At 42.2% G+C, this 288,358-nt stretch overlaps 5 protein-coding genes, 1 long non-coding RNA gene, 1 other non-coding gene and 3 pseudogenes across 13 annotated transcripts in view; 4 read left to right on the forward strand and 6 right to left on the reverse strand.

The window, feature by feature from the left end:
* Nucleotides 1-3,090, reverse strand: part of TAF3 (TATA-box binding protein associated factor 3) — a 191,576-nt gene extending 188,486 nt beyond the window's left edge. The window contains 1 exon segment of the mRNA XM_036341524.1: nt 2,649-3,090. Coding sequence (XP_036197417.1) covers nt 2,649-2,814 — 166 coding nt within the window. The 5' untranslated portion in view covers nt 2,815-3,090.
* A 7,364-nt stretch (nt 3,091-10,454) lies between these two features.
* ATP5F1C (ATP synthase F1 subunit gamma) lies at nt 10,455-32,701 on the reverse strand. 5 transcript variants are annotated; one of them, XM_036341566.1, is made up of 10 exons: nt 32,571-32,701; nt 23,702-23,736; nt 22,938-23,069; nt 19,275-19,479; nt 18,146-18,289; nt 16,391-16,455; nt 15,044-15,199; nt 14,475-14,571; nt 11,661-11,697; nt 10,455-10,600 (listed from the first exon to the last, which is right to left on the reverse strand). In XM_036341566.1, exons 1-9 carry the CDS (start codon nt 32,624-32,626, stop codon nt 11,691-11,693), a joined length of 897 nt encoding a protein of 298 aa, XP_036197459.1. In that variant the 5' UTR covers nt 32,627-32,701; the 3' UTR covers nt 10,455-10,600; nt 11,661-11,690. The 5 variants fall into 5 exon arrangements, with proteins under 5 accessions (XP_036197459.1, XP_036197431.1, XP_036197439.1 ...); XM_036341538.1 differs by having other exon boundaries at nt 32,556-32,672; XM_036341546.1 differs by lacking the exon at nt 11,661-11,697 and having other exon boundaries at nt 32,556-32,672.
* A 140-nt stretch (nt 32,702-32,841) lies between these two features.
* Nucleotides 32,842-66,699, forward strand: KIN (Kin17 DNA and RNA binding protein). 2 transcript variants are annotated; one of them, XM_036341588.1, is made up of 13 exons: nt 32,842-33,013; nt 36,596-36,690; nt 39,648-39,691; nt 39,774-39,896; nt 41,422-41,603; nt 42,395-42,443; nt 43,381-43,438; nt 46,954-47,083; nt 53,281-53,331; nt 56,880-56,948; nt 57,746-57,845; nt 62,349-62,449; nt 66,372-66,699. In XM_036341588.1, the coding sequence occupies exons 1-13, from the start codon at nt 32,900-32,902 to the stop codon at nt 66,432-66,434; spliced, it is 1,179 nt and encodes a 392-aa protein (XP_036197481.1). In that variant the 5' UTR covers nt 32,842-32,899; the 3' UTR covers nt 66,435-66,699. The 2 variants fall into 2 exon arrangements, with proteins under 2 accessions (XP_036197481.1, XP_036197491.1); XM_036341598.1 differs by lacking the exon at nt 39,774-39,896.
* Nucleotides 66,700-72,432: 5,733 nt separating this feature from the next.
* Nucleotides 72,433-110,397, reverse strand: ITIH2 (inter-alpha-trypsin inhibitor heavy chain 2). Its single transcript, XM_036341611.1, has 21 exons — nt 110,167-110,397; nt 108,803-108,877; nt 107,083-107,115; nt 105,557-105,726; nt 101,211-101,315; nt 97,722-97,884; nt 95,843-95,950; nt 94,733-94,861; nt 92,736-92,852; nt 91,101-91,269; nt 90,369-90,494; nt 88,163-88,344; nt 87,123-87,308; nt 86,601-86,740; nt 84,604-84,773; nt 81,641-81,778; nt 76,073-76,186; nt 75,465-75,663; nt 74,727-74,899; nt 73,400-73,511; nt 72,433-72,711 (listed from the first exon to the last, which is right to left on the reverse strand). The coding sequence occupies exons 1-21, from the start codon at nt 110,248-110,250 to the stop codon at nt 72,564-72,566; spliced, it is 2,841 nt and encodes a 946-aa protein (XP_036197504.1). The 5' UTR covers nt 110,251-110,397; the 3' UTR covers nt 72,433-72,563.
* LOC118666627 lies at nt 78,949-80,315 on the reverse strand (annotated as a pseudogene).
* LOC118662520 lies at nt 95,084-95,224 on the reverse strand (annotated as a pseudogene).
* On the forward strand, nt 107,545-117,305 carry LOC118672148. Its single transcript, XR_004972998.1, has 4 exons — nt 107,545-107,655; nt 115,141-115,317; nt 116,008-116,080; nt 117,186-117,305. It is a non-coding gene; the product is annotated as an uncharacterized LOC118672148 (long non-coding RNA).
* A 10,302-nt stretch (nt 117,306-127,607) lies between these two features.
* ITIH5 (inter-alpha-trypsin inhibitor heavy chain 5) lies at nt 127,608-217,086 on the forward strand. 2 transcript variants are annotated; one of them, XM_036341632.1, is made up of 14 exons: nt 127,608-127,809; nt 138,546-138,590; nt 147,146-147,309; nt 148,218-148,319; nt 151,660-151,910; nt 173,930-174,102; nt 174,826-174,942; nt 201,445-201,613; nt 203,546-203,855; nt 207,232-207,788; nt 210,462-210,515; nt 212,249-212,365; nt 214,569-214,946; nt 216,003-217,086. In XM_036341632.1, exons 1-14 carry the CDS (start codon nt 127,720-127,722, stop codon nt 216,299-216,301), a joined length of 2,826 nt encoding a protein of 941 aa, XP_036197525.1. In that variant the 5' UTR covers nt 127,608-127,719; the 3' UTR covers nt 216,302-217,086. The 2 variants fall into 2 exon arrangements, with proteins under 2 accessions (XP_036197525.1, XP_036197533.1); XM_036341640.1 differs by having other exon boundaries at nt 173,933-174,102.
* Nucleotides 217,087-267,765: 50,679 nt separating this feature from the next.
* LOC118662133 lies at nt 267,766-267,910 on the reverse strand (annotated as a pseudogene).
* Nucleotides 267,911-272,094: 4,184 nt separating this feature from the next.
* Nucleotides 272,095-272,255, forward strand: LOC118662022. The gene has a single exon (XR_004969574.1). It is a non-coding gene; the product is annotated as a U1 spliceosomal RNA (small nuclear RNA).
* Nucleotides 272,256-288,358: the final 16,103 nt, after the last annotated feature.

Consider the following 288,358-nt stretch of genomic DNA (forward strand, 5'->3'; position numbering starts at 1 on the left):
TTCTCATCACTGATGTTTCTATCTCACTCTTCCTCTCCCTTCCTCTCTGAAGTCAATAAAAATATATTTTTAAAAATTATTTAAAAAAATTATAGTACTAGTGCTAAGAGTCATTCTGAAATATTTAGCACCTGATTTCAGCTCATACATATTTTACACATAATACAACACATATAGCCCATTTATGCTCTGACAAATCATTGCCTTAGGGAAATATAAAAATGCATTATTTGTTGAATTAACAGTAACTTCTGATGCTTGCTTTAACTTGAGAGGATTTTTTTAAAAAGGAATAAATACCATCAGTTTGTTGTTGTTGACATTTTGACAGCCATGTACAAACCTATGGGCAGGGATTGTGCCTAAGTAATTTCATGTCTCCAAAACCTAGCATAGTGGTTAGTTCATAAGTGGTGCTCAGTAAATGTTCGTCAAAAAGACAAAAAGGATTTAAAGGAATCGAATATAAGATTGTATATTAGTAATTTGAGGTTACAGAATTCAAGGTTAAAGTAAGGATAGTAAAGAAAAAGAGAATCTAAAAAAAAAAGTCTGTAATGACTCAGTATACCAAAAATTGGCATTTTTTAAAATGTCACCAAACCACAATAGAGACTAATGAACCTGATAATTGCATTCCCACTGAAAGCAAGAAAATAAACTACAGAAATTGAGTAATTAGGGAAGGGGTTCACATTAATTCATAACAATAATCACTTAGTGACTTTGGAATACCTGGTTACTTGGAGTGCCAGCACATATTCTGTTTCAGTTGTATAAGGCAGCAAAAGTAGCTATGTACTCAGGGGATAGTCTGATAACCTAAAGGTATAGTACATCTGTCTTTATTTAGGGAAACTGGTAGCAGAAACATAATCTGGACTATGCATAACCATAACAATATTCTCACGGATCATGAAATGGTGGGAGGGACGAAGGGGAGGAAAAGAAGCAAAAGCCAAGAAGCGTGCTGGTGGTGTACTTTCAAGGTATCAATGAATGAGAGCTATGGGCAGTTTCAAATTTAGATCAGAAGTATCAGTGAAATCAAACATTCAAAAAAATACACACTTTTAAAACTCAAAAAAGTGCAGTGATTACATAGCTATTGTGGTAGTGGGTTATCAGTGCATTCATTTATTCAACAAATAGCTCCTGGGGGGCCTAGCATGCGAGGTTACAGAATACAAACATTATAAATGTGTTTGCTGGAGAGGAGACAGGACAAGGTGAGAGAGAAACACACATGCTTACAAACCAAGGTGCTACATAACATAACAGAAACATGCACACAGACTCAGGAGAGAAGATAACATGAGTTTCCTAAAGCAGGTGTGATAAGTGAATCTCAAAATACAAGTAGGGCTACTGGTGGGCCGGGGGTGAAGGACACTCTAGGAAACAGCATGCCCATAGGAATGGATAGATAACAATGTTTCAGAAGAGGCAGGTAAGGTAGCTCAGCAGGACTGCAAACAGGATGGCAGGGTAGCAGGAGGTAAGACAAATGCTCACAGAAGGCACTGCGCATTGTTGAAGAGCTTATGTTTTCAGCCTGTAAACAACTAAAACACTTTTAAGAATGACACGACCAGATGTGTGTTGTGGATACATTATTTTGGCAGCACTACGGGAGCCGGAATGGAAATCGGGCCTAAGAAGTAAAGTGTGTCCACGGGTCTCAATGTCTCAGCCTAGGAGTCACTTTAAACAAAACACACTTTTCCTGCGAAACGCTTCACCCAGTTCTCCAGTTTACTGCCTTAAAAAGCTAGGGCCTGAAATTTACATCAGGGCTCGCTCCCTCTCCAAACAAAACCATCGCATCAAGGAGATGACGAGGGGCAGCTTCTATGAAATGTCCCCCAAACGGTGAATACCTCCAGCTAAAGACACTTTCCGGCATTCCCTTAAAACGCCAAACGCCCTGTGTCTCGGGGGACCCGAGGAACCTTGGAAACTTGTCTCTACTCCCCCGACCACCCCTGGAGAGCCACGGGCAGAACAGATGCAGGAGGAAGTCAGGGGGCGCGTGTTCATTCCAGGGAAAGTTCGCCCGAGTGACCCTGACCCCGCTGGCCTCGGGAACGAGTCGGCGAAGACGCTGCCGGTGAACCGAGCAGACACGGCGGGCGAGGCAGAGCCCCTCAGGGAGCGAGAGGAGCTGTCAACGCGCCCGCGCCGGGAGCTGCGGCAGGGCCAGCCTCGTTCGGAGCGGCCGGCAGACGGAGCGCCTGTGACAACTAGTTGGAGTAGTTTGCCGGCGAGGCAGCGGGAGGACCCGAGGGGAAAGGGGCTCTCGGACGCTCACGAGGCGGCTCTACGCGCGGCCAGACAGGAGACCGCGGGCGAGACCGACGCGCCGTGCAGAGCAGAGGCGAGCGGGAGGGTGTGGAGCTGGGAGCCGACCCGGGGCTCCCGGCTGGAGGCGGGAAGTTAGCGGGCGAGGACGAGGCACCGAAAGGATGACTAGAGTTTCCCAGGGACAGTGGAAGCGGAGGGGCGTCAGGGACCAAGAAGACGCCCGAACTCGGGTAGGGGGTGAAGGGCACCAACACCTCGGAGATGCGGGGAGAGCGATGGGGAGACCGGAGGTGTCACTCGTGACTGTCCGGAGGCAGCCCTCCCGCACCCAGCCCGGTACTCACAGAGCTCGGAGTACCGGTGGCAGCCCCGTCCCAACTGCTGCAGGTAGCGCTGCAGGACGTCCGTGAGGAGGTGGCAGGCGCTGAGTTGCACGGAGTCCCAGCCCAGCGCCTGGCAGATCTGCGCCACCGAGACCCTCAACAACGACCTGGAGTAACTCTCGCACATCCCGCTCCGTGGACTCCACCGCAGCACTTGCTGCCACTTCTCTCCACCGCCACCGCCTAACCTTAGCAGAGCCCCCGATTCATCCTCCAGGGCCCCTGCGGCGGGGAAAACGTTCCCCCGGACCCCTGGCGACCACCTCAAAGCCTCGGCAGCACGGAGCGCGCCAGCCTGAGAGCCGCCATTTTGGACTCGCTCCGCCTCCCGCTGGATGGTCGCCGGGGCGAGGCAGCACTAGCCGAACGCTGAGCGCACCGATGAGGAAGCTCCGCCCCGTTGGAGCAGAGCGATGCTATCGGTATCGATTCTCGAGACTGGAAAGCTGTAGGAAACGTCGTTGCCGAGCGCAGGTGGAAGAAGCGGCCGAAGAGGCAGGTGCTCGGGCCTTCCGGGTGGGGGGGTGGATGCTCACTTGGAGAGGAAGGGAGAGGGGACCGTCAGTAGTTTAGGGGCAAAAATCAGGAATGAAGTGAAAATGCGACTGTTAGAGAGAAGTGGGAAACCGAGTGGTTCGGAGTCAAGGGGCGGGATTTGGGGCGTGGGAACCTAAGTGTCCCCACCCCCACCCCCAAGCGCGGATCTCATCCGTTTTGCCTCTGCTCAAAGAAAACAACCTGAGCTTTTTACCATTGTGTAGATTAAATCACGCCCAAGCTGTTTAGCATGCCATTCTGAGCCCTTAACAAGTAGGGTGGAGACTAGGGTGAGACGAGTTAGGCACTGGCCTTGGTGCAAAATTTATGAGGCCCCAGAAATCTAATCAAGGTCAATAACAAGTACCTTAAATCAATGGAGCTGGCAGAGGGCATGGGGCACATTTGCCTACACCAGAGCCTTCTCTCAGCCTCCGCCAAGTGTTACCAGATCTCTCCAATTTGCCAGAAATTGGGATTTTGTGATAGGGGCCTCGATTTTTAAATATTGGGAATACATTTTTAAAATTTTAATTTGCAAGCAAACTAATCCCATGGTTAAGCCAGGTTGTAATGGCTCATTTACTCTGTTTCTTAAATATGCAGAATAAATGTGTGTGTGTGTGTGTGTTTTCCCTGCAAGCTTCTTTCTTTCCCCTTATTCTCTCCTCTGTATTGTCTCAGTTTCTCTATTCTTATACCTATCACAGTGCATTAAGTATTTGAGTTTATATGCCTCTCCCAATAAATTGTGAATTTCCTAGTGGCTTTACATAACCCCTGTAGGGACTATTTCAGGACCTTCAACATAATATAGTCTTTCTTTCTTTTTTTTTTTTACGTCGTAAAAACCCAATAGCCCTAGACGATTTGGCTAAATGGATAGAACGTGGGCCTGCGGACTGAAGGGTCCTGAGTTCGATTTCAGTCAAGGGCACATGCAGGGGTTTCAGGTCCAATCCCCAGTAAGGGGCGTGCAAGAGGCAGCCAATCAATGATTTGCTCTCATCACTGCTGTTTCTCTCTCTCTCCCTCTCCTTTCCTCTCTGAAATCAATAAAAATGTTTTTTAAAAAAACACTATATAACTGAAAATATGGTACTTCAACTAAATGACCATCTGTAGAGAAGGAGCAAGGTGCTAGGTGGCAGGGGCCTATAACATCTTTTTCATTGACTTTTCTGACCCCAAGATTATCAGGGACCTTTTGGATACTAAATGTATGGGCCACTTTAGTCTTCATCTTACTTGACCATTTTGTAATTATTTGATAATGTTGAACACTATCTTCATTTTGAAACTTTGGTACCTTGAATTTCACAATACACCCCTCTCTTGCTGTTCAGTCAGTTCTTCTGGAGCTTCCTTTTATAGCTCTACATTTGATTCCTCTTCATTTGCATGTGTGTGCTTTAACCCCTTAACATTATATTTTGGAAAATTTCAAACCTACAGAAAAACTATAAATAGGTATAAACTTGACCTACATTCAGTTGTTAACATTTTGCCATGTTTACTGTGTGCATACACATAACGCATCCCTTTTTCCAGAACAATTTGAAAATACTTGCAAACTTCATGGCATTTAACCCAGAAATAGTTCAGTCTGTATCTTCCCCAAACAAGGACATGATTATATGTCACAGGTTCAACTCCCTAGAAAAACAGTTCTGAGATGAAATTCAAACTGCAGAAGGTTTATTAAGGAGTGCTTCTGGGACCACCACCTGTGCAAGGGAAAGAGCTTGCAATGCACTTTCCTTTCGCTTTGTTGTTTTTGTTTTTTAACTTTTCCTTGCAATGCACTTTCCTTTCGCTTTGTTGTTTTTGTTTTTTAACTTTTCCTTGCAATGCACTTTCAAGGAGGACTTCATCCAATCCCATAGGGAGCTGAAGGTGGATGGCCCTTCAGCTTTTCCATGAGATGAAACTAGGCGGCTGACCTTTATATTCCTGTGTTGGTAAAAAATATAATGTAAGCCCTCATTGTGTGACGGCTTTCCTGGAAAGGGTGTGTAATCGTAGGCAAAGGTGCTTTCTGCAGCAGAGGCAATTCCAAGGAAGGTGGAAGTCCTTCAGTCCTAAGGGGATCTAAGCCGTGCATTACAATATTCTCTCCTGTCTTAGTCTGTTTGGGCTGCCATGACAAAATATAGTCAAAACTCATTTCTCTAATGTCTGCCATCTCAAACAATTAGGTTCTCTACAAAGGTGTTCACAGGAAAAATGTCTCCAATTTTCGACCTGACAGCCCTTTAAAGCTGATACCGCAGCTCTCTTAGGCAACAAACAAAAGAGAGAATGCTTTTGTTGCTGGTGACAATTAGCACAATTTTAAAACATAAAGAGGCTATCCAGAGTGCTAATGTTGCTAAGGATGTGAAAGTGCTCACAAAACAATAACCACAGGCAATTGAATAGGTAGAAAACTGTTGTTGATTGGATAAAAAGATAAGCAGTTAGCTGGTGATGGCATTTCAGAGGCAGTGATCTATGAAAAATTCTTTTTTTTTTTTAAATTAACCTTATTGTTGAAAGTATTACAGATGTCCCCTTTTCCCCCCCAGCCCACCCAGGCCTTCCAGCCCACCCAGGCCTTCACTACCATATTGTGTGTCCCTGGGTTATTCATATAAGTTCTTTGGTTAATCATTTCCCACTCACCCACCCACTTAGCCCCTGAAAAATTCACTTAAGGCTAGGAGGGGGTGGTTTGATAAATTTAAGAAAAGAATTATTTATAGATTAAATAGTACATTAGACATATACTGTATACATGAGAAAGGTGAAAAAAAGGGAATCATTTGGGGGTCCGGAATGGATTCACTCAACTTACATTATTTCTAATGGGAAAAAATATTTGGTTTTCAAACAAATTGCTTCTCCAACAGCCTTCTGGAATGAATTAGATTCAAGAACTTAAGTTCCACTGTACCATAGACTGGGTAACTTATCAACAGAGATTTATTTCTCACAGTTCTGGAGGCTGGAAGTCAGCAATCAACTTCTGTTCTCATCCACAAGGTGGTAGGCGCCTGGGAGCTCTGTGGGATCTGGTTTATAAGAACATTAATCCCATTAAAGAGGGCTCCACCCACCCTCATGATCTAATCACATCCTAACAGCTCCACCTTAATACCATCATGCTGGGAGTAAAGATTCCAACATGCATTTTGGCAGTACACAAATATTCAAACCATAGCAACTTTAGTCCACTTCTTGTACCCTTAAATTCACTTCGTGGTATAAATTTGAGGAACAGCTCCTCCTGGATTTGGGAGTTGGAGGTAGGGGGGTGGGGGCGGAAGAGACTCTTTTCCTAGAGAAAAAACAAATAGGAGGGACAGGAGACAGATTACAGCTTCCATTGATCGTCTTCCTCCTCCACTGTTCTAAATTTCTCTCACCAAAGCTAGCACCACTATTGGTCCTCAGTGGCTTACCTAGTGGCACCACCCAGACCCTTTCTGCAGGAGGTCTGAGCCCCTGGTTTTTATGCCCTTTTCAGACTGTGGCTGCTAAATCTGTCTGCAGACCATCAATATTAGATAAGAGGCACCCAACCAGACTGCTTGGGTACCAAACATTTCTCCTTGCCTTCATTGTGTAACAGCAATGATCAGGGTCGATTACTCCTGCCAACACTGACTCCTCTGCATGCTGTCTCCTGGCCTAAGTGCCCAGGTAATATTTCAGTGGGACTCTGTCTGTCTACCCTGGTGAAAACATCCCCACCCCCCCTTTTGGAAATCAAAACTGTCAACCTGGGGAAGCCAGAGTTGCAGAGACCAGAACAGTTTCCCAGCAGGGAAACTGGCTTCCACCTGTGTGTGATCTATCTAACCCAGCAGCACAGACACATAAGTCATTGACTTAGTTTTGTATGTGGCATACTGGGGGATTAGCCTGTGACCTAGTGCTTTAGTTGTGCCTTCAAAGGGTGTTCCCCTGCACTGTCAGACTCACAGCTCTATTGGTCTATCTGTTATGACCAAATTTCCACAGTCGTGTGCCCACTCCCAACCTCCTTTGTTGTAAAATGGCTCCCTTGCTCTGACACAGCAATACAGGACACCAGTACATCAAACACCATAAGCAGGAAAGGCAAATCTGTATCCATAAATCCAGAACATGCGCCTATTCCTGTCAACACAAATGGCTGCTCTTTCTAGGATGAGCATTGTGGTCCACTTGCTAAGTAGTTCGTTGGTCTCCTTACAGTGTATTTACTTTGCTAGAGTGCTATAACAAAATGGCAGATTTGGGGGCTTAAACACTTATTTTCACACAGTTGTGAAGGCTGTAAGTTCAAGATTGGTGTTATCACAATGGATTTTCTTAGTCCTCCTCTCTCCTTGGCTTGAAGCCACTTTTATTTCTGAAACTTTGTGATGTTCTTCTCTGAAAGCTTTTAGGTCTCTACCTGCACTGCTCTGAAAGGTCACATGATGATCTTGAATGAGCATCCTTGGACAAGTCTTTATAGTATGAGTACTTCTGTAGACTAGACCAGTGGTCGGCAAACTCATTAGTCAACAGAGCCAAATATCAACAGTACAACGATTGAAATTTCTTTTGAGAGCCAAATTTTTTAAACTTAAACTACATAGGTAGGTACATTGTTATTATCTTAATTAGGGTATTCCTAAACTGGCCTTTCCTAAAACCATCCTCAATCTGAGGGGTCGACCTCAGCGAAGGTAACCCCAGTTCTTCTAACGCCACTTCTTCAAAATAGACTGGCCCAGGTTGAAAACCGACTTCTGCGCATGGGCCACGAAGTTTCAATTGCACTGTATATGCGCGCCCGCACGTGGTGTTTTGTGGAAGAGCCACTCAAGGGGCCAAAGAGCCCCATGTGGCTCGCGACCCGCGGTTTGCTGACCACTGGACTAGACTATTAGAAGTGGAAATGACTCAAACTGTATATTTTGAAATTTAATAGACACTGCCAAATCACTCTCAAAAAGATGGTAAACTTGCACTAACAGCGTATGAGATTGATTCCTCCTACTGTAAAACTTTATCTTTTTAAAAAAACATTTACCATTCAAACCATTTAAAATTTTTTTGTTATGTTTTTATTGATTTCAGAGAGGGGGAGGGGAGGAATAGAAACATCAATTATGAGAATGATCAACTGCCTCCTGCATGCCCCCTATTGGGGATCAAGCCTGCAACCCTAGCATTTGCCCTGAGTTGAACCCACAAGCCAGGCAACTTTTTCCGTCTTTAGTCTTTAACAAATTTGATGGATAAAAAGGACAATTGACTACGAATTCACTGCCCATTTTTAAAACTGACTTATCTTTTTTTCATTGAAATGGGATTTCTTAGTATATCAATGACATACACTCCTTTAAATCATCACCGGAGGGTATGTTTATTTGATTTTAGAGAGCAGGAGAGAAACATTTACAGGTTGCTTCCCAGATGCACCCCAACTGGGGATCAAACCCGAAACTTATGTATATGCCCTGACTAGGAATGGAACCCACAACCTTTTGGTGTACAGAAACACACTCCAACCAAATGAACACACCAGCCAGGGCAGTGACAAATACTTCTATCATTAGAGAAATTTGTCTTACTGCTGTTCGATAAGAATGCACGATCATTTTTTCTACTCTTTTTCTTTAAAAAACATATATATATATATATATATATATATATCATAAGATATATATATATATATATATATATATATTATGATTTCTGAGAGGGAGAAACATCAATACATCAATGATGATAGAGAATCATTGACCAGTGGCCTCCTGCACACTCCACATGTGGATCGAGCCCACAACCCAGGCTTGTGCCCTGAACAGGAAATTGAGCCATAACCTCCTGGTTCATAGATTGATGCTCAACCACTGAGCCACACTATATGTATTTTATTTAATGTTTATCTAAAACTCAAGAGAATGGGTTTTATATTTATTGTTTTATAGTCTTTTTGGAAATTACAGGGGTGGGCAAAAGTTTACAGTTGTTCATATGGAAAGAAGACAAATATACAATAAATAAATAATAATATAAGAGTAAACGTTTGCCCTAGCTGGTTTGGCTCGGTGGATAGAGTGTCAGCCTGTGGACTGAAGGGTCCCAGGCTCGATTCTGGTCAAGGGCACATGCCTGGGTTGCGGTCTTGGTCCCCAGTGGGGGGCATGCAGTAGGCAGTCGATCAGTGATTCTTTTTTTTTTTTTTAAATATATTTTATTGATTTTTTTACAGAGAGGAAAGGAGAAAGAGTCAGAAACATCGATCAGCCGCCTCCTGCACATCTCCTACTGGGGATGTGCCCGCAACCCAGGTACATGCCCTTGACCGAAATCAAACCTGGGACCCTTTAGTTCCCAGGCTGACACTCTATCCACTGAGCCAAACCGGCTCTGGCCAGCCAGTGATTCTTATCATTGATGTTTCTCTCTCTCCCTCTCCCCTCCTCCCTGAAATCAATAAAAAATATTTAAAAAGAGTAAACTTTTGCGCACTCATAACTGTCAAACTACTTCTGCCCACCACTCTATATATTACTGTTGTAAGAAAATAATCACACACTAAGTTCCCTATTTTAAACAAATAGGGGGGGAAACCTGGAGATTCTGGCATGGCCATCTCACTGCATGTAATCAGCTAGGCATCCAATGATTTCAGAGAGGGAGAGGGAGAGAGAGAAACATCAATGATGAGAGAGAATCATTGATCGGCTGCCTCCTATTGGAGATCAAGCCTGCAACCTGGGCATGTGCCCTTGACTGGAATCAAACCCAGGACCCTTCAGCCCACAGGTCAATTGCTCTTATCATCTGAGCCAAACCAGCTAGGGTGCCATCCAATCTTAATGGTTATCTAAATGTGACTATGGAATTAATATCATATGGGAATGTTTCTCAGTGCTTACAAAATATATTTAAAAATTTATTAGGCTAAATGTATGCCTAGAATTCTATATCCCATATATGAGAAACAGCGGATGACTGCAATCACATTTTTACTTCATTGTGTTGGCTGCTCTTTGACAGTGCAAAAGGATGGAAGCCGGCTGAGGTGTGGTCTGTGGCCTCTTCCTTCCACCCTGACCCCAAAGAGGCCAGATGTTTTAAGATTGTTTCAGAAAGCCTTTTCAATTTTAAAAAAAATTTAATAGCATATTAAGTTTTAAATATTTTATCATGTCATTTTGAAAACTATATTATTCTTATATACTAAGTAAAGACAGTGAAATCAAACTTTATTGTAAGTTGTTTATTGTAAGATAATTTACAAATATCTTGCTGTCTTTAGTAATTTAAACAATAGACCAATAATTTCTTCTGACCAGGACAGCAGTAAGCTAAAAACAAAATCAGCTGGCCGAATTTTCCTTCTTTACCTGAAAAACAAAGTACAGAACAAATAAAAACCAAGCAATATTTTTGGAAAAAATAATGGTATCAAAAGATAATACAGGGACTGTCACTTGTATGTTACTGTTCAAATGACATGTGTTTTTGTCTATTCTTTATTAGCTTAGTAGTTTCATGCTATGTATGTTCCATAACCAACCTATTGCCTATGAGAAACATGTAGGACAATGTATGCACAGCCACTGTTACAAGGTTATGTTATTTTTCTATCTTGTTTTATATGTATGTTATATAACATTCAAAAAGAATTTCTAGATTGAAAAGATACAAAATCTACAATTTTGATAACTATAAATTGCCAATTGTTTTGCAGTATTTTATTATATCAGGTGTCTTGTCGTTTTTTTTTTTTTTTTTTTTTTTTAGTTAACTTATGAATGAATACATTAGATAATTTTTGGTTTTAGTTGAAATTTTATGTTGCTTGCATTTTAAGTTTTTGGTTCTTTGTAGTTTCTATTAACCCATGTCATCATTTAATAAGTGTTATAATACCAACCTACCAAAAGATTTAAAGAATTTTTACATAATAAAGTGTTCCTCTACAAAATTTGGTTCTCAAATGTTGGTCTGGGGGCCCTTTCATCGGGTTCATGAGGGCAAGACCATTTTCATAATGTTATTTGCCTGTTTTAGTTTCATTCTCACGAGTACATGGTAGGGTTTTCCAGTGTGTGATATCCAAATGGAATGAATACAGAAATAGATGGGAATCTTGCTTTATTTTTGCTGTCAGACATTTAGGGGTCCTGAGATCATAAAGTTTGAGAACCACCACTCTTCATCAATCTATATTTAATATCTCAAAATAATGCTAATTCTCTTTCCTTAAAGTTTACTTAACAAAGCTAAGAAAAAGCCCCCCAGCATTATACATATGCTTCCATAAGTTGGCTGCTACAGTAAACAGGCCTAGTAACCTAAACCTCAACAGTGTCACCGTTGCTAAATTACCTTCAGTTCTAACTGCCTTGGTTTCTTTTCTGAAAGAGTATGGGGAGAGTGTGTGAAATATTACCACTTTACCTCTTGTCTGAGGACGAAACTTGATTTTCATTAATCCCTGGTTATTATATTAGAAAAAAAAGACAAACACAAACAAGCTGGTCAATAAGCAGTCCATGCTAGTTAATCATGTACACTTGCCAACTAAAAATGTCTATTTCCTCATTTGCTACCTTGAGGATATCACATACCAAAATATTCCTTTAAAACAGAGTCAATGATTACTATAAAAATGTTATAGATCTCAATCTGGTTATAAGCAATAAAACCATATTCATGCAAGTAGGCAAGACTGTGAAAGTATAATTGAAATCACAATTTTTCTATAAAAAATAAAATGCAATGTATTATAAATTTTAGGCTGACAACTAATACTTGGCACCTCAAATACTGTGGTTTATTCATGCTTTATATTTTATTACTGCAGAGCCAAAAGTGTTTGTGTTAAATATTAAAGTCTTCAACTAGAATAACCAATAGGTTAGAAAGCATGCAAATCCATAAACAATTCAACCCTGAGACCACAGAGCTAACTTTTTATAAAGGATGTGGGCAACCTCTAGAAAGCGAAAATTTAGTAACTTCCAGTTTTTAGAATTCTTTTTTAAAATCTGTTTTATGTCCCAATCTCCTCCTCATTTTCCTTGATTTGCTACTGTGTAGTCAGGTTTACCACATTTCTAATCCAGAAAGACCCTAATCCACAATTCGGTAGAAGTTATAATCTCACACTTTATTCCTGGTTTTCCTTTTTCAAGAGCAAAAAAAGAACCTTGGTTCTCTAGCTCTCACAACCCCCTGAACCTTCAGAATGCAGTCTTTCTTCCAGGGCTTCCCAAATTTGCCATTCAAGAAGCAATCAACTTAACATTAGCTACGACATATAACAAGGAGGACAATGAGTAATAAAATTATTTAATCCTTGGATTAGTCCCCATGTTCTAGATGACAAAATTGAGTTGCAGAGAGTATCTTAACCAAGTTTATCAAGACAGTAAGTAGCAGGGCCACTCATTATTGCACTGTAATCTATGATGGTAATAGAACATTAGTGAGCAGGCTGAGTGATAGGTGAGTCTTAAGATAGCAAAGCTGATGGATCCAACTAATGGTCTCAATTAGTTTTACTTGTGTCTCTGGCATTCTGCGCAGTTTCTAGCCTTCAGACAATACTTAAAGACCAATTTAAATTTCACCTTAGTGATGAACATTTCCTCAATTCCTAAATGTTTTCACGTACTCAACAAAACGTTATTTCTCCCTCTTCTGAACTCCAGTTCTTAATATACTTATGGCATGTCCATCATTCACTCAAACACCATTTATTGAGGAAGTACATGCCAGGTGATGGGGCTACAAAAGTAAGTAAGATAGTCCTTCCCAAGCCACAAGAGCACACAAATAAAAAGGTAATTCCTAATAATGTTAAGTGCTGATAAAGGGAAGCACAAGATGCTGAAGGGTACCGCACCCAAACTATGCAAGAGAGTTTCCTCGAGGAAAGGATTCCCCCAGCTCAGTTAGGAAGGATAAACAGGACTCTGTCAGATGAAGAACCAAACATGCAAGGGGAAGAAAAGAGTGGCACTTGAGGCAAAGGCACATGCCACTTTAAAGGTAAAAGAGCATGATATGTTTGCAGAGCTACAAGTACATCAATGTGGCTAAAGTTCCAGGAAAGTGAGAAATGGTAGTGGTAAGAGACTAGACTAAGAGAGTACTGGTGTCCAGAAACTATAGGTTCACACTTATCAAACTAAGCTGTTTCTGTAGGATGACACTGAGAGAATGGCTCTATTAACTTCGTCATACTACTTTGTCAAATCTTTTCTATAAAGGGCTAAACAGTAAATATTTTAGGCTTTGTGGGTCACAGTCTCTTTTTATAATCCTTTAAAAATATGAAAACCATTCTTAGCACTAGACCTCAGTTTGCTAACTTCCATTCTACTGCAATTTCAAATATAATATCTGTCTTCCCTGTTAAGACGGTGAGCTCTTTAATGGCAAACACTACTACGTCCTCAGTGCCTAGCAAAGGGGCTGGTACTGAAGAGGCTCTCAAAAAAAATTTCTTTTCAATTCAGGAGAGAAATCACAAGAATCTGCATTAAGTGGGCATACAGGGGAAAGAGTCATGGGCTATTTAGAAAGTAAAATTTAGAGAACTTGCTGACCAATTAGTACGAGGGGATAAAGAATAATTCAAGGACAACTTACTACACATTTTATCCTTCATCACAATTATCTGCATATTTTTATCCTATTAGAAAATAAATGCCTTGAAAGGAAGGATCACATCTTTTAACAACTGTACTTTGCATATAGTGAGGGTGCAATTTGATAATGTTTTGAATAGAATTCCCATTATCTTAACCCTGGTTTCACATTAATATTTTCTCAAGGAAAGTGGTATACTATTTTATGGTATTGATACAGAAATCTTAATAATTTGAAAAGTCTCAAACCCTACTACCATCCAATGATTTATACGTAAAACCAAACCCAAAACCAGTTCTGTAATTCAGAAAGCTTGGTTTGTAATGTTTTAAGTTCCAAAGACAGATTTTATAAATGATACTAAATTGTCCACATCCTTATTCCTAATGCTTTATTTAGAAAGTGAAAGTTAGCAATATGTTGATTTCTAAAAGAAAAAACTAAGCCTAAAACAATCAGAATAAACTAGAGATTCCATTTTCACCAAATAAGGATACAAGATTAAGCAATGGGTCATTTCATCTTTAACAGCCAAACCAAACCAGAAAACTTTAAGCTAGCAGACATACAAATATGAGAACAAAAACTCTCTGAAGGCAATCTACAAGTACTTACAGAGCTGCAGCACCAGAGATGATTTCAATCAACTCCTTTGTGATGACAGCTTGGCGGGTGCGGTTGAAGGTCAAAGTCAATTTGTCAATCATTTCAGCTACACGCAAAACAAAAACATTAGACAACAAAATCTAAAAACTAGAAAGGAATAACTGCATTAATTTATTCATAGATATATGTTGTTTAATTTATCCATAAGATTTTGGGAGGGTTTTTTTGGTTTTTGGTTTTTGTTTTTTTGGGGGGAGGGGTGGGTCTGGACCAAAATTGGCCCCCCCAAAATTTCAAGGTGTTTTTAAATCTTTCATGGGATCCCTTTTCCAAGTATTTGCAAACTTAATGCCTACCAAGTAAGATATACTTCCTTCAAGGCAAAGAGTATTCTATCTTTTCAGATGAGAAAGAGATAAATATTTGGTCAAAAACTTCACAAAACCAGTAGTAGAGCCCAGGACTAGGTCCTAGCTCGCTTGTTTCCTGATTTATTTAAAGAATGGTCATGTTTTTGATATTAGAGTCTTCATGCTACTCTGCAGCAAAATTTTCTCAGAAAACTACTATGTGCTTACAAGCATTCTTGCTTGCATTGTCCATGGCCGTCATCCTGGCACTTTGCTCACTCGTGGTGGACTCCTTCAGAGAATAGTAGATGATGTTGGCCAGAGTGTATTCCTGATAATTCTGCAGCACGTCAGCATCAATGTCATCATAGATACTCATGCTCTCTGTTAAAACAAGTGATAAATATCTCTGAAGCAATACAGCACAAAGACTAATTTAATCACAGTAGTTTACTATTACATAAATCCTCTATAATTACAGAGAGGAAATAAGTGTAGGACAGGTCAAAAGACTCAAGTTCTAATAGTTTCATCTATTTCCACACTGAAGATTTTCAGCAAAGTGTGTAAACAAAGCACTGGATATTTTAAAAAAATTTTACTACATTTCATGGTCATGAAGTTGTCATGATAGCATCTGACTGAGCACAAAGCCAGCACACAATAAATGATTTGGGGTTTTTTTTTTTTTTTCTTTTCCAATAAAGAAATTAAGAACAGAAACTATATAATACAAAAATCTCAATTCAACCTTGTGATTATTGGAGAAATCAGCAAGTGTCAGTCAGGAAAATGAGAGCAGGCAAATGTTTCCAAGAATATGGAACAGTGGGAGAAATAAGAGGCTTATAGAAATTTTAGTAATCATGTTGCAGAAATTTAGCAGCACACTTCAAAATTCATCCATTAGGGGGAAGTGGTGAAATAGTGCTGTTTTATCAAACTTAAGATATTACAGATTTTAACCCATATTTGATGTAACCATTAAGAAACCATCAAGAAAGAAAACAGCATAGCCAATTAAAAATGACATGCCACTGACTGGGAGAAGCATCCCAATTTCAGAAATATTAAAATGCAAAAAAGTGTACATCTTAGAATAGATGAAACATGATACACAAAAGGTGAAAATGCCTTAGGAAAATAAGAACAGTTCCAGAATATTGTTTCTACAATGCTCCATTGAACAATGGTGACTTTATTCAAACAATAAAATGAGAATTACTGGGACAATATAAATAAGTTGTGAACACTGTTCAAATCTCTATTCTAGACTTTCATATTGTACTGGAGTTTGCATACATAGACTGCAAAGCCAATTTCTATGCCCTGAGGACAGAAAATATATCAAATGACTGCCCTCAATAGCCATTTGTTGAATTAATGAAGGAACGGAGTAAGAGTTGTCAATGCACGGATTAATGCATCATGGAACCCATTAATAGATGGTGATAGAAACAACCCAACATCATTTTGCTACTGCTGAAACAGGCCATTCTGACAGATACTATTTTCCTAAATGAACAAATCTCTCCTTTTATGTGGTAAAATACTTGTCATACGAAAACTACTTACCAGCAGTTGCAATGGTATTAAGAGAAAAGATGGGTTTTTCTTCTGTCTTGTACGAGATGACCGACCTAAAAAGGACAAAAACAAATGTAAATTTCAAAATAACTTTTAAACTGTTAAATATTTACTTATCCTAATATATAAAAACCTAGGGGCCCTAACTGGTTAGGCTCAGTGGATAGAGCGTCAGCCTGCGAACGGAAGGGTCAAAGGTTTGATTCCGGTCAAGGGCATGTACCTTGCTTGCAGGCACATCCCCAGTAGGGAGTGTGCAGGAGGCAGCTGATAGATGTTTCTCTCTTATCGATGTTTCTAGCTCTCTTTCTTTTTCCCTCTCCCTCTCCCTTCCTCTTGGTAAAAAATCAAAAAAATATATTTTAAAAAACAAAACCCAGGGTCCATAACATCCAGAGCGACCGAAGGCTCTAACGACTGGAAGTCAGTCCTGGGTTGTTGTGGCAACCTAGCACTAACTGCCACGCTGCGGGTGCTGCAATCCAACACTGACTGCTGAGGGGGCTGCCGATCAGGCCTGAAGAGAGGCCTGGAGGGAGAAGCGGGGTCTGATCCATAGCCTCTGTGACAGCTGTTGATCAGCCCTTGCCTCTCTCTTTCTCTTGGGCCCTGGCCAGCAGCCGTGCCTCTTTCTCTCGGGCCTCCGCTGGGGCAGCTGATCAGCCCTGCCACTCTGATCAGGCCCATTGATAGGCCCGGAGACGCTGACTGGCATAGAAAATGACCAATCAGAACCAAATCTGGGTGAAGTGCGAGGAGCCAATGGCTTCCTAGGAGGCAGAGCTTTTGATACTGACTGGCACACAAACCAGTACCATAGGACCATAACCTAATCTGGGTGAACTGCGAAGGCAGAACCTAAGGTGGGGGCTGAGGAGGGGTTTTAAGGGCAACAGCTGTTTGGTGTAAGGTGTAAGAAAGTGGTTCAATTTTTTAATGACCGATTTGGCAGTATAGTGCATATGGCTGGCTATCATTCTGGATATAGACAGTATTTTTGTCTGACAAGAGCATCTCCTCCTGATGAAAAAGGCTCCCCAGCCCCCAACCCCCCCATTTAAGCAATCCTATCCTATATAATCTATTTATACTACTAAAAGGGTAATATGCTAATTAGACAGGGTCAACCAGCCATCTTCTGGACGTCCAGCTTCCTTCCAGACAAAGCCATGGTGGTGGGGGCCAAGGCAGAGGCCGTTAGGGGCGATCAGGCCAGCAGGGGAGGGCCTTTGGGAGTGAGATCAGGCCGGCATAGAGGGCAGTTGGAGGCGAGATCAGGCCAGCAGGGGAGGGCTGCTGGGGGCGAGATCAGGCCAGCAAAGTAGGGCAGTTGGGTGCAACCAGGCCGGCAGGGGAGGGCAGTTAGAGGCAAGATCAGGCAGGCAGAGGAGGACTGTAGGGGGCGAGATCAGGCTGGCAGGGGAAGGCAGTTGGGGGCAAGATCAGGCCGGCAGGGGAGGGCAGTTAGGGGCAATCAGGCAGGCAGGCAGAGGCAGTTAGGGGCAATCAGGCAGGCAGGCAGGTGAGTGGTTAGGAGCCAGCGGTCCCAGATTGCGAGAGGGATGTCCGACCACTGGTTGGACATCTTCCAAGGGGTCCCCATTTGGAGTGGGTGCAGGCTGGGCTGAGGGAACCCCACCCAACCCCCATGCATGAATTTTGTGCACCAGGCCACTAATTTTAAAATATTAACATAAATAATCTTGATTTCTAAAATTTCATAAATAAGCTTTGATTTCTTGCCTGAATCGATTAAAGATGATAGATCCTTCATCAAAATCATATCCAGAATTTAGTAGTTCCAGGGCAATGACTGATGCATCTCCAAAAGTAGGGGGTTTTCTTCCCACTTCTTTGAATGTCACCAGAAACTGGTCAGAATGAGTCCTACAAGAAAATCAAGAGAGCACATAAGATATTTTAATGGAATTATTCTTCTAAAAGAACATAGGGAAGAAAGAAGAAATCCCTACGGATCAAGATTTGTGGAGGGTCTGGGGGTATTCACTGAATCACGTTGTCCCATACACTATCATGATTATTCCTTTCTCTCAGCATCTACAAAGAGACTAATAATCAGGCCTTTCTTGTTTTATTGCTCTACACACGTGGTCAGCAAACTGCGCCTCGCGAGCCACATGCGGCTTTTTGGCCCCTTGAGTGTGGCTCTTCCTAAGCCTTAGGAGTACCCTAATTAAGTTAATAACAATGTACCTACCTATTAAGTTTAAAAAATTGGGCTCTCAAAAGAAATTTCAATCGTTGTATTGTTGATATTTGGCTCTGTTGACTAATGAGTTTGCTGACCAATGCTCTACACCTGTTTTTCTCCTTCCAATCCTAATTAACTATTATTCATTCTGACATTTCCAGACTGTGATAGCTCCTTAGATTCAGTCCTGATGTTTAAAAAGGTCAACAGCGCCCTAACCAGTTTGGTTCAGTGGATAGAGCATCGGCCTGCAGACTCAAGGATCCCAGGTTCAATTCCAGTCAAGGGCATGTACCTTGGTTGCGGGCACATCCCCGGTGAGGAGTATGCAGGAGGCAGCTGATCAATGTTTCTCTCTCATTGTTTTTTCTAACTCTCTGTCCCTCTCCCTTCCTCTCTGTAAAAAAAAACACAATGAAATATATTTTAAAAAAAAAAGAAAAAAAAACGTCAACAGCTTTTGATATTCCCACTGCATTCCATTTATGGTTTGGATAAAAAAGCTAACCACAAGTAGAAAAGGAGGGAAGTCTATGTATTCTAACATATGCTGGAAAAAATGAAAACAAAACATAAGCCTGAGTACAAAAACTAGCAGAGAAATTTCCATTTATTCATGCATGCTCCTTTTTAAAGATAAATAATATATATTTAAATTACCTATGAAGTATACCCCTAAGTTTATCACCAACTCCAACAATCTTAACTTCTTTCCCGGCTGCTGTGAGCGTAGCCACCTCATTTTTCATCTGTTTAGCAACCGAGGAATGGATAGCACCACAAAGCCCTCTATCTGAGGACACACCGATAAGGAGGTGTTTCTTCTTGTCTTCAGGCACCTTAATATCAGCCTTTTCATACAGAGCTTAAAAACAAACGACAAAAAAACCCAAGAATTTATATATGTAATTCATACTAATACAGTAATCCCTAATTTACAAAAGAGCTGGCTGTTTTAAAAATGATGAATTTAAATTTAGGTGGCATTTGATTAATATAACCAAAACAGCCTGTGTATTTATTCCATTTATAATCAAGATGAAAACCACAAAGGTTTAAATCTATATACAGTATGACAAAGGTTCCTAAGGGTGCATTAATGGCCACTTTATCTTAAATACTGACTAAAAGAAATCTCTGGTACAAAGTGACTAGAATTACAGAGGTAACAACTTATTTAGTTATCAGACTTCTAAATAATGCAAATCCTCAGTATACAACCAAAAAAGGCAAATATTTACTAAGCTGCTTATATAAGCTGCATATCAAGCTCTTATAAAAACTGCTGATGTTAAAATAATGTTGTCACTTCATTTTCGGGATTACTTTAACAACCTCACTTTGTTGGTCTAATTTTCCAAGAAGCAGAGACCAAGAGAGGATTCAGTGGGATGAAGTATACATGGACTTTACTAGGAGATATGCCTATGAGAGAAAACAGGAAGTCAGAAGAGTCATCATACCATGCATGATGCAGGTCTGAGCCTTGGGAAGAAAGGTTGGGTGGCAGCTTCCCAATGCAATTTAAGGGAAGCTTAACAAGGCTGCTGGGAACCTCAAGTCTCCCAAGAACATGCCTGCCTGTATCCAGTCTGTGCTCAGGTGCTGGCTAGGAGCAGGCCATTGAAAGCATGGCTGGATGCAAATGGAGGATGGATTTCAACAGCTGGTGCTCACTGTAATTACAAGGTGCAACTTTATGGCTGACACATTTACCCATTTCAACAAAATTCTTGTTACTGCTATCTTTTTCAGTATTGATTTTCAAATTTCAATACCTGAGACCCTTCACAAAAAGCAAAGAGAAGTGCCCTGGCCAGGTAGGTCAGCTGGTTAGAGCGCTGTCCTAGTCAGGGCACATACAAGAATCAACCAATGGACTGGCTAGGTGGCTCTGTGGTTTAGGTCAACCTATGAACCAGAAGGTTACGGTTCATGATTCCATTTCCCACCAGGGTACATGCCCGGGTTTTGAGTTTGATCCCCAGTAGGTGGTGTGCAGGAGGTCGATCAGTGATTCTCTCTCATCATTGATATTTATATCTCTCTCTCCCTCTCCCTTCCTCTCCGAAATCAATTTTAAAAAATACTAAAAAAAAAAAAACAAATCAACCAAGGAATGCATATGTAAGTGTAACAAATCAATGTTTCTCTCTTTCTCAAATTAATAAAATAAATAAAAAATAAAGCAGAGAGTACTCAACTCCAAAGTTCAGGAGAGTGGAGCGAATATTTCTTTTAAGTCTCTTTTTAATATTGTATAGTGTAAAATACCTACTTTATATTTTTAAATATTTAAAATAATTAGCTATTTAATATTTACCAGTTAGGTTTTTTTGGGGGGTTGTTTGTTATTTTTCTTTAGTTGAAGGACTTTAGGATGAATGGCAGCCTTAACTTGGATTTTTAGTATTTTTCTACAATACTCAATCAGATATCTAAGCCAATTTCTTCTTTATTAGATAATTTTGTGGTTATAGACATTTGGAGGGTAACAAATTTAATATACACTAGAGGCCCGGTGCACAAAATTTGTGGGATCCCTCTCACAATCCAGGACTGCTGGCTCCCAACCGCTCACCTGCCTGCCTGATTACCCGTAACAGCTTCTGCCTGCCAGCCTGATTGCCCCCGAACCACTCCCCTGCCAGCCTGATCAACGCCTAACTGCTCCCTTGCTGGCCCGATTGCCCCTAACTGCCCTCCCCTGCCGGCGTGGTCACCCGTAACTGCCCTCCCCTGCAGGCCTGGTTGCCCCCAACTGCCCTCCCCTGCAGGCCTGCCCTCCCCCCCCCCCCAAAATGTCCTCCCCTGAAGGCCTGGTCACTGCTAACTGCCCTCACCTGCAGGCCTGGGTCATCCCTAACTGTCCTCCCCTGCAGGCCTGGTCCCTCTCCAACTGCCCTCCCCTGAAGGCCTGGTCACCCCCAACTGCCCTCCCCTGCAGGCCTGGTTGCTCCTAACTGCCCTCCCCTGTTGGCCTGATAGCCCACAACTGCCATCCCCTGCAGACCATCTTGTGTCCACATGGGGGCAGCCATCTTATGTGTTGGAGTGATGGGCAATTTGCATATTGCCACTTTATTAGATAGGATGTTCATATCAGCAAGAAAAATAAATAGTAAAGTGACTTTTCTTTTTCATATAAATAGCTAGAGAGTAATTTAACCAACAAACATTTACTGAGCCACCAACTAGATGCTTAGTATTGTGCTAAGGAGGGAAGGAGACATGAAAGCAAATGGCTGGAGCTGATAGGTATTGCTGAAACCTAACCTAGCAACTCTAGGTGAAACAAGTATGGTATGTAAAGTAAGGAGCAATTTCCACTGATGCCTAGTGCTCTATAATTTCCTTATGTAAACATTTCTTTAGCAGTATAAATGCATGTTTAAAAAATATGGAAGAGCACAAGAAAACTATTGCACAGGACAATTTACATCTAATACATAGACCTATTGATATACAGAGTATATCAAAAAATGTATATACACTTTAATAGCTAAAAGCTCAATTTTGAAAATAAAATGTACCTTAATAAACACTGACTTTATTCAAAGTGTGAGCAGACATTTTTTTGGACACCCTCTATCTTCTCTAATTTGGAAATAAACAAATTTTGTTTTCTTTACAGTTGATGTTTAAACATTGCACTCATGTATTCATGAGCCATGTCCATGACTACTTGGCCAACTCTCCACTGTAGAGTACCACCTCCCCACCCTGCACTTCTAAAATATCACATCACAACTGAATAGGGTGAACTCAAGCATTGGAATTTGATGCACTATATACCTAAGTTCTTTCAATGGTATATTTAATAATCTAGGAAACTTTTCAGAATCTTTAAGAAATTAACATAATAGGTATGCAATCTCAGGCAAGTTACTTGATGTCACTGTGCTTCAGTTTTTCTCATCAGCAAAGCAAAGGCTCAAACAGTTCCTACCCCAACAGGGCTGCTGTGAAAAATGAGTACATGTAAAATAGTCAGAATAGGCCCACTGACACCAAATAAGTCATTAGTAGTTACCTTCATGTTTAACTAGAGGCCCAGTGCACAAAATTAGTGAAAAAGTAGGAACCCTAAGCCTGGCCGGCGATCAGGGCCCATTGGCACCTTTCAGCTGCCGGCCAGGGCCTTCCTTCGTTCCACACCACCCCCTGGTGGTCAGTGCACATCATAGCAAGCAAAAGAACTCCTGGTCTCCCGGTCAAACTTTCCAGGGGACACTTTGCATATATGCCTTTCATATATATATATCTATATATATGTATATATAGATAGTTCTTCATAGTTTTTGAATTACATTCTTCTCTTACCCAAAGATCCTGTTCCATACACTCGAGCTGGTTTCAGCTCCCTCTCAGCTCGGGCATATTTTGCTGCTGCTACCATTTTCATAGACTTGGTAATTTTCTGGATGTTTTTGATTGACTTCAGTCGCCTGGTAACTGAAAAATAAAAGTACTGTGTTAATACATTGCAAGTGGAACACGAACATTCTCGTGTTTTCACATTACATGTTTTACATAAACACTAAAGGCACACCTTAAAATTAAAAACCCATTGCATTTTGAAGTTATTTAAAAACTACTGGTGTGCAATGTTTTAAGATAAAATAGTTATAATTTCATTTGTGAATTTTTCTAAACTGTAAGCCCCCATTTACACCATTAATTAACAGCATGATGCTAAACTAGGGTTAATGTTAGAATGAGTACTAATAAAAGGTCAAATTTAGCTGACAACATAAGAGATCAGTAAGTTAAACACTGAAAATATTAAATGGTATTGAAAATGGCCTTTAACTACATGTTCCATAACATTTTTTATATATCTACAAATAGTATACTTTTTCTCAATTATAACATTATCATTCTTCAGACAATAGACTCCAACAACCATGTGTCACCTCAGTGTTTGAGTGTCTAAAACAAGTTCAATGCCCCACACATATGACATAGATTTATTTTGTCAATTTTGACATAATATATAATGGGCTTAAAAAGGTAGCATATCTTTGAAAGCATTAATTGCCAAAATTTAGTTTTTCTTGATTCACATACTGAGATAAAGTACTTACTGTCTTTCAAAGTTGCCATATTTCGAACTTGGATCCTGAGAAGAAAAGTTTTAAAAATATTTTAGTTTGAGAAATAGCTCCATTACATAATAAAAACCTTCAAAGTTAATATGTTTATTTAAAGAATACCCCATATAGAATTACTTAAATATAGGACTCTAAATATATATGTTAATTTTTAAATCTCTCAAAACTGATACCTAATCCTGTATCAAAGGCCTGATTTTATTTAACTAACACAAACCTTTCACTGAACTCACATTGGCATTCATACATGCTCTCCCACCTTCATGTCTTTGCCTATATTGTTTCGCCAAAAAAGTTCTTTCCTTTGTTAGGTTACCCAACTTTCTAGGTCAACCACCTCTAAAAATAGCATTCCTTGCCCAGCAGTGTGGCACCGTGGTTGAGCCTCATTCTATGAAGCAGGAGATCATGGTTCGGTTCCAGGTTGGAGAACATGCCTAGGCTGTGGCTCGATCCCCAGTAGGGGTGTGAAGGAGGCACCAGATCAATGATTCCCTCTCATTATTGATGTTTTTATCTCTCTCTCCCTCTCTGAAAATAAATAAAAATATATTTTATAAAAAGCATTCATTGACTTCTTCAGTTCACCAAAATCTTTTCAGTAACACTTATACATTCTAACACAGCCGTGGGCAAAGTATGGCCTGCGGGCTGGATCCGGCCCGTTTGAAATGAATAAAACTAAAAAAAAAAAAAAAAAAGACCGTACCCTTTTATGTAATGATGTTTACTTTGAATTTATATTAGTTCACACAAACACTCCATCCATGCTTTTGTTCCGGCCCTCCGGTCCAGTTTAAGAACCCATTGTGGCCCACCCCTGTTCTAACATAACAAAATGTGTGAAAGTTTTATTCCAACTAATTCTTAACTTTTCCAATTCAATTCAATAAACATTTACTAAATAGCTACTGTTCTTCAGGATATGGTCTCTGATCACAAGAAGGATACCATTATCTCATAAACAAGATTCATGAAAATTTAGATTTACATAAAATTTACATGGAAAATTTTCTATAATCTTTAAAGTATAATGCATAAAAGTCAAAATGACTTAAATGTAATGTTAGTGAAAGATAAATATGAAAGGATCCCTGTCCTATGGAGGGAGGCAACATATTACCAAATATAAATTATCTTCCAGCCCTTAAATCCATACAAAGTACTTTTGTTGGCCCAGAAAGGTCCATGGAAGACTTGAAGATTCAGTAAATTTGTGCATAGAAAAGGACTAAGGAGGATAGTCCTAGGAATGGGAAATCGTTTTGAAGTTGGAGACATGGGTTGGTTTAATAAGTTTAAATATTATTTTATAGGGAATAAGAAAATGAATATCCATAAGCCAACAAATCAGTTTAGTTTTTCAGTGAAGTATCTTGGATGGCAGTGAAAAGCCCAACATAATGTTGGAATACTGATGACATGGAAACTATATAGGGACTGCTGCAACTTCCAAACAAAAGCAAGAACCTGTACTAAGATGTTAGCAAAGCCAACAAGAGATGAAGTTTGAGATCAAATTCTTAAGAGTCAAAAGGAGCTCAGCGTGGCTCAGTGGTTGAGCACTGGACTATGAACCAGGAGGTTAGGGTTTGATTCCTGGTCAGGGAATATGCCCAGGTTGCAGGCTCGATCCCCTGTGGGGCATGCAGGAGACAGTTGATCGATGATTCTCTCTCATCATTGATGTCTCTCTCTCTCTCTCTCTCTCTCTCTCTCGCTCTACCTTCCTCTCCAAAATCAATCCTATCCTATATAATAATAAAGAGCTAATATGCAAATGGTCGTCACACCCTTGCTCCAGGGCTGGGGGACCTGAGGCTGTGCCCCGCCTGGTGGGGCTTGAAGGGGGACCTGAGGCTGCGCCCCCTGCCCTGTGGGGCTTGACAGGGGTGGGGCCGGCTAGGTCTGGGTCTCGCCCGATTTCGAGGCACGTGCAGGTGGGCGGGGACTTGACTCTGGGTTCTGTGGCGCGCCCCAGACTCTGACAGGAGGGGGTTTTCATATACATTTTACTAATTTCCTTTCATCTCTGACACTTCTATTATAGAGAAAGGGCAAATAGCAATATTAAAATATTTCCTCTAGTTAATTCCCTTTTAATGTGAATGAATTTCGTGCACCAGGCCACTAGTAAAATGTATTTTTTTTTAAAAAAGAGTGAAAAGGAAAACAATAAGAATGACCCAGAGTTTTCTAATTTAATGACCTCAGTGGATGGTGTTATCATTAACCAAGATAGATCAAGTGGGTGCAGGTGATCTCCCTGGAGAAAATGATTTTTGAATATGATATAGTTAAAAGACCATGGAACCAGGTGGAACTGTCCAGTGGGTTTTATTTTTATTTTTTTTATAATATATATATGTGTATATATATATATATTTATTCATTTCAGAGAGGAAGGGAGAGGGAGAGAGAGAAACATCAATGATGAGAGAGAATCATTGATTGGCTGCCTCGTGCATGCCCCCAACTGGGGATGGAGCCCACAACCTGGGCATGTGCCCTTGACCAGTATCGAACCTGGGATCCTTCAGTCCACAGGCCGATGCTCTATCCACTGAGCCAAACCAGCCAGGGCTCCAGTAGGTTTTAGATTTTGAGATTTGTGATATAGATTTGTAACTATCAGTAAATATAGTAGTTGATGCCATGCTTTCCAAAGGAAAATAATGGGAATGGAAGCAGGGGGAACATTCCTAATTTTATGAGGTTAGCATTATCTTAATATTGAAATCACATAAATACATTAAAAATGACAGAGACTATCTCTCATGAACAAAGATGCAAAAATCCTCAACAAAATATTAGCAAAATGAATCCAACAATATATTAAAATGAATTATACACTGTGACCAAGTGCAATTTATTCTAAGTATGCAAGGCTGGTTCATCATTCAAAATCAAATACTAGTAATATCCATCACATCAACAGTTAAAGAAAAATCATATGATCAATAGATGCAGAAAAATCATTTGACATAATTTAATACCTTTTCATGACAAACCTTTTAGCAAATTAAAAATAGAAGAAAATAACTTCCTTTATCCAGTAAAGAATATCTACCAAGAACCCCAGGGTTTAATGGTGAGAAACTAGAAATTTTCTCCCTAAGATTGGGAACAAGACAAAGGATGTCCTCTCTTACCACTCCTATTCAACATCATACTGGATGTCCCAGCTAATATAAGACACGAAAATGAAATAAAAGGTATATAGACTGGAAGCAAAGAAATAAAGCTGTCTTTGTTCATAGGTGATATGATTGTCTAGGTAGAATATCCCAAAGAAGTAGCAAAAAAACTTCTGGAACTAATAACCAATTATAGTAAGATTATTACAGGATACAAGGTTAATATATACAAAAGTCAATTCTTCTCTTTATACCAGGTATGAACAATTAGGGTTTCGAGTTAAAAAAACAACAAAATAACAATACCATAAACTGAAGACTTAAAAAATGGTTATGATGACAAATTTTATGTATATTTTACCACAACTGTTAAAACATACAAAGACATATATAAACCTAACAAAATGTATGTGAAACATATATGAGGAAAACTGCAAAACTGACGAAAGAAATCAAAGATTCAAATAAATGGAGAGAAATTCCATATTCATAGATAGGAAAATTCAATGTTGCTTACAAGTTAATTCTTCCCACTTGATCTGAAATTATTACAATTCCAATAAAAATCTCAGCAAGTCACTTTATGACTATCAATAAACTGATTTTAATGTCTATATGGAAAGGCAGAACATCCAGAATAGCCAACACTACAGTGAAGAAGAACAAAGCCAGAGAAGTGACACTACTAGATTTCAAGACTATCAAATTCCAGAAAACAAGACAGTGTGGCATTGGTGAAGGAATGGACAAGTAGATCAATGGAACAGAATAGAGCCCACACTCACACAAATACATTAACTTAAGTTTGACAAAGTAGCAAAAGTCATTATATGGAGAAAGGATACCCTTTTCTACAAATGGTTTTGGTGCCCTACCAATTTAGCTTAGTGATAGAGCACTGGCTGGTGGACTGAAGGGTCCTGGGCTCGATTTCAGTCAAGGGCATGTACCTCGGTTGCAGGCTCAATCCCCAGCTGGTTTGGGGGTGTGCAGGAGGCAATCAATCGATGTCTCTCTCTCACATTGATGTTTCTCTGTCTCTCCCCCTCTCCAAAGATTAATGGAAAAATATCCTCCAGTGAAAATTAACAACAACAAAACAACTTCTACAAGATACCACAGGAGAAAATCTAGGTGCTTTGTCTGACTGAGTTTTTAGCTAAAACATACAAGGTATGTCGGACACTTATCATATTAGGCTTTTATTATATAGGATAAGAAGTGACATTTGGACATTATAGTTTTAGGCAGACACTCCAACTTGATTGACACAAGTTTCTAATCACAGAATATGATATGAAACAAATGTTAATTGCATGCCATATTTGTATGAACACAGAACTCTTTAAAACTCAAAGAGTTATTGAGTTTTAAAGAGTTCTTTGGGTTTCCATACTATCCCAAATGAGGTATGAAGAGGTAGGATCTTTTGTGATTCTTCGTGCTGTGCTCATGGTCTAATTCCCTGTTTTGAAGAACTCTCATGCTTAGCCTTCATTTAGTTCTAAAGATGTCAATCTATGCTACAACTTTATTTTTTAAATACAATTTGAGTACAGAATAACCATGAGTTGATCTCAACTCTCTTTAGGGATAGCTTGCTCTATCTACTGAATATACAATATTTGCAAATGAAAATATAAAGTTCTGAATCAGTTGTATGTTCTAGAGAACTGCATCATGTCCTGAGAAACATTTAGATAATTTGGAAAACTAGAAACATTATCAAATACAGTGGATGGAAAAATTACACATACTGTGGATTACCATTATTTACTATGATTATACAGTATTGTTAGGAAAGCTGAAGAAGGCAGTGTGGAGGGAGTTAGAGAAGTCGCTAGATGAATGATTTATCAAAGAATTTTAAGGAGCATATAAATGCTGTGTAATATAAAAATTAAGGAAGCAGCATTCATAATTTTTTTTCCTTTTTACAATTAAATTTAGTGGGGGTGACACTGGTTAACATGATAATACAGGTTGCAGGTGTGAGTTTCCATGTTATAAGATTTGTATATTGCACTGTGTGCCTAACCACCCAAAGTTAAATCTTCTCCCATCACTATATACTAGGTCCCCTTTCACCTCCCACCCCCTACACTAATTATTAAGGAAAATTATTGAGTATGTGTAATTCTAATATTGAATGTCTGTGTGAAAGTCCACTTGCCCCTTGAACAAAAAATGACTCCCTCACACTTCTTTACCAACTGTGGCGCATGATCGTCGTCTTTGATAAGTATAATAAACCTTCTTACATTATGTTTTACATAGAAACTAGTTATAAACTCGTTTTCAATTGATACATCTGAGTCCACACCAGCATGTCTCCCACTGCTCTCAGCTCTTTACAAATTCTCACACTAACCCAGGGGTCCTCAAACTTTTTAAACAGGGGGCCAATTCACTGTCCCTCAGACCATTGGAAGGCCGGACTATAGTTTAAAAAAACAAACTATGAACAAATTCCTATGCACACTGCACATATCTTATTTTGAAGTAAAAAAACAAAACGGGAACATTTGCATGTGGCCCGGGGGAGGACCCCTGCACTAACCCATTAATTGTGTAGTATCATTAGCTCCATTTAACAGTTACGAAAATGGCAGAGAAACAGAGACACTTGTCCAAGGTCACACAGCCAGGGGAGTGGCAGTCAGGATTCAAACCCCAACAGTGTGGCTCCAGTCCATGTTATATTACACTCTGCTGCCTCACATTTTTTACATTTACAAGTAAATCTCTGCTTTTTTAGTTTAAGATGACAATCTTCCTTTTCTTTCCTGAAATACCATGTCTTTTCCTTTCAATGTATTAGTTCAACTTATGGCCACTGGTCTCCTATCTATATACTAGAGGCCGATGTACAAAATTCGTGCAAGGAACTCAGCCCTCACAGCCCCAGCTTCATCCGGAAGGTCACTCGGCTGTCTGATCTAAGTAGCATATTACACTTTTATTATCTATAATAATAAAGCTGGGGCTGCGAGGGCTGAGGCAAGGTGGGACCGAGCTCCTTGCACGCATTTTGTGCATTGGGCCTCTAGTTATAGATATAAAAGCCAAGTGACCAGAACGGCAGAAAGACCAGAACAGCCAGTCACTATGACGTGCACTGGGGAGGCCAACTGGCCTGATCGGAGCCCAGACTGGACCCTCCCCCCAACCGGCCCTGCCCCCAATCAGCCCCCCCCAATTGGGGGAGGGGCAGCTGGTCACACCCCTGGCCCACCCCCACATCAGGCCTCTAGTTATAATATAGTTCCATTTTAGAGAATGTGGAACACTAGGTGGGAAATAGAGATGTATTTTCCCCTAATTTGAGATGGAAAAAGTGGGGACTCTTCCACAAATTTCTTATTTCCATTTTCTTAAATGCTACTTTAAAAAAAAAAAAAAGTTGCCAAAACCGGTTTGGCTCAGTGGATAGAGCGTCGGCCTGTGGACTGAAAGGTCCCAGGTTCGATTCCGGTCAAGGGCATGTACCTGGGTTGCGGGCACATCCCCAGTAGGAGATGTGCAGGAGGTGGCTGATCGATGTTTCTCTCTCATCGATGTTTCTAACTCTCTGTCTCTCTCCCTTCCTCTCTGTGAAAAATCAATAAAATATATTAAAAAAAATAATAATAAAATACATTTAATTAAAAAAAAAAAAGTTAATTTCTGAAAGTTTAGGGTACTTGCTGATTCCCTAAACAATTAAAATAATTTCATCATGATTTTAATTAAGCCTCATGTTTAATGTTAGAATGCAAACTTCCCTGAAGCAAAAACTGTAACAAATCCACATTTAAAAATTTTCAATAACCAAAACAGAGCCAAGGAAATGCCCCTTCATGGTTCAAGCAAAGGTATTTTTCTGCCCCTCAAATTACTTCTGTGGAGTGTGAAACATTAAGATGGTTTTCATTTCTGAATTTACAAGGCAATTATAATGAATGGGAAAGAAAAGGGCAGCATAGGTAGGAAAGACATCAGGCCCCCAGAATGATGGAAAATGTGAAGAGGGTAAAATATGCTTTCCACGTGGAACACCAATGTTTGATGAATATTCATAACCTACCAATTTAAAACCATCATTCCAAGGGGATTAAGGTCAGGACTACAACCTTTATATATTTGATGATTGAGGTTCCAATTTAGGTCCCTAGAATTAGTTGTCTCAGACTGAGAGAGCTTTCATTTAAAATAATTCTTTATTAAAAGATCTTCAAATTGTCTTATAGGTTTTTGGGTTTTTTTAGTTATTTCTACAGTTATTTATTTTTATTTATTTATTTATTTATATTTATTTATTTATTTATTTATTGATTGATTGATTGATTGATTGTAGAAAAGCAAGGAAGAATTCATTGACCATAGCAAAAACATATTTAGGACAATGAAACAAGAAAGGGCATAGAAGAAGCAACAGGAGAGTCTAGGCTGGGCTGCTTTAGCTCACTGGGAAGTCAGAGAAAAGGGGTGCTTTGGAGACAGGTTCAGGGAGTTAGCCTGGGATGAGCTGCCACTGCCCATTGCTCCCCTGTAGGCATTTCACAGCATATTAAATTACTTCCTTACCCTATTGTTTTAAATTCGTTTCTTAATGGAAAACATACCTATTTCAATTAATGCTTTATAGTCCCTTCACATAAACAAGGATACCAAAATCTAGTTTAGTGCTATAGCTCCTTAGAATTCTCCCTTACTGTAAACCCAGGGAATTGCTTCACAGACAATAACTAAGATCGCCTTAGCACTGTCTGAAATTTTCCGACTCTAACATAGATATTTCGTCCTATTATATGGTCCCACTACAAGCCAACGTTTATGTGCCTATCCCTAGGTCTTTTACTACGCAATTGTTTTTGGAAACCAATGTTTAAAATCCTTAAAAATTGCAAGACAGTTACTTAATCCAAACTCCTCCTCCTCTCAGGACCTTGGGACAATTTCATGACCTTGTAGGGTTACTGCTTCAGCATAATGGTTTCGAGATACCGTAAGGTGTCTTTCTCTTCCTCGCCCACAGACAGGTTTTTAAGGTCCCTTTTGCACCCAAACTACCCCCGGCCCACGCAGGGCACTCATTTGATTCCCCGGTGCCCAGCAAAGCGCCCGCTGCAAGGTCGGTGCTCAATAAACGTTCTGGCTGAATCGAGCAGCTTTTAAAGGGTCATTCCGCTCTACACTGGCCATGCAAACTCTGTCCAACCCCGCGAAGTTTCAAAAGGCGTCAAGGACGGAAAGCACAACTTAACCTTCCCTAGACCTTGCCTCGGATCCTCCCTTCCCCCTCACTCTGTGGGCCCAGGTCAAGCCTGCACGATACTCATGGCCTGGCACAGAGCAGGGGCTCCGAGCGCAAGCACTTGTGTTAGTGGAATGAATACAAGACCGCCCTGAAATGAACTCGGCCCAAGGTCTCAGTCCCGAGGTCCCAGATGACAACTCCTCGTGGCCCTCCCCCCGCCCCGCTCCGCCTCAGGAGACGTGGCGTAACCTTGCGGTCCCTCCGGCCTCTTCACGTGCCCTTCCCGGATTCGAGGCGCTTCCTGCACCCCGGGCCACCCGGGGCCTCCGGGGACCGGGGCCTCCAGAGACCTGGGGCCCGGCCGGCCTGCGACCCCTGTTCCGTCCCACACGCCTCCACCCGCTTCCCCCTTATTGAGTCCTTCCAACCCTTACAACCCTCCCGTTCCTACCGCAAGCTGCCATACCATTGCGGCTGCACGGCCCAGGCCGAGACCCCCACGACGCCCGCCCGAGAAAACATGGTGGTACTGGCCCTGGTGAAGGTCGGTCAGACGGGCCTCCCCGCGCATGTGCAGGAGCTTCCCCACGCCCCCTCCCGCCCCACTTCCGGCTCCAGTCTCGCTTCCTGACGCCAATCCGAGGTAAACCTCGCGAGCTTTAGGGCCCAGCCTTCCGAGGCCCCGCCTTCCTCCGGCTTGGAGCTGGTATTTGTCCCGCCCACTCCTATCAGCTCGATTCCGCTTCCGGTTGTCTGGGCGCTGGGTTCCGGAGAGAGGTTGCTGCGGTGGTCGCGATGGGGAAGTCAGATTTTCTTACCCCGAAGGCCATTGCCAACAGGATTAAATCCAAGGGTCTTCAGAAGCTGCGCTGGTATTGCCAGATGTGCCAGAAGCAGTGCCGAGACGAGGTAAGCGGCCCCGGGATGGCCCCATGCGCCGTCCTCTCCCTTGTCCAGCTGGAAACCCGGGCTCAAGCCCCCGATGCTGAAGGTGAAGGCGTGGATCTCGTCCTGGGGTCTGTAAGGGGCGAGTCACCTAGTCAACACAGTAGGGACCTTTCCCTGTAGCCCCCGTCCTGGTGGGAACCAATAGTCTGGAAGCCTCTTTCTTCCCAATCTGCCCCCAAAAGAAATGAGAAATAAGAAAAGATTTTGCAGCTCTGGTAGAAGTGATCCCACTCAAGGCTTGAATAATTAAATGCCAGGCGCCTAGGTAATAACAATAACAGTCATCTCTGACTTGCCCTGGCTCTTAAGAGAAACAGAATTGTTAGGATTCACACTTTTTTTCAGGATCAGATGAAAAAGAAATAAGTTCTTGCACACTACTCATCCAACAATAATTTATTGAGCAGCTACCATGTGCTCGGGCAGGGAGATTATTGTGGTTGAGATGTGTGTGGACCGGGGTCAGACTGTCAGAATTTTGAAGCCTTGCTGCACCACTTAATTGCTGTGTGGCCTTGGGCAAGTAACTTACATTCTCTCTGCCTGTTTACTTATCTGTAAAATGGGAACAATAGCTATACCTACTTGTAAGATTGTTGTGAATTTTAAATGAGTGGAATATGTTTAAAGTGACTCTGGGGGCGGAGGGGTCATCTTTGGTCAGATCTTGAAAAGCTTTGTGTGCTGTGCAATGGAGTTTACACTTTTTCCCATGAGATGGGTGATGAATGAATCACCTTGAAGAACTGAGAACAGGCTAGTGATGTGATCATATTTTTCTCTAGAGATTTAATTGGGTAAGGAATGGGAGAACACTAGGCAATTCTGTGTGAGGGATGAGATATTTTAGTGGGACTCATATTGAATAGCATTGATACTGCTATTTGTTTTCATTTCTCTTTAGTTCTTTCTAATTGAGTCAAGGTGAAATTCTCACACAGAAAACTAGAGACTAGTACATTGAACATCCATATATCCATTACTCACATTTAACATTTTTAGTATTTTGTCATATTTACTTTTTTCTGAAATGTTTTAAAGTAATGTACAAACTTCAGGATATTTCACCGCTAAATACTTAAAATGCATTTCTAAATTATTAGGATATTTTTCCACAGAGCCACCATGTATGTCATTACACATAACAAAATTAATAGAAATTCTTTCATGTCATCTGATACACACTACAAACTCACATTTTCTCAGTTGTTCCCCCAATTGCTTTTAAAGCAATTTAAAAAACAACAAGATCAAATCAAAAGCTATGAATTGGATTTGGTTATTAGGGCTTAAAAAATAAACTTTATTTTTCAAGCCATTTTACATTGACATGTCATTATCACCAAAGTCCATAGTTTACATTAGTGTTCACTCTTGGTATTGGACATCCTATGGGTTTGGACAAATGTCTAATAATACGTATCCACCAGTGTGATATCACACTGAGTGCTTTCACTGCCCTAAAAATCTCTATGCTCCAGGTTATTAGGACTTTCAATTCTCCCTAAATTCTCAAATTACAGTAGAACACACTTCCTCCACCCTTTCCTTCCACTCCCCTACTTTTTTTCTTACCATTGACTTGAAGATACTTGGTCAGTCAGTTATCAGAACATTGACACTTTCTGAATATGTTAAATTGTTTCCTTTAATTGTCTTTACCTTCTTTCTCTGACTCTTGTAATTGTTGATATCTAAAGACTTGATTAGGTTCAGCTGAAACATTTTGGGACAAATACTTGATAGGTGATTCAGAGTATTTCATATTGCATCACATAAGGAAGCCCATATGTCTAGTAGTGCTAAGATGAGTATGTAAAGATGACAGCCTGTAAAGTAATGTTAGAAAGTAATATTTTCCCTCTAGCAGGAACATGTAACTAGTAGGGTGATACTTTGGAATCATGACCATATATCTATTTTTCCTTTCACCTGTGTGTTTTAGCATCTTTGCCTGAGTCAATTATTTCATTAGGAGTTGCAGAGTGGTTATTTGTCTAATTCTTTCTACATTTGTTATTGGCTGCTACTCATTTGTAAAAATGAGCCTTTCTCATCAGCCAGGGCCATTCAGTTATCTTCAAATGCTATCCTAAAATATAGTTCCAATGGGAAAAGGAAAGTAAATGCTTAATACTTTCTGAAGGCATTTGTGGTGGTTTTGGCCTGTTTGCCCCCAGATCTGTTTATTTCCCTTCCCTACCTGGGAGGACAGCCTGGGGGAGGAGAAGTTGACCCTAGTAAGTTTCCGCCTCTGTTTTCTGTCTTTCAGTATTGGAAGATTGAGGGGGAGAACGGTCAGGCCCAGAGTATTTCATTTCTGCCCATCTACTCCCTTGGGTTTTCTTGAAACTACCCTAATCAAGATTTAGTGTTGAAATCAGGACAATGGCAATGGGATTGAGCAGAGGGACTGGATGAGAGTTATTAAGAAAGCTGACTAAGCTCAGTGATTTATGGAATGTAGGATGAAAGAGAAGGACACTAGTATGCTGGCCTTGGTGTTGACTTGGGTGTGATCCGTCCTATTCACTGAGGTGGGGGTTACAGGAGGAGAGGCACATTTTTTATTTCTATTATTAGTGAAGAATCAGGTTCAAATGCTAAGTAGAACAGATATAAAGTCAAAATGTATCATATATGTAAAAGCCTAAGTGACTGTCCAACCATCCTACCGGTAGTTATGACACGCACTGACCACCAGGGGGCAGACGCTCAACGCAGGAGCTGCCAAGTGATAGCAACTTTGTAGAATGCCCTCTCCCACTCTGGGACCCCTTGGGGACTGCTGGTTTCGTCTCAATCCCCGCAGGCCAGGCCAAGGGACCCCACCTGCCAGAGAGACCCCACTCACACTGCAGATGCCCTACAAGCCCCAGCGTTGCCCTAGGTGCAGCCAGCAGGGAAGGGACCATGGGAGGTTGGCTCCAGGGGGTGTCTGGCCTGTCTGGCCCAGTCCTGCCAGCCACCTCCTAATTAATTTCCTTACAATGTGCACAAATCCATGCACTGGGCCTCTAGTGTTTTTATAACCATCTGAGCAGATATAGATTAGTATGCTTAACATAAGGTTTATGTAATATGCAACAATGTATTTTGGGCAATAGCCAAAGTACAGAAAAGAGAGTGAAAAATAGTGTCCTTACTGGAAATTAATGACCCATTTTATTTCATTATATTCCTCAAAGCACTTGTATACCACTCTGTGTGCAATAGGTACTCAACAGTAATTTGTTAAATTGACACACACACAAAATGAAATCATTCCTATGTTACTGTACGTAGAAGCTAATGAATTGTTTCTTACTAATGTTTCTTACTAATGTTTTCTAAAGCACTATTTTTTTGTCTCTTTAGTATTTGGAATTATTCTTTGATTAGCAGGGTTGCAAAACTCAGCTTGGTAATTTGGCTAGTGATTTTAGTACTTTTTACAGTTTATCATCAAAGAGCAACTTTTTAGAGTTTAATTAAATACTTTTACTCAGACCCCATTATGATGACCTAAATCAGAATTTAATTACTCCCTTTACATTTTTGTAGAATGGCTTTAAGTGTCATTGTATGTCCGAATCTCATCAGAGACAACTATTGCTGGCTTCAGAAAATCCTCAGCAGTTTATGGATTATTTTTCAGAGTAAGTAACTCAAAGACATTCTTATCTCATAAGCCTCATTCAGTTGAACATTTCATAGATGCTTAATATTTTATGTATGGGAGGCTCTGTTTATCCTTACATATTAACATGATAGCTATATTATATTTGTACTCAGTCTCTGTCTTCCTTGTATAATTTGTCATAGTATGAAATTATTTTAAAAAATGTTCCTCACAATTCAGTTTTTCCTTCTTTTCACTTCAAATAAACAAAACTCTTTTCTTTTAAAACAAGTGTGGCTAAGAGCACAGCTCTGGAGTCAGATTGCCTTTAAATCCACTAATGAGCTATGTGACTGGATGAATTACTTAACTTTTTCTGGGCTTTAATCTTATCTCTAAAATGGGACTAAAAATAGTACCCTCTTCCAGGTATTGTCTCTTCTTCATAGGGTTTATATGAAGCTATATGAGTAATATTTATAAACTACTTAGAAGAGTACCAGTACTCAATAATATTAGCTATTAATTATTAATAATATTTAGTCTTGCTTCTCTCCATTTCTTTTTTTCTAAAGTTCTAGACCTTTTGCTCTTAGGACCATCTTGAATGCCACCAGGGTACTTGTGGTGCACTTTGGGAAATACCATTCTGGCAAGAGCCATCTACACTCAGTGCTTTCCTTGCCACCTCCTTCACATTCCCTCCATCCACTGTAGCTGCCTTCCACCTCTGTCAGACTCCTAAAGAATCACTCGTGCCTTTCTCCATCTTCCTTTTCCTTAATCTTTTTTCAATGGATTAAATCTTAACTCTCAATTGAAACACCTCTCTGATTTACCTTCTTTCCTGGTTTTCCTCCTACCACTCCCTCTGCTCACTTTCTTCATTAACTCCTCTTCCTCTCCCAGCTCCTCAAATGTAGAAAGTCCTTCAGGTCCCGCTTGGCTTCTTTTCACCCCACTCTACAGTCTCCCTGAGTTACATTGCTCTTCTGTTACCTTTATGATTGGATAAACATAAATTCCTAAGTCTGGATGTTCATGCATAACATCTGTCTTGAGTTATAGTTCCTTTGTTTTTTTTTCTGGGCAATTCTAATCTATATTTCTGAGGGCCATCTCAGAGTCAACATTTCTAAAGCTGAACATAGGATTCTTCCCACCACACCTGGTTATCCTTTGCTGGCTAAAAACTGCCTATGCCAGCCGTGGGCAAACTACGGCCCGTGGGCCGGAAAAAAAAAAAAAAGACCATACCCTTTTATGTAATGATGTTTACTTTGAATTTATATTAGTTCACACAAGCACTCCATCCATGCTTTTGTTCCGGCCCTCTGGTCCAGTTTAAGAACCCATTGTGGCCCTCGAGTCAAAAAGTTTGCCCACCCCTGGCTAGGCAGACTGCCAAGCTGCAAACCTCAGCATCCTCTGGAAATACCTTCATGTGGATTCTCCCCTACAATGTCCTTTAAACCTATGTCTTTCTATTCTCACAGTCACAGTAATCATCCTCAGTGTCTCCACCTAAAAGATTTCAGTGACTTCCTCACTGGTTTCCCAACCTGCAGCTTCTGTTCCTCTTGCACTAGTACCTGTTCTCTGCCTGTGCTTCACAAGCCAGTGCCTGATCAGAATCACCTTGAGGGCTTGTGAAGACAGAATGGCAGACCCACACCCACTTTCCGACTCAGTAGATCTGGGATGGGGCAGTAGACATTGCATTTCTATAACGTGCCCAGGTGACGTTGATGCTGTTTGTCTAGGGCAGTGGTCGGCAAACCGCGGCTCGCGAGCCACATGCGGCTCTTTGGCCCCTTGAGTGTGACTCTTCCACAAAGTACCGACTTCTGCGCATGGGCCATGAAGTTTCAATCACACTGTATGTGGGCAATTCTAATCTATATTTCTGAGGGCCATCTCAGAGTCAACATTTCTAAAGCTGAACATAGGATTCTCCCCACCACACCTGGTTATCCTTTGCTGGCTAAAAACTGCAGAAGAGCCACACTCAAGGGGCCAAAGAGCTGCATGTGGCTCGTGAGCCTCGGTTTGCCGACCACGGGTCTAGGAACCACACTGTGAGAACTATTATTGTGTGCACTCCAACAGCATTATCTTTCTAAACCACAGATTGTCACAAATTAGCTAAGTAAATTATTTTATGCTTTTCTATTGTCTGCATAAACCCAACCTCTTTAGCATGACCATCAAGGTACTTGAAAAATTAGCCCTAACATTATAGTCCAGCTACTAGGTACATCTTCTCCTTGTTATTCTATTCTACCCTGACTCTCACACCCATTTTTATCTGTCTTCAATGTTAGCCAAATTCGATCGTCATTTCTCAAACATGTGATTCTTTCATCTTTCATGTCTCTGTGCCAGCTGGACATGGCCTTCTCTTCTTCACCTGTAAAAGTCCTATTTACACTTCACCACCCATATTACAAATCACCTCTGGGCATCTCCCTTCATTCTTCCTATGACATTTTCTTACATCTCTTTTTCAATTTGACTTTTGTTATGATTGGGTCTGCTAGATTATAATCTAGGTGAAGATTCATGTTTTATTCACCTATGTTTATCTAGCACTTAACACAGTGAGCTCAGTTCAGAGGGACACCCTGAGTGCCAGTTTCTTGTGAAATAAGGGCAGTTTTGTTATCATCAATAGGAAAGGGTTGTTATGCCACAGTCAATAGTGCTAAGAAACTTCATGAAGGACCCTCCCCAAAAATGTGTAGTCACTTTTGCTACGACTGTTTTGCCAAGACAAAAAGTTTTAACTCCGAACTGATTTTTAACTTTAATTCTTGAAAGCTGTAATCTTTGGGGATTCTTTCCTTGTTCAGTTTTGAAAGATTCATAACAAATATTCAACAAATGTTTCATACATCATTTGAGAATCAAACTGTACAATGGCTTAAATTTCAGGAAGAGAATGCTATATGTTTATAGAAATTACCTTATTGCTTTCCTTTCTTTCTTAATTAGGGAATTCCGAAATGACTTTCTAGAACTTCTCAGGAGACGCTTTGGTAAGCATTTTATGTATTGTGCACAGAAAACTTTCTGGTCTATAACCTGCTCAGGATCAACAGTTTCACATTTTGTTCTTAGGCACTAAGAGAGTTCACAACAATATTGTTTATAATGAGTATATCAGCCACCGAGAGCACATCCACATGAATGCCACTCAGTGGGAAACTCTGACGGACTTTACCAAGTGGCTGGGCAGAGAAGGTAAGAATGAGACATATTTGAATAATAGCAGTTATGTGGCTCCATTTCAGGGAGAGAGAGTGTGTGTCATAGTTTCTATGTAAATTTATTGGAAAGAGGATGAGTAAGGTATTTTAAAAACTGTGGACCCTAGCTGGTGTGGCTCGGCTGGAATCTCATCTCATTCACCGAAAGGTCGTGGGTTCGATTCCCGGTCAGGGCACATTCCCAGAGTGCGGGTTCGATCCCCAGTCAGGGTGCATATGATGTTTCTCTCTCACGTTGATGTTTCTCTCTCTCCTTCTCCCTTCCTCTCTCTCTCAAATCAATAAAAACATACAAAAAAATTTAAAACAAATAAAAACAAAACAAAAAAACTATGGAGTCCTAGCTGATGTAGCTCAGTTGGTTAGAGCATCATCCCATACAGTTAAGGGTTGAGGGTTCAATTCCAGTTCCAGGGTTCAATCCCAGGTTGAGGGTTCAATTCAGGTCAGGGCAAGTAATAGAGGCAACTAATATTTCTCTCTCACATCGATATTTCTCTTTCTCTTTTCCTCTCCTTTCCTCATATCCTTGGGTGAGGATTAAAAAACAAAATGGGGAGAGGAGCATAATATTCCAGGGTTGATTTTGTGTAGTACAATTAAATATAAATGTCTGGAATCACTCTTTTGACAGTGCCAAGTTTATCGCTGAAGCAACGTCTCCTTTAGATTAAGGATCATTATCAATCCTCTTCCATTTTTGCCCCCATATTCATTTCACTTTAGGAAACTTCTTACCCCTCTTAAGGAGATTTTTAAATGTATTGCTTTATTCATTTTTAATCTTATAGGATGAAAAGTTGGGGAGAAGAAGAGAGAAGGAAATTTTTATGTCAATGTACTACTTATTCAATGTTTCACTTATTCAGTGTGCTATTTTATTCCATTTTAGGGGAATAATTTCTACTTAGTTACATTAGCAAAATATCATGTACTCCATATATGCTTACTGCTTAATCATCACTTGTACTTTTTCATTTCATTTTTCCAGCTTCCTTGCATTATTATAGTGTCACTGGATTTTAAGAGCTTGTTTATAACTAAAGATGTTAACCATTTCTCATGCATTGCAAATGATATACCATGTTTTTTGTTACTATTTTACTCTGCTGTTTTACTTTTTGGTTGTATCAAACTTGTGCATTAAATATAATCATATTCTGTTTTAAAAAATATATATATCATGTACTCATTGGTTGTTAGACACACACAGTTGATTAATTACCAAGCAAGATAATACTTCTTTCATGTGTTTTCCTTGTTTAAATACGTTTCCTCAACCTAGGTGGCTAAAAATCAGAATAGTTATTTTTATGTTCAAAGACAGAGACTATTCCACTTGAAATATATAAGTCTCATGAACTATAAATATGGAAAATTCATGTACTGCATGAATTTCTATATTTGAATGAAGTGTAAAGAATGCAAAGATAGAACATTTATATTTACCTTCAGCTTTGATTATGTACAAATTTATGATGTCTGTGTGTTTTTTTAAGGCTTGTGCAAAGTGGATGAGACACCTAAAGGCTGGTATATTCAGTATATAGACAGGGACCCGGAAACTATCCGCCGGCAACTGGAACTAGAGAAAAAGAAGAAGCAAGACCTTGATGATGAAGAAAAAACTGCTAAATTTATTGAAGAACAAGTGAGAAGAGGTCTGGAAGGGAAAGAACAGGTGGGCACAATATTATTGGGAGAGGCAATAGAAAGACAGCCAGAGATGCAAAATTGCTTGTTTTGTTAAGTATTTTGTTAAGTATTGAATTGAGTTTTGTAGGTATTGTGCCTTCACTAGGAGGAGAAAGAGCATAGCTGAGTGTAAAAGCCCAGGTTTTGGAGTTGAGACAAACCTGGATCAATTCCTGACTTACTTATTTCACAATCTTAAGTAATTGTATAATCTTCTAAACCTCAGTGTTTGTAGCTCTCAAGAGAGGCAACAGTTAATGAGAAAGAAATAAGCAGATAATTTCTCCTGGTTGTAATTAATGCAGGGCTGGAGATAAACTGTGGGAAAGTAGGGGGCCAGAGCTTGCTCCAGCCTGGGGAGGGCATAAAATATTTGAGGGTAGACACAATTCCTAGGTTGAGAAGTCTTAAAGAAGTAATGGGCAACACCCGAGTAAATGGGGGAGGGAGGGCAGGCATGGTGATGGTTCAGGGGTTAGAATAAGTAGATCAAGGCATTGATTTCAAAAATATTTATTGGGTACCTCCTATGTGCCAGGCACTCTTCTAGGCATGGGGTATACAACAGAGAACAAAAGATAAAAAAGTCCTATAAAATAATTCTCAATTGGAGAATATTTACAATACATATAATTTCTTAATTAGGATCTTAATCATGTTAGAGTTGTATCTTAGAGCTACATTGCAACATAGGTAGCAAGTACTAATACAGGAGTATTGAATATTGGTAGTAAATGCTCTGTAAACCAACCTTCAAATTTTTTTTTTCTCCCCAAGGAAGCCCCTGTTTTTACAGAATTAAGCAGAGAAAATGATGAAGAGAAAGGTAATTTTACTTCTTTTTCTTTTATTAATGTGGATGCTTTTGTATTGGTTCTGCTAAAAGTTGGCATGTTTGGAAGCAAGATGCAATCTGTCGGGATTGCATTGTTCTCATCGATAAAATAAAAAGGCATTGCTGATGAATTGGGTGGGATGCCCTCAGCTACAAATAAAAACAAAACTGGCAAATAACAAATTAGCCTAAACAATAAGGAGCTATTTTGTCATGCCAAGAGTTCCAGAGGTGGGTAGTTCAGGATGCTGAGCTACCAGCAGCTGGACACGAGGTGGCTGCTGGCACTTCCAGCCGTCATGTGCAGACTCAGCGTTGTCCCGAGGATGACAGACAGAGCACCTCTCCAGGAGTTCCTTATGAGCAGATACTCCTCCCGCCAGTGGACTTCTTTTTGATGTCATTGGTCATATGTCCTTAAGAACAGTCACGGGGAAGGGAATGGGATTGTTTTGATTTATTTAGAATAAAAGAACCTTACTAATCACCCCCCAAGGGTCCTACCTTGTAATCCAGATGCCTTGGGCATTATGTTTTCAGCTAATCGAGGTGTGAATTTTGGGAGATACAAACATTCAGATCATTGCATCCTTTGAGCCATGTTTGAGAGGTATGGGCGCCTAAACAAAATTGAATTTCTATTAGTGAGGGGTGTGGGGGCAGCGGAGTAGCAAGGCAGTGCAGGCTGTCTGCTGCAGCGCTCGATCACAAAGGTCTTTCCCAGCCCTGTGAGCATCCATCCAGCATGTTATACAGGATTTTATGACCTCTGGATGGGAGCATCCCAGCTCTCATTTATTCAAAATGCCCATGGAAAACAACAAAAACAAAATGCCCGTGAATTTATATGTGGATATATGTGGCATCTTATCTGATAATTTGTATTATCATTTTCCTGAAATATGGAATACCAATTTTTCTCTCCTAGTGGCATTTAATTTGAGTAAAGGAGCAAGTAGTTCGACAGCAACATCTTCCAAGTCAAGGTGAGCTGCGTGAACAGGTATCTTATAAATTGAGAATTTCTGTGAAATACTGATGACTACATTTTAAAAGCTGCAGTATTTAAAAGAAAGAAAAACTGCAGTATTGTGAATTATTTTTGTCTGGTTGTACTTTTTGTTTGATGGTTGGTGTGTGTGTGTGTGTGTGTGTGTTGGGGGGATTAGCAGCTGTTTTTTTGTTTTTTTTCTTACTTGCCTGTCATAAGATGACTGTCTTTTGAGGAAAGGGTTCTTTTGATTAAAGGCTTCGCATGGATAAACTATTACTTCTCCATGCATCCTCCCCCACTTAATTGTTCCTCTGCTACTGCAGTATTGTTTATTTTTCTCTCATAGTCCACTTAGCAAGTTTAAATGTTAGCGAGGGTATACATTTTTTGCTTTACCTGCTACATTACAATTTTCTGAAAATAGAGGCTAAGTTATTGAGCCATCTCCTTGGTACCACCACCTAGTACTGTATAACTGCCCTAGTAAGAGTATAACTGCCTCAGTAAGAGTTGCCTTCTCTTCTAAATGGCATAGTACAGGCAGGAGTCCACAAACTTTTCTGCAAAGGGCCACATAGTGAATACTTTAGTCACTGTTGGTCATATATGTCTTTACCACAACCATTTAACTCTGCTGTCAAACATAGGCAGTATGTAAACGATTGAGAATGCTGTGTTCCAGTAACATCATATTTGTAAAAATAGGCTGCAGGCTGGATTTGGTCCTCAGGCTGTAGTTTGCCAAACTCTGATATAGCATATAGTCAGGTACTTCTCACTTTTTAAAAAAATATATATATTTTATTGATTTTTTTACAGAGAGGAAGGGAGAGGGATAGAGAGTTAGAAACATCAATGAGAGAGAAACATCGATCAGCTGCCTCCTGCACACCCCCTACTGGGGATGTGCCCGCAACCAATGTACATGCCCTTGACCGGAATCGAACCTGGGACCCTTGCGTCCGCAGGCCGACACTCTATCCACTGAGCCAAACCGGTTAGGGCCTTCTCACTTTTCATGTTCTTTTCTAGTTATATATTCTTTCACCAAATATCCACTATTTGTGATATGCAATGCATTCAGTTTGGTTAAAGAGGTTAATAAGCTAAATATAAGAGAAGATGTTCAGGAAGGTACCAGGATATATGTGGAGTTAGTTTTAAACCGAATTTTACATGTTGTGTTTTTAAGGCTCTCAGTCTTTTGGGGGAAGAGTGGCGTTAATTTATAGGCTAGTGCCTACTTGGTATGACTAAAGTGGCTAGGAGAATTGAAGGAAATGGACTGGCTGAGTCAGCAATGTATAACTGCTTCAGAATGGCTTGCCAAATGTCTTAGCTTTAATCAAAATGTTTCAGAATTAACACCTGCATTAGGTATCATGAAGAAGTTGGTTGAGTTCTGTATATGATACATCTGAAAATCCTTTTTAAAATATTGATATGACCTGGAAGAAAGACTTGAATATATCATAACATACATGTCACATGGTTTTGGACCCTTCTATATTTTTCTCCATTCTCGTTTATTATTTGTTATACCTAAGTGTAGATGAAGGTAAAGGTTGGTCCCAGTGGTGCCCAAATTCATCACCCTTGTATTAGTTTTCTATGACTGTGGTAATAAATTACCACAAACTAGGTGGCTTGAAACAGTGGAAATCTCTTTTCTCTGAAGGTCAGAATTCTGAAATCAAAGTGTCTCTAGGCTGTGCTCCCCCAGAGGCCCTGGAGGGGAATCAGCTTCTGGTGGCTACTTGTGTTCTTTGGCTTGTGGCTGCATCCCTCTTGTGTTCATGACCAGAGTCTTTAAATTTCTCTTTGCTTTATCTTCTTGTCATCTTCTGGGTGTGTAAGAGATCTCCCTGTTTCTCTCTTAAAAGAATGCTCTAATGCTGTCTTTAAATGCTTTAAATTTTTTAAAAATAAAACAAATGATGGGAAATAATTCTATTGTATTTTTTAGTCATCACACTTATTATCTCCACCATAGCTTTGTGCAAATATTTATCTGTTTCATCTTTTGTCAATATGACATATTAAAGAATTAGACTGGTAAGATTCATTTAGTCAACAAAACTTAATTGAGCACCTATCTTATATGAATCACATCATAGTTACTGCTACATTACAGGGGGGAAAATTTATACATATGGTCCCTCCCTATGAATGAGGGGTCATATGTACAAATGATTATAATTCATGGTAGAGTGGGATGTATACCATAAAGTGCTATGGCATTTCAAAAAATGACAATTCAAGAAACCTCATGAATAATGGATCTCAAAGAATTTTAACAAATGGAGAAAAATGAAGAGATTATTGTTGGTATAAAAGAGGCATGTGAAAATTTGAAAAGGCATGCATGGCTCAGTTGATAGCAAATTGTTTACAATGGCCAATGAGCATAAAAGTCAGAGCTAGTACTCTGGAGTCAGTGATGACAATTTTATATTGGCATTAAAAAACATTAGAATTTACACTGTCAACTATGAGGTCAGGCAATAAAAAAAATATTTAAGTGACGTGTTAAGACCTTTGCTTTAAAAAATAGAGCTGACAATAATGTGTTAGACTTCTAGCAGTCATTTTACAAACATTTAATCCTTGCAATTGAGCTCAGAGTTGGGTCACATTATTATCCCCATTTATAGATGAGGAACAGGCTTAGAAAAGTTCATTACTCAAAGTTCTAGGAGTAATACCCTCAAACCCTGATCTGCCTAACACTGAAGCCAGTGCTGTCGTCACTCTGCTATTCTGGTTATATTGACAATTGCTGAAGGGGTGAGGAGAAGGTAGCAGGAGATAAAGACAGGAAAGGGTTACATGTTCTCCTGGTGCCGAGTCCTGTAAGGGATGCAGATGACTCCTTCATTGCTTCCACTGATCTGTTATAAAAGAACTGGAGGCCCGGTGCATGAAATCGGCGCAGGAGGAGAGGGCGTTCCCCCCCCTCAGCCCAGCCTGCACCCTCTCAGGGATCCCTCTTACAATCCAGGACTGCTGGCTCCTAACTGCTCACCTGCCTGCCTGCCTAATCGCCCCTAACTGGCACCCCTGCCACTCTTAACCTCCTCTGCCTGCCAACCTGATTGCCCCTAACTGCCCCCCCCCACCCCACCCCCCCCCCCCCCCGCTGGCCTGGTTGCCCCCCAACTGCCCCTGCTGCCAGCCTGGTCACCCCTCACTGCCCCCCCCTGCCGGCCTGGTCGCCCCACGCAGCCTGCTGTTCAGTCGTTTGGTCGCCCCTCACTGCCGGCCTTGCTGGCCTGATCGCCCCTCACAGCCTGCTGTTCAGTCATTGGTCGTCCCTCACTAACCCCCCTGCCGGCCTTGTCGCCCCACTCAGCCTGTTCGGCTGTCCGTTCGGTTGTTTTGGATGTGACGGCCCCTGGCTCTTTATATATATAGATTATGTAACAGATTTCTTCTGTTATTTATTCTGCACATTCTAAAGTCTATCTCTGTATAGATTTTGTTAACAAGCACGGTTCTTCTTGTCAGTTCTTTGGGACCAAGTGCATTGAAGGTAATAGAGGCCACAGCATCAGTGAAACGGAAAGAACCTTCCCATAGCTCAGCTCAATCAAAAGAAAAGAAGAAAAAGAAGTCTGCACTGGATGAAATTATGGAGGTACAGTTCACTCTCTAAAATATATATTTTATTGATTTTTTACAGAGAGGAAGGGAGAGGGACAGAGAGTTAGAAATATCGTTGAGAGAAACATCAATCAGCTGCCTCCTGCACACTCCCACTGGGGATGTACCCGCAACCAAGGTACATGCCCTCGACCGGAATCGAACCTGGGACCCTTCAGTCCGCAGGCCGACGCTCTATCGGATAGAGTCTACTGAGCCAAACCGGTTAGAGCCCATTCACTCTTTAGCATTAGAGGAATGATGCAGTTTAAACCAAGGAAACTTAAATAGTTTCACCATTGTTAGATTACTATAAAGTTAAAAAATGTGCACATGCTAGGTTAGGAAAAAGGAGCCTAGATGCAGTTTCACTGGAATAGAATTAGAACTCCCCACAAGGTTTAGTTTCTTGTTGCAAGTGTTTTCTTCATAACTCTCCATGCAACTATGGTCTATGGAATTCAAAGAGAAGGACTTCAGTGGTAATGGAAGCTAGACGGGAAAGCTCTGTTTCCCTTCTGTGGCTGTGAAATTGGCATCCTCCAAGGATTCCCCCACCAACCTTTGCTCTCCTGTTTTAACTTCCACTTGTTGCCTATTAGCAAGGAAAAAGCTGTGACATACCTACTTTTAATTTGATTTAAACTGATGGCTAAGTTTATGTGATGAGCCATTGAAAACTTAATACTATCTGGATCTAGAGCCATACTTTTTACCTGGATTCTAGAGCAATTCTGCAGAAAGTTCTTAATATACTCCTAAATATTCCTTTTTCCCTTCTAACACATAACCTTACCTTTTCAATAAATGTATGAAATAAGTGGAAAAAGAAGGGGAAGAAAAAGAATAAATGGATACAAGAAGCAGATTTTTTCCTCTAGGCTCTCCATCCCTTTTCTTCATTTATGAAGGTCTAGGAGGTTACTCTTGGGTCTTCCCTGTTACTGAGTCCTCACACAATGAGGAGCAGTCTGAAAAGCTTAAAGTATAGCATAAGATGTGTACACTCTGAGATGTCATCATTCCATCATTCAACAAATACTGAGTTGCTGTTCACTAGCTAGGCATTATGTGAAGTCATGGGTCTGTAGAATAGGGATAAAAACCCACTATCTATGTGTCATGGAGCTTTCATTCTAGTGAGGGAGATATTCCATGAACAAGTGAGCAATAAATAAGTAATTACATACAAAATACTAAGTCCTGAGGCGGTCTGAGCAGCAAGAGTGGGGAGAGAGCTTGTGCTATGGCAGGAAAGAGCTCTAAGTCAGTCATGGGAAGAAACGTCCCACATGGCTGCAGCTTGTGAACACAAGAGTAGTAGTCTTTGAGGTTAGAGAGAGAAATAGTGGGAACACCAGAGAAGTATAGGCTATGACAGAGAATTTTTAAATTTAATTCAGAGGAAAAATAGAAAGCCAGGTCTACCTGCTTTGAATATAATAATGCTAAATTTAGAATATTTTTTGTTTAAATTGGAAACTTGGAGGAATTGAAATGAGGTTCATAATCAACCAAAGAAAACATTATTCAGTCCACTGAAAGTTGGTACTTAGGATTCTAACTTTAAGCAGTTGAGAAAGAAAAGGGCATGATATACTAGTAAAGCCATAATGGCCAGTAGGCCTTTTGTTCTTTTTTTTTTTAACTCTTTGTTGTTTAAAGTATTATATAAGTCTCCTTTTTGCCCCACTGACCTTTTCCCAGCCCCCCCCATCCCCCCAGTACATGCCCTCTCCCCCTGCCCCACCCCCCATGGTCTGTGTCCATTGGCTATGCTCATCTGCATGCATACAAGTCCTTTGGTTGATCTCTTAGCCCCTCAACCCCCACCTTTCCTCATAGGTTGGACAGTCTGTTCGATGTTTCAATGACTCTGGTTCTGTTTTTGCTCATCAGTTTATGTTGTTCATTATATTCCACTACTGAGTGGGATCATATGATATTTATCTTTCTTTGACTGATTTATTTCACTTAGCATAATGTTTTCCAGTTTCATCCATGGTGTCGCAAATGGTAAGAACTCTTTCTTTTTTATAGCAGCGTAGTATTCCATTGTGTAGATGTACCACAGTTTTCTAATCCACTCATTTGCTTATGGGCACTGAGGCTGTTTCCAAATCTTAGCTATGGAATTGTGCTGCTATGAACATAGAGGTGCATATACCCATTCTGATTGGTGTTTCTGTTTTCTTGGGATATATTCCTAGAAGTGGGATCACTGGGTCAAATGGAAGTTCCATTTTTAATTTTTTGAGGAAATGCCATACTGTTCTCCACAGTGGCTGCACCAGTCTGCATTCCCACCAGCAGTGTAAGAGGGTTCCTTTTTCTCCACATCCTCTCCAGCACTTGTTGTTTGTTGATTTGTTGATGATAGCCATTCTGACTGGTGTGAGATGGTACCTCGGTTTGATTTGCATCTCTCGGATGATTAGTGACTTTGAGCATGTTTTCATATGTCTCTTGTCCTTCTGTATTGTCCTCGTTTGAAAAGTGTCTATTTAGGCCCTTTGCCCATTTTTTGATTGGATTGTTTATCTTCCTTTTGTTAAGTTGTAGGAGTTCCTATAAATTTTGGAGATTAAACCCTTATATGAGATAACATTGGCAAATGTGTTCTCCCATGCAGTGAGCTTTCTTGTTGTTTTGTTGATGGTTTCTTTTGCTGTGCAGAGGCCTTTTATTTTGATGTAGTCCCATTTGTTTATTTTCTCCTTAATTTCCATTGCCCTAGGAGCTGTGTCAGTAAAGATATTGCTACAACATATGTTTGCTATTTTGCTACCCATGGCTTCTTCTAAGGTTTTTATGGTTTCCCATCTTACATTTAAGTCCTTTACCCATTTTGAGTTTATTTTTGTGTATGGTGTAACTTGGTGGTCTAGTTTCTTTTTTTTTTTTTTGCATATATCTAATTTTCCCAACACCATTTATTGAAGAGACTGTCTTGACTCCATTGTATGCTCTTGCCTCCTTTGTCAAATATTAATTGAGCATAATGGCTTGGGTCCATTTCTGGGTTCTCTGTTCTGTTCTATTGGTCTATATATCTGTTCTTGTGCCAGTACCAGGCAGTTTTGAGGACAGTGGCTGTGTAGTATAGCTTGATATCTGGTATTATGATCCCTCCAACTTTGTTCTTCTTTCTCAAGATTGCTGTACTATTCGGGGTCTTTTTTAACTCCATATGAATTTTTGGAGATTTTGTTCTAGGTCTTTGAAACATGCCGTTGGTATTTTAATGGGGATTGCATTGAATCTATAGATTGCTTTGGGTAGTATGGACATTTTAATGATGCTGACTCTACCAATCCATGAACATGATATATTCTTCCATTTGTTCATGTCTTCCTCTATCTCTTTTTTTTTTTGGCATCCTGTAATTTTCTGAGTACAGGTCCTTTACCTCCTTTGTTAAATTTATTCCTAGGTATCTTAATTTTTTTGTTGCAATGGTAAATGGGATTTTTTTTTTTAGTTTCTCTTCCTGTGAGTTCATTATTTGTGTATAAAAAAAGCCATAGATTTCTGGGTGTTAATTTGTATCCTGCTACATTGCCGAATTCATTTGTTAAGTCTAGTAGTTTTTTGATGGAGCCTTTGGAGTTTCCTATGTACAATATCATGTCATCTGCAAATAATGACAATTTTACTTTTTTTCCAATTTGGATGCCTTTTATTTCTTCTTGTCTGATCTCAATGGCTAATACTTCCAGTACTATGTCGAACAGGAGTGGTGAAAGCAGGCATCCCTATCTTGTTCCTGTTCTTAGGGGAAATGGTTTTAGTTTTCGCCCATTGAGTATGATGTTGGCTGTGGGTTTGTCATATAAGACTTTTGTTATATTGAGGTATGATCCCTTTATTCTCACTTTGCTGAGAGTTTTTATCAGGAAAGGGTGCTGGATTTTGTCAAGTGCCTTTTCTGCATCAATTGTGATATGGTTATGTGATTTTTGCCTCTCAATTTATTTATATGATGTATCACGTTCATTGATTTGTGGATATTGTACCAGCCTTGCATCCCTGGAATAAATCCCACTTGGTCATGGTGTATGATCTTTTTAATGTACCAGTAATGCTGGATCTGATTTGCTAAAATTTTGTTGAGGATTTTAGCATCTATCTTCATCAGGGATATTGGCCTGTAATTCTCTTTCTCTGTAGTGTCTTTATCTGGTTTTGGAATTCGGGTGATGCTGGCTTCATAGAAAGAACTAGGAAGTGTGCCTTCCTCTTGAATTTTTTGGTGAGCCTGGCTAGAGGTTCGTCTGTTTTGTTTATCCTTTCAACTCTTGGTTTCGTTGACCTTGTATTGTGTTTTTGTTGTTGTTGTTTTTTAGTGGGGTTTTTTTTGGTCTCTATGTCATTTATTTCTGCTCTGATCTTTATTATCTCCTTCCATCTGCTCACTCTGAGCTTCTCTTGTTGCTCTCTTTCTAATTCTTTAAGTTGTAAAGTTAGATAATTTATTACCAGTTTTTCTTGTTTTTTGAGGTAGGCCTGTAATGCTATGAACTTCCCTCTCAGGACTGCTTTCACTGTGTCCCATAGGTTTTGGATTGTTGTGTTTTCATTGTCATTCGTTTCCAGGATATTTTTAATTTCTTCTTTGATCTATTTGGTAACCCAATCATTGTGTAATAGCATGCTATTCAGCCTACAAGTGTTTGAATTTTTTTGTGTGTGGTTTTTTTTTGCTTTTTGTTTTTTTTGTAGTTGATTTCTAATATTATGCCATTGTGGTCTGAGAAGATGCTTTTTTTTTTTTAATATATATTTTATTGATTTTTTACAGAGAGGAAGGGAGAGAGATAGAGAGTTAGAAACATCGATGAGAGAGAAACATCGATCAGCTGCCTCCTGCACACCCCCTACTCAGGATGTGCTCGCAACCAAGGTACATGCCCTTGACCAGAATTGAGCCTGGGACCCTCTATCCACTGAGCCAAACCAGTTAGGGCCTGAGAAGATGCTTGATATGATTTCAGTCTTCTTGAATTTGGAGAGACTTTGCCTGTGATCCAATATGTGGTCTATCTTTGAAAATGTCCCATGTACACTTAAGAAGCATGTGTATTCTGTAGCTTTGGGTGAAATGTTCTGAAGATGTCAATTAAGTCCATCTAATCTAGTGAGTCACGTAGAATTGCTGTTTCTTTACTGATTTTTTTGCCTAGAGGATTTATCTAGTGATGTCAGTGGGGTATTAAAGTCCCCTACTATGATTGTATCGCTGTCGATCTCTCCCTTGTTACCTTCCAGAAGTTTTTTATGGATTTGGGTGCTCCTGCATTGGGTGCATATGTATTTACCAGAGTCATATCCTCTTGTTGTATCAATCCCTTAAGTATTATGAAGTAGGCCTTTTGTTCTTTCCATCACCCTTTTATGTACATCTCTCTTGATTGTATGTTTCTTCCCCTCCATTTACAAGCTTTATTATCCTTATCAAACAGAGAAGCTCCTTTTTACCATAAGACTGTGTACCTAACTGTGCTGTGTTAAATTGGTCTGTACGTGTTGTTTTTGCCACATGAAAACATTGCCTGTTTTCTAGTTCATGACAGTCACATGGGAGGAAGCAGGGCGCTATAAAGTTAAAAAATGTGCACATGCTAGGTTAGGAAAAAGGAGCCTAGATGCAGAGCCTAGTGGGCAGTACTGTAGCGCTGTCAGATTGCCTTGCAATATTGCCTGAGCAGAGGTTGCTTGTATTTATTTTCTTGGTCAATTGGGAGCTTTATGACATATTATTTTTAAACCAAGGGGTTTTTTTGTTTTTGTTTTTTTGTTTTTATATTTTTATTGATTTCAGAGAGGAAGGAAGAGGGAGAGAGAGATAGAAACATCAATGATGAGAGAGAATCATCGATTGGCTGCTTCCTGCACGCCCCACACTGGGGATCGAGCCCACAACCCGGGCACGTGCCCCTGACTGGAATCGAACCTGGGACCCCTCAGTCCGCAGGCTGATGCTCCATCCACCGAGCCAAACTGCCCAGGGCTAAACCAAGTTTTTAAAAAAGATCAAAACTAATTGTAAAAACATGTTACATGCAAATTACATTATTGATCTTCTGAGAAGTGTGTGTTTTCTGTTGTTCTTTTGCTAAATAGAATGTTATTCATACAAATTGAGGATTTTAAAGAGATTTTTTTTTTGTAATTGTCTTGTGTGTTCTACAGATTGAAGAGGAAAAGAAAAGAGCTGCCCGAACAGACTACTGGCTACAGCCTGTACGTATTCAGTTGGAGTGTCTTAAGTTCTAAATGTAATTTCAAGTGAATGATTTAAATAGTATTTGGTATAAATGACTAAATTTCTCAACTGTATATATACTACATAGATAGATATAACTTCAGTAAGTTTTATTTCTACATATTTGATCTTTAATTATTGGTTGCACCTGTATTGGAGGGTTACTTCATTGTTTTTTTTTTGTTTGTTTTTTTTTTAAATATATATTTTATTGATTTTCCACAGAGAGGAAGGGAGAGAGACAGAGAGCTAGAAACATCGATGAGAGAGAAACATCGATCAGCTGCCTCCTGCACATCTCCTACTGGGGATGTGCCCGCAACCCAGGTACATGCCCTTGACCGGAATCGAACCTGGGACCCTTCAGTCCGCAGGCCGACGCTCTATCCACTGAGCCAAACCGGTTTCGGCTACTTCATTGTTTATTAGTCTGGTAATATTCCTTGAGTTTAATGCCAAACTTGTTTATGGCACCTTGAATTTAAGCCTGGAATTATTTTCCATTTTTGCCGTAAAACAAAAGATTGTAGTTTCAGAAATGGAATGAAATAGAATTGTAAATGCAAAAGTACTTGTTTTCAACTTACATCTTATTGAACTTAGGATACCCATTTACATACTTTATACAAAAATAAAAAAGTTTTAATTTTACAAGGAAAGACTTGTATTTTGTTGCTTACTTATTATTGCTTATTATTTTAAGATAATTTTATAACAATTTATAAACATTTGAATAATTTTTAAATTGTTATTGATTGATGCTCTGTTTTGAACTTACTGAGATGTGGAGTTCCCATAAAACCTTCAGAGTGCCTTCGTTATTCTTAAAGAAGTTGGTTTGGTCAATAACAGGAGAGTGAAAAGTACTGTGCTATTTAGAGAATTTTTGATTTGAAAAATAAGAGTAGTAATAACCTCAGAGGTCAAGAAGTTCAAAGTTCTGATTCAAATCTTCATAGTCATTGTCTCACTGGCTTGGAAATAATTTAGCTTCCATGATTTACTTTATATTTGTATGTAATGGGAAACATTTCTACCTTAGGATCACATGACAGGTGATGAAATAAGTTATTTAATACAAAAATACTGTTAAATATAAAATACTTATTTTAGATAAATTATTGTAGTTAATTCTCATATAAGCCTTATAAGGTAATTATTGTTATTCTAATTTTGTAGGTGAGGAAACTGAGGCATAAAGTATTTGAGTAATTTCCTCAGGGTCATTTAGGAAGTAGTGAGCCAGGATTTTCCTGGCAATCTGATTCAGTGGGTTGTATTCTCAACTAGTAAATAGTACTGTTTCCTGGAAAACTTTAGTCAGCCTGACTTTGTCTCTGAGTAGAATTTGGGTCAAGATTATTAGTAAAGGAAGGACCTGTAGGGAAGAGACCATCCATTAATTACATTAGTTTCCCCTGTTAAAGTAGCTAGGATTTGAACATTTATGAAAATGTAATCAAGAATTGTGATTAAATGCCCTTGCTGATTTGGCTCAGTAGATAGAACATCAGTCTGTGGACTGAAGGTCCCAGGTCCAATTCCAGTTAAGGGCACATGCCTGGGTTGTGGGCTCAATCCCCAGTGGGGGGCATGCAGGAGACAGCCAATCAATGATTCTCTCTCATCATTGATTCTATCTTTCTATCCCTCTCCCTTCCTCTCTGAAATCAATAAAAATGTTTTTTTTTAAAGAATTGTGATAAAGCAGTAGTTAATTCTTAACCATGAGTGATTAAGAAAGTTTTTATCCTATGCTTATAGTACCTCCGTCTCTATAATAGCAAACATCATAGAACAGTTTATCACATGCACTTGTCCTCTGGACAGAAGCTTAGGCTACAGTAAGCCATGGGATTTCAAAATACACCTGATTCAGTATTCCCACCATCCAGTGTCCTGGTGTGAAATGCACATTTCACTAACCTCCCAGGTGAATCTTATATGTACCCTTGGTTAAGAACCATTGTTTTAAAGGAAAAAGAAAACAAACTAAAAGAAAAAAGGCAAAACATTCCAAATATTACTTAGTCTAAAAATTCTCTTCCTATTGACAAAACTTAAATTTTATTTTTTGTTATTAATTTTCTCATATTGTAAATTATTGAGCTTTTCTGCATAGTTCCTTTGACAGAGTGTTACATTAAAAATGAGAATGACTCAGTGTGTTTCTTATTTTGAAAAGGGCATTATCTTTATTAAAATAGCTAGCAGTCCACAGAGATAGATTGGAGAACTTCATTTTTTGAACTCAGAAAAGAAGGGTTTGGACCGATCTATTGCAAGCAAGTGTCATTAAGTCCAATGATGTAATGAACTGCCTTTAAATGAAGGCCTTAGAGAGATTTAGATTTAGCCCAGAATTCTCTGGCTGAATCAGAGAAGCTGTTTTGATGGGTTTCATTTAGAAAGTCTTAGTAAAACAAAAGCTTAAGAGTCTTCTCTGCTTTTCTTTTTTTTTTTTTTTTCTCTGAAGTCTTCTCTCTTTTTCTTCTTTTTTTCAAGTCTTCTCTTAAACATGTCTTCCTACTATTAAATATCATCCCCCAAGGTCCTTACTGAATTTTTGTTCATACAGTTTTTAGTATGGTTTAGTGAAGTATTCATGACCATCTACAGGGGTGGGGAACGTCTGGCCTGCAGGCCATATAAGTCCTGAGAAATTAAGTAAGGCCAAGGCATTACAAGTGAGTTAATTAAATGTTTGACCAAATATAGCAGGCTAATTTTTAAGTTGATAATTTTGTATAGCCCTCGAATGATGTTATAAATATCCAGTGGCCCTTCACAGAAAAAAGGTTCCCCATCCCTGATCTAGTACCTCTGTTATTGTTAATTGAAGTAGCAAATGTAGAATCACTGTAGTGAATATAGCAATAAGTTAGATGGTTTAATTTCCATTATCAGCCATTACACAGCTAATCCACACCAGGAAACAACAATGAAGAAGCAAACTCTGAATGCATTAATATTAAATAAACCCAGATTTCTCTCACATTTGAGAATTAGACCAGTACTTTTAGCTGGAGCTAATGTTGGAGGAATCTCATCTGTATCAAAAATTGAAAGCAACATAATGAGAAAAGAACACTGAAAACAGTGTCATGTCCTGAGGATTCCCAGTGAGACTCTTGCCATCTGCATTTTATATCAATAGTGAATACTACAGTATAACATCCTTAACACTTTTCACTTCTTTAAGTGGATAGAGAGAAAGAAGCTGTTTATGAAGGACATGAGTTAATAGAGTTGAGGTTTATAGATAAAAGTCCTAGATTTCAAGAAATCTTTACTATGGAAATCAGCCATTAGATATATATTTTTCCTCTTGGTTGCTGTATTTAATAAAAAGAGAAAGAAGGAATGAAAGATTACTAAGGAAGTGCCATTGTTGGTAAGGCTTACAACTCCAAATTTTATTATTTAGCAGAGCAGTCACATTTTATGATGATTTTTGGTGAACACAGTTTAAAATGAAGGAGTAAAACAGAAAAATAATTTGTCTTTCCTTTTTTGTTATTTTTAGGAAATAATTGTGAAAATTATAACCAAAAGACTTGGAGAGAAATATCATAAGAAAAAAGGCATTGTTAAGGTAAGAACATGAAGTTAAAAATGAAATTTGTGAAAGGAGTTGTGGGTGACTAGGTAAATCCATTTTGATACTCCTTAAAAATCAATTCCTAGTAGCAGAAAGCAAATGTCTAAGGTACTTGATGGTTCTATAAAAGGAAAGATGAATTCATAATCATTGGAGAAATAATTCATTTTCAACCATTGTTTATACTTAATCTCTGTTTGCTTTCTTACTGGAGCAAATAGTATGTATCAGATCCCATTGGCACCTCTTAGACTCAGTGTGCACACCTTGCTAGTCAGTAAAATGCATTCTCTTTGATGATGATGGGCAATATAATTGTGCCCCCAGAGTTCCAAGGAGTCCTCTCGTGTGTTTTGCCCTAAGAGAGTATCTTTTGACTGCTCTAGGATTTTAAAACTTAATAATCAACATTCCAGTCCTTTCTTCCCTTTTGTTTTTCCTAAATATAGCTCATTTCAGCACCCAGCCTGTGCATGCATAAATTGCCTTTCCACTGTCCTTGAAGCTAGGTGAAATTATCCCTCTCACTATATTTCTTAAAATCTTATTCTGAGATCACCAGCTTTTATTCTTTCCAGATGAAAACCTTAACCTAACCTTTGAATTGAATTCTTTATTAAGAACCATAGACTAAGAAATAGTAAATGGTTTCTAGAAAATAGTGTTGTTTATAGAAGGAATTACTCTTTTGATTGGAATTTCATTTTTTATTTTATTTCTGTGGGTTGTTTTTTTTTAATTTGTGTTCCACATATCTCTTCTATTATAAAAGTGTTGATTTTACATGACAGGAAGTAATTGACAAATATACAGCTGTTGTAAAGATGATTGACTCTGGAGACAAGCTGAAACTTGACCAGACTCATTTAGAAACAGTAATTCCAGCACCAGGTAAATCTTTTTGCAGACTGTTTAATGCATATGCCATCAACATGAGTGATTCTGTTCATTAAACCAGTTTTTTGATATTACTTGATAGTTTTAGATACAAGTTTCCTTTTTAGAAATACTATATAACTGCTAACATATATAACTGATTCTGTTTGACTTGGTGATACGGTTAGTTTTCCAGTTTTCTGAGAAAGCTTTTTGTATCATGAACAAGTTTTCCCTTCCTGGATTTTTTCCCCCCAGAAGCAAAACACAGACATGTCTAGAGAAATTCAATCATATTAGAGTTATCCTATCTAATAAAAGAGAGACATGGTAATTGGCATACTACGACCGCTACCCTTCCCATTGGCTAATCAGGGCAATATGCAAATTAACTGCCAGCCAAGATGGCGGCCGGCAGCCAGGCAGCTTGAAACTAACATGAGGCTTGCTGCTTCAGTGACGGAGGACTCCAGCATTCCCCGCCTGCCGCTGCAGGCCTCTGAGCTGCAACTCTAAGCAACTATGCAACAAATATAGAAGCTAAACAAAACCCCAGAAACCTGCTTTAGTCCCCGGGCTTCAGCCAGCAGGATCACAACATTATAAGCAAAGGCCAGAAACCTACGTTCAGCAGCGGAGGCCTAAGAGCTGGAGCCAAGCCTCAAAGCTAAAGCTGGCCCAGAATTAAAAAAAAGAAAAGAAAAAAAGGAGCGGTTGGGAGCTTCAGTCACCCCCAGCCTGAAAACAGCCCTCAGCCCCCCACCCAGACTGGCCAGGCACCCCAATGGGGACCCCCACCCTGAAGGGTGTGTGACCAGCTGCAAACAGCCATCATCCCCTCACCCAGGCTGGCCAGGCACCCCAGTGGGGACCCCCACCCTGATCCAGGACACCCTTCAGGGCAAACCAGCCGGCACCCACCCGTGCACCAGGCCTCTACCCTATATAGTAAAGGGGTAATATGCCTCCCAGCACCGGGATGAGTGGAGCCGTGAGGTCTCCCGGCACCAGGACCAGTGTGACGGGGCAGCGCCCAAACCCCCTGATCACCCTGCGGCTCTGTGTGTGACAGGGGGCGGGGCCACAACCTCCCTATCCACCCTGCTCTGTTCGTGACAGGAGAAGGCGCCCCAACCCCCTGATCAGCCCTGCTCTGTGCCTGATAGGGGGGAGCTCCCCAACCCCCTGATCTCCCTGTGGCTCTGTGTGTGACAGGGTGCGGCGCCCCAACCCCCTGATCGGCCCTGCTCTGTGTGTGACAGGGTGTGGCGCTCCAACCCCCCCCCCCCACACACACACACACGGGCCCTGCTCTGTGTGTGACGGGGTAGAGCCATAACCTCCCCATCAGCCCTGCCCTGAGTGTGAGAGTGGCGGCGCCCCAACCCCCTGATCGGCCCTGCTCTGTGGGTGATAGAGGGTAGCGCCCCAACCCCCTGATGGGCCCCGCTCTGTGCGTGACAGGGGGCAGCGCCCCAACCCCCTGATTGGCCCTGCTGTGTGCGTGACAGGGTACAGAGCCCCAACCCCCCTGATGGGCCCTGCTCTGAGTGACAGGGGGAAGTGCCCCAACCCCCTGATTGGCCCTGCTCTGTGCGTGACAGGGGGTGGCGCCGCAACCTGCCCATCGACCCTGCCTTGAGTGTGACAGAGGACGGTGCCCTAACCCCCCAATCGGCCCTACCCTGAGCGTGACTGAGGGTGGCATCACAACCTCCCGATCGCCCTGCTCTGTGCATGAAAGGGGGCGGTGCCCCAACTCCCCAATCGGCCCTGCTCTGAGTCCGACCAGGGCCTGCACCTAGGGATTGGGCCTGCCCTCTGCCACCCGGGAGCAGGCCTAAGCCAGCAGGTCTTTATCTCCCGAGGGGTCCCAGACTGTGAGAGGGCACAGGCTGGGCTGAGGGACTCCCCTCCCCCCCGAGTGCACAAATTTTTGTGCACCGGGCCTCTAGTCCTATATAATAAAAGAGGGATATGCTAATTAGCCCTGATATGCTAATTAGTCTTGACCAGTATGGAAATTGACCATCATTGCAACACACAAGATGGCCAGCAGGGGAGGGAAGTTGGGGGGAACTAGGCCTGCAGGGGAGGGCCATTGTGGGGGACAAGGCCTGCAGGTGAGGGCAGTTGGGGCTGGCCAGGCCTACATTGGAGGGCAGTTGGGGAGGGGACCAGGCCTGCAGGGGAACAATTAGGTGTCGATCAGGCTGGCAGGGGAACAGTTAGGGGGTGATCAGGCTGGCAGGCAGAAGTAGTTAGGGACAATGAGGTAGGTAGGCAGGTGAGTGGTTGGGAGCCAGCAGTCCTGGATTGTGAGAGAGATTCCAGATTGGAGAGGGTGCAGGCTGGGCAGAGGGACACCCGCCCCCCCCTCCCCAGTGCATGAATTTCATGCACTGGGCCTCTAGTCTATATATATAAAAGCCTAAGTGACCGAATAACTGAATGACTAAACGACCAGCCGCTGTGATGTGCACTGACCACCAGGGGGTAGATGCTCAATTCAGGAGCTGCCCCCTGGTGGTCAGTGTGCTCACACAGCGGGAGCGCCGCTCAGCTGACCATTGGGCACCAGATGCAGGGCTCACAGCTGGTAAGCACTGCTGCAAGCCTCTTTAGACCCAGACTTCCTGGGCATGAGCCTGTGGCAGGTGCAGCAGGGCCGGGATGAGCCGGGGACTGGGGGGAAACCCCACCAGTGCACAAATCCATGCATCAGGCCTCTTGGTTATTAATATACTAGTGGCCTGGTGCACGAAATTTGTGCAGGGGGGGCTTGGTGTCCCTCAGTCTGGCCTGTACCCTTTCCAATCTGGGACCCCTTGGGGGATGTCCAGCTTCCGGTTTAGCAGGATCAGGCCTAAACCAGCAGTCAGACATCCCTCTCACAGTCCAGGACCACTGGCTCCTAACCGCTCGCCTGCCTGCCAGCCTGATCACCCCCTAACTGCTCCCCTGCCAGCCTGATTCTCACCTAGCTGCTCCCCTGCCGGCCTGATCGCCCACAACTGCCCTTCCCTGCCGCGACCTGCCTCCTCTGCACGAGGCGGCGGAGACTCCAGGACTGGCCTCCTCCGCACCGCAGAGCCGCAGGACCCCCAGGTCTCACCGCACGGAGTGGCCACTGGGCCCCACCTCCACTGTGCACGTGGCCATCTTTTGACAACCATCTTGTGACGATATCGTGCATGAGGGCCACCTAGGCTTTTTTTTTTTAAGGGTTTCCACCTTTATTGTCGAAGGTATTACATATGCCCCTCCTCCCCCCTTGGCCCCTCAGCCCGCCCCGCCTTCCCCACCGTTTCCCAAGTCCATGGCGGTGCCAAGTCCACCTAGGCTTTTATTAGTGTAGATATATTTAGCTACCTGAAATAGTAAAGTAAAAGTTATTATGATTTTGCTTTCTGTTTTCTTTAGTGATCTTTTGTTTTTTTTATTGTCTAAAGTTTTACATATGTCTCCTTCTTCCCCAATTTGACACCCCCTTCCCTGCCATTCCCACCCCGGTTAAGCCCCCACCACCCCAGTGTCTGTGTCCATTGGTTATGCTAATATGCATGCATACAAGTCCTTTTCTTTAATGATCTTGATCATTTGGGAACTAACACAGTGTCCAGTGTTGATGCCGTTTGGTCAGGTTGTTTGCCTCTGATCCACTTTCTTCATAATGATATCATTGCTGGCGCAGTGATCATGTTAGTCTCTAAAACTTCACTGATCAGATCCTTTATTTAACTTTCCCTCTAAAATAAAAACTCACTTAATGGATTAAATGTTTTTTTCTAATAAACTGAACCTTTAGAAAGTATACAATTTGATAACTCTTAACATGTGAATACTCTCATGAAACCATCCCTATAATCCAGATAATGAATGTTTTATCACCCCCCCCCCCACTCCCCAATTTTTCTTTTTCCTTTATAATCTTCTCATTCCCTCCCACTCCTCTTGTCTCCCATCTCCCACCCCCCCTCCCCCGGCAACCATCAATCTGCTGTTACTGCTGTTTATGTACGCATTCATCTGTTGATAGACATTTGGGTTATTTATAATTTTTGGTTATTACAAATAAAATGCTGTGAACGTTCACATACAAGTCTTTGTATGGACATATGATTGCTTTGGCTTAGTCACATCAGGCATATATTTTAACTTTAATGTAACTGCTAAGCCATCTTTAAAAAGATGAATTAAAGGAAACAAATTTTTTGTGATTACTTATGGACTCAGCATTTCCTCCAAACACCGTATACACCATGCAATCTAAAATCAAAACATATTCCTTCAACAAATAAGTGAAAAAAATGAGGAGTCATAATGTGATAGTAATTAAAGTATCTAAAAACTATACTTTAGAATATTACAGAATTCTTAAATGATTAAGAACTTCTAAGAGAATGGTTTTATTTTTCGTTATGCTCATTCAGTGTAATTGCATTTTGCTGTGACAAAAGTAGAAGAAAGAAGTGGGCATTCTTTTTGCATTCAGTGTTATATTCGTTTCTGTTGTAGGAAAAAGAATTCTTGTTTTAAATGGAGGCTACAGAGGCAATGAAGGTACCTTAGAATCCATCAATGAGAAGACATTTTCAGCTACTATAGTCATTGAAACTGTAAGTATGTTTACACAAAGACAGAAATTTCAAAATGCTTTAAAAATATGTCATAGTTCTTTCTCATTGGATTGGTCTTTGTTTCATTTTAGAGTTTGGGTTTTTTGTTCACCTTCTCTCCTGTTTAGAAATCTGTAAGCTTATTTTCTCTATTGACTGTACCATTGCTAAAGCATTTCATTTTCTGATTCCCAAAGAAATGCCTATGTGTCTTGGTCCATTCTGGCTACTGTAACAAATACCACTGACTGGGTGAATTATAAACAACATATATGTATTTCTCACAAGTCTAAGGGCTAGAAGACCAAGACCAAGGCACTGGCCAATTTTGTGTCTGGTGAGGGCCTGCTTCCTTTTCATGTCTTTACATGTTGGAAGGAATAAGAGAACTCTCTGGAGTCCCTTTATAGGGGTACTAATCCATTCACGGGGACTTCGCCTCCGTGATCTCAAAGGCCCCATCTCCAAACATCATTACATTGGGTATCAGGTTGCAACATAGGAAGTTTGGGTGGGACACATTCAGTCAATAGTAATACTCATATAAAACCTGAAAAATACAATTTAATATAAATAAAATTTTAAATTACTCATAATCACCCAACCAAATGATAATTCCCATTAATATTTTAATCTGTTCCTTTCCAGTCTTTATATTTTATAAAACTGTCTACATAATATGTACAATTTCATAATCTGACTTTTTTCTCTCACATCTACACTAATAAAAGACAAACATGCAAATTGACTGTGCCTTCGCCACGCCTTAAGCCATGCCCAGCAGCTAATCAGAGCAACTATATGCAAATTAACCCAACCAAGATGGCGGCTGGCAGCCACGGAGCTGAAGCGAGCAGGAGGCTTGGTTTCTCCAGTGATGGAGGAAGCCAAGCTTCCCGCCTGCCCCTGCCAATTCTGAGCTCCACTCAAAACAACAAAGTTTCAATTATAGAAGATAAATAAACCCCAGATACCTGCTTTCAGCGGGCTGTGGCCACGGAGCTGGAGCCTTGGGTTGCCCCCGGCGATGGAGGAAGCCAAGCTTCCCTCCCGCCCGCCCTGTCCAGCTCTGAGCTCTACTCCAGGCTACAAAGTTTCAATTATAGAAGGTAAATAAATCCCAGATTAAAAAAAAAAAAAGAAAGAAAGAAAGGAGAGGCTGGGAGCTTCTGTTGCAGAGGGGCTTGGCCAGCCTGAAAACGGTCCTCAGCCTCTCACCCAGACTGGCCAGGCACCCCAGTGGGGGCCCCACACCCTAAAGGGAGTGAGGCCAGCCTGAAAACAGCCATCAGTCCCTCACCCAGGCTGGCCAAACCTCCATGGGGTGAGGGTCCCTATTGGGGGGGTGGGGGTGGGGGCTTGACCAGCCTGCAGACAGCCATCAGCCCCTCACCCAGGCTGGCCAGGCACCCCAGTAGAAACCCCCACCCTGAAGGGGGTGTGACCAGCCTGCAAACAGCCATCAGCCCCTCACCCAGGCTGGCCAGGCACTACAGCAGGACACCCTTCAGGGAAAACCATCCGGCCCCCACCCATGCACCAGGCCTCTATCCTATATAATAAAAGGATAATATGCAAATTGACCCTAACAGCAGAACGTCTGGGAATGACTGGCACTATGACACACACTGACCGCCAGGGGCCAGATGCTCAATGCAGGAGCTGCCCCCTGGTGGTCAGTGCGCTCCCACAGGGGGAACTCTGCTCAGCCACAAGCCAGGCCGACAGCTGCCAGTACAGCGGTGGTGGTGGGAGCCTCTCCCGCCTCCTCAGCAGCGCTAAGGATGTCCGACTGCAGCTTAGGCCTGCTCCCCCCCGGGGAGCGGGGGGATGTCCGACTGCAGCTTAGGCCTGCTCCCCCCCGGGGAGCGGGCCTATGCCAGCAGGTGGTCATCCCCCGAGGGGTCCCAGACTGCGAGAGGGCACAGGCCGGGCTGAGGGACTCCCCTGAGTGCACAAATTTTTGTGCACTCTAGTCTAATATAAAATTCAATTTGGCATGGTATAATTAGTGGGGAATGTGTAGTCATAATTAATGGGGGAAAAGTCACAGAGATCAATTTTTTAAAATGTCCTTGTATAAAGGATTTAAGGTATCAAAAATCAATACAATAATTAATTTAAAGAAATCTGACATACAAAAATTGCTTATTGATTTAGAATTGATAGTTTAGTGATAGGTCTGTGCATGAGACAAAGGGAGACTTAAGTTGTCTGAAGGAGGAAAGATCTGAAACATGCTTTGTCCTAACTGGCTAATTCTTTTTAAAATCTGATCTATGTATTATATATCTTTATTTCCTTTTTCTCTAGTACAGCAAGTGTTAATATTTTAGGAGGATAATAAACCCCGGGTCTATTATCTGATAAAAGTTCTGAACTCCATCAACAATTGCATATAACTGCCAAATTTTATGTTTGTTGTCTGAAGGAATTCATAGGCTCCTACCCCATTATTGACTGGCTAGAGAATATTTGTCTCAGGAATGTTTTCTGGAAAAAGCATCTCCTTATTTGAGAGAAATCACATTTTAAGTAGTTTAAGCTTTTTTTTTCTTGTTCCTGACAATACTAACCTAGAACCTGTCACTATGTTAAATTAGAGAGGTGGGGGAGGAAAAGGGAGTATGATCTTCCACTGAGGACTTTATCAATCTTTTTAAGAGTAAGTTTTTCTCTCTGGCTCAATCAAGTATAAGGTTATGGGAAATCTTATATTTCCGTGGCAGTTTAATCCTCTTCTACTTTTTAATTTCATAATACTACCCAATTTAGGTCCTGCTTCATGTTTTCATCTGAGGGAAATACAAAACATCTAATTACCATGGAGGATATTCGAGGTTCCATCTGAATACCTTTGGTTTATAGTTTGTTTGATTTTTAAGAAGTACTTTCTTCCCTCCCTCACTTTAAACCCCACAGTTTCACCTACCTTTCTCATGCTTTAATTGCTTACAGAGCTGTACTGAGATAAAACCTGTGAGGAAATCCATATAATAAAAAGCCTTTCTAATTAATTGCAAAGCAGCACTTACTTTTGGAAGAGGAAAACCACTATAATAGGCCTATTATTACTTCCCTAGATAAAAGGCACAAAATGGTTTAGGCACTTGCTGAGGATGGGATTTGAACTTGAGCAGTCTGGGTCCAGAGTCCATATTCTTAGCTCCCAGGTTGACAGTTTTTATGACTGGCACTTTCATTATCTAGTTTTCCCCTTCCCTTTTTACTAGTAGTTGGATATGAAGAGAAGATGAAAATATACAAACCTGTTTGAGTATCTGTATTGCTTAAAATAGTGATATCTGCTATAAAATAAACCACCTTCAAATTGATAATGGAACCAATATTATAAAAGTTTTACTTTTCATTCTAAAAGTCCAAAATAGGTTTTCTTGATCATGGAACAGCTCTTTTCTGAAGGGTGATTTATGAGCCACAACCCTTCTAACTTGTGACTTTACCGTCTTCAGTAATTGGCTTTTTATAGTTGAGTTTGCTTCAGGCAGACCAAGGAGAGCATTGGATTGCAGGTGGAAGGTAGCCTGGCCTGGGCCTGGAAATGGCAGGCATCACTTATGTTCACTTGCGTGGGCTGGAGGTCCACCTTATGGCCACACCTAACCATACGGGGAGCTAGGACATCTCCCTATCCAGGAGGCAGATACGGAACAGCTAGCAGATGCTGCCACAGTATCTAGTGATAACATGTTTCAAATATCTTTGAAGAAAATTACGGTAATTTCTTAATGAGCATGCCATAGAATGTTTTAAAAGTTCATAGACATACAGAAATATTAGCTACTTTAATTGTATTTTAGGGAAATGGAAAAGGCAAATTTGTATTCCTTAGTGTAGTGTCATTTTCATGTCTTTTAAGTACATGTGTGTTTTTAACCTTTTCTTCAATTTTCATTTATAGGGCCCTTTAAAAGGACGCAGAGTTGAAGGAATTCAATATGAAGACATTTCTAAACTTGCTTGAGTTTGAAAATTTGTGAACATATTAAAATACTAAAGCATCAAATTGGTGTTCGCCAAGGCATTATGAGACTCTACTGTGTTAGGGTATTTCTTTTATATGCAACAAAGGATTTCTGTAAATATTATTGTATAGTTGTTTAGCTAAACTTGTAGGAAATCTAATTATGTCTTATGAAATATCAAACTATGTAAATTTGTTCTTATTTTTGTTTTCTTTATATTTCCCTGATTTTTAAAATTTGCATTAAAAGAATATTATTGTAAAATGTTTTATATAAGGCAATTTAAAATCATAATTAGAGGAAATTCTTCATATACTTTAAACTTACATTTTTAGTAGTAACATTGAACTATAAATATAATTACATTTTAAAAAGTCAAACTAAATATAGCTTTATTGAGATATTCATACACCATACAATATCACCCATTTAAAGTGTACAATTTCAGTGGTATTTAATATATTTATAGAGTTGTGCAACCATCACCACTATATAATTTTAGAACATTTTCATCACCCCCAAAAGAAATCCTGTACCCATTGTTATTCCCTATTCTCCCTCTTTTTCCAGCACCTGGCAGCCACTAGTCTACTTTCTGTTTCTAAGGATGTGCCTATTCTAGACATCCTATATAATAAAGAGCTAATATGTAAATGGTCATCACGCCCTCACGCCATAATGGCTCAGACACTCAACACTGGGGAGAGAGGGATGGGGACCAGCCAGGCACAAATGATCTCGCAAGAGAGAAATGGGGACCAGCCAGGCTGCGGCCCAGGAGAGGGCAAGCCACCTGTCCGCGGTCCCAGGTCCCAGCAGCTGGGGCTGAGGCCCGGGAAAGGGACAAGCTGCCCACCTCTTGGTCCTGGGTGCCAGCAGCTGCGCCTGTGCCTGTGGCCTGGGAGAGGGACAAGCCGCCCACCCCACGGTCCCTGGCACCAATGGCTGCACTTGTGCCTGCGGCCTGGGTGAAGCCACCCGCCCACGGTCCCCTGCGGTTGCAGCCGGCACGGGCAAAGCCAGCCTGGGTCCTGGGTGCCTGTGAACATCAGGAGGAGGGAATCCTGGGTCCCGGGTGCGGGTCAAGACAGAGGTGGTTAGGGGCAATCAGGCAGGCAGGAAAGCAGTTAGTAGCCAGCAGTCCTGGATTGCAAGAGGCAGTCGGACATCCCTGAGAGGTCCCAAATTGGAGAGGGTGTAGGCCGGGCTGAGGTAACCCCCACCCCCATACACGAGTTTTGTGCACTGGGCCTCTAGTTTCATATAAATAGAATCACACAATATGTGGTATTTTATGACTGGCTTCTTTCACATAGCATAAAGTTTACAAACTTATTTGATATTATGGCGTGTTTCAGTATTCCATGTATGGATATACCACACTTTTTAAATACATTACCAGTTGGTGGACATTTCAGTTGTTTCTACTTTGGGGCTATTTTGAATAATGCTTCTATATTTGTGTATAAGATGCCATGTGAATATTTCAGTTCCTAGGAACAGAGTTGCTGAGTAACATTGTAACTCGAGATACCATGTTTGACTTTTTTTTAAAAAATATATTTTATTGATTTTTTACAGAGAGGAAGGGAGAGAGATAGAGAGTCAGAAACATTGATGAGAGAGAAACATCGATCAGCTGCCTCCTGCACACCCCCCACTGGGGATGTGCCCGTAACCACGGTACATGCCCTTGACCGGAATTGAACCTGGGACCTTTCAGTCCACAGGCCGACGCTCTATCCACTGAGCCAAACCGGTTATGGCCCATGTTTGACATTTTATGGAACTGCCACACTGTTCTAAAATGGCTGTACCATTTTACAATCCCACTGACAATGTTGAACTATACATTTTTAAATAAGTAGAACAGTATGTTATGTAGGGATGCAAAAGACTGAAAACCCACCTCACACTTTCTTATGTACAAAAAAAAAAGGAAATTTATAGTTCACACAACTGAAAAGGAATAGACCCTAGCTTCACGTGCAGCGGGGACTCAGTGTGAACAGCCTTGTAAGGACTGGGTCCCACTGGGTCTTTGGACTCACTTCTGATTGGGATAAGGCTAAAGAGAAGATGCCACTTTTTATGATAGTAACTGATTCTTTGAAACATGTAGAATGATTTGAATAAGACCAGTAAGTACTAAAATAACTCCTGATTCATAGTTCACTTTTATATATATATATATATATATATATATATATATATATTTTATTGATTTTTTACAGAGAGGAAAGGAGAGGGATAGAGAGTTAGAAACATCAATGAGAGAGAAACATTGATCAGCTGCCTCCTGCACACCTCCTACTGGGGATGTGCCCGCAACCAAGGTACATGCTCTTGACCAGAATTGAACCTGGGACCCTTCAGTCTGCAGGCCGATGCTCTATCCACTGAGCCAGACCGGTTAGGGCTTGTAGTTCACTTTTACCATACATTGAGGCACTCTTTAATTTCCCTTTTTGATTTGTTGCTTTGGATAGCCAGGTTCCCAACTCTCAGAAATCTTGTTTAAATTTCAGTATATTAAAAACACAAATTTATGACAGGAATGATCTGAGCCAAGAGTCTGGTTTTCCTGGAACACAGACTTTCATTTTCCTAACAATAAGGCATATATATTTAATTGGTTTAATGGAAACTGTTTAGATTGATATTTAGGAGAAGCTTTGAAGACAGACTGCATAAATGATAAAGATGATTAATATATCTGACAAATACGAGCCCTGTTATACCCCAGGTCTATACAAAATTCAATATTGATTATCAGTGGGTTGCAAGGTGCTCCACAAAATAAACATAATATAGGCAATTGTCAAGTTTTCCTTCATCACCGAAAGCATACTTTCAGAAATTAATCAAGAGATAGACAATTTTTTTTAAATTTCTTTATTGGTTAAGGTATTACAAATGTGTCCTCATCCCCCCATTTAACCCCCCACCTCCCCCCCCACCCCACTTTGGCTCAGTGGATAGAGCGTCAGCCTGCGGACTCAAAGGTTCCAGGTTCAATTCCGGTCAAGGGCATGTACCTTAGTTGCGGGCACATCCCCAGTAGGAGGTGTGCAGGAGGCAGCTAATCGATGTTTCTAACTCTCTATCCCTCTCCCTTCCTCTCTGTAAAAAATCAATAAAATATATTTTTTTTTAAAAAAAGAGAGACAGACAATTTAATAGCTCCTTTCTTTCCAATGATTCCCATTAATTTGGTTTCTTTGGAATTCAAAATTGATTATTCATTTGTAATTCAAAATTAATTATATAGAGAAGGCAGATTTCTGGTCTCAAGGGAAACACATGAACCATATTAATAAAGTTATTTTTACAGGCACTGAATTTCAAAACACCAGCTACTAATAGTTTTGATAATTTGAATAATATGGATTTGATTTTAAATCTAGTTGCTTTTGATAGCATTCTTGTTCAATATCTGCATATAAATATACACCCCAACATTTTCATCATTATTTTAAAAACAACAGCATATTTAAGATACTAGGAATCAAAGTTATCTAAAGGTAAAAGTTTTAAAGTAAAAATTTTTACCAAGTAACAATTATAAGAACCCACTTTTGAAGTCTGCATTGAATATTATCATTTTAATATTAGCATTTTCAAATAGGAAATGGAAAAGATGTAGATTTTTTTTAAAAGCATTTCATAAGTGACCAATTTTTATAGAATAAAACTAAAGGCAATGCCATTTATCTCCTTAGTACTGAGATTAGATTATAGAAATAAGCATATTTGTTTAATACTTTACAGTTATGTCAAAAGATAATTGCTTTTTCAAATATAGGTTGGGTATTGTAGTTTTGTCGACATTCTACAATGAAAAATGATATTTATCAAATTATGGAGAGAAAATTTCATAAAAATACTTTAAAAAATTTTAATGTTTTTTTATCAATTTGTACTCTGAAAATGTGTGCATTTTAGGAATTGATTTTTAAAAGAAAGTTATAAGCAAAGGAAAGCACAAAATTACAATGGGTAATACTTGGACTGTGTCACCGAAATCTGCTATACCAATGCAGTCACCTGATTTCACTTTAAATTTGTTTATTTTGCCTTATAAATGCCATTAGCCTTTTGTTAGGACATAATTTGCTAGTTAATTTATTTTGAAATAAACCTAACCGTATAAGGTTTAAAATTAAATGACATTATTCTTAGGAATTGCTTAAGTACAAATAAAATCAAGGTCTGCAAGGAGCACTGCTAAGGGAGGTTCAGTGTCAAGAATCTATTAAATTTGTGTGGAACTTGTTGCTTCCCAGACAGAGGAGCTTTCAGAGCATTTGGAACGGTGATTCTCACAGAAGTCATAGTAATAATACTGTGTACAATTAGCCATCTGAGATAATGTCCTGGACAATTTTGTTAAAATTTTGTTTTATTGCTTAAAGTATTACAAAGAGTATTACATATGTCTCCGTTTCCCCTCCCTCCCCCGCCCTTGTCCTGAGCAATTTTAAATGAATGAAGAATTTGAGATCAATGAAGTCTCCAAGGTAATCTCAGAATAACGTTAGGGAGGCAGGACTGTTATAGGATTTAATTTAATCAGAAGACACCTACCCAATCCTATTTTATCTTATTTGGAGAAGGGCTGGTTTAACAGAATGAGGCTGGTCAACTAAGGCCTTGTTATGGCTTATTTTATGTGTCAACTTAGGTGGGCCAAGGGGAGCCCAGAGGGTTGGTCAAACATTTTACTGGGTGTGTCTATGAGCATGTTTTGGATGAAATTTACATTTAAAAATGTAGACAGCCCTGGTCAGTGTGGCTCAGTCATTTGAGCATCAGCCTGCGCATCAAAGGGTCATGGGTTCCATTCCTAGTCAAGCGCATGTACCTGGATTGTGGGTTTGATCCCCAGCCTTGGTTGATGGTGTGTGTGAGAGGCAACAACTTGATGTCTCTTTCACATCAATGTTTCTCTCTCTCCCTCCTTCCCTTCCACTCTGGCTTTAAAAAAAAAAATCAGTGGGAACACCCTAGTCCAGTGGTCGGCAAACTGCGGCTCGGCGAACCGCGGCTCGCGAGCCACATGAGGCTCTTTGGCCCCTTCAGTGTGGCTCTTCCACAAAATACCAGCTATTCCACAAAATACCAACTTCTGCGCATGGGCCACAAAGTTTCAATCGCACTGTACGTGCACGCCCGCACGTGGTATTTTGTGGAAGAGCCACACTGAAGGGGCCAAAGAGCCGCATGTGGCTCGCAAGCCGAGGTTTGCTGACCACAGCCCTAGTGGATTTGGCTCAGCTGATAGAGTGTCCTCCTACGGAATGAAGGGTCCTGGGTTTGATTCTGGTCAAGGGCACATGCCTGGGTTGCGGGCTTGGTCCTCAGTGGGGGGGATGCAAGAGGCAGCCAATCAATGATTCTCTCATTGATGTTTCTATCTCTCTTTCCCTCTCCCTTCCTCTCTGAAATCAATAAAAATAGAAAAAAAAATCGATGGAAAAAATATCCTTAGGTGAGGATTTAAAAAAATAAAAATAAATAAAAGGTAGACTGATTAAAACAGATTGCCCTCTTTAATGCGGGTGGCCTCATCCAATCAGTGTAACAAAAACTGACTCTCCCCCCACTGACTGCCTTTGGACTTCATCTACAACATTTATTGTCCTCTGAACCAGAATATCAGCTTTCCCTGGGTCTCCTGCTCCGCTGGCCTATCTTGAAGATTCTGGACTGTCTTCATAATTATGTGAACCAATTCCTTATAATATATGTCACTTCCCCTGTTCTTATTCCACATTCACCATATAACCTCATAGCTGAATTTTTCACTTCACTGACAACATAAAAATGTACTCAACCTGCAAAGTTGAGGATCTGACATTTAAGAACAATGAAATCCCAGTAAATACCAAATCTAGGACTCTGCCTGGATGCCAGCTTGACTTGCCAAAGCAGCTTTCCTTGCATCGCTTTGATGAACTCACCTTAGCATCTGAAGGCACAACAAAATCCTAAAGCTTCTTTGCAAAGCATTTATTTTCTTCAGATGTGTTAATATCTGGTTAGGTCTTAATATTATTCAAACTGAAGAATGAATGCAAAGGGCAGAGGAAAATGTATATACATTTAATTTCCAAAACTAAAAACCTTTAAGGCCATTGGAGGAAGCTATAGAGCTGAGGCACAAAGTAATCCTTGTAGTGTCCATCGATGAAACCCTTCCCACTGTTGTGTACAAACCAGCAGGGAACATCTGTTCCAAATACTCTATCTGTTCGGTAATCTTTCTGCAGGCCTCTGCAAGGAAAATGGTGCGATTGGTTAGGGCACAGACCAAAGCATGCCAGCTTGCGTATCTCCAAAGGAGACCCGCTCTCCCCCTTGCTGTTCTTTGTGCCCCTTCCACCGCCATATCTGCCTGCCCTCACCCTTCCCCATTCCCCAAGTCATCTGAGTCTGGGCTGAGTTTTGGAAGGACAGAAACAGTGAGTCCAGATATTAGATAATTCAAATATCCCTTACTGAGACTGACCAATATGGACTTTTCCAGCAAGGTAAAGAGTACAGATTAACTTAGAAACGGAAAGGAGGCGGGAACACAACTCTGAAGTGTGGGCTTCACCTCACACACTCAAGAAGAAGGCTCTAGCTTGAATATAAAAATGTACATTCTCTAGCACAGTGGCATGTGGGTATATATACAATTTCCACTTTTGGTCAGCTTTTTCAATTATCCAGCTAGTGAGCATGGGGCTTTTTAATATAGGAAGGTGAGAACAACAGATTAATTAATTTTGGCATTTCATGTACATATTTATATATGTAGTCATCATTTTCATTTCAGATGGTGGAGTGGCAGTGTCCTTCTGCAAATGTTATGTATGTGCCTATTCCTGATGAGTTGTTTGGTGTGACAGGTAATGCTGTGTGAGTCCAATCCTAGTAGGAGCCCTATTTGTCACTGTCATATGCATCTGAGGCTTACCTTGTGACAACCAGCTTATGTCCTTTCACCTCCATGTTCGCCTCTGGCTTCTCAGGGTTCTTCCCAGGTCGTTCATTGAAGATGTGTATCTTTGGCTCATGCATGAACTGGCCTAGTGAAATAAAGTTCAGACAGTGATTCATGTGTAACCCAAGAATAAATAAAACGAAAGGCTGGTCATTTGATCCAAGCTACGAAGTTGCTCCTCCCTCCAGAATTTCTGGCGTAGAAAGACATACTCAGAGAAAAGGGCACAGCGATGGGGGAGATGTACAGTGACCATGCTGCTCACCTCATGATCACTTTACATATGAGGCTGATCTATTGGATCAGAAATAAAATCGAATGCCCTGATTGGGGTAGGGGGTGAAGGTCAGCACCTGAGAGCAGAGCTTACGTCACAGACACAGGTTTGTGGTGTCATGTGCTTATTTTGGAACCATTCTTTTAAAAGTAGGGAAAATTGGCCTAGATACCCTGCTTGTCATCACAGACGTCCTAAGCCAGTTTGTTCCTCTTTAATTAGAAACATTTTTCAGCATAAAACTTAAGATTTATTTGCCCCATCTCTTATTTTGCCCAGTTCATGATGATGAAATCCTGGTTCTGGGAAAACCTTGTTTGGAAGGACAAAGGTCCTGGTGATAACATTACTGAGTCACCCTGCACCTCTATGTTGGGCTGATTTGATCATGTTTTTTTCTTTTCTATACATTAGGATGTTTGACATCTTAAAAATCATGTCTGGCTGGGGAGAAACTGCCACCCCAGGGCTAGCCAATTCTGAAAGGCAGCAAAGGACTCCACCAGGAGCATGCTTTGGGTATACAACTAACCAACCCAGAGCCACATCTCTGCTACCAGGCCTGTATAACCCAGAAGAAATCATTCCAGGGCCAGATGCCCCGGAACTAGAGACCATTCTAGAGCCCCAAAAGCCCACAGGAATTGTTCACAATAGCCAACTCTAACCTACCCTGCTCTGCCTTGTCTTTCCATGGAAACCCCTATGAAGGCTTTTGTGTGAACTTATCACTTGCTCCTGCTTCCCTGACCAAACCTGTCCTTCCTCCTGTGGCCCTGCATGGCCAGCTGTGCCTCGTTTCTAGGAGAAACTGGGAGTAACAGTTAACGTTTCTTCCAATGGCAACGGCCTCTTTGTGCCATCACTCAGACACCGTTATAAATTAGGACCTGGGCATAGAACATACATGCTGCGCTTTTCAGTCCACACCTGTCACTTCCCCAAGTTCTAATCACCGTTTTCCAAAGATAATCAAGCCCTAGCGTGGTTCCACACTTGTCAGATGGTTGATCAACACTTTACCTATTAGTCCATGTGCTTTAGGTGAAAACTTGTTTGTGGAGGGAATGTAGATCCCCAAAAAGTCTACGTTGATTGGATGCTTCTTCCAAACACGATGAAGTAACACAGAGAATGACATTTCCTTATCCAGGGTAATTGTCACAGTTTTCTCTTTCTTCACTGAGACCAGCACCCTAGTGGGAAAGTTGAAATGGAATTAATTCCAGAACAGACTCTTCTTAGAAAGTCATCCTTCTCACCCCTAATATGAACTGTCATTCCTCCCAGTATGATCCCACTAGTTTTCTAAAACCTTTTCTGTGTTTTTTTTTTTGTTTGTTTGTTTTTTCACAAAATGCTGTTTTAACTCCCAGCTCTGAAGTTCTGTCAATATATATTTGCTTAAACAGATACTTGTGGGAAAATATTACTCCTAGGACACAATCATAGCGTTTCTGAGCATAACCAACACAGAGTCAGCTGTGGATTTCAGTTGATGGACTCACTCACTTACCCAACATGTGTTTATTGAGAACTTACTATATGCTAGGCACGAGGCTAGCACTGAGATACTTGGTGACCAAAACACAGGATTCCTGCTGCTAGGAGCAGGGGAGTGGGCAAAAAAAATGTTTCTGAACACTAACTTCTTCATATTTAAAATGATGATTTTAAGGTCTATGTTTATGTCGTGGATGTTGGCATTTATTTATGTAATGTGTCAAGGACAGGCCCGAATCCACACATAAGAATACTTGCCTCTGATTAATGACCTGAGCTGTGTCAGACCAGGATAAGAACGACGTACGGGTGCCCTGGCTCAAGGTGATGGTCTCAGTGCTAACTTCTATTTTCACATCTTCACGTTGAAAATAAAATCCCAGTTTTCCAAAATAGGTGCTTAGTTTTTTATTCTTGGGCTTCTTAGCACCAATGAGTTGTCCATTGACCAAAATCCCTACATTAAAAAAAAAAAAAAAGCTTTTTTTCTTCCTCTTGTGTGCCATTTTTTTTTTCATATGTGGGTACCATAATACAAATTTATATAACTTGACAATATGGGAAATTATTGTTACTTTGCTTTAGGATTTACATAACACTTTCTTCTTTGTAGCTCTCACTATTAACTAGCTTTATTATAGTTTAATTATATTACAAAACATTAGTTCATACTGAGGGAGTGTATTTTATCGGTAATAGTTGAAACACTTAGGAATATATTTATAATTTATTTCTCACTAATTATCCAAGTTTGGAAAATATAGGACTTATATTAAGGTGAAAAAGAAATTCCAAGCAGTGATAGTGTAGGATGGCAAAGATCAATTTCTCTAATTTAAACATAATACCATTTTTTTTTTTTTTACCTGATTCTGGATCAGAAACAAGGTTGAGGATTTTTCCAGGTTCTGAGTCAATGTTGAAGCAAATATTATTTTGGCTTTTTGGTAGGTAAATGATGAAGTGTGGGTCATTTTCAACTGGAAAATACACAAAGAACATATTTTTAAAAATCATAGAAGGGAAGAGAGTTTTGAAAAGTATTTTATTCTTAAACATCTTTAACAAGAACAAATACATATTGTGCTTCTATTATATGCCAGGTACTGTTCTACACACTGGGGGCCCAGTGGTCCATACCCACTGTCCTTTTCTCATACAGTCTCCATCGGAAGTTTAAGTTATGTTAAGAATATAGTGGATACTTATCCTGTAACTATCACATATGCGTTAGGCTAGCGATAAATGAATAAAACATACACATACATACTACATATATATGTGTGTGTGTGTGTGTATACTACATATGTGTAAATATATATACAGTGAGTATATAGATAGATAATAAGATATGTATTTTATTAATCAGGCATACACAGTACATAAAAATAAAGAAGACAATATTATTTGTTGGCATACAGATGAGTGTTAATCCAGAGCAATGAAGGATCAAGCTGCTCCCAAGGAAGTACTCCTTTGTTACTAGACATCATTATTTTGACTGATCTTATTTGTTTGCTCATTCAACAAATATTTAGTGGGGGTGGGGTACTATGTGCAAAGCACTAAATCTGGCCATGTTTGCTGCAGCCATAGCTAAGTCATGGCCTTCAGGAAAGCAAGGATGTAATGAAGGAGTGACAAAGATTCTCTCCTTGACCAAACTCTACTCAGGCTCCCCTGAACTTGTCAACTAGGCCTTAATTTTTGGACTCTCATGTTGATCTCTGCATTGTTTATTTTAGCAAGGATCCTGCCAAGTCAGTTTAACCAGAAACCCCATCCTCCATATCTGATCTCCCTCACTATCTCCCCTGCCCCTCAAGTGATGTCTGATCACACCAGCCTGCCGTCAGCAAGAATCCTGTTGGGGGTGTTAGCCTAAGCCCCCTTCCCATGCTTGTTTCCTTTTAGAAATCTTTCATCCCCTGACCCCCACCCTACTCCTTGTCTATAAAGTCCCACTTTCCCATGCTGTATTTGCAGTTGAGTGAAATCTCTTTCCCCCACTGCCAAACCCCATTGCATAAAATCTTCCTCACCATGCTTAGCAAATGTCGTGAATTAATTTTGTTCTTTAACAGAACATTATTTTTTTCTTCTAAGGAAGCAGATAGAACCATGAATGTAAGCTAGAATAGGTAAATGATACAATAATGGCCCAAGCACAATGCTCTGAGAATGAAGACGTAAGGATGATTGACTCAACCTGACAAAGCTGAGAAAGGCCTTATGAAGAACTTGGCTTTTGAACTAAGTCTTAAAGATAGGAGGAGAAGAGGGGAAGACTAAGACACAGGAAAGACAGGTATTTTATTGAGTGGACAGAATGAGGAATGGCAGGGAGGTAGAAAAGTTGATGATTTGTTTAGAAAGTGACTCAATGTGACTTACTAAGGATGGGTTGTTGACGAATATAGAAAAAAATTAGACTAAAAATGTGGGTGATGGAGACCAGAGAACACTGTGCAAAAGAACGGACCTTTATTCTGTTGGATAACTATGAAATGTTTTTGAGAATAAATGATTTGACTCTCACTATAGGAAAAATGTGGTTACAGTATAAATTAAGTTGACATAGAAAGATCATTTAGCGGCTAAAATGCCAGTAACCCAGGCAAGAAATGTTAAAATCAAGAAACTAGGATGGTGAATGGGATTGGCAAAGGAGCAAAAATTCTGGAGACATCTGGTAAAGTCCACCATATCTGGTAACCAGTGGGAAGAGCAATTTAGCTCTGCCAGGCTTCTAGCCTCGGTAATTGAAGGGATTGAAGAGGAAGGTTTGAGTTGAACACTGCAGTGGCTGTGTTTTCCCGAATAAAATTGGAAGAGTTGGCTGCCATCCATTTACAGGCTGCTGTTTCCCAGATATCATCGCAAAGCTCCTTACAAACATTAATTCACCTCGATCTCCTTGCAGAGGACAGGTGACCTGCCCAAGGGCACACCATGGAGTTAGTAAGTGTCAGAGCTATGACTCACAGCCAAGCTGTCTGACGACAAGCCTATTCTCCCAACCACTCTGATATGCTCCTTCATTTTCAAGTGTGTGTTTTGAAACTCAGAATCGAGAATAATCTTATCCGAGCAGAAACAAAACCTTGTATTTCTTTGTGTCCCTGACACCACCAAGCTCATGCTATGTTTTCAGTAAGTACTTGGCTTAATTGATTTTGTGTTGGAGCTGGGCACTAGAGGGCATCATTTAAAAACAGAACAAAAGGTTCTTAACGCCTTAAAAATAAAAAATAAAAATCACGTAGTTATGCTTTCTTCTTCCTTCTTCTACACAAATATGGACTTTTGAAACATTTTGTTTGAAGGAAACTGTTTTTGTTAAAGGTAATGATTGTTTTTGTCATTTTAATTAACCCAGAGCCCACCAATCAAACCTTCTCTTAAGCAAATGCTTCAGTGCTGTCACATGGAGTTGACATAGTTCTAGGCTTCTAGGCAACAAGAATGAAACATCATCTGTAAATTGGTCTATGCATCCTAAATCTTAATTAGAGTGAAAGTAGATTGAGGGCTCCCATGACTGATTTTATAGATTCCTAGGGCCTGGGGTCTATGGACCAAAGAGTAGCCAGTGTCTATTGAGCTTCTACTGGGAACTGGGAACTTACCTTATAACCACCTTGTAGGGGAGGTATTATCATCCCCATTTTACAGGTGGGATACCTTTGGGAGGTAACCTTTTTTCTCTTCTCATTGCCTTTGATCATATTTCTATTCAAAATTAGCCGTCCAACGTGATTTGACCGTTGTGGAATAAACAAATGTAAGTTTCTGCCACAGGCTTCTTTTCTTCTGCGGTGGGTTTCTTTTCTGCAGGCTTCTTCTCAGGGGCTGGTTTCTTGGTAGCTGCAGCCTTTTTCCCACCAAAGGTGGATTCTGCTTCTTAAGGCCCACAGCCTTCTTTCCTTTCTTCCCGACCACAGGCTTCTTGCCTGGAACCCCCTTCTCATCTGATTTGGGTTCTAGTGCTGCTGCTGCTTTATCCACCTGAAGCTTGTGGTTCTTGGCCTGGTGAAGAGTGGTGTTCCGGCGCATGGTCTTTGCATATGGGTTAGCTTCAGCATGATTCTCAGGTTTTTCAGTGGATTCTTCTTCAGGACTCTGTGGTGAATCTTCTTGAGTGGTGCTTGGAGAGCTCTTTGGATCTCTGGGCTTTTCAAGATTCTGCTTAGGTGTGCATTAAGCATCTTGTGCATGGAAGGTTGTAGTTACTCTTGAGGGAGGCAGCTCTACGCCAAGTGCCATACAGCTCATCTAACTTGCGGAAAGCACTTTTAGTCCCAATTCAGAAATGGCCCACATGCCCTCCAGGTGCAAGTTTCAAAATGTTCAGTTTGCTTACATTAAGCAGAGTAATTCCAGGGATGTTTCTGAAGGCTTTGATGATACCATTGTTCTCATTATAGATGATGCAAGGTCCTCTGCACTAGATAGGAGGACGGTTTCTCATTTTGCCCTTTCCAGCTCTCATTTGCTGAGAGGCATAGACCTTTTTTATATCATTCCAGGCCTTAAGTTTCTTAAGAAGCAAAACAGCCTCCTTGGTTTTCTTGTAGTCTTCAACTTTATCTTCAACCACCAAAGGAACCTCAGGAACTTCCTCAATACGGTGACCTTTAGACACGACCAGTGCTGGTAAGGCTGAGGCAGCAAGGGCAGAGCAGGTGGCGTATCGTTTCTGTGTTGTGTTTACTCTGAGGTGCCAACGGCGCTAGGTTTTGGTTGGTGCAAACATGCGGCCCCCATGACACATATTTCCAAAAGCACCCTGGCCAGAACAATGAGTTCCACCACCTCAGGCTCTGGGAATTCGAGCCACAGCTCTGCCATACCCCAGGACTCCGCACTGGTTTGATGACCTGACAATTCACTGACAGCATAAGGCCGTTTATTGTTTTTGCGCAAGTTGATGTGAACAAAGTTCACAATATCTGGTTGAATGGGAGTCTTGAACACAGCAGGCAAACTGACATTTTTGCCAGATGTTTCCCCCTTTTCAGAGCACACAGGTGTTAGTGTAGAAACACACACTATGGCGGGGAGAGGAGAAGGCCACACTCCTCTCTGCCCGGCGGCACAGGAAAAGCTTTGGGAGGTAATTTAGATGACATCATGAGAGTGGGGCTCCATGATGGGATCAGTGTCCTTATTAGAAGAGACACCAGTGAGCTTGCCTGCCATCTCTCTCTCCAGAGATCATGTAAACTCACAGGAAGATGGTGGCCACCTACAAGCCAAAACAAATGAAATCAACCTTGCCCGCAGTGTAGTCTTGGACTTCAGCCTTTAGAACTGTGAAAAATAAATTTCTGTTGTTTTAACCACCCAGTCTATGGTATTTAGTTATGATGGCCAAGCTGACTAACATGGAGTTTTCCTCTTTCTTTCTCTTTTTTTTTTTAAAATATATTTTATTGATTTTTTACAGAGAGGAAGGTAGAGAGATAGTTAGAAACATCGATGAGAGAGAAACATCGATCAGCTGCCTCCTGCACATCTCCCACTGGGAATGTGCCTGCAACCAAGGAACATGCCCTTGACCAGAATCGAACCTGGGACCTTTCAGTCCACAGGCCGACGCTCTATCCACTGAGCCAAACCGGTTTCGGCTGGAGTTTTCCTCTTTCAATGGAAGGCAGTGATACCTATAAAAGTCATCTAGTTTACCAAGGCACAGTGGTTTTATTAACATACTAGAGGCCCGGTGAACACTTTCTTGCATAGATAGGGTCTCTCGGCCTGGCTGGCGATTGGGGTTGACTGGGGCCATCTTGCCTAGTCCCGATCGGGGCTGGCTGGCTGGGGGGTTCGGGGGGAGGGACTGTGGGAGGTTGGCTGTGGGAACTCACTGGCCACCAGGGGGCAGCTCCGTCATTGAGCGTCTGCCCCTGGTGGTCAGTGTGCATCATAGCTACTGGCCAGTCATCCAGTTGTCCAGTTGTAACAGTTTCTTAGGCTTTTATAATATACTAGTGGCCTGGTGCACAGATTCATGCATCGGTGGGTCCCTCGGCCTGGCCTGCACCCTCCCACAATCTGGGACCCCTCGGGTGATGTTGGACTGCTGGTTTCAGCCAATCCCTGCAGGCCAGGCTGAGGGACCCCACCGGTGCACAAATCCGTGCACTGGGCCTCTAGTGTGCATGTAAGATTTTTGGTTAATCTCTTCCCATCCTTCCCCCTCCCCTCTTCCCTCTGAGATTCACCAGTCTGTTCCATGTTTCCATGCCTGTGCATTGAGCATTTGTCCCCTGGTGGTCAGTGTGCATCATAGCTACTGGTTGAACAGTGGAACGGCAGAAGGGTCGACACTTAGCATATTAGCCTTTTATATATATGATAGATATATGTGCCCCACAGATTATGATCTGATTGAGACCAAGGAAGTGAAAGCCATGTTGAAGTTTTCTCACCTCTCATCACATGTGGAGGAGGAGTGCTCTCAAGTATAGAAGCTCCTTTCACAGGCATTGGGATCCTTGGCGTTGGTGACGGGTGGACCCAAGATGGGAGCGGACTTGGAGCAACTTTGCTGCCATAATACAGGGCACCTGGGTAGAAAAACCTGTATCCATTAGTTTCCAAGCTTACTTTTCCATGTAAGTCTCTTACAATTTCAACAATTATTCATTCAGGCCCCAGAGGTTCTCAGCTAAGGTCTTTCTCAGTTAAGTCTCCTCCCATCCTTTTTATTCCTGAGTTCTCTCTCATAGGGCTTCCTCTGTCATTATGCTGTGGGCCTACTATGGGGTTTTTCCCCAGAGCCTGGAACGTGGGCTGGGGTTGCAGCAGAGGTTGCCCCATGGAGCTGGGGAAGGACCTCATGTCTTCAGCACAGGCTGCAGGGATAATGTCCAGTCCAGCCGCTGGAGAAGTCCCAGATTATGGTCAACATCATCCTGATACATTCCTATTCACCTACCAAAAAACAATCTGAGCAACGTAGTTTCCCAAAGAGGTTATCCTACTGGTTACAAAACTTCCTTTTGCTTTCTGATATCCAGTCAGTCTCCCATCTTTGAGAAACAAATACCAGTTCACCTAGGCATTTTATTTAGGTGATACAATGTTACCTAGATATGCCAGTTTATCTAGAGCATCGGTTCTCAACCTGTGGGTCGCGACCCCTTTGGGGGTCAAACGACCCTTTCACAGGGGTCACCTAAGACCATCGGAAAACACATATATAATTACATATTGTTTTGTGATTAATCACTATGCTTTAATTATGTTCAATTTGTAACAATGAAATTGGGGGTCACCACAACATGAGGAACTGTATTAAAGGGTCGAGGCATTAGGAAGGTTGAGAACCACTGCTGTAGAGAAATTTAGCTGCGAGGCCCCAGACTAATGTAACAGGAGCCCAGAAGTCAGAGTTCTTTGAATCCCAGGCCACCCTGGTGTAGTTGGCATCTAACTTGGACAAAATTAAAAATCCAGATAATGTCCCCGTTAGTGTATGTAGGTCATTTTCAAGACTATGTTTCAGGAGTCCTCAAGAAGGAGAGGAAGGAATCAGAAGAAAAACCAAAGTCTTTTAAACTTGGCTACAGCCCCCTTGGATATGCCTTGGGGCTTTCCCCAGAGCACAGAGATCAGGGATAATTTTCAGGCAATTTCTAGGTTCTCAGCTTTCACATACACTTCTTCCTAAGAACACCCTTTTCTCCTAGTTTATAAGCAGAAGGCATACTCTCTCCTGCTTTCCCTCACCAAAAGCCTCCCGGAAACCAAAACGTCCAGTTGGAAATTGGTGTAGTGCCAAAAAAACAATTACTCCACTGACTGGGAAACAAATTCATTCGAAAGTCAGATAGTTCCAATTCTTACTTTCAACAGAATTGGAGTAAGGCCCAAGCTGTCATCTGATATATCATTAAAAATAAAAGCTGTGGTATATTTACATAATGGAATACTATTAGGCTGTAAAAAAGAAGGATCTCTGACCATTTCAACAGCATGGATAGACCTAAAGATTATTATACTAAGTGAAATAAGCCAGAGAAAGACAAATATCACATGATCTCACTTATATGTGGAATCTAATGAACAAAATAAATTGATAAACAAAATGGGTCCAGATGCATAGATGCATGGAACAGATGGGAAGAGATTAACCAAAGAATTTATATGTATAGCCCATGGACACAGGTAATGAATAGTGAAGGCCTGAGGTAGGATAGGGGCTGGGGGGAGGGGACAAAATGGGGGACATCTGTAATGCTGTGAACAATAAAAATAAGTTAAAAAATAATATTTCAATATAGATCCATATGTGAGTTTTGTCATGTAATTTCAAAGAAGTTCAGGTAAATGAATGACATTGCCATAGCCAGTGCTTTCTATTCCTATCTACTTATCAAAATCTCTAATGTTTATTAGGACTTACACCCATTAAACACTTTTTAAAAAAAGTAGAGGTACACACATGCAATATACAGATCTTGTAACATAGTAACCCACACCTGAAATCTACATGATCATGTTGACCAATGTCACCCCAATAAATTTTTTAAAAAGTAGAGTTGATGCTGAATCTTGTCTCTTTTCAATCTACTAATGAATAACATTTACCATATATACATGAAAAATACAGTCAGCCACATTAAAAGATGATTTTCAAGAAAATAGGACATTCTATGTATATAAAAATTTAAAGTATATTATTTTGACAAATTGTCTACTCATAGTAATTTTCATAAAATTCAACCCAGAAGAAAAATTTGAACACTCAGAATCTTATGATCACAAGAAACTGAAAAGATTTAAATTCGTATACATATTTCCCTTGCAGAAGAAAAGGATTATCAACAAAAGACTTTCAAGCATAAAAATATGTTAGGATATGATTCTGCCAGAGAAGTGGAATGGAAATATAAGTTTGACTAGAAAAAAAGAACACTATAAAATTTATAATAATGAGAATAGAATTTGTTAACGTATTTTTTTGTGGATGATGGTAAGTCTCAAACCAGGTATTCAATTTCATTGGCTACACTTAAAAAAGTTATACCACAGTTTCATTTTAAAAGTTCAACCTTTACAATATGCCAGGCATTGAATTCATTGCAGGCACTTAAATAAGGTGAAATAAATTTTAATGTTGATTTTTTAAAACTTATGAAGGGGTACATAAGTTTTTAAAATTCCTTCAGAAAACATGTGAGCAAAAATGTTTGAAGATCAAGGCAATAAATTATCCTTAAAGTAAATTGGCAGGAGGAGCTCAGCAGGGGGAGGAGGGAGGAGATACACACATAGGCCTGGGAGCTAGAGGTGGACTGGGAGTGGGAGCGGGGCAGAGGTCCGAGGACCTTTATTAAGCCTATGGAAGCTGACCCTTAGTGTTTCCCCACCAGGCTGAAACACTGACCTGAGCAGCAAGAATGGTCTTGTGGAGGGGCGTCGGCCAGCATGCGCTCATTCCCATCTTCATTCTCAATCAACATGGCAGTGAGTGGGGTCACTATGTGATGTTCCAGTGACATCTGCAGGATTGTTTTTGTAATTTTCCTTTTGACAGCAGCAGTAGGAGCCAGGCTTCTGTATTCAAGAAATAGAGATATTACACAGCGTTACTTTATTTAAGGCTGAGGTAAACTCCCACAACTCCATCACTTCCAGTGTCCAACCAGGACCCTGGGGACCTCAAGGAAAAAGAGAACTAACTTAGCGTTTTATCTAGTCATGCAGTCCTAAGGATTTTTTTTTAATAGACATGATTTTTTAAAGAGCAATTTTAGGTTCACAGCAAAACTGAGTGGAAATTACAGAGATTTACCACCATTATTAACATCCCCAACACAAGCACATGTGTTATAATCAATAAACCTGCATTGACACATCATTATCACGCAGGTCCACAGTTGACATTAGGGTTTACCCTTGAGTTGCACCTTCTATGGATTTGGACAATGCATGACATGTATCCAACAGGATAGGATCATACAGAGTAGCTTCACTGGCCTAAAAATCTCTGTGCTTTACCTATTCATTCCCACCCACCCTCGAGCAAGCACTGGTCTGTTTTACAGGGATTGTTTTTTGAAAATCAATATTTAACTTTTGCAGCAATTTACTAGCTACCTTTAAATGCATCCAGTGTGCTTCTGTAAAGGGACAGAAATATTTCTTGCTCACTTCAAAGCCACAGCTTACAGCCATGTGTCTGTTTTATAATCTTATTGACATCATGGATTTTCTCTGTGAGTTGTTAGTTATATTCATTTTCTCCAACCCAGTTCAGATGATCTGTTCCATTTCCCTGAGAATCTGATAGAGCAGGTGGAGTGGTCTCAGGAATGATAATTTTAGCCAACACCTGTATGTAACTCTGAAGCAGGTGGTAAAGAACCACCCATAGAAATATAGTTTCTATATTGGAGAGTTTCAGTGCAGGTCAGCAAAGAAGCCAGGGATGAAACAGATGACTATTATGGAGCCCTTCCTTATATGAGATCATCTATATATATAAAAGCCTAAGTGACTGTTATGACTGGTCAACCAACTGGTCGCTATGACATGCACCGATCACCAGGGGGCAGACGCTGAATGCAGGAGCAGCCCCATGGTGGTTAGTGAGCTCCTGCCAATCCCCCATTGCTGGCCAGGCTGAGGGACCCCATCTGTGCACGAATTCATACACTGGGCCTCTAGTAATCACAAAATAGTTGATTTCTCTTTGGACAATAACCCATTCAGTCACAGACAAAAGTAATTTATGGTGACACAATCTGGACAGTAATTTATTTTTTTTGTCTTTAAATCCTCACCCAAGGATATGCTTATTGATTTTAGAGAGAGAGAAGAGATGATAGATGATAGATAGATGATAGGTAGATAGAAATGTGAGAGAGAAACATTGATTAGTGGCCTCCTATATGCCCCAACTGGGGATTGAACCCACAACCTTGGTATGTTCCCTGACTGGGAAATGAAGCTGCAACTTTTTGGTGTACAGGATGACACTCCAACTAACTGAATCACCTGGCCAGGGCTGAACAGTGATTTCTGCTGGAGGTGGTGGTGGGGGTTGAGTTGGAAGAAGAATAAGGGAAACTTCAGAGATGAAAAAAGTCTTCTATTCCTAGAACTGGGTGCTGATTACATGGATAATGAATATAAAAATTCATTAAACTGTTCACTTAAGGTCAATGCACTTTACACACTTTACGCATGCTAAACCTCAAAACAAAAGAAAATAAGGGTGATTCAGCTTTAGTTGAAGTGCTTGGAACCTGAGGAAATTAATCATCTAAACCCTGCACTAATTTGCTGCATTTCTTGGTTCTAATCTTTTTGTGTATTACCTCCAAATCTCAAGGCAAATCATCCAGTTTTGCAAATCCCTGTGGTGTATGTACTTCTTACCGCTCAGCCAGGAGTTGGTTGATGGTTAGATAGGCCCACAATTTCCTGGTGAAATCAGGATCTGCATGCTTGTCTTTTGAGAGAAAATCCTCCAACTCATCCATTTGGGCCAGGGTCTCCAAGACTAACTCTGTGCTGGCCTGGACAATGCAAGGTTCAGTTCAAAGACACCAGGGGAGCAGAATTATAGTTAATCAATTCACAGTGTTTCATACCTACCTACTGTGAGTGAACCAGGGTACTCTACAACCCTATGGGAAATGTAAAATAATTAAAAAGGATACAAAAAGAGGAAGTTAAGTACGTACTTCTGGAGTTTCCAATTGGTCTGGGGTGAAAAAGGTAAGAATTCACACAATAGTTGGGAAGATGGCATAGATAATCTCATGTCTTTCCTTTCACTATTGCTTTCATTCTACATACATGGTTCTTGGGATGCAGTGTTAGCCTATTAATACACTAGATGGATTGTATCCAAGGGACCAGTTAGTATTTTTAGAATAAGCAGATAAGCCGAAGTACCGAAGTTGCCGTGATAATGCTCTGTAATTGCTCTGATTTTGCAGGGTCAAATTTTCCTGCCACCACAATCTCTGAGCCTCCGAAATAGTTATGGAAACTGTTTTGAGTGACGTCTGTGACTGACGTATGGGGATAGTTGAACTGAACATTCCGTAGCATTGGAGTAGAGACCTGGTTGTAGAATTTCTATAATTCATAAAAAAAAGAGAGAGAAATTATTCTTTTCATGCCATTTTATAGGTCTAAAGCATTTTCCTCTGAGATTCTTCAAATGCTTAACAGATATCTCTTATTTTCACAGAATATCTGTGGAAAGCTATGGGACAAGAAAAATTCTCATAATTATCAGACGAACTGAGACATAGAGAAGATAAAGACTGGTAAGAATATTATAATTGACTTAATAAGAGCCCAGAATTTTTTTTTATCATGACCAGCATGAATAGCTAATGAACACTCAGAATCAGAAAAGCCAGCTAGGTTGATATTCCCCAAATTAGAAGTTATCCCTATCTGTTCCCAAGTTTAAATACGGTGCCCACCATTGATAGGTGATAACTGGTATTGACAGAGAGGGGGGTAAAATATGTTCTCCTACATCTTTTTCTTGTCCATTAGTCAAAGTAAACAAGTAATTCATATTCTTTATATTTAAGGAAATTTATAGGCTACAGCTTGATCTGCGTTGCATTATAAAAAGTTGATATCTAAGATGCCAAGGTAAGACATGGTCAAGCTGATAAAAAGGACAAACTGCTTGGTGGGACTGTAAAGCCATAAGAAGCTCTGCTGGTGCCTCGGAAAACTTGTTCAGAAGGTAGGGAAGTGACCATCGCATTCCTGCCTCTCATCTCGCTGTTAATGCAGGTGTACAGTAGAATGGAGTGCCTGAGAAAGGCATGAACACTTTATTCTTGCAACCAAGTAGAGCTGAAATGACACTTTTCACTTAAGTTTGGCCATTTCTTTTAGGTATCAGATATTACTAACTGAATGATTTTTGAGTGAAGAGAAAAGAAAGGAACAGAAAAAAATATTACCTTGAGCTGTAAAGATGTGTCCTGGTTTCCATAAATCCTTTGAGCAATTCCTCGGTTGTCAATGGATAGTCTCTTCAGAAAATCATAATCAACATCAAACCCTATCCCCAGACTGAACAAGGATATGTTGTCTCGTATGTTCTGCTTTACATTTTTCTGAATTTTTGACAACTTTAGTTCACCTAAAGTTGATGATAAAAGAAAGAAAAGAAGTGAGGAGGCAATGTTATACAGTTTTTGAAAAATCCATGGGAGAACAGTTTAACAAAATTTGTCAAAATTAAAAACTCACTCTTTGATCTAGTGACTCAATTACTGGGAATTTTTCTTACAGATGTGTTCATACATGTTGAAATGAAGTTATGGGCAATGGTACATCCTCTATAATAAAAGGCTAATATGCAAATTGACTGAATGGCAGGATGACCAGTCGCTATGATGTGCACTGACCACCAGGGGGCAGACACTCAATGCAGGAGCTTCCCCCTGGTAGTCAGTGCACTCCCACAAGGGGAGCGCCGCTCAGCCAGAAGCCCTGAGCCAGGCTCATGGCTGGCGAGAACAGAGGTGGTGGCAGGAGCCTCTCCCACTTCAGGGCAGCGCTAAGGATGTCAGCTTAGGCCCACTCGGACATCCCCTGAGGGCTCCCAGACTGAGAGAGGGTGCAGGCCTGCCTGAGGGACCCCCCTACCCCCAGTGCATTAATTTCATGCACCAGGTGTCTAGTAGTAACGTAATTGGGAATAGCCACACATTAGAAACAAATGTACACCAAAAGGGAGATTAGTTAAATTATAGTACATTCGCCTGGTCTGTGTGGTTCAGTGGTTGAGTGTCAACCCATGAAACAAGAGGCCACTGGTTTGAATCCAGGTCAGGGCACATGCCCAGGTTGTGGGCTTGATCTCCAGGAGGAGGCATGCAGGAAGCAGCCGATCAATGTTTCTATCTCCCTGCCCCTCTCTCTTCCTCTCTCTTTCAAAATCAATACAAATATACTTTTAAAAAATGATGGTATATTCAAATTGTGAAATACTGTATAGTTATTAAAAAGAACCAGGCAACTATATATTTACTTGGAATAATCTTAAAGACACATTTTAAAGGGAAAAACAAAAATAATTGATATATGTAGGATGTATTTGTATAGATGCATGCATGTGTGTATGTATATGTGTGCATGTATTCAAATATATATGTATATGTATGTATATGTAGAATGCAGGCATGCAAAGGATATCTCTGGAAAGATACACAAGAAATTGGTAATGAGTGGCTGCCTCTGGGGACAGGAACTGGAAGGATGAGGGACAGGAGTAAGAAACCAACTTAATTTTTTACTTTATTGCTTTTTCTTCCTTATGATTTTATTCTAAAGTTCAATTTTCAAGTAACCTGATCCAAGGTGGGGGAAAAAACAATGAATCTGCAACAAATATATAACAACTGCCATTCTAGTTTCACCATTAATAAAACGGCTGCTCTTTGTCTTTCTAAAGCTCAGGATGCCATCATCATGATCATGTCACCAGTTTTCCTCCCACTGAGCTGTCAGGAACAGGTTAGATACAGTCCTTGTCCACATAACAGACAGAAACACAATTAAGCATTCACTCTTCCTTATATTTGTCAGTGTAAAGAGACAAAAAAAATAATAACACATGATAGAAGCAGGGAGATGTTGAGCTATTTTGTGAATAAGAAAAATGGTCAACATACAGAATGTATTGGACAGAAGTAATTTCTCTGGTTGCAGTGAGGGGCTGAGGGAAGTGTGGAGAGCAATAAAAATACATCACTGAGGACTCCAGAGGTACAACTGGAGACCTGGATCAATCCTCACCACACATATGCCCATTCACCATCTCCCATACCTTAAGTTGAGGAAATAAATGCATTTCACTAGTATGTACTGTATTAGCAATAGTCATAGCACACAATTACAATAAAAATTAAAGTTTCCCCACATTACAGAGGTGACACCGAGGCATTCAGGGACATCACTGAAAAATGTCTGGGCACTGGTCTAAACAGGATGAGTGTTTCAGGGTCAAAAGAAGTCTTTTTTCATAGGAACACGGGTTTAAAATCATTTAAAAAGTCAGTTTAATATCTAAATGCAATTAGAGTTCCCACTGTAAATGAATCACATTCCCAAGAAATGGCAGCAGAAATATTTGTACTAGAAAATTGAAGTGCTACTTGCCTACTGTTGGATCGCCGTCAGATACCAAAATGATCAGAGAGACTGAGTTGGGGTCCAGCAGTCCCATGTTATTGGCTTCATTCAAAATAAAGATGGCCCGCAGGAGCGCCTCATTGATATTTGTGCCTGATAAAGTAATATAAAGTAATATAACAATGTTCTGTTATATACTCTTTCTTTGCACAGAAACAATCACATCTTGGGTTCAGGTTCATTTGTCTGGTAACTCAAGAATAATTTATTCAGTACCCAAATCATTTGATTGCTTTCCAAGTGACACCAATTTTGCCCAGGCCCGTAAAGGCCCCCCCTGTGGAGTAAATTATTCCCTTTGTAGTGTAAACTACTTCCTTAGAGATGAGTTGGCCCTTTCAAAGCATTCTGTCATTTTGTTAAACATAAAATTAAAGGTACCTAACCCAGCCTTGTTGGTAGACTTGAACACTCCTCCGAAGGCAGTTACATTTTACACTTTGCAAGTAATGAGAAGGCAAATGTCATTTACTGACACTCTTTTCTGAGGAAGGTTAGAATAATTAAAAACTTGTGTGGGACGGGTTATGTATTATACTTTTGGAATGAACTTAGTATTCATTATTTAATAATAAATGTATTAAGACAGACCATTGCAGATGGGGCAAAGAACGCTAGTAGGAAATAATATTTCTTCAGTGAGTCAAGATTCAAATCCTATAGATGTTTCTCACTGGGCTTCAGGCTAAACCCACTTACCTCCATTAGGCTGGATTTTCTCAATATACTTCTTGGCATCTGCAACTTGTGTCGTAGTAGCTGAGACTAAATCATTTCTCCAGGTTCGCACATTGTGGTTGAAATCAACCACAGAGAATTGGTCATCAGTTCTCAGGTCATCCAATATGGTTTTCATTGCTTCCACTGTCTATTTCAAGAGAGAGAGGAGAAGGGTCACATTAAATAAGCTCTGAGCCTGAGAAGAGAGGGAAGACCAAGAATCCCTCCTAGTCATCTTTCAAGTACTGACACAAGCTGTAATTCTTATAGAAAGCCTCTTACATCCACCTCAACACTTATGCTGAGCATGGGTCATCTGCATTTTGACCCATTTTACTGACTTATTTTGTTTCGAAGGATCACAAACTTCAGGTTCCGCCGTAATGGTGCCTGAAAATCAAATGTATTTCACAAGTCCACCGACTCACCCACTCTCTTAAACTAATGCTTCTCATCTTTCTCTTCAAACCATCAAAACCTCCCTGCAAATGTCACTTCTGATTCCTAATACACTCTTTTTTTTTAAAGAAACTTTTTCCCCCACAACAACACCATTGAAAATACTTTTAAATGTACTTATTATGTTTATTGCTTATTCTCTACCCCCTTCCTCCAGAACGTAAGTTCTGTAAGCTCCAGGACAGTAGGGGTGATTTCTTAAAAATGTTTTTGGTTGATTCTGTTACTGGTGAACTAAGTGCCTGCCATGTATTGGATGCTTAATTAATATTTGTTAAATGAATGGAGGAAGGAAGCAATGAATAAACTGCTATGTTAGGGCAGTAGTTCTCAACTGAGGGGAATTTCCCCACCAGGGGACACTTGGCGATGTCTGAAGACATGTTGATTGTCATAGCTGAGGGGTTGGTGCTACTGGCAATTAGTGGGCAGAGGCCCTGGATGCTAAACATCCTGCAATGTACAGGGTGGCCATACCAGCAAAGAATTATCCAATCCAAAATGTCAGTAATGCCATTGATGAGAAACCTGGTGTTGGAGTATGAGCAAGGGAGGTGGGGCGGGGCATGAATTTCCCTTCTTTTGGGTGCCAGAAGATGGTCAGAAATGGTTATTGAATGAATGAATTAATGAATGAATAGACGGTAAGTTGTTCAACTTGGTTAGATGAATGGATTGATGAGCAAAATAAGAAACTTCCTTGTTTGTTTTTTAGAATTACATCTACCTCATTTAATGCTAAATAAGACTATGTTGAGCTCCAAACAGGAAGACATGAGACAGGTGGCTTCCCTCAAAGCATGGCAGTGTAATTAGAGAAGATAAGTACAGAATGATTTCAAAGTAATTCATGAACAATGGCAAGATATTAAAGTAAAATGTTATGCAGAGAACCAGAAGACTATGAAGCAGAAGTGTTATCAGGGAGAAGAGGTTATACTGAGATAATATATTTCAAAAAGGTGAGTTCCGAGATAAATTTCTGTTATTCACAAGCCATCCAGTCTGTGGCACTTTGTTAGGGCAGCCCAAGCCATCTAAGATAAGCCCTGGGGCTAAGGTACATTGGATGATTGCGTTGTTGAGGGGTGGGGGTGGGGGTGGGGTTCAAAGAAGGTAGAGAATCTAGGTACCAAGCCAACAAGGGGTACTTACTTGTTTCATTTTTACTCCCCACATTGAGCCGCTGACATCAATGACAAAGAGGATGTTTTTGGGAATTGGGTCCATGTTTTCAGGAGCAAAAAAGTGGACAAAATATCCATTAAATACCTGAAAAACAGAACATTACTAAACCATTACCAATGTTTGGAATATAGGAGGATGGGGATCTGGGGACGAGAGGAGAGGTGAGTCATGGTGAGTAGGGTGCATGACAGTTGTAAAGAAGAGAACAGAGGTGGCAGCTTGGTGTCCATCCGTCTCTCCCTTCTTCTTGTTCCCTCCTTCCTTTCCTGTGAAGGCCCAAGCCATCTTAGCAGGTTACCTCCCCAGGGTGTTTCACTTCTCTCTCCTCTCTACTCCCCTCCATTCCACCCAGTCTTTGTTGATAGCTTCTGCAGGCACCCTGCTAGCCAACAGGGAATGACAGAGCCACCCTCCTCCTGAGCTCATAGGCCAGTGGAGGAACCAGACAAGTGAAGAGGCAGTTTGCAGCTCAGGGTGTTAAGTGCTACCATCAGGAAAATGAAGGTTCCAAGAATGCCCAGTGGAGAAGCATCTAATTCAGAAAAGGGGGTCTTTCCCAAGAACATGGCATCTACACTGGACTTGAGTGTGAGTTGGAGTTAGCCTGCCAGCATAGGGGTGGATAGGGGTGTAGTGGAGAGTTTCAGACAGTGCAGTGACTCTGAGTGAATAGGCACCTTTGGGCTCTGTAAATGGTTCAGCAAAATGAGACCACAGAATTCAAGCATCTAGGGCAGTGGTCGGAAAACTCATTAGTCAACAGAGCCAAGTATCAACAGTACAACGATTGAAATTTCTTTTGAGAGCCAAATTTTTTAAACTTAAACTATATAGGTAGGTACATTGTTATTAACTTAATTAGGGTACTCCTAAGCTGGCCTTTGCTAAAAACGTCCTCAATCTGATTGAGGTACATTCACTGAGGTCGACCGCTTCCAACTCTCCCATCCACACTCGTCTTGTATACTTGTTTCATCTATCTCCTTTCATTCATCCTCTCTACATGTCCAAACCATCTCAACATACCTTTCTCAATCCTCGCCACTACATCTTCTTTCATCCCACAACATTCCCTAAAATTAACTTAATAAACTTAAAGTTTTAAGTCAACTTCGCACTGTACGTGTGTGCCCGCACGTGGTATTTTGAGGAAGAGCCACACTCAAGAGGCTAAAGAGCCGCATGTGGCTGGTGAGCCGCCGTTTGCTGACCACTGATCTAGGGAGTTAGGGTGGATAGTCAGCAGGGCAGATCTGAAAGGACCTTTATGGGCACTCTAGGGAGTTTGGATTGTTCTTGAGGTGAATGGGAGGACACTATGGCTGGATGCCTGATTACCTCTTAGTCTTTGGCTGCAGGTCGTAAAGATTGGTTCCCCTCATTCTCTTTCTACTGCCCTCTGGTTGCTTCTACCAGAATCTTACAGGTTCCCCTGCAGGGTGTGTAGCTGTGGATACTTCCTACCTCCCTGTTCCTGGAGAAGCGCAAGTTTTGGATACTCTCCAAGGGCTGTACTTTAGCACAAGGGAAGTACAAACACACATCTAAGACATGACAAAAGGAAAAGGAAAATTTTCATTGATCCCGGACTTCACCACTGGCCCAGATCTTTCTCTAGGCTTTGGTTGTGCCTTCCTCCCAGCCCATGAACTCCGTGCTTTCTTTCATAGTCTAGTTGCAAAGAGCCTTGAAAGTTTATGCAAAATTCCCATTTCGTTATTTTCTATTATTCTTCAAATGAGGCCTAAAAGTACCTTTCTGGGACAAGGACATGAGGCCCAGTGACCCTTTATTCAGGTTCTTGATGTGAAGAGATAATGCTTAGATACGATTTTAGTCCCTTCTCTGCAGCTCTGGCATTGCCTTGGCAGCTAGCAGCTACCCAGAGGCCAGGGGGTTTGCTCAGCAAGAGATTCCTTTTTGGCCTCAGTGAGGTGGCTCTCCTAGAGCCTGTGTTCACTCACCTCAAGTTCCCCGGCACTCTCCTCTCTCTTCACGTCATACACCACCACCAGCTCTCCGTCCACCGCAGTCTCGGAGCAGTTAGAGCATTTCCTTTGTTGTGCTACTGTGGGCTTGAAGGACACATGGGCCTAGAAAGAACAGTAATGTCAGAGCCAGGTCTCAATCTCCATCTCTCTGCAGGCCAGAGGTTGACAGCTGCATCTTCTTGTGCCCACAAGAGGCCCAATGGACGTTCTGTACCCCAGCAGCATCAGTAGTACTGTTACTGATGGAAGGGACAGTGCCAAGGTATGTGAGGGGAGTCTCTGGCAGCCTGTTGACCAGGTTTTCAGGCCTTTTTTTTTTTTAGGTTAGGGAGAGTGCGAACACAGTCCCCCATTAGCACAAATTATGCAGTCAGGTTTCCCACATTTGGGAAAATGGCAGGGGTCAGCACACCTGTAATGCAATGGTAATCCTTAATTTTCAGGCCTTTTTAAAAATGTAATTAATTTTTAAAATTGTTGATAGTATTGCAGATGTCCCCCATTCTCCTCCTCTCCCCATCCTCAACTCAGCCCCTACTCCACCCCAGGCCTTCACCACACTATTGTCTTCATTTATGGGCTATGCATATATGTTCTTTGGTTAATCTCTTTCTGCTCCACCCCACCCCAGCCCCCTTCCCCTCTGGCCTTCTTGAAGAGATTCGAAGAATACATCCATTCCCTCATGAAAGAAATAGCTACCAGCTCTAGTTCTGAAAGGTTCTTAGAGGAATTTAACTCCTCCATAGTTGGTTATTATTGGCCATTAAGCTGAATATCGCTTGCTGGGATTAATGTAAATACACCATATGTTATGTGAAAGCTGTCTTTTAGTTACCAGTCAAGATGACTTGGGGGAAATGAGACTCCAAAAAGACAGTCACTGGTCAAAACGCAATGAAACCATTGGAAGTTGTTTTTTTAACATCCTGTGGAAGACCCTAGACTTTGCTCTGGATCACTGCTCCACACCTCAGCTCAATACCTGACTACTTTTCTATTCCCCAGGGCACATGAGGAGGGCAGAACTCATGTCTGGAGGCCACTTGGACTCTCTCTGCAACATGCAGTGCTTGTGATTACCTTCTGGTCTCTTTTAGATATGACTGGCACACCATCGAAATGGCCATCGGATGTGTCAGGAACATGAAGAAATTTCAACCCCTGAGGTTCAATAATCCACACATCTACCTAGAGATGGCAAAGAAAATTATTCAATGTATGAAAATATCTTTCAAGGTTTTTTGTGCTAGAAGTGCAATTGCTAAGTTCTCTGCTGGTTTTCTCTTCTTCAAGTTTTCCCAAAGATGACCAGGCATAGTCCCATCATCACTTCTGCATGTTCTTTAAATTCTCTAGGATATAATGCATTTTACCATAGAGGCTGAAGTCCCTTCAGGCAACGGAGTGCTCACCTTCTATTGCTTCATTTCTCTGGGATTAATTCATTCTATTCTATTCTATTCTATTCTATTCTATTCTATTCTATTCTATTCTATTCTATTTATAAGAGAATTCATGTTGTTAGGACAAGAAAAAAATGAAAGGGAAGCCATTGTTAAATGATTCTGCATTTACTCTGTAGATCTGTCAGTAATAGATAATTTACCCCACATCCTAGAATTTTTTATTCCTTTTCTATCTTCTTGTTTTGAGCAGAGATAGTAGTAGGGAATAATCCCTCTTGGTGATCCTTGGCAAAACCATAGTCATAGCTGCCATTTCTCTATGTATACTTTAAGTGCTTTGCTAAGCAATTCACATGGATAAGCTCATTTAACTCTCACCAATGTTATTATTATCTGTTATTATTCTTACTTTTTATTTCTCATTTTACAAATGAAGAAAAAGAGATTCAGAGTGACCTAGCTAGTAAGTGGCTGAGCCACACTTCAAACCCAGGGCCGAGTTCCTCAGGCTTTGTTCACTGCTTCTTGACTTTGAATAGCTTCTGTCAGCTCCCGCTTTTCAGTCGACATTGTCATACTGTTCTTTAGCCTGATGACAAAATATGCAATAGTACCCTTTTCACATGTGAAAACATGGGCACTCAGGATAACTTGTCCCATGTCAGAAGGCCAGTATAGTGGGTTGAATGACAGTCCCCCAAAAGATATGTTTACATCAAGTCCCTGGAACTTGTGGATGTTATCTCATTTGGAAAAAGGTAATAGATGCAGCTAAAAATCTTTTGTTGTTATTGTTGTTGTTGTTAATCCTTCCCCAAGGATATTTTTTCCATTGATTTTTTTCTTTTTGAGAGGATGGAAGGAAGGGGGAGAGACACAGAGAGGGAAACATCAAAGATCCATCAACTGGTTGTCTCTGGGGCCAAGGATTGAGCCTGAAACCGAGGTATGTGCTCTTGACTGGAAGTGAACCTGCCACCCTTCAGTCACAGGCTGATACTCGAACCACTGAGCACCCAGCTGGAGCAAGAATCTTGAGATGAAATCATCCTGTACTATGCAGTGGTTCTTAAATCCAATGACAACTGTTCTTATAAGAGAAAAGGCAGCGTGAAATTGGGGACACGCAGAGGAGGTGACGATTAGAGTGATGTGGCCACAAGGCCAGATGTCAAACAATGCCAGCAGCTGCCAAACATAGGGAAAAAGTGAAGAATAGACTCTCTCCTAGAGCCTGTGGGAGTGCTGCCCTGCCAACAGCTTGATTTCAGACTTCTGTTCTCCAGAACTGTGAGATAATAAATTTCTGTGGTTTTAAGCCCCCAGGTTGTGGTAATTTGTTACAGCAGTGCTAGGAAACTGACATAGCAAATAAGAAATCAAGCTGACATTGAAATCAGTAAGGAAGTGGCCTGGTGAACTCCAAACTCATAACCTTTTCAGTACAGCAAACTGTCTTGCAGAGTTGAGTGGCATCAAACACCATAAAGGGTGGTGAACAATAGGACCATAAGAGGATGACGTCACTGCACACCCTGCAAATCCACACTTACCTCCAAGTGTTTGGCCAGTCGTCCTGGATTCAGATGAAGTCTGTGTTCATAGGACCCCAGCTTCCTCCACTTCACTTCCTGGTAATGAAGTTCAAACTGCACCTTTGCTCCAGGTCGGATGTTCACTTCGGTTTTAAAGTTCTCCATATCAAGAACCCTGCTCCTGAAGATGTGAGCCCCTGATGTAAGTTATCACATGCATGACCAAGCGCAAGACCCAGAATCTAGGCAGAGGGTAGTTGAATGGCTCAATTGTTCATGAAAACTAATAGTATATTAAAACCTCCATACAAATTCATTTCCATTAACACTTTCAGTCTCCTCTCTTACCTGATCTTTTCTTCTAGAGCAGTGGTTCTCAACCTTCTGGCCCTTTAAATACAGTTCCTCATGTTGCGGCCCAACCATAAAATTATTTTCGTTGCTACTTCATAACTGTGATGTTACTACTGTTATGAATTGTAATGCAAATATCTGATATGCAGAATGGTCTTAGGCGACCCCTGTGAAAGGGTCTTTTGACCGCCAAAGGGGTTGCAACCCACAGGTTGAGAACCACTGTTCTAGAGCTTCTTACAGATTTGAGGGTCATTTGCAAAAAGCTCCCAGTTACTGATTCCTATTGTGTGCCAGAAACTTGACACATGTCATCATAGCTTGCAAAGCAGCTCTGCAAGATGGGTATCAGTACCCTTATTTATCAGACAATAACACATGAGACTAATAGAGAACTGGTGACCTGCTGAAGACTACACAGGTAGTCAGTTGTAGGGCCGAGCCTCACACTAAAGTTTAGATAACTCCAAAGAGAGCACCCATTTCCTCTGTTGCACTGTAGTCTCATTTCAGAAATTCTTTAATTCTGAAAGTCTTCAAAAAGAAGACATCTATTATTTCTTCAAATTGAATATGTATTTCCAGCATAAGGCCTTACTTAGTCATGTACATATCAAGCCCAATGCCATCATTGGTCTTGAAATGTTTATGGTTTTAAAGAGAAATTTTCAAATGAGGGTAATTTGAGCATTAAGATACATAATTAATATTTTTAAAAAGTTAACTTAACTAACTAAGCAAGGTGAGATTGTGATAATGAGCCCATTGGGGATCAGGGAAGTACTGTGGGAAGTCAGCATGGGATACCAGGTGGCTGAAGAAAAAGATGAGCATGGCCTGGTGCACGCCTAGCAGCATGTGACCATAGGCCTTATTGTCTGGGGAGTGAACTAGAACGTGAGCACTATGGTCTGTTATACCTGCAGTACCTAGGAGAATTTCTGTTGCTAATAAATATTTGTAGAGCGAATAACAAATGAGTGAACGATGTGGTCAAAGTGATGGTAAAGATGGCAAAATGATATCCTAAAGATAAAAGAACCCTATCAACCTGGACCAGCACTGGAGATGTTTCCTCTGCTTGGGATTTCTTCTCTCCTTTCTCTATATGGATAAATTTTTACAATCTAATTGTGCTCAGTTCAAACATCAGGTCCTCTGTGATGATTTTTCTGGACTCCCAGACAGAATTGTACACTTGAGCTCCCATAAGGTTTTGTACCCTTTCTACATGAGCACTTACTCCATTATATATTACTAGAAGCCCAGTGCACAAATTTGTGCACAGGTGGGGTCCAGCCGGCCCATCCTGATCGGGATCAATTGGGCCAGGCTGGCTGGGGGTAGGGGCCATGGTGGTTTGCCAGCTGGCCCCGCCCCCTGGTCAAACTCCTGGTTGAACTCCCAGTTAAGGTGACAATTTGCATATTAGCCTTTTATTATATAGGATATGTAATAGCCCCTTAAAATGATATATATTATGTATATGAAAGCCACCTCTATACTATAGGTTCCTTGGCTGTCTCCTCCGCTAGCTGCAGTGTTTGCTGTGGAGTTGTCGCCTTTGACAGAACTGGGTACAGAGCTCAATGAACTTTCATTGAATGAATAAAGGAATGAATGAAATGAAAATAATTTTAAATAAAGGTAAATTTGGGGATGTAGAAGAGGTGGAGGAGATGAAGGAAAAGTGGATGGCAGGATCTGGCAGATTGGATAGGCAGTGTGAGAAGTGACTGGTTGAAAAGTCCTTTGAAGTTTCTGGCTTGAGAGGCTCCCCTTTTGAGGGTGAAAGTCTTACTCCATAAAAATAAGGCAGAATAAATAATTAAAACACATTCCAAACCTTTATTTCTGAATACAATTGACCCTTGAACAATGCAGGGGTTTAGAAGTAGAAAATCAGCATGTGACTTTTGACTCTATAGTCAACCCTTCCTATTCATGGGTTTTGCAACCACAGATTCAACCAACTGTGCATGGAAAACAGTATTTTTGGGAATCCTCAGTTGGGAATGCAAAAATATTGTTTCTACTCTAGGTTGGTTGAATCCGTGAATGCAAAGGGCAGGCTGTATCTATTTTTTTTTTTTTTTTAAATCCTGGTGTAATTGCACCCAAGCAGTTTAAATTGTGTTGTTCAAGGGTCAATTCTACATGGTAAGTGTTGTCACCAGATCACCAGTACTTCTGTAGTTTCTCTACATCAAGCATGTCAAACTCGGCCTGTGGGCCGCATGAGGTCCACAACAAATATTTTTGCGGCCCAACCAATATAACGGTATGTAAGAAACGTTTTGATGTAGTCCCATTTGTTCATTTTCTCTTTAGTTTCAAGTGCCCTAGGAGCTGTATCAGTGAAGAAATTGCTTCGGCATATGTCTGAGATTTTGTTGCCTTTGGATTCTTCTAGAATTTTTATGGTTTCCTGAAATTTCGTATCTTAATTTTTACAATATCCTGTTATACATAATTATTAATAACAAACTACAATGTTTGCTAATGACTGATTATTATAATCTTGTTGCATTCATTTTCCTTATGTGCCTTACATGCCTTACGCACAGGCGCACCATTTCTCTCCACTAATACTATCAGCAAATATGTTAGCAGGCAATTGCCACTTCATTAGTCTTGGACTGACTTGTTTGGTGTGTGCAACAGGAAATATTTTGCTTTTTGAGAACAAGAAAATTAGGTTTACTTGTGTTACACTTATAATTTGTGCAGTTATTCATTGTCTGGTAAGTTAATGTTCAAAAATATATTAATTTTTAATAAAATGGTCTATTTTGTGTTAATGATTACTCATTTATTTCAGCTCTTTGTATTCAGCATGTCTCTATTGAAACAAACATACATTTCTATGAAAATTGAAACTTTTGTTTTTTTGCGGCCCACATAAACTTAAACTTGTTTATTTGGCCCATGTTAGCCTTTGAGTTTGACATGTTTCCTCTACATACTCTTTTAGCAAATCAACATTAGCTACAGAACATCCAACTGCAAGTTATGTAAGGATAGCTCATTTGCTGCAGAGAGGCCTTAGGGAATAGAAACTGGAGCACCTAACTCTACCATCTGACTACAAGGCTGTGTGCTCTTGAAGAAGGGACTGGGTGGACAGTAGTGGGATGGGGGCGTGGGCCTTACCTCACCAATCCGGTGCTTTTGTCTTTTGCTCTTGCCTGTGAGTAGAGGGCTCTACCCACGGTTTTCTCCTTAATGGAACTAGTGAATGTAGTGCCGTCTACACTCCTAGAAAATAACAGAAAGCCACCAGTTGGTCTGAATATAAAGCAAACAAAAATAGCAAAACTAACAACAACAACAACAACAACAACAAAAAAACAAGCAAACATGCCAACAAGGTGGATTTACTGAATCCACCATGGGGGCAACGATCATTTTGTACCTGGAAAAAAAGAAGAGAGACATTTACATATTTCATCTACAGGAGTCTCTTCATCTGACAGTGTGATTTAAGAGGGCCATGTAGTCTCCCATCATCCTAAAAGCTTTCCCTCACTACTGTTGCTTGTGTTAAAAATGTTCCTTATTTTCAAAATTTACCCTGCAGATAAGGTATTGTTCTTATTGGGTAACCTTTTAAAAAATTTAAAACTTTTTTTAATAGTTGACATTCAATATTATTTTATAATAGTTTCAGGTATACATTTATATCATTTATATAATTTTTAGTGATGAAACATTTATATAATTTATGAAGTGATCCTCCTATAAGTCTAGTACCCACCTGGCACCATATATAGATATTACTATATCATTGACTATATTCCCTATGCTGTACTTTACATTCCATGACTCTTTTATAACTACCAATTTGTACTTCTCAATTCCTTCACCTTTTTTGCCCAGCCTCCTAAGTCCCCTTCCCTCTAGCAATCATCAGTCTGCTCTCTACATCTATAAGTCTGTTACAATTTTGTTTGTTCATTTATTTTGCTCTTTAGATTCCACATGTAAGTAAAATCATATTTGTTTTTCTCTGTCTTATTTCACTTAGCATAATACTCTCTAGGTTCATCTATGTTGTTGCAAAATGTAAGATTTCATTCTTTTTTATGGCTGAGTAATATTCCATCATTTACATGTACTACATTTTCTTTATCCACTCATCTATTGATTCGCACTTAGGTTGCTTTGGGTGTCCCTTCTGAATCACAAACGTGCTTAGAAGAGGTAACTGATAAGTCACGAGTTAATCTGGCTTATATTTGGTTCATAAGATCAATCTTCTATGAGTTAAGGGTCTGCCATAGCTTGCAGGCATTTTGCTCTCCTGCAAGGGTGACAGAGAATAAAGAAAGCTGGAGAAAGGTGCTGGTGAATGAACCCTTTTGCAAAGTTTGTGTTTACCCCTCTAACATCTCCCTTGGGGACCTCTATCCTCTCTTTACATCTCCATCTCTGTCTACCTGAATTTTAGCTGGCTGTTATATAATCCATACCAAGAAATGATAGGTTACAGCAGTTGAATTATAGAATTTTAGAAATGAAAGGGAGCTTATGGCACTCAAATGGGTAGTATCTCTCCTCAAGAAGGAACTTCGAAATGTGTGAAAATGTTTTTGGTTGTTCTGATCACTGAAAGAGGGCATGATAAGAGGGCACCAAGAATGCTAGATATTCTGTAATGTGAAGGGTAGTTTTGCTAAAAATTGTCCTGCCCCAAGCACCAATAGCATACTTGTTGAGGCACACCTCGATGTTTGCCTCTTTAGATGAGAGAAATCAGAACCAAGAAGACAAGTGACTTGTTCAAGGTCACACAGTTGGTCAGAGACTGAACTAGAACTGCACCCCACGTGCCAGGTTAGCACTATTTCTACTAATTATTCTAAGGTTCAAAGACCAAAAAGTTTTAAGGACAAAAGTAAATCATCTCTATTGGTAGAATATTTGGAACCTTGATAGAAAAGGCAGAAGAAATATTTTGCATATGGCGGTCTGCACAACTCTTATTAAATTGCAGTGATATAAGCAACTATTTCCTCTGGTCTTATAAATTCAGCCCTGTGTAGAAGGAGACCAAATAAATGTATATACATAACTCTGGCTTTCATCACCTCAAATCTTCTATGAAATGAGATATGAAAAGTGGAGAGAAAAATAGAAAGAAGATATAATTAGAATGAGTTCTGGTTTTGTGGTTTAAAAATAAAAATATATTAAAATAGTTTTAAATATAAATTTTCAGACACAATATTACATAATATCCCTACATAAAAGCTTTTCATTCTACATTTGCTTTCTAGAAAAAGCTTACTAAAAATGTTTTAAAAATAATTTTCTAAGCCAATTCAAAGGATACCTATTCAAAGTCATATAACACATTTTTCTACATACTTTGTTTTATTTAGAAAATATAGTAATTGGCTCTACAGTTTTTAGAAGTTAACATGCATGGTATTTGAATCCTTTATTATTCACAGTTATATTGATTATATTGGTATAAAGAAGACAAAAGCAGATGAGAAGTAACTCAATCTAATGTCTTAATAAAAAAACAGCCAGAATGTATGCGGAGCATTGTCTCTCTTCTAGGCAACTGGAAAAGGACATTGGCCAAGTGGAGCACACACTGGGGATGGCCACCCAAATGGTCAAGGGATAGAAAGCCACCCAGTCACTTGAAGGAACAGGAAACATTTAGCCTCGATAAATGAAGCTGCCAAGTGGGACAAAGTAACTGGCCTTCACTGTTTGAATGGTATTGCAGTGGTTGAACATTTTTGTTGTTGTAGAAATCTTCAAACATACAAAGAATAAAAAGAATAATATAAGCAACTCCATGGATCCATCACTGAAGTACACTATTAGCAATATTTCAGCTAATTTCAATTTTCTGAACCCCCACTCTCTTCATCTTGATTATTCTGAAGCCAATCTCAGACAGTATGTCATTTCCTTCTAGAACTCTTCATTATGTATTTTGTAGAGAATTTATAAAAAAATTGTAGTAGAACTCTAGTTACTGGGTAGAAAATAGAACAGATTTCAATTAAGTATAAGAAATAATTCTAACAGACATATCAACTATAGAGTGGATTGCCCTGGGAAGTAGCAAGTTTTTTTAAAATTTTGTTTTATTGCTTAAAATATTACAAAGAGTATTATATATGTCTCCTTTTCCCCCCCTTCTTGACATTCCCCCGGCTTTCCCTATCTCCCAGTGTCTTATGTCCATTGGTTATGTTTATATGCATGCATACAAATCCTTCGGTTGATCTTTTACCCCCCCTCCTGTCCCCCAATCCTCCCCAGCCTTCCCGCTGTAGTTTGATAGTCTGTTCCATGCTGCTCTGCCTCTGTATCTATTTTTGTTCATCAGTTTATAATGGTCTTTATTATCCATAAATGAGTGAGATCATGTGGTATTTTTCCTTCATTGACTGGCTTATTTCACTTAGCATAATGCTCTCCAGTTCCACCCATGCTGTTGTAAATGGTAAGAATTCCTTATTTTTTACAGCAGCGTAGTATTCCATTGTGTAGATGTACCACAGTTTTCTAATCCATTCATCTGCTGATGGGCACTTAGGCTGTTTCCAGATCTTCGCTATGGTAAATTGTGCTGCTACGAACATAAGGATGCATATATCCTTTCTGATTGGTGTTGCTGGAAAGTTTATTATTAAAGAGACTCGACGCCCAGAGCATGAAATTGCACGAGTCCCAGACCCACTGCACTGGTGGGTCGTGGGACCCCAGACCCACCATGTGTGAGTAGCTCATCACCGCGAGCTCTGCCTCACTGTGCGAGCTGTGAGCCCCTCCGCACCCCACACACTGTGAGCCCCACCTCACTGCATGAGCCATGAGCCCCACCCTGCTGTGCTACTTTAGCTGTGAGCCCCACCCACTGTCACGAGCAGCTCATGGGCTGAGGGGAAGGACGGAGAGGTGCTCCATGGACCCCCTGGTGACCGGTCGTTTGATCATTACTGCATTACGGCGTTACAGCCACTGGCCTTTTATAATATAGATATTTAAGTCAAGCCTGGATAATCTACTTTTCGGTGGTATAATAGTGGAATTCAATCACTGGACTGATGATTGGACTTGATGGTTCTCATATTTTTTTTCCATAGAGAAACGTAAGACAGATGACACTGAACTGCTCTGCACACACTCATATATGATTTCCTGGAAGCCAGAACAATTTCTTATATTTATCTCCCCCACCCTGCCACCAAGAGAGTACATTAAAATGCAAGTAAAGTGAGAGGTTGTTACTATAGAGATAGCTTAAATTTGTTTTAATTTATTAGAAATGAAAATCAAATCCTTCACAAATTCTGATATTTTTAACAGAAACAAATTATTGGGACCCACTCCACAATGACCCTTGACATCCAGTGGGTCCAAAGCTCTGAGAGTGAGTACCACTGGAGCAGCTGACCGTTAAGGCCCATTCTAACTACGATTCTGTGAGCAGAGCATATCCAATTTCTGCTCACATAGGAGTTACTCACATGGAGAAGTTGGAAATGAAGGCTCCTTTGGGAATCTGAACATCAAACACAACATTCTGAGGCTGTGGGGAGTTGTTCACCACTTTGGTCTGAATCATGGTGTTGGCCATACGAGAAGTAATAGTGGATTGGACTTTGTAGCTATAAAGAGTTACTTGATCAACATCTTCCTGTTGACAAGAAAGCATAGCTGTACTCAGAAAATAATTACACAGAACCTCACTATGTATTTGATGCTAAGAGTAGTACATCTTATTATGAACAAGTCTAAGGCATTATTAAGTGTATATCTCAGGTGGGTATTATCAAGCATTCTCCTAACTTGAAATACCCCCCTGCCCCCACCCCAGGCAGAAGTTTGACTTTATTTTGAGATATCTTGACATGCCTTTCAGGTTTATATGTCTATTAATAATGATTTTTAAAGGTAGAACACAAGTAGAAAATGGTTGTGGGAAGCAAGATTGGATTGGAAAAGCCCTAGAAATAACTTCAAATGCAGGGCCATAGTGAGAGAAAGGATACAGCATTGCAGGGTTGGAAGGGGACCTTGGCTGCACCTCCAGAGTGGGGTGCAGCCAGGGTTATGGTGAAGTGGAAGACACACACGGTCTCCATACTGCTGTCTATCGTCTTTGATTTTATGTATTACAATTTAATCTTCTCCCAGTCTTCTTCTCCTTCCCCAAAGAAAGACACTGATAGGTGAGAACACTGATAAGCACTCTGGACCCCCTTTGCCAGTCCTTCTCTCCTCAATTAAGGCAGCCACAGTGTAAAAGGCTATAGTTTATGAGCATGCTCAAGGCAAGGGATTACAAACACATCGTTTTTTGGAGGTGCCTAAGAATTGCAAGCTGCTTCAGGACTATGGCAATGTAGCCCCATTAGATTTTGCTTTTTTTCTTCAAAAGGATTTGCTTATTTCAATACTAGGTGTCATCCCTCAAGCTTTCTCATTCAAGATGAAACCTTTCAACTCAACATCCAGCTAAGATAAAACCCAGGCTGTTATTTGTCCTTGCTACTCCTTAAACCTGTGCTTTTCACAATTTCTGTCAGTTCAGAGCAGGAAGCCAACACAAACCACTTCCTTTTGATACTTTCTTGCCACGGGAAACACGACCTTGAACATCTCAGGGAATCGAGCCATTTCATTTTTAAGAGTTCCTTTCCCACACTCTTTTACCTCCAGAGCTGTGAGATGTCATATTTGAAATCAAAACTGTTAAGCTGGAATAAATATATATGCTTGGATGAAATCTATGTTGGCAAAACGTAAGAAAATAAAGAGAAAGGGCATTTTCAACTCTTGGTAACACCTCCTCTGGTTGCTTGTACACGGTTCTCTTTCATGCTGAGTTTTAGACACACTTCCAAACAGAATTGGGCAAGAGGGTATTTCGAAAGTCAGGTAAATGCTCTCGGTGATGGAGACAAAGGGGGTAACCGTGCTGATTTCTAGATAATAGGTAACAGAAAAATCATTCAGGTATCAATATTTAACAAAATCAAAGTAAACTTACCATGGCTTCTCCAGATTCTCCAGAAACACTTCTCTGTGAAAGGAAGTTAGATAATCATTCTTCAAAAGTGTGTTACTTATTACCTTGAGGGCAAAAACTGCTTTCTCTCAGTTAAAAAAAAAGTGTTCCCCCCTCGCCCCTGCAGTCCTGAGCTATAATCTATTCATTGGAGCCAAGACATAACTATCAAACATTCTGGGATACTATTTCACACTGGCGTGTTTCTCTGAACAAATTTCTCAGCCCCCTTTGGGTTGCATGCCCATCACTGTTTATATAATGCTAAAACGAATGTTTCTAAATGAAAATATCCAACCAAACTCATGCTGAGTAGCATATTTCACCTTCAACCTTTTGCATGATTGATTTTTTATTCAATTGGATGGTTGTTGGGTGCTTTTTTTTCTACCATGGGGCTCTGGACATGCCATCCCATTGTCTGCAATGCTCCCCCTTCCTGGTCACCTCTGTCCCCTCCCTCAATGTCACAACTCCTATTCCTCCTTCAGATCTCAGCTCAGGCAGAAGTTTCTCAGTGAAGTTCTCTCTGACCCTCTCTCATCCCCAGACCAGGTAAGCTTCCTTTACTAAGCATTTCATAGCAGCATAGCCCTTCTTCAAAGGAAGATAGTGGGAATATGTGTCTGTCTCCTCCATTAGACTAAGCTCCATGGGAGTTGGGATTTTGATGTGTTTTCTCCTTGGTGGAGCTAAGCCTGGTGACTGGCGTGTGGAATCTCTGTACCCTAACTGCTCTGCTAGGGAATTATCCACAGGAAAGATTGTCCTGTGGGCATGGAAAGCTGAGTGCCTTTAGAGTGATGGATGAATATTTCATGTCTGGTGAAGTTTAAAATAATAATCCAGGTGTTGGATATAAGCTTAGCTTGTTGCCTGATTTGGGGTGAACTGAAGTTTTAAGAGGTATTACATGACATAATGAGTCAACAGTTGCCTCTTTTTAGACTTTTCAAGTGAAATTTTCAATGACTACATTTTCTCTCTTGTGGGAGATGAAGACCCTGACATGAGGGCTTGCCTATTGGGTTTTAATGTTATTGGTCTACAAAAAACCTGGACTTCTGGAAAGTCAAAAATTCATACCCAAACAAAATAAGTCACCAGTCAGCTTAGCGTTGTTTCCATAAATACCTTTCTCAGAATGTAGGCTCTTTGGGGAAGAAGCCAAACCCTTCCTGGCTCCTGGAGAACTCACCCCCACGAATGAGAACATCTTGTCTAAGCTGCCTCTAGAGTGCAGGCCGCAGTGTGGCCAGTTCTCTGAGCCACTCCCATGCTCCCTGAGCTACACCCCAAGAGAGCAGTGACCAGAGGAAAGAGAATGTGTAGCTGCAAGTGGGACATACCTGCCACCACTGGGATGGGAAATACCCCCCTATGAAGAAGTTCTTCCTTATCAGGCAGTAAAATCATTCCATAATCTTCAAGTTTAAAGAAAACACATAGCTGTATATCCTTCAAGGGACTAAGGTGGCCATTAGTCCCTTGGGGGCTCAGGGACAGCTGCATAGAAGTCTCTGTTGATTTTTACCTTGAAAATGCTTCCACTTGCCTGTAAAACCACCGGGCTCCTTTCTGCTTAAAAAACCCATGATCTCTCGAGAACATCTAGCAAAAAGTATCTTAATCTTTCTCCTACTTCTTCAATCATGGTCTCTTTTACTTATTTTCCCCTTTTGGAACTTAAGGCTTACTGTACCTGATGCCTCCGGTTCTCGGGCACAAATTGAAATCTGCCTGGAGCCAGTTCCACAAGATCTTCATATTCTGCAAACTTAAAAAAAGTTTAAGATGTTTATTTATATTAATGAAAACAATTATTAATTTTTTATTAATAGAGCAAAATAAGCAGGTGGTGACAGACATGAAAGTATTCATTATATTATTTTATCTTATTTCCTATACCTCTGGGCAGTCTCACATTTTTACATGAATATTTCTTTAATATATTTATGTTTGCTAGTTATTAAGTGGAAGAAATTCATTTATGAGTTTGCCTAAAGATGATGTGACATAAGGTAGGAGTAAAAGTAACCCACGGTTCAAGTGTGTGTCTGGGGGAAGTAGTGGGTAGATCTTGGCATCAACAGTGTCTGCCTGGATAAATGTGAACCATTATCCGCTGGATTAAGAATGTTGATATAAAAGTAATATCAGTAAGATGTGATAGAAAAAACACAAACAAATGTGGATGTGTTGGCTTTAATTCCGGTGGTTTTCAGTACACTCCAGTGTTTTTTAAAGTGTTGGGAAATATGGAAGTTTCTAAGCAGACAGAGTGATCCTTCCTCTCCCCGCAAATAGGCTATCCTGTTTTTTGGCATTTTTTGCAGACAATCCACTCTGCAAGTATTACAGTCTGCGGCATCTCCCAGGATATTCCCATAATACATGCTGCTTTCTGGCATCAAAATAGCTTTTGTATGACTTTCAAAATGACTCAGTCCAAGGTTTTTCTTATGTAGGGATGGCCAAAGGGCCAAAGTGAAGACCTTGAGCTCTGGGAATAATTCCTGCACTCCACCAGCCCACTTGCCACCTTCCCCTTTAAGAGGAATATTTAACATGCTCTTATCACAGAAATCATTGTCCACGTAGGTATGAAAAACAATAGTGCTTTGATAATGACTTTTATTCTCTGTATGAGTGATAACGACATGTCATCATCAACATCATCATCATAGCTAATAATTATTAGGTGCTTTCTGGTGTTTGCCCTGGGCTAGATAATTTACATATGTCATTTAATTCTCAAACATCCTTTGAGGTGGGTCAATTATTATTCCCATTTTTTTTAGATAAGAAGCGGGCAGCTGTACTCCATAAATGTTACATGATGGGGCCAGCACATTGAGCTTGACTTCATTCATCTCATTTGAAACTGTTAATGGTTTAAAAAGTAAATACACAGTCCAGTAAATATAACAGTGAATACTTCTACTCAGATGAGTTTATCATAAATTTCCTTTCCACCCCAAAGACAGTCCTTGAAGAGCAACAGCAACAGGCTAGTTCCTGAGCATCTGTATAGGCAAGAGCAAAGAGGCTTCTGCAAGTACTTACTTCTGGGAGTCCATTGGTGGGGATTTCGAAGGCTTGTGCCTCGGAAAGAAAGAACCAGACGAGAAAGCTCGTGAGCCATTGCATCTTGCTGGGCAGCTTGGCCAAGGGCTCCAGTGCAGGGTCTGGGGAGAATTCCCCTCTCACCCAACGGAGTTCAAAGGAACAGCAGAGGAGTGCAGTTAGATTTTAAAAAGTAGAAAAAAGAGGAAGAAAGCTCTCAAACTTTGTTCAAACACGGGACAAATATTTGTTCTGGAGTTCAAACACGAGCTGAGGGGGTGGGTTGGACACCCAGAGGTTATTCAAACAGCAAGGCCAGAGGCAGTCCCTGGGCTGTGAGAACCCTTCAGGCTCGATGACATGCTGCCTCCACTTCTGCTTCTTCTGCTTCTTCTTTTTTCGCCTCTGTGGATGTTTGTTCCTCTTAAAATTAGAGAGGCCTAGAGATAAGTGCCATCCTCCTTGAAGGACCAAGAGAGGAACTGTAGTGAGAAACAGAGGCAGAGAGAGAGAGAAAAAAAAGCTAAGTGAAGTTTCTGGAAACAAAATCCTTTGATTAAAATGAAAGAAGGAGGAATTTAGCAAAAATGGGAGACAAAACTGAATGCTTTTCTGAGCAACGCATTCCTGGTCAGTGTTTTCCCTCTCTTTGGTAACTGAGTACCTATCACACGCGGAGAACTGGGCGGGCAGCGGTGCCGGATACAAAGGCCGCTCTTCAGTGAGGACGCTTCATGGGAGTGTGATGGAGAGAGCGGAGTCCTTCCCGCTGCCCTGGTCAGCCTTTGCTCAAGTCCGAGGCAAGTCAGTCCTCCCCAGTCCCAGAATCCGGGGAAGCCCAGCCTGGAAGCAGAGTGTATTATTCCTTCCCATTCACAGTCTGGATAGAATAATAAAGTCAAGTAGGATCTATTGAGCTCTGCCTGGTGCCAGGCACTTTTACTTTCATGATTTTTAATTTTTTTTTTTTTAAATCTATAAAAGAGTTGCCGAAACCGGTTTGGCTCAGTGGATAGAGCGTCGGCTTGCCGACTGAAAGGTCCCAGGTTCGATTCCGGTCAAGGGCATGTACCTGGGTTGCGGGCACATCCCCAGTAGGAGATGTGCAGGAGACAGCTGATCGATGTTTCTCTCTCATCGATGTTTCTAACTCTCTATCTCTCTCCCTTCCTCTCTGTAAAAACTCAATAAAATATATATATAAAAAAAATCTATAAAAGAGTCATGTGATGTGTGTGCTGTATTTATCCTCATTTACAATTGAGGAAAATAAGGTTAAATAATTTATTCCACATCTCACAGTTGGTAAGTAGAGACAAGGATCAAGGTCGGCCTGACCCCAAAGCCTTTGCTCTTCAGGACTGAGTCCAAGGGAAGCAACCTGCCGCCCATCATTGGGATCCAATGTCCCAGGTATGAATTTACCTGTAGTCCCCAACATAGTCTCCTTGATGAGCCCGTTTCTTGAGCCTCTCCTGCAGACATCTGCTTCAACAAGGCCAGTGCTGTGCACCCCAGAGTTGGGAGAGGCTCCCGCCACTGCCGCTGCATTCACCAGCTGTGAGCCCAGCTTCTGGCTGAGCAACACTCCCCCTGTGGGAGAGCACTGACCACCAGGGGGCAGCTCCTGCATTGAGCGTCTGCCCCATGGTGGTCAGTGTGTGTCATAGTGACCAGTCTTTCTGCCGTTTGGTCTATTTGCATATTAGCATTTTATTATATAGGATATTTTGAATGACCTCAGAACAACCAAACTGAGGGCAGCCTGGATCAGTCTTCTCTTTTCATGCCGATAGCCTATCTCCAAATTCCAAGGTCTTGGACAGAATACCATGTTTGACCTCTTAATGTTTAGAACAGTGGTTCTCAATCTTCCTAATGCCGCGACCCTTTAATACAGTTCCTCATGTTGTGGTGACCCCCAACCATAAAATTATTTTCGTTGCTACTTCATAACTGTAATTTTGCTACTGTTATGAATCATAATGTAAATGTCTGATATGCAGGATAAATTTTCATTGTTATAAATTGAACATAATTAAAGCATAGTGATTAATCACAGAAACAATATGTAATTATATATGTGTTTTCTGATGGTCTTAGGAGACCCCTGTGAAAGGATCTTTTGACCCCCAAAGGGGTCGTGGCCCACTGGTTTAGAAACTTCATGGCTCCCTACCAGTGTAGGTGTGTATTCAGGTCACTGGGTCCTGAATGTGGGACTCTCCCACCCCACCTCGGCCTGGGCAACTGTAATCCAATGAATTAAAAGTATCCACTGTTACTTAAACTCTCCTTATTTATAGGATGGCAATCATTACTGCAAATGCCATAATAATATCCACTTTCATGTGTTAGAAAATCGGTAAGAAATTTAAGATAATTTTTTTTACTATATTTCATAGTGTTTAAGCAAAACAGTAACTCATTTAGTACTCAATGAGAATTCTAAGGAATATCAATAAACTTGAGGTTTATGACTCTGAGTATGTCACTGTGGCTTAACTAACAGTGTGGCAATAGCCATCAGAGACTTATAAAATTCAGTTCTAGTTCAATCATTGTGCAAGTATAGTTTTAAAAGTCCAATGTCAAAGGTGAACTAATTTACAGATAACTGTATCTGATCCTCTACTTCTTGTTCATTAGTTCAGATGAGACATAATCTGGAGAATGTCAGTTTTCAACACATATTTGAATTCTGATGGCTTCCTCTCATATTGAAGTTAAGACATTTTGCTTTAGATTTTTAAAGGATTATTTGTTTTAATTTTTCAAGAGGATATTCTATTATTCTGCTAAATCCTTTTTCTTCCCTCTTAGGCACAGATGGGGGTTAATGTAATTTGGGGCCAGACATAAAGAAATTTCAAAAGAAAAATGTTAAAAATTGGATAGGTGTACTACAAGCCAAAAATACAAAATTAGAAAGTGTGGGTTTAAAACAACAGACATTTTGCCTGATTCTTGGACATACTACCTATTGTCCTCACTCAGAGGTCCAGGCTCAGAGAAGCAAGAGAAAAAATGGAGAGGAATACATTGCTTCTACCTGGAAGTTACAGGTGTCATTTCCATTCATAGGTCTACGGTCAGACTAAGGCACATGGCTATGCTTAATTTCAAGGGCAGGAGGTGGGGGAAAAGAAATTGCAATCTTTTCCTATGCTGGATAGGATAGGGAATTTGGATTTGGGTATAGAGTAATGTCTACCACTGATGGAAAGCTGGAACTGAGAAATGAATGTTAACAAGAATTAGCTCCAGAATTATATATATTTATTTATTTCAGAATATATATATATTTATTGATTTCAGAGAGGAAGGGAAAGGGAGAGAGAGATGAAAACATCAATGAGAGAAAATCATTGATCGGCTGCCTCCTGCACACCCCCTACTGGGAATTGAGGTCATAACCCAGGCATGTGCCCTTACCTGGAATTGAACCATGACCTCCTGGTTCATGGGTGGATACTCAACCACTGACCAACACCAACCGGGCTAGAATTTTTGAAAATATCAGGGAGGCCCTTGAACTTCCCACCAAGCAGAGAATAGCACATTCAAACAACCTTTACCTAAACAGCAACGGTGAGTAACTGACAAAGGGTTGCTGCAATCACAATTCTCACTTTCCATAAGACCTCGCACTCCCTCTTCTGAGCAATACTGACTTAGCCGGGAGCCCCTTCAACATACTGTGAAAGAAATAGACCTTTGGGATCAACTGATTAGGAGACTGATCTCTTCGCGGAAACACTGGGAGTGTTTTCAGTTGGAAGCTGCTGTGTGGAATCAGGAAAAAGGGACAACAATCTGGGAGAAGCTGTGTGAACAAAACAATCTGGGAGAAGCTGAAAGAAGGTTTTTAGAGCCACAGTTTATGGGGGAGAAAGAGCCCAGTTTCATTCCACGTTTCTGCTTTTGTTTTGTATAAGTCTATTCGAAGTGGCATTTGCATGAGATGAATATAAAATTCACTTGAGATGTTTTTCAAAACGTGTCCCCACTAGATGGCGAAAGGTGCTCACCAATTTTGAACTGATCTCAAGGACCCGTGCAAAGTAGGGGGTGAAGAACTTCAAAGCAAAATATTAATCACACAATTGGGGGTATGAACTTCTATATTAAGAAGCCTTATTATAGTGCATTAAATGAGCATAACCTAGTATTTCTAGAGCTTGATTATGTGGTTTTTCTCTCTAAAAACACATTTAAATAATCACATATTAAAAATATTGATTGATTCTGACACATAACACACAATGAATACATGAGCGAATCATGTATAAGTATCATGGATTAACTGTACTTATAAAACAGGAGATGTGGCTATTTATTTATAGTAAACTAATCGTTCACTCAAGCTACCAATATACCTGAATACTATATGCGAAGCCTGCCTTGAGACTCTTCCTGGCAGCCATCTAGGGGAGTGGTGAAGAGCAGATCTTTGGGGCTCTGAGCTTGTACTTTAGTTTCTACCACTTATTAGTTATGACCTTGAAAAGCTACTCAACCTGTTTGGAATTCTTACTAAATGAAAAATAAATACAGAAGTTGGCCACTGTTCATTGGGTATTTTGTTGTATGCAGACGGACACATTCTATCCAGTAAAATCATTATTCTGTGAGGCTGTTTTAGATGAGATTAACAGGTACCGGTAAATTGGCGGACTTTGAGTAAAGCAAATTGCCCTCCCTAATGTGGGTGGGCCTCATCCAATCAATTGAGGCCTGAATAAAACAAAAGACTCACCCTCCCTCCAACCGAGGGAGAGTTCTGGACTCAAACTGCAACTGTTCCCTGAGTCTCACCTTGCAGATTTTGGACTCACGAAGCCTCCACAAGCACGTGAGCCAATTCCTTAAAATAAGTCTCTCTCTTATGTGTACAACTCCTCTTTCTCTGGAGAACCCTGACTAAGACAGGTGTCCTGTGAGTGGGGCTGATTTTTTCTCTCTCCTGAACAGACTGCTGGGACACATTCTCCGGTGGAGGAATCTCCAACTGCAAATCCCTCAGCAGTGGCCATGTCTATTCTGCAGTTGCTCAGAGTGTCTCCCTCAGCCACTGGCTTCTTGTTATCTACTCCCCTCTGCTGGTGTCATGTTGAGTGTCTCCTTGCAGTCCGCATGCGCGGAAACCAGGTGACCCAATTGCATCTCCCTCACACACGGCGGGCAATGTGCAGTTCACTCCTCAGATTGCCTTTCCCCCTCACAGATGGCTCAGCCAGGCTCGTAGGGAGGGGAGACACCAGAGTGCGTCAGACAACCTTTTCCAAAGGGGTCCCTTACCTCAGTCCTTCCAGCATCAGCTTTTGAGGAAGGTGATGGGTGAAGGGGCACAAAACTGGCTTGGGGACTCATCTGTTCAAGACCTGCATGGAGAGTGAGGGTAGCATTCATTTTGCAATGTGGCATGATCTTTGAAAGGGTCCCTGTATAATTTATTTCTCTTTCCTCTCTCCTCAGATGTGCAAGGTGCAGGCTTTAGGGAAGGGCACCAAGTAAATATTCAGAGGGTGTGGTAGGCTGAATAACAGCCCCACAAGATTCTACGTCCTGGTCCCCATAACCTGTGAATATGCTACTTTACAGGGCAAAGGGGATTTTGCACATGCGATTAAGGGTTTTTAAGGTGAAGAAACTATTCTGGATTATGTGGGTGGGCCCAATGTAATCACGAGGATCCCTGTAAAAGAAAGAGGGTGACAGGAAGGTCAGAGTCAGAGAGGAGATGTGATGATGGAGGCAGAGGTTGGAATGATGCGGGTCATGAGCCAACATAGTTGGCCTCCAGAAACTGGAAAAGACAAATAAATGATTCCTTCCTAGAGCCTCCAGAAGCAACAGGGCCCTGTGAACCCATCTTTAGCCTTCAGGAGGAAGGAGCTGTGAGCGAATACAGGTGGGTTGTTATAAACCAGTACATTTGCGGTCATTTGTTACAGCAGCCACAGGAGACTAATACAGATGTTCTCTCAGGACATCTGCCACTAAAAATATATCATGCATGCATGACATAAGTGTAGAAGAGAATATTTCCCTGTTGTGAGCATAAAATTATCTTGATATAAGGGAGGATGTTATTGGTATTCCTATTTAACCATAGCAATGTAAAAATAAAAAAGATACTCCATTACAAGGTTCAATTACATAGTCAGTGACATTTTCGTTTCTTTTTTTTTGTTTTCTGTTTTGTTTTGTTGACATTTTCTTTTTCTTTTTTTAAAATATATATTTTTTTTTATTTGAGAGAGGAAGGGAGAGGGAGAAAGAGATGGAATCATCAATGATGAGAGGGAATCATTGATCGGCTGCCTCCTGCACACCCCCTACTAGGGATTGAGCTTGCAACCAGGGCCTAAGTCCTGAACAGGAATTGAACCATGACCTCCTGATTCATAAGTCGACATTCAACCACTGGGCCATGCTGGCCAGGTATCAGCGACACATTTAATGACTTAAAAAAATTAGAATGAAGAATAACACAGACCAAATATTCAATAAAAGCACAGCAGCCTTATGAGAAAATATAAGCTTTTTTGCTGTTTTGAGGTTCAGATATGGATTTATAAATCCCAGCTGCACCATTTCAAAACCTGGAGTAGTTACTTCATCATTCTGAAGTTGTATTTTTATCTGTGTGATGGAGATTACCTGAGGAGAAAATAAGATACGGCATGTAAAACACTTAGCGTAATGTTGGCATAGGGTTGAATTAAGAGAAACAAGTCATCTGACTCTCTTATATTTATAAAATTGTCTTAGCAAGACTCTTGATAGAAGGAGGCATATACTGGCATTTCTCTTTAAATGGTAGTGAAACCAATATTTTTTAAAAAAAGATACGTCATTAGAAAGTCAAGTTATGTAATCAGTGACAGAACTGAGACATGACCCCATATAGCAGATTTTCATTGGCCAACAGTTGGCTAGGGGTTTTGTCATGCCTAATTGATAAAAAGAGCCAGGGTAGAATGACTTTCTTTATTCCCTACTTTTTTTGGCAGATAATAAGTAAAGGTGATGACTATGGAATAAAGAAGGTAGAAGGTGACACATACAACGTCTGGAAAACTTCAGGAAAACACCCTTCCTTCCTCTCCTTGCCCCCTCCTCCACCTGGAGACCTATTTCCCACAAGGATGTAAGATATAATAAACTTTATTTTTAACTTTGAAATGATTATAGATTCACAAAAATTGTAACAATAATACATCAGGTTCCATGTATTCTTCATTCAATTTCCCTACTGGTCACATCTGATGTAAATATCGCACAATATCAAAACCAGGGAAATTGTCGTTGTTCCATCACCATAAAGATGTCCCTCCAGCTATGCATCCTTTGTACTTTACATCCAGTCCCTGCCTCCTTCAGCCTCTCACCGTGTCCCCAAACGCTGGCAAACACTAGTCTCTTCTCTATTTTTATAATTTTTTTCTTTTGTGAATGAACAGTTTGTGACCTTTGGGGACTGGCTTTTTTCTTTCACTCAGCATAATGCCCTGGCATCCATCCAAGTTGCTTCATGTATCACCACTTTCTTCCTGTTTATTGCCAAGTAATATTCCATAGGCAGAATGTACCATAGTATGTTTCATAATTTACCCCTTAAAGAATAGTTGAGGTGTTTCCAATTTGGGTTTTTATAAATAAAGCAGCTATGAATATTCATGCAGACTTTTTTGTAGACATAAGTTTTTATTTCTCTGGGATCAATGCCCAGGAGTGGGATTCCTGGATCATATGGTAAGTGTATGTTTAGTGGGTTTTTTTCAATTGCCAAACTGTTTCCCAAAGTGGCTGTACCATTTTTACATGTCCACTCTCAATTCTGAGAGAACTATTTTTTTTTTGTATTTTTGCCAGCATTTTAAAAATTTTAGTGGTTCTAATAGGTGTGTAGTGATATTTCATTGCAGTTTAATTTACATTTCACTGATAACTAACAATGTCGACTGTCTTTTCACATCTGTTTGCCATCCATATAACCTGTTGATGAAATGTCTTTCTGTGGCTTTTGCTCATTTTCTAATCAGATTGTTTATTTCCAGATGGGTTAGGAAAGGTTTTTTTTTTATATCAAAGACCCTAAATACTATCACATTGGGAGTTAGGAACTTCAATATACAAACTTTGGGGTCACACAAACATTTAGTCCATAATGCAGGTGATGTCCAAGGACCAGTGGCTCCTTGCTCATTCCCTCATGGCTTATGGAACTTAGAACCAACTGACAAATACATGGAAAGACAAAGAACTTAAATTGAAAACAATTATTTCATTAAAAAAAAATATATGGGTGGTTGTCCTGGCCATGTGGCTCAGTTGGTTGGAGCATCATCCTCTTAAGGTTTTGGGCTCAAACCATGGTTAGGGTGTGGAAGGAAAGCAACTGATCAATGTTTCTTCTCTTTCTCTCTCTCTCTCTCTCTCTCTCTCTCTCTCTCTCTCTCTCTCTCTCTCTCTCTCTTCCTCTGCCTCCCTCTCTAAAAATCAATAAGAACATACCTTTGGGTTAAAAAGTATATGGGTGGTTTATCATGAATTGGCAAGAGTAAAGTTCATTCTACACGGGAATTCCGTATGGCGATAACCTTGAGATGCTGAAAAAAAGCATTACATATTTTTGTTCAGCAAGTCTGCACCTGTGCGATCCAAGCCTGCTATTTGTTACACAGGCAAGAGGCTCTCTCCCTGCCAGCCAGGCAACAAGCCCCTGAGCACCATAAAAACAACCTGATGACAGCTCTGTTGCTAGGTCTTGATTTCATGGACTGCAATATAGCTCTTGGCATCAACCATAAAACCAACACCTTTGCCTCAGTCAAACCCTTTTTGCAAAGGCTCTCTGGCCATCTCTCAACATCTGGAAAAGATTTGGCAAGTCTTCAGGGACAAAACACACCCTGTGGATCAACTCCAGGCTTTTCTGGCTTCTGCCTTCATGCCTGGGAGTCAAAGAAGGTAGCAGGGTGGGGCAGTGATGTGGGCATGAAGCAGGTTGCACGGAACCTCCCTCGCTATCAGAGCATCAGCGAAGCCTCTGTGCTATGCCAGGTTTCCTGTGGTCCCAGGTTAACACCCAGAAAACCAGGACACCACTTGTTGGTCCAGGCATCCTTCCAAAAGAAAATAAAGATGACTAAAAATAAAAAAAGTTAATTTACAAAAGTTAAAAAAAGTAGAAAAGAAAAATGATTCTTAACTTTGCACTGAGACGGTTTGGTGTTTAATGAGCATTTCTGTAGGGACAAACCACCATTCACTGGCAAATATGTCTTCAGCACTATTTACCTGGCTTTGCATTACACACCAATGCAGATGCAGATGAGTAAAGACAGCTATCCACTGCTTATGCCGAGAGAGAGTGAAGGACTGGCTGTGATTTTGTGTGTGTGCACCTTTAGGAAATCAGGCGAAATTAAAGCTCATTATACCTTCTGATGACCACAGAAATATGAACATTATAGTATTACATATTATAAACTTTAAACATGTTTCAGAGTGAGAAATGCTCTTGGTGTGTGTTTGGAGAATGATCGTAGCAGTTTCTGTGTGCAGATGTTTGGGGGGGGGGGAGTAGGAGTGGAGTACCTTAAAGAGGCAATAGATAAACAGAGGTCGGAGTGGGAAAATTGGTGGATTAGAACTTGCATCTCTCACCATGTAGAATTCAAGTCTATCAAAATTTAATACTCTAAGAGAAGATTAAGAGCCAGATGGAGTATTATCTAGGGTATCCAAAAAATGTATGCACACTTTGAATTGTATTAAAGTCAGAGTTTATTAACATACAGTTCATTTTCAAAATTTAAAAGAATCTACAGAAATTTATATACATATATATGTTTTGTCAATGCCTGTTTTCAAACTGATGATCATCCTGGTCCAGGCACTGCTGATAATACAGAGCAATGGAATCACAAGCATCAAGAGTCATTTCATTCAGTATTTGTGCATCCTCAATTCCTCAACTGTTGCCGGTTTTGTATGGTAAACTTTATCTTTTATGAATCCCCATAAAAAAGTCTGGTAGATAAATGTTCTTTGTTCAAAGCTTAGTCTGGCTTCACCCATTATTTCATATCAGTTAAATCTGAAAAGGAGTGAAATTTAAGCTGTTAATACACACACTTGGAATAATTATAAAGGCAGTGTTTGTATTTCAACTGCGTTTTCCAACTTCCAGTAGCATTTTAGGATGAATTTCCTTTGTTCAAAACTTAGTCTTGTTGAAAAGAAAGAAACATCATGAAGGCCTGGGGCAGGGGATGGGGGTGGGATAAAAGAGGTCAATGAGGGGAAAAGGGGGACATATGTAATATTTTCAACAATAAAGATTTAATTTAAAAAAGAAAGAAAGAAACATCAATTGAGCTATCAGCTGTTAAAGTGTGTATACATATTTTTGGGACACCCTGCATTGAGGGTCTAAAATTCAGTGGTCTTTCCCCAGTTGTTATAACTTTTACAAAGATGAATAAATAATAAAGAGGGATAATTGTGGGTTAAAATGCTTTGGCAGTTGCGGACTCAATATTTTGTTTTTCTTTGAAAATATGCCCTTTGGCCCATCAAATCCATTTTGGGAAATTTATCATACAAATAAACCTGCTCACATACAAAATGATGTAGGTAACACTTATTCATTACAGCATTGTTTCTAGTGCCCACAGATTAAAAAGAGGCAAAACCTCCAGAGAGGTAAAACCTTTTTATATCTAAGGTCCTGCATCACTCAGTGGCCATGCAAACTGGTGTTCTAGGAATTCCCAATGAAAAGCACAACATGGAAAGCTAACCATCCGAGTGTTCCTTACTTATTCAAAAAACATTTCTCAAGCTCGGCTGATGGGCCGGATGCTGACAAAATGTGCAAAGATAAATAAGACATGGCACCTGTCCTCCACTGGGTCTTGGTTTAGTGAGGAAGACAGACAGGTAAGCAAAGAGATTAATCCTGAGCAAGTAGCACATTCACAGTACTCAAAAACCAGCTATCCCTCCCTTCCTCTGCTGGATGGTGCCTGTACTCATCCTCTCATCACTCCACCTTCCCTATTTCCTTCATTGTTTATGTTTCCTGGGATTTCTTCATGCAAATACATATAATTATGAATATACTTTAAAAAATATTCTTCCTTTCTTACATTAAAGACAGCCTGCAGTATGTACTCCACTTGCTCTTTTTTTCTTAATAATGTAGTATTTTGGATGCTTTCTACCAATCCATAGACAGTTTCCTCGTTATTTCTTCCAGTATCATGATGTCACTTTATATTTGATCAGACTCTTGTTAATGAACTTTTGGATTGTTTTTAATCTCTGGGCACTAGAAACAATGCTATAATGAATAAGTGTTACCTACATCATTTTGTATGTGAGCAGGTTTATTTGTATGATAAATTTCCCAAAATGGATTTGATGGGCCAAAGGGCAGATGTATGTGCAGATTTGATAAAGATTGCCGCCAGAGGTTTACGTTGCTTATTAGGAACATCACATTAATCTGTAGAGCTTCCTACATGTACAATTATAGACAGTCACTCAGCCCAGATGAATCCTGGGTGCATAGTCCATGGCACTGATGCCATTAAAAAGTACTTGTGCCCAACTGGCATGGCTCAGTGGTTGAGCGTAGACCCATGAGCCAGGAGGTCATGGTTCAATTCCTGGTGGGGGCACATGACCGGATGGCAGGCTCTATCCCCATTGTGGGGTGTGCAGGAGGCAGCCAATCAATGATTATCTCTCATCATTGATGTTTCTCTCCCTTCATCTCTGAAATCAATACAAAATATATATTTTAAAAAGCACTTGCATTCATCTATTCACTTTGCAGTATTGATAAGGGGAACTAGCATGGGTAACAGAAATAGTAATACTTTCTATCATTTCCAGATGTATGGCACAATGTTTGTAGGGTGTGTGGGCAGGATTTCTAAATCATCTGGGAGGTTTTTCAAATGATATGTGTCACTCCCAGTGACTTCCTCCCTCTCACCCCCAACGTACACTTTCCCCTGGGGACATAACCCCCTTTCACTCTTCCACCCAAAGGCTCACAGTGAGACACTGTCATTAATGGGAGTGATAAAAACTTTAGAGCAAAGAAGAGTTCTTCAAAGTAAAAAAATAAAAAAATAAAAAAGCTTTATGAAAAAATATACCACGACTTCATTTTTCTCCTTTTGCAAGGAGTTGGGGAAAACACTGTCATGAAGCAATACTGGATGGCAGCTTGGCAATTGGGGGCCTCTACACTCTCCTTTCCCACCTTTTAGCTCAAGATAATTCTACAGGTAACTCCCCAAATTTGAACCTTTCCCCAGTATTTTGTGTTGTCATTTTGCCAATGTCAAAGCCTTTTCTGATATTGTGCCCTGTCCTTCCCTTGTCTCCTTAATGTTCTTTCTTCTCCATCAAGCTTTCAAAATCTGATTCATGCAAAGAATAATGTCTGCTTCCTTCAGCAAGATTCCCCTAACTATTCTAGTCCACAATTACAATCTCACCCTCTTCTCTCACAAGTTTGTTAGTTCCACCTTCAGATATAAATAGTAAATTCTTCTAGGTCATAGATCATGTCTACAACTTGAGTTAGATCAAATACAATTACGGGACAGAATAACGACAGACACACATTCTCCTATTCATCCATCAAACATACTGCATGCCAACTATATTCCAGGTCATGTGCCAGAGACTGGAGATATAAAAATGAGATATAAAAATTGAGATAATCCTTGCCCATAAGGAAATCAAAATCTAATTTGGGTTTCAAATCTGTCAGCAGATAATTAAAGTAAAATATGATGCACTACTATTTGTGAAGAGCTGATAAACTCAGCAGATCACCATCCAGAAGATTTTAGAAAACTTTATTCTCTACTAGAGGCCTGGTGTATGACATTCATGAACATGGGAGGGGGGTCCCTCAGCCTGGCCTGAGCCTTCTCGCAGTCCGGGAGCCCTTGGGGGATGTCTTACTGATGGCTTAGTCCCACTCTCCTTAGGGGATCAGGCCTAAGCTGTCAGTAGGACATCCTTAGCGCTGCCGCAGAGGCAGGAGAGGCTCCCGCCACCACCGCTGCACTCGCCAGCTGTGAGCCCGGCTTCTGGCTGAGTGGTGCTCCCTCTGTGGGAGCACACTGATCACCAGGGGGCAACTCCTGCATTGAGCATCTGCTCCTGGTGGTCAGTGCACGTCATAGCGACTGGTTGTTCTGCCATTCCTTCAATTTGCATATTGGCCTTTTATTATATAGGATTTCCTCTTCCACAGATCTTGTCTATATATTTAAAAGCCTAAGTGACTGAATGACCAAAAGACCAAATGACCAAATGACCGAACGACTGGTCAACAGGTTGCTTTGACGCACACTGACAACCAGGGGCAGATGCTCAATGCAGGAGCTGTCCCCTGGTGGTCGGTGTGCTTCCATAGCCAACCTCTCGCAGCTGGCCAACCTCCTGTGCCTGCCAATCTCCTGTGGTCCCTTCCCCCAGGCCACCCCCCCCAACCCCCCAATTGGCCCTGATCGCCAGCCAGGTTGAGGGATCCCATCTGTGTACGTATTTGTACACTGGGCCTCTAGTCTCTGGATAAAACTCAATGGTTGATAAAGTAGATTAAAAGTGGGTATAACTAGACTCCCAAGATATTGTGGAATCCTGAGAAATCATAGAGTCAAAGCCAAATGCATTCCCTTTGCTCCCTAATATCTTTGATTTAGAAGGAAGAACCCCCCACCCCCCCACTATGGTTGTAAGAAACTAGAGCAATTATGTAAAGTTGTCAGGAGTCGAAGAAAAGCACAAGGTCATATAAGTAGATAAAAAGATGAGACCCAAGAAGGCGAAAAAGAGCTGGCCCAAAATAGAACAATGACCTGACAGACACTCAGAAAGGAGGTAGAGTGGGACTGAAGGGGGCCCAGAGGACTTGGGGAGGGCTTCAATTTCAGAGCATCTGGATATAGAAACCAGGGGGTGTCAGGCTTTAAATTTAAGGGGGAGAAAAAGAAAACAGCTGGACAGCTACCTTTTCCTCATCAATCTCTGCCTTGGCTAGAGTAGCCACGGCTTCGGGCCCATCAGTTGGCAGTCTCAAGTAGGAGACAAGGATACAACTGGTAACTCTAATGAGTCTGGTTCTAAAATTTGGGGATCATTGGCCCATCCTTCAGTTACTTGAGGAGATGTTTCCTTAAAAGAGCTGGCACAGATGGCCTCTCTGACCCAGGCAGAGCAGTTCCTCTTCATTCTTGCACTTGCTGCTGAGCCCTGGGCTTAGATTCTGTCAATGAACCCCTGGGCCCTTGCTGGTGATTTGTCTCCGACTGATGTGTGGTCCTGGGCAAACCCCTTGAGGTATTTTGTTGGAAAAATTAGGATTGGGTGAGATGTCCTTCAGGGTCTTTCCCATCTTTAAGTTATAGTTCAGAAGTTTCAAATTGGAAAATCAGCTCCCCCTGGAGGTGAAATGAGAAAAACATGGTATCAAAGGACCAGTGTGTGTGGAGACACCTCAGCCCCCTTTCCCGAGGGACAGTTAACTTTTTCATCCTATTTACAAAGCCATATAAATTATTGCCCAAGTTAGTCAACAGTCTTGGAAAATTCTTACTGGTTCTTATTTTTATTACATCTACCCAGTTTCTAAAGATCATTTCTGTTTGGTCATACAGATGCTCAGATGTCACATAGAAGACTAGGCTATTACAATTTGCAAGTCCTAGAAAGCTCAGAAATCCTCTCAAATTATGTAGCTAGATAGTGGTCCAGTTCATACAATAGCCCGGTCCTCCTCTTCCCCAGCACAGTGAGCCCAGGCCCCCTTGTTCATACATGCACACTCAGGGAAAAGCCCAAGATTGGAAATCACCTCCCTAAGCAGAGGACAGGGAAAGACCCAAAAAAGAGGCTGGCTACTCCAACCTGGTAATTAATGAAGTTTATTAAAGGGAACTTACATATGAGGCAGCTGCAAGATAAAATGAATCCCTGTGCCACTTGGCAGGTGCCAAAGAATGATATAGGGCAAAAGGAATAGTCACAAGTACTAATACATGAATGCTCCCAGGTACAGGAAATTGCTTTAATGCTTGACCAGGTCAACAACCTGTTCCAAGAAGCAGCACATAGCAGGAAACAGGGGAGTGGTATTGGTTTATGTCAGAAGGAATACCAAGTACAATCCGACGGTCTCTAAGGGGGGCTTGCACAAAGCATCCTCCATTCTGGCCATGGTCCAACATGCGGGATACAGCAGTCACAGAACAGTCTCTTCTCCATCCTCCCACTCTAAGGCTTAATGCTGTTCATCAAATTTTCATTGAGTGATAACCTTATATTTAGCGCAGTGCTACAAAGTTGTGGAAAATCCTTGTCCTCAGGGGACTTCTGTTCCAATGGGAGAAACTGGCCTTAAAACAAACATTAACAAGGCAGGAGCACCATAGCCTAGAGTGGAATTGGAGAGTCCTGCAAGATGATGAAAATAAAACTCACTTTTCTTAATGTTGGACCTCTGCAGAAACCAGTTGGGACAAATTGGACATAGAGCAGATATAAGGCCAAAAATAGAGATGAGTGGGAGAGGGGTGGTAGGAAGGGAGGACAAAGATGTGCTCCCAGTTGTGTTGGAGGACTGACGTAAGACAGCTGCTGTTGTTCCCTTTCAAATAACCTGGCTTTCCCCAAATTCAACTTTTGGTTCACAAGTAGGTATTTTTCTTTTGAGAAGGGAGGGAATAGGCAAACTGAGTTCAGAAGGTTTGGGTCTATCCTCAGTCTGCCTGGGGCATGAGACACATTCAAAACTCATGGTCAGATTCTAAAAATAAAAATCCTTTGACTTAGTTCAAAGCTCTCCTTTATCTGTGGTTTTGTTGTAGAAATCTTGTGGGAACAGCTACTGTCACTTCTTGCTGGCTGCATGTTTTTTAAATTAGTTTGTGGTTAAGCTTTAAATGATTAACTGATAATTACAGGGATTTTTCCTTTCACTTATTTAACAGTAGCAACATATTTGTTTTTCCCTCTCCTAATGTCTCTGGTGAACAACAAGAGTAAATACAATATTTTAACAAGAGGTATCACCACAAACTAGCAACACCCACTATTTTCATTTTTCTAGTTTTCCCCTCGTTTGTATGTCCATGCATATATATTTTTGCCTAATTACAACCATCTGTTGATACTATTATATAATTTGATTTTATCCTTCATTTTATTTTATTTTTTTATTGATTAAGTTATTACATATGTGCCCTTATCCCCACATTACCCCCCATCTCCCCCACTCATGCCCTCACCCCCTGTCCTTTATTTTATATTACAAACATTTTTCACGTTTCCATAGACCTCATGATTATTATTTAATGGCTGCATAATATTCCACACAATGGACGCTCCATTATTTGAGTTAGCCATTGCTCTGTTGTTTGCCTTTGAGATTGTCATCGACCTCTCACTGTCATTCAGCTCATCGATGTAGATGCAATTGACACTGCACATAAACATGTCTACCGAGTAATAGTGTTTTGGAAGATGAAATAAACAAGCAGCTTCAGCTACATGGTGTCTGCCAGATAAAAAGATGGTGCCCAGTCTCTACAAGGCCATGTGTAGATGGTTGGTAGATAATAATTATTCCTATGACAGGATGGACAGAGCACCAATAGTTTGTAACTAAGATAACAATGCCATTCATTTCCATGACTAATGACCAAAAAAATTAGAAATACTACATGGTGCCACTTCTAGCTTCCTCTTTCCTGGCCCCTTATGGCAGAACTGCATACATGGGGACAACACTGCTAGTACTTTTTGCATTAGGCTACTAATTAGCATCTCTTAATTTGGCTTCTAAGCATCAGTGCCTGAGGCCAAGAGGAATGTACTGTTCTCCAGGCAGAGGGAAGGACTGCTGTTGTCTTTAGTCCAGCGGGTGGGGGGCGGGTGGGAATTGTAACAGGTGGGCAGGTGCGGGAGCGGGGGTGGAGGGTGAGGGGTGGGGGTGAGAGCAGCGATATCTATAGCCGATGAGGGAGGTGGGCTACGGTGGTCAGTCTGGCCCTTCCAGTTTCCTCCTGCAGAAATGAAGCGAGTCCATGAAGAAGCATTTCACACTTTGCAGGAAACGAAGAGTTGGGGGGATGGGGGTCACAGGCGCTGGAAGGAGAAGGCTGCGAAGAAGTCAAGCGAAGGAGTCGGGGTGAGCTCCCGGGGTCCAAGAGTTAGGGGGCTGGGCTGAAGGCGGACGGGGAGGGGACCCTTGGGGCAAGCTGTGCGCGCTGCTGGCGGGTCGGCAGGGTCTCCTCCCTGGAGCAGAGGGGCCGCCGCCTGGAGGGACCCCGGGAGGCGCTGGGCGGGCCGGGGGCGTGGCGCGCGGGTGGCGGGGCTGAGGGTTGGCCGGGGCGCGGGGAGGCAGGGCCGGGCGCCTCCGCTGCAGGAGTCCCGGCGCGGTCCCCTGAGCGCGTCCGCTGCTGGCTCCCCACGGTCCCCGCGCAAGTCCCACGGGCGAGTGCCGCCATGCTCCTGCTGCTGGCGCTGTGCTGGGGGCTGCCGCTCTGTGCGGGGTCGCTGGGAGAGGCGCGGAGCTGGGGTGACACTTCGGAGCAAGTAAGTGAAAATCTGGGGGACCCAGGGAGGGCCCCGGACGCTGGCTGTTGTCCCTTCCCACTGCCTCCTTTGGGCTCGTGGCCGCTGGACAGGCTCCTTGGACGAGTCCTGGACTCCACGAAGGGAGGGACCACCCCATATCCTGGCACATTATCCCCTCTTTTCTTCTCCGCTCCCCAACCTTCTGCGGGGGAGCTTCCCCATCTAAGGGTGACTTGTGCAAGAGCCTGGACGGCGAAGTTTCCTGCAGAACTGTGCCTGGGACTTCAGGGCCCTGCAGAACCAAATCTTCTTGGCTCCTGTTATCTGCGCAGATTTCTACTAGTTTTTTGTTGCCATTTCTGAGCCAGAATCCTAAGTTAATGGATGACAAGGATCTTCTTTAAGAGGCTCTGTGGGGTAGTGTGCTGTTACGGTTGCTCATAGCTGTTGGGAGAGAAAGCCCAATCTAGGGAAAGTTCAAACTCCCGGAAGCCCCTGCTTTCCAATGTGAAAACCGGGAGAACACGACATCCCAGCAGGTGGCGGGGGACCAGGAACCAAAGGGCCTCAGGTCTCCTGGTTAATATTCTGTGCATCTGCCAGGTTCGCGTTTAAATGGCCTAACCTCACAGGTGGATACAACTTGCAAGCATGAAACCTCAATATAGTGACTGATGACCAGGAAAGCTTTTTTGAAAAAATATAAAACAAGTTCACATGAGTATCAGGGTAAAGACCTTCTAAGGAGAAATGGCTCTGTCTCAAGCAGACAGTGCAGATCTATACCTCCTGGTGCTGTTTACACATATATCACTTAAAGTTTTAAGTTGTTTCGTGTGGAGCATGTTTTCCCATGATGGGAGAAAGAGACAGGTAGGCATATTCCTCCTCCCCCTTTTCTAGCACCTTGGTTTGCTGAGCAGATCCAGATGGAACCTGCCTAAACATCAGATGATTACGTTCACGTGGACTCTGCCTCATGGATGTGCTTCCTGAAAAGTGGGAGCAATGGTCATTCTCTTGTAGAGTTGTCAGGAGAAATAACCCATAAAATTTCCTGGACGCTGGGCATGGAGCGGGGAAAGTGCAGGCTGGGTTCCAGAGAGACTTGGCCATTTATAGTTGTGTGGCCTGGACAAGTGGTTGAACCCCTCTGCCCCTTTCTTTCCTGTTGACCACAGCAGGGGGTAGATCTCCTTTTGAGAATACTCCAAAGTATCCAGCTGCTGATCTGTGTAAAGGTATACAGTGGGCACTTAATGAATGGTAATGTTTTAGTAAGTGGTTAAGGGAGTGGGCTTGGTTCCAGGCTGCTTGGATTTGATTCCTGAGTCTGTCACTTACCAGCTCTGGGACACTAGGCACCTTACTTGGGGCCTCAATTTCCAATTCTGTAAAATGTGGGGAAGAATAGGGTGGTAAGGATTGAATAGCTGACAGACTTAAAGTGCTTGGAACAATGTCAGAACTTAATGTTGGCGCTGGCTGGTAGGCTTGGGCAGCTGAAGTGCCGAGGAAAGGAATTTGGGGTAAAGATCTTAAAATGTTTTCTGGGAGGATGGAGGAAGGAGAGTGTGGGAAGAACTGAAACAAAGCTTCTGTTTATGAACTAGGCGGAGGGATTAAAGCTCTAACATCTGCAAGTCCAAGTAGGCTTTTCCCACTCTAAACTCTCCCTCGTAAAATAACATGGGTTTGGCCCGTTTTAGTGATTTCAGGCTGTCTTCAAGCCATGGTCCTATTCATTCATCTTGATAATGACTCAGAAAACACACACCAAGATATAGGGTCCTGTGAAAATTAGCAATTTTACCTCTCTATCACTACTCTTCTAAAATATTTATTTGTTATTTATTTATTGTTATATAGGATTTAAGAGCACGGGTTCCAGAATCAGACTCTGAGTGTTAACATCTGAGCTTTGATTGCCCCATCTCTAGAATGTAGATGATGAAATGACTTAATAAAAAGGATTTTGAAAGTTGATAGAACTAATAGTATACTTAAAACTGAGAACAGTACCTAAAAATGTAGTTTGTGCTCTATTCTCAGAGTTATGGTCTTCAAAGTTATATGTAAATTTAATTTGTCTTATATAACTGAATGCTGGTGATCTGTGGACCACACTTAGAATAATGCTGCTTTCAGACTCTTTCAGAAATTAGTATTAAAAAAGAAGTCTCTTGTATAAAATCAGCCTGCTACAGATTGGTGACGCTCAACCAATGAGCCAGGCCAGCCACATCCTATAAGAGGCTAACGTAGCAGTCCTTTACATTAAGCGGGAGTCACTTATCTGTCCTTAAACCCCACTCCAAGAAGTTCTCTTATTTGTCATTTACCTTTACTTGGAGGTATTACTAGTAACACGTTGGATTCAGATTCCTTTCTCACTTTCCCTCCACCTCATCTGTGAAGAATATTACCCATAGTAGAACTACTGTGAGTAGTGTTTTTTCAAACTTTGGTGTGCAAAAAGGCACTCTATTCACATTTCTGAGACCCCTACTCCCATCAGTGTAGATCCCTTAGGTTTGTGTGGGGCCCAGGTGATCCTGATGCTGGTGATCTGTGGACCACACTTAGAATAATGCTGCTTTCAGACTCCTTCAGAAATTAATATTAAAATAGAAGTCTCTTGTCTAAAATCAGCCTGCTACAAATTTACCTGTTTTGTAAGTTTCAAATTGATATAGTTTCTTTAAATAAGGATAACGCTACATTCCTGTTATTACAAAAGCAGTTTTTAATTTATAAAATAATAAGCATTAATTATTAAAGGTCTATACTGTCCCAAAAAGTTTGCTAGGAGCTCTATGTAAAAATAATAAAAAGCAATTAAATATATGACTAAAGAGCATTCCAAGTGGAGCCAGACTGCCTGTGTTCAAATCTGTATTCCACCACTAACTGGCTGTGTGTTCTTGGGCAAGAAACTTAACCTCTCTGAGTCTCAGTTTCAACATCTGCAAGCCAGAGTTGTTAATAGTTTTTACCCATAGATAAGAGTAGATATAGGTTTTGAGAGAGGAGTAAAGTTTACACAATTTGCAGGGCCCTCTTAAAGAATATCAATGTATGACTACAAATTAGGTGCTAAAGTGAACATTTATTTAGGATGATAAGTAAATCATAGCAAATAATACAGCTGACAAGCTGACAAACACCACAAGTATCACCTACTGATGAGGGACTGTGCCAGTGAGGGGTCCTGAAACTTATTACATTTTATTAGCTTCTAAATAAAATATTAAATATAAATAGTAAACTTACTTCTGCTCTTATGATTGTTGTGAGGATTAAATGAATGAATTCAGGCAAAGCACTTGCCTTTTGTCATAGTCACTGTTTTTAGTATTTATCTACAGCCTGGTTAAGGCCCCTGTCTCCCCTAAGGAGAGTGTCAGGGTGCTACATAACCAGGGGAAGCATGGAAATCCAGCCAGAGGAGTGACATCCCAAGTTCCTGTGTGCACAGCTGGGAGCAGAACATAGGTGTGCTGATACCAAAGGCAGCTCTCAGTGACTCCCCCAAAGAGCAAGCCACTTTCATATTTATAACCTACTGTAACTTGTTTCAATGCAATTTTTATTTGTAGTCAGTTGTTGGCAAATAGTGTTTATTATATGCTTGTGGGACCATATTGATTGGGGCAAAACATTTCTAATTCCCTGAATTAAGAATTTCTGGAGTTTTAATTTTTCATAATCTCTCACTCAGGACCAAACCTCTTCGCATTTGGGAAAACACAGAAAACCAGACAACTGTTTATTTTTTCTTTTTGTTTTTAAAAACTCTTTGAAAATTAAGTCAGTAGAAGATTGTGTGAACTCCAGACCACTCAGTAATGTCTTCTTTATGTGCATGGGTGGGATTGTTTTAATAAGGTGTAGAGTTGAATGGGGAAGGAGGATACTGTGGGAGAGATTCCAGAGATCTGCTCACTACCAAACCAGCATATCTTGTTTCTCTGAGGAGGGTGGAAATGTGTGTGTGGGGGGAGGGTGGAAATGTGTGTGGGGGGGGGGAGGGGAGGGGGGGTCCTGAGAATCAGGTGATGACTTGTAGTGACTTCTTGTTCGTGACTAGCCCTCTTCCCAGAGCTTAGATCTCAACCACTAAAACCACTAAACAGTCTTGCTTACAGTGAGAGGACCCAGCAAACCTTAAAAAAATATATATATATACTAGAGGCCCGGTGCACAAAAATTTGTGCACTCGGAGGGGAGAGGGGGTCCCTCAGCCTGGCCTGTGCCCTCTTGCAGTCTGGGACCCCTCGGGAGCTAACAACCTGCTGGCTTAGGCCTGCTCCCAGGTGGCAGAGGGCAGACCCAATCCCTAGGTGCAGCCCCTGGTCGGGCTCAGAGCAGGGCCGATTGGGGAGTTGGGGCACTGCCCCCTGTCATGCACAGAGCAGGGCGGATTGGGAGGTTGTGATGCCACCCTCAGTCACACTCAGGGTAGGGCCGATTGGGGGGTTGGGGCACCGCTCCCTGTCACACTTAAGGCAGGGTCGATGGGGAGGTTGCGGCGCCACCCCCTGTCATGACAGAGCAGGGCCAATCAGGGGGTTGGGGCGCTGCCCCCTGTCATGCACAGAGCAGGGCCCATCAGGGGGGTTGGGGCTCTGTACCCTGTCACACACAGAGCAGGGTCAATCAGGGGGCTGGGGAGCTCCCCCCTGTCACTCACAGAGTAGGGCCAATAGGGGAGTTGGGGCACCGCCCCCTGTCACACACAGAGCTGGGCGGATCAGGGGGTTGGGGCGCTGCCCTCTATCACCCACTGAGCAGGGCCGATCAGGGGGTTGGGGCGCCGCCACTGTCACACTCAGGGCAGGGCTGATGGGGAGGTTATGGTTCTACCCCGTCACACACAGAGCAGGGCCGATCAGGGGGGTGGGGCACCGCACGGTGTCACACACAGAGCCGCAGGGCAATCAGGGGGTTGGGGAGCTCCCCCCTATCAGGCACAGAGCAGGGCTGATCAGGGGGTTGGGGTGCCTTCCCCTATCACGCACAGAGCAGGGCCAATCAGGGGGTTTGGGCGCTGCCCTCTGTCACGCTGATCCTGGTGCCAGGAGGCCTTGCAGCTCCGCTGATCCTGGTCCTGGGAGGCATATTACCCTTTTACTATATAGGATAGAGGCCTGGTGCATGGGTGGGGGCCGGCTGGTTTGCCCTGAAGGGTGGGGGTCCCCACTGGGGTGCCTGGCCAGCCTGGATGAGGGGATGATGGCTGTTTGCAGCTGGTCACACACCCTTCAGGGTGGGGGTCCCCACTGGGGTACCTGGCCAGTCTGGGTGAGGGGCTGAGGGCTGTTTTCAGGCTGGCGGGTGACTGAAGCTCCCAACTGCTCCTTTTTTTCTTTTTCTTTTTATTCTGGGCCAGCTTTAGCTCTGACTCCAGCTCTGAGGCCTCTGCTGCTGAAAGCAGGTATCTGGTTTGTTTGGGTTCTATAATCGAAACACTGTATCAACTCCAACTCTGAGATCCTGGCTCACTGAAAGCAGGTTTCTGGGGTTTTGTTTAGCTTCTATATTTGTAACTATGTTTCAAACTGCAGGCTCAGAGGCCGGCAAGGCAGGCGGAGAACGTTGGTTTCCTCTGTCACTGAAGCAAGCAAGCCTCATGTTAGTTTCAAGCTGCCTGGATGCCGGCCGCCATCTTGGCTGGCAGTTAATTTGCATATTGCCCTGATTAGCCAATGGGAAGCGTAGCAGTCGTATGGCTAATTACCATGTTTCTCTTTTATTAGATAGGAGATATATATATATATATATATATGTGTATATATATATATATATATACACACACATATATATATATATACACATATTTTTATTGATTTCTGAGAGGAAGGGAGAGGGAGAGAGAGATGGAAACATCAATGATGAGAGAGAATCATTTATCGGCTGCCTCCTGGGATTGAGCCTGCAACTTGGGCATGTGCCCTGACCAGGAATTAAACCATGACCTCCTGGTTCATAGCTTGATGCTCAACCACTGAGCCACGCAAGCCGCGTCCAGAAAACTTTTGTATCTAAGGAACAGCAGAGTCTATTTAAAAAGATGGGACCAAGGGATGGAGACTTGAGCTCTCTGAGGAAGGACAGCGGTTCCTGAACCTTCTCATTTTCCTACAAGCTAGGTCCATGTCCCTTTGTTTTCACAGTCAAAAAAACCCAAAAAACCCAGCAACTTGCCTAAGGTTAATTGATTTTTTTTTAAGTTGCCTGGAAATTGTTGAAATTTTAGCCCCCAAATTAAGTTTGTTTTTCCATTACTGAGATTTTAGGCCCCCCAAATTGCAAATGCTTGATAGCTAAACAACCTGCAGCAACATTACTCCAAAGGAAGAAAACTTTTGTGTAAGTGATACAGACTTACCCACCTGGGGGTCTTCTCAGGCTAACTGTCCTCAGCCCAGGTGGTAGATGGCACCTCCAGTGCCTTTCCAACCTGAAGCCTTTGGTTTTATGACAGATCCTGTAAAACATCTCTGAGGCAACCAACTCCTGGGTTCCTGGGTCTTGGTTTCAGGACTTTTGAATGCCCTCAGAAGTTGGGGCCAACTGGTAGATGAATTCTCAGTACAGAATCTTCTAGGAACGCATGACCAGTCACTTGATGGTGTGTGGCTGAGCCAAGTGCAGCGTCTCTTGGCTCTGTATGGGACCTAGTGTCACAGACCCAGTGACACAAAGGTAGAGGGCGAGAATCCTGCCTTGATGTCTCCGTCAATCTGGGTCTTTAGAGTATCCACACCGAAAGGCAATGTACATGCTGTGTTTTCAGAGTCTCTTTCACCACCGATAGAATTAGGCTTCACTGCTCCCCTCTCTTCCCCTGCTCTTTCCCATTTATGGACTTTTCAGGATATTTCTCTTCTCTTCCATTCGTGATCCAACACTGTGATGGATCCTGGGAAAAAAATAAATCTCTGTTAACCAACTTATAAACATTTAAGCAGTGCCTGCTATTTTTGACCTATGGTTGGCCTAACTAATGATGGGCTAGATGGGGGAGATTGTAAACTCTATATTTACATTCCTTGTGTAAAGGAAATCTTCAACCCCCCTTCTACCTCCTGGTAGTGAATGCTACTTGGTTCCTATGAGTTGAAGAGGCAGTGGCAGATCTTTGAAACTGACCATTTTTCACATAGTTTCTGTATTGAACCTGATTCTCTTAAATTCTTCCTTCCCTTTCATCCCACATCAACAGACATCCTACACAACTAGTTGTAGCCACACCTTCATCACAAAGTCTCTCATGGTCACTCAAGAACATTGTACATTCTTTTTTCATTTCCTTTTTTTTTTTTTTTTTTTTTTTTTTAAAGAGAGGAAGGGAGAGGGAAAGAATGATAGAAATATCCATGCTCGATCGGCTGCCTCCTGCACACCCCCTACTGGGGATCAAGCCTGCAACCCAAGCATGTGGCCTGACTAGGAATCGAATGGGCAACCTCTTGGACAATGCAAAACCAACTGAACCATACTGGCTGGGCACAGCTTATATTTCTTTCTTTCTTTTTTTTTTTAATATATATTTTATTGATTTTTTACAGAGAGGAAGGGAGAGAGACAGAGAGCTAGAAACATCGATGAGAGAGAAACACCGATCAGCTGCCTCCTGCACATCTCCCACTGGGGACGTGCCCGCAACCCAGGCACATGCCCTTGACCGGAATCGAACCCGGGACCCCTCAGTCCGCAGGCCGACGCTCCATCCACTGAGCCAAACCGGCTTCGGCGCTTATATTTCTTAATAAACGTTGTGGCCTGGACATCTTCTATTCTAATGCTGGACAGATAAGTTCAGCTTAGGAAGACCAAAAAATGTTATTTGGGCCAACTCTTAAGTCTATGATTTGGGGTCTCAGGCAGGTTGGTGGAAGCTCTAGGATTACTATGCATAGCAGTCCTTGACATTAAGCTGGAGTCACTTATCTGTCCTTAAGCCCCACTCCAAGATTCTTCTAATGCAATAAGAGGGATCAGGAATGCTTAACTGAAAACAATGATGACTACGTTGGTGTTATTTCCACTTCAGTCCTGGCTGGCACCAGGAAACTGCGTATGCCGGGAAGCTTTGATTCTGGTTCAATCTGAGTTTAAACTTGGACTGAAGTGAAGCCATAATGACCCCCTGAGACGTCAGATAGTCATCTCAAAAATGAAAAACCAACTTCTCTTGTTCTCCTTAAAGCTTGTTTATTTTCTTAAAAAACTTATTTTACAAAGGAGGGAACTTCAAAGAAAATACTTTAGATCAATCAGAGAACATAATACCTGAGAGAGGCCGGGCTTTCCTTCGGATCATACTTCTGTTAAGTGGTCCCCCCACAATTCCACAATTTTAGGATGGGAAGGCCAGAGATGAATCGGCAAAACTAAAAAAGACCTTGCCCAGGATGCTCATTGTGGCTTGCCTTAAACAGTCTCACATAGCCCACCTCATCTCAGAAATAGAAACCAGTATCCTCCTCATAAGTGTTTGGTTCTCATTTGGAGTCAGGGAAGATGCCAATCTAAGTCCTATATTATTTCTTTGAATTCCAATTCCAATGGTAATTTACAATAGTATTTTTTGGGGGTGGGAGGATCAGGGAGAGGATGGGGATTAAAACAGTTTCTGTTAAACTTTTAGTTTACAAATGGAAATATCTTTCTGTGATTTCTTTTATTGGAAGTAATAATGGCTACTTTGTCAAAAACTGAAGTAACACAGAAAAGTTTAAAGGAAAGGAACTCAACCACCCAAAGGTAACACCATTAGCATTTTGGTTCACATTCTACACATACAAACACTTATACTTACAACAATGAGGTCATGTTAGATACTGTGTTTTGTCACTTGATTTAATCACATAAACATGTATCCCTAATATATTCATCAGGATCGGCTAGGCTATACTTGTGGTAACAACACCCAAATCTCAATGTCTCAAATGTTTATTTCTCGCTTATACAACTTTTCCAACTTGGGTTGGCAGGGGAGGAGATATACACGTTATGCTCACTCAGGAACTTGGACTGGACCAGAAGCTGCCATCTCAAATGCTGCTAATTACTGTGCCACAAAGAAAAGACATTTCTGCAGTATCACACATCTGGAGTTGAACACTTGGCCCAGAAGTGACAAGTGTTGCTTACATTCATACCTTATTGGCCAGAACCACTCACATGGCCCTACCGTGCCACAAGGGGACCAGGAAATGCAGTACATCTGGCAGAGAGCTAGAGAATTATTTGTTGAACAGCACTGAAGTCCAGTAAAAGGAATATTTATTGATGTCAATAAATATAGATCCCCATCATTATTTTTAATAGCTGTATTCTAACTAATCTGTGTATCACAAAATATTTAACCAAACCACTTTCCAAGGGTAGTTTAGGCTATTTCCAATTTTAACAATTGTTTGAAAAGTTCCAAAGAATTTCCTTATACATTCATATGGTGGGAATGTAAAATGTTACAACGAAAACAGTTTGGCAATTTTTATAAGTTAAATTTACTACACTACCCAAGAATTCCATTCCCAGGTAAACTATCTGAGGGAAATAAAAATATATACCCAACGTCAAAATTTGCATGTGAATTTTCATGCAAGTTCCATATAATAGCCCCAAAGTGGAAATAATCTAAAGTCTATCAGCTGATAAGTGGATAAACAAAATGTGGCATATTCATTGCCTGGATATATTCAGACACAGAGAAGAATGAAGCACTAATACATGCTACAACATGGAACAATCTTGAAAAGATTATGCTAAATGAAAAAAGCTAGTCATAACAGACCGCATAGTGTATGATTCCACTTATATGAAATGTGCAGAAGAGCCCATCCATAGGGACAAAGTAGATTGGTGGTTGCCTAGGACCAGGCAGAAATTCAGGGGCTGGGAGTTGACAGCTGAGGGGTACAGGGTTTCTTTTGGGATGACAAAAATCTTCTAAATCGATCATTGCCCAACTCTACAAATATACTAAAAACACTGAATTGTGTACTTTAAATTATACCTCATAAAGCTGTTAAAAAAAGATACACATAAGACTGAGGCATATTTTTCAAGTTTTGATCTACATTGGCAACTTACCTCCACAAAGGACGATTCATACTCACAGCAACAATAGTTTACACTTCAGTTATTTAAACAGTGATTTGCCACGAGTAAAGTTCCACAACCAGCTAGGATTTTTAAATTAGTCCAGAGTGGCTGGTTCATTAGTATGATTTTTGAAAATGAGGATCTTATCATCTTCTCATGCTCCTCCTCTTCATGTGGGAAAGTATAGCAAATCATCAGGAAAAAACAAAATAAGAAAATTCAAATCCAGTTCAGTTTTGCTTCCGGAGTTTCCTAGAGTTTTGAGTTGAATATTTGAGTAAGGCCGAATGTACTTACTTACTGTAATGGATACAATAACAATGAGCTTATTTTCAAGCCCAAATTAAGTGAAGCAATACAGATGAACTTTCTGCTCTTGTCATTCCGTCCATACTCCTCTAACGGATTAAGGTCACTCAGAAAATGAGGTAATATGCCATCATGGGTTCAGCAGTCAACCAGGCCTGGGAGGGATGGATTCGAGTTCTGGCCTAGAAGCTTTCTGATTAAAGATCAAAACCTCTTTTCAGGATAGATAGCCCTTTTTGTGAAGTTCAATTGATTTTAACCTCCTCATGTAACTAACTTCTTTAAGAATGACCTACAATTACATTTCATGACTCTTCTCTTTATAGGTTGGACTCAGGGTCCCGAGGCAACTCCGGCTGTTGCAAAGGCTGGTATGTATATTCATGGTGCATCTTACATCTGTCCCCTCACTAATTGTGTATTTTGAACCAGGCACTAACTTTGCTTATAGCTTCTCCAAAGCTTATAAAGTTGCTTGTAGAAGGATTCTAACATGAAACAGTGCAGCTTTTATAAGATTTTATTTAAGTGGAGTTTTCTTTCTGGTAAGACACCTGATTATTTCAGTAGAATTATAAGGACAAGGTATGACTTTTTTTTGTTTTGTTTTTATTTTTTTTTAAATTCTTTATTGATTAAGTTATTACATATGTGTCCTTATCCCCACATTACCCCCCATCCCCCCCACTCATGCCCTCACCCCCCTGTTGTCTGTGTCCTTTGGTTAGGCCTATATGCATGCATATAAGTTCTTTGGTTGATCTCTCTCCCTTACCCCCACCCTCCCCTACCTTCCCTCTGAGGTTTGATGGCCTGATCGATGTTTCTCTGTCTCTGGATCTGTCACAGAATGATAAATACCACATGATCTCACTCATTTATGGAATATAATGAACAACATAAACTGATGAACAAAAAAAGTATGATGTTTTAAAGGCCTCCCTGAAAAACACACACACCTAAATTCACCTTTACTTTTTTATGACATTCTTACACAAAAATAAAGGCTTTCTTGTGAGATAAACAGCTAAATCAAATGAAGAATTCACATTTGTAGAGTAAAGCTTTATGTGATATGAGTTGGGCAAGGCTCTCAATGCATGTTGGAAGCTAACAGATTTGAACTCAGGCATTCACTCAACAAATAATTTTTGAATGCTTCCTATTTGCCCCACACTGTTCTAGGCATTGGGTATACAGCAGTGAACAAGACAGACCAAAGACCCTGTCTGTCATAGAACTTGTATTCTAAAGGGGGACAGAGATAAAATAATCAAGTAAATTTTAAGTGTACTAGTAATGGGGAAGATGACAAAGACCAGAACAGAGGAAGATGGGGGGACCTTACACTCATTTGCATCCATGAGATTTCTGATGACTACTTTCAAGTGAGTTCCTATAATGACAGTTAATGTGTACTGAGTACTTACTATGTGCCAGGCATTGTTTCAAGTGCTTCATGTGTCATAGTTCAAACACTCTTGCCACAATTTTTTGAGGCATTTTACAGATGAGAAAAAGAGAGTTTGGGTAACTTGCTCTAAACTGCACAATTAGTAAAACGGGGAAGAACCAGAATTTGAGTCCTAACAGTCTGGTTCCTGAGTCCATGCTCTTAACTAATATACCAAACTGCCTTCTCAATTATATGTATTTTTCTATTGATTATTACTTTCAGTCAACAGTACCTCACCCCGACTGCCTCTAGCCATTCTTTTAGATGGTGGGACATACTCCTTGTTGTTGGCACACCATAATTTATTAAGCACTCTATTGATGAATTTTCCACTTGTTTCCAGATTTTTTCCCCTTCTGTAAATACTGCTGCATAAAACTTTCTGTTTATTCTGTTATGTGGTTGATTTTAATATAATGGCCTAGATTTTCAGTAGAAGTATTGCTGGATCAAAGTGCATATACATTTTAAATTATGATAGATGTTTCAGACTACTTTTTGAATGTTGTTACTCTTCATACTATCTGTATTAACTTCATTTCTGTCATCAATAATGAATATGTGCATTTCCACCAACAATAGATAGAATTACCCTTTTTTTATTTGCAGGTCTCTTTCATTGTCCTTTTACCTTGCATTTTCCTAACTACTTATGATGTTTTTCCTGTACATTCTTGTCCATTCAGAGTAGTTCTTCTGTAAATTGATTATTTTCAGGTCCTTTACTCATTTTTCTCTTGTATATTTTTATCCCCTCATTGTCAGTATTTCAGATATCTTTGTTTGTTATATATACTCTGTCTTCTAAGTTGGAATAATTCTCTCCTAAATTTGTCATTTGTCTATTAACTCTGTTTATGCCATATTGGTCATTTGAAAATTTTAAGTTTCTAAGTAGCAAATAAGTTTATCTTTTCCTTATAGCCTTTGAGTTTTCATCCTTGGTTATAAAAATTTTCTTAACCCCATGACTGAGACTTTATGTAGTTGCCCTGATATTTTTTGAAATATCTAGGAATTTTTTTCTTGTTGCTGTTAATCCTTACCCAAGGATATTTTTCCCATTGATTTTTAGAGAGAGTGGGAGAGAGAGGGAGAGACTGACAGAAACGTCAATGCGAGAGAGACTCATCAGTTGGTTGCTTCCTGCATGCACCCTGACCAGGGCTAGGGATCAAGCCTGCAACTGAGGTAGGAGCCCTTGACCAGAATTGGAATTGAACCCAGAACCCTTCAGTCCACAGGCCGATGCTCAATCTACTGAGCCAAACCAGCTAGGACTTGAAATCTCTAGGAATTTTTAAAGTTTTTCTTTTCCATCTATTACAATTTTTTAACATGAACCTTATTTGCCCATTCAATTGGTACCAGAGTGATCTTTCCAGCAGACTTTCTTTTACAAATGTCTTCAATGATTCCTCATCACTTGTAGGATTAACTCTAAGAACAGGTGAAGCCCTGTGTGATCTGGCTCCTGCTTGACTCTGTATGTAGCCTGTGTATCCTATGACTCTCCTTATATTTTGTACTCAGCCATACCACACTAATCTGAATGTCCTCTACTCTAATGAATGAATAACATGTGGGTGGCAACACCTGGTACTCATTATCACTGCCAGCTCATGGACCACAGGGATTTGCATGATTTATCCTGAATTAATTAGATACCCTTTTTGTGAAGCTCTTTGACCTCACAAACACAAAAAAAGTTTATAGTTTAAAAAGCAGGGGTGTCTTTGTGCCTAAGTCTCCATGGTGCTTAACAGATACTGGCCTGGTTTCCCTAAAACAATTCATTGTCATCATTTAACCTACCAATGAGAAGGGCCATGTCTAGCCTCTCCATCATAGTGGGTATTCTAAAATTTGTAGACTGAATTTGTTTTAAGCAGTTGTGGTGAGAAAGGTAGACCCAGAAATGATCATCATGAAGGAAGTTTATATTCACAGATTTGTAGGAACAGGAGCATAGAACACCATGCAGGGCCACACGGGGAAACCAGGATCAGTCAGGAGGCAGAAGGGGCAGAGGGAGAGCATGGCTCTGAGCCTTTATTGATTTGTTTTTTTTAAAAAATATATTTTATTGATTTTTTTACAGAGAGAAAGGGAGAGGGATAGAGAGTTAGAAACATCAATGAGAGAGAAACATTGATCAGCTGCCTCCTGCACACCCTCCACTGGGGATGTGCCTGCAACCAAGGTACATGCCCTTGACCGGAATTGAGCCTGGGGCCCTTCAGTCCACAGGTCGACACTCTATCCACTGAGCCAAAACCATTTAGGGAAAGCCTTTATTGTTTTTTTGCAGGAAGGAATTGGGGAGTAAGCTTAAGATTGGATAGTTTGAATAATTTTGGCAGGCTCTGGGCTATTGAGGTGATCCTTAGTTATCTGGGGTGTTTTAGGGCAGACGGATATTGGCTGAGTGTGTGAGAGTTTGATAAATGAGGTGTTTGGGAGCATGGACTCTGGACTGATTGGTTGTATATCAAAGGTGTGCTCACAGGGGAGTTGTTTGTTATCTCTAGGAATTGGCTAGCCCTGGGATCAAGGCCCCAAATGCCAGAGTATCAAGAATATAGAAAAACAGAAAGTATAGTTAATTAATACAGCAGGTAGTATGGTGCTGGGTGTCATTACCTCACAAGAGGGTTCATTATACATGTGTCTGGTTCCCTACTCCCAACTTTAGCCACCATGTTTTATCCTTTTATGAGTTGTATAGAGTAGGTTTTCCTCCAACATAAAGATGATAATTGCATTTTGTCTTTCTCCTCTTCTGAACATGAAATATTGCTGTGTAGAATTATTACCACAGATAGGCAATCCAGGGCTGATGTTACCTTCTGTCTACAGGAGGGTAAACTATTTCTCCAAGGTGATACATGCAGGTACCTTGTTAGGGAGGTGCCTCATCTGGAGGTCTTCTGCTTCATGTAATAACATGGGTTCTGTTGTTTTTCTTAGGCACCTGCCAAGCCTCAGATTTCTCCTTGATACAGTGATGATTTCTAAGGTTCTCTACCACCTCCAAAATTAATTCTCCTAATGATCACTAAAGAACTGTGAGACCAGAATAAAATAACAAGAGGTTAATCTTCTGGGAAGAGGCCTGACTTCTGGCAAATACCTTCACAAACACTCCTCAGTTACATTTTCAGATGGCATCTTGGGTAATTCAGGACATCCTCTGGGTGGCTTGATTTTAAGTGACTCACATGAGTCACACAGAAATGTTTGCTCCCTTGAGAAGCTAATTAAGACACTCCCTGCCTCAAACTGCTTTTCCATCTGTTTAGCTTTAGTAGAAAAATAATGAAGAAATTATTATGTCACAGGAAGACTTGATTTTTACCCCCTATTTTCCAGTTGACATCTCCAAGCAAAATGAGTTAAATATAAAAATGGAAAGCATGTTGGATTTTTAAGAACTGTGTACTGGGAAAAATTGAAGCAATAGTTTTATAGCTTTCTTTTTATGACACACTTTCATGAACCTCAGCCATTCCAAGTTTTGTACTTAGCCTTTGGGGTTGTCCATTCCTTATGATTTGATCTACCTGTCCAATACTCTTCTCATAATGTACTCTTCTTTCTAATTAAACTGTTCTGTTCTTTGTTCCAGAAACAAAGTGTAATGTGATTCATTTCTACTTCCATGAATTTTGTGTTTCTAGAATGTTCTTTTTGCTTTCGTTCACCACATATAAATTCTATGTCTGTTTTAAAACTCTTTCTTACTTCTACATACCTCACTGATTTCCCTTTCTTCTGAAAACTGTAAAAACTTATAGCCAATAAATTAAAAAAATACATATCCCTATACCTTTCTATGTTGCACTTTCTTCCCAATGTGATTGTAGTGCCTTGAGAGAAGGAACCATCTGTAACATTTCTTCCCCATCATTCATAGAATTTAGTCTATTGTAGTGTTTAATAAATATTAGTTTATTAGCATTTCCTTTTCTTGGGGTATGTATTTTTCTTTAATTGTTCAAGATTCAGAAAATCCAATTAAATTCCATAAATGTTTTTTATTTTTACTCTATACTGAGAGCTGTGAGTGAAAAAAAAAAGGAGTACGTCTTGGTCCCTGTTTTCTACATTTTTACAATCTAGTGGGGATAAGAATAAGGGATGGGTAGCTTGAGGAAAGTGGGGATCAATCTAATTTCAATAGATTGTAGACTGGGAGTGCTATAGCAGAAAGGCAAGGGCTATGACTCAAAAGTAACAGCAGTGGCTCCTATGGGAAAACAGTAACTGGGCAGAAGCAGTAAAACTAAAATAGTTTCTTAAGACTTCCCTCAGCCTGTCTTTTGGATCCATAAATATGACTCCTATTTTTGATGTAAGATTGTGGAAATTCTGCTGTATTCATAATCTTAATTTAAGGCAAAAGAAGATGCCATAGTATAGGTAAACTTAGTCTTTTGTCAGGTATTTCTAATTTTCACATTTAAAGTTCAATGAAATTATAATTGATAATTATCTTATAAATAATAACAAATCAACATGACATCAAAATAGTCACAGATGTACCAAGCGAAGATGATTTTTAAAAACTCTTTATTGTTTAAAGTATTACATATAGTATTACATATGTCTCCCTTTTCCCCCATTGACCTCTCTCTGGCCACTCCACCCCCAGCACATGCCCTCACCCCCATGGTGTCTGTGTCCATTTGGTTATGAAGATGTTTTTGAATTATTTTAAAAATAGTATGGGCAAAGACTATCTACTGAAGGCTAAATTAGTTGGAATGCTATGCAGCTAGAATATATACTTTTATCTAAGCTATGAACTTAAAAGGATTTCCCCCAATAGTACTATACTTTTATGTAAAAGAGTTAAGTGATAGGTTGACAAAAATTTTTGGAAAATGTCAGTGTATGACCACAGTGCAGAACAAGTTCAACTTAATGTCTATGTCTTGAATGTGGAAAATTTAATGGATAATTACTGAGGTTCACAGGTAGGTTTTGAATTGGCAACGAAGACTGAGTTATACTTGGCGTGCTTCTGGAGGTCTGTATTTTACTGGCCATCTAACAGTGATCTCTGTGGAAAGCTTAGAACAGTCAGTCTCCTCCATGAACGCTTGATGGAAGAAGAGGCAGGATTGGTAGTCAGAGACTCAAGGTTCCTGAGCTAGGTTTATCACCTCCTACCTGTGAGGCCTTTGGTCACATTGGTAAAGTAAGAGGATTGAACTTGAGAATTTTATTCTTTATATTTGTCTTTATAATTTATACTGTAACTTCTTCCAGTAGGATTTCAAGGGTATTTCTAATATGCAGAAGTCTAGTCTACAAAACCAAACAAATAAAACACGTAGAGATCAAAAATAGCATAAAGTTAAGAATAAGTGGCAAAATGACTAACACTCACTCAAGCTCAAGCCACCCTACAGTAGTGTTGCAAACCCTAAAATGTCTAAAGAGACGAGGCAGGAATTCCAGTTTTATGCTGTATAGAAATCTTCCCCAAACTCAGTGGCTTTAAAGCCAGAACCATTATTGCACCATTTGTGGGGCAGGGTTTGGGCAGGGCTCCGCTGAGCGAGTCTTCTGGCCACATGATGTGGATGGAGCGCACCCAGTGCTACTCAGCTGGCAGATGGGCTGATCTGGAGGCTTCATTACAGCTTGGCTCATGTGCTGGGCTCTGGGCAGGAATGGCTGTAGCTGGGCTCCACTGCCACAGCGACTGCAGAGCCTGCACACGGCCTGACGGCATGACAGTCTCAGTCTAATGTGGTAACTCAGAGCCTCCACAGAGCGTGTTCTGAGAGACCTGGATGGAGTTGGTGAAGTTTCCTGTGGCCTGGCCTCTTAGTCCCAGGGCATCACTTCCAGTGGGTTCTCTAGGTGAGGCAAGTCACTAAGGCCAGGATTCACAGAGAAGTGAATAAAACTCCAGCTCTCAATAGCACAAAAAACAAAGAATCTGTGTCCTTTTAAAAAGATGATTTTTTCTTTCTTTTTAAAAAATTATAGTAAAATACTCATAACACAAAATGTACCTTAACCCTTTAAAGTGTACAGTTCAGTGGTATTAAGTACATTCACACTGTCATGCAACCATCACCACCTTCAATCTTCATAACTCTTTTCATCTTGCAAAAACCCATAAAGCAGTTGTCCTTTTATGTCTGATTTATTTCACTTAGCCTAATGTTCTCATGGTTCATTTGTGTTGTAACATGTGTCAGATTTTTTTTTCCTTCTAAAGTCTGAATAGCATCTCATTGTCTGCATATGCTACATCTTGTTTGTCTATTCATCCATCAGTGGACACTTGGGTTGTTTCCACATTTTAGCTGTTGTGAAAAGTGCTGCTTTAAATACAGTGTGCAATTGTGGGCACTTTTTATCAAGTAGAACAGAGAACATCAATGGGGGAAATGGGCTGGGAATAAGGAAAAATCCAGTAAAAACACAGTGAAAATGGCTACTTGGTGTCAGCCTCAGTGTCAATGAGACAATTGGGATTGGAAGGGCCTGAGTAGCTGGGAGTATGGGATATGTATGAGTCTGATCCAAAGAAGCAGCCAGCAGTAGAGCCAGCAGCTTCTGATCATGCAGGATGCATACCTAGAGTGGTCCCACTTTGAGTTTCAAGAAAAATGGGCATTATGGATTTCTATGTGACCTTTCCTAATTTTTAAATGTTGTCACCAAGACTTTTAAAGATTGTGCAAGTCAAATAAAAAAGTCTACGAACTATATAATTTGAGATCTCTTCCTAAAACACACCAATGTATAATGATGGATATCAGGGCCTTATCTGTTCAAATAGTATAGACTAGGGATCGACAAACGTTTTCTTAAAGGAGTAGGGACAGCCCTTATCAGAGCCTTTTAGGATAAATTTAATTAGCATAAACTTTCCCTTTTTGGGGTTCTAAATCCCCCAGTACTTTCTGGAGCTCAGTATTGACTCCCATTTTACAATAATGTGATTATACTCCAAATGGGAAAGCCAGGGTTATAGTGTCTCTAAGTGGGTATTGAAATTAATTTGAAAAATGAGAACTTCTTTAGGCATGCTTTGATTTTTGATCAGTTTGGTGATTCTATAAATGTGACCTAAATATTTATAACAGAAACATATTATATACTTCATACACTTAATTCTAAAATTCCAATAACTCTTTAAAGAACTTAAGTATTGCATAGTGTCAGTTAAATTGGAAATATTAACTGTGTACATTTGTTAAAGTTAGGCCAGAAGATTTGTTCCTATGTCATAAACTGGTTATTTAACCATGGCTGTCTTACAAGTGGAGGGAGTAAAAAGTGGAAAAGTCAGAAAAGGCAAAGACAGAAGTAAAGAATTACGTGCCAAACTCTCCCAAATTGAAGATAATTTCTCTTATGGAAAAAAAGAACCACTTCTTTCCCAAATGGCTGAATCATGGTTTCACACATCATTGAAAATACTGTGTGTTTTAATTCCAACAGAAAACCAAACCTTTGATGACAGAATTCTCGGTGAAGTCTACCATTATTTCTCGCTATGCCTTCACTGCGGTTTCCTGCAGAATGCTGAACAGAGCTTCTGAGGACCAAGAAATTGAGTTTCTGATGCAGATTCCAGCTGCAGCTTTCATCACCAACTTCACTATGTAGGTGACAGAGTCAGAGAGCCCGGAATGAAGATTTCTGTGTGGGGTGGACAGGGTGAGCCTGAGCTGATGTGTGGCCCACAGCCTTTGAGCTGTGAGCATTTATTTCTCAGCGGATGATACATGGGCCAGAAGGTTGATTCCCTTCTTCTTTCTCTCCCCCTTCCTTCTCTTCCTTCTCCCTTTCTCCCTCTCTCTCTTCCTTTCTTCCTCCTTTCCATGACCTCTTCTTTTCCTCTTTCTTTCTCTCCTTCCCTCCAACAAATGAGTACGCACTCTGGGCCAGGCCCTCTTCAAAGTGATTGTCCACATCTATGAAAGAGGTAGTGCTGCTCTGCACTAGAAATTTTATAATAATAATAAGTAAACAAATCAATACATGAGGTCATTTCAGACAGTAGCAAATGCTATAAAGAAGGCAAACAAAATTGAGAGGGGCTTGTTTAGGTAGGGAAGTCAGGGAGATGGCTCAGAAGAGGCAATGTTTAAGTTGAGATCTGAATGACAAGGTAGCATGAAACCTTGGCTATGTTAGATATAGTTTTTCTTTTCCCAGTGGATGGTAAAGATATGCAGAAGAGGGGAGGTGTTGGGTTTGAATTTTAGGCCTGGGCCTAAATTTCAGATTTATAGATTCACGTTGATGGATTATCATGGAAGTTTGTCTGAGCAGATCTTATTTCTTCCTGAAGAATCATAGAGGCACCTCGAGTTGTGTCTTAACATTTGTACCTGTTGACAATTGCCCTAGGATGAAACGAATGATTCAAGGGTAGTGCCCTGGTTTGGAATGCAGTTTTTGCATATCCAAGAGGCAAATAAAAATATTTTCTACTGTTGTCATGGTTATGAGATCCATGCATTTGTTGGAACTGCAAACTACTAACACAGCTGTCTCTTATTTTCAGGCTAGTTGGAGACACAGTGTATCAGGGGGAAATTACAGAGAGAGAAAAGAAAAATGGTGATAAGGTAAAAGAGGACAGGAATAAAACCACAGAAGATAATGGGTAAGTGCCGTTTAATTAACGAATTACAAATTCACTTTAGTAAATTTCAAATTTTCTACCTTTTTGCTTAGCCATCTTGATCTCTTTCTTCCTTCAAGAATTTATTTTCTAATTTATAATAATAATAATAATAATAATAATAATACACCTGGTTAACAGCATAATAAATAAGGATTTATAGTAAAAAAAAAAAAAGAATGGTTTAGCACTCCCCCTTCCTGGAAACATCCATTTCTACTGTTTCTGCAGGTGTTTTTTTTTTTTTTTTATCTCCATAACTCTAAATATTATGATGGTCTTGGTTTTTAAAAATTTCTTGATAAATATCAGATATTATTTGTTGAATCTATACTGTGAAATCATAGGATCTTAATGACAATGCTTCCATTCTCCTTCTGTGTTCCAAATTTTTACATTATTATTCCTTTTTCTTACATCCATTTTAGCAGTTATACCATCTTAGACTAGCCCTACAATCTCTGATAATATTCCCACTCTGGCATTTTATGTTACCTCTCTGTTTTCATTCCCAGCACCCATCTTTTCTTATCTAATAATTTACTTTTTCGTTGTCAGAGTTACTAACATTTAAATTCTAATCTGTCACAATATTTGTATTTTTTTTTATCTATAAACTGAATCTTAACATTGAAAACCCAGAAATAGCATTTACTTTTAATAATACATAAATAACATTAACTGTCGAGCCATCTAGTATACTAAGATTCTGTTTCCCTCTCTACCAGCCTGTTTGGAGAAAAGTGATCTTAGTATCTAGATAAAACATTGTGAACATGTAAGCTTGCATTTTGTTCATTAATAAAAGGATGTAGCTTTGAGAAAGCTTGTTCTCTAAATTCATAGACTGTCAGAAACTTTGCTGTTGGAAATCCTGCTAGTGAGAATGGAACATGTGAGTCATGGGTTCACTTTGATAATGAGAAGCAACCAAGGTCCACAGTTTCAGATAAGTCCATATTTATCTTAATTTTGTAGCTCCTCAGGACAAAGAACCTTGAGTTTGCTTCTCAGTTCAGGCAGATATTAAATGTCTTACACACAGCCCTGCTTTTCTTTGAGCTTCCAAACACTGCTTCATTTACCCACATTCCACCCTTCCCCCAATCCTATAATAACCCTGTGTCTTCCTTTGTTTCGAAAAATATTCCATGATGCTGCTGGTATGTAACCTCCCTTGCCATAGCAGTTTATTAAAACTTAACTTAAAAAGCAACACTTTTATTGAATTTATTGGGGTGATACGGGTTCACAGAATTGTACAGGTTTCAGGTGCACAATTCTATACCACACCATCTGTACACAGCATTGTGTGTTCACCACACCAAGTGGTCTTTATCAGGATTACCTTTTCTTTTTTTTTTTTAAATATTTTATTGATTTTTTATAGAGAGGAAGGGAGAGGGATAGAGAGCTAGAAACATTGATGAGAGAGAAGCATCAATCAGCTGCCTCCTGCACACCCCCTACTGGGGATGCGCCTACAACCGAGGTACATGCCCTTGACCGGAATCGAACCTGGGACCCTTCAGTCCGAAGGCCGATGCTCTATCCACTGAGCCAAACCAGTCAGAGCAGGATTACCTTTTCTTATAACTCACAAATTGTTCAGAATCATGCCACAGTTTAGTTGGATCACGACCTACACATTTCTGTTTTTTTCCTGGAGTTTCTAATTGATTTTCTGATGAGATAACATTTAATTTTGTCACAATTAACATCTAGCAAGACACATAACTCATTTGAAATGGTAAGTGAACAGTTGTGACCAAGCTTCTACAAACAGTGAACCCATGTCATTGTCAACAGCAACTGGAAGGCATCACTAATTGGGAGATACATCTTGATTTCTGAGCTGTTAAACATGACAGAATAGGTGTCTCCAGACCATGGAAGACTGTCACATAATATTTTCCTTGTCACATAACATTGACCTTGGGACACCTTTTTATATTTACCTGGGTTGGTTTCATTACTTCTTGTATTCCATAATATATTGATTTTCACCTCCACTTTGCTGAAGTGTATTCTTTAGTTACTTACTCGAAATGAGTGTGTGAAAGGCATACTTTCTGAGACCTTGATTAAAGTGTTGACTGTTTATGGAATTTAAGATTCAGAATAATTTACCAATGAACTTTGAAGACATTGCTCCAGTGCCTCACAACATCCAGTATTACTGATAATGCATTTAATGTGGTCGAATACCATTCCTTTTATTTGTTTCTCTATCTGATATTCTGGTATTTTACAATAAGTATCAGTCTTTTTTTTTTTTTTTTTTTCTCATTCTGATTAGCTTTCAACAGAAGTTTTCCATTTTTGTCTCTTCTCAGCTCTGGGAAAGAGGAGTGTAGGAAGCCCACCATCTTAGTCATTCATTCATTTATATGTAAACTTGGAGTTCTCCTCCCTGTACTTGGCCCCCTTCTCACTCTCACCTTGTGGTGTCCTGTTGAACCAGAAGCCGGAGTCTCTGAGATTCTGCAGATGGTGTGTTTCTCTACTTTGCTGCAGTCCCTTCCTGCAGTGTCTGAGCTGTAGAGTTCTTGGTCTACGGAATCCCCAGGTCTTCCAGAAATGATTTGAAATACCCACTGATGGTTGACCCTACCACCCTTATTTCTTTGGTTTGATCCTTACTCTTCCTGTTACGGTCAGTCTGCCATCTTGAATCAGAGAACTCACTCCATGTAATGAAAGCATTTAAAATGATTTGTATTTTTATATGCTTTGCAATACTTTACTTTTTACCCTTCCCTTAAGCATATTCATCACACCTTACCAAAATGTGAAAACCTTATAAGTTAGCTATTTTTTTGAAGACACGTACACAGATAACTTTTTAAAATATATATTTTTAAAATTGATTTCCGAGAGAGGAAGGGAGAGGAAGGAAGAGATAGAAACATCAATGAGAATCATTGATGGTCTGCCTCTTGCATGCCTGCTATTGGGGATCAAACCCAAAACCCCAGGCATATACCCTGACTGGGAATCAAACCATGACCTCCTGGTTCACAGGACAACGCTCAACCACTGAGCATGCTGGCCAGGCTAAATTAGCATCCCCTTTCCCCTTTAACCCCTTGGGAAAAGGCTCAGGAAGAGGGAGGAGAGTTCAGTAGTGTATGAATTCTCTACTCTTTAGTATCCTTTGGACCTTTGCAAACTTCTAGTACAAACCTTTACTCCTTCCTCACCCCCTGTGATAATTTTGACTTTTGATTTGTAAGGACTGCTACAGTTTGGCCTGTGCCCCAAGGTGACTTGAGGGAATCTGGCTTTCTCCGACCCTCTATCCCTTTTCTCTTGCATACAGGGAGAAGGGGACTGAAACGTTCAGAGCCTCCGTAGTCATTCCCAGCAAGGACAAAGCTGTCTTCCTCCTGAGTTATGAAGAGCTCTTGCAGAGACGGCTTGGGAAGTATGAGAACGTCATCAGTGTGCGACCCCAGCAACTGGTGGGGAGGCTGACAGTGGAAGTGAATATTCTGGAGAGTTCAGGCATCACGTCCCTGGAGGTGCTGCCTCTACACAACAGTAGGCAGAAGGGCAGCGGAAGGGCGGAAGGTGAGTGGTGCTTGCTGGACATGCGCAGATCTTCTGGAGTAACGCAGAGCTGGGCGTTGGCTTTAGAGAAATCTGTAAACCAGATGGCATCCCTTCAACAAAAGCTTTGAGTGTTTTGGAGAATCTAAACAAGTGCAACAAAACAAAGACAGTGTCCTGCACAATTTATTTTTTAAGCCAGCGTTTATTAAGAGATTTAAAAATGTTTAAATTATTTGACACAGTAATCTCACTTCTGGGAACTTAACCTAGGTGAAACACCTAAAATATTGGTATTGTCTTATGTATGAACCTGTTTGATAATTTGTAGTAGCAAAAACATTCTATCATCCTGAATGTTCAACCATACAGGCATAATAAGTAAAATATGGTTGTAAACATGATTCAGCATGTTACAGGGAAGAAAAGACACAATTGTAGATACACTATAATGTTAAATATGATAACTTTGTTAAATACAAATAAGACAAAAGACTAAGAAGTTATATAAAAAATCATTTTATACTAGGGGTGAGGGATTATAGGGTCATTTTCTAGAAATTTGTTTTAAAACTAATAATTTATATTAAATAATCACTTGTGTTTTATTCTATAACTAGAGGCCTGTTGCACAAAGAGATTTGTGCCATAGGCCTTCCTTTCCCCTGGCTGCTGGCACCGGTTTGCCTCCGGCACCCGGGGCCCAGGCCTTCGCTTTGGCCGAGTTCTGGCCGGAGCCAGCCCCAGAAACATCCGGCTTCGCTGCTCCGCTGGCCCTGGGTCCGTGAGGCCTCGCTGCTCCGCAGGCCCCGGAGACGTCAGGCCTCGCTGCTCTGCCAGCCCCAAGCGGTCAAGCTTCACTCCATCGCTTGGAGCCTACGTATGCAAATTAACCGCCATCTTTGTTGGTGGTTTAATTTGCATATCATGCTGATTAGCCAATGGGAGGCGTAGCGAAGGTATGGTCAATTACCATGTTTGTCTATTGTTAGATAGGATACTAGTAAGGCTTGGACAGATGGGTCCAAAAATTGCACCAGAGCCCTGGACAGAGTGGCTCAGTTGGTTGGGTGTTGTCCCATGCACTGAAAAGGTTGCTGGTTTGATTCCCAGTCCGTGCACATGCCCTGGTTTTGGGCTCAATCTCCAATAAGGGGTGTGCAGCTGATTAATGTTTTGCTCTCATATCAATGTTTCTCTCTCTTCTCTCTCTCTCTCTCTCTCAAATTTAATACAAAATATTTTTTTAAAAATATTTTTATTGATTTCAGAAAGGAAAAGAGAGGGAGAGAGAGATAGAAACATAAATGATGAGGCACTAGTTGGTTTAGCACAGTGGATAGAGCTTTGGCCTGCGGACCAAAGGGTCCAGGGTTTGATTCCGTTCAAGGGTGCCTTGGTTGCAGTCTCCTCCCCAGCCTGGGCCCTGGTCAGGGCATGTGCAGGAGGCAACCAATCGATGTGTTTCTTTCACATCGATGTTTCTCTCTGTCTTTCCCTCTCTCTTCTACTCTCCTTAAAAATTAATGCAAAAAATATCCTCAGATGAGTATTAACAAAAAAGAAAAGAAAAAAAGAAAGAAAGAAAGAAAGAAAAGAAATGTCAATGATGAGAAAGAATCATTGATCATCTGCCTCCTGCCCTCCCCCTACTGGGGATTGAGCCCACAACCAAAGTACATGGCCTTCACCGGAATCGGACCTGGGACCCTTCAGTCGGCAGGACAATGCTCTGTCCACCGAGCTAAACCTGCTAGGGCTCAATAAAAAATCTTTTTAAAAAATTGCACCAGAGTCAGAATGACAAGATCATTGTGGCATTGAGATCAGAGAAATTCTAAGTGATAAGTGAATATGCAGAATCTTAATTCAATCCCTTTGATTGCAAGGAAAGTGGCTCAAGAAGTCTTCCTGTGTAAGAATATTTAGGGATGAAATTGGAAGGAGGCTGGGCAAATGACTTGATAAGTGGACTAAATTTAACATAATGCAAAATAATCTGGAAACTACTTCTCCACATGAGAAGTAGTTTACTCTCAAACACTGGAATGTGTCCTGGTCTGTAGGGGACTCAGGTCTTTTGTTATATGTTGACTCCAAACATTGAGTTAGACTCTCTCAATTCAGATCTAAATGAAATTTTAAAATATTGTCAAGGTGTCTGACATTCAGAAATGGCATCAGATACAATACACTATTCTTATGTCATATAGGCGGCCATGTGTATGGTTAATGGATTCTAGTTGTTATTAACTATAACCTTGAAAAAAATTACCTGGGCCCTGTAAGATTCAGCTTGCACATCTGTAGATCAGGGGTGATAACTCTCTCATAGGGTCATTGGAATTGTTAGTGTGTGTGAAGTGCCTGGCCCAGAGTAAGAGCTTAATAATTGTCATTACCACCCTATCTAATAAAAGAGAAACATGGTAATTAGTGTACAACTGCTACCCTTCCCATTGGCTAATCAGGGCAATATGCAAATTAACTGCCAGCCAAGATGGCGGCCGGCAGCCAGGCAGCTGGAAGCGAACATGAGGCTTGCTTGCTTCAGTGATGGAGGACTCCAACGTTCCCCGCCTGCTGCTGCTGGCCTCTGAGCTGCAACTCTAAGCAACTATGTTACAAATATAGAAGCTAAAGAAAACCCCAGAAACCTGCTTTAGTCCACAGGGCTTCAGCCAGCAGGATCACAACATTGTTTCAAATTCAGAAGGTAAACAAAGACCAGAAACCTGCTTTCAGCAGTGGAGGCCTAAGAGCTAGAGCCAAGCCTCAAAGCTAAAGCTGGCCCAGAATAAAAAAAAAAAGAAAAAAAGGAGCGGTTGGGAGCTTCAGTCACCCGCCAGCTTGAAAACAGCCCTCAGCCCCTCACCCAGACTGGCCAGGCACCCCAGTGGGGACCCCCACCCTGAAGGGTGTGTGACCAGCTGCAAACAGCCATCATCCCCTCATCCAGGCTGGCCAGGCACCCCAGTGGGGACCCCCACCCTGATCCAGGACACCCTTCAGGGCAAACCAGCCAGCCTCACCCATGCACCAGGCCTCTATCCTATATAGTAAAAGGGTAATATGCCTCCCAGCACTGGTTTCAGCGGAGCCGAGAGGCCTCCTGGCACCGGGATCAGTGTGACAGGGGGCAGTGCCCAAACCCCCTGATGGCCCTGCGGCTCTGTGTGTGACAGGGTGCAGCACCCCAACCCCTCCACCCCCCTCGGGCCCTGCTCTGTGTGTGACGGGGTAGAGCCATAACCTCCCCATTGGCCCTGCCCTGAGTGTGACAGGGTGCAGCACCCCAAACCCCTGATCCGCCCAGATCTGTGTGTGACAGGGGGCGGTGCCCCAACTCCCCTATCAGCCCTACTCTGTGAGTGACAGGGGGAGCTCCCCAACCCCCTGATCGACCCTGCTCTGTGCGTGACAGGGTACAGAGCCCCAACCCCCCTGATGGGCCCTGCTCTGTGAGTGACAGGGGGCAGTGCCCCAACCCCCTGATTGGCCCTGCTCTTTGCATGACAGGGGGTGGCGCCGCAACCTCCCCATCGACCCTGCCTTGAGTGTGACAGGGGACGGTGCCCCAACCCCCCAATCAGCCCTACCCTGAGCGTGACTGAGGGTGGCATCACAATCTCCCGATCCGCCCTGCTCTGTGCATGACAGGGGCGGTGCCCCAACTCCCCAATCGGCCCTGCTCTGAGCCCGACCAGGGGCTGCACCTAGGGATTGGGCCTGCCCTCTGCCACCTGGGAGCAGGCCTAAGCCAGCAGGTCGTTAGCTCCCGAGGGGTCCCAGACTGCAAGAAGGCACAGGCCGGGCTGAGGGACCCCCCTCCCCCCTGAGTGCACAAATTTTTGTGCACTGGGCCTCTAGTTATTTTATATTTACTTATTTTCTTTGCAAATCTTACCATTTTATTAGCTCATAAGTGTGATTTTGAAGGCAGGCCTTTGTCTGATTAGATTTTATCTCCTTAAAATACCTTTTAGAGAGTAGACAGCTAAGTAAGTACCTGCAAATTAGAGAATAAAAGCAAATCTATCTATCTATCCATCTATCTCCTAGTAACAAAGAATGTTCTTAAATTTCATTGCATCCTAATCATAATTTACCGGGATTTTTTTAACGTACAACTGTGTGAAGGAGCTATGTTTCAATTCTTTGAGAGTTTGTAGGCTCCGAGAGGGCAGAGCAACTGTGCTGTGTGTCTGGGGTGAGTGCCCAGGACTCAATAGCTCTGTGTCCAGGCCCCCAGTAGGGGATTCTTAGGATCCTGCTACAGTGATGAGAAGTATGTGTGTTTTGTCTACTTTTCAGAATCACTGTGACTCATCAGAGATGTATGCAAGTGTGGTGTGTGCGTTATGTTTGGAGGGTATGAATCACAATTGTTGGCCTGAAAAGTTGCTTACTGTTTACACTCAGGGCCTGAGAGAATCTCAGAGGAATTTTTCCAGACCATTGATCTCTTGGGACCTGTTTATTTTTAAGAAAATTGTTTTCCTGGCACTTTGTAGCAGAGCAAATACTTTCCCCCCGGAGCATGGAGGTTTCACAGGCATTTACCCGGGCCAGGTGCAGAGGATGGGTTGCCTTTTTGCTCCTCATTCCCATCTTTCAGAGCTCAGCTGTTATTATTTCTGCAAAATGGCAGCCTCCGCAGGAGAGGCACAGATGTTGTGATTTTGTCTGGACACTTGCGTGTTTCCAAAAGAAATCCAGGGTAGAGATCAAACTAGGTTTCGCCTTGCACCAACATGAGCTGTCATTGCATGAATGTGGATCCAAGCCAGTACATTCCTCAGATGGAGCTGGTTGTGTTCAGAAGTCAGTCTTCTGGAATTTCTCTAAGCAAATCTCAGACAACTGGACCCATTTTCATCTTTAGGGAAGCAATTCTAGGTAAGGATTGCTATGTGCTAGAAGCTAGACTCAGCACTTTGCATATATCATTATCTCATTCAACCTTTATAACTACCCTCTTGGGGAGTTTTTGTAAAATACTGAGGGTGTGAGTTCAAATTCCCAGTCTCTCCCTAATTATGTAAAAATGCAATAAAAGGCTAAAAGCAATATCACCTATCTTTGCCTCAGTTTACTTTCCTGGTGTATCAGGATTGGGCCCATGGCTACTCTATCGTCAATGAATGGGCTCCTTCTCAATCTATAAGCTAATTCTGTGAGGTGTAATTTGGATGCAAAGTATTATATTTTCTGGATTATTAAAAAGTGTAACTCATGGTTCAGAATCTAAAAGATGACAAGCTAGTACAGTGAAAAGCAAGATTCCCCCTCCTATCCCCTTACTCCCTGCCTGTTCCTCTCTCCTAAAATATTTTGATGATTTATGGGCTCGATGGAAAGAGTATTTGAAATTCAGACATTCCTGGAACATACGTGGGCTGTGTTATCATCCGAAGGCATACTCCAGTATAGGTATTCCATCTGTGTGACTGGTTCAAGGCTGGTTATTTCACTCTCTATGTTAAAATATCAAACTTCCTATTGTTCCATGGCCCCCATGATTACAAATATTTTTTGACAGAAAATTTTCATTTGTGATGAAGTCCCTAAGAGATATGATTCAAATAAAATGATGTAAATAAAGAAATAAGGTACCTTGCCTGTTTTATTTCCTTTGGCTTTACCTCAGTGATTCTCAAACTAGGCTATACTTTTATAGTCACCTGGAGAAATTATAAAAAGAAAGGAATGCAGATGACTGGTTCCTACGTTAAACACTTGAATTAGAATTTGTTAGGGTGAGGCCTAGGTAGCTGTATTTTTGGGTGCGATAGTCTATGAATTTATATGAGAAACTAAGAATTTATATACAGTAGTTATATGAGGCCCTAGCTAGTTTGGCTCAGTGGATAGAACATCAACCTGCGGGACCCAGGTTCAGTTCTAGTCAAAGGCTCAATCCCCAGTAGGGGGCGTGCAGGAGGCAGCCGATCAGTGATTCTCTCTCATCATTGATGTTTCTATCTCTCTCTTCCTCTCTGAAATCAATAAAAATATTTTTAAAATATTTTTAACTATATATATATTTTAAATTGCTTTAAAAAAACTATATGAGTGATTTTAACATGTTAATTTACTTGTAAAGCTAAAGTAATGCTGAATATTTTTTTCTACCATTAACCAGAATAAAGAATATAAATATGTTCTTCATATTTTTTGCTTTTTAAAAGCAGTTTTATTAAGGTTCAGTTTTACATAGCTTAAAATGTACTCATTTTAGGTGTCCAATTTATTGATTTTTAGTTCACTTGTTGAGTTGTGCAACCATCACCACTTTAGAACAACCAATCCAACTTTAGAACATTTCTATCACCCACAAAGATCCTTGTCATCTATTTTCAGTCACTCCCTGTTCCCACCCAGCCCCAGGCAACCATTAATCTACTTTCTAACTCTAAAGATTTCAGGTAGCTCTATTTTTAAAAGCCCCCAGGTATTCTAATGCTCAGTAAATGTTGGAAACCTTAACTTGGACTTCCCAGCAGAATTTAGGGACATAAACTATGTCAGGATCTTGACCTACAGAAGCAGCTTTTAAATTAAAGAAGGTTATTTCTTTAGTTTCAGGAGTCATCAGAACACTCTGACTTTTGATCCTTCTTAAAATGTGTATCACTCCTCTTTTCTACCAACAGGTTTTTACTATTGGATACTGACCAACATAGAATTACTCAGACAGTTGATGGGAAGTAATTTTGTTCCATATGCAACTTCTGCTCATCAACATAGAAACTTGAGTTGGAAAAGTTCCAAAAAGCTATCCCAATGGGGCTAGTGCAATCTTTCTAACACAGTCTCAAGCTTATTAAACTAGGTATCCCATCCTCTCTTGGAAAAGACAAACATGATTATTCGGTGTATTTTTATGTCAGAGAGCTTCTCTACTTTCCACAGTTTCCACCACAGCTTCCTGAACCTGTGGGAATTGTTCTTCTGCTCTTCCCATTCTTTCCCCCACCACCTGTGGTGAAGATGCTCTTATCTCCCAAAGCCTAGCTTAATGTTTGTGTTCATCCTGGCTTTTCCACAGTCTGAATTCTTGTTTTCAGGAGTTATTTGGTGTTAGTTCCTACCCCTTTGTTTCCCGAGACTTTTCTTGGTACACTGACTTTGTTTCCAAGCCTCCCAGCTGAATTCCTAAGAAATCTCAACTTCTCATCTCTATCAAAACTGGCCGACCCATATGATGTTACCCTAATTTGACACTAAAAGGACACTTTAGTTTCAGGAATGAGGAAACTTTCAACTGTCTTCTTGTTTCATCATTGTCTGGTTAATCATTGAGGGATGCTCTACACTCAAGAACACAGAAGACAAAGAGTATCAACTTGGCTTTTAATTTAAAAATATTCTAAAAAGACAACCTATAGAATGTAGAAAAATTTGCAAATTGTATATCTGATAAAAGTCTAGTGTCCAGGATATATAAAAAATCTTTGCAACTCAAACACAAAAAATATAAACAACCCAATTAAAATATGGGCAAAGGAAGTGAATAGACATTTCTCCAAAATAGATATACAAATGGCTAACAAGCATATGAAAAGATATTCAAGACCATTAGTCATTAGGAAAATGCAAATCAAAAGCACAATGAAATACCACTTCACACTCACTAGGATGGCTAAAGTAGTAAAAAAAAGAAACAAAGGGAAATTAAGTTTTAACAAAAATGTGGAGAAACTGGGACTCTTGTACATTACTGGTGGTAATGTGAAATGGTGTAGCCACAATGGAAAACAGTTTGATGGTTCTTCAAAAAGTTAAACATAGATTTAGCATATGACCTAGCAATTTTTCTTAGTATATACGCAAAAGAATTAAAAACAGGTACTCAAATATGAATGGTCATAGTAACACTATTTACAATAGCCAGAAGGGACAAGCAGTCCAAATGTCCATCAGTAGATGAATGGATAAACAAATTGTAGTATATCCATACAATGGAATATTAGTCATCCATACAAAGCAATGAAAAGTCCACAGTGGATGAATCCATAGAGATGGACAGCAGATTGGTGATGGCCTGGGCCTGGGGAGAAAGCAATGGGGAATGAATGACTGCTTAATGGTTACAGAGTGTTCTTTGAGGGTGATGAATATGTTCTAGAACTGGATAGAGGTGGTGATTGCACGACATCATGAATGAACTAAATGGCACTTAATTGTACACTTTCTAATTTTATGTGATGTGAATTGTACCTCAAAAACATACAATGAGTAAACTATATTTTAGGTTGTTAGACTCCCATTTCTTCAAGTGCCCTGGAAGTAATGGTTTCTGTGCTCTTCAGCAGTTAACTATGTGTTCCTTTACATGCCTAGGAGGGCAAATAATAGGACTAGGTGGAACTCAACCTAGGGCTTGCTTTTTAGTCATATCATTCCTATGTAAGCTTCCTATAAAATGTGGACTTCAAGATGATCCTAAAGTCTGAGGAAGCTTAATTGGAAGAGAACCACTTGAAATACAGTTTCATTACCTCTTATTTTAAGATGAGGTTGGTGACACTGCAGCTGTCCTTGGGAATAGTTTGATGACCAGCCACAGGTCCTGCAAGATCAAGTCACCTTTCACTGGAGACTAACACAATGTCTTGTATTTCAGCAGATGACCAAGAAGGGGTCAAATGGAATCTGTTTTAAAATCTTATGTTTTCTTTGTTTGGTTGGTTAATCTCCTGACTCTTTCTTTTGTTGTGAAGGTCTTTTAGGATTGTATTCTAGGCACCTAGAATGGTGCATGCCATATAATGGGTGCTCACTAAGTATCTATAAAATGAACTTAGGAATAATAGATGTTGGCAAAGGAAAGGCTGGTAGGTTTTCTACTCTTTCCTAGTTTAAGTTGGTTAATGTTGCCAGATCTTGGTGTAGATCATAATTTGTTGTGGAGTGATTAGAAGACAGAATTTGGTTTCAGAAGACTGATCACAAAAATCTAGAGCTCATCTTCTTTGTCAGGATTGCTGGATAAACTCAATAGGATGCTCAGTTAAATTTGAAGTTCACATAAACAATGTGTCCCATGCAAGTATCTGTGACATATTTATACTTTAAAAAAAAGTCAGCCACTGTTTATCTGAAATTCAAATTTAACTGGGCATCCTGTCTTTTTATTTGCTAAATTTGGCATCTTTGCCCTATTAAAGGGCTGAATTATGACTAATTGTCACCCTAGTTCCAATTCCCTGTTGCTCTGTGTTCTCCCCCGGATCCAGTGTCCACCCTGAAGCTGGAAGGGCATGGCCCTGTTTGGCCTCTGTACCTTTGCCAGAAAACAATCTGGTTGTTATGTGAGGGTTTCCAGCATTGTTCAGTGCAGAAATTATTCAGGTATGAATCATTTGGCTCCATAGATGGCTTTGTTTGGTTTGGTTTTTAATACTGACATGAGAACACATTTTGTCTTCTTTGTTCTGACATTGGCTGTAGTTCAGGCAGGGCCAGCTATAAGCAGAACGGCTCAGAGAGACCCAGGGGGTTGTCCTTCTCCCTTTAACTTGACATTGGTGCGCAACCTACTCATCTATGGAAGACCTATTTTTGTTGCTGTCTTAGTTTGACGTGTGAGGTGGGATGTTGTCTGGGCATATGGCACTGTCCACCATAGCTGTGGCTGGAACCAGAGGTGGGTCCAGGGCATGTGACATGAGTTACCTAGAGCATCTACCACATTCACCAAAACAATTTCAAGATGATCCCTTCAGGAGCTCTTCTATTCACTCGTCCAACTACATGCCAATGTGTTAAGTCATCCCCATGTTACATGTTCAACAAGCTTGCCTTGAGTTCTCACCATGTTCGTGGCGCTGTGCTAGATGCTTGAAACCTAAAAGTAACAAAGATGTTCTCACTGTACTTGAAAAACTTAGAGTTGGCAATTTTAAAAATTAAAAAAGTTTTAAATTGTGGTATAAAACACATAACATTAAATTTCTTTTTTAAAAAATATATTTTATTGATTTTTTACAGAGAGGAAGGGAGAGGGATAGAGAGTTAGAAACATAGATGAGAGAGAAACATCGACCAGGTGCCTCTTGCACACCCCCCCACTGGGGATGTGCCTGCAACCAAGGTACATGCCCTTGACTGGAATCGAACCCGGGACCCTTCAGTCCGCAGGCTGATACTCTATCCACTGAGGCAAACCAGTCAGGGCAACATTAAATTTCTTTTAAAAATATTTTTATTTAAAAAATTAAATTGCAGTTTATATTCAATATTATTTTGTATTAGTTTCAGGTGTACAGCATAGTGGTAATCAACCATATACTTTACAAAGTGTTCCTCTTGGTATTTCCAGTACCCAGTGGGCGCCATACATAGTTATTACAGTATTATTGACTATATTTCCCCATGCTGTACTTCATATAAGTAGAGTTACATAGTGTTTGTCTTTTTTTGAATGACTTATTTCACTTAGCACAATTTCCTCAAGGTTTATGACAGAATTTTCTTCCTTTTCATGGCTGAATAACATTCCATGGTATGTACGGACCTAATTTTGTTCATCCACTTCTCTGTTGAAGGACATCTGGGTTGCTTCCACTTCTTTTTTTTTTTTTTTTTTTAATTAAATCTTTATTGTTCAGATTATTACATTTGTTCCTCTTTTTTTTCCCCCCATAACTCCCCTCCTCCCAGTTCCCGCCCCACCCTCCGCCCTCACTCCCCACCCACTGTCCTCATCCATAGGTGCACGATTTTTGTCCAGTCTCTTCCCGCATCTCCCACACCCCTTTCCCCCCCAAGAATAGTCAGTCTATTCCCTTTCTATGTCCCTGATTCTATTATGATCACCAGATTATTTATTCACTTGATTCTTAGATTCACTTGTTGATAGATGCATATTTGTTGTTCATAATTTGTATCTTTACCTTTTTCTTCCTCTTCCTCTTCTTAAAGGATACCTTTCAGCATTTCATATAATCCTGGTTTGGTGGTGATGAACTCCTTTAGCTTTTCCTTATCTGTGAAGCTCTTTATCTGACCTTCAATTCTGAATGATAGCTTTGCTGGATAAAGTAATCTTGGTTGTAGGTTCTTGGTATTCATCACTTTGAATATTTCTTGCCACTCCCTTCTGGCCTGCAAAGTTTCTGTTGAGAAATCAGCTGACAGTCGTATGGGTATTCCCTTGTAGGTAACTGAGTTTCTTTCTCTTGCTGTTTTTAAGATTCTCTCTCTGTCTTTTGCTCTTGGCATTTTAATTATGATGTGTCTTGGTGTGGTCCTCTTTGGATTCCTTTTGTTTGGGGTTCTCCGCGCTTCTTGGACCTGTAAGTCCATTTCTTTCACCAGGTGGGGGAAGTTTTCTGTCATGATTTCTTCAAATAGGTTTTCAATATCTTGCTCTCTCTCATCTTCTGGCACCCCTATAATTCTGATGTTGGTACGCTTGAAGCTGTCCCAGAGGCTCCTTACACTATGCTCGCATTTTTGGATTCTTTTTTCATTTTGCTTTTCCAGTTGGGTGTTTTTTGCTTCCTCGCATTTCAAATCATTGACTTGATTCTTGCGCTCCTCTGGTCTGCTGTCGGGAGTCTGTATAATATTCGTTATTTCAGTCCGTGTATGCTTAATTTCTAGTTGGTTCCCCAATATAAGATCGAGGGTCTTATTAGTTTTCTTGTAGATCTCATTAAGTTTATCGGCGGCTTCTAAACAGTTCTTGAGAGACCTTAAAAGTGTGGTTCTGAACTCTATATCTTCCATTGACAATTTTGTCCTGTTTCTTTGTCTCCGAATTTTGTTATGCTTTCTTGGTGCACCTCCTAGTGGTCTTTGTTCGCAGTCTTATAGTTAAATCTTGATTGTTGTAGCTAATTCCAGGGAGGGTTTGACCTCCAGGCCAAGTGGCTATGAGAATCAGCTGTGTCAGCAGTGAGAGAACTTCTGTCCTCTAGGGAGGTGCTAATCTGGCGTTTGCCTGAGGCTATCCGGCAAAAGCCTCTGTGCAGGGCTTGGGCGGGGCGGGTCGCACAGGATCAACAGGGTGGGCCGGAGAGAGCAGTTATGGCGGCTCTCAGTCCTGTCCCCAGGGGCTCTGCCTCTCTGAGTCCCAGCACCCGCTGCAAAGCTCAGAGAGAAAGCTGCACTCGCTCTGACTGAAGCCAGACAGTCCCGCTTCTCCCGTTTGAGTCTGGGTCCCTAAAGACTCGCCCGTATCTGGAGCTCAGAGTCTGCGACTCCCTCCCGATTGAAAACGCCAACCGCGCCCTCCGCCGCCAGCCCGCTCCGCGCACTCCGCACCTCAGAATTTGACTTCAGCACTGCGCCTCCTCTGAGTGTCCGTATGCGTTTCTCTTTCCTCCTAGTTGTAGGACTTCCACTCAGCCAGCGTTCCTGTGGTTCTGGGTGATGTCCCTTCCGTTTTTTGGTTTCACTTTTGAAGTAGTTGTTCAAAGCAGCAAACTCCGGCGTTAACCTATGCCGCCATCTTGGTTCTCCCGCTTCCACTTCTTGACTATTGTAAATAGTGCTACTATGAACAGGGTGTTCACAGGATTTTTGAAATTTTAATTTTATTTGGTATATGACCAAAAAGTGGAATTGGTGGATCACATGATAATTATATTTTTACTTTTTTGAGGAATTGCTATATTGTTTTCCGTATTGCTATAACATTTTACATTTGCAACAGTGCACAAGGTTTCTAATTTTTCCATATCCTCACCAACCACTTTTTATTTTCATGTGTGTTTTTATTTCATGTGTGTTTTTCATGTGTGTTTTATTTTAATCCTCACCTGAGGATATTTTTCCATTGATTTTTTTTAAATATATATTTTATTGATTTTTTACAGAGAGGAAGGGAGTGGGATAGAGAGTTAGAAACATCAATGAGAGAGAAACATCGATCAGCTGCCTCCTGCACACTCCCCACACTGGGGATGTGCCCGCAACCAAGGTACATGCCCTTGACCGGAATCAAACCTGGGACCCTTCAGTCTGCAGGCTGACGCTCTATCCACTGAGCCAAACCAGTTAGGGCTTTCCATTGATTTTTTTTTTTTTTTTAGAGATAGTGGAAGAGAGAGGAAAAGACACAGAGAAATATCAATGTGAGAGGAATACATCGATTGGTTGCCTCCAGTATGTGCTCTGACCAGGGCCCGGGCCAGGAAGGAGCCTGCAATGGAGGTACATGCCCTTGACTGGAATCGAATCTGAGACTCTTCAGTCTGTAGGCCAATGCTCTACCCACTGAGCTACACCAGATAGCTCATGTGTTTTTTTTTTTAATAGTAGCCATCCTAATGGGCATATAGAATCAGAAATTTTGAATAATAAAAAGAAATTCCTCTGTAAGGTTGAATCTATAAAATGACACCCAGGTTTTCTAAATTATTGGGCCATGTTTTGCCTACATGCACAAGGACAATCTAGAGGAATTTAACAGAAATATCTCAATCTTATACTCCTTTGCTGCTCTAGCACTGCTCTTGGTGGACCTCCATTCAGTTCAGTTTCATGTACTCAAAGCAGCAGTTTCAAGTATTTGAGGTCTTTGACGGACACAAAATGATATTGGGCAGGGATAATGGGTGTTTTTAGGGGTTAACTGCTTTTAGAATGTGTGAAGTAGTTGCATTTTTGTTTGTTTGTTTGTTTTCAGGCATAGTTCTCTGAGGAAGTTAATCAAATAGGGAACACAGACTTAGTGATGTATTATTTTAGGGAAAAGGAGCATTGTATAAGTAGTAAAGAAAACTAATTTTCTAAGAAAGCTGGGCAAACACCACTTAACTATAAAGTGATAAAATTGAATTTGAACTCTTTCAGCTATAAATTTACATTATTATTCAATGCTATATGCTGCTGCTGTATCTATACAATGCTATTTTCCTAAAGGATGTAAGATACCAAATATCAGGATAGGGGAGAAACCCCCCTTCCAATAAGAAAACTATCCTATATAATAAAGAGGTATTATGCAAATTGACTATTACACCCTCACACAATATGGCTTCTCCAGTGTGGACACAGGATGGCTACCACAAGATGGCTGGCAGGGAAGGGCAGTTGTGGGCAATTGGGCCAGCAAGGGAGGGCAATTAGGGGCAACCAGGCCTGCAGAGGAGGGAAGTTGGGGACAGCTGGGCCTGCAGGGGAGGGAGGGCAATTGGGGGTGACCAGGCCTGCAGGGGAGGGCAGTTGGGGACAATCGGGCTGGCAGGGGAGTGCTTAGGGGGTGATCAGGCTGGCAGGCAGGTGATCGGGCGTAAACCAGCAGTCGTACATCCCCTTAGGGGTCCCAGATTGGAAAGTGTGCAGGCTGGGCTGAGGGACACCCCCCAGTGCACAAATTTCATGCACCAGGCCTCTAGTGTATATAATAAAGGACTTATGAAGGTATTTAACCAAATTCTCTTTCTCACCTTCATTGTCTCAACTTTATCATTTTCTTTTTCCTGAAACCTAGCTAGTATTTTATTTTAATTGAGGTATAAGGACATATAACATTATATTAGTTTCAGGTGTACAGCATAATTACTTGATATTTGTATAGATTGCAAAATGGTTACCACAGTAAGTCTAGTTAAGATCCATCACCACATATTTGACTGAGCAAACCCAAAAATAAAGACTAAGCTAGAGACAGAGCAAGGCAAGAAGTAAACCAATTTGCATTGCAGAAGTCCCTAAAGTCTCAAGAATTTTGGCACCAGACATCTCAACAAGTGAACTTAAATATGGTGCTACCGCCAAGAAGTGGAAAGTTTGTTTATCCAGTAACCACAGCTTCTTAGCTGGCAGGGGGCTGGAGGCTTCTTCTCTATGGAGGGCAAACTGGGTTACCCAGAAGAGACCTGAGAAGTTCTCGTCTACATCTAATTTGCTAAGGGTTTTAGCATGACTAGTTATGAATGTTACCAAATGCTTTGTATTGTTCCTACTGAAATTATCATATGCTTTTTCTTCTTTGGTTTCTTAAGTGATTTGTTGAGTTAATTTTCTAGTATTAAAACATCATTGTATTATTAGAATAACCTCCAAAAGGTCATGATGAATGACCTTTTTAATATTCTGCTGAGTTTGCTAATATTGTGCTTAGAGTATCTACATATATGTTCATGAACAAGATTGCTTTTTTAGATGTGGGTCCTTAGAATTTATTGGAGAGTATCCCTCTTTCTATTCTCTGGATGATTGTATAAGAGAAGGCAATTACATTCTGGTCTTCATGCTTTGGTTGTGAGAACATTTTTCATTGCTGATTAAATGTATTTAATGATTTAAAAAAGAAAAAATCCATCACCACACATTGTTACAGAATTTTATTTTCTTGTGATGAGAACTTTTTAAAAAATATATCTTTATTGATTTCAGAGAGGAAGGGAGAGGGAGAGATAGAAACATCAATGATGAGAGAGAATCATTGATTGGCTGCCTCCTGCACACCCCCTACTGGGGATTGAGCCCACAACCCAGGCATGTGCCCTTGACCAGAATTGAACCTGGGACCCTTCAGTCTGCAGGCTGATACTCTATCCACTGAGCAAAACCAGCTAGGGATGATGAGACCTTTTAATATTACTTTCTTAGCAACTTTCAAATATGCAATACAGTATTGTTAACTATAATCACCATGCCCATTACTTTTTAAAAATACTTTGTTGATTTGCTTGAATCGTGTCTTTATTGCTACCATCAAAGGGTAGTTGCCCAATTATTCACAGTATTTTTGACAGCCTTATATTTAAGAAATAAATATAATAAATATGGCCCCCTGGAGCCCATAGATAATTTAGCCTCTTTTCCAAGGGGAAATGAGCAGGCAGTGTTTGTTTGGAAATCCTTTTGTAAAATATCCAGGTGTTGGCTGCTTTTCTCCAACTGTAGGCAACCCCAAGGCCCACAGGAAACAGAGGCCAGGAAATCCCTCTGTCAGTTGACCCAAAGGGGCGTAGCTTCCAGCTGACGTCCTTGTGTGTGGTTCTTTGCTCCTAAATACTGTCACCTTTAGACATGTTACACAGCAGTTGGCTTCCTTTTATCCCCATGTGGTTGTCTAGGAAGAGAATGTTTACTTGTGAATAAAATCCATATTCCAAGACAAAGCTAAGGACATGCATTTTTGTTCTCTTCATTTACACAAAATGTATGAAGTGCTTTGTCATTAAAAGATAGAATCGACAGGAGGAATGTTTAATAACAGTTGTACACAAGCTTCTTAACCTTGTGTTGACTTCTCAGAGAATCTGGTGAAAGCTATGGATTCTCTCTCCAGGAAAAATAAACATGTATATGCTTGTTCATGCAAAGTTCTGCATTTAATTTCAGGAAGCTTCTAACTGCATTATATTTTATAAGGATTGTTCTCTACATAAACATTCTTAAATGCCTGTTATGAATGTTTATTATGATGTGACTTTTTCCCCCTCCAAGTAATGATTATTTGTTTTTACTAAGCTCTCAGGGGTGTAACGAAGCTTATTATGGCAAAATGTAAATTGTATGTAATCAAAGAATATTTTAAACTCATTCACTACCTTTCAACCTAGACAGAGAAAACAAGAAGCTGCTTCTGAAGGGGAAAAGTCTGGAGGCTAGTACGTGGTCAGCACCTACCATGCACCATGTGCTAAGCTCAGTTCCTTATATATGTGATCTCACAATTCTGACAGTGATTCTATGACATGGTTTACTCCAATTTGACAGTTGTGGAACTGAGGCTTAGAGATATTAAGTCAGTCATTTTGAGTCTGTCACACTCTAGAGCAGCCATGGGCAAACTACGGCCCGCGGGCCGGATCCGGCCCGTTTGAAATGAATAAAACTAAAAAAAAAAAAGATCGTACCCTTTTATGTAATGATGTTTACTTTGAATTTATATTAGTTCACACAAACACTCCATCCATGCTTTTGTTCCGGCCCTCCGGTCCAGTTTAAGAACCCATTGTGGCCCTCGAGTCAAAAAGTTTGCCCACCCCTGCTCTAGAGTGTACTTTCTTCAGTATTATGTGGCTTCTAAAATAAGACCTATTTCTTATTCAAAAATATGGGGCTTCAGACAGGAAGAGAGCATCATGGGGATGCTGATGACCTGAGAAGCAGGGAAGAATATGTGGAGAAAAAGCCGTTAGTGAATCTCACTGAGGACACACCAGGGGCAGTTGCATGCCACTGGAGGTCGCCTTGCACAAGACCGATGCCTGGATTAAAATAGGAAGATGACATTAAAAGACAGCCTCCTTCAATTCAGAGCATGTGCCACACTCCTGACCCTAACCAAGGGGCGTGAAGGAGAGAAAACCAACATGAAGAAAAGATGTGGGTTGTTATTAGCGAAGTAGCCAGATTCTCACTCTTTTGATCTGTTCCCAACCTCACACCCTTCATTATCTTCAGAACATATCCCGTGACTGCTGAGGGCCCTGCTAATAAGACTCATTGTGCCTATGAACTATTTTGTGAGGGGCAACAGCATGAGTCCAATTCACAGTAAGGAAAAGCTGAATAGTCTTATTCTGCTTTGAGATTTTGGTCATTAACCTCATTGGTTAAAAGATTTATTTCCTCCTCTAATAAGAAGAGGATTCTTTTTTTCTAGAGAGATTACTCTGGAATATTTTCCAGGTAACTTTTGTTGGAGGGGGATAGTGAGTGGAAAATTCACTGGTCACATTGACTGGTACTTAATGGGTGGAAATCAGCCTCAGGAGCTAAACCTCTCGGTGAGTGACCGAACTGTGAATCAACCCACAATTTGGGCATATAAAATGAGCCCATTTAGAGGAATCTCATGAATTTTCATCATGAACTAGCAAACATCAGAGGTCAATAGGAAACCAAAATAATAATACACTCTCTTTTTTCATGGCTTATATCAAAGAGCCTAGTCAAATGAATTATGAAGAGAGAAATTATATTTTTTAATACTCAATGCTTTTATTCAACCATGAATGGTATTAATTCAGGGTGGTTGTAAAGAGCATACCAATGAGAGAGATTTGAAACAAGAAAAAGTAGGTACATGCTGACAGCATAAAGAATCAGATCTAATTGCAGAAATGTACAATGTCAGTGCCACACAATTACATACATCAAAAGCACGTGACCATGTTTCTGTGCAGGAACCAGAACCAGCTGCTAAAATACATCTTTCTGGGTCCCACCTCCAGAGTTTCAGATTCAGAATTTCTAGGTGGGCCCAAGAATTTGTATTTCTGGCAAGTTCCCAGGTGACACTGATGCTGCTGGTCCAAGACCACATACTTAGAACTGCTTGGCACCATCCCTGCAGGCGACTGAGTCACCCAGGGTTGGCTCCGAATACTTCTAAACAGATGAGTTGGGATAGTGACCTCTGCCAACAGGACATCGTACTTAGAGCTTTTACTGATACTGCACAAAAGTGCTTCTGGGTTCTGCCAGCTGGAATTACTCTGAAAATACCTAATCTGTTCTGCTATACAACTCCCAATGACTAACTTTTTAAAAAGTTGTGGTATACATAGAATAAAGTATATACATATTCTGTGTACACCTTGAGTAATTTTTACATATGTATATACCTGTATAACTACTTCCAAATCAAGACATAGAGTATTTCCACCACCCCAAAGGCTCCCTTATACTCTTTCCTAGTCAGTCCTCACCCCCCGCAAAGCTAACACTATTCTATTCCAATTGCCATGTATAAGTTGTGCTGCTCTTAAGTTTTATGTAAATGGAAAAATGGAGAATATGCACTCTTTTTATGTTACGTTTTACTCTAAATGATTGTGAAATTCAACTATTTTGTAAATAGCAGTAGTTCTTTTCTTTTTGTTGACTGTAGTATCCCAAGCTTGACATGATGTATTGTCTTACATTTAATTCTCTGGCCCTTCTCCTATTTTTAGATATTTTAGGTTCATAATAATATTAGCTAACATGACTGCTTACCATGAATCAGAATAACACTAAATACTTTACATCACTTAATCTTTTCAATAGTGTGAGTGAATCCATTTTATAGCTGAGATACCCCAGGCTCAGTAACTTGCCCAAAGTCCCATAGATAATAAGAGGTAGAGCCAGTACTACTAGTAAATGCAGGTCCTTCTCATTCATTCATGGTCCTGAGTTCTTAGGTAGTGTATTATCAAGCTGCTCACTCTTGGTGCTTTACCAGTAATCACCAATGAAATGAAAGATTGACTCCGGAGAACAGCAAATTTCCTTCTATTTCAAGGACCATTTCATTTTCAGCCTCTGTTCCTTCTTCCTGCCTACCGGTTCTAAGGTAATGTCAACCAAGCTAATGAATTGGAGGCTCGCATTTGTAGATGTGCATTGAGAAATTCCCAGCTCCTTCTTCAGATGAGCAAATCTGTTGAAAGCATGTGCTCTTCCATACAGTGGTCTTTCTACAGGAATAAACTTTCCTATTTGCTAGCTCTCTGGTCATTCCCAAAATTTCTGCCCTTGATAAGTAGAAATAATAGAAGACTAAGTTTGCTCTGTGGTTCCTGTTAAGGTTATGTTACCAGGAAACCCCTGGTTGGGCTCCGGCTGCTTGTCGCTGTGTCCAATAACAAAGGCAGGGTTGGATCATATTAGGCATTTATTGAGAAGGCTTGCCAAACAAGAAGACTGGGTGCTTACATGCATCAAATCCTGTCTTCCAGCAAGATTCAGGGGACAGCATTATAAAAAGGAAGGGGCTGGGGTGAGGAATGCAGCTATGTGCAGGCTTGAGGGTCTGCAGATGTCAGCTATTGTAATTAGTCATCAGGCAATGAGATGATGTTGATAAGATGATGGTTTGACTCCTGGTGGGTCGGCCTGACCATGTTTACCGGTTCTGCTTGCTGGATTCACAGCTGAGTCACCTCCTCAATTGCCTTGCATAGGCCTTGAAAAGGAAACTTTAAGAAAAACTTAACCCCCTATTCATATTTAAGAAACTTAACCACATATTCACATAAGTATATGTGTTCTAAGATTTAAAAAAAATATATGATTACTTTTCAGATTTATTTAGATGCTCTATCTATTAGATTATAAGTCCCCCCTATCAGTTATACCTAACTTGTTGGTGAAAAATAATTGTCTATTCTGTTGAAGGAAATGTTTAAACTTCCTTTCATTTTAATATCTAGTAAAATTTAGCAGAAGGAAGTTTATTCTTAAAAACAAATTACCATGGGTAAATTATGCCTCATTTCCTTTTTTATTTTTTTAAATAAGGATGGAAAATTCCTGGTCAGCTTTATGGTATTCACTTGAATAGATTTTAAGATAGTCAGATGCTTGACAGCAGTCTTAAGCCTGGTTTTGATTCAGTATCTAGATAAAACATCTCCACATGCACTGATGTTTATGAATTCTCTAATTTATTTTCACATTATTTATTGTGTAAACAGATCTTAAAAATTTGGATTTCTGTTGCTAAGTATATAAACATGGTGGTGTTTGGATTTGTAAAAGTGGGTAGTCTGTGAAATGATTCTTTGTTTTCTAACAGGAAGTAAAGGTCAGGGGTAAAAAATGGGATGGATTTGCTTAATGTCATCTAACTAATTTTTCTTAAATCACATAAAATACATTCATCTGTTTACCTTTCTGAAATTCTAATTTATAGCCTAAGATTCATGCTGGGAAAAGCTTTGGGAAAGTGGGGAAAGCTCTGAGAAAGTTTGTTGGGTTTTTCTGTGTTGTGTTTTTTTTGTTTGTTTGTTTTTAAGAGCTACAAACTTTCTGGACAAATAGTATGGTAGGGCAACCAAATAACTGGTGGGGGAAAGGTTTTCTTTATGGAAGAAGTCCATATGGAAGTAATGATAGAATCAGAAACCCCCTTTACAAATCTAATGAAATAGTGGGTTTAGACCAACATTATCAGCAGTTGATAATACTGTTAAGTGAAAGCTTGATGAGGAACTTCATTATGGGTGATCAGATTGCCAATACCGGAACAAACCATCAATCTTATCATCACTAAAAGTAGGCAAGTTGATATTAAGTACCTTCTGATGTGATCAAGTAGTAAGTACATCACCTATGAAGTGTTCTTGCAAATAGCATTGAACCAGAGTCTAACCAAGCCTTCAGCTCTACCTACCGGAACACAAAGAAATACAGGAGATTGAGCTGTGGTGTGAGCCTCAATAGATTAGGCTCTCAAGGGAAATTTTAAAATCCTGAGGCCCAGGCTGTGTCCCAGGCCAATTAAATGAGCTCTTGACTTGGGCATCAGTATTTTGTCTAGCTCCCCCAGATGTTACAGTACAAACCAAGGTTGGAAACCAGGGAAATAGAGCTGCTAGTTAAAAGACAGGACAAGAAAATAATCAAGAAATGCAGAATGTGAGAAACTTTGTAGGACAAATGACCAGTGTTTTATAACACATATATTAACTAGTAGTAGCAGAAAAAAGGTGAGGGTAGGTGCCACTTATAGATTAAGAGAGACTTAAGAAACATAAACCAAATGTGATGTTGGGACTTTGTTTTGATCCTAATTCCAACAAACCAAACATTCCAAGACATTTTCTAAAGAATCAGGAAAATTTTAATACAGACTGAGTATTCAGCTATAATAAGGGATTGACCATTAATTTTGTTACTTGTGATAATGGTCTTGTGGTTATGCTAAAAAAGGTTCTTACAGTTAGAGATTCACACTGAAGTATTTATGAATGAAATATGATGTCTGGGATTTGTCTTTAAAATACTCTATCAAAAAATGGTGAGGTGATACATAAAAATTGATACAAAACATTGGCAAATAGTTGATAATTATTAAAGTTGGGTGATAGGTCTATGGGGTTCATTTTACTATTCTTTCACTTTTGTGTGTTTAAAAAATTCTCATAAGAAAAGATGAAAAAGGAGGCACGAAGGTGAACTATATAACATATCTCATGCATCATGATACATTATCAGTATGAAGTCTAGGAATTTCATGTGGAAATAAACCCACCATAAAATGAAGTGTAACCTTCTGTGTCACTGTAACACAATTTCTCCCCCACAGGAAAATATTTATATATTTAGTGATTAATTATGTTTATATTTTGCAGCAGATGATGCTGGGCCCCCTCCTTCTACTGTTATCAACCAAAATGAAACTTTTGCCAAAGTCATTTTTAAGCCTAGTGTGGTTCAACAAGCAAGGATTGCCCAGAACGGCGTTCTGGGAGATTTCATCATTAGATATGATGTCAATAGGGAACAGAGCATTGGGGACATCCAGGTAAGGGGTTTGTTGCTACTATTTTATGTTAGTTGCTTAATACTTTTACTTAGACTCAGAACTAGGGATTTCAATACATATCTAAAGGACAGGGGATTTTCTGATTCTTAGGAAATATGTTTTAACCCAAAATGTGTCTCCAAGGAGACTAGTGGTACTCCCTAGCTGGAGGCTGAGGGTATCTGTTTCCTGCTGCAGTAATCTGGAGAGCAAGTGAAATCTACAGTTTTCCCTGTGCTATGTTAGATGGCATTAGAATTTTAGTTCTTCTTAAGTTTTAATTAAAAGAGACTGGTCCCTGACTCATTTCCATTTAGGTTTTATTGCTCCAGAGACAGGGTGGGAATATTAAAATGTATTAATGTGCACCCAGAATGTGGACAACCTCCTTGACATCTCAATTTGTAAGATGCTTGGTAAAAACCAGATAATTAAGGAAGCAGGATTCTCAAGTGGCAAGAGGCAGAAGAGGACAATTCAAATCAAATTAGTCAACATAGCCAATAAGATGTGAAGGGTTGATTTTATCCTTATACAGATTAAATTAGCAGTGGGTTCTTTTGGAAGGATCAAGGCACTGAGTACTTTTGCTCTGGGTGTGGAATCTGACCAGAGACACTGTTTCATGCTATCTCTGATGTTTAAAAGTTCCATAGACTGTCCATTTTAGTTTTTCTACCTATTCTGGATACTATCATTTTTACTTTCTTTTCCCTGCACCAGGTTCTAAATGAGTATTTTGTGCACTACTTTGCCCCCAAAGACCTTCCTCCTTTACCCAAGAATGTGGTATTTGTGCTTGACAGCAGTGCCTCCATGGTAGGAACCAAACTCCGGCAGGTGAGTGAGTGCCAAATGCCCATTTTTTCCTCTCTCAGTTTTGCCTGGGACAATGATGTGGATAAAAATTAACTGATGCCAAATGTCTGCTTTATCATCCAGCTGTTGCTGCCTATAGAGGACATTCCTGATCTGGTTCAGTTAAACCATTGACATAAATTATCATTTCCACATGGTGGTTTTCAGAGAACAGGGGACTTGCTATAGAAATACCTTTAAATAAAGGGGACTGGCAGAGTGGATAATGTGAATGGGACAGGACTATACTATGAGAGCTACTCAACAGCACCATTGTTGGTGGAATGATTCTATTTGGTAATGATGTCCTTTTAGAACAATGGAATAGGTTAATCGGCAGTCCCCTTGACCTATTCTTAGAGCAAAGGACTTGTACCTTAATAATTCAGGACTGATATTCTCACAATATTTAGCATGTATATTAAAATTCTAGGGATGGAAGGGACATCAAGGGGACATGTAGTCTATACTGAAAATTTTCATTAATTTGAAAATACAACTATTTACATTTTTTTTTTACAAACCACTTATCTTATTCTAGTATCCTAAATATCAGAAATTTGCATTTATAATGTATTTTCAACTCACATAACACAAGACAGAAAAAGCTCTTGACTGCCAGAACAATTAATATTTCTGATGAGCTATTGTACATATTTTCTCTGTTATTACTTATAAATGGTTTCTTTGGCCATTTGTATTTTTAAATCATGCAGTATAATATATTGATCTTCTCTTAATAGCATTTGATTTTCCTTTATCCCCAAATAGTAAAAAAATGTATTCCAAAATGTGATATAAAGATTGGGTTTAACTATTTTCCTTTAGAGGATAGTCAAATATAATTTCCAACTAATATAGGGGGAAGATAACCTCACCTGGAAGTCAGCTTCTTGTGGTTCTTCAAAATCATATTCTTGAACAGATTCCAGCTGCTGATGCCTCCATTTTTATTGCTTCTCTTCCTTTTCACATCTCTGACCTTCCATCTGAGGTTATTTTTCTTTGCCTGAAGAACACTCATTGGTCTCTTTTAAAATATAGGTCTACTGGTAAAGAATTTTCTCAGCATTTGTTTGTCTGGACATTATTGATTTCACTCCCATTGTTGAAGGATATTTTTATTGGTATGAATTCTAGGTTGACAGTGATCTTCTTTCAGTCCATTGAAGAGAGATTCCACTATCTTGATGTTGAAAAGTCATTTATATTTTTAACTGTTGTTTCTTTAAAGGTCACTTTTATTGTCAACTTCTTTTAAGAATTTTCTTTTTGTCTTTAGTTTTCTATTGTTTTAATATGATGGTTCTAGGTGTGAATTTCTTCTTATTTTTTTATTCCTGAAGTTCCTAGGACTTCATGAATTTGTGGATTCATAGGAAAATCCCCAGCTATTTTTCTGAGATTGCTTTGTCTTAACTTTTCCTTCTGGGATTCCAATGCTAGGTTTCTCTCTCCACATCCTCTATGTTTGCCATGCTCTCTTCTATTTATTCCAACTTTTGCTTTTCCATATTTCATTCCAAACCTATCTTTCAGGCCACAAATTATTTCTTCAGGTATGTTTGATCCACTGTTAAACGAATCCATTGAGTAATTTCAGTCATTACATGTTTTTCAGTTATAGAATTTCCATTTGGTTCTTTTTCAAATCTGCTGTCACTTTTTAGACTGTTCAGTTATTTTTCAAAATTTTTAATTAAAAGAAATCTCAAGCACAGTAAACATAGTTATTTGAAAGTCTGTACTTTGTTATTCTAAACTTTGGAGATTCTTAAGAGTTGTTTTTATTGTTTCTCATCTCTCATTTTGTGACTGGTTATCTTTGATTGCATGATGGACATTATATTTAGAAAACTGTGTGTAGAAATATTTTGCGGCCTAAGATGAAGATCTATGCCTCTAGAGAAAGTTTTGGTTTATTTCTGTCGGCCATCAGAGAAAATTATAATCTGGGATTATTTTAGCCAATTTTTAGGGCTTGAGTTTTTTTCTGGGTGGCCCAAATGGCTCAAAGCTAGATTGCACTCCTTACAAAAGCTGGTTTATTTCTGTTTTGCACAAAGTATAGAAGGTTTACTAGAACACCTATCATTTGATGGGCTTTGGATCTCAACTTTTGAATTTATAAACTACAAAATGCTCAGCCTTTCAGATACCTCTTTGGCGCTGAGCCCACCTCTTTACATTTTATGTTCTTCCAGATGTTTTTTTCTTACTGTTTATTACTTCTCTGATAGAATTTTTTTTTAAATACTCTGAAGAATTTTTTAAAAAATAGACATTTTATTTAGCATTTTTAGTTATTATCAATGGAAAGATTGAGGTAGATTTTCTTTATGGGCACAATGTCCCAAAGTTTTATTCACGCATAGTGAAGCATTCTTTTGTAGTGGTTGATTATTTATCGACTAGTGGCCCAGTGCATGAAATCTGTGCACATTAAAAGGGAATTAATTAGAAAAAAATATTTAATATTGCTATTCACATCCCCCGGCCCTGCACTGGGCAGGGAGGCAACCTCACGTCCCAGGCCGGCGCAAGTCTCCACCCACCAATGCTACAAGTCCCCTTGCACGCAGCCTCCTGGTGTTTGGTCGTTACGGTGTCATGGCATGATGACCATTTGCATATTAGCCTTTTATTATTATAATGATATCTGGCACAACTTTTTGATTATTATGTGTGATAAATTCCTGGAAATGTAATCATCCAGCCCAGGAGCCTTATTATTTGCTACATCCTGTCAGACTGTCTCCAGAAATGCTGTCCCCTATACTCCGCAGCAGTGCTATCAGCTGTCTGTTTCATCACACCCTCTCCAGTGCTGAATATTGTGATTTTTTAAACGTTCCAGGTACCTTTCCTTTGCAATTACTTGATTACCTTTGAAGTTAACTTTTCTCATGTATATTAGTTACTTTATTTCTTCTTTAGTTTAAGGTCGTTGCACGCTCATATTCTGCTTTGATTAATCCTATTTTGTTTGAGTTCATGGGAAGCAATAGCAGCTTCCATGGAAGAAAGTGGGGGGCGAGAGGGGAGATAGTGGAGCTGGACCAGATGTGGTTGGCAATGGCTCCTGTTAAAGGTTAGATTGGAGGTGAGGGGGTTAAGGAAGGTGTTAGGTTCTGAGACTGAAATGTTAGGGTGAGGGCGCGCAGTCAAAGGTCACCATTTGGGAGGTTGGGCCCCTGGGGTCCGGTGGGGAGGATGAGGATCAGACCCGGGTTTGGTGAGGGATGCAGGAGGTCTAGCTAGGAAGGCCCGTGGGTCTGGGTGGCTCCTTGGATTCAGGCACCCATAGTCCAGGCCCTGCAAGAGCCAGACGGACCTGCAGCTTCAGCTCTGGCCGTGCTGCAGGGGCTGTGGGGTGTCACATGGCCCCCAAGCCTGTACCTCCTTGCTTCTAAGCTGGGCGTGTGCCCCTCTTTATAGAAACTGCCTGAGCGGCCCCTCTAGGTGACATCACCTGGTGAGGCCATCAGTGGGCATGTGCCACACAGCCTGATGCTGCATGGGCTGGGGGAGACTTTATGGGAGGAGGTCCTCTGTCCCTTAACCCCACCACCACAGGCCCAGAGCCCTCATCCCTGCTCATGTGGTCGTCTGTAACCGGCACCCAAAGGCCGGGGTGGGGGCAGGGGGTTCCCATAGCATCAGAAACCACTCATCCCAAGGGTCCCACAGTCTCAGTGTTGCCACATGACTGCATGGCCTCGATGTTATGATGCCAGTTTTGCACCTTAAACTCTTAAATTAACTGCAAGGACAGCCTTCCTCTTCGTCCTCCCGGGACTCACAGTTCTGTTGCATATGCTCCTTTCAAAGGGCAGTTTCTAGCTCTTGGCCATGTGGGGTGTTGCTGACTTTTCATTCTAGGTTTGCACGTGGGGCATCCTGAATTCTGTGAGGATAGTGACTCTGTCTGTTCTACAGCAAGCCTGTGAGCGAATAAATATGATCCCCATTTTACACCTACTCTCAGACTGTAGTAACATTTCCCCAAGTGGGACTGGATCCTATAAACCAATTCCCACGCTCCACTACACTGAATAAGAATGAGGATCTGAGCTCACCTTTCACATGAGGAGCCAATGAGGCAGCCTCACGTCCCTGGCTGGGCACCGGGCTGGGAGGCAGCCTCATGTACCAGGTGGTGCAAGTCCCCGCCCCCTTCCCCAACATTGCAAGTCCCTGCCCACCCATGCCTGAAGGGCGTGCAATCTGCTGATCGGTCGTTACGTGACGGAGTCCCAACCAATTTGCATATTACCCTATTATAAGTATAGATTTGAGAGGCCTTGCAGCCTTTCCATATTTACGAAGTACTCTAAATTTCTTTGCTTTATGTACCCCAAATTCTAAAGTGTCATTGTTGGCTAAGTTGTTTTTGTGCTTTTCTTAGCTGGATAATAGATATTGATAAATTTTAAGACCACTATTGGTCACAGAATACAGTATTAATTAGGTCTTGCATCTGACCCAGTATGATAATTCCCATTTGGATTTTGAATCAAATAATAGCTACTGAGTGGGTACCATCTACTAGATTTCCCCATGTATCTCATTAAATTTCCATGCACCTATTAAAATTCAGGTTTTTTGTGGGTCGCGACCCTTTCACAGGGTCGCCTAAGACCATCAGAAAACACATATATAATTACATATTGTTTTTGTGATTAATCACTATGCTTTAATTATGTTCAATTTGTAACAATGAAATTGGGGGTCACCACAACATGAAGAACTGTATTAAAGGGTCGAGGCATTAGGAAGGTTGAGAACCACTGCATTAGAGGGAGGCAGCACAGAGAGAGTGCTGCCTCTCTCTGTATTCATGTCTATAAAGCATTTTTAAAAAAATAAATAAATAAAATAAAATAAAATAAATAAAAATTTTTTTTCTTTAGTATAATGGCCTTCATGAGGGCAGGGTTTGGGTTTCCTCTGAGAAAAACAATTTGATGAAGATAGTGATGATTGAAGTTACTGCAACCAAATATTTTGGTTACTACCACCAAATATTTTGTATTTTGATATTTTTACTTAGCATCATATTGTGAATACATCTAACATTGTTAAATATTTTTTAAACCTGATTTTAATGGCCACAGGGCAGTACTACTTAATAGAACCTTCTATGGGAAGGGGAATGTAGTATATCTGTGCTATCCAATATGATAGCCACTAGTCATATATGGCTGTTAGCACTTGAAATGTGACTAGTATAACTGAGGAACTGCATTTTTAATTTTATTTAACTTTAATACATTTGAATTTAAATAGCCAGACGTGGCTGCTGGTCGCCATATTGGACAGTAAAGCTGAAGAGCATTTACTCACTCCACCACCCATGAGAGACTTTTAAGTTATTTCTGTTTTTTTGCCGTTATAAACAGCATTGGGATGACTATCTTTACATAGAAATCCTTGACCACATGCCCCAACATTTTCTTAAGTTAGATTCTTAGAATTGGGGCAAATAATGCCAACTCATTTGTGGTTTTTACAAATATTACAAAAACATTTTTAGAAAGGCTGTGAAAATTTATAACTTTTAAAACTCTTACCAGACTAAGAATTTCAAATGGATTAAGCAGTGAACAGTAATAAATGAGCCTTACTCTACAATATATAAGAATATATAGGTGTATATTTAACTAGTTTTAAAGTAGAGAAAGCCTCTTTCTAAGCCTAAAAGCAATGAAAGCAACTAAAAAGGAAAAAAAAAAAACTTAACAACTTTACCTACATAAAAATTATAAACTTTTGTTTTAAGTTAAAACAAAAATTAACAAAAGATGGAAAAAATTATGTAGCAAAACTTTAATATATAAAGAGCAATGGGAGTTTATCTTTAATATATAAAGAGTTATTCCAGATCAATAAAAATAACCTTGTATAAGAAAATGGTCAAAGAAGATGAAACACTTTACCAGTAAGAAATAAGAAGATTAGTAAGATTATGAAAAAGAGTCAATTATATTAGTAACTAAAGAAATGCAAATTTTAAAAATACTATTTTTATATCATCAAACTTTAAATAATATAAATTATAATGACAATTTCTGTAGTATCTATTTCAGAGCTCAAAAAAAATTTACATTATTTCCCAATAAACATTAAGAAAACACCAAAATGGTAAAAATGCATGGTCAGTTCTACTGCAACTTCACACAAAGACCATTAGTCACCCAAAGCCACAGCAGCTCTTTAGGTGCCTTGCTGGGGTCCAACCCCAGCAGGTCCAGGGGTCCCCAAAGGTGTGGACGGAGTCGGCGAAGAAGGAATGACACGGAGACAGCGTTCAGTTGATCAGCAGCCTAGCCAGGATCTCTAGCCAAGTTCTGGTCAGGATCTCCAGCGAAGTTCTGGTTAGGATCTCCAGCCAGGTTCTGTGTCCATGTTCTCTTGCTAGGTTCTCCAGCCAGGTTCTCCAGGTTCTCCAGCCATGTTCAGTCACCAGGCTCTAGTCAGGTTCTCTTGCCATGTTCTATCCAGGTTCTGTAGCCAGGTTCTGTCTCTAGGTTCTTCAGCCAGGTTTTCTTGCTAGGTTCTGTCTCTAGGTTCTGTGGCCAGTTTCTGTCCAGGATCTTTTGCCATGTTCTCTCTCTAGGTTCTGTCTTCAGTTTCTGTCCAGGATCTTTTGCCATGTTCTCTCCAGCGAAGTTCTTCTGTCTCTAGGTTCTGTGTAGGTTCTGTGTCTAGGTTCTGAGTTTCTGTGTCCTGTTGTCTTGTTACATCTGTATTTATACCAGTTGATTCCAATCCTATCAATCTCTATTCCAAAGGTTAGGGCGTTTCTTATCTCCATTCCAGGGAGTAAAGATTATGTAGCTTAAGCATGATTGTTCGTAGTTAAAGTGATTAATTACCCGCCTGGCACTTAAGGGGTTTTATTCCCTCCCTAACTTCAGGGGAAAATCCCTACCTGGGGAAACAACCTTTCTCAGAGAGGTGACCTTGGTTAAAACACATAGTGCCAAGAAGGTGAGCAAACATATTAAGAACAGTATGCCATATATGCCAGGTCCCTTGAAACAGCAAGGATGGACCGGCTCCCGGCAGTGCCTGAGTTATTTCAGGGTTTAACCTCCAACCCAATCCATACCAGTGCACAAGGTCTCCTTCCACTTCTGATGGGAGAACTACCAATATTTAATTTTACTAAATAAACTCCAGAGAGATAAATCCTGTCCCAAGTTGTACAGAGAAATACCAATGAACTAAATTGAGGTCTCCTAGACTTACCATTAATGATATAATACTTTGAGTAATTCTTAAAAATATGGCATGGAACATTTTGAACATGCTAGACATTGTGCTAGGGGTATTACATGAATTATTGAATAAAATGATATTTAATTTCTATAACAACTTGGTTGTAAAAACGGAGGGTTTGCAAAGGTAGATACTCAGTAGTACATGGCAGGGGGAGATTTCAAAGCCAGGTTTGACTCTGAAGTTCATAAATCAAATCACAAGACTACGGAGTCTCAGTGCAAGCAGTGGTGTGAGGAAGCAGCCCTCTGTATGCAATGATAGAAGTACAAATGAGTACAGGGTCAGTGTAGTTTGACATTTCAAAACCCAACTGAGAAGGCTGCCTTTCAGGAGTGATTTCCTTGCATTGTGCAAGAGCATTGTAATGCTAGATGTCACTCCTTTGTTATTCTCCCCTCTTCCTTCATTCCTGGATATTAAAATCCCATTCCTTGCTAGGCACTGAAAGTCTGGCATGTACTCTGCTGGCTTCTAAGCTACAGCATGGCCTCTTTCCAGGAGAACTACCCAAGAACAGCCAAGCACATGTCAGAAGCCTCTACGCAATTTCTAATGCTCATCGCTGCCTTGAGTGGTTTTGAAAACTGCTGACTATTTTAACAGCTCTCCGCTTCTCTAAGGCCACAGCACTGAGTGAAAAGCTTAGTTGGCTCTCTGCAGACTTTTGTATGCAATATCATGTCCACTGGTGAAGAGGAAAATTTGGCAACATCAGAAATTAGTCATAAGTCCCCTCAAATGCTATGAAGGCTCATTCACTGTTATACTGGAAGTTCTTGGCTCCACTCATCTCTGATAGGCTTGAAATACTTTACTGTACTCATCATAATGTAGGTCATAGTTGGTATTTAATAATTATGTGAACAATAGATTTATATATTTTGTAAAGATCATATAACCTTAAAATGTATGCACAGTAAAGAGTATCCCAGTGCCTGGGAGCACCCAAAGCTGTGTGCATCTGGCGTTTTCTGGTTCTAATCTCAGTGGGAATGTGAGCCTGGAAGCCAGACTTAACCAGCTGGGGGACAGATACCTCCCTGACAGCCACACCCTCCTCCCCGCCCCCAAGTTGCTGCACATGGCTTGGCTCTGTTGGCTCTGTTTTCTTTCCCATGTGCTTTTGCTGATGAATGTGCTATGGTGCTAGTAGGGTCAGGCAATATTTCTGCCTCCCAACTTGAGTTTGTAAAGCTTCTCAGTAAGAAGGGAACTGAGAAGAGCAACAACAACAACAAAATGTGATAGGGCAGAACTTTTATTGTTAGTTGGATTTTTAAAGCAACTAACCAGCAAACACACATGTCCTCGGGAACATTAAGGAGAATACATGTCTATTAGGTGCGTTTTTCCTTGATCAAGGTTTACATGTTCGTCTCTTTCTTTTTCCTAATCTGTATAAGTAGCTCTACTACTTTCATCTGCATATTAAGGATCTTGGCTAAGGGTCCCTCTTTGGCAACCCAGCAGGGACTAATGCATCCTTTACCAGATGCCTTCATGTTGTAACTTTCACAGACTCATTCTCATCATCTGTGCCACTCTCTGCCAATTCTAGATTCCTGTGTAGCTTTTGGAAGGTTATCTTCCTTCCTCCATTTAATTTAGTCAACAGTTTTAGAGGGTAAAGAGCAAGCGTAAAGTTTCATATCCGTAACTGCCAAATTGCAGTCAGGGGAAACGGGAACTGGATGGAGAAGTGCCACCTGAATGGTGCTGTGTTTCCTGCACTGGCTTATCTCATGCTTCAGGGCGCCAGTGTCTTCTTCACTGTCCAAAATTGGGCTTCCAATTTCACAGCTATTGGACATGCTCTATGTAGCCTGACAGGCAAACAGTCTATAAACTCTATGGATTTGGGCACCTTCTTGTTTTTTATCATCATGGTACATATCTCCAGATCCTATACAGTAGGTGATGATGTTAGTTAAAAAACATCCCAGCACATAAACATTAAATGTCACATGCATTTTTAAGGCGCAGGAGATGCCATTGAGGGACTAGAACATTCCAAGCACTCTAAAAGTTTGGCATACATGTTTCATGTAATCTTTCAGCAATCCAATGAAATGTTATTCCTGCTTATAAATGAGAAGGTGATGGGCAGGAAGGTGCCACACTATGCTAAAATACACAAAGTTATAAGTAGAAAAATTCATAGTCATGCCTACTCTACCCCACTCTAAAGCTCTTCACCATACATTCTGCACTGTAAACTCTAACATAACTTCAGACCACCTGTTAAGCTGCCAGGCTCTACCTGTTCTTATGCCAAGTGACATGATGTGGAGTGCTGCCCATCTCAGTGAGTGCACACAGAAGTGAGCTGCCCTGAGAGGCCTCAGCCAGCAGCTCGGTGTTGTGAAAAGTGAATGGACCTGTTCTGTGCTGATGCACACAATTAACTATTAGCATTTATTGTTTAATGTTAAGCACCGTGGGCATGTACAGGGATGCAGACTTCTTTCCCCTTTATGATTTGGATTGGAGAGCTGAATGCCAGCATGGTGATGGCGCAGGTGTAGAGTGCAGATGAGGTGGGTGACTGTGAGGTCTAATGATGTCTAATGGTATATTCATCCTAGCTGCCCTCTTCCAGAGCAGGTGGATCTGCCACATTTTGAAAGGGAGGATGCTGGAATAGGAATAGGATATGGAGAAAGTAGCTTGAAGTGATAGGGAACAAAGGGAGGCAGTCTGAGGTCCACTGAGGCACCCGGAAGAATTCCAGACAATGACAGCAGAACCTAGAAGGGCCTGAGGGAGTTGTGGTTTGGTCAGGAGGCAAAAGCTCCCTGAACAGATGGAGGAGCTCAGCAGAGGAGGGGTGCAAGCATAACAAACGAGATCGATCATGTCTAAGACATTTGGAGGGCCTCTGGAGGTAGGCACTACATGGCTATCGTACATATAAAAATGGACAACATAAGGTTTGGGCACTCCTGCATCGCCTTTCCAGATCACAGGCTTTGTATGCATCTGACAGCATGGCTCCAGTTGGCAACTGAAATGTCCAGCTTCCCCCGTTTGGATTTCTAGAACAGGGTCAGCAAACTTTTTCTGAAAGGGCAGAGAGTAAAATATCTTAATCTTTGCAAGCTAAATGGTCTCTGTCATCACTACTCAGCTCTGCTATTGTAGCACAAAGATAGCCATAAGCAATTAACAAAGAAATGGGTGTGTTATGTTCCATTAAACTGTGTTTGTTACTAAGAGGCAGTAGTCTGGATTTGTCCCCCAGGCCATAGTTTGCTGGTCTAGAGTGATAACTGTTTGTTATATGCCTAGAGATCATTTCAGTTGATGGTATTTATTCTCATCTACTGAGCTGCTCTTGTCCAAACATTGCTACTTAGTAGATGTATTTTAGAAATACATTGCAAAATACAGATCTGGGACTTGGGGTGGTGAACAGCAGGCAATAGGGAAAACTGTTGTTTTTTGACTCTGACTCAGAATATGAGGAAATAAATGATGGACAGAGGACACACTATTTTTCCCTGAGGCCACCAGTGAAAACTTGGATTTTTTTGTTTAAAGAATTTGCTTTTTAATGATTATAATATACATTATTTAAAATAAATTGGAGGTACCCATTCAGAATTTTTTGTTGAGGCAGTTAAGGTTTACCCAAATGAGGTTATGTTTAAAAAATGTTGAGGATCTCTGAATGAAGGCTTTATGTGGCTCTCACAGAAGGAAGAAATGAACAATGTAGAGCTTTGAATACTCCTGCTTTATCTGTCCAGGTTGCAGACCTTGTTTTCAGCTTCTGAAACCATCGAAGAGCCTAGCTTCCCCTTTCAAATGGCTTCCTAATTTTGCACTCGTCTGGAATGGAGATGGGCAGAATTTCTCTGTACAGGGCTAGATAGGGCCCCAAAGGAAACTTTGGCTACAAGTAACAAGGAGATAAACTGTATAAATCAAAGAGAATCGAATGAGATAACAAATGTGGAAGTGCTTATCAGAATGTCTGAAAGCGGAGTCATTCCTGGGACGCCATCCCCTTGGCTGGCTGATTGAAACTGGCTGATTGAAATTCCTAAGAGCTGCCATGCCGATATGGCAGCCACCTCTTCTCTTCCTCAGGACACCTGACACCTCAGGACGCCTTCAGATTCTCAAAGAATGCAGTAAATATTGATTATGTGCTATGGGATAGGTACTAGGTGTAGGAGATACAAAGATAAATAAAAGTCACAACCTTTCCTATCAGGAGGTCTGGAGGAAAAGGAAAGTCATGTGAAAATCATAGGCAACGTGCTACTATGACAGAGATATAGTCAAGGCACATTGGGAGTGCTGACCTATTGTTTTTATGGGTAGAGTAGGGAAATGATTCTCAGAAGAGGGGATAGTTGAGTGAGTCTGTGGTATTTTAAAAGTTAGTCAAGTGGGAAGGATAAGAAGGGGGGAGAATGGCTAGCATGTGCAGAAACATGGAGGCAGGAGAGAGTGACATACAAGAAAAGCATCATATTTAAGTCACTTTAATTAAGGAGCTTAGGATTTTGCTGCAAAAAGAAACATGGAACACTCATAGGTTAGTCAAATCCAACCTGCCACGTAGACGGTGGGAAGAATTTTAGTGAGGGGAAAGAGCTTGAGGTAGTCAGCAAAAGGTTTATGATGGAGGTTGACATAGAAACTGGTTTTTGAAGATGGGATACAATTTTCTGGGCAGGAAAGGAGGGAATGAATTCTTGGTTGGGGAAAAACATGAAGAAAGGCGTAAAACAAGAATGAATATGTTATAGTTGAAAAGTTCTGGTAATACTTTGAAAACCGTCCTGATATGAACATTTAGAGAGGCAGGCAGATTACAGCGAGTGCATGGCTGAGCTGGTAAGTAAGCAAAGAGCACCACACATTCTATGAATAAAAAGGGAACAGAGAAGTAAAGTGGTGAGCACCTGAGATAAGTGATGGTTCCCCAGGAGAGGTGCCAGTCTCCGTGTCCTAAGGCCTGAGGTTTTAACACCCACATGGAATGAGGATGAGAGCTTGTGTCCTCAGAGGTGGGGAGTTGAGTGAGACCCTTGCACAAAGCTAGTTCCTTTGAAGAACTGCACCCTCAGTGACTTAGTGGATGAAGAAAACTCCTACCATCTCTACTCTGGACCCTCAAGCTCTCCAGAACCTTCACTCTTCCTGTCTGATGGAGGCTGACTTCACTTCCTCTAAATATTTTCCTACATATACAGTCTACAGGTGCTGATAATTGTTTCCTATTTAGCATGACTTTTTCACAACCTCTTCATATCTTTCTGTTATGTTCTTGATGTTTGTCAAGGCATATCTTGGGGGGAGGGGAGTTATAGTGAGTGGCATATGGAGCACTTACAGAGGGAAGCAGGAATCATGAAAACTCATATATAAGGGAAAGTTGAACAGGTCATAGGACAGCCAGGGAGCCAGCCACACACACAAAAAAATAATAAAATAAAAAAGAAATCTGTAGAATGAAACAGTCCAGAATCCAAACATGCAGTTAGTTGGGCAATATGAACTTCGGAATTCAGACCAGGCCCTGGGGACCATCAACTCAATCATGTTAGTCAGTAGATGAGTCAGAACATGGCTAAAGGACACTGGTTGCAAAGGAGGACTGTACTGGTAAACTCAGGTGAACTTCTCTTGGTCAGCACCCTCTTATTTACTTCCTGTTAGAGCTGATGACTGCCTGGAGCCTAGAGAAAGAGGTGGTAAGGCTCTATTCTTGGTTCTATTCCAGAGTGAGAAGTATAAGATCAACAGTGAGGGCAAATCCGGGTTAAGTACTGATGTTCCATGTGGAGAGAAGTGAAAAGAAAACTGTTTAGAGTCCTGTGTTATTTACACATCAAGCATGAAAAATAGATGTGCTTACTATGTCATAAGAAGCAAAGACATGTTATTGGCAAACAGCTTTTTAGAAAAATGTACAATGGCATTATTAAGTAAATGTTTGATATACTTGTCAAAGCAAAGTCAAAACATTAGGTAATGAATCTTCATATTAGCCAGAATGATAACATGAGAGAGAATTTGCTTCTCAAGTTAGAATAATATTATTTAAACACAAAGACTAATGAAATATAGTTATGTTTACATTGCAAAAGATGTTCTAATATTTTATTATTCAGCTTTTTTTTTTTTTAGGTAAGACTAAATTTAGCCAGAATGGAGTCTTTAACAAGCATTCTCTTTTAAAACCTATAATGGAGTAATATTGGTATTTAGATCTTAACCTTTACTAAAAAGGTGCTTTTCTTTTGATTTGAAGAAACAACCATCTTATATTTTCACACAGATTGTATAAGCATATGTAAATAGGTAATTAGGACCAGAATTGCAATATAATCTAGCACAGTACTGCAGTAAAAGACTATTTGAAATTAGAACTCAAACAGTGAATGAAATTATAATAGCTTCAAAATAATATATTTTTGAATACAGAAGCACTATGATTTTCTTAATTTAGGAAATATGCTCTTTATAATTTGTGAACATTAAAATATGGAGACTAAAGAAATAAATTTTTTTTTCTATATTTAGTTCCACGTGAAAATTTAAGTTAACATTTAGCATTAACTAAATTGATTTAAAATATTGGAAGATATGATGACTTCAATCCCAAATTTTCCATGTATATAAAGAAGCTTATTCATTTCTACTCTTTCTAAAACACAACAGTTTGAGCAGTAGAAAAAGTGTTTCGTTTTCTTTTTTAAAAAATATTTTTTTATTGACTTCAGAGAGGAAGAGAGAGGGATAGAGAGATAGAAATATCAATGATGAGGAAGAATAATTGATCTGCTGCCTCTTGCACATCCCTTACTGGGGATCAAGCCCGCAACCTGGGCATGTGCCCTTGACCAGAATTGAACCTGGGACTGTCTGCAGGCTGATTCCCTATCCATTGAGCTAAACCAGTGAGGGCCAGAGTTTCTTTTTCTTTCAACAAGATTCCTCAAACTTGAGTGCAACACCTCTTTTGGATAGTTGGTTTCTTACGGTTTACGTTTTTTGTTTTTAACATAAATTCCACTGTGTGGTTCATTTCAGGAGATGTTTATGGCAGAGCGGCAACAAGAGGCAACTGGGCATCGCATAGTCATGCGTTCCTTCTATGAATGTACACAAGCTCACAGAGCGCACTTACTCTCTAGTCAGTGGAGTCACATTATTTTTTGAGGTTTTGGTTTCTTTTCTGAAGCCAATCTATTGCAAGATTTTATTATTTTTTTAGAATCCTATATAATAAAAGCCTAATATGCAAATGGACCGAACGGTGAAACAACCAGTGGAACGACCTGTAGCTATCATGCATAGTCACCACCAGGGGGCAGATGCTCAACGCAGGAGCTGCCCGCAGCCTGCAGGCCCCAGGCCAAAATAACATGGGAACAGGTGTCACAGAGGGAGGTGACTGGTGGCGGCAGCGGGGAGCGGGGCAGGCAAGTGGATGGCTCCAGGCCAGCCACCTCAATCGTCCCATCGGTCGCCCCGCAGATTGGCCCTGTCCGCTGGTCAGGCCTAGGGATCCTACCCGTGCATGAATTTCATGCACTGGGCCTCTAGTAATAATGATAAAAGACATAGATATAGTGGAGAAATGGCCTTTTTCACTCAATTTATTACCTTGTTCTTCAAGTTGGAATTTTTGTTTTTATTTTATTTTTTAAATTAGAGGCCTGGTGCACAAATCTGTGCACCAGTGGGGTCCCTCAGCCTGGCCTGTGCCCTCTCACAATCCGGGACCCCCCAGGGGATGTAGTAGTGTGTGAAGCATCAGGTGGCCAAGGGGGATCCTAAGTTCAGGCTGGGTGACACACCACTCCTGCTTATCCCGGCCCTGCAGGGATCAGGCCAAAACTGTCTCTCCCACATCCCCTGAGGGGTCCCAGATTGTGAGAGGGCAGCTCTCGGGTGATGCACCCCAGAATTGGGCTCCCTCCTCTCTGGTTCTGGGTGTGTCACTCAAGAACCGCAGCTGCCAAGTCACTGCAGCTCAGCAGCTCCTGTGTTAAGCATCTGCCCCCTGATGGTCAGTGTGCATCATAGCTGCATGAAGGTGGGAGAGGCTTGCACCACCGCAGTTGTGCTTGTCAGCTGTGAGCCTGGCACCTGGCGCCCATTAGTCAGCTGAGCGGCATTCCCACTGTGGGAGTGCACTGACTACAAGGGGGCAGCTCCCGCATTGAACCTCTGCCCCCTAGTGGTCAGTGCACATCATAGTAACTGGTTGACTGATTGTTCGGTCATTCAGGTACTTAGGCTTTTATATATATAGATACTAGAGGCCTGGTGCACAAAATTTGTGCATGGGTAGTGTCCCTAGGCATGACCGGTGATCAGGGCCAATCAGACCAGGCCAGTGAGGCCCGGGTCAGAGAGGAGGCAACAGTCACTGGGCTGGGCACAGAAGGAACAGACATCGGACACTGATGCCACCATTGTTGGCACCCGGCCATCATGCGGTTCCCTGCCTCCCACTTCCCTTGCTGCCATGCTGCCACTGTGGTGGGCGAGCAGTGGGTTGATCGGGGCCTGTTGGCTGGTGTGAAGGACGGGGCACAGGAGATTGGCCACTGGCACATAGGAGGGAGCCGGCCCTCAGCCCACAGGGAAAGGGACCACATCTGCCACCACCCACCCCTGGTTCCCTGTCCCAGCTCAGACCCCAGTCCAATCAGGCAATTAGGGCCTACTGGCGGGGGTAGGGACCGCAGGAGGTTGGCCACCTGGGGGAGGTTGGCTGTGGGAGGATACCGACCACCAAGGGGCAGCTCCTGCATTGAGCATCTGCCTCCTGGTGGTCAGTGCGCTCCATAGCGACCGGTTCCAGCCATTCTGGTCACTTAGGCTTTTATATATATAGATGTTTTTATTGGTTTCAGAGAGAGGAGGAGAGAGGGAGAGAGGAATAGAAACATCATTGATGAGACTCATCGATCCACTGCCTCCCACATACTCCCCACTGGAGATGAAGCCTGCAACCCAGTCATGTGCCCTGATTGGAAATCAAACCTTGACCTCCTGGCCCATGGGTCAATGCCCAACCATTGAGCTGCAGTGGCCAGGGAAGTTAGAATTTTTAAAAAATCTGATTACTTGGTGGGTCAGTCACAATAAGATTTCAGAAAACTTTCTTTCAAGTTATTGAAAGACTTGAAGCATCCATCCTATCTAATAAAAGAGAAACATGGTAATTAGACATACCTCCGCTACCCTTCCCATTGGCTAATCAGGGCAATATGCAAATTAACTGCCAGCCAAGATGGCGGCCAGCAGCCAGGCAGCCTGAAGAGAACATGAGGCTTGCTTGCTTCAGTGACGGAGGACTCCAACGTTCCCCGCCTGCCGCTGCCAGCCTCTGAGCTTGCAGTTTGAAACATTGTTACAAATATAGAATCTAAACAAACTCCAGAAACCTGCTTTCAGCCAGCCGGGATCTCAGAGCTGGAGTTGAAACAGTGTTTCGATTATAGAACCCAAACAAACCAGATACCTGCTTTCAGAATAAAAAGAAAAAGAAAAAAAGGAGCGGTTGGGAGCTTCAGTCACCCGCCAGCCTGAAAACAGCCCTCAGCCCCTCACCCAGACTGGCCAGGCACCCCAGTGGGGACCCCCACCCTGAAGGGGGTGTGACCAGCTGCAAACAGCCATCATCCCCTCATCCAGGCTGGCCAGGCACCCAAGCAGGACCCCCACCCTGATCCAGGACACCCTTCAGGGCAAACCAGCTGGCCCCCACCCATGCACCAGGCCTCTATCCTATATAGTAAAAGGGTAATATGCCTCCCAGCACTGGGATCAGCGGAGCCGTGAGGCCTTCTGGCACCGGGATCAGCGTGACAGGGGGCAGCGCCCAAACCCCCTGATCGCCCTGTGGCTCTGTGTGTGACAGGGGGCGGGGCCACAACCTCCCTATCCGCCCTGCTCTGTTTGTGACAGGGGAAGGCGCCCCAACCCCCTGATCAGCCCTGCTCTGTGCCTGATAGGGGGGAGCTCTCCAACCCCCTGATCACCCTGCGGCTCTGTGTGTGACAGGGTGCGGCGCCCCAACCCGCCCCCCCCAGGGGCCCTGCTCTGTGTGTGACGGGGTAGAGCCATAACCTCCCCATCGGCCCTGCCCTGAGTGTGAGAGTGGCAGCGCCCCAACCCCCTGATCAGCCCTGCTCTGAGCTGCACCTAGGGATTGGGCCTGCCCTCTGCCACCTGGGAGCAGGCCTAAGCCAGCAGTTCGTTATCTTCTGAGGGGTCCCAGACTGCGAGAGGGCACAGGCTGGACTGAGGGACCCCCCCTCACCCCCGAGTGCACAAACTTTTGTGCACTGGGCCTCTAGTATATATATAAAAGCCTAAGTGATTGGCTGACTGGCTAGTAGCTATGATGCGCACTGACCACCAGGGGGCAGATGCTTAATGCAGGAGCTGCTGAGCAGCGGTGACTTGGCAGCTGCGGTTCTTGAGTGACATACCCAGAACCAGAGAGATGAGAGCCCGATTCCAGGGTTCATACCCTCTCATAATCTGGGACCCCCCAGGGGATGTTGGAGAGCCGTTTTTGGCCTGATCCCCACAGGCCAGGCCTAGGGACCCCACCAGTGCATGAGTTGGTGCACTGGGCCTCTAGTGTAAATATATTTTGGGACACCCTATATAAAGTTCTACATTATGCAGAATAATTTCTTGTGACCCTGAAATATCATGATCTTGAAATACTCTAAGCGTAATTGATACCCATGGACTCCAGGGTGACCTGGGATAGTGCATGCATGGATGCCCGTGGAATGGTGGAGAGATGCTGGGATGGTGGATGTATCCATTCTCCTCATTATGGACTTAGGTAGTTTAAGGTTGCAGTGAGGGTCTGATGTTTCAAATTTTGATGGAGTCCCAGGCTACTTTTTGTTTGTCTTTTGCTTCAAATAGAAAAACTGCAGTGCCATCCTACCACCTCGGAACAGGACATGCTGGGCACTGAGGGCTTCCCCTACTGGCATCAGGAAGGACTACAGACTAACAGGAGGGCAATACAGATATACCTCCCTTTCCCCCACCAGTGTCCATTATCTTTACCCACCTAGGCAAGGGAGAAGGCTGACCCGCAGCTCAAGTCACTATTGGGCATTTCCCGATGTCATCTCAGAAACTTAGGGCTGTTTTCAGGGTCTATATCTATTGATCATGATTCTTTCCTGGCTCAGATAAGACTTTTTAGAAGGTCTTAGATTTCATTGTTGGATTATTTTCAACTTTTCATCATAGATTATGGTTCATTTAAAAGGACCGTGTGGACCAATGAAAGGAAAAATGTCAACTCTATGTTAAACATTTTAGAATTAGGCAAGTGTTAGGACTGCTTAGGAGAACAGTACCGCCATTCTGTCGAAAACATGGGATGGCTAATATCTAATACCCTTGAATTTGAGTTTCTTCTATGATGTCATAGGCTCCCCTTGTATTATGCCTAAAAACCCAGGGTTTATGGTACAAAAGCCTTTTGTGTCAGAGTTAGTTCCTTTCCAGTGCAGTCTGATGCAGATGCAGAAATATTTGAGAAAAGCTGCATCAAACGGGCACCCCGACAGTGGTAGCAAAGAGTGAGCAGGCAGCTGAGTGTTCTTGGGCTCCAGTCACAGCTCACTCTGAAGGTCTTGTTGTGTAATGCTTCTCTATTCGGGAAATGTTTCATGGCCACTCCCGACATGGCAGTTAGCACAGTGGAATGCTTACCCCCTTGAGGGCTGTGCCAAGAGCCTGCAGCTGCTTGGGCTCAGTTTTGTAGGGAACGGGGAGAGGAAGGCAGGGGTAGGTTCCATCCTCTGTCCAAGTACAGCTTAATGGAGGGGCCCAAAGTGCCCAGGACAGAGCTGCCCCTTCCCTAATAGTGGCACCACGAGGGGCAGCATGAGCACAGGGTGGACAGCGGCTGCGTCTCCAGGGGCCAGCTCTGGACACATCAGAGGAGACTGCATACTTTCCCCCCTGAAGATCCACTAGAACAAAGAGGACCATTGCCAACCCTATTGAATGAATGGAGAACCTGAAACAGAGAGTTTATTTTTGTTTATTTATATCCTGCCTTGTTTCTGAAAACATTTAAATGCACAGAGATGAAAGGACTTTATTAATAATAAACCTAAGGCAGAGCTGGAATTAACTTCTAAGACACTGTTTACAAAAGGAATACTTTTCCTCCTCTTAATCCAAGGAAAGTACACAAAAGAACAGGAATTTATCACTAAAATAGTTTCTAGCAGAGAAGTGACCCTGTTTTTTGTGATTGTAAATAGCCAGGATGAAAAGTTTTGTCTAACGCCTGCCTTCAGGCCTAGGTACTTCTTCACTCCTAAACAGTATAGGAAGTAGGTCCTTTTCATTTATTAATTGCATTTGGGCACCTTTTTATCTCCCTCAGTCCACACGTAATCTGGATGTTGCAAAGGGCCCTTCTGCTGATGGACCACTTGCGCATTGCCCTGTTGGATGGGCAGGCAGTGTGTGGATACCAGCTGCCTCTGGACGGGTGCCACCGGGACTGGCACATACCCAGAGGAGACCCGCAGGGCCTCTTGCTAGCTGATCTCTAAGAATTCTGTTTTCTTCCTCAGCCAGACACTTATGTACATAACCTTCTTCTTTCTCTAGGTACAGCGTTTGGTTTTCCTGCCTCTTCCCCATCACCATCTTCTCCCCAAGATTTACTAACTCCTCCACGACAGGCTTACCACGTAGCACTGGATGAGTGACCTAAACCTGTCTCCACATGAGGCCTATCCTTGTCCCCACATAACGATGAGTGAAGATGGTAACTTCCTGGAACCTTTTCTTAGGGTCCCAAATTTTTTATTATTTAAAAATATATATTTTTATTGATTTCAGAGAGGAAGGGAGAGGGAAAGAAAGATAGAAACATCAATGAGGAGAGAGAATCATTGATTGGCTGCCTCCTGCATGCCCCCCACTGGGGATCGAGCCCGCAGCCTAGGCATGTGTACTTGACCATAATCGAACCCGGGATCCTTCAGTCCCTAGGCCGATGTTCTATCCACCGACTGAGCCAAACCAGCTAGGGCCAGACTTTTAGCCCTTCTCACTAATCAGACCCTTACCCCCAGTTGAACGCTATACAATATGTACAATCATAAATTTTATATGCTTATTTTCTAAGATTTTTAAGGAACATATTTCCAAGACTCTTGTGGTCACCTATTAGCAAGGTAATTTCAGGGTATCATTACTCCACGTGGTGCATTTTGGGGTTGCTTGTCTCCAGCAGGCCAACTTCTTCCCAAAGTGCAAGGCCACTAGGTGGAGCTTTGGGGACAGGGGAATACGTCCAAGGACACAGTACGCTGGGTATCCAGGATCTTTTCCTTCAGGTCAGGTTAGTTGGAGGGCATTGTGGGGTGGGGTGACCAGCTCAGTTCGCTGCCTTCACTTGCAGAGTTTGCAGCTACCATCCTGAATTTGGGAGGGACCTTAAGGAGATGCAGTCCAACCCCTCAATGGATCCCCCTTGGCCTCAGACCAGCCAGGATTACACATTCTCTGCCTTTCTGGGCTTCCTTTGATCTTTCTGGGATGTCCTTGCCCTGTTCTCTGGACTGTGCTCTTGGGAAATGTTTGACTCAGCTTCTGTTAATCTTCAGCACATAAACACACCATGCAGAAATATCAGCTTAAGCCTACTCACATTTACTCTTCTATCTGGACACTCACCTTCTGCTTGCTTTCTAAGTCTGCTACAGGATGCAGAATTCCTAGGGCCACCAGCCCATCTAAGGGGAGGGTAGGAGCCTGTAAAGGGTTAATGGATGGTGATGGCTGCAAGCATCAGTGGCAGCTTCTACCCCTTGGGATGAGGGTGGAAGGCCATCCAAAAGGTCCTAATAATGCATCTGGAAAAGGAGCAACTCTGAGCCCGCTGGCCTGCCTTGCTTTGGTTCATGTGAGGTTAAGTTGCAGCTGTGGCCTTACAAGGTCATAAGGAATCTGTAGTTGCAGGGCTAAGGGGAGGAGGGTGGAGAGGCTTGGACAACTATTCCGAAAGCAGAATATCCATCACAAATGGGGAGAATATCAGCAGAGGAGCCAAGCGGGGCCCTCAGGAGATCTTTAGCACGCTATTTAAGGATTCCTAAGGATCCAGCAGCTAAACAAATAACAATCTTTTGGGTGCCTGGCCAGCTCTGAGCTCCAACAGGGAGCAGTGGAATCTTTCCAAGTGCCTAGAACTGGACTCCCAATGGTGTTGTCTCAGAGACGGCCACCGCTTGTTGTTGCCTTGTTACAGCTGTGGACCTTCAGACTTTCCAGAGGTCTAGCCCTTCTGCTGGGAATGACGCCGAGCCTGTCTGATGCTCACGCTGGGGTTGTGTAGGCTCTAAATTGAAGGATGGGGGAGGAGGCAAAGTGTTGCCAGTTCCCTGGCTAATGCCATCAGTATCAACACGTAAGGCACTCCACCCACATCTGCTTATTGTAATTATCAGATTTATTTATTTTACCAGTCAGCTCCATGATTTCTACACATCCTCATTCTCAGTATATTCTGCCGTAGGTTCTCAAGGGCAGGGGTGTGTCTCCCTTCCTTTGTGTTCACTTTGTAGAATTCTACTGCTCTCTTATTTACTCATTCACCAGAAGCCCACTGAAAGCCAGTGTGTGAAATACCATACTGGGAGGTGGGGAAGGGCAAGGGGACAGCTGTCCTGAGCAGCCCCCTATCTAGTGACAGACAATTACTCCCCATTCACTTACTCAGGAGGGGTGCGTCAGGCATCCATGATGTGTTCAGGCACTGCTGGGCATTAACATAGAGTGACAAAATGGAACAAGTCTCTGTACTCAGAAGCATAGGATTGAGTTGGATAGAAAAGTAAATGCACAGCCTGACTGGTTTGGCTCAGTGGATAGAACGTTGGCCTGAGGGCTGAAGGGTCCCAGGTTCGATTCCGGTCAAGGGCATGTACCATGGTTGCGGGCACATCCCCAGTGGGGAGTGTGCAGGAGGCAGCTGATCGATGTTTCTCTCTCCTCGATGTTTCTAACTCTCTATCCCTCTCCCTTCCTCTCTGTAAAAAATCAATTATATATATATATATATATATATATATATATATATGAAAAGTAAATGCACAAATGCACAAATATGTAATTAGATTCTCTCTATAAATGTTGTGAAGGAAAAGAACAGGGTGCCATGCTTGAGAGAATAGTGCGGTGGTGGTGAGGAGACGAGAAGGGCTTTCTTAGGAAACGATGTGTAAGCCCAGAACTAAATGCTGAGAAGGACTGAAAATATAACTCTAGCAGTAATGTGAGGACAGGCTAAGCCCTTTAAAAGCACAGCCCTTTGTCACACCATTTCTGTGTAGGGAGTTTATCTTAAGAAAATAACAATGAGCACAAAGATGTGTAAATACTGAGTTTCATAGAAGTACTGTTTAAATATGCAAAATATTGCCCTGGCTGGTGTTTCTAAGTGGTTAGAGTGCTGGCCTGCACACCAAAGGGTTGCGGGTTCAATTCCCAGTCAAGGGTACATACCTGGGTTGCAGGTTCGGTCTCTGGCATGTGCAGGAGGCAACCAATCGATGCATCTCTCTCACACATCAATGTTTCTCTCCCTCTCTCTCTCTTTTTTTCTCTCTCCTCCTCTTCCTGCCTCCCTTCCTCCACTTTCTCAAAACATCAATGAAAAAAATATCCTTGGGTGAGGATGAACAAAACTTAAAAAAATATATTCAAAATATTTCATTGTGGTATATGCATATGGTAGAATATAGTGCCACCATTAAAATGATATGTAGACCTTTACCTATGGGCATTAAAACTGCATGTGATATAGTAAATAAAAATGTTATAGCATTATGTATGAACCCATTTTACTTTAATTACACACACAAGAAGGTTTCTGAAGGGATAGGTAGTACAACAGCTGTCCAGGTGAGGGGAATTTTGAGTCATGTTTTTTTTCTGATCTTTTTTTAAAAAATGAATTTTATTTTTCTGTATTAAGAAAAAATGCAAAAGAAAAAAGTAATCTGTTGTCAATCTAGGGCAGACGTGGCCTGAGCCCTTCCTTAACAGGGAGGCTTAGGAAGAGAGGGCTTACAAAAAGAGATGAGCCCAAGGGCATGAGGCGCAGGAGCGGGCAGGAGGAAGCTGCAACATGAGGTCTGGTTTCTGACCTGGACCACTGGCTGGGAGCGGCAGCAGAGGAGGAAAGGCTTGGGGAGAAAGGCAGAGCTTCCAGTCTTCGACATTTTCAACCTGAGTGCCTGTGGGCCATGCAGGACCGAAGGCTGGCGCTTTAGTCTGGACCTCACGAGAGTGGTGAGCTCTGAAGGTGAGTGTGGGAGTCAGTCATGCCGTCATTGGCCGCGGGGAAGTACGCAGCGTGAGGGGGCCGAGAGCATGGCGTGCCAGGCTGGTCTGAGAAGGAGGCCAGCCACGGCAAGGCGGACTGTTCCGAGAGGAGGCATCCAGGGTGGAGCCAGGGAAGCCAGAGGAGAGAGCTGCACAGATACTTTAAACGGCGTCCAGACAGGGCCGACAAACTCTGGGTGTGGAATCTGCTTATTTTCATAAGATCCTTAGACACATTTCCTGAAGGTGGGAGTCAGGGTTGGGAGAGGACAGGAAATTCGGCTGCCAGTGAGTCTGTCCTCTGAACAACCCAGGGTGATGGTTTAGGGCCCAGCACCAGAGGAGACAACAGACTCTGAATGAAAATAAGCCCCACCACTGCCATGCTTTCTCATGGAAGAACTGGGGGCAGTTGGGTAGGCGGGACAAACCCTCTGTAGGATGCGAGGATGAATTTAATAAAATGGGTTCTTTGTTCTCATCCCTGGGTGGATGCTTTCTGTAAGGATGTTATAGGAAATGAATCCATTTATTGCTGCCAGAAACCAAGTGAAAGAAACAAAGAAATAAGAGCCCGTCAACATGCAGGAACTTGGAAGGAATCCCAAAATGAGCTGCACATTATAAGGGTTGTAACTCAGAACACGCTCAGTGCCAGCATCTTGGGGCTTTAGACACCGCTGCTGCTGGTGTCAGAGTTGGCCCTGGAGTCTGACTTCCTGGATCTTCATCCAGGCTCCCATGGGGCATGATGCTGAGTTAACTCTTTCATTCCTCAGCCACTTCGCCGGCAAAATGGGAATATTAATACTCACTCTACATTGGATGGGTTGTGGGGATTAAATGGGTCCATCACAGCATCATATGGAAAGGTCTGGCACTTGGCATCATACCTGGGGAGTAAGAGGCTCCCAGGAAAAGTTAGTTGCCAGTGTCATCATTATTATGCTGCTCGTGATCTCATTACACTCCACTGCTTTCTCCACCTGGGAGTGAAGACATGGGGGAAATTGAGGCACAACTTCATTCGCTCGGTTAGGACCCACAAGGAGAATGTTAAGCGAACATCTGTTTGCTCAGGCTACAAACTCTGTAAGTTTACTAAAAGAATGTAATACACAGATTTAAAAATAAGCACACCCAGGTTAGTTTTCTAGAGTGGGTTTTGAGGTTCCTATGACAACCGAGGGTTGGATGATGGGATGTTAGAGTGAGCAGTTGGATACCGGATTGAAGAGAAGAATAGAGAGAGGAAGAGAGAACATTCAGAAGGGAAAAGAAGTTATGACTGTTTCACAGAGGAGTAGATGGCACAGCGTGAGAGGGCAGCACTGACTGAGCCGGTTATAAAGCAAAGGCTAACAGCATCTGGGAAAAGACCTATAAAACATTTTCAAGGTAAACATATAGTTCCTAAGCACACCTCATTCTGCAGTCACTACCTCAGATGTTACTGTTTCTCTTTGATTCTGCTACTTCCCACCCACCAGCAAGTAAGAGCAAACACGTGTATAACTGACTGTGTGCCTGGCCCTGTTGTGAATACTTTCTGTGTAGTGACTGATTGAATCCTCATGACAACCTGATGAGGTAGCACTATTACTGTCTGGCTTTTACAGATGGGATAACTAGGCACAGTGCAAAAGGATAGTGATAGGACTTGCTACCCAGAGCCCCAGGGCCACACAGGGATACGTGATGATCTAGGGCAGTGGTTCTCAACCTTCCTAATGCCGCGACCCTTTAATACAGTTCCTCATGTTGTAGTGACCCCCAACCATAAAATTATTTTCGTTGCTACTTCATAACTGTAATTTTGCTACTGTTATGAATCGTAATGTAAATATCTGATATGCAGGATGTATTTTCATTGTTACAAATTGAACATAATTAAAGCATAGTGATTAATCACAAAAACAATATGTACTTATATATGTGTTTTCCGATGGTCTTAGGCGACCCCTGTGAAAGGGTCGTTCGATCCCCAAAGGGGTCGCGACCCACAGGTTGAGAACCGCTGATCTAGGGTCAAACCCCGACTGCCTGCTCTGAAGTGTGTGCTCTTAATCCCTGTAACAGGTGCCAGATGCCAGTGTTAAGGCAATTATGTAACGAGGCCCCTTGCTTCATATAATGAATCTCTGTAAATGACTAACAATGCTGTTCAGAGAACGCAGTGCTTTCTTTCAGCACAGGGTTGGTTATTGTAGAAACTCTTATCCCGGCTTCTAGGATTTTCTGTTTTCAGTTTCATACGGTCTTTCTTTTCTTTCCACAAGTCGTGTCTCCTTCCCATACCTCTCATCCACTCAGCATGTCCAGACTCACCTGTGTCACCTCTTTGCTTTGCTCGAACCATCTCCTTTATCTTCTTTGCTCCCTGCAGACCGCCCTCCCTAGCTTTCACGTGACCCAATTCCTTTAGGCCTCATACTCCTGCTTCTCAGTGAAGTTTTCTCATGTCACTCAGGCTCAGTTTTTTCACTTTTTAAAATCCCTAGAGCATTTATTATTTGTACTTTTAATCTTCTAATTAATGAAATATCTGCCCATTCATTTATGCATTCATTCACTAAATCTTTCTAGTACCTCCTGTATGTCATGAGTTTACAAAGATGGGTGGAACGTGCCTAAAAAGCGCTTACAATGTAGTAAGGGAAATAGATATAAAGCAAATAATCGTTACTTGGACATTTATCCAAATGCCCTTTACATAGTCGGCACTTAATTTTAACCCTGACTTTGTCCGTGGTGTGCAGTTTCTAAGTCAGGGGACATGTGGACTAAAGCAGTTGATGTAACTGATTTTGGTTTTGTGTTTGCCTCTAGACCAAGGATGCTCTCTTCACAATCCTCCATGACCTCCGACCCCAGGATCACTTCAATATCATTGGATTTTCCAACCGGATCAAAGTGTGGAAGGACCATTTGGTATCAGTGACTCCCAACAATATCAGAGACGGCAAAGTCTACATTCACCACATGTCGCCCACCGGAGGTAAATATGAGTCCTTCTTTTCACATTAGCTTGACGTGATAATAAGTGAGTAGCTAAATTTTCTGCCAAGAGACGAGGATTTGAATGCTGAAGCTATCACAGGAAAGGAGATAACAGCTGAGCACTTTCCCAGAAGCTTAGGTTTCTCTGAACAGCGATTCTGTAAATTCTCCTCTTCCAGGCCCTGGACTAAGATGGTCAAGTAAGTTATGGGGGGAAATACCTGATAGGGTTTGGAACCTTTCCTGGTTTATCTCACGGATCCCGAGCAATGAAGCCGGTTTGTAAATTGTTTTAGGGTGTGGGAGTAAAGCCAACTAGATGAGGCAGTGTTTGTGTGCTTGAATCCTAGCACCCTAGGCAGCAGCAGGTGGGACTGGGCCACTGCACCTTCGTCCCTTCGGCGGGGCTGAAACATGAGCAGAGCAGGAATCCCAGGGGCCTGGGAGGTGCCGTGGATGGAAAGTGTGATGGGCTCTGAGTCTCTGCACACTTTGGTGCCAGGTTGGTGTGCAGAGGAGGGAAAGGTCATACATAATTCTAAGAAAACTAGATTATCAGAACAGTATGCCAATGTAAGTTCCTTCAACTCAGGCCTGGGTCTTACTCGTGCTGTCAACTTCACCACTAATACAATGGACACATGACAGGTGCTCAGTATTGGAGTGTTTGTTGGAACTGATCCTGACCACTCCCTCCTTTTTTTCCTTTCTTTCTTCTTTTTTTAAAGCCCCACCTGAGTATCTGTTTATTAATTTTAGAGAGAGGAGAAGGGAGAAAGAGAGCGAGAGACATGGATGTGAGAGAGAAACATAAATCGGTTGTCTGCTGTTCATACCCCACATAGGACTGATCCCTCAACCCAGGTTTGTGCCCTGTCCAGGAATCAGACCCACAACCTTTCCATGTACAGGATGACACTCCAACCCACTGATCCACACTGGCCAGGGCCCTCCCCACTTTCTTAGAGGCCATTCACAGAGACACCATTACTTGTTGTCTCAGTTATTCTGCTTTGGTGGTCATCTGGAAACCCATGACACATCCAGTTCAGTCTTTTTCCATTGAGAGTCTCTAGATTCATCATTTCCTCTCCAAGAAAAAGTTCTGATTTCCTACATAAATTTCATTTGGAACTTTATCTTGCTTGGACTAACCTTTGACTTACAATGGGGTTTCCTACCAGTCTCCACCACAGTGATATTTAGGAAATCTTTTACCAGTTGATGGGAGAAATACTAGATTAGACTTAATGCAATATTATAGCATTGATCTACGGCAGGAAGTTGACAAGGCTGTACAGTCCTTGATGAGAGAAACTCTTCTTCATCTTCGTGTATCCCCCAGCTTCTAGCATAGCCCCTGACATATGTATGCTACATTCATATTACAATTAAAATGTTCTGTGGAGGTGGGGATAAAGCTTTAGCAAATGGTTGGTGTGTATTACATTCTTTTGGAATTCGAACCTTAGAAACCTTATGGATTCCTTTATTTTTATTATTATTTTTTTTTTGGCACTTCATTGCCCCAACCTTTGCAGGTGGACAGGAAATAAATCTGCTCCTCTCAAAGGCGTGTAACAGCATGGTTGGGAGCATAGATTCTGAAGTCAGAATGCTGGATTTGAATCCAGCTCCATCATCCACAAATCATTTAATCTCTCTAGGCCTCCATGTCCTCGTTCGTTAAATGGGGATAATAATGCAGTTGTTATTAGGATAAAATGAGTTAAAATGTTGCCAAGATTCTAGACAGGCCTTTTAGCTTAGAATCACCCCATATGCCTGGGGGAGGGGGGGGTCCTCCCTCCCCTCCCCATATGTCACTCCTGCTAATTCTTGAACAGTTGTGAGTGAACCACAGCCATGAGTGTGCAGCCAGTTTAAGGAGACGAACACAAGCCTGAGCTGTCCTGTTTTGGTCCCACAGGCACAGACATCAACGGGGCCCTACAGAGGGGCATCAGGCTGCTCAACGACTATGTGGCCAACAACGACATTGGAGACCGCAGCGTGTCCCTCATCATCTTCCTGACGGATGGGAAACCCACCGTCGGGGAGACCCACACCCTCAAGATTCTCAACAACACTAAGGAGGCCGCCCGAGGCCAAATCTGCATCTTCACCATCGGCATCGGGAATGATGTGGACTTCAAGCTGCTGGAAAAACTGTCGCTGGAGAACTGTGGCCTCACACGGCGCGTTCATGAGGAGGAGGATGCGGGCTCACAGCTCATTGGGTCTGTTTGTTTGTCTTCTTGGGATTATTATGAGAGGCTCTCAGAAGGGGATTAAGGGTTGGGTTTTATGAGAGACTCAGAAATGAGAATGGTTTGCTGCACCTTAGCCTTGAGTCTACTGGAAATGACGATAACTCATTATACTGGGAGATGTCATAATGGAGTTTGAAATCCATTAGGCAGGTCTGGCTGCAAATTCTGGTCCTGTTTTATGACTTTAGGCAAGATTTTAAGTTCCCTCGTTATAGAGTAAGGATTATGGTCAGTTGACAGAATTTAATGAGAAAACCTGTGTAAAGTATTGGCAGAATGGCTATCACGTGTTAGGTATTCAACTAGCTATTCCAATTACAGTTGTCTTCTTGACATTTCAAAGCACTTCCTGCTATATATTCTAATTCCACCCTCTTCAGTAGTTAGGAGAAGTAGTTATCTCCATGTTGCCACTTCATAACTGTAAATGTCTCATTTATTCCTCACACTCTATGTTGAGTAGTAATTAAAATTATCATATTTTTATTTGGAAGCAAAATGACCATTTGACACTAGTCCCCAATCATATCTATATATATAAAAGCCTAAGTGACCAGCCAACTAGCCGGCCAGCCAGCAGCTATGACACTCACTGACCATCAGGGGGCAGACGCTCAATGCAGGAGCAGAAACCACAGGCATGGAAACATGGAACAGACTGATGAATCTCAGAGGGAAGGGAAGAGGGGGGAGGGTGGGAAGAGATTAACCAAAGATCTTATATGCATACTAGAGGCCCGGTACACGGTAGGGTCCCTCGGCCTAGCCTGTGGATATTGGGCCAAAACTGGCTCTCCGACATCACCCAAGTGTCCCGGATTGTGAAAGGGTGCAGAATATATATATATATATATATATATATATATATATATATATATATACACACACACACACACTGAGTGGCCAGATTATTATGACCACCTGATGTTTGTAGGCAGATTAGCTATAATTTCACACTGAAGTTGCTAGAGGGCCAGATCATTATAAACGTCTGAATAGCACAACATACCTAAGTATCATTGCTGATCAAGTTCATCCTATCATGTTGATGGCGTATCCTAATGGAGATAGCTTCTTCCAACAAGACAATGTGCCATGCCACGGTGCTCATATTGTGCACGAGTTGTTTCAAGAACATGAGGGAGACTTTACCTTGCTTAGGTGGCCCCCACAATCACCAGATCTCAATCCAATTGAGCAATTGTGGGACGAAGTTAAAAGAGCCATCAGGCAGCTGGTTCCACAACCATCAAATCTCATAGAACTGGACAGTGCTATTCATTGGGTATGGTGTCAGATTCCTCGCATCACCTTTCAACATCTCGTGCAGTCAATGTCAAGAAGAATCACCGCAGTACTGAAGGCAAAAGGTGGCCCAACAAAGTACTGATGGGGTGGCCATATTAATCTGGCCGGTCATAATAATCTGGCCACTCAGTGTGTGTGTGTGTGTGTGTGTGTGTGTGTGTGTGTGTGTGTGTGTAGAGAGAGAGAGAGAGAAAGAGAGAGAGGGAGGGAGAGAGGGGTGGAAAAGAAGCTAGAAGTGAGGTCTTCTAATTCAGTTCAGTGCCTTCCCTTTGATATCATGTTGCCAACATGGGGAATAACTTTGCTATTGGTTCAATGACATGATGACTCCCAGCTCAGCACTATTGCTTTAACCACTTTGTGGCATAAATCGTAGATACTTAAAAGAAAAAGTGGGCTTTAGGTACCTTTATAGGTGTTTAACAGCAATAATCAAAGAACATTCATTAATGATAAATCTAATTAAAGGTCTATAAGATGGAAAATAAAGATAGGTCCTTGGGATGCAGCTAGCTACCATTGTTTACCCAGCATTTTTGTCAAGATTTAAATAAAAACACAGATTAGCTTCCCACATTTTCAAAATCATTCAGAACTACATTAAAAGAGGGAGAATCTAATGCATTTTTAAAAAACAATGTGTTCATAAGCAAAAGTAAGTACAGTACATTGAAACAAACTGACTGCACTGCCATACTGCTAAAAATATTGTCACTACCCAACATTTATTGAGAACTTATAATATGACAGACATTTCTACAGGCAGAAATCCTAGGAGTGGGTATATTAGGGTAAAGGCTAAGCTGCCATGCAGATGACTCTCTCCTGTAATAGTCTGGACAGCTCAGTTTGGCTCCATGAGGTCATTCAGAGACTCAGGTTCCTTCCATTTTACCACTCTACACCCCTTAGATGTTGTTCTTAACTGCAAGGTTGAAATGAGGTCACAATGACTTCTGTATTCCAGCAATAAAAGTGGGGAAGGAAAAGAAAGCCAGAGCAAGCCATTCTATTTTATGCAAGAATTACAGAAGGTACGCATATCACTTCCACTCATATTCCATTGGGGAGAACATGGCCATATTTGGCCACAATAGAGGCTAAGAAATGTAGCTTGTAGCTGGATGGGCACCATCAAATTAAAACTAATTTATTATGAAAGAAGGGGAGACTGGGTCTGGGGAGACAGTAGTCTACCAAAGTAGTTATTGTTAATGTTCCAATTTTATAGAGGAAGAAACTGAAGTTTAGAGAGGTTAAGTTATGTGTCCCAAGACATACAGCAAGTAAATAGCTGAGGTGGAAGTCTAATGCCACAGCCTATGCTTTTTAGATTTTTGGAAAGGGATTTTAATTGTCTCTTTGTGCAGAAAGTAGCAAGCTTGTGATATAACTAGAAGAAAAGCTAATGTAAGCAAATGCTGCTTTACACAAAAGCATAGTGGCAAGGTCAAGGTCAGATTTCTCAAGTATAATGTGCTTATTAAAGCATGACATGTGTTTGGTTCTAAGAAAAACGTTTTTAAGAGGCCCTTTGAGAAACTTAGGTGTGTACAAAGGAAAGTTACCAAGAGTGGTTAGGGAACCTTGAAATTATGTCACCTGAAGAAGAGTTCATGAAACTGGGAATTGATTAGACTGCATAAAGATGACGCCTAGGAGCAGTGTTTGCCACGCCTCTAAATGGCTGTTGTGTTGAAGATAGATTATGCTAATTCATGCTATGCTGCTCCAAAGGCAAAAGTGAGACCAGTGGGTGGAAATTTCAGGGAGAAGACTGTGATCTACTACAAGGAGGTTCCTCCTTCTCCTCTGAGCAGTAGAAAGAGAGGAGGAAGCTTAGTGAGGCACAGTTCTTGATCACCAGTGGTGTTCAAGCTACTGCTGCATAACCTCTTATGAGCATTGTTCTGCTGGTAGAATGTTGGATTGCTTCTAAGATTAAGGTCACCCCTCCAACAGCCCACCATTTCCTTTAGGACCTGTGCTGCCTGCAGTCAGGGCTGGGTCCTGACTCTCTCTTCCTTTACTCCAGGTTCTATGATGAGATCAGGACCCCTCTGCTCTCTGACATCCACATCGATTACCCACCCAGCGTCGTGGAGCAGGTTACCAGAACCCTCTTCCCCAACTACTTCAACGGCTCAGAGATCATCATTGCTGGGAAGCTGGTGGACAAGAAGATAGATCGACTGCACGTGGAAGTCAGGGCTAGCAACAGTAAATTTGTCATATTGAAGACGGATGTGCCTGTGGGGCCCCAGAAGGTGGGGAATGACGTCATAGGAAGTGCCAGGCCCAAGGGTGATGGTGAGGAGGACCCCAACCACCTCAAGCGTCTCTGGAGCTACCTGACCGTAAAGGAGCTGCTGAATTCCTGGCTGCAGAATGACGATGAGCAGGAGAAGGAGCGACTGAGGCAGGAGGCCCAGGCTCTGGCCATGGACTCTCGCTTCCTCACCCCGTTCACCTCCATGAAGTTGAAGAAATCCACACTGCAGACAAGGAAGCTGGAGGACAGCCATGGCATGTCTGCTGCAACAGGGCCTGAGACAGTGATGCAGAGTCTGCAAGGCTCCAACCTGCAGCCAGGTAACCAACTCCAGGGATGGCCAAATATAGGAGCCTAACTTGTCCTTTCTACAGACTCCTTCTCAGGCAAGGTCCTCTCAGCAGGAGTCTGTTTTATTCTGTGGTATTATAATTTTTATAAGTAATAACCCCACATGCAGTTCCTAGTTTTCAGGGACTGTGTTCAATTATTGTGTTTGTTCTGTTATAAACTGTGGATCTCTGTAGAGACATTAGAGAGGATGGCAGTTGTCTCAGAAAGGTTGCCTGATGAAATTCATCCAACCATCAGTCATCAATACTGAGTGCCTAACATTTGCCAGTCATTATTGGAGGCAATGAGATGAACAAACAAATAGACAAATGTTCACTCTTTAAATGCCTTTCCATATATTTAAGCACTTCAGAGTTATATAATTGTATGTGTATGCTGGATTTACTTCCCAAGTTTCCTGAGAACATAGGTGAGAACTGACTTCCTGATTCTTGAGAGAATTCACCCTTTATATATGTGTCACTCAGAAGCTAAACAGTAACTGTCATCAGTCTCAGTGACATTTTGATGGGGGAAATAGTAGCAAGGAAAACAGGAAGTGGAAAAGAAAATTAGTTCAACCAAAACTGAGGATTGTATTCTCAGTAGTATCTGTGGAAAATGGCTTTTTTTTTTTTTCAATGTGTAACATTTTCATTAAATTTCTGTCAAGTTCACATCTCCTCAGGAGGGGGAACTGATGTTACCCCTGGACCTGAAAATGCTGTCTCACTTATTCCTCACACTCTAAACTCCTAGAAGAGCCCAGCTGGTGTGACTCAATTGTTGAGCATTGACCTGTGAGCCAGGAGGTCACTGGTTTGATTACCTGGTCAGGGAACATGCCTGGATTTTGGGCTCGATCTCCACTAGGGGGTGTGCAAGAGGCAGCCAATCAATGATTTTCATCCTTGATGTTTCTCTCTCTCTCTCTTCCGCTCTGAAATTAAGAAAAATATATAAAAATCCCCACAAAACTCTGAGAAGCACTAGGTGTGGTGAAGAGAGCATAAGTTTAGAATCCAGAAAGCTGCCTTTCAGACCCCCAGCCCTCCTGACCAGTGTGAGGTTCAGCAAGTTTCTGAACCTCTCTGAGCTTCTATTCCCTCACCTGTAAAATGTAGATAATAACTTCCCTGAAGGGCCATTGTAAGGATTGAATGTGTAAAGTCTTTGGCACATATGAGAGTTCAACAAATATTTAGAATTCCTCCCCTTGAGGAATGTAGAACTGGACATTTATTGAAAAGTTCAGACCCTAATATAGAGGTTAAAAGTGATGTGTTGCCTTTTTAGAAAGAGTGGAGCTTGTCTTGGCAAAACCAGTACAATTTTAGTTTTGATGAAAAGGAAATTGTGTGATGCTGTGAAATAACCATATGAAGAAATAACCAACTGAGAGCTCAAAAAATATTATTTGGAATTGAATTTTCCTGAAGCATCAGTTAGTACTCAAGACAATCTTTGTTTTCTTAAAGCTATGATGAGTTTTTATTTATTTATTTTTTCTTTTTTGAATGTCTGTGGCAGCTGCCACTCACCAAGGCTTCTCACAGCAGCCATCCAAATTGAGAAGTTGCTACCCTGTGGTCTGCCTGATTCTCCCGGGTCCTGCTGGGCCAGGACCAGTGCAGGAAAGATAGGGACACATAGAAACACTGAGATACTTTGATCTTTAATTTCTGTGAGGGGCAAAAATTAGTGAAGAGGGGCATAATTTTGTTAATACAATTTGAAATAAGATATTAATGTTATTTTATTTGTAGAAATTGATTTACTTTTAGGTTATTCTTTAATTGATTATTTATTTTTGCCTGCTGCTTTATGGATTGCAATAGACACATAGCAATAGACACTGGATTCTAATTTCTTTTTACATTTTTGCATTTTTCTGTTGTTGTTTTTTCTTTTTTAAGTATGGTACAAAAACACATTACATAAAATTTACCTTCTTAACAATTTGTAAGTGTACAGTTCAGTAGCATTCAGTATATTGATGTTGCAAAACTGATCGCCAGAACTTTTTCATCCTGCAAATCTGAAATTCTGGACCATTAAACAAGTGTACTTTTTCCCCTCCTCCTATAACTACACCTGAATTAAGATGGAATATTCCCCCCAGTATATGCACAGACAAAAAGACTATTATCTAATTTATAAAAGCGTAAAGTAATTAAGCCTCCACATGTTGCACTTCATTTGTGTGTTGTGAGGCCAAGCTCCTTTAAATCATCCCTGAAAGTTGCTGAGGGTGTCAAACAAGATACTGTATGTTTGAGAGCTCTGAATACACAAAGGGTCACACAATGACAAGATAACCATTATTACTTTTACCCCTTGATCACCATTTAAGACAAGGAATGCAGGAATACTAATGACCAAAATTTGAATGTTTATTGTGCCTGGATTATAGAGTTGTTTCTCTTTTAAGCATTTGGTCCAACCTGGAAAAAGCAAGATCGACTTGTATAGTATAACCCATTAAAAAACACACACACAAATATCTCTGTGGGAAAACAAAAAACAACAGGTGATGTTTTTAAATTGCTACGAATGTATCTGAAGCTATATTTTACTCATCTCAATACTCTCCTCTCTGTACCCCTCACTTCATCCTCCTTAATGAATAACAGTGGTTGCTATTTTCCTTTCTTTTATAGGATCTACTCTCAAGAAACCATATAACCCAAGAATTAAAGTCTCCAGAACATCAGGTAAGGAAAACAATGTATGTAATTTGCAAGTTTATATGTTTAGAAAGTGGGCAACCAGGAATGCCCTGAAGCCAGTTAAAATACTAGCTCCATAGAAATGTGACATCAGGGCCCATGTTCTTAGCCCAAGCCGGCAGCGTGAGGCAGTTCTGAGAACCAAGGTCATCATTAAACTGTTACATAAGCACCGTGGCTAACAGGCCCAGGAGCCTGGCAACAGCCCCGATGGAAGGATGGGTAGCAGACTCATAGTCTCATCATTGTGGAATTTAAAAGACATTTGTTTTAGAGATCTGCAGCATGCGTGTTTTACAAAAATTACTTTATTATTTTTTAATCTCTGGTTTAGAGGGGAGAATAGAAAAAAATACCAATTCTCTGGAATAATAATAAAAATCCAGCTGAGATAATAACACAAAGGCTGGGTTGGATTCTTAAAATGTGCACATCTCTTTGTAAGTCTTGCTGCTGATGTTCTGGACGTGCATGTCCCTATATCTTCAGGATGAGCTGTGTAGATAAGAAACCCAGTCTCCAGTGGACAGAATGCAATTCCTCTGAACACACACGTGCTTGATGGATGCAAGAAAACCTTTCTCTTGGATGCACGTGGAGTAATGACTTTCTCCTCTAGTTTTTGGGACAAGCAAATCTTTCCTTGTAAAGGGATTTGGATGAGTTGAGGAGAAATGATGTGGTGTGAGCCCAAGAAACTCTCAGAGAACTGTCATTTAGCTATGTTCCTGCTGACTCTGTGTCCTTCACTTGTCACCAGCCCTCTATTAGGCTTGGTCGTTACTACTGTCAGGCAAGGCTTGTGTGCATCTGGCGCCATGAATGTCCGTAGTGCCATGGCACTCTCCACTTGGTGGTCAAAGGAGAAAGGAAATGATTGGTGTCATGCAGGAAATTGAAGAAAGCAGGCTCCATAATAGAGGGGGTGTCCTATATAATAAAAGCCTAAAGTGTCTGGTCATCTGTTCAACCAATCAAAGCGTAATATGCTAATGATATGCTAAGGCAGTTCAACCGCTCACTATGACATACACTGACCACCAGGAGGCAGACAGTCGACCGGTTGACCAGTCGCTATGACATGCATTGACTACCAAGGGGCAGATGCTCCGATTGGTAGGTTAGATTGTTGCTGGGGTCTGGCTGATCAGGAATGAGTGAGAGTGAGATGGGCCAGACATGCCATGGAGCCCTCCCGCGGTCCCTTCCCAGCTGACCAACATCCTGCGTCCCTCCCCGCCTCGATCGTGCACTGGTGGGGTCCCTCAGCCTGCCCTGCACCCTCTCACAATCTGGGACCCCTTGGGGGATGTTGGAGAGCCGGTTTCAGCCTGATCCCGCAGGCCAGGCCAAGGGACCCCACTGGTGCATGAATTTATGCACTGGGCCTTTAATATGGCAATAACGCTCTTTCGTTTCAGTTTCCCACTTACCTCTCAAAGCTTAGTTGTCTGTGTTTGGCCAAGGTGTGGTGAAAGGGAGCATTATATTTGAATTTAGGGGACCTGAGTTCAAATCCTTACTTTACTGTATACCAACTGTGTAACTTTGGTGAGTGACTTCACCTCCCAGACATCTTGCTCATTTGGACATTCAGGATCATTGACAGAAGAATCAAATAAGTAATTCCTGGGAAAATATAAGAGAGTATTACACAGGGAAGGCACTCAGTAAGTGTCTTTTCTTTCTGTTTTCTCCTGCGGTTTCCTGCTCTGCAGCGGATGGAGACCCCCATTTTGTCGTGGATTTCCCCTTGAGCAAGCTCACTGTCTGCTTCAACATTGACGGGCAGCCCGGGGACATCCTAAGGCTGGTCTCTGATCACGCGGACTCTGGTAAGTTCTGCCCTCCATTGTGGCTTCTGGGCAAGAGGCAGGTAGACATCAGGTCTCCTCTGTTCCAAAGAAGGATGTATATATTAGGGGCTCCTCACAGATGTTCAGTGAGGATTGTTGATGATTAGTTAAAGGAATTAGACTGTGTGCCGGGCTTGGAGGCAGGAAGACATGCCTTGGAAACCCTGCTCTCTGTCTTAACTAATTTTGTGGCCTTGGCTACTCAACTAGAGAGTTCTTGTCGTCTCTCCTGTAAAACAGTGATACTCATGTACTGGTCTCACCAGTCAATTGTAGAGACTTAATTAAATAATGGAATGGAAGTTGTTTTGAAAATATAAAAGTGCTATCCGAATTCATGATATACTATTGTTATTATGTCTTTCCATTCAAAAACTGTGCCGGTGCGATGTTCTAAAATCATTTATCTCAGCTCCTCTGTGACTAAGATGTTAAGCCCCATGTTAATTACTCGGCTTTGTGTGCAGAGAACGTGGGTGAGAGAATGGCTCTGATCCCCTTTGTTTCGTAGAGGGACCACGTAAAAGAGATTGGTATATAAAAAGCTTCTCTCGGCCTTGGCCCATGTGGCTCAGTTGGTTGGAGTGTCGTTCTGTGCACCAAAAGGTTTTGTGTTCCATTCTCAGTCAAGGCACATACTAGGATTTCAGACTTGATTCCTAGTCAGGGGGTGTACAGGAGGCCACAGTTGATGTTTCTCTCTCACATTGATGTCTTTCTTTCTCTCTCCCTCCCTCCCTCTCTTCCGCTCTCTCTAAAATCAATAAGCATGCCCTCCAGTGAGGATTATAATTAACAATAACAACAAAAAGCTTCTTTCGTTACATGCAGGTAGCAGTGCCTCAGGATGGCATGTGGACAACCACGCAGCCCGACTTTTGAGGACAAGCTTTGCAGTAGACATTCTGGCATTTCTCAGTTCTAAGAAAATTTCTCAGTTTCTTGGAAGGCTAGGTGACAGGATGACACAGATGATGGAGTTATGTAATATTTGATTTTAGGCTCCTCACCCACCTTGCTCTCTTCAGGCCTTCCTAGCTTTAGAACCAAATCTCAGCTTTTTTGTAACTCAAAAGGCTCAGGAGTGAGATAGGGCCTAACTGTGCCCCTCCCTGGAAGTGCCTCCCCCTCCTATCCCTGAGCCATTCTTTCATTCTTATGTTCAGTGTGGGTCCAGGATGGGAAGCTCAGTGGCAGATGCTTGGAGCCTTAAGGCGGAAGTACTTGATCTCCGCTCATGCTGAGCTTTTTCCTTTCCCCTACCCCTTGGCCCAGAGAAAGCAGTTTTCTCCTGGGATGTCCAAGAAGTTGCTAGTCAAGATGTAGGGGAAGATTATCCCCAAAGCAGAGAAAATAAGAGTTAATTACATAGCAATATTTTATTAATGCAAACTGCCCCTTTGCTGAGAGCAAAATACACTTAATGTACATGATGTAATTCAGCCCCAAACATCTGATGTAGAATTGCCATCTGTCTGGAAAGCACCGATTGCCAGGGGTCTGGCTCACACGCCTCACTCGGGTCTAGTAAAGTTCCTGTGGGTTCATGATAGCGAAGTGAAAAAATAAAAAGAGTTCTATTTGCTGGCCATTGGCAGCTGGCACATATGCCACCTCCTGTGAACCTCACCACAGTCCTGTTAGGTTTCATACCCCCTTTTACAGATGAGGACAGTGAGGCTCGGTGTTTTAAAGTGACTGGTCCAGAGGTGCACGCCTAGAAGGTGGAAGAACTTGAGTTGTGGACTGAGCATAATTCTAACCTTTGCATTATACCACGCTGCCCAGTGGCATCACAGCGTCTCCAAATCAGGATCAGTGGCAGCTGATAGATAAGAAATTCTGTATGTCTCTTTGTCCCTACAGCCAGAATGAAAGAAATACCAGAATGAACACAAACAATCTGTTAATCCTTATGATATCTTGACCCAAACCTACATCATCCTTCCCCTTCCCTGAGATACTGGTCAAACATGGGGAAGAAATTCCCTCCTAACTTCATACATTCACTCATTTCTTCACTCAATCAACAGGCATTGAGTGGCCTCTACTTGAAAGTGAAAGTTCATGGTGTGAGAGCTACAAAGATAAGGCCAGAGGAGGAGGGAAATTTGGTCAGATGCCTTTGGCATGAAAGTAGGATAGTTTTTCTAACCATTGCTGTCTTCCCCTCTGCCTTTAGGTGTGACGGTGAATGGAGCGTTAATCGGGGCCCCCGCTCCTCCCAACGGCCACAAGAAGCAACGCACTTACTTCCGCACCATCACCATCCTCGTCAACAAGCCCGAGAGGTCATACCTGGAGGTCACGCCGCACAGGGTCATCCTGGATGGCGGGGACAGGCTGGTCCTCCCCTGCAACCAGAGCATGGTAGTGGGGAGCCGGGGGCTAGAGGTGTCAGTGTCTGCCAATGCCAACGTCACTGTCACCATCCAGGGCACCATTGCCTTCGTCATCCTCATTCACCTCTACAAAAAGCCAGCCCCCTACCAGCGAGACCACCTGGGTTTCTACATCTCCAGCAGCAAAGGCCTTTCCGGCAACTGCCATGGACTGTTAGGTAAGCAGCTGCTCTTCCCACGGGGTCTGAGGAGAGCACTCGGCTCTGAATGAAGCTGGTGCTGCCAATAGCATTAGCTTGATGGAGACATTCAGTGGGAAGCTGGTCTTTACACATATCACAAAAGTTGTATTTCTTGCCTCCTCATGACTTTCTGGAATAGGAGTGAGCTTTATAAATGAATTATCACCGGCCTTCTGGGAAAGTGAGCAAAGAAATTGGGAGTAATCCTCTGGTTCCTCACTCTCAGCAAGAAGATACAAAGAAGGGGCAGTCCACAGCCCAGCACCCGTGCACCTCGGCGTTTCTTCCATAGCAGCCACCCACACTGCGTGAGCAGGCGCAGGCCGTCCATTTGGACTGGCTTTCTTCGACGTGCAGTTTCATGCGGGCTCCTGGCCCACAAGTGAAGAGCCAGCGCTGCCGGGCTCGGTTTAGAAAGCAGGATTTCCTGGCACTTGAGCTGCACGCATTTCTGTAGTGCCTGCCTGCCAAGTGTGAGCTCCCTCTAAAGACACAGACCAGCATCCTTGGCCTTAGCGACGTCCTCACTTGACCTGGGGAATTCTGATGATGTGTCTCAGGAATCAACTGAACTGACTGCTGTACACACCCTTGGCCCAGTACAGTCCACAAACCTAGTATGGAGGGTGCTAGGACCAGGGAGGAAACAGGGGGAGGCCTAACTCTTCCCTATTTATCTGCCCCTCTTCTTGCCCTCCCAGCTCAGTAAGAGACTCTGGTTCGCTGGTTAGGCAGCTTTCCAGTGTCAGCAAGAGGGCAGCTTCCAGATGTGGAGGCCGATACCTATAAAACCTCAGGTCTCTCCTCTCCATATGCCCCCAAACACGTGTTCTATCACTTACGCTGGAGAAGGCGAGAGTGGCTTCTGGCAGGGTCCAGCTAGGAGTCAATCTCTGACATCATGAATCCCCTTCCTCTGGGTACCACAGTGCATTTGCTGGTCACTGAAGGCCTGAATCGATGTCAGATTTTTTTCCCTACATGATGTGGCCTGCACTCTACTTAGACCTGATGCTTCTCTTGTCCATTCAGGTCAGTTCCTGAACCAGGATGCCAGACTCGCAGAGGAGCCTGCCGGACTCAGCAAGAACACCACTAGTCCTCCATTCCCAAAGACAGATGAGAAGTCTGAAAAGGTCCTGAAGGTGAAAGGGCACCAGGTCCCGGTGGTCTGGAAGCAGAGGAAAATCTACAACGGGGAGGAGCAGATAGACTGCTGGTTTGCCAGGAATGCTGCCCAGCTGCTCGATGGCGAATACAAGGATTACCTGGCAGCCCATCCTTTTGACTCAGAGACTACATTTGGCCTGGGACTATCCAGGGGACTCTGACACTAGCGTGCATTAGCGTAAGAGTGCATGACAGGGAAATGGCCTTTGGGGACACCGTCGTGCAGTTCTTGTTGCTGGCCTCTGCCCCATCTCTTGGCAGTTAGCTGCAACCCCTGGCCTGCCCCTGGTGGCCTGTAGGTCTAACATCGGCTTAAGCAAAGAGTAGGATCAGGGAGCTGAAGTGAAATGTTATTTCCTCTGCTCCCTCCTCCTGCCATGCTCTCCTTATGTCCTATAGAGAAAGAAGGTAGCATCAAGGGGGGAAGGTCATGATTAAAAGCAAGAAGTCTGTGTCTTGTACCAACTGGCTTGTCCATCTCATAGCCTATGAGATGGCTATCAGTAACTCTGATGAAGGAAGGGTGCTGCAAAGTTTGTTTTCTCTGTGGAAAAAGCCAAGTTTGGGCACACTGCTTTTCCCCTTATAAAAGCTTAGGACTCTTTCCTCTTAGCACTGCTACGATCTCCAGCCTCTGCTTCAGGGGATCCTCCAATGGAGCCCAGGCCATGGGTCATACAAATAGCATGGACATTTGATCATTGTAAACAATTAAGCCTTTTCTTAGGAGAAGATTTTCTTCTGCTATAATATCTTGCCCTTGAAAAGTAGTTTTCATTTTTATAAAAAATTGATTTGAAAATAGGAATCCTATATCCCAGCTACCCATCTCTTTCTAATGGGTTTTGTAAAATGCTTTACTTTGCCGATGGATATTCTCCTATTTATTCCAGTAAGCTAAATGCTTATAATAAAGAGGACAACTCCGCATGGATGTGTTTTACTGGCCTGTCTTGGTGCTTGTGGTTGGCCAGTTGAATGGCAAAGCTTTTGCTGGGCACTCTTTAGCCTTCATCATAATTGCAGCCTTCTTTGTTCCCGATCTTCCAGGAGGCAGTATGGTAAAGTAGGCTCTCCCAGTGCTGGACTGGGAGAGACACAGCACAGGGAGCGTCCGACAGCTGACATATAGGAATCAACCTGTGCATTCTCTGCAGGAAGTGGGCACGTGTTTGCAAAGCCTAAGATGCCTTCCACACCTCAAATAGGCAAAGCCAGGAAATCAACATGAGTAAGGAGCTCTTATGGGATCAGATGTGTCCACATTATGGACACATCTGATCCCATAAGGGAAAGGTTAAAATCAGAGGTGGCTTCAAGAATCAGTGACCGTCAGCCTTCTGATTGTAGACACCCTCTTGGCAGCCCATTCACATTATCAAGGGGACACTGCCTGCCAGTGACATCAGAACCTTGTTTCCTGCCTCTGTCACTAGGTCTCACTTTTTGCTCTGTTTGCTCTACATTGGACCAGCCAAGTTCAGAAAGCCTGACCCTCACCGAGTAAGGGGCACAGTCAGGATGCAGATGGACACAGGGGGCACTTGTGTCAAACAACAGAGAAAGAGAGGCTTGGGTCAGAGAAATAGAATATTTAGGTATGAGATGGAATGAAATAAAGGCCTTTGTGATGGCTTCACAAGAGGTTTCTCCCTGTCAGGACTGACTCCAGAGCAGGCTTTCATGAAATATGGAAGCAGACTTAGCACTTGGATGAAAATCAGAGTTACCAAAATTGTTTATTAGACTTGCCCTCCCAAGGGAACCATTTGAGTAGCAAAAAGATCTCCACGTGCTCCTGTTGGACCAGGAGATGAAGTTAGTGCTGGGGGGTTCTTCAGTCCTCTCAGAGTCTCAGTCTCCCTCCTCTTCGTGAACCCACCAGACCATGGCCCGCCTGCTGTGTTACTTTTCACTCCCATCTTCCCAGACTAGCTGCCTGTTCCCTGCCAGCGGAGTGAGGACACCTGCCTAGACTGACAGATGTGTCCATATTTCAGAGCTCAGGGGAAGAGGAGGAGCATGAGCCAGGGCCAGCCAGGGCCTGTCCAGGCTCCATAGGGACCTTCCTGTTATATAATCTCAGTCCAAGCTGGGTAGATGCCCCTTGAGCCAAGAGGCCGGCCTGCTGAGTTAGCAGGTAGAGCAGTGATCTGTGCTCCAGGTGAGGGCTCAGCTGGAGAGGAGGCTGCTGCCAGACATTCCCAGTTACTACTGCTTTTCTAAGAACAGTGACAAAAATTCCAGTGGACTTCCAACCCTTAACTACTTAGAAAAAAGTATTTTTTTTTAAGTATCAAGGTTGAGCTTTATTATTTTAAAGTTTTTACTTTTGAGAACCAAGATGGCAGCATAGGTTAACGCCAGAGTTTGCTGCCTTGAACAACTACTTCAAAAGTGAAACTAAAAGATGGAACGGACATCACTCAGAACCACAGGAATGCTGGCTAAGTGGAAGTCCTACAACTAGGAGGAAAGAGAAACGCATACGGCCACTCAGAGAAGGCGCAGTGCTGAAGTCAAATTCTGAGGTGCGGAGTGCGTGGAGCGGGCTGGTGGCGGAGGGTGCGGTTTGTTATCAATCGGGAGGGAGTCGCAGACTCTGATCTCCAGAAACGGGCGAGTCTTTAGGGACCCAGACTCAAACGGGAGAAGTGGGCCTGTCTGGCTTCGGTCAGAGCGAGTGCAGCTTTCTCTCCGAGGTTTGCAGCGGTTGCTGGGACTCAGAGAGGCAGAGCCCCTGGGGACAGGACCAAGAGCCGCCATAACTGCTCTCTCTGGCCCACCCTGTTGATCGTGTGGGACCCGCCCCGCCCAAGCCCTGCACAGAGGCATTTGCCGGATAGCCTCAGGCAAAGGCTAGATTAGCACCTCCCTAGAGGACAGAAGTTCTCTCACTGCAGACACAGCTGATTCTCACAGCCACTTGGCCTGAAGGTCAAACCCTCCCTGGTATTAGCTACAACAATCAAGGCTTAACTACAAGACTACACACAAAGACCACTAGGGGGTGCACCAAGAAAGCATAACAAAATGCAGAGACAAAGAAACAGGACAAAATTGTCAATGGAAGATATAGAGTTCAGAACCACACTTTTAAGGTCTCTCAAGAACTGTTTAGAAGCCGCCGATAAACTTAATGAGATCTACAAGAAAACTAATGAGACCCTCGATGTTATGTTGGGGAACCAACTAGAAATTAAGCATACACGGACTGAAATAACGAATATTATACAGACTCCCGACAGCAGACCAGAGGAGCGCAAGAATCAAGTCAATGATTTGAAATGCGAGGAAGCAAAAAACACCCAACCGGAAAAGCAAAATGAAAAAAGAATCCAAAAATGCGAGGATAGTGTAAGGAGCCTCTGGGACAGCTTCAAGCATACCAACATCAAAATTATAGGGGTGCCAGAAGATGAGAGAGAGCAAGATATTGAAAACCTATTTGAAGAAATAATGACAGAAAAATTCCCCCACCTGGTGAAAGAAATGGACTTACAGGTCCAAGAAGCGCGGAGAACCCCAAACAAAAGGAATCCAAAGAGGACCACACCAAGACACATCATAATTAAAATGCCAAGAGCAAAAGACAAAGAGAGAATCTTAAAAACAGCAAGAGAAAGAAACTCAGTTACCTACAAGGGAATACCCATACGTCTGTCAGCTGATTTCTCAACAGAAACTTTGCAGGCCAGAAGGGAGTGGCAAGAAATATTCAAAGTGGTGAATACCAAGAACCTACAACCAAGATTACTTTATCCAGCAAAGCTATCATTCAGAATTGAAGGTCAGATAAAGAGCTTCACAGATAAGGAAAAGCTAAAGGAGTTCATCACCACCAAACCAGTATTATATGAAATGCTGAAAGGTATCCTTTAAGAAGAGGAAGAGGAAGAAAAAGGTAAAGATACAAATCATGAACAACAAATATGCATCTATCAACAAGTGAATCTAAGAATCAAGTGAATAAATAATCTGATGAAAAGAATGAACTGGTGATTATAATAGAATCAGGGACATAGAAAGGGAATGGACTGACTATTCTTGGGGGGGAAAGGGGTGTGGGAGATGCGGGAAGAGACTGGACAAAAATCTTGCACCTATGGATGAGGACAGTGGGTGGGGAGTGAGGGCGGAGGGTGGGGCGGGAACTGGGAGGAGGGGAGTTATGGGGGGGGGGAAAAAGAGGAACAAATATAATAATCTGAACAATAAAGATTTAATTAAAAAAATAAATAAAGTTTTTACTTTTCTTTTAATCACACTTTTCTTTCTCCTTCTCTTTGGTTGTACACCTGTTTTTATTGCTAAAGGTATTTACTATTAAATTTTCTCTTTCAGCCTGAGACTGTAATAGATGTGAGCTTGAAACTCCACACCCATGTGATAGTTAGGACCTTTTAATTTACTTGAAGAATGTAGTATTTTCTGTTGACCATGTGTGTGAATAGCAAGCTCTTTCGCAGTCAATGCAGAGCAGTGGAGTACTCTCTTCTCAGGTGGGGAAGCTGAGGCAAGGCAAAGTTGGGTGATTTTTCCCAGGTTATGTAACAGACTCAGAAGAGGGCCTGGCTGAACCTCCAGAGCTGCTTTTCTTAGCTTTGATGTAATTTCACCAGTGGGGCAATCATTTGTTTTCCTTAAGCATTTATAAATTGAGGGAGGGTAACTAAATAAAAATTTTAATGTGCCCTAGGTGGTTTGGTTCAGTGGATAGACCTTTGGCCTGCGGACTGAAGGGCACAGGGTTCCATTTCAGTCAAGGGCATGTATCTTGATTGCAGGCTCGATCCCCAGCCCTGGTTGGGGCCTGTGTAGGAGGCAACCAATCGCTGTGTCTCTCTCACATCAGTGTTTCTCTTTCTCTGTCTCTCCCTCTCCCTTCCATTTTCTCTAAAAATTAATGGAAAAATATCCTCGGGTGAGGATTAACAACAACAACAAAAAAGATAAATGAGTTTGGGAAATATGTTGCAATTAGAGGACATAAATCTCATGTTATCATCATAGCTACTGTTAAAACGTCATAATAATTGACTAAGATCTTCAAAGTCTTCATTTCTGGGTTTCCATCCCCTCGTGCATCTAAAAAGAATAGTGTCAGATGGGTCATCTTTCAGGGTCTCCTAATGTAAAGTTTTATATTCCCCAACTAAAATGGATTGAACATTCTCTACCCAGCTGTGCTGGGTGCTTAATCTTTTTCCATTTGACTTTTCCATGATATCCTACTTCAGGCTGGGAGTTGGGAAGCACACCTCTTTGTTTCTATCAGGAGTGACATTAAATTTTTAATTGAATCATGTGTCCTCATGAGAGGTGGATTAGGGACAGGAATAATTTTTTTAAATTTATCTATTGACTAAAGTGAATGCTATGGACTGAATGTTTGTGTCCCCCCAAATTCATATGTCAAAGCCCAAATCCCCTGTGTGATGAAGGGAGGTGGAGTCTTTTGGAGGTGATGAGATCATGAGGGTGGGGCCCTCATGAATGAGATTAGTGTCCTTATAACAGAGACCCAGAGAGCTCCCTCAACCCTTCTACCATGCAATCATACTGGTAAAGGACGCCATCTATGAGTCAGACAGTGGGCTCTCCTTAGACACCAAATCTGCCAGTGTCTTGATCTTGGATTTTCCAGCTTCTAGAACTGTGAGAAATGAATGTTTGTTGTTTAAACCCCCCAATCTGTGGCATTCTTGATAGAGCAGCCTGAGCCAAATAAGATACTGAGTCAACAAATGAGTTCTTTTCATTTCCTCAAGCCCCACAGAATGTACACAAACAGTGCTGTTATTAAATTTGGAGGACTCTTGAGGCCAGAAGAACACAATCCACCTAAAATAAATGGCAAATAAAACAGCACAGCTAAACAAACACTTAGAAATGTAACTATAAGTATTTATTTTAGTCAGTTTAAAATAATAAGTAGGGTACAAGATAGTTCACATTCAAGAGACATTTTCTTAAAACAAAAATTTAGAGGAGAATGACATAGAAAAATAAACATATTGGCATGTTTGTGTTTTTAGTGAAAACAGAGTTAAGGCTCTAGAGCAGTGGTTCTCAACTTTCTGGCCCTTTAAATACAGTTCCTCATGTTGTGACCCAACCATAAAATTATTTTCGTTGCTACTTCATAACTGTAATGTTGCTACTGTTATGAATCATAATGTAAACATCTGATATACAGGATGGTCTTAGGCGACCCCTGTGAAAGGGTCGTTAGACCGCCAAAGGGGTCGCAACCCACAGGCTGAGAACCCCTGCTCTAGAGAATAAAACTTGATGATTCTAGTTGCATTGCCTGTTTTTAGGAATTTATGAATTACATAAAATATATGTAAATGGAGTAATGAATGACATTGGAAGAATAATGGTAAGACACACACATTACTATATAGGACAGTAAATGCACAGCAGCCATTCCTGGCCTTTTATAAAACTGTCAAATAAGTAGAGAAGTGTCTTAAACCTCTCAGTACCTTATTTCCTGGAACTCTAGCATCTCAAAGTTTGATCACCTTCTTCTCAGGCCACTCATTTGCACACACTGGCCACCATCTTGCTCAGAACTTCTTCCATTTGGGTCATTTTCCTTCTCAAGGGGCATCTCCAGCCTGTGGTTCTGGCATCCCATTTCCAGTTCTGAGTGGTCCTGTGGGTCTTTCTCAGATTCCCACTGAGCTATGTTAAGTTCTGAGTGGTGAGTGGTGCCGCACCTGACTAGAGCCAAACCAGACAGAGCGGGAGTGAAATGTTCCTGGGAGGCTGTGTTAAAAACAAGCAAACGCCTGGTCTCAAGGACTCGAAGTCGACCTCTCTGGGTTTTGGCTTCTTCGCCTATAAAACAAAGGGTCTGAAGAGATAACTTCTCAGGTCTTGTGATTTTTATCTTCTGCCTGCCTACAAAGGTATTTCCTGAACTTCCAAGCAATACATGCAAGATGGTTCATTCAGTGACTCCAGTGTATTTCTAGATTCAGTCTCCCAAAGCTATGGAATCAGAGGAAGACAAAGTCCATACCGCCGCGGTTCACCGTTTTGAGGAGAAGATAGAATGAATACAAAGACTGGCAGAGAGTGTGGGAACCCTGTAAGAGAACTTGGCAGAGGAGTGCTGTCTGAGCATTGGCAGGCAACCACTGAAGGTGGGAAGGGGTTGGGAACCACGCTCAAGATGTACAGTGATAAGCTGCAAGGAAGAAGGGTGCGTGCAGAGGCAGCACATGATATACGTTCTCTGTAATGTTAAGCAGCTGGGGGCATCTTCTGAATCGAAGCAGTCTTCTTACTCTGCTCAGTTTTCAAACACTGCTCTGTAGATCCAGCGGTTGCTGAGACCCCACAGTGGGTAATGCTCGGTAGAATCCCAGGTTTCTACCTCCCTTGACCTTGTCCCAGATCTGTCTTCATTACAAGCTTCCTTTACTCCCACTCCTAGGACATAGGAGTGTCTGGGGGAAGTCACAGAGCTCCCCCAGGGGTCTATTCAGTCAGCAGGGCCTCCACTGGCATTCAGCAAACCTAAATCCTTTTCTCCCAAAGTGCCTTGGCCTGGATGGCCCCTGTATTCTTCTTCAGCTTTGGAGACCACCTCACCCTCAGTTTTCCACAGGAAGCTGCCCCCTATTTTGTTGAGAAAAACTGCAGGAGCTGTCTCATTCACTGTCTCATATCAAAGTGGCTCTATCGTCACATGGCTTTATCACCATCATACCCCTTCCTTCCAAGCATAACTGACTTCCTTCATTCCAGATCCCCTCCATTCTTGTTTCCTGTGGGCAGTTGCCTAAATTATTCCTTTTCATTCTAGAATCTCCAAACTATTGTTCCCCACTAGGTTCTTTTCTCTTGATTTCACATATCATTCCAGATGTCTCCTCTGATCTGAGACTATTCTCTCTGCTTGGGCTCCCGAGGGCTTCTGTCTTCTCTTTTACTTCTATGCCAGGCTTGCTGTAGTGCTTGGTATTCAAACCCTTATTTTTCTTTGTTAACCTCCTACTCAGTTGCTTAACTCATCAGGTTCAGCTTCTGTCTTCACCACGCTAATGGAACTGTTTCTCAGACATCACGTTACCATTCCTGAGGTCTAGTTCCAGCTATAGGTGTCTTCAGCCTCACCACATGACGACATTGGTCTCTTTTACAGCGCTAGTTCCCTTTGCTTTTTGATTTTAAAAAAATTTTTTTTAGTCTCCTTTGCTTAATTTTTTTCCTCCCACCAAACTGTGGACCTACACTAAAGGTATATCCTTTGTCCCCTACACTTTCCACCCTACACTCTCTCCCTTAGAGATCTCATCCCTTGCATGGCCTCATCCTCTGGCTCTGCATGGAAGGCTCCTGCACATAAGTCTGAAGTATGGATTTCTCATCTTGGGATGCTTCCTTTTAGTTAATCTGGCATCATCTCAAACTCAGGAACAAATTCAAAACTTTACATCTTCAAAATGTCTACCATTTTATTAAAGTACTAGAAGCCCAGTGCATGAAATTTGTGCACAGGTGTGGGTGTTCTTCAGCCCAGCTTGCACCCTCTCACAATCCAGGACTGCTGGCTCCCACTGTTAGCCTGCCTGCCTGCCTGGTTGCCCCAAACCACTTCTGCCTGCCAGCCTGATCATCCCCTAACCACTCCCCTGCAAGCCTGGTTGACACCTAACTGCTCCCCTGCCGGCCTGATCGCCCCCAACTGCCCTCCCCTGCTGGCTTGGTCACCCCTAACTGCCCTCCCTGCTGGCCTGATTGCCCACAACTGCCCTCCCTGCCAGCCATCTTGTGGCTGTGGGCGCCACCATCTTTTGGGGTGTGACAGTCAATTAGCATATTCCCTCATTATTGGCTGTGGGCACTGCCATCTTTGTGAAGTTGTGAAAGTCTATTAGCATATTCCCTCTTTATTAGATAGGATTAGAAACCCAGTGCATGAATTCGTGCATGGGTGTGATCTGACCAGCCGGCCCTGCCATGATCAGGACCCATTGGGCTGGCCGGGGGGAGGGGCTGTGGGTGGTTGGCGGGCTGGCCCCGACCCCTGGTCAAACTACAGTCAAACTCCCAGTGGAGGGGACAATTTGCATATTATCCTTTTATTATATAGGACTAGAGGCCCGTTGCATGAAATTCGTGCACTGGGGGGTGGGGTTCCCTCAGCCCAGCCTGCCCCTCTCACAGTCCGGGAGCCCTCAGTGGATGTCCTACTGATGGCCACAGTCTGGCAGCAGAGGTTTGGAGCAGGCATCCTGTGTGTGTGTGTGTGTGTGTGTGTGTGTCCCCACTGGGGGTCTGCCCCCAACCACATTGGAGGCTGAGCAGGCACTGTGTGCGTGTGTGTGTGTGTGTGTGTGTGTGTGTGTGTGTGTGTGTCTGCTGGGGGCCTGCCCCCAGCCACACCATGGAGGCTTGGAGCAGGAGCCCCTCTGTGTTGATCTCTCAGGCTCCTGGCCTCCACTGCATGTTGTACTCTCCCTTGAGCTATGGCCAGGATGGGGGTGCTGCTTGCAAGCGGGGCTTTCCTGCTCCCGGATCGCCATGGTGACCGGGGAGCAGGCCCAGCTGGGGGCTGCCCACAGGCCAGGCTTTCCCGCTCCCGTATCAGGCCCAACTTGGGGCTGCCCACAGGTCAGGCTTGCTTTCCTGCTCCCGGATCACCATGGCGACCGGGGAGCAAGGAAAGTTTGGGGCTGCCCGCAGGCCAGGCTTGCTTTCCTGCTCCTGGATCCTCATGGCGACCGGGGAGAAGGCACAGCTGGGGGCTGCCCGCAGGCTGGGCTTGCTTTCCTGATCCCGGATCAGGCCCAGCTGGGGGTTGCCCTCAGGCCAGGCTTGCTTTCCTGCTCCTGGATCCTCATGGCGACTGGGGAGAAGGCACAGCTGGGGGCTGCCCACAGGCCGGGCTTGCTTTCCCGCTCCCGGATCAGGCCCAGCTGGGGGCTGCCTACAGGCCGTACTTTTCTACTTACCGATGGCCGGATCACCACAGTGACCCAGGGCCCAGCGGCACTTTCCTGCTCTCCAATAGTCATAGGTTCCAGGCTGGGGGCAGGGCTTAGCAGTGCAGGGCTTAGGCGGCACAGGGGTCCTGGCTGGGGGCTCAGGTGGCACACAGGGGTCCCGGCTGGGGGCGAGGCTTATGCCCCTCTGCCCAGGGCTGCACATGGGGCCCGGATGGCAGCTCGCACTGTCCCACCCAGCCTGTAGTATAGGATAGAGGCCTGGTGCACAGGTGGGGGCCGGCTGGTTTGTCCTGAAAGTGTCCCGGATCAGGGTGGGGGTTCCGCTTGGGTGCCTGGCCAGCCTGGATGACGGGCTGAAGGCTGTTTGCAGCTGGTCACACCCTCTTCAGGGTGGGGGTCCCCACTGGGGTGCCTGGCCAGTGTGGGTGAGGGCCTGAGAGCCATTTTCAGGCTGGAGGGCAACTTAAGCTCCCAGCCTCTCCTTTTTTTCTTCTTTTTTTAAATTCTACCTTCTATACCTGTCACTGGAGCTGAGAGCCAGCTCCAGCTCTGAGGGCTGAATGCAGGTTTCTGGGTCTGTTTGGCTTCTATAATTGAAACTCTGTTGCCATCACAGCAGCTCTAAGCTCTGAGGCCGAAGCTGGCTGAAAGCAGGTCTCTGGAGCTTGTTTAGCTTCTATAATTGCAACATAGTTGCTTAGAGTGCAGCTCAGAGGCTGGCAGCAGCAGGCCAGGAATATTGGCTTCCTCCATCACTGGAGCAAGCTAGCCTCCTGTTCGCTTCAGCTGTGTGGCTTCTGGCTGCCATCTTGGTTGGCAGTTAATTTGCATATCCTGCTGATTAGCCAATGGGAAGGGTGTAGGGGCAATGGTCAATTTGCATGTTTCTCTTTTATTAGATAGGATTATTATATAGGATTTGAAATTTTTTTTTTAAATATATTTTATTGATTTTTTACAGAGAGGAAGGGAGAGGGATAGAGAGTTAGAAACATTGATGAGAGAGAAACATCAATCAGCTGCCTCCTGCACACTTCCTACTGGGGATGTGCTGGCAACCAAGGTACATGCCCTTGACCAGAATTGAACCTGGGACCCTTTAGTCCGCAGGCCAACGCTCTATCCACTGAGCCAAACCAGTTAGGGCAGGATTTGAAATTTTTAATATGAGAAGATAGGAAGAAGGTCCAGCACAGTCCTTTTTTATTTTGATTGTTGCAAATAAAGGTGGAAATGTGTGTGTGTGTGTGTGTGTGTGTGTGTGTTCGCACACGTGCATGTGCGTGTGTGTTGGGTGCATGTGCATGTGTGTTGGGTACATTTCATAGGCCAAGTCAAATTTATTTTTTATTGACACATCATTCTTCCTGAAAATTCTTTGTTGATCATATTATTTTCTCAAAACAACAGCTGTGCTTGTGTAAGAAAAGGCTCAATGTCCTGAATGCGCATTGGGAATTGCTGGTTATATAAGTTGAAAATCACATGCACTAAGTTTATTGATATATCATCAAATTACTTCATTGAACTATCAGTACAACATTAATTATAAATACATTTCAATATGCTTTTTACAAATAATCTTATGAAATGTATAAGGGCAACAGAAAACACAATAACTTGAGATATTTCAGTGTGAATGAATGTATAACTGGTACACATACACTCTTTTCTCCTGTTAGATTTCCTACTGGAAGTCTGCCTCACATAGCCAGGCTCTTTCAGCTATGAAGGTAACATAAGCCCTGTAAATGTTGTAGAATGCTGAAACACAGATTCTATTCTGAAAGTTCACTTGGAATGTTACAGAAGAAACAAACCTTTCCAGGGGAAGGCAGAAACAGTTCAAAGCCTGAAGACTCATCTCAACAGTGCAGTGTATTTGCTTTGGAAGAAGGCTTAGAATATTCCAGGAATATTCTAGAAACTAAAAGATCTCCTATACAACGTGGAGGTAACTATTTATTTTTTTCAATATCTTCATCTGTCTCCCTGTAAAACAAAAATGGGACACTTTGAGAACTTATAATGAAAACATAGTACAAAACTTTGTATATTATTGAATGATAATAGCATTTTTAATTGTTTATGCAATTTTCCACAAAGAGAAAATACTTTAAAACAAACATTCACCTTTTCATTCATTTAACTAATATTTTTTTTGTCCCCAACTACGTGGAGGGGCCATAGTGACCTCCCTCCCAGCCCTGCAGATAATGTGTCATGTAATTAATTCTTATAAAAGACAGACAGAGGCTCAGAGAAAATGTGTGGGGTTTAAAAAAAGAAGAGACTGTTCTCAGCCTGGGGTAGAAGAGGTGCTGACGTTTGATCTATGTCTCACAGAAGTATTTTTAAATATATTTTTATTGATTTCAGAGAGGAAGGGAGAGGGAGAAAGAGACTGAAACATTAATGATGAGAGAGAATCATTGATCGGCTGCCTCCCGCATGCCCTCTTCTGGGGATCAAGCCCACAACCCAGGAATGTACTTCCTGGTTCATAGGTAGACGCTCAACCACTGACCCATGCCGGCCGAACTAGAAGTATTTTACATAAAAACGTATTTATTCTTAATAAAAATGCCATAACGGACAGAGAAATAAATTGTCTAGAAAAACTAAACTTCAGGGAGACGGTATGCCTTGCCCTCATCACAGAGCTCTGTGAGCTCAGGGTGGCCTGGCCACAGTGCCTTTGCTCTTCTCATGACTCTGTGATGCTTTGGACAAAACAGAGGGAGTGAAAAGGTGAGGTGTGGGGCTTCTACTGCTACCGCTGAGGACTGCTGGCCCCTGAGTCCAGGACCCCACCTGTGTATGCCAACTGAAAATCCCAAGGCGAAGAAGAAAGGATGGCGATGGTGTCCCCAAATGAGGGAACTTCAGTGTTGCTTTTCCCCCCTCTAAAAACAGGTGTCCATTGTATAGAATGTTGGGCTTCTCTAGTCTGGGCCCTGAGTAGGCAGGGAATTCTGCCGGGTGGAGACCACATCTTTCTCCCCTTCTCTTAGAAACAGCTCCCAGTTGGTAGCTTGCGGCAGCAAATCATTACTCGAAAGACATGGACACACATCTGGGGAGCTGGGGCATGGAAAGCCAGCCTGGGAAGAGGGTGCTAACCCCCACCCAGTTGCATACACAGAAGTGGAGAGGGACAGAACTCACGTGAACATCCACTGGCTTTTAAATGTCACCTGTCTTCCTTGGGAGAGGCCCAGACAATGCAGCCACTGACATGATTAATGAGCCGCCGGACCGCACCTGGCAGAGAGGGACTCTGGCTGGGGAGGTGGGAGCGTGAGGAACTTTCCTTTTTCTCTGTCAGACACCCAGCGCTGTGCTGGGGTGACTGTCCCGGTTTCTGCAGAGGAGATAAGCCAGCCCTCATGTGTCTGCCAGGGAGTAAGAAAGGGAAGAGCCCAGGATAGACTTAGATCTGGGGCCACAGGCCACGGGAGGATGGGAGGTGCCGCACAGAATCAACTGCCCAAAGGTAAATGCGTCCCCAGTCCCTGCCCAGCCTCATTTGCACATCCTGCACCTCCACAGCTCAGAGGAATGAAGCAAAAGTGGATTACGAACTGCCCATATTTAGAAACAGGAACAGATTTCTGAGGTCCCGTGAGGTTCTGCTGGCCCTTGGCTTCCATTTCCCACGCAGGGTGGGCGCATTCTCTGGCCCCTGTTCCTCTCTTTTATGCTCTTTGTCGGCAGCATGAGAGCTTCAGGGAATTTAGGGCCGATCAACTCTGTCTGACCTGCTGGCTCATGTCCACCCGGTCCTAGGCTTTGGTGGGAGAGTGACTGGGGAAGGAACTGGGAGAAGTAAGGATGCCACTCCCCCTGGTTAGGGCACCAAGAGGGATCGGGGCAGGTCACAGCAACTATTTTTTCTTTTTTGTTTTACTTTCATGAACATATTTCATAAACTCACATAGATTTGCAAAGTTATCTGCACAGGCTGTTCCTTGCCACTTCCTAATAACAGTAAAAACAAATAGCCTCCTTGGCCGTGGGAAGGTGGCAGTATGCATCCGCCAGGGCACCTTAAGACAATGGTTAATGGCTATTAAAACAATATGCATCTGTGTGTATTAACATAGAGCTCTGTCTAACATACAGAGAAACAAGTTGCAGAACAGTTGTATAGAATGATCCTACTAGATTACATGATGCTTAATATCTTTTGAGTCAGGGACACTTTTGAACACTTGGTAAAACAGGATCTCTGGCAAAAAAAAAAAAAAAAATGCCTAACCCGAAGGTTAATTTCTTACTAAAGCTTTCCAAAGCAGGTGTTTTGCTGCCGTATTTACACAGCAGACACTTAGAGTCACACCTAAGTGCCTTGTGCTAGATTTAACCGAATCCATGCCGCTTGGGCCCTTAAGTAACCCTCACTCCCCTGGCTCACTCCCAACTGCCCGTCCCTTTCAGGGAGCAGAGCCTAACTCTAAGCACAATAACTAGAATGGGTTTTTGTCACTCCCCTGCCCCCACACCCTGCCTCAAGTCTTCAATTCCTTTTCTCCCCAGGACTTTAATGTTAGACTGAAGCATTTCCCAAGACCTCCCTGCAAGGTCGGGCAGAGGCAAGCCTATTGTTTCCTGTTTCTAGGGTCACAGTGACAACTAAGACCCAGTGACCCGCTGGTGACCACAGGCTGCCCAAGCCAGGCCCCCGTTACAGGTCCCAGCTGGGCTCACTCCCAGAAGCCGAGAAGCAAAGGCCTTGGCGCCCCTCTGCCCAGGGCCCGGTAGGATTACAGCTGAGTGTCCCCGAAAGAAAGGGGAGAACAATCAACAGGCTCAGTGAGGCCAGCGTGTCCCCGCGGTGGGTCCCGGGCTGCTGCTGTGCTGAGCTTGCTGGAAAGAATGGGGCTTATTATGTGTGGGGCCGAGGGGGGAGGGCCAGAGAGGTGTTAAGTAGAGAAAATGGTTGAAATTCAAGTCGCCCCAATGCTGGCAGCCCGGCGCCTGCTGTTAGACAGTCCGATGAACTCTGATAAACCCGAAGGCACTTTCCCCACTCGGGCCTGATCCGCCAGGGGGAAACTCTAGCACCCCGTGGAGAGGGAGGGCGCCGGGAGGGTGCGGGCAGAGCGGCTGGGGCAGCCAGGGAGGGGCTGTCTGCACTTCCAGAGGGGCTGGCAGAGGCCAGTGAGGTAATGGGGCCTGCAGGAGAAGGAGCAGAGCTGGGAGGGGCCCTGCTGCTGGGACCGGCAGGGTGAGAGGAAGAGGGAGGGAGCCAGGCAGCAGGAGAGCCCAAGTCCCCCAGTGCTATGCATGAACCGAGGCTGGGCATGAAGGCCCCTCCCAAACCTCCTAGCCAGTGGTCGGCAAACTACGGCTCGCAAGCCACATGTGGCTCTTTGGCCCCTTGACTGTGGCTCTTCCACAAAATACCATGTGCGGGCGCGCACGTACAGTGCAATTGAAACTTCGTGGCCCATGCGCAGAAGTCAGTATTTTGTGGAAGAGCCGCACTCAAGGGGCCAAGGAGCCGCATGTGGCTCATGAGCCGAAGTTAGCCAACCACTGTGACCTAGACCTAGAGGAGCTGGTGAGAAGCCCTTCCCTGGGCAGAGTGCCAGGCAGCCTAACAAGCACCCTGCATCTCAGCAGTGGTCGTCTCAGTCCTGGATGGGCTGTTTTTTGAGTTGGCTTCTGACGCCACGCCATGAGCCTGCAGGCTCGCAGTGATGGCGAACCTATGACACGCGTGTCAGAGGTGACACGCGAATTCATTTTTTTGGTTGATTTTTCTTTGTTAAATGGCATTTAAATATATAAAATAAATATCAAAAATATAAATCTTTGTTTTACTATGGTTGCAAATATCAAAAAAATTCTATATGTGACACGGCACCAGAGTTAAGTTAGGGTTTTTCAAGATGCTGACACGCCGAGCTCAAAAGGTTCGCCATCACTGCTAGGGTTTAGGGGAAGTGCCAGTCGTGGGCGTGGAGGAAGCCTCATCATGGCTCCCCTGGAAGTGAAGAGTGTGACTCCCTGGTCCGTGTGCCAGAGCGAGTTGGGATGTGCCTCTCCTGGGAATGGGCATGAATGCCGCACTCCTGCCCGGAGGGCTGTGGGAGACACGCTATCCCCACATATTGTTCCAGGTGCTGCCACTGCCAGCGAGAAAGCCAGAAAGCGTGATTCCCAGATAGCGCTGAGCCACCCTTTGTCTGCTAATCAGCAAGGAGGAAACCGATCCAGGCTGACCCTACTGAAACTGAGGAAAGCAGATGGGGAGGAACAGCCACCCCACCCCTGCCACCGGTGCCTCATGTGGGGCCCCCCTGGCTTCCCCCTTTCTACTGATAAATGATGATACTGAACCTTGTCTCAGCTTTGGTTGGACAGTTGGGGTTTGATGCCTCCATGAAATCTCTCTCTCTCTCTCTCTTTGGTGTTTTCTTTGTTTTTGTTTTTGTTTCTCATATGTAACCCTGAGACGTGCGATTTCTCTGGCTGCCATAACAAATACAGATGGGGTGGCTTACAAAAGACATTTATTTCTCACAGTCCTAAGGCTGGAAATTCAAGATCAAGGTGCTGATCAATTTAGGTCCTGGTGAACACCTTCTTACTGTGTGGTCACATTGGGGGGGGGGGGGGGGAGGGGGGAGGGAGAGAAAGGGGGGAGGGAGAGAGAAGAGCCTTTTAGTGTCTCTTCTTATAAGGACTCTAATCCCAATGATCCAGGGCTCTACACTGTGACCGCATTTAACCTGAACTCCCTATTACTCCAAATATAGTCACATTAGGGGTCCCAAGCACGAGGTATGCTTGGTTTTCTTAGCTCTGGAAGAAGACTACCAGTGAGCCATAAATGTTTTAAAAGCCACGACCCAGTTAGTTAAGAGGGGAGGGAAGCTTTACACATGCCTTGGCCAATAATTTCCTCCTGGGGCGTGAGCATTACAGTGACTTAGCTTCACGGGCACAGCTTCAAGTGCAGCTCGGGCTGCTCCCAGCCATGGGGCCCACTTGGAAGTAGGAAACCTAACTTCACGGACTTTTATTGTCTGGAAGTGATTGTCTCAATCGCCACTTTTTAGGAGAGGAAATTGAGGCCCAGTGAAATAGAGTAGCATACGCTAGTCACAGAGCTCATTGGGGCAGGGCTTGCACTTGGGACTCCCAACTCTAGTCCAGGCTTTATCTAATTTGCAGGGACCATGGTCTTCTTTGATGGGTAATCATTCCTTCCTAGGCATTATTGAGCCTTCTCCAACTTCCCTGGACTCCACATGGACGCCCTCTAGCATCCGTTGGACAGAATCACACCCATCAAAATGGGCACCTTGTTCACTGATGGTGGGAGGCAAAATTGGTGCCATACTGAAGGGCACGTTGGCAGTAAGTATCATCTTAAACATCATGTACTCCTTGACTTCATGTACTGGTTTAAGGGATGCTCTCTACAAACAGCATCAAGATGTGGGCAGAATATTCATGGACAACAATGTCGCCAAACTAGAAATGACTCAGGTTTCTAATGAGAGAGTGTTGGTGACATGGATCATGGTGTATTCATATAAAGGCATCTTATTATGCAAGAATATTTAATGGCATAGGAGAATATATGTTTATATATCTATATATACATACTTAATGAAAAAAGAAAGCCATATATAAATCATAAGAAAAGATGGGAAGAAATGTGATTAATAATAATAGTGATTATCTTTGGGTGGTTATACATGATCATTATTTCCTTTTTTATACTTAGTAGTATCCAAAGTTTCTACAATGAATATATATCTAAACTTTCTATAACAAATATAGAAGTCAAAATATAATTGCACCCTTTCCATACCTAGACACCTGACTTAACACATATTGACTCAGCTAAAGAATCATGTTTAAAGTCACGTGCACTAAATACTCTTCTTACTTTGTGACTGGTAGACTGCCTGCCTCCCATCTGCATTGAAAAATGTCACTATTGTTTGTCCTTTTTTTCCATCCTTGTGATCAAATTATCCACCATCCAGAACATGACGACCTCAAAAAAGGCAATAAGACATGTAGACTATTATTATATTATTATTATTATTATTATTATTATTATTATTATTAGACATAGAGAATAATTTTGAATAAAACCTGAAATAAGATTGTGAAAGATGGTGAAGCATGTGTCTGTCTAAGGCACGAGTGAGCAAACTTTTTGACTCGAGGGCCACAATGGGTTCTTAAACTGGACCGGAGGGCCGGAACAAAAGCATGGATGGAGTGTTTGTGTGAACTAATATAAATTCAAAGTAAACATCATTACATAAAAGGGTATGGTCTTCTTTTTTTTTTTAGTTTTATTCATTTCAAATGGGCCAGATCCGGCCCGTGGGCCATAGTTTGCCCACGGCTCGTCTAAGGTCTTGGTAAGGAAAGGGGGGTAAAGGACGACAGAGTGGATTCATGGTTCTGTGTGTTTCTAGCTCTTTCTCCTATACCCAGGCTCACTTCCAGCCCCCCAACCTCTTGTTCCTGGTCATCTGATGATGTGTCTCTGGTGAAAGAAGACTCCAGTGGCCATGGAAGAGTAAGGAAGGAATCTTGGAACAATATGTATGATTAAAACTACTTGGGGAGAAGAGAAGTGATGGTGGGTATGGCGTGGACCCACAGCAATTTGAGTAAGTAAAAAATACTTGAGTGTTCTAAGTAGCTAAGGAGTCATTCTGTTTCTAACTAATGTATTTGGGGTTGACATAAATAAAAGATTATTTTCCATTTCCTGTCCTTTGACTGAACTGAGACCATGACAGCCATCAGCCATTTTAGTCTAAACCTTCCTTTATTTGGAGGCTGAATCTGAAGGACAGGAAGCATCAGAACATCAGAGCATGCAAGCCACCAACATTTCCAGGCAGTTTGCAGAAAACCAGGGTAGATTATGCCCCAAGGAGAATATTTTGAAGAAGAAAAAAAAAAGCAAAGTGGAACTTCTGTCTAGAACAGTCGTGGGCAAACTACAGCCCGCTGGCCAGATCCGATCCGTTTGAAATGAATAAAACTAAAAAAAAAAAAAAAAGACCGTACCCTTTTATGTAATGATGTTTACTTTGAATTGATATTAGTTCACACAAACACTCCATCCATGCTTTTGTTCCGGCCCTCCGGTCCAGTTTAAGAGCCCATAGTGGCCCTCGAGTCAAAAAGTTTGCCCACCCCTGTTCTAGAACATCTGAGGTCAGACCTCAGCAATTGTACCCTCTGCCCTGGAGGTATGTTCAGTGGTTCTCTTATAAGATAGAAGATTAGTTACTTTGTTGCTTTCTGGGTTCCTTGGGGGAAATCCAAATCCTTGTGATAACTTCCTTTGCCAAGAATGACACACGGTGCTGTTGGCTCCACCCCAACCTGAGATGAAGGGCTCCAAGACCAGGTTCCTGCACTGACTCTCATGCTCGCTGTGCTACACATTTGTTCTCAGAAACCCTTTGAGATGCACTTATGTTGACAATGGAAGACACAATAAGCATCACTAGGACCAGCTCCAGCTCAGGGTCTGGGATTTAGTCCAACAAAGCCTTCTGGAGCTGCGGGGGAGAGTAAGATCACCACGCAACAATGAGGGAGAATCAATTTAGCATCTTGTCATCGACTCTGTAGCAGCCTTCTCACTGGGTAGTGGAAATTCTCTGAGCTTTTACCTGTTATCAGAAAGCATGAAGGAAAATGAGTATTAAGCTTATAGCTCACAATTATATAGGATAAAGGAAGGAGTGATGCTGGGGGATGGTGAATTGAAATCAAGTAAAGGCAATTCTCAATTATTCATGGCAATGAGAGCATAGAGATACGTCTTTTTTCATCATTGTCTTTTATTTGGCTGCAGTGTTTAAATTTCAGAAGGCATTGATAAGCAGCAGAAATTCTAAGCATGGCTTTACGATACAAAGGTCAAGTACCACATTATTGGGGACCATTTTTCTTCCTCTTTTCATGTTTAGTTATAGCCCTCAGAAAGTATAAACACCCAAGCAAAAATGGCAAACCAGGTAGGTTTGGCTAAGACACTTTTTACGACAGTTACAATACTTTCAAACAAGTATTCACTTTAGCACTGATAAACTAATGAGGATATATCTCCCCCACTAAGAAACTAACAGTGAGATTGATAATAACCAATGATAACAATCAGTCCTATCCACCCATCTAAATCAATGTTTGAAATTGTTCACGCACTGCATAAAAATAGATGGGGTTTCTACTAGATAGAAGGGCTGAAATAGCACCATTAGTATTGAGACCTTGGAGCCAACATTTAAAGATGCTAAAATAAAATCTTTCTATTTATTTTAAAAATTTTTATTCATGTTTTGAGAGAGAGAGGAAGGAAAAAGGAAAGAGTGAGAGAAACATCAATGTGAGAGCCTAACATTGATTGGCTGCCTCGTGCATATCCCCTACCTGGGATCCAGCCCACAGTCAGCATGTGCCCGGACTGGGAATTGAACTGGCAACCTTTTGTTGAATGGGACGGCAGCCAACCAACTGAGCCACACTGGCCATGACAAAATCAAATCTTTGTTATTGTTCTTGAAGACATAGCAAATTAAGAGTGCATGATTTTTATAATTCCCCCATCCCAGACAGCTAGGCATAGCATATCAGATCATAAGGCAGTTCCATCAGAGAAGGAACTACTTGTAGCCATTCTTGCCAGAGGTCACTGGGCAATGTTTTGTGGAGATGAAACTCTAGTAACTAATGAAATAGATTTTAATGATGGAAATGAAGACATTCTAAGAACTAAAAGTACAAAAAAAAAAAGTCTTGAAAGCCATGAGAGTCTTCCAGACTCAAGAGAACTCCACCAAGTTCTCATTTCTGCCCAAATATGCATTTTGCCAAAACTGCGTCAGGGTGAGTAAAATGGACTGGTTTATGTCTCCCTGGTGGGCTAGAGAAGTGGTTCTAATATGAATGGCCAAGAGTCAGAGTCAGCCACATCCAATCCTTCTGTTTCCAAACCTCACCACTCTCTCAAACATCAACTCAGAATTACCAGAAATGTCACCCAGATTCCCACCATGGTCCAGCCAAGGATGAGTGGAACAAGGCTGGTGGCCACCTTCAAAAACACCACAGTCAGCAGGTTCAGGAGGTACTACTGCCCAGTCCAGGCCTTGCTTGGGGAGGCTCACCTGAGAAGACAGAATGAACCCAGTGGGAACCACTGACTAGGACCCCATGATTAATTCCCACCCTGAGGCCTCAATGGGGATCACAGCAGGCCATTCAGTGAGTTCAAAGTTCAGCTTGTAATTGAGACATCACTGCTTCCTGGTTCTGGAACTTCAATGATCAGTGCCCCCCTGGTGTCCAGCACTGGCATTCCCCTTTATAGTCAGCAAAACAGTGACATACAGAACAATTGTCGTCCATTTGCCCAGAGAGTCAGGGGGCCTAAGCAGCTCTGCCAGCTGTAGTTTCCCAAATGTGATTGCTTCCCATTTCCCACAGCATTAGAATACCCCGGCAGGGTGGTCCCTCAGGAACCACTCTCCCCCGTTGCTGCTGCTTGTCCCCAGGATCTGATTCAGGTGACGTCCTAGAAAGTAGACCCCACAGCTCTCCATGCACCTCTCTGCTTTTTGTCAAACTAGGCAAGCCCCTGAGGATAGTGAGTCTTTGTCTTCATGGCTCCAGTGTGTCGCACGGTGTCTGATACATGGGAAGCAATTAATACTCACTCAGGTGAAGAAAGTACATGAGGGAGGGACCAAAGGCTGAGGTGGGGCTGATTTTAACCCTGATTGTTTTTCTTTCCAGAGCTAGAGAAGCAGAGTTTGATCAATGGGACCTTCTTGCTCTTGCTTGACTCCTGTTTTCCACCTTTCTCCGACTTCTCTCTTCACAGTCTGCCAACGTGGGCCCCACATAATTATGTGTGGATATCATTGTTTCTCAAACAGAAGAATGCACACCACTATTCTTTTAAGTTTTAGACAGACATAAAAATCAAAATATGGGATCTCATAGAGACAAAGTTATTCCTGTCCAATTTTCTTTCAATCCTCCTGATCTGACAAAGAAAAAGAGAAGGTTCCAGATCATGTTACTATGTCTTTAACACCTCTCAAATAACTATTTTAACAAAGAAATCATGGACAACCATCACAGACAAAACCATCAACAGGCAACGATATCTATACTAATAAAAGGGTAATATGCTAGTTAGACCAGATAGACCAGATGTCTTCTGGACGTCCTTCCGGACAAAGCCACAGTGGTGGGGGCCAAGGCAGAGGTGGTTAGGGGCAATCAGGCCAGCAGGGGAGAGAGATTAGGGGCAATCAGGCAGGCAGGTAGAGGCGGTTAGGGTCAATCAGGCAGGCAGGTAGAGGCGGTTAGGGTCAGCCATGCAGGCAGAGAGGTTAGGGGTGATCAGGCAGGCAGACAAAGTAGTTAGGGGTGATCAGGCAGGCAGGCATAGGGGCGATCAGGCAGACAGAGTGGTTAGGGCCGATCAGGCAGGCAGGCAGGGGAGTGGTTAGGAACCAGCAGTCCCCCCCACCACCCATGCACGAATTTTATGCACCAGGTGTCTAGTCCCTCTATAACTGAAAAGTTGAATTATTCCCACCACAAAATAATGACATTATGTGACACAATAGAGGTGTTAACTAATGCTGTAAAGGCAATCATATTGCAATATATACATGCATCAAATCAATGTGTTGTACACCTTAAACTTACGCAATGTTATATGTCTGATATATTTCAATAAAAAATAAATACAATTGCAGAGTTTTATTTCTAAACCAGTAAGATTAATCTGTTTACCGTAGTGATTTAAGTTTTATTTGCAAAGTAAACATATAAAATGTGCCAAGTCAGCATGAAGCAAAATATTAAGTAAATAATTATAAAGGCAGTACAAGTTACGGCAAGAAAAACAAGAAACTGGCATATGCTATCTGAATGATGTAAATTTGGGAAACACATGGATGATCAGGTATGTTTCCTCCTCTCACCACATTTCTGCACATACATCCAGACCTGCCTGATCACTTGCGAGAAGGTGATGAAACCGGGGGAAGGTCTAGCCAGAAGTGAGCAGTGCTCAAATGGATGCTTCTCCCATCAACATCTTTTCTGCACGATATCCCTGCACTGACATCCCTGCACTGACATCCCTGCACTGACATCCCTGCACTGACAAGGCAAGTCTGTGCATCACAGTCAACAATTCAACCCCTAATTTTGTTTTCTGAAGCTCCTCCACTTTGCAGCTAAACCTGGGAGCCAGGCTCAACTTGGTGGCGTTTCATTCATCAAGAACCACCCAAAGCTAACGAGCAGGCCTCTGCCTGGTCGCATGTGGCAGATCGGATATCTGGGGACTGCGGGGCAGGACAGCACCAACACAGAAACATGTGGTGACTGAGGGTCTCGGGAAGGAACCCGGTGTCCATGATGCTAGGCTTTCTGGGTAATGCAATCTGAAATCAATTCTCATTCCATACAAGTGATACGAATGCCTCTGACAGGTTACATCTTAAGTGATAATTAAAAGCATATTTCCTGACGCTTAGCTGCTATGAAATGCATCCCTATTTATGCCACAGAGGGGTCTCATGCTAAGACCCCATGAACAGTCATTAGCTCCCCCAGGAAACCTCACAGTTCCTGGAGTGTCATTCATTATTCTAATCTGATTTTCTTCACTCAAGTGAAATAGAACCTGGCACCGGCACTCTCTCTCTCTGCAACTCCACCAACAGTCCTTAAAAAGCAATTAACATTGTCGTAAACCAGGAAGTGAAGACAGATTGGGCATGAATGCAGTCTTCAGTGCAATGCTTGGGTGGAATTTATTAATTATTAATAACACCCCACTACGTTTTATAAACCTCTCTCAATTAGTGAAAGGAGACACGGCAGGTAAGACATTGAAACCTTTATTTGAGGTGTCACAGTGGAAAAGTCCCAGTGTATAGGACCCTAAAGTGAGAGGTGAGACTGACAGGGGCCTCAGACTTTCAGAAAAGCATGAGAATTTTACAGTGGTCGATACTTGTTACTGATTTGGCCTCCATTAAATTTTATCTCAAAAAGTGCCTATTGGGAAAAATGGGACTGTTTGATATCTCTTTCTTCTGAATTACTAAAATACATCATTAAGGCATAGGAATAAGTGGCCAGACCAAAAGAACAACAACAAAAAATGTCCATTATATGTTGTTTTCATTTCCTGGGGCTTCCATAACAAAGTACCACAAACTGAGTGGCTTGAAACAAAAGAGATTTATTTTTAGAGGCTAGAAGTCTGAAATTAAGGTGTTGGCAGAGCTATGTCTCTTAGAAGCCTCTAGAGCAGGGGTGGGCAACCCCTGGCACGCTTGCCAAACATGGCACACCAGTAACTTTTGCTGGCACGCAAAACCATCTCTTATAATCTTCCATTTACAATTTTTTCCTTAATATCGACTTTTTTATTTCTCAGATAAATTCAGTGTAGGTGCATCTTAGATAAATAAATAATTTTACATAACATGTATACATTAAAAAATAAATGTATTTTTCATCATCATATACTGTGTTTTTGTCACTTGAATGAATTTTATTATTTATTCAAAGTTCCTCACATATGTACACCTTAAGAGATATCAAGTAGGCATAACATGTTCTCAAAAAATTAGGGTTGGCACGCAGAAGAATTTTGAGTCAGAGATTTTGCTGGTTTTGGCACGCATTCACAAAAAGGTTGCCCACCTCTGCTCCAGAGTAAGGCCTCTTCATAGTGTCTTGCAGTTTCTGGCAGCCCCAGGCATTCTGTGGCTTGTGGCAGCATCACTCCCATCTCTGCTTCACATGGCCATCTTCTCTATGTCTCTGTCTTTTCATCTTTTTATAAGGACGTGAGATATACTGGATTAAGGGACCCACCCTATTCCAATATTATCTTAACTAAGTATGTCTTCAATGCTTCTATTTCCAAATAAGGTCACATTCTGAAGGACTGGGGATCCGGACATCCACAGATCATCTGGGGAATGTAATAAACCCTTAAGACACATAGGAAGAGAGATTAGTCAATAAATGATGCTTAAATAACTGACTAACCATCACAGAAAACAATGAATTCCCTAATTCCTTACTCCTATGCTGAAAAACCAAAGGGATCTAAATATGAAAAAAACATTAAAGTACTAGAATCATAGCAGCCAACACATAAAACATAGGTGCAGGCATGGTTTAAAGCACTGTACACCTATCTAATGGAATCCTCACAACAGTTCTGCTGTTATTTCCATTCTACAGCAGAAGGAACTGAGGCACAGAGAAGTTAAATAATGTTCCTGAGATCACGCAGCTGGTAAATGATAGCGCTGGGATTCAAACCCTGGCAGCTGGGCTCCAGAGTCTGTGCTCTTAAATTTATTTGATAATACAATCTTGGAGGAAGGCAATTCCAATGTCATTTTTTTTTTTTACTTTATGCTCTTACATGGTATTTAAAAAGTCTTAGAATGGATATGTATCACTTTAAGTTACTAAGAAAAGTATTGGCTCTCTCCTTTGCTCTTTCTCTTCCCCACCAGTGTCTTTCTCCTGCTTGTCTTCTCCCCTCCCAGGGCCTAATCAGACTGTTAATGTGCCAGAGATTTGCAACTCAAGGAATCCAAAAGCATCTCCAATGGAATGTTGTGTTAGAACTACACCCTTATTTATTTATTTATTTTTTATCCTTCCAATAGATTTATTTTTTTTCTCTTAAAGTAATGACATCACTTGTATGTAAAGGATCAGGATAGCTTACTTCGGTTCCAAAGCAGTCTTTGCAAATCATGCACATGGGAGGTTCTTGAGAACATGGACTTGGATTTAGGTTTTCGACTCACTTGCAGTAGGATGAGCAAGATAGGAAATGAAATGAGTGCTGGGAAGAGAGGAAAATATTGGCCTCTTGTGCCTTTGAGGAACTGCTCCCTCTCTGCAGCATGTGATACAGCAAGTCACCAGGACAAGAGGCAAGAGATGGGGGTGGAATTGCATTGCAACTGGCAACCAGTGTGCTTTGACTTCTGAAAGCCACAACAATGAAAACTAATAGTTATATATAAAGTTTCTAGTCTATAATTTGGACCACTTTCTGTGCCCAAAATGAACACTTGATGATTCTTGTTCAATATGCAGTTTTATAGATTTTCTATAAATTTGAAAGGAACAAAATGTCTCCCCTGGCCTTTTGCATGCCATGAATTACCTGACAATGTGAATTCAGGGAGTTTCCCAACACCTCTGTGAGGAAATTATGATTATCATTGTAGAGTCAGGGAGGCAGAAGAGCAGAGAACTTCAGTGACTTGCTCCAAACTTCCTGTGCTAATTATTATTGTCTAGCGGCCTGATGCACGAAATTTGTGCACTCAGGGGTGGGGGGCCCTCAGCCCAGCCTGCACCCTCTTGCAGTCCAGGAGCCCTTGGGGGATGTCCGACTGCCACCTTAGGAGAGCGGGCCTAAGCTATCAGTCAGACATCCTTAGTGCTGCTGAGGAGGTGGGAGAGGCTCCTGCCACTGCCACTGTGCTCACCAGCTGTGAGCCCAGCTTCTGGCTGAGCGGCACTCCCCCAGTGGGAGTGCACTGACCACCAGGGGACAGCTCCTGCGTTGAGCATTGGCCCCCTGGTGGTCAGTGCACATCATAGTGACTGGTTGTTCCGCAGTTTGGTCAATTTGCATATTAGCCTTTTATTATATAGGATTATGTATTTGTTTATAGTTGGTTTTTCTTTAAAGCTAGAGAAAATGAGTTCAAGACCTTTTACAAAAGGAAACTAGCTTTTAATATTTTTGTTGTCAATAAGCAAATTCTGCTCTTTCTGATTCCAAGCCTTTCACATTTCTTTTCATTGCCCGAGGACTGTCAGAGTTGTGGACTACCACCGAAATGGAGACATGTGAATGCAGATGAGTGTTAACCTGATGCTCAATTTTTCAATATGCTTCATTGACTATTTGCTGCAAGAGTGCAACTGTGTTGTCTAAATCCTTAGGGCTTTAAGGCCTAACATACAGAATTCATAACCCTTGTGTGGCCTGCCTGTTACTGAGTAAAGGGTCTCACACAAAAGATACAATAAAAATTATTTTATCTCCTTTTATTTTCTCTTATATATGAGTAAATGCCAAAGTACAGGGGCATTGAAATAACTTATTTGGCCAATTTCAATTTAATTTTAATAACTATTAATCAGTTCTATTTTTTATTGTGGTAAAATATACATAAGATAGAATTGGCCATTTTAATTATTTTAAGTGCACAATTTAGTGGCATGAAGTACCACCACAATGTGTGCAACCATCACTACTATCCATCTCCAGAATTTTTTCATCATCCCAAATTGAAATTTTGTATTCATTAAACAATAATTCCTCATTTCCCTCAACCCCTAATCTCTGGTAACCACTGTTCTACTTTTGTCTCTATGTATTTGACTATTTTAGGTACCTCATATAAGTGCAGTCATGCAATGTTTGTCCTTTATGTCTGACTTATTTCACTTAGCATAGTATTTTTTTAAGGTTTATCCATGTTTTAGCAGTTACAACACCAGCATTTTATTTTTTTAGACTCAATAACTTTGCATTTTATGCATATACCACATTTCATTTGTCCATTCATCTTTCAATGAGCATGTGGCCTTGTTCAGTCTTTTGGCTATCATGAATAGTACTTCTATGAATATTGATATACAAATATCTATTAGAGTCCTTATTTTCAATTAGAATTCATGGATCATATGGTAATCCTATGTTTAAATTTTGAGGAACCGTCATACCGTTTTTCATAGCAGTTGCACCATTTTACATTCTCACCAGCAATGGACAAGTGAGAATGCATCTCTTCATCCTTACCAACACTTGCTATTTTGATTATTTTTACAATAGCCATCCTAATGGGTGTGAGTGGATAATCAATTCTATTTAAACATTATTAGCTGTAAGGGACATGTGTCACATTTGCAGTGACCCGTCATCAGCTTTGTCCGCCCAAAATAGTGAGAGTACAAACTGCTACACACATGCATTCTCTCCCTGTCATCTTTTTCCTTTCTACTCCTCCTGCATATACAGCTACAGGGCACAGATCAGCGAGTACACTTGCATAACTCAAACTAAGCATAACCCAAACTAAGGAATAAGTAAGATGCTCTACATCTTTGAGAGTGACATTTAAGCCCTTTTCACCTTGGCAGGATTTGGGAAAAGATAGCTTCTCTTTTCTCTCCCAATGGGGAAAAGAGGGAAAAGCCATACAGTACTCATCCTTCACCACCAACAACCAACCCACAGGATTCTCCTTTCCCTAATCTTGTCTTATATAGACTGGGGTAGAAGCTGAGGTGACATTTAGCCACTTCATAATAATTCCTAGAAGAATTGCCTGGCCTCAGTTGGTTTTCTTTCTCTTTCAAATACGGGGCATTCCACACCATGTTTTTTCTCTGGACAACAGGTCATATTCCACTCAGCATTCTTTTTTTTTTTTTTTTTTTTAAGAGAAAAAATTTTAATTGAACATATCTTAAATATGATTTCATAAAAAAATTTAAAAAGTGAAATAAAGTAAGAGGAAAATACTTTTTTTTCTTTTCAAATTGACAAAAATTGAAAATGAAAGACAACATGCAGTGTGACTAATGATTATAGGAACTTACATTTTTGTTCATTGCTGGTGGGATGTAAATGTGCGTAATCTTTTTTTTTTTTTTATTGCTTAAAGTATTACAAAGGGTATTACATATGTGTCCATTTTTTCCCCCCGCCCTAGACAGTCCCCCGGCCTCCCCTATCCCCCAGTGTCTTATGTCCACTGGTTATGCTTCTATGCATGCATACAAGTCCTTTGGTTGATCTCTTACCCCCCTACCTCCTGCCCCCCAACCCTCCCTGGCCTTCCCGCTGCAGTTTGACAATCTGTTTGAGGCAGCTCTGCCTCTGTATCTATTATTGTTCAAAAGTTTATAGTGGTCTCTATTATCCATGAATGAGTGAGATCATGTGGTATTTTTCCTTCATTAGACTACACCCTTATTTCTATATCCTTCTGGAATTTTCTGTCTTCTTTGGTGCTAACACCAAGTAACGGTTTATGAGTCGGTCAGGTACATGTTTCCTTTCACGGTTCTGAAGACGGCTGCTTGGGCTTTTCTTCAAACCATTCTTCTCAAGCGTTAACGTGCTTATGAGTCACCGGGAGGATTTTCTAAACAGTAGATTCTGATCCAGCGGGAGGAGGACAAACCTGAGATCCTCTGTTTCCAACAAGCTGCCAGGGGAGCCCGGCCTGATGACCTTGGCCCACATAGTCAGTCATAAATGACTAAACCTTTTCCTTCTACATCAATTTCCCTGCACTTCTATTTCCTTCTGAAAATCGGGACCACAGGACTTGAACTAAAAAGACCAAAAAGGCCCTAACCGGTTTGGCTCAGCAGATAGAGCGTCGGCCTATGGACTGAAGAGTCCCAGGTTCAATTCCAGTCAAGGGCATGTACCTTGGTTGCAGGCATATCCCCAGTAGGGAGTGTGCAGGAGGCAGCTGATCGATGTTTCTCTCTCATCGATGTTTCTAACTTTCTATCTCTCTACCTTCCTCTCTGTAAAAAAATCAGTAAAAAAATATATTAAAAAAAATAAATAAAAAAGACCAAGGCTGAAATCCTCTCCTAAGAATCTGTCTTCCCCAGCAGGCTCCTCCCGGGAGCATGCCCCTGGAAAAGGAAAGCAGGGGTGGGAGTGTAGCGCTTTCTTGCTCATCTTGTGGAAACTTGGCCCTCGGACGCTTCCATGTGGAGGACAGGACTCAAAGTGGGGGATTCCCCCAAAGTTGGGCATGTGCCCAAAGGAGCCAGACAGCCAAAAATGACACATCACTACACTGAGAGTCTGGGCGCTTTGCTCCTTCATTCACTCAGCATTTTACTGTTGACTGGCTAAGTGTGCGTCTCTGTGCCAGACACAGGTTAATTCTGTTAATAACCTTGAAGAAACGATGTAGGGTCTTGGGTACTCTTTTCTCCTGGGAGCACAAAGTGCTCTAAATATAGTGTCTTAGTACTATTGACACCTGTCAAATTTAAATTAAGTTCCCGAATTCCCTTTTGTTCTTTTGTAGAAAAGGCTAAAATCGTAAAACCATGGACATGAACCATTGCCTGTGCTCTTGTCATTAGCTCACTGCCTCCTCCTCACCTTTGTTCAGTTTCATTTTACTCTCTGCAGCTGCTGTATCTCACAGACACAAGAATGTCTGCAGTTACAGCATTCTACACACCCTGCAAACTCACAAAACGAATAAAAAGGGAAGGAGGTACCATGTATTCCATACCTCTGAGCAACCGTGTGTCTTCCTCCAGGTTCATCTCCTTTAGAGCTCAAGCCTGTGCTCATGTATGTGCCTGGTTCCAGCCAGAGTTAAACTTTTACACGCAAAAATCAGAATACCAATCCCAAAGGGTCCTTCATCACTTTCCAGCCTGGCTAGCATCATTCAGGCTCACTGTCCAAATTGGCTTTCAGAGAAAGTGGGAAGGCTGTGTTGTGAAAACACTGCACATCACCATGGCAACAGCACGGGAGCATCCCCCATGCCTCCACGGCCGGCAGGATATGTGCCTCAGACATGACTGCAAAGGACCGGCCACAGTCAGAACAACCTTATTTTAGGGAGGAATTCTGCCTCCATGTCCCTGAGATAATGATTGACTGCAGATTCCAAGGATCATACCTATAGAGGCAGTCATGGGAAACAAAGAAAAAAGAAAGAGCCATGGCTGGTTTCAGTTTAGCCTTCACCTGAGTTTAACAAACAGTTTTGTTCTATAACGAGGAGAATTTATGTCAAACTTTCATCCTATTCTTTGCACATGGTATTATTTAGGCAATACAGGGAAATTGTAAGATTAAATAGAGCACATTTTGATATGAAAACAGCACATCATATTCTAAACCAGAAAAAGATGAGTTTGGGGTTATCCACTCTTGGATAAGTGATGCGATTACTTCATCCCTCTACAGCTCATTCTGGTTAGAATTCATCCCAGGTCCTCAGTCCTTTTCCTCCTTGCCTCCCGGGTGCCCACTGCTGCTGAGCACACCCCATGGTCTGCTTCTCACTTCTAATTTTCAAGTCCTTGGGATTGGAGGGAGGGTCTGTCTACCCCCTCTGCCGAGAACATTACTGAAGACAGCTGGGAGCAGGGTTCCTAAGCCAAGAGACTGGAGAAGAACCCACACAAATTCCCGTTGAGTTTGCAGGGTGTGTAGAATGCTGTACTTTCTCAGAGTAAGAAAGATACCTTCAATCAGCAGAGAAAACACAGCCTCATACGTCAATGGAAATTGCCTGTGAAAAATCATAAGCATTATATTAGGTAGAGCTGGAGTGCTTTGATGGAAGGACTTTTAAACTCCTTCTTAAACAGATTAATGCCAAGACGCACCATCATTTACTTCCCTAACTCCAACCAGTATTCACTTGACCCCAGAGCGACTTGATCCCCACCCATTCCCAGTTTTTGGAACAACTTGAAATAGTCATTTCTTCTGCCCTTTCACCATCTGTTCTTCTCCCACACAGAGGGAGAAAGTGAGGAGGGCCCAACCAGATTCCATTCATTCTGACCCTTCCCAGCTTCTTTCTCTTTTACCACCCCCAGAGCTAAATGCCTCCATTCTTTCATGCTGGATTCTCAGCAATCACGAAGCTTTCTTCCCATCCCCAGAGCTACAAGGCCATGGTGGCATGAAGATCCCAAAAATAAGAGAACAAATCTGACACTTATTTGCTTGTCTTTGAAGGGCAACCCAGCAGTCAGGAGAGAGGTCATATTTTTAAATAGGTTATGGGCTGCAGTTTTCTTCCATGTTGACATGTTTCCCATGGAGACTAACTGTACAGTGACATAATGAATGTAGACTCTAATCAAGAACCCTTTACTGAATGCCCACTCTGTATAAGGCCGTGTAAGAGGTGCCAAGGGTTACTCTCTAGGTGAGAGGTAAACATACAAGAAAATTAGTTCATCACAGAAGGAGGCATTTGGAGGGCTCTGTCAGTGACAGAGGGAGTAAAAGTTCAGAGAAGGGGGTGGATATTGTGAGCAGCCAGGAAAGGCAAGGGAGTTGGTGTGGCCGAGACTTGAAAGATGGTAGGATAGCCTGTGTGAAGGCTTTGAGGGATGGCAGTGTCTCTAGAGATGAAAAATTTAAGGAAATGAGAATGGATTCAGAAGTCTATGATCTTCCTGCTCCTTCTCTCCTGGATCTGTCGTTGATGAATTTATTCATTTCCTCTTTCACTATTATATGTTCAACAAAAGCTTGAGTGAATGCTTTGTGCACAGGACAACTACCCTATCACACAAGCACTAAGATGGCCCCATTTCACAGGCTGGTGTGGAATGCAAAGAAGTACACAGCACTGTCCCTTCCTCTGAGGAACCTGCAATATTAAATTAACACTATTGTTGAGAGAAGTTAGCGTGACATGCAGGCAGACAGGACAGGGGTCCAGTGGAAAACAAAGGCAGGTGGAACATGGGCAGGGGTAGATACGGAAGTTTGAGCCAGCCTAATTACAGAAACTAACCATGCTGAAATAATGGAATGATTTTGGACACAGAGTGGGAGGCGTGTGAAACCAAGGGAGGACCCACAATCCTACAACAACAAGGTGTACTGATGCATAGGAACAGAGAAAGTTCAAATATGCAAGAACAATGAGGGAATCAATCAGGTGACGACACAGGTAGATATAGAGCAGGCTTATAGCACATATATACCCTTAGACCAACTAACTTTACTGGCAACCGACTATTTGGGCCCCCTTCCCATTCGGGGAGTTTGAATCTGCTTGCAATAAAAATTTCACGCTTTGTTTAAATCTTCTGGACCATGGAGCTCATTCTTCGGGGTAGCAAGACATGACCCCGGGGTAAAAAACCTCGGCTCACCGTTCTGGTTATCGTGGTGACCTTAGTTCTTAGGGTTGCTCTGCCCAGGATGCCATGAGGCCGGTGTGTGGGGCATGTTAAGAGCTGGGGAGGAGCTATAAACATCAGAGGGGCCTAATTAGTAGAAAATACCAGCACAAACTAAAACAAGGCCAAGACAAGGAAAAAGAGGTGAGGAAATAAACCTTACATTTAACACATATTTCTGAAAAGAAAAAAAGTTCAACCTAGTGGGTTAAAATAGAATTTATACCAAGTAAGCTGTAGTAAATTTTCTTGACTTTTTAATAATGCATAAATAGTACATTTTCTGGTTTAGTGATAAAGAATGTTTACCAAACTATCACAAGAAAGACTGCACTGGAATTTTCAGCCTCTCAGAGAACTCTTGTTGCACCCCTGTGGGACTGTTTGAGAAATATTAAAGCAGAGGGAGTATATTGGAGTATAATTTGACTATATACCTCAAAGATTGAATGAGAGTGACTTTAAATTAGCCTTTGGCATCGTTCATAACCCACTTGGGGTAGCTCCCATAGAATGTCATGAAGCAAGGCAGAGAAATCTTAAGGGTGAGTGATAGTGTTGGAGTCAGGGAATGTAGGCTGCAGCAGAACCTAGGGAATGGAAGCTATGGAACAGAGGAGGTCAGACCAGTGGAGTGAGGAGAGTGGGCTTGCTGCCTCCAGGACTAACCACTGTGCTCCACAGAGCACGTCACTCAATGTGCCCGACCTTTCATTTTCTTCACCTGAAAAACAACGAAGACCAAAGATCACACGAGATATGACAATATTTCAAAATATGAAACACCGTACAAAGTGAATGATTATTTATTATGTGCTTTAATTAGTGCCTGATTAACCTGAAGCACTGCTCAATGGTCAAGCCGGAAGCTTTGAGAGTTGACCTGGTCAATTCTAGTGGGAGGACCTGTGGTGTTCTCTGCAAGAGAAGGCATTTGGCTGAAATTTTGAGAGAAACTAAAGAAGTTGGCCACATTATATTAATTTGGGGAAATGGGTGTAAATGAGGAGACGTCTACATTATTCATTAGGAAAGACAGAAGCTTAAAACCATTTGTTTCAGGAACCCCTGTGAACACCCATGAACTAAGACTAGGACAATCTTTTCTGTCCTATACTGGAGGTATTTTCCCTCCACATCTAAGACAGAACCTAAATCAGATTGTTCACCTTGCACTAAAACCAACAACAGTATCAGCAATGCTTTATATTTGGTTTCCAAAAATATTTGTACATAAAAGTAGAAGTGTTATTCTGATTTCATGAGGATGTCCGCATAGACACCTGCAGATTCTGCAGTCTAACTCACACACATCTATTCCAGCCTCCTTCTGGGATGCCTGTCTATACTTCAGAGAGGAGTGGGGAGTATGTGTTAGACTCTCTTGAAACTGAGCAGAGGATTGTTAATTTTATTCGTCAACTTGGCTTGGCCACATCCGTGCCCAGATATATGGCCAAACATTATTCTAGATGCTTTTGTGAGGTTGTTTTCGGATGAGATCAACTTTTAAATGGATGGACTTTGAATAAAGCAGATCGCTCTCTATAATGTGAGTGGGCTTCATCCAATCACTTGAAGGCATAAATATAACAAAAGACTGACCCTTCTCCTGGCAATGGGAATCCGCCAGCACATGGCCTCTGGTCTTCATCTGCAACATCAGCTCTTTCTGGGTCTCCATTTTGCCAGCCCACCCTGCAAATTTTGGGCTCGCCAAGCCTCCATAAGCATGTGAGCGAATTTCTTAATGTAAATCTCTTACTATATGTGCGCATCCTATTGGTTCTGTTTCTTTGGAGAACCCTGACAAATGCAGGGCATCTAATGAAACTTCCGTTCCACCAAATGGAAGCAATTGCTCAGGACTTGGTTTCCTAGCTGATGTAGAGGGGGAGAGCAGGGTGCCGAGGCATGTGTTGTGCTGGTGCGGATAAAGCAGAAACCTAGTCTCCCAGACCTGCAGGTGCAATGGCAGGTGGCTTTCGAGGATGACAGAATCACAGCTCCTTGGTGGCCCATTTCTGCAGTATGACTTTGGGAGCAGTTTCTGGAAACTCAGCCTACAGTTTCCTCCATTTTTCAGTCTTACCAATGGTTCTGGGAGTCGTTTAATGCCCTGTAACAAATCCTCCTCTGCTTAAAGTAGCCAGAGCAGGCTCTGCTCTTTGCAAGGGAACCTACATGGGTCAGTTTGGCTCTTGAAACTCCTGTTGTTCATAGAATACAGGAGTAGTGGTGATCCTACAAAGAATCTTCCATGAAGGCCCACAGTGTGAAGGAAATTAAGCTAAAGCTCCAAGAAAACAGAGTGCCACAGCACTGTCCCCTTCTGTGATGCCAAGACTAAATCCGCCCACACTGGCGTTCACCTTCAAACACCAACAGGAATAATCCCAACATTCCCCACCCAGAACACTGATTCCACTCCAGACCAGAGGAGTAGGATTCCCACGGTCGCATCCAAGATAAAACTCATTGGGTCATTAAGCAAAGAGGAAAAGGAAGAGAAGCTAAAGTGACATATGTAGGCTGTGCCCATCAAAATAGAACCATGGATGGGTCCTCACAGCGGGAGATGTGGCTTCTCTTTCACTGGCTGGAAAATATTCAAGGCTTTATGTAGCGGCCAGTCTGTAATGGCAATCCAATTTTATTTAAATGATCCCCCTAACTGCTCTCCCCTGCTGGCCTGATACCCCTAACTACTCTCCCCTGCTGGCCTGATACCCCTAACTGCTCCCCCCTGCTGGCATGATCACCCTAACTGCCAGCCTGATCCCCCTAACTGCTCTCCCCTGCTGGCCTGATACCCGTAACTGCTCTCCCCTGCTGGCGTGATCACCCCTAACTGCCTCTGCCTCAGCCCTGCCACCATGGCTTTGTCCAGAAGGATGTCTGGAAGGTCGCCTGGAAGATGTCCAGTCTAATTAGCATATTTCCCTTTTATTAGTGTAGATGGTGTTTGTCCCAATGACTTCAATGGAACAATTAAATTACAACACTTATATTTTATTTATTTTACAATAATTCATAAGTAATTATGCCATCTTATTTTTGCAAAATAAGAAAATAATAGAGATTTCAATAAATCTCCTCAGACAAATTGTCAGGAGAGTGAATAAAGTAGAAATCTAGACACATCCACATACCTGATCAATGGCATTTTAAAAATAAGCTGAAGTTAAAGAAAATCAGTATTTTTGAAATAATTTTGTGCTTTTTGGATAGATGTTAGGTTTATCTCATTTGACTTTCATGTGTGGTCAGGAATAAGAGCAGCTTACTTTGTGTTAGTTGTTATTTTATAAACCAAGAAAAAATAACCCTAACATGGGCCATGTTTGGAATATTCAAAAGCAAAAAGCAATGTGATTACAAGCCATCATTGGAGAAAAACTCTCTGGAAACGGGTAAAGTCTTATCATATCCTTTAGCGTCATATTAAAACGCTCACATCAGACCAGATTCCCCACCGTGGCTTTCTTCCTCTGGTTCCACTAGAAGGGGCGAGAAGAGAGGGACCAGAATTCCACCACAGTGTTTTCCGAGTCATCGAGGTGGGAAAAGTCGTAGACAAGGGTGTAAAAAAGAAAGACCTGAACCTATACCCTATGACTGTGTCCCCTTTATTCTTATTGTTATTAATCACAAAACCAAAACCTTTGAAGCAATCTCCATTTCCTCCCCAGGGGACATTGGCATAACCGCCCTGTTACTGAGGGGCTCCCTGGGGCCTGATCCATTTCAGTAAAAATATTTGAAGCATGTGGCATTGTAATCAAGTGAGCCCATTGTCTCTAAACCAATCCATAAAACAACAAATCTGTTGTTTGGGGTCCTTTTTACACAGTAGACGGGCTAGGTGGACCTGGTCTTAATCAATCATTCTTATTTTTAAAGTGGCTATGGACAAGTATGCAGACCTCAGGGATGCATAAATCACCGGACGTGTCTGCGACCGCTAGAGACTTTTGTAAGAGCGTTTCCTAACGTGAGTTCAAGTTGAATATTTTAAATCTGAACAAAAGGGCCCAAACTCTATCAGTTATGCCCTCCCATCTAAGCAGCCATCTTCCTCTCACACTCAGTTGCCCAGCAGAGCGCTCTTGGCTCAAGAGCACTGTTCCTGGGATGACGTTAGGCCCCGTTCTCCAGGGTTCTGGCAATGGAGATACATGCAGGGTTCTGTGAAGGCCTCTGCTATTCAAAGACAGAGTAAATGCTGTATTTCTGGTTCTGCCCCTAAATTCTTACTCAGCTCGGTTGCTGCCATTTACAGAGAAAGGCCTTACTGCTCCCACATAGCTGCCCACTCCTTCCGTGGACATAGCTGGTGGCTGTCCCCACACTTCCACCTTCCTGCAGCCCCTGGCTAAGTCATCTCAGGCTAGAGGAGGGAGCTATAACTCACTTTACCAAAAACATGCAAACGGCTCACCTTGTAATAGGATTTGTCCATGAAGTGATCGAATACATTATTCCTCCTTTTCTTTGGCTTACCTTTATAATTATGAAAACTGGAGTATAAAGTCTCTCTAACATCTATGAACTTACCTATCCCTCCAGCCACCATCTAGCGATCCATCCATCTATCTAATCTATCAATCATGTCCGTCTAATCTACCTATCTGGCTCTATCATCTTTTTGGTTAAATAAAATGAACACAATCAGTTTACTCCTCCAGGGCGACTTGGGCTGGGAAACTGCACCCTATTGCACAGGCTGCGCACACTCAGCCTCATTCCCACAGCCTTCCCTCCTCCTTCAACTCAACACATAAAATGCGATTTGGAACACAACCTAAACGAGTGCTTTTAGAAAACACTGGCCAAAGTCTGCCAAATGAATGTCACAAATACTCTAACGGGCAGGAGGGGCCTGCGGCATGGGACAAACCTAATGTTTGTGGGGGCCACACAAGAATGGGGGTGGGCGGCCTGGCTGCCTGAATTCCTCTCCTACGTGTGTCTGAGGCACCTTCCGGAGGAGCTAAGAGGCATCGCCATCATCATGTTGATATTAATGCAAGTGGACACGCCACAGGGTGGTCTGGGGAGAGCTGTCAGCAGGCATCGCATCAGCCTGACGGCTTAGCAGGAGGGAGCACCCCTTGCTCACCTCCGTGCCCCCTGCCCCCACTTCCAGATTGAGAGGTGTGTGTGTGTGTGTTCTAGCCAATCAGAGCCCCCCAGGACAAGCGCAGTTCTTTGTGGGCCTGAAATAATCAATCCCTACATATTCCCACCAAATACATATATATATACACACACAATTTTAGAAGAAACTTGAAAAGTAAAAGAAAAATTATAAAAGAAAGAAAGTGGCAGACAGTTGTGGTCAGAGATCACAAAACGGGTGGAAAGGCAAGAGCCTGCTGAGAGGGAGAGGGGCAAAGGGAGCGCTAAGAGACACGGAGAGCCCACAGGTGGCCGAGGGTCGGGCGCGGGGAGGACAGAGGGCGGCTTTCCCTGCTGGCCAGCCGCCGGCACCTCCACGTGGAAATGCAGCTTCCTCGCGCCCGCCAGGCCCTCAGACCAAGGAAAGGCCTTGAAACTCGAGCACCGTTCACAGACGTGCCACCCAGCGTTTCTGAGTGGCTTTATGACTTCCAGATGCCGGGATCTCCTCCAGACTCTGCTCCGCACTCACTCTGGGAGCAAACCCCCGGCCTGGCTGCATCCTCGTTGCATGGGGAGCAGTGATGGAAGAGAAAGCACACAGGCCCAAGGCACACTCTCCAGACAACAGCAGCATTTATCGGAATTTTTTGAGGTTTTTTTCATAGACTCATATATTCGTTTCTTGATGCCTTCTGTCCACCTCTAGAAAAATCATTGTCCGGGCTTTTAACAAAATCCCCTCACATCTGTTGCTTCCCTGAAGCAAGCTGAGCCTTGCGGCTAGAAGACTGGGACCTTCATAGGCATTTTGTACTCCAAGGGATCCTTATTTTATTTCTTCTTTAATCGACAAGTTATTTCTAAGGAAATCTTGCCCCCTAGCTTTCAAGCCTCAAAATTGAGTTCAAAGCAGTGGAAAACTTGCACACTGGCAGATAAACGGGTGGATGTCTCCATCTAGTGGATTCTTGCCGTACTGCACACTGAAGCAAAGACGAAAACGAAGAGAGCGTTGACACACCAGGATACATTTTTTCACTATCAATATATTTCCCATTTCATGTCTCTGTATTAAAGCTACTTTTTGTTGCATCGTCTATATGTACATCCCCTGTTCATAAAGGAGAAGCAGGACTCAGCGCAGCTCATTGTCATTTATTAAGATGACATAATATATCTCTAATAGATTTTTTTAAATTTTTTAAATTGATTTCAGGGAGGAAGGCAGAGGGAGAGAGAGAATCATCAATGATGAGAGAGAATCATCATTGAACAGTTGCCTCCTGTATGCCCCCCACTGGGAATTGAGCTCGTAACCCTGGCATGTGCCCTGACCGGGAATGACACTGTGACCTTCTGATTCATAGGTTGATGCTCAATCACTGAGCCACCCGGCCAGGCTCTAATAGATTTTTAAAATTCACTAGTTTATTATAAAATGATGAAATAGTCAATTGTTGTCTTCCCAGTAATTTCCATTGGGGATACGAGAGGCAGAGAGCACAGAGAGGGTGTACAAGTCTGACATGGGCACACATCAGTGAATCTATCAGCAACTGCAGGTTCAGCAGGAACCCACAAGGACAGCTGTGGCCTGTGACTGCCAGGCTGGGTCTGAAGTGGTACAAAGATGAGCAGGTAGCTGCTGAGAGATGTCTGACCGGCCTGCTGTTTATCTGATTCAGTCATCAGCTAAATGTCAATTATTTTCTTTTACTGAATAAAGGATGTGACTCATCCTCAAGCAGAGAAGTTCACTGCAGGAGTTGAAAAAATGCAATCACTTTATAACCTAGATGGGAAGGGACAGTGAGAATGAGTCTTAGGGAAAGGCCATTTCCAGATGTTAAAGACCCTTGATTTCATCCTCATCCATAAGTGACTGCTCCCCCTTTTTAAATTTCCCTTGAACTTTGGAACCAGAGGTGCTCACATAACTTTGTTGACATTCTAGTTATTTTTATCTTGTTTCCAGCTTTTCACAGCCTGGGCTCATTTTTGTAGTTAATAAATTTAAAACTCTGTAACAACGTGAATGTACCTAGCACTACTGAACTGTACACTTAACAACGGTTAAGTGGTAAATTTTATATTATGTCATTTTGAAGAGCAACTTTTGAAATTCTGTATCTGCTAAATTATGGAAAATAAAAATGGAAAATTATGGAAATTTCATAAAATTTTTATGAAAAAAAAAATCTTACGTGTGAAGAAAAGAAAGTTGTGAGTCTAAGCAACAAAGTGGCCTTGTCCTTGTCCCATGCCCCCTTACTTTACACTCTTCAGGCTGGAAATAGATAGAATAATTACATCCAACAGCCTTTGACTGTGCGTAGCAGGAAGCCCAGAACAAAGCTGAGTGCCTTGTTGATCCACTGTTTGTCGGGCTCCCCGGGTGAGGTGGGCAGAGCCTGCTTTCCAGAGGAGCCTACGCACCTCTGCCATGTTGTCCCCTCAGATGTTCTCCCGATCTCTTGGCTGCCCCCTTCTCACCATTTGGGTCTTGAATCAAAAGTCATCTCCTCAAAGAGACCTTGTTTGACTCCTTACCTAGCACGGATCACCCCTCACCCACCACTCTGCACAACTCTCCACCACAGTATCGTGTTTCATTGTCTTCGCAGCATTTAATCACAATCTGCAACTATCTTTGTATTTATTGTCAGGCTACCCACACTGGGAAAAGCTGAGCTCCTGTCCACCATGGTCCCCACTGCATCCCGACTCCTGGGGATGCTGCCTCAACTTCATACATTGCTGGTGGGGAGCAGGAATGAAGGAAGCTGACCTCCCCAAAATGCAAATGCATTGACCCTTTGATCTAGTATTCCCACTTCTGGGCATTTATTCTACAAATTCAATTGCACAAGTATAATAATATGTACATAAATGTATATTGTGAATTACAATAACAAAAGATTAGAAAGAATCCATGCTCAACAATAGAAAAAGACTCAAGTAAACCCTGGTACATATGGCAATGGAATACTATACAGTTATTAAAAGTACTGAGGATGACATCTAGGTGCTGCTATGGAGAGATCCAGGTACAAAAACAGTAATATATAGGGTGCTTCCTTATATCTTTATATTTGCTTATAAATAAAAAATAAAGTATCAATGGCTACTAGCTGGGGGAGCCTTCCCTGTTTATATATTTTTCATCTAATTTTGAACTTTAAGTTGTGTAAATATACTATGTATAAAAAAATGAGTAGCACCTGGCACATGGCAGGTGCTCAGCTAATTATTTTGAAAAAGAGAGTAGATTAATGACTGAACATATGAATTTGATAAGACAAATGACTAGACATGTTTAGGCCTCTAGGGTAGCCCACTGCTAGAACTACAACTTTACTGGACCTAGAGCAATGAGGGTAACTCATTAATGTTCTGGAGAGTGTCTTTAACGGAGGATATAATAGTCATCAAGGAGGTCCAAGTCCACACCTGTGGGTGAGATGGTCCTTAAAATCAAGGATAGGGACCACTAGACAGGCATTCATTCATTCATTCACTCATTCGCTGAGTACTGTGGGCCTAAGGAGGACGGGGCAGATGTGGTCTCCTCCTCAGGGAACTTACAGCCTAAGGCAGACGGGGTCTAGGATATATCCTGAGCCAGCACCCTTCCTCCTGGCTTTTAGCCTACCCAGCTCTCTTTTGGGTGAGTGTCCTGGGGACAAAACTTCCATGTGAAGTTGTGAGTATGGAGCAGTGGGACTTTGTCACCCTAGAGCAGGGCACACTAACTCATGGGGACCAGAATGGCCCACCTCTCGTTCTATTCATTCTATTCCGACTGGAAGGAAGCCACCCAGTGGCCATGTTGGGGCGCTCTGAGCGGCAGTGAGAAAACAAAGCTGTGCTGTTCCTGGGGCTCCCGGGCATCCTGGGAGCCAGCAGACCCTGAGGCAACGTGGATACCCACGGCTGCTGACATCTGCAAAGACCCTGCTTTGGGCCAAGGAAGGGATTTTTGAGGGTAACAGTCCCATGGTCTTTTCAGACATGCAAGTATAGAAATGTAGTTGGTTACGTTTATTGTAAAGTGATTGAGCTCACAAGGTGATAACCTGGAATATATCTGTGTCAAATAATTGACTTTGAATCTTCCAAAAATAAAAGAAATCTATGTGCGCAGATGAAAACGGACTTATTAAAGATGTGTGTTTGCGATTTATTTTATCCCTGTGATCTTGTTTCTGAAGTTCATTTGTAGAAACAGACTTAGAGCAAACTTGGAAGCAGAGCAAGAACGTGAGTATAGGAAGGTGCCATAGGAAGAGATGGCTCTTCGCAGGAACTTGCAGTTATCCTTATTGTGCAGATATTGCAAATTTAATTTTAAAAACATTCCTTTTTGTCAAAAGTAATTATTTTGGTGACTCGCAGCCCAAGGGAATTATCAAAATCAATAAAATATTTTCAATAGTAAATTACTACAGTATCTACAATTTTCAGATACTTTAATTCTTTTATGTCTTCACAAAACCTATAAGGGGACATTGCCATCTCCATTTTAATGAAGAGTCAACAGTTCTATGCCTTGGCTCAGGGAACAGTGCTTACAAGTGAGGGAGCTAGAACGTGATCTCCTCCTTCTGGCACCAAATATATATTTTTTAAAATGTGTTTTTATTGATTTTAGAGAGGGAGAGAGAAACATCACTTTGTGACAGAAACATCAATTTGTTGCCTCCCTTAAGCACCCTGATCAGGGATCAAGCCTACAACTGGGCATGTGCCCTGACCAGGAATTGGACTGGCTACCCTTTGGTGCATGGGACAATGCTCAACCACCGAACCATGCCGACCAGGGCTCTGGCACCAAATCTCTACTTTCCACCACACCACACAGGTACCTCTGACTGGTGACTCTTCTCCACCTCTCATTACACTTCCTGGAAAGGTGACCATGCGTATGTATTTAGAACTTTGAACTTGACCTGCTATAGGTGTGCCAGGCATTGCCCTGGACAAAGGGAAGATAAAAGTGAAAAGCAGCTGACCTTCTGCTATTTTTACCCTTTGCATGAAGTCACAGCTACTTGGATCCTTTGGTGGAGCGCGCTCACTTACTGAGAAGATGAGTGTCTAAGGGCAGAGGCATTCTCTGTCTCATTGACCACTGAGCACACTGCCTAGATAGATGCCAAATAAATAAACAGGCCCCCAGGAGACCCCAAATGATTTGGGAATGATGCAATAGAAGGTTCAGGGAAGTTATATAGAGCACGGGAGAGAGGAAAGACATAAAGAAATAGATTTTTGAAAGCATCTCAACACTATACTGCTTTATATCCTAACTCATTTCAAAAATAGACTAAAGAGAACTATCTTACTTTTTCTTCTCAGCTAATATGTCTTGGCAACCTAGATAGCAATTAACTCTTTTAAAACTTCAATACAACCCACGGAAATATATTGTTTGGGATGAGGAAATAGGTTCGGAGAGGTTAAATGGTTTGCCCAAAGCCACACAGGTGGTGAGCACTTAGTAAGACAGACAGACCCAACGCCTCTCAGATAAACCCAGTGCTCATTGCACTACTTCTCACTGTTTCCCTGTGAGACAGAATGTTAATCGTCCTGAGAGCAGAGGATGAGAAAGCACAGGCCCTGCCTGAAGATCTCATTATTAGGTAAGTGGGAACTGATTCACACTGGAGCTCCCCCCAGCCTGGATTGTGGGCAGGATGACATGCAGGACTGGGAGTGGCCCCAGAAGTTTATTAAGTAGCACTGCCAATTGACCTGACAGCAGGCAGGTCACTTCACACCATTCTGCCAATGGCAAGTGACAGGTTAGTGTCTGGCTGGTGATACAGTAATTGAGTGCGATAAGATGGTAAAGAGGCAAGAAGCTAATGATGTGTTGCCTTGTTAAGCAGAGCTTACCACGCCTCATTAGATTTAAAAGAGTTATCGAGACAGAGTAATTATCAGAGACAGTAAAACTGTTGTATTAAAAGATAAAAAGCCAGTATCAAAGAGAAATAATTAACTGCTTAACAGGGCATCTGCTGAGCTGCTTGGTCTAGGAATCAGACTGGGAGGCTGCAGAGGGGGTCCTTCGGCTGGGTGGGGCCTCATGCAACACTAGTCATTGTGGACCATAACCTTTTTTGTTTCATTTTTTTTTTATTGTGGCAAAGTACACATAACATAAAATTTACCATCTAAACCATTTGTAAGTGTTCAGTTCAGTGGAACTAAATACATTCACATCATTGTACCACCATCCTCACAATCCATCTCCAGACCTTTTCATCTTGCAAAACTGAAACTCTGCCTCCATTTAACAGTATCTCCCTACCCTCCCAATCCACCCCCCCGCCCCCCCCCCCCCCCACACACACACTCCCAGCCCAGGCAACCACCATTCTATCTTCTGTGTTTATTATTTTGATTACACTAAACATCACATATAAATGGAATTTACAGTATTTGTTGTTTTTGTGTCTGGCTTATCTCACTTAGCATGATGTCCTCAAGGTTCATGTTATAGTATGTGTCAGAATGTTCTTCCTTTTTAAGACTCAATAATCTTCCATTATATGTACTGATCACATTTTGCTCATCCATTTATCTGTTGATGGATGTTTGAGTTGCTTCTACCTTTTCCCTACTGTGAATAAAGTTGCTACGAACACAGGTGCACAAATCTCTTTTCAAGGCTCTGATTTCAGTTCTTTTGGGTGCATATCCAGAATTGCAGGATCAAATGGCAGTTCTATGTTTAATTTTTTTGCGGGGCTGCCCATTAATTTCCATAGCAGCTGCACCATTTAACATTCTCAACAACAATGCACAAGGCTTCCAATTTCTCCATATCCTCCCCAACTCTTGTTTTTTCTGTTTTGTTTGTTTGTTTGTTTGTTTGTTTTTAATCGTAGCAATCCTAATGGGTGGGATGTGGTTGGACCATGCCCCCTTTTTTGTTTGTTTGGTTTTTTTCATTTTTAAAAATTAATTACATATTTATTGAATGCCTACTGAATGCTGGGCACCATTTCAGGCTCTGGGAATATTGAGATAAACAAGACACTTTCATTTATTCAAACACATGTCAGGCTTCTACCACGAGCCCGGTACTCATGACACAAAAGTTCTTATGGACTCCTTGCTTTCATTGAGCGCCTGCTGTGTGCCAGGAGCTGAGATTGGTGCTAGGGATGGAGCTAAACAAGGTGCTTTTTACCCTTTAACTGTTTTTTCTCCATACATCCGGAGAGCACCTGCTATGAGGGCCAGGCACTAGTGATACAAAACAGTGTAACAGTGGTTCCGTCAGCATTTGATCTCCTGCATGTGTGCCACAGAGATGAACAAGAGTCCTTTCATTTCTTCATGGATTAGGCATTTATTGAGTGCCGACTGTGTACCAGACCTTGTGGACTCCAGTGGGGTTAGTGAATGGTTGAGTCTGAGTCTTCCTTATTCAACCCCCAGTCCCCTGAGCTATGAAAAAATCACCACCCAGAAGGGAGGGTAACTGTAGGAGTAATTACTCCTTTATCCTGCTTGACTGCGCCACCTGTAGGGGCACAGTTCCCTCACCAGGAACTGGATGCCAGGCACTGGATGAAGACGATATGAGAAGTCATGGGCATATAGGAGAGTCTTTATTGCAGACCAAGGAGACATTGCTAACAAGGAGCCATCAGACAAAACAATTCTTTAAAGTAACCTTACAAAGTAGCCACACAAAGCACCCCTTGCTAACACAGTAGTAAACACAGGAGCCATACCAAGCAGCCACACACTGGCTGGTCAACAACACATCTTTACACCAACTTAGACAAAAGAGGCTTCTTGCCACATAGTGACATTAGTATTTGGCTTATAGGAAGGTACACGTGTGCAGTGCATACAGTGAGATTGCTGTGTCCTTGCTCAGATTGTCCTTGAACATCTGGCATCCTCAGGACAGGGCCCCCACACTCCAATTGGCCTTGAATGTCTGACGTCCTCTGATTAGAATTGCCACAGTGACTATTCTCCACCCAAGGCTTCTGCTGGTCCCAGTAACCACATGGCCACATGGAGGTTCTTGCACCCAGTCCCCCATGGAGGGGGCAGGGGTGAGGATGGGGGCTGGGTCTCTGCTGTCTATCTTTGGTCCTGTTTGCGTGACCTTCCAGGCCTGACCTTCGAGGTGGAGATATACACTTCAGGTGGTTAGGAGGATCAAAGCATCTCTGAGGAGCAGTATTTATTATGTGGGAAGCTGGTTACATGTGGGTATCTAATAAAATAAAGTGTATATCTCCTATTCAATTCCTAACGTTCTCCTAGTAACAAAACTGCAGTATTTTTATTTTTTATTTAATTGATTAATTTGAGAGAGAGAAACATCAATTTGCTATTCCACTTACTTATGCATTCATTAGCTTCTTGTATGTGCTTTGACCAGGAATCAAACCAATAATAACCTTGGTGTATGGGGATGACGCTCTAACCAACTAAGAACCCAGCCAGGGCCCAACTGCAGTATTTTTCCAGAAAATATAATTGAGGTTTTATTTTTTAAACTTCAAGTTTTACTTATTTTAACATAGTCATCAATCAAAAGGTGTGGTGTCTGCCTGTTCAGTGGGATTCCTCCATCCAAGCCTTTGGGGGGCTCAGCTGCACTGGGGTGCTGTCTGCAGCTTGGTCAGGGTGGTCTCCAGCCCAGCCTGGAGGACTCGCTGTGCCTTCGGCAAGAAGTGAATGTCAGAGCCGGCCAGCGGCACTTTACGCTCTTGGAGATGGATACTGCTTCCTGGGTCAGATCCCAGATAATTTGCTTATTTTAATTAAATGTTCCTGGGACAATACCCTTTAAAAAGGACTTCAAGCCTATACTGGGATCAAAGTTAAGGAATCAACTTGGAAAAAATCAAGGTTATCCTTCATAAACTATAGAAACTTCAATTGTGTTTAATTCATGTATTTATTGATTGATCACCTCCTGAGTGACTGGGTAAGTGAAGATGTTCATTTACATCAAGAAACTTTCAGTCCCGCGGGGGCGGGGCTGGTTAGGAGGATCAAAGCATCTCTGAGGAGCAGTATTTATTATGTGGGAAGCTTCCACAGCCATTGAAGCATTTCATAATGCAGAAATGCCACCAAGTTGGGGTGGTTCCAAGAAGCCCTGGTTACATGTAGGTATCTAATAAAATAAAGCTCTCTCTCTCTCTTTCTCTCTCCTCTCCCCTTTTCATCACCTAACCCTCCCCTCTGTTTTATTCCCCTCTACATTGTACCTGTCTAATGCCGGAAGCCAATTCCAGCATGTCAGCAAGGGCTGAATCATCCGGAGTGGCAAGGGCATTTCCCCAAACATGAAAAGGGATGATTGCTTGCTCCTAGACAGCTCAGGGCATCTTAATCTACATGTTATTGCCTCCTACTGGCCAAACACCTGAACAGCAGTAGGTAAATTCTTCCAATCTGACAATGGATTCTGTACCTAACCTTACCCTTTGAAGTGTGTATCTCCACCTCGCCTTAGGACAAATTGTGTTAATAAAAAGCCAGGGGTCCTGAGATGAGGAAAACTTAGTTCCTTAGGCTAAGTCTTCTCTGACTCCCTATAATGCCTTTCAAAATTATGTTTTGTCTCTGGACTCTTATTTAATTTATGCACAGTCCTTCTCCAGATTTCTGAACCCTTCTGGATGCCGGATCAAGACCATCTGGCATTAGTCTAAACCTTCATTGATGTTATAGGTACTACTTGACCCTGGAGGTACCTGAAGGTAAGAGGATCCTCACTCTTTCTGGAGTCCATCTCCTTCACCCCCTCTTTCTCTAGCAGCCATAGTACCAGTAAGGATAAGACTCAACCCTTGCTATCCTCAGGTTTCTCCCGTTACCTGGTGCTTTTTTCTCACTCTTCCAGGCCAATCCTACAATTCCCTGTAAGTTTTCTCACTGTTCTCAGGAGAGCCTTTGCTATGCTTGTTGCCTGGTTTCACATAAGTCCTTTGTAAAATGAATATATACAAGACTAAATATCCCAGGGCCTGCAATCCTAGGACACATTCAAGTATCAATTTACACTTCTGTCTTCTACTGTTTCAGTGCTTCCAATTCAGTCCTCTTCCAACTTCCTGTACAATTAAATGAGGGTGTGCTTTAAAATTGGACTGTATATTCCACATATTGTTCCCTTGCTGTTTTATATTTTAAATCTTAGCTACCCAATGAGACTGAACTCTGCACAAGGTTGGTCAATGTAACATGGACTTTCTCAGTATTTCCCACAGTGTGTCATTCAGGAGGTGACCAGTAAATACATGAATTAAATGAAATTGAAGTTTCCACCAGTATAGGTTCCACAGGATGACCTTGACCTTTTTCCTGTGGATTCCTTACCTTAGATCCAGTATGCACTTGGAGTCCATTTAAAGGAGCATAGCCCAAAATGACCAATGCAGCTATATTAACATGAATAATTTTGTGGATATTGGAAAAAGGAAGAGGAAACTTCCCAGCATCGATTATAAATTGTGTTACTTTATACAGGCCATATTATTTCATTAACCTTTATTCTTTACTCAGGCTCTGCCAATATTCTCCCTAGAGATGTTTTATATACTTAACCTCAGTCAAAATTCAGAACTAGGGGACAGGAAGGAGGACAGGGAAAGGGAAGCAGGGATGCAAATATGGCACTAGAGTGATCTTATTTGGTAGCTCAACTATAGAGCCAAAAAAGAGTGTTTATAGCATTTCTGTTTGCTTGGTACAGAGAAAGAAGAAAAATATAATCATCTTCCCAAGAGTCATGCAATTTTAAACGGATTGCAGGCCCTAGGATATTTAGTCGTGTATATATTTATTTTACAAAGAATTTTCTTAAGATCAACAAACATAGCATGGTCACTTTGTTCCAAATGGGTCACAAAGAGATACTTAGTTCAGAGTACATGGAAAGCCCCATCTCCCTGGACTGGTAGAAGGTCTCATCTGTAATGTTGACAGTTTACAAATTTGGGTATTTTTTAAACCTAAGGCACTCACTAGTTCAAATGAAGACCTCAGTTCAATTCAGGTCATCTAGCTACCATCAGCTAAGGAGGTGGAAAAAAAAAACTCTGATATTGTCAACAAGTCAAGTCTTAAGAATTAACTAGAGGGCTGGTGCACAAAATTTGTGCATGGGGAGGGGTCCTTCAGCCTGGCCTGTACCCTCTTGCAATTCCAGACCCCTCAGGGGATGTCCGACTGCAGGTCGGATATCCCTCTCACAATCTGGGACTGCTGGCTCCTAACCACTCACCTGCCTGCCTGATCACCCCTAACCACTCTGACTGCTTGCCTCATCAACCCTAACTGCTCACCTGCCTGCCTGATCGCCCCTAACTGCTCACCTGCCTGCCTGATTGCCCCTAACCACTCGCCTACTTGCCTGATCATCCCAATCACTCGCCTGCCTGACTCATCACCCCTAACCACTCATATACCTGCCTGATCACCCCTAACTGCTTGCCTGCCTGCTTGATCATCCCTAACCACTCTGCCTGCTTGCCTGATCACCCCTAACTGCTCGCCTGCCTGCCTGATTTCCTCTAACTGCTTCTGCCTTGGCCCCTGCCACTGTGGCTTCATCCAGAATGATGTCTGGAAGATTGTTTGGCTGTCTGGTCTAATTAGCATATTACACTTTTATTATTATAGATACCTACAGAAACAATTGTTAGCCTTTCAAGAGTCATGGTCTCCTTTAAAATAGGATGAAAACTCTGAAATTTCTCCACAGGCCTTCCACCCCCAAAAAAAGAAAAGTCACAGGTATAGACATCAACCTGAAGTCCTTTTAACTCTATTCAGAAGATTCAAACCCATTTTATTCCATTCAGGAAGGAGTGCATAGTAAACTCCTGGGGGAGGGGGGTCTATAAACCCCAGGTTAAGAAATGTTAATCTACAAATATCCAGAATGAAGATAGTAAAGGAATCTATTTCATTCTGGTGTAAAAAAACAAAACAAAACAAAAACCAGGAGTTGAATATAGGTAAGGAGAGGTCAGATTTTATTTAAAACAAAATGAGTTTAATTTAATGTATTTATTTTAGGACTTGTATGCTGAATTTTCATCTCTGGGTAGATAAAATCATTTGATTTTTGAAGCAGAACAAATGAGTAGATCGTCTATCTCACTAACACTGAGGAGAAAAGAAAGCTGCTCCAAACTTAACACTTCATGTTTAATGTTTTGGAAATTGCAGCTTGAGAGACTGGAAGCACTAGTGCTCCAAGTGGAACTTCAGAAGGCAGCCCTCTTTGTCCCTTATGTCACTTCTATGAGACAAGCAGGGAGGGTGACATTTCACAAATGGGAAAGCCACTAAAGAAGATGATCTGGTAGATAAAACTTTCACTGTGTTTTATTGGTGATTCCTAGATAGTTTTCTTTAGAAATGTACTCAATTATGAATTTATGAGAAAAGGATTTTTCCATGGTACATATAAGTTGCAAATTATATGTTTAAATGTATGCTCTTTGTTCTATATGAAATGAAACCAGAAATCAGGAAATGTTAGCAACTTGAAGACCTATCCATCTAATTCAATCTCTTCCTTTTTTTTTTTTTTGTTAATCCTCACTTGAGGATATTTTTTCCATTGCTTTTCAGAGACAGTGGAAAGGAGGAGGAGAGAGAAACATCAATGTGAGAAACACCTCAACTTGTTGCCTCCCACAAGCACCCACAACCCAGGTACATGCCCTTGACTAGGAATTGAACCGGTGCCCCATTGGTGCACAGACCAACACTCTAACCACTTAGCAACACCAGCCAGGGCAACCTCTTCCTTTTTTTAAAAAATATATTTTTATTGATTTTTTACAGAGAGTAAGGGAGAGGGATAGACAGCTAGAAACATCGATGAGAAACATCGACCAACTGCCTCCTGCACACCCCCCACTGGGGACGTGCCCGCAACCAAGGCACATGCCCCTGACTGGGACCCTTCAGTCCGCAAGCCGACGCTCTATCCACTGAGCCAAACCGGTTAGGGCAACCTCTTCCTTTTTGTAGATGAGGAAACAGGTACTTAATGTCAGAGCTGGGATTCGAGTCCAGGGCAGCCCCCACTCTCTACAGCCACACAGCACCTGCACCAGCAGCTGTGCATTCTAGGTCCTAAGTTTATCGCTTTCAGAAGTCCATTTCTCAGTCTATCTATATGCAAAATGAGAGCCCAGACTATGACTGTGGTCACTGCATGAGGTGAATTCATAAAAAAAATACAGCGCATGCTGCCTGAAAAACACCCCCTTTTAGAATTGTTGGTCAGAAATCGTTTGACAAGCATTCTTGGGTACCACTTTTGTGGCTGCTGTGCAAGTCCAATTTGGAAGAAGAAAGGCCCCCGCAAATGCTGGCTCTGAAATGAAATTAAGCTCAAAAGCCTGAACGGGGATCTGAGAGTAATTATTCCAGGTAGAATCTCATTTTCTCAGTCACACGGGGCAGCTCTCACATTCTTTTTTTTTTTTTTTTTTTTTTTTTTATGTGCCTCAGGCATGAAACAGCTCTGCCCACCGACACAGGCATCAAGCTAGGATGAACTAAGGACTGTACATCTGCTTTGCCCCTGACTGATATAAGAGCAACACCACCAATCAGGTGTCTCCTTGCCCATTGCCAGGGGGTAGCTCTCACATTCTTCCTGAGGGTCTTGCTCATCTGAAATAAGCACGTGGAGAAATCAGGACGGAGGGAACACAGGATGCAGTGGGCGGTTTAAGAAATGAGGAAGGGACATGTATGGCGCCCCCACAATGTGATGTGCTTACTGCAGCCTGAGCAAACCAGGGTGTGAGCGGAAGAATTTCTTTTTCTCCCCGCTGTTTGATAATGCCGCAGAACTGATTGTGCCTGAGCTTTAACATCTGTCCTTGAGCTGTCAGTGAGGGGCATCAGGGCTTCGGTTAAGCAGAGAGGCCAGGACACCTTATGACAAAGCGGAGTCCAGGTCAGTCCTTAAGGCAGCTGGAGGCTCCCGGTGAAAGGTGTGGCCACACAGGCAACGGGGATGGCAAAGGAAGTGGTTATCATCGAAATTAGGCTGAACCAGTATTTGTTTGAGATCCACTTAAAAAATGACCAGCAGGCCCTGAATCCTTTGTGCTAGCTGGCTTTTTATTTAGGACACGGAGGAATGGATTTCATGAAGAGATATCATCTCTGCCTCCCACGAGACGCCAATATTGACTAAGACTAAAACAGCAAGTCGTATCAGATAACCTCCTAAAATAAAGCAGGGAAAGCCATTATGCTTTTACTTTATTGATCCGGTTCTTAGCTACATGGGGAAAAACAGCCTACATTGTGGGAGCTGGAAATCTCTAAGGCTACAACACGTTGTTAAAGAGTGGAGCATTCATCTGCCCGTGAGAAACAAGACCTTGTATCGAGCAGTCTGGGGATCTGCTTAACACCAGGTGAATAATGCTAGGCTGGCGAGCAGGGAAAACAGCCTTCCGGGGATGGTGTCCCTGCTGTGGCTTTTTGTTTGTTTGTTTGTTTTTTAAATTACTGGATGTGCTTTCTGAATAGATAAAAATACATTTAAAATGGCCATCTACTATACTCAGTCCACAGATTCAAGGGCTAATCTCATCTGGAAACACTCTACAGACAAATCAAGAAATAATGTTTAGCCAACTGTCTGGGCCTTGTCAAGTTGACACATAAAATTAGCCAGCCCCGTAGTCAAGTGGCTTCTTGCTTAACACACTTCAGTGGGTTTACGCCGCCGTTAGGATATGAACCAAACACGCTCCTGTGGCTTGAAAACTTTTCGGGCTCTGGGCTCTGATTTCCGGCTCACCTGTGTCCCTGAGGTCCCCCATCCGCTCTTTCCCCGCCCACCGTCCTTCAGGCCACAGCTTCATTTCGCTTCCCCGGAGAACCTTTCTGGGCGTGCAGGTTCGGTGCCCCCCTGTGGGACATGCCTCACACGTTGCTATTATTGCTTCTTCCCCTCTGTTTTACCCACTGGACTCGAGGCCCTGCATGTACACGCGCCTTGTGCAGCCTGGCACACAGTAGATATTCAATAACTATTAATCGAATGAATAAAAGAATTACGATTTCCTCCTGGTGACTCCATGTAATTAATATTCTATGCCTCAATAGTTCCCGGGATGTAAAGTTGTGCCGATTCTGATATGACTCTACTCTTCATACCTTCTTAAAATGAGTGCCACCCCATCACCTGTCAACTCACAGGTGAACCTTCTCCAGGAATGGAATAGATTCTTCTAATCAAGCTGCCTATGAAAACAACCAAAATAGTAAATATTTTTAAAATATTCAAAATGGATGAATATTCTTGGAAATTGTAAAAGACAATAAAGAATAACAAGACCAAAAATGAAGGGGAAAACTTGGGAGACAGCCAGCATGGAAGCTGTCTTTGCCTTGAGGCCACCTGCCAACCCTAGAAATAAGAACCTCTGGGCAACCAAGGGCTTGAACCCAGAATAAAAAATTGAGGCCAAGAATGGAAAAGCCACTCCACACAAGAAGAAACCTAAGGGGACAATAAATGTAGGAAAAGGTTTGAAATATAAGTAGCTGGTGAAATGCATTTGTAGATACACTCGGATACTGTGACAGACCCCTTCCACTGGCTTTGGTGAGGGGAAATTCCTCCAAGAGAATATAAACTCGTTGCCTAGTTTGGAGAAATTTGCATATGCATTTTGACCCTCTTAGATAATTAGTTCCAAGCCTAGATTACCATAGATATTCTCTAGAGCAGTGGACTCAAGTTTGGTGTGCTTTACAATCGAAGAGAGAAGTTGTTAAAGCACAGGTGGCCAGGCCCCACTCCCAGAGTTTCTGATTCTGTAGGGTGGAGGTGGAGACCAAAGGTGTGTCTTGCAGTGCTGATGCTGCCTTTGGGGACCAGACTTTAAGAACTACTGCCCTAGAGAAATGTGTGCATTAGCAAGGGGGCAAGAATGATGTTAGCAGCATATTTGTTTATAGCTCCAGTCTGGAAATACCCAATATTCATCAATAGTAAAATCAATAACTAAATGGTGGTACAGTGGAATATTATAGAGAAAAAAAATGGACAAACAACAGGTACACAGAAGAACTTTGCTGAATCTTAAAAACATAATGTTAAACAATGTAAATCAGACATAAAATAATCTATATAATCAAAAGGGAATATGCTAATTTGTCCGTGAAGATGCCCCAGTCACGACCAGTCTGTGGGCAGGGCCAGGGGCGGGGACTTCCCCCCCCAGGGCTAACATCACGCTGCCTGCGTGAGCCCAGTTCAACACTGGTATGACACTGTAGGGAGGGCGGTGCTGGGTTTGACGGGGGACCTAAGGCAGCACCTCCCGCCCCAGTTCCAACCCGGAGGACCTCAGGCCATGTCCCCCACCCAGGCTCCGGGCCAGGAGGCCTCAGACTGTGTCTCCCTGCCTGGCAGGGCTTGACAGGGGACCTGAGGCTGTGCCCCCTGCCTGGAGGGGCTTGATGGGGGTGGGGCCAGCCTGGTCTAGGTCTCATCCAATGAGGGTGGGGCCGGCCGGGTCTGGGTCTCCTGCATTTTCGAAGTACAGGAAGGTGGTGGGTGGGGACTAGCCTGTAGGCCCCAGACTCTGACAGGAGGGAGATTTTATATACATTTTACTAATGTTCTTTCATCTCTGATACTTCTATTATAGAGAAAGGGCAAATAGCAATATTAAAATATTTCTTCTCATTAATTCTTTTTTAATGTGCATGAATTTCATATACTGGGCCACTAGTCCTATATAATAAAAGCCTAATATGCAAATTGACCAAATGGCGGAACGACCAATCACTATAATGCGCACTGACCACCAGGGGACAGATGCTCAATGCAGGAGCTACCCCCTGGTGGTCAGTGTGCTTCCATAGGGGGAGTGTCGCTCAGCCAGAAGCTGGGCTCATGGCTGGCTAGCGCAGCAATGATGGTGGGAGCCTCTCCCGCCTCTAGGGCAGCACTAAGGATCAATGAGCTAAGCTGTAAGGAGCAGAGAGCAAGTGGCAGTAAGGAGCAAGGGGTCCCAGACTGTGAGGGTGCAGGCCGGGCTGGGGGACCCCCTTCTCCCCAATGCATAAATTTTGTGCACCAAGTGTCTGGTATATAATATTTGATTCTGTTTATACAAAGTAAAAAGCTAGACTGTATTTTTTGGAGATGCCTAAGTGCTAAAACTATGTAAAAGGTAAGTAAGGAAAGTATGCACAATTATGTGCCAAAACTATAGAGAAAGAAAGTGAGGTTAGTGGCTCCCTCTAGAAGAGACAAAGAGCATTGTGATAGGGCAGGGTGTGCAAGATGGTGGGGCTTCTGGAATGTTGGCAATTTCTAGTGTTTGATTTAAATGGTGACTAAATGGTAGTTTGCTTTATATTTCATTAAACTGTACACTTTCCTTACTTACTTTTTACATAGTTTTAGCACTTAGGCATCTCCAAAAAATACAGTCTAGTTTTTTACTTTGTATAAACAGAATCAAATATTATATACTAGACGCCTGGTGCACAAAATTTATGCACTGGGGAGAAGGGGGTCCCCTAGCCCGGCCTGCACCCTCTCACAGTCCGGGACCCCTTGCTCCTTACTGCCACTTGCTTTTATACACTTTTACTCATAACAAAGAGGAAAGAATGAACAATATTACATTTTCTAACTCATGAACCCAGCTGAAAATTTTCTAGCACCTAGTGACATCACAGCCATCATGATGTCATAGTGCAATGCATTACTCACATGTTTGTGGTGATGCTGTGTAAATAAAACTACTGTGCTGCCAGTGGTATAAAAGTATAGCACAGAGATACTTCCCTGGCAGAGAAGATACCATGATCACAAAGGTGGTTTTCCCAGAGCGAGGCTTACCCATTGCATGTGGGATGTGCTGATCCCTGGGTTTCCCCCGATGTGGGAAACTCGACTGCATAATATGTGGTAGTGGGAGACCACGTTTGCACTCTCCCCTGACCTCCTCCCCCCCAAAAAAAAGTATAACACAGGCAATACTTAATAATAAACAACTCTTGCCCTAACCGGTTTGGCTTGGTGGGTAGAGCGTCGGCCTGCGGACTCAAGGGTCCCAGGTTCGATTCCAGTCAAGGGCATGTACCTTGGTTGTGGGCACATCCCCAGAAGGGAGTGTGCAGGAGGCAGCTGATCGATGTTTCTTTCTCATTGATGTTTCTAACTCTCTATCCCTCTCTCTTCCTCTCTGTAAAAAATCAATAAAATATATTTTAAAAATAATAATAAACAACTCTATCAGTGGTTTATGTATTTTCTATACTATACTTTTTACTGTTATTTTATTTTAATATATTTTTTATTGGTTTCAGAGAGGAAGGGAGAGGGAGAGATAAAAACATCAATGATGAGAGAGACTCATTGATTGGCTGCTTCCTGCACGCCCCCTACTGGGGATTGAGCCCACAACCCAAGCATGTGCCCTTGACTGGTACCAAACCCGGGACCCTTCAGTCCGCAGGCCGACGCTCTATTCACTGAGCCAAACTGGCTAGGGCCTTTTTACGGTTATTTTAGAGTGTACTCTTTTTACTTATAAATGAAAGTTTTCTGTAAAACAGCAGCAGCCTCACACCTCTTGTGTTCCTTGTAGCTCTTGATTGCAATATTTCCTCTTGTGCTTGATTTTGCTTTATGTTGTTTTGTACAGTAACATGCTGTGTGAGGTTATAGCCTAGGAGCCATAGGATACCATAGAGCCTACATGTGCTAGGTTTGTGTAAGTACTCTACGATGTTCGCACGACAAAGTCGCCTAAGGACACATTTCCCAGAATGTCTCCCTGTCACTAAGCAGCACGTGACTGTATTAGGGTTCCTTCATCTGCACTTACAGATAGATGGAACCCTGGCGTCACAGTCAGATCCTCCGTGTGCCACTCATTCACTGGAACATCGTGCAGGTGGACCGACAGCAGCCCATTTTTCATCTCTGAACCTTTCTTCCACTGGAGAGAGAAGAAAATGTGTTCTGCCCACCATGGACTATCAGACACTATGCTAGCAGCTCTCAAGCACTGAAATATGAAAATAGAAGACATGACTTGGGCTATCAGCGAATTCATAATATAGAGACATTTACAAACAACCAATTGGATAGTGAATGGACATCTTCTTGCTCAAGCTAGAAGCCCCGTGCTAGGTGCCAGGAAGAAAAGTGTCCTGCCCTCAGGGAGTTACAATAAAGTGACCCAAGGACAAATCACAAATAAGGTCAATGGACAACTTCTCAGTCAAAGAAAATAGTGATTCAAGCCGAACAGAAGCCTAAGTCTTGGTCTAACATGAGCAAAACTGGCATCACACTTTGGAAGTATATGACTTTTATTGAATAAACTGTTCAGAACTGTAGTGCTGTTTATACTCACAGGCTGCACAATGAGTATCCACGTGGATGGTCCAGAGATGAGAGTCAACAGGACGCTGGGGTCCTGTCGGGGTCAAGCCAACTCTGTGCCCATCCACAGGGCTGCAGCCCAATGCTTCCTAAGCTTTTCTGCTTTGCATTCTAGTGCCAATGGGAGGCTTGGCGGGGGTGAGGGGGTGAGGGAGGGGAGAATGGGAAATTTGAGGTGGTGGGTTTTTTTGTTCATTTTTTGTTTGTTTTTTATTGTTGTTGTTGTTGAGGTGGTATTTTATTCTCTTTCAGGATGAGTAACGAGGTTACTTATAATACAGATCAGTGACATAAAGGAGAGGCATAATCAGTGAATCTTCTCCCCCAACCCCCATTTTTAACTTTTCTTTGCTGTCACAACTTTCCAATGCATTTTTCTGACCATTTAGTAAAGTCTTTTGAGAAACAAGCAGGTCAAAGACTTGAGGAAACATATGCCAATACCACTGAGCACACTTCCCTCCCAGACGCCCACTTCCAGCCGGCCATCTGCTCTCTGTCAGCCACGTGTTTATAGCCTTGCTTTCTCTCCTTTTCACAAGCGCTGCTTTGGGTGCCATGGAATCCAGTATTGTTTCCCCATCTCCGAAGAAACAACAGGATAGAGTTAACTTCTAATCATTGCATCATTTCCTCCCATTTCAGATGTTCTGACAAAGTTACTCTTGATTTTTAAAAAGATTTAGGTTATATCTGATCAATAATGTGCCACCTATTCAGCTTCACTTCCTGACTTTTCACCTGTCATTCTGAGACCCTCTCAGATGGACTCAATAATCCTAAATCAGTAGAACACTGTATATTAGGCTATGAGCCTTCAGTGTCATTTTTTTAAGGCTGGCTTTTGTTCACAATTTGGGAGATAATATTATTAACCTAGAAATCAGCACTAAGGATGAGAGATGGGAATGCTCACGAGTGTAATCAGATCTATTCATGCTGGTGTACCCAGAAGGCTCTCATCTCTAAGGAGGAAATCATCCCTCTCAATTTAGGACTGACCCAGAGACCCTGAATCTGGGGGCCTTTGTAGTAAACTTTCTCAATTCACCGAGCAGAGCAGCTGGGGGACTCAGGACCCTTGACAAGGAGCTGGCTCCCTGATTAACCCTTTCCTTTGCTGAGGCCCTAAAAGGCCCAAGTCCCCGCTGGTCTTGCCATCAGATCCGCATCATTTGGCCAAAGAGAAACTAGTTAAGTACACGTTACATGTGATGATAACTCCCCACTCCCCACCCCCACTGTCCCCTAATCCTAATCCACACAGCTCCCTACCACTTAAGAACACATTTACAAACAGCCCAAGTCTAGGTAGAGCTCATAATAAACTCAGAGGCCTCTTTTCTGGTGTTTGGGGTTTTAAAGTAACAGCTCTCCCGAGGAAGACAAATCAGAACTTTCTATTTACAACAGCAAGGTGGTCCAGATACCCAGAGCCAGGAGCGCATAAGGCGATCTCAGATGGGGTCTAACAGCTCTCCAATGTGGCAGCCATGAGGTGGGGACACAGGAGAAGGCTGTGAGGAGAAGGTGGAGACACAGGGGAAGGCCGTGAGGAGAAGGATGTGGCGGAGAGGAGGGTCCTCGGGGTTAGCTGTCTCTGGAAATGCCCCCTGCCCTGTCCACCTTCATGGAAGACAGGTGTGCAGGACAAGTTCCAGCGCATAGACACACCTCATGGGAGGGACACTGGGGTCCACGGTGTGTGTGGAGCATTCCCTGGGCCTCAAGGGCACCCACATCTGTGCTTAGAAGGTGAGGACACAGATTTCTGGAAAGGATTTGGGGTATCGCTCTCCAGCTCTGTCATCCCCTCAGACAGGAAGCAGATTCTGAGGTGATGGGAACAGATGATCATGGAGGTGGCTGTGGGAACCCAAAGGGGTTACATGGGTGAATCCCAAAATGTTGGGGAAACCTGGGACCCCACAAAGAGACTGTCGCCTCACTGTGTGCAAATTGATCTAACTTTTCTGCAAAGCTATTTGCTGATAACATACTGCATTGCAAATGTTTCAAAATGTTCCTTCCCTCCACTCCAACTCCTCATACTCTGGTAATCTGTACTAAGCAAGAATAAATATGGTGATTTATGACTTTATTTTTTTAAAAAGAAATAATCTAAATGTCCAACTACAGGGAGGATAATTCAATAAATTATGGTAAGTCATGCCATACTGAAGGATTTAAAAATGTTACCCACACAGTTTTCAGTGACATGAGGGAAAACACCCGATATGACATTAAGTGGAGAAAGTAGCTCTCTTCTGGCAAACCAAGCATGCTTCCAGTTATGGACTTAGACAGGAATGGTGTAAGGAAATGTGGTGCAAATTTTCTAATATTCCATCACCTGTAGTTTGTAGTAAGCATAAGAGATTTTTTTTCTGTTATACTATCCTGAATTTTCTACAATTTTTATAGAAATTGCTATAATTTCTATATGTCACATTTATAATTGGAAAACAGGATATTTAAACCTGCTCTGATCATACCATCATTATCAACTTCACCAAAAGTTATAAATTACAAAAATGACTTTCTATTACTAAAGAGCATGCATTATCCAATTACACACAGAGGACTACAGCGTAGACCAGGCTTTTCTCATGCTTAGCTCAGAGATCTGAAGAGATGCAAATCATTCCCATCTTAAGATATTAGATTTGAACTGTAGCTGAACAACCAAGAAAGCTTCACCCAAACTCGAGAGGAAAAATGCTTATGGATCGATCCCATTAGTCGTTTACATCATTTAAAGCAGTGGTTCTCAACCTTCCTAATGCCGCGACCCTTTAATACAGCTCTTCATGTTGTGGGGACCCCCAACCATAAAATTATTTTCGTTGCTACTTCATAACTGTAATTTTGCTACTGTTATGAATCATAATGTAAATATCTGATATGCAGGATGTATTTTCATTGTTACAAATTAAACATGATTAAAGCATAGTGATTAATCACAAAAACAATATGTAATTATATATGTGTTTTCCGACGGTCTTAGGCGACCCCTGTGAAAAGGTTGTTCGACCCCCAAAGGGGTCGCGACCCACAGGTTGAGAACCGCTGACTTGAAGGAAGGGGAGGATGAGGGGGTACAAGGGGTCAGATACGTGGTGACAGAAGGAGACGAGACTTCGGGTGGTGAGCACACAATAGAGGACACAGATGTCCTATTATAAAGTGCTACACCCGACATTTCTGTGCTGTCATTAACCAGTGTTACCTCAATACATTTAAATATTACTGACATACCAACAGCATAAACTTCTTACTCCTTTGCTACTTAAAACCAAACCAAATTCATAAATAAATTACTACAAAGAAAACTGCTAGAGAAACCAGAAGACCTTGTTAAAATTCCAGCACTGTCACTCCTGGTTGGTGACTTTCTGAGCCTTATTAATCCTCTCAGCTTCAGTTTCTTTCCTGGTCAAATGATATTAATACTAGTATTGACGTGTTGATTTCTGTGAGGGGGTTAAACGTAGACTAGCTAACTGTTCGGTATAGTATAGCTCCTTGTTGTTCTGGGGAATATCAAGCCAGAGAAAGCTGGGGGAGAAAGGCTTTCTGAGCATTTGCCTCTTCCCTCTGGACAGTGAGTCAGGCATGGCACCGAGATGCTTGGCTGGATAAAGCCCTCTCAGCATTCAAACTATTTTTCTATTTTAAATAAAATGAAATTGTGTCCTGAGGATATCTCAAGCCATCTTCCCTCGTTGGCCCAGTGTTTATCTGGCCTACTTTGGTGTGGGGTGGAATCTATTGTCTTAACTTCTTTTCTTTTGTACAGAAGTCCTATAGCGATTGTATTATGTCAATATTCAAGTAATGTTTGAAAAGGAAATTGGAAGGATGAGGAAGTAATGTGAACAAATTTGCATAAAACATACTGGGAGCTTCTTAATGAAGCTGAAAACAGAATTATGTCAGAGCTGTGGACTCTGCAGAATACCACTCACTGCCTGTGGAGGCCCTGGGTTCAGACAGCCGGGCTGTTTTTCACCTTCTTGCCCCAAGCACTTGCCTCCAGATAGGATGGTTAGAGTCCTGACCAGGGCCAGGAAACATATTGAACATGTTTTCTTATATGAAGTCTTTTGCTTGGTTTTTTGTTTTGTTTTATTCATATTGAACAAATAACTTTTATTAAAGGAAAAGGGAGAATGAGAGGGGAAAAAATAAAATTACACGGATAATCTCTGATAGTTCAAGCTCTGTGATTGCCACACTGGGTATATATTTGAGTACCTAACAAACATCATGAGGTCTCTGTGTAGCCTGGACGTGAACAAAAACAGGCATAACATGTGAAAATATGCTCATAGGTTATCATCCTAGGGATGACTAACTCAGAGATTTTCAAAAGCTCTTGTTTTGGAAACTTTGTTTAAACAAAACCTTACTCAGAACTACTAAATATAAAACATATCAAGGAGGAGGTACATACAGTGGCTCAAGAGTGAATGGCAGGTGTGGATTCTACCCAGTGAGGCATATCCTGAGGGCTGGTGGTGACACTCCACAGAGTGCAGCTTGAAACCACCACAGGAGACAGACATCACTTGATTTTTGTTGGACAGAGTCCTTCAAATGGGATTGGACTTTGGTATTTACATGTAAATTTGGTAATACATATTTAATCAGTTTTCACATTACAATAATATATATTGACTAGAGGCCCAGTGCACGAAATTTGTGCATGGGTAGGGTCCCTAGGCCTGGCCAGCAATCAGGGCTAATCTGTGGGGTGACCGGCAGGGCAATCAGGGGGGCCCCTGCTGGCACCTGCCTTGGTTGGCCTGGGGCCTGTGGGCTGGGGGCAGCGCCTGCATTGAGAGCCTGCCCACTGGTGGTCAGTGTGCATCATACCAACCAGTTGTTCCACTAGTCATTCCACTGTTCAGTCAGTTTGCATATTAGGTTTTTATTATATAGGATAGTAAAAACGTATTCAGAAGTGACAAGCGTGATTTTTAAAAAATATATTTTATTTATTTATTTATTTATTTATTTATTTATTTATTTATTTATTTATTTTTTACAGAGAGGAAGAGAGAGAGAGATAGAGAGTTAGAAACATCAATCAACTGCTTCCTGCACACCCCATACTGGGGATGTGCCCTCAACCAAGGTACATGTCCTTGACTGGAATCGAACCTGAGACTCCAGTCTGCAGGCCGACGCTCTATCCACTGAGCCAAACTCGTTTTGGCGACAGGTGTGATTTTAATGTTCAACTCAACTGGTCAGAAGAAAGTCTCATATCACTTTTTCAGTGCTTTAAATAAGAAACTATCTGTATTTCAGACATAATGTTGGGGCAGAAAAATAACTTGTCCCTAAGGAGAGAAGTGTTGCCAATTCAAATAGTGCACAACCAAGTGCCCAAAGCTATTATACTTTCCACATATAACAACTGCTCATTTTTAAATTATCATTATAATGTTGATTTCTAGTTTATTTCCCTTATAAAGTACATCATTTGGCAGCATATCCAAGTACAACTTACCATCATTCTGTTCTTCTAATTTGCTCAGTTTTGGGAAAATAATGTAACAGTGGAGAATTGTAACCCACCCCACCATTCTTTTGACATTGTCTCTGTAAATGCTGACTCTGACTAGTATGCAGCTTGTAGATAAAGAGCGTGTTTGCATAAAAATCCTAGGAATTAAATTCAGAAGATAAAGACTCTGATCTTCATTGCAGCTCTAGTAGAATTGCTGACCTTCAACCATGAAACCAGGATGACAAAAACCAAAATGACACACACCAGACCATCACTTGACCAGTTTTAAGGTCCTTATCGAAATGGACTGTGCTGGCCTGCACACAGAGAACTCTTCAACCCCTTCCTTTTGATGTCTTTGTTTTTCTTTTACTCTCCCTCCTTATAGAAACCTCTGCCTTACTGAGATGTTGAGATGGATTTTGGGACAAGAGCCCCCCATCTTCTCAGGTGGCTGACACTTGAATAAACCTCTTTCCCTTTTCACCAGAGCCTGACTCAGGAGTTTGGTTTTCATGGCAACAGGCAGCTGAACCTTGGTTTCTCTTACAATAAAGCCAAATGGAGCTCACAGGTTAAAAGGGTTTTTCCAGCATTAAAAAAAAAAAAGTGTACAAATCCATGTAAACACAACAAAGAAAGAAGGAAAAGCATATGAGTTAAGGACACAAGAAAAGGGGAAAAAAAGGAAAAAGCTGGAAAATGGAAATAAGCATTATAGACTTTGGGGTTTTAAAGTGTGTTTCAAATGAATTCCTCAGTTTGATGTCTACACAAAATTGTGAGTTAAACCCAGCAGGACTTATTGTCTCCATTATCATCATCACTGAGGTGTAGAGAGATGAAATCATTTGGCCAAATGAACCACACACTTACACTCACACAACATGCTGTCAGAGTTCCAACTTGAACCCAGGTGTCTCGGCTTCTCATCTGTTCCACTAGGACAAGGATTCAAACTGCAAGGAAAGAGAGAAAAGAGTTTCTGAGCATCTTTGAAACTGTACATGAGCCTATATAGCTTTTATAATCTACAGCTGAAAGGGACATAACGGTGAGTGACATATGACAGTTTTCTTAGTTGGCCTAGCAAAATCCATAAACCAGAGGGAAGCCCGTGCTCATTTATGTACCAAGGCTGACCATGCTGCATTTGCTTTGTATGAATGACTTGTAATGTTCCCAAGGATTTGCTTTAAAGCCACAGATCAGCAACTTCTCTGTGTGTGCATTCATTGATTTGCAAACAAATATGTATTTGGATGGCACAGTGGCTCTTTACAATAGGAGGTTAACAGGTAGTAAGTCCCCCCTCCCCATGCCCACATCCAGATCCATCATGCTGAATTGTGTGAGCTGAATTGTGTGTCCATCATGCACTCTCCTGTATGTGACTCAAGAGACTAAACCCCCACACCATCACCTAAAAGTTGTCACATGAGGGAGTCTAGCCCAAGCACCTAAAAGTTATCTTTTCGTCCAATATCTGCCCAGTCTCAAATGGGTATCACAATGCTGAGGAATGGTGGGAGTACGGAGGGAGAGAACAGTAGGGAGTTAAGGATTAGAGATGCTCAGGTATGGACTTCCACAGTTAAATGCTGACCCTTACTTGGAGCATACCAGGGACACCGAGGCAAAGGACTGTCTCCTCTCCTAGATGTCCAGGGCTGTGTGTGGTGCAGAGTCACATGCTGAGAACATAAGATCCTTTTTGATATTCACAGGTAAAAAGAGTCCCTGGGAAAGAACTTGTCTCTAAGGATGAGAGCTGGGACATGCAAGGGCTGAGTTTGGCACCAAGGTGATTGCTCAGGGTTAGAAGAGAGAATAAATGCAATCATGCTATTTGCCACTGATGCCCTCATTCATTCGAAAACTTTAATAAGTACCTTCCTGGTATCAAGCACTATGTGCAATGGTCTGAATGTTTGTATCCCCCAAATGTTTGTGGGAGGTGAGGAGGTCATAAGGTGGAGCCTTCATGATCTGATTAGTGCCCCTATAGGAGAGACTTCAGAGAGCGCCCTCCCCCTTCTGCCCTGTGCGGGCGCAGGGAGAAGTCCATGAACCCAGATGAGGTTCTCACCAGACACTCTCTGAAGGTCATTGCATGCATGTACTGAAAATGTCCAAGGCCACCTCATGGTCCAAAATAGCTGCTGGAGCTCCAGCTATCACATCTTCAAGGAAGGAGAAAGAAGTGCAGCAGAAGTGCGAAAAGGACTCTTCCCAGTAGTCTATGCCCTTCAAGAAAACTTCCTGGGAGTCCCACTCAACATCTTTATGTACAACTTATTGACCACAACTTAGTCATTTGGGCACTTCAAACTGCAAGGGAGGCCAGGAACTGTAACCCGTTGAGTGCCCAGCTAAAAATAGGACTTTGGTCTTTAAGAAGAAGGGGGGGGGGGGCGGCGTAAATGATGGGTATTTGGTAGTAACTGGCAGTCTTTTCTCCCTTGTCCTTTTATCTTCAGAGTTGTGCTCTCCCCCCACGCCCCGCCCCGACTTCTCAATCCCACCATACTCATCTCACCCTGCCCACAGTGCCCCCCTGGAAGGTGCACACCAAGAAAGTCACATGCCCACAATGGAGCACAACAGACCCCAGCCACTTAGATTGGACTGAGATTTAACAGAAACCTCAAGAACATGTGCCATGTGCCAAGGACTATGCATAGTACCTTCATGTCCTTTGTTCTGGGGCCAATGGGCAACAATCTGTGACACGCACAACTCATCAGATATTATGTTGCTCTGGAAAAGGGCTGTCTTTTTCATCTTCTTCCTTGGCACATTGGAGCCACTGAAGAAGGTGGGTGCCAGGAATACTGGCACATCCCTTCCTTCTTCTGTTCTTTTCTGCTCTCCTCACCCCTCCTCCTCAGCAGCAGAGGAGAGCAGAACTGACCGGGGATGCCGGCATCACAGAAAGCAAAAGTGTCCGCAGAGGGATGTCAGCTGGTGTGTTCAGGGAGCTCAAGCACCAAGGCCCCTCCGCTTTTTCTCAGGGATCCTGCCTGGTTGTCAGAGGCAGCGATCTAATTCTACTTGGTTTACTATCATGACATTTCCCTGCTTTAAACTGTTCAAGCTTCAGGCAAAATATGGTTACTGACACTTTTTTCCGTAGCTTCCCGGAAAATTCCATCCTTCTGCAAATGAATAAATTATTTTGGCTGTCTTTTCAAAATTTTGAATCCTCCACGAGAATAATTCTCTGGCGGTCCCTTGTGATTCTAAGCAACAATAGCACACACTTAACTAAGTTAAAAAGAATATAAAAGAAAAAGAGAGAGCCAAAGAATGGAGAGCATGAGCAGTGATGGGGCTGTCTCCGGTTTAAAAGTAAATGCCTGTGAGAGGGGTAGTGTCTTAAGGCATTTATTTTTAAATTTAAATTCTTTATTGTTTAAAGTATTACATATGTCTCCTTCCCACCCCCCACCCCCCTTGACCTCTCCCTGCCTGCACCCACGCCCCCACAACTGCCCCAGTACACACCCTTAGGTATTTTTAGTGTTTGTATTTCAGTGTGAATTCTTTTTAGAATTGTGATTAAATAAAACTGTAAAACCTTAGTTTCAGGCTTATTTATCACCGATAGTGTAGATTATTTTGGATAGGACAGCTGATATTTTAATCTTTTGCAAAGTGAGCTTCTAATTGTTGCTTGGGCGTTTTGCAGAGTTTGGAGCCTAATTGCTGCAGAAATGGTGAAGCATAATGGCCAACTCTCATGCATTCTCTGATTTTGGTCTTGGTTCCTGTGTAGATTGACATCAAAGCAAGTCTGTGAAGATTAATTTCTTCCACTGAGCTGCAGTTAGGAAACAAGATTATGGCATTGGCAGGCAAGGGAACAGCTGTGTGTGGCTTTTTTTAAGTGTCACAAGTTGCTACAGATCGTACTTTTTAATGGAAAATCCCCACATTTGAGAGTGTGTTATGTTTTCTGTGGTATCTTGAAACTTCGCTTGGGAACGAGCTATCTGAATTTTTCTGTGGTCCTCTCAAGTTTCAAAATAATGATACTTAGAAGGTATTTTGCAGGGTTTGCACCAGTCAAGGGCACACAGTTGTGAAAATCCGGTGCTGTGAGGGCAGACAGAAGCGTTGGCAGTCTGCCAATGGATTTGTGGTGTTTACCGTTTTAACTCACAGCTCTGGAAATTCTGACGGTGTCAGCAGCTCATTGGTTTGCTAAGCATCTGCCCCTTTGCCTATTTGAAATGCTTTTTGATGGCTGGTGAAGCTTTAGGAACTTGCAATTTCTTGCTTCCCTGGTTATAATAATTAAGACATATCTATTGAGTTTAAGTCAACTCAAGAAACAAAAACAGATAATCCGAGAAAAGGATGTCTAGAGAGGATGTCTTGGCTTTCTCGCAGCATGACACGGGCAATAAACACTGGCTTCGAAATCAGTTTCAATCCTTTCCTTTCAAGGTAGCTTTGGGCAAATCGCATCGCCTCTTTGAGCCACAGTTTCATCATTTGTGAAATGGAAATACGAATACCTTCCTTGCAGGGTATGAAGTTTAGAGATAATATGTGTCCAAAATGCAAAAATATGACGTTAAAAAAGTCACCCCTCCATTGTTAGATACTTTGTTTGCTTTTGGTGATGCATTATCCTATATAATAAAAAGCTAATATATAAATTGACCCTAACAATGGAACAACCAGAACGACCGCTCGACCAGTCACTATGAGATGCGCTGACCACCTCTCAGTCTGTTTCCCCGGCTGGCAGGCTCCCATCACTGGATGGTGAACAGGGAACTGGGGGTGGGTGGTGGGGGACGTGGGTGGCACTAGGCTGGCACCAAGCCAAGGCCCTTGCCCCAGCGGTCGCCCCACACACAGAGGATCACCTGCAGGGAGGGAGGGTGAGCCAACCTCTTGGGCATGGCCAACCTCTTGGTTTTTTCCCTCTGGCCGGTAGGCTCAGATTGCCTGATGGCAAATGGGGAACCAGGGGTGGGTGGTATCGGGGGGCAGGGCTGGCTGCCGGCAGCCGGGGAAGATGGCCCTGATTGCAGACCAGGCCTAGGGACCGTACTCTTGCATGAATTTTGTGCACTGAGCCTCTAATCATAATAGACTAAAGCAGTGGTTGGCAAACTGTGGCTCGTGAGCCACATATGGCTCTTTGGCCCCTTGAGTGTGGCTCTTCCACAAAATACCACGTGCAGGCATGCATGTACAGTGAGATTGAAGCTTCGTGGCCTGTAGAGGGCTGCCTGGGAGGCACCTAGGCATTTTCTTATAATTATTGTCAGCTGAACTCAGAGCATAGGCAGAGCCACGCCTTGGGGACATGCTTCCCCAATAAGGCTGGACATGTTAATCAGGCAGGGGCGGAACTAGATATGTAAATCTAGGCCTTTAAAATAAACCTGCTGTGTGGCTCAGCCCACTTTTTGCCGCCTCTCCATCAGAGAGGATGGCACCCACCTGGCCCCAGCTTAAAATCTATTTCTGCATCCTGGTCTTGCTTTAATTTCTTAATCCCCAGCTCCTCCACTCAGCAAATGGACTGTTTCCTTTTCCATGCGGGACGTGGAAAAGAGAGAAACAGCCCCCCACAGTGGCCCATGTACAGAAGTTGGTATTTTGTGGAAGAGCCACACTCAAGGGGCCAAAGAGCCGCATGTGGCTTAGGAGTCGCAGTTTGCCAACCACTGGACTAAAGTATCTGGGCACAGAGATTGTTCAATCCAAAGATATTGAACTCGCCTTAGGTTCCGTCTGCCCTGAGCTCCTCAGAATTTCACCTTCTCTGGTAACCAGCAGAACATCTTCCTTTGGTTACAGAGTGCAGAGAGCTGGGAGAGGGAACAGGAATTAAGGGAAAAATCCTGTTTCATTAAAAGCATAAGTCCACAGTCTTTGTAGGTCACAAGGAATCACACTGCCATGGCTTCTGTTCAATGGCACGGGTGAATTCCATGAAGAAGACCTTTGCTGTTTTTCCTTCTCTTACAGAACAAGGACAGTGACACAATAGCATTCCACAAACCTGTTATTTCACGAGTCTGTCTTTCCAAACTGGCCTTCGTGTGCCCTGTGTATGTCTTGCTTTGTCAACCTTTTCTCTTTTATGTGTGTATATTTTCCCATATCAACTTTGTCTATATCTGTGTGTTTTCCCAACTCCTTCTTTTTTTCTACTCGTCTATGATATAAAATTCAAACCTCTAAAACAAATTTTTTTTTCTAGTTAAAGATGGATGGTGAATCTCAAGTATTTCTCTCTATCCTCTCTTAAAACCTCACAAAGCAAACCAAAAGGGTTAGCAAATAACTAACAGTCATCATAACATGTAAATCTACCCAGATAAGAAGAGAAGGAGGGGAAATTTGCAGCTGGATAACAGAAGGCATCTCTTCAGCAGAAAGAGATACAGATCTAAGCAAGATGAATTCTAAGCCTGCAATTAGGAAAGCCAAAAGGCAGGACCCCAGAACTCAGGAATTAGCTGGGTGGACACCCCTAGAATAGTGTTGAAAATGGTGTTGGAAACCAGAGGATTCGATGAAAGTCTATGTAAGAAGCTTCGGGGCCCCAGATCTTCCTTCTTCCTTACCTGACAGAAAGTGAGGCCCATGTGGCAAACCCATCTACAAACAGAGAGCACCCCGTCTGTCATTTAGTGCTCCAGTGTTAAGTATAGCAGAAAGCAGATCACTGGACATCTGTGGAAAGCCTTCATCATAAGAGAGAGAGACCACAATGACCTGAATGCTTGTGTTCTCCCCAAAAATCCATATGTTGAATTCTAATCCCGAAGATGATGGTATTAGAAGATGGGGCATTGGGAGGTGATTAGGTCATGTGGGTGGAGCCCTCGTGATGGGATTTGTGTCTTTGTGAAAAGAGGCCCCAGAGATCTCTTGTGAGAGGATACAGTGAAAAGACAGCCACCTATTAACCTAAAAGCATTCGCTCACCAGACAGCAAATCAGCTGGTGCCTTGATCTTGGACTTCCAACCTCCAGAGCTGTGAGAAATAAATGTGTGTTGTTTATACAGCACTCAGTCTATGGTACAATAGTCCAAACAGACTAAGACAAAGACCAAAACATATGGAAGACACAAACTTGGAGGAGACTTTATAGGGAGAGCAAAACTAAGAACATTAATATATGCAGAGAAATAAAAGAATACATCACTCTCTGTGAAAAAGCAACCCTTAGAAATCACAATATAATAACAACAAGCTCAATAGACATATTAGAAGATCAAATTGAGAAAACACACCAAGCAATAGAAAATAGGGATGAAAAGATAATTGGAAATTGAGTACAGAGTATCCAAACATAAAAATAATAGGAATGAAAATAATCATCAGAGAAACAGTTCAGAGTCTTCCAGAACAGATGAAAATAAATTGACAGATTGAAAGGGACCATTGAGTCCTTGGCACAATGGGTAAAAATGAACCCACGCTAGGGAAGGTCATTGTGATGTTTCAGAACGCTGGGAAGAGAGAAGATTCTGTGATAATCTTTCAGCGAAAGGAAATGGTTTCCTATAGCAACATGTATCAGAATGGCATAGATTTTTTCAAAATAACACTAGAAATTAAGATTAGAGTGGAAAAATGGCTTCAAATTTCAGGAAGGAAATACATTTCCATCTTGATATCTATACCCAGACAAGCAATCATTTACATATGAGTAGATTAAAAATGTTTTTAATCAAGCAGACCATTCATCCTTTATATATACTAGAGGCCCAGTGCACAAAAATTTGTGCACTCTGGGTGAGGGGTCCCTCAGCCCGGCCTGTGCCCTCTCGCAGTCTGGGACCCCTCGGGGGATGACCACTTGCTGGCTTAGGCCTGCTCCCCAGGGGATTGGGCCTAAGATGGCAATCAGACATCCCTCTGGCAGCCTGGCAGCCTTCGGGGGATGCCCACTTCCCAGCACTGCTGAGGAGGCAGGAGGAGCTCCCACCACCACTGCTGTACTGTCAGCCATCAGCCTGGCTTGTGGCTGAGCAGAGCTCCTCTATGTGGGAGCTCACTGACCACCAGAGGGCAGCTCCTGCATTGAACATCTGTCCCCTGGTGGTCAGTGTGTGTCATAGTGACCAGTCATTCCCAGTCTTTCTGCTGTTAGGGTCAGTTTGCATATAACCCTTTTACTATATAGGATAGAGGCCTGGTGCACGGGTGGGGGCCAGCTGGTTTTCCCTGACGGGTGTCCCGGATCAGGGTGGGGGTCCCACTGGGGTGCTTGACCAGCCTGGATGAGGGGCTGATGGCTGTTTTCAGGCTGGCCACACCCCCTTCAGGGTGGGGATCCCCACTGGGTTGCCGGGCCAGTCTGGGTGAGGGCCTGAGGGCCGTTTTCAGGCTGGCGGGAGACTGAAGCTCCCAGCCTCTCCTTTTTCTTTCTTTTTTTTTTTTTTAAAATTCTGGGATTTATTTACCTTCTATAGCTATCACTGGAGCGGAGAGCCGGCTCCAGCTCTGAGGCATGGCTGGCTGAAAGCAGGTATCTGGAGCTTGTTTAGCTTCTATAATTGCAACTTTGTTGCTTAGAGTGTAGCTTAGAGCAGGCCAAGGCAGGCAGGGAACCTTGGCTTTCTCCATCACTGGAGCAAGCAAGCCTCCTGTTCACTTCAGCTGTGTGGCTGCCGGCCGCCATCTTTGTTGGCAGTTAATTTGCATATCCTGCTGATTAGCCAATGGGAAGCATAGCAGAGGTATGGTTAATTACCATGTTTGTCTATTATTAGATAGGATATATATATTAGAGGCCCGGTGCACAAAAATTTGTGCACTGGCGGGGGGGCGGCCCTCAGCCCCACTTGTGTCCTCTCACAGTCTGGGACCCCTCGGGAGATAACGACCTGCTGGCTTAGACCCACTCCCGGGTGGCAGAGGGCAGGCCCAATCCCTAGGTGCAGCCCCTGGTCGGGCTCAGAGCAGGGCTGATTAGGGAGTTGGGGTACCGCCCCCTGTCATGCACAGAGCAGAGCGGATGGGGAGGTTGCGATGCCACCCCCAGTCACGCTCAGGGTAGGGCCGATTGGGGGATTGGGGCGCCGCCCCCTGTCATACTCAAGGCAGGGCTGATGGGGAGGTTGCGGCTCCACCCCATCACACACAGA

Source organism: Myotis myotis, unplaced genomic scaffold (genome assembly GCF_014108235.1).
Source record: "Myotis myotis isolate mMyoMyo1 unplaced genomic scaffold, mMyoMyo1.p scaffold_m19_p_1, whole genome shotgun sequence".
In the NCBI taxonomy this organism is placed as follows: Eukaryota; Metazoa; Chordata; class Mammalia; order Chiroptera; family Vespertilionidae; genus Myotis; species Myotis myotis.

Coding starts and splice junctions, on each gene's coding strand:
- ITIH5 (XM_036341632.1), top strand. CDS start 127,720: ATGCTCCTGCTGCTGGCGCTGTGCTGGGGGCTGCCGCTCTGTGCGGGG. Junction 174,943..201,444: donor TAGGAACCAAACTCCGGCAG/GTGAGTGAGTGC, acceptor GTTTGCCTCTAG/ACCAAGGATGCTCTCTTCAC. Junction 212,366..214,568: donor CTCTGATCACGCGGACTCTG/GTAAGTTCTGCC, acceptor CTCTGCCTTTAG/GTGTGACGGTGAATGGAGCG.
- ATP5F1C (XM_036341538.1), bottom strand. CDS start 32,626: ATGTTTTCTCGGGCGGGCGTCGTGGGGGTCTCGGCCTGGGCCGTGCAG. Junction 19,480..22,937: donor GTATGGAACAGGATCTTTGG/GTAAGAGAAGAA, acceptor TTTGTTTTTAAG/CTCTGTATGAAAAGGCTGAT. Junction 15,200..16,390: donor TAATACCATTGCAACTGCTG/GTAAGTAGTTTT, acceptor TTGTTTTAACAG/AGAGCATGAGTATCTATGAT.
- ITIH2 (XM_036341611.1), bottom strand. CDS start 110,250: ATGCAATGGCTCACGAGCTTTCTCGTCTGGTTCTTTCTTTCCGAGGCA. Junction 74,900..75,464: donor GCTCAGGTCATTAATCAGAG/GCAAGTATTCTT, acceptor CTTTCCCACTAG/GGTGCTGGTCTCAGTGAAGA. Junction 72,712..73,399: donor CATAAGCTGGTTGTCACAAG/GTAAGCCTCAGA, acceptor TTTTCCTTGCAG/AGGCCTGCAGAAAGATTACC.
- KIN (XM_036341588.1), top strand. CDS start 32,900: ATGGGGAAGTCAGATTTTCTTACCCCGAAGGCCATTGCCAACAGGATT. Junction 43,439..46,953: donor GCAACATCTTCCAAGTCAAG/GTGAGCTGCGTG, acceptor TCTTCTTGTCAG/TTCTTTGGGACCAAGTGCAT. Junction 57,846..62,348: donor AACAGTAATTCCAGCACCAG/GTAAATCTTTTT, acceptor TTTCTGTTGTAG/GAAAAAGAATTCTTGTTTTA.